We start from the raw sequence: 288,358 nt of genomic DNA, 5'->3' as shown, positions 1-288,358 counted from the left end.
TATATTTCTGTCATTGCCCCTCCATAGCTCTTTCACTGCCCCTCTATTGGTCTCTCATTTCCCCTCCATATCTCCCTCTCTGTCCCCTGTCTTCTTGAAAACTTATCTATATTGTGTTAGGCATCTCTGCTGTAGTTGCTCCACGCTCCCCTATGCTACTCAGACAAGAAGATAATACAGACACTTCCTTATGGGGCTGCTGCTGTCTATTGTCTTCTTGGATCACTCAGATGGTGATCCCAGGAGTTCCAGTACTCAAATTAGCTATTATCTCACAGCTCCGTGGCTTATGACTCTCAAACAAACAATGTCCAAGGCATAAGCTATGCTAGCCTCCCTGGCTTCACCTCTGTCTCTAATATTCACCTCTTTACATGCCTGGATAAAGTTAACCATCTTCTGGAAAGCTATACACATATTCATCAGTAGTAAATAAAATACTGGCAGAAGCTTGCCAGATCTACAAGACATGTTTACGGTTGGTTCTAAATGCTCAAATAGGATGTTACAGGACTTTGCAGTTCATGTATAGTTTTGTTAAGAAATGTACATTTACCATACCACCTTACATTTTAAGAAGCAAAATGGTGGCACAAATAAGCCTTAACATAATCTACCAAAACCATGCCCTGATGGGTATGTAGTCACAATGTCAACATTCAGAATATCGGTATTCATGTTAAAATGTCAACATCATTAATGTTGACACCTGCAAAATGTCGACATTGACAGAATGTCGACATAGAAAATTTCAACATTTGACAATTCCTTTAGGCTTAGAGTTAGCTTTAGGATTACCCTTAAGGCTACCATTAGGGTAAGGATTAGCATTGAGTCAGTGTCAGGTTTTTTCAACAACTTTGACATTACATCAGTGTCGACATCCTGAATGTCGACATGGCCATTGTCAACCGAATTAGCATGTCGACATGTCCAATATCGACATTACAATCATGTTGACCTCATGTCGGCCTAATGAATGTTGACATAATATATCACACACCCTAGATGTACTCAAACTAATTTTGGAATGAAAGGTCTCATGGGCAGGATCCTTTTGTCCTATCCACAAGTGCACCAATGTCAGCCACCTCATGCCTGGTTTCTTAGCCTCCACCTGCAGCTTTTCTGGTCCTGTTTATTGTGCCCAATGTAGTGGGCACATGCCTGCTCCATGCTGGCATGCTTCCTGTTTTGTTCATATCCTTTACATTTTTTTACTATGTAATTTTATTATTTATTATTATTAATAACAGTTTCTTATATAGTGCAGCATTTTCTGTTGTGCTTTACAAATGGAAATCACATTAATAGAACAATACTAGGTAGTAACAGACAGACATAAAGGTAAGAGGGTCCTGCTCGCAATCTTACAATCTATAGGAATTTGTAGTTGTTTTGCTCTACCAACCGACTAGGAACTGACTAGAGCAGACAGAGCTATGGGAAAGTAGTTTGCAGACTTGCAGATTACTGTATACTGGGTATGTGATGTTTTTATGAAAGAACAGAGGTGTGACAGGGCAATGATGGCCAAACTTTTCCAGTAGTTGTATTCAGGGCTGTTGAGAGATTAATGGGGTCTGGGTACTTGAGGACATGACCAAATCCAGTAGATGCGGCCAGGCCAGCTCTGGAAAAAAAGAATGAAAAATACTATGCGCACTGTAAAGGGGACATTTGTCCCTCTCATCAGCTGGCCGGGGCCCCTACAACAGGCCCCCTTCCTTCTAGTCACCACTGGTTGTGTTATCAATTATTGTGTGGGTAGAAAATGACAAAGGTTGTTCTTGGTTAGGTACCTGTAATTTACTAGGGGCATGACAGTGAACCTTCTGAAAGATATGCTATGTTACATATCTTTACCGGATGAGCTGTCTTTTTATGCACTGGCTGTTATATAACAAAAAGTGTATATCACCATATGTTACATATAAGAAATTCTAATATACATGGTCACACTTGTGCAGTAACACGGATCCTGGATAGAACCAGGGTGGTTTTTCCTATTCACCAGGATAGCTGCTTATCGTAGCAGCTGTCCCTGAGTGAGAAAAATGATATATTGCCCAGAAATTACATCTGCTAACAGATCCCTATATACCATAACAGATAGATTTAGAGGCATACTGTATACATTAAAAGTGTTGACCCTTTATATCTAACATATTCCACTGCGATGGAATATTACACATGTTATAGAGATATGGTAGGAATTTGCAGCACAGCAACACAGTGTGTAAACTAATTCAAATTGTAAACTCTCTGTAGGCAGTCTTACATACCAGGTTGTCATTATCATCTTGGATGGTGTGATACAGCTGTAACACCTGCTGAGGAATCAGAACATACTAGTGAAATATATCTCTCTGGTCACACGGTCTTGTTACAAGCTCACAAATAAAGTATGTTGTGCAAGATAATGTATACAAATAAAACAACAGTTTGCTCATGTCCTATTCATGCAAAATACAGCAGATGAGACTCACTTACACACAATATTAGATCATTATTGGGTCTTTTCTTCAATTTTTGAGATAAACTTTACAAAATGATCATCAACAGTCTTATACCCCAAATCATTTATTATACATAGCTACTTATCGTCCAGCTGTGTAACACAGGGATTCTTCTTTAAATGTGAGGACAGCTACAGTAGTTCTAGTTTCTGCTGTATTCAAGACTGTTTCACATGAGGTCCCTGTGGACCTCATCCAGAAATATATTGGTTCCCCTTTGTGAATTTCATTTTTTGTTTTAAACATATGCCAGACAGAAATTAAGTTGGCCTGTAATTTATAATGTGTAGGAAAGTCTTATGGGAAACACCACCTTGTAAATTTGGCAAACATCACTGATGAATCTAACTCCACTCTCAACTGGAACATTGGACCACAATATATATACAAAGCTGCCTTGACCTATCTGTAGAGAGAAGAGCATAGTCTGACTTGGAAAAAGCTTCGGTGTCTCTGGCACTGCATGTACTGTAGATATTTGAATACAATTATATTGTCAAACTTAAAATAAATGTTAAAAAGAAAACACATAGATATGCAAGTCACAGTGTTACATGTGTTAATGTTACAATGGCTTCGTTACAATAGCATTAAAGATCCACTAAAGCACAAGAGCTGATAAAATATATCTAAATGCTTCTATACTGTACCTTACTGAATTTGTGACGTTTGTCAATGTGTTATATTTGGTAATACTTGGAGTGTAAACTATTGTCCTCTGTTATCAGCCATGTCTGGCTGTGAGAAGTCCATTATATGAATCATTCAACAGACTTACAAAAAGTAAATAGATATGTCTACCCCATGATCACAATATTTACATATAATGATTTTTGCTACTAGCTGTTTTATAAAATGCAAATTGTACTTTACGCTTGTTTGATATATCGGAATGGGAACTGTTCTATGTATGCCATGGCAGCATATAAGCAACAACAAATAAAAACAATTACACATAACATTTTATTAATAACATTTGTACAATGCATTCTTTACCTATGGCAGTTTGGTTCTTTTTAATAAACAGATGTAAACATTGAAAAATAAAATGAATATACAAATGTAATAGTGTGCAAAATACTGATGGTCACTCTCCTAGAGTATAGTCTTATAGTGATAGCAAAGAGCAGTTTATTTATTAACAGTTATCTACAGTATATAGCGCACACATATTACGTAGTGCTTTACAGATAATAGACCCCCTCAGCAGTTGAGCTTACAATCTGCATTCCCAACATGTACACTATTACATTGTTATCATTAATAATTGGAAGAGAAGTTAATTTCACTTATTTTCATATTTTACCATGCTGAATATGCAATATGCTTCAAAATTGTTTCTGTGTGGTATGGCAGCACTTTTATTTTGGCTCCAATCATGTTATACGTAGTGCTTGAAGTGTTCCGTAATACTATGGTATGGTATACTGGCACTTCTAGCACAGAGCCGCCTGGTGCTCTGTTAGGCTGGAGAGGCGCCGCTGCTGCCTTGTTCATATGCCGGGTACCCACTGAGATTTTTTTACCAGCAGGCACCCGGCGGCTCCCTAACAGCATTTGAGCTCCACCTTCCGTCTCCCGCAGTGGGTGTTGGGAGAGGCGATGTGACTACTTTGGGCATTGTATAGGGGTACTGCTACTCCCACTTTCGACCTCTGGTGATATAGATAACTTATACCAGTTATATATAATGTTGATGTACAAGACACACACAGTCCTGCTGCATATATTTCATTCACTTGGCAGTTAAAGGCAACAAAATATTGTGAAATTCAGACCTCAGACCTCTGAACTATATAGACAATTAAATTATTCTTTATTCATTATTCGGGATACTACAATTTATTCTAATCACTCCTAATAACTGAAACAGGAACTTGAAAAAGGAATTTGCATGTTAAAAACAGAGGGTCTAATTCAAAGGGGGACACTAATGCAGCTTTTGTTGCGTCTACTGAGGCGTTCAACGGCTGCGGTTGTAACCCTCTATGGTGCACAAATGTTCGCACCATTGAGCGGACAGTGGTCGCATCATCGGACTTTAAAGCAACCGTATTTTTGCTCCAAATGTCCAATGGAACATGGCCGCCGAAGCCAGTGGAACTGACGCAGTCCCTGACAACTCTCACTTTAGTAAGTATACCCCTAGGAGTACTAATTATGGTGAGTTGGAAATACAACAGTTTTGCTAATTATATTGCACGTGCCCACAAAATAGTTGCATATGCAGATTTGCACTTGCTTGCGACTGGAGAGACAAGGGAGGAAAGGGGTGATCCAACATAAGCAGAATACAGTAAGGTCAATCAGATAAGTCTGCAGCAAGATACAAGCAAGCTTACATAATCAGTTAATCACAGTGGCATATGGGCTGATCTTCAACAGAACTTGATCTAAACCAAATACCACCAAATAACATTTATTTATTGACAGTTAAAGGTAATTTAAATTATTAACAAACACTTTTTAGAATGAAGGAAAGAATGAAGAGTGACATAGAAAGCATTGCTTAACTATTGTCAGAACGGGAAAATGATGACAGAGGGGCACATATCTGCTCCCCACATACAGTGGATTGTGAGAATAGCCTCTTCCCCCTACTGGGCCAGATAAATATTCCTTATGTACATGCCAGGTCCTCTCATGAGAGCAGCACCCCTCCTCGCCTTACTACAATGCTGGAATTATACTCCTGCTACTAAAAGCAATGCTCTCATGTAAACACAAGCCAGCACAGACAAACAGACAAGACACACACAAACAAGCAAGAAAGGGAAGGAAGCAGGGAAACTCCGGAACCCGTGAAGCAGGCAGATCCCTTCTGCTTCTCTCACTATACTAGCCTCACTAATCAGACACTCGACTATACTGATAGGCTACCTGGCAAAAAAACAATGGGGCAGATTCATTAAAATCGGGGGCTATATATACTAAAGGTTGATTTTAATTTGGTTTTGTTAAGATCTATGTTGTGTTTTCTGGGGCTAAATCACACATTTACTAATACTTAAGTAACCAAATAAAAAATTGTCTGTTAGTAAATGTGTAATTCATCCCCAGAAACACACCATCAATTTTGTTAAATTTTCAAACAAAATTGACCTTTGGTAAATATACCCAGAAGAAAGATAAAGTACCGACCAATCAGCTCATACCTGTCACTTTAAAGGCTGTTTGAAAAATGACAGGAGCTGATTGGTTGGTACTTTGGGGTAGATGTATGAAAGGGTGAGAGCTGCCTAATCAGTAACCGCGTCCGATATGTGCTGTAGTTACCGGTTCATCCCATGTATTCTAGAGATCTTTGCAAAATGACTGAGGCGTTATGCTATGTATTAATACCTGTGTTAAACTAGTTAACTGATGACTGTTGTGTTACTTTCAGCACAGGTGACGGCAATCATAAATTAGTGGGAAGTCCAGGACTAGAGCAGTCTGTACCTGATGGAAGGGGTCATGTTGGAGGGTATGCACCAGCTCTTATTACACAGCAGCACCTGTGACTTGTGTGTTTGCACACAACAAGGAAAATTTCATTAGGCAGAAAAATGGCCAGCGACAGAAAAAGCAATAAGAAAGGGAATGTGCAGGGCCTGTCATGAGGTGGTGATATCATTAAGCGAAACGGTCAGTGTGACTGACCATTGATACATAGCATAGCACCTCAGTCATTTTGCAAAGATCTCTAGAATAATACAAGTGGTAAACCGGTAACTGCAGCACATAACATACAAAATGCTCTGGTCCTGGATTTCCCACTAATTTATGATTGCTGTCACCTGTGTTTAAACACAACAGTCATCAGTTAACTAGTTTAACACAGGTGACGACAATCATAAATTAGTGGGAAGTCCAGGACTAGAGCATTTTGCACATGATGGAAGGGGTCGTGTTGGATGTTCTGCTGGCGCATGCGCAGTCACACACCAGTCGCCAGTCACTGACAGCCGACAGAGGCGCCAGCATCGTTCACAGTAGAAGGGCACAGATGTGAGGGGCCGTTCAAGTCAATATTACAGCTTTCTGGATATGTCATATACCTAAGTTATTGCTTTCTGGATATGACGTATGCTGAAATGGATATGACGTATGCTGAAATGAATATGGTATATGCTGAAATGGATATGACGTATGCTGAAATGGATATGACGTATGCTGAAATGAATATGACGTATGCTTAAATTGATATGATGTATGCTGAAATGGATATAACGTATACTGAAATGGATATGACATATACTGAAATGGATATGACGTATGCTGAAATGGATATAACATATACTGAAAAGCACATGACAGTGCCAGCCAATCACAGCTCTCTTATATAAGCAGGGCTGCTGGGAAGGAAGAGCAGGAGTACAGTGTGGCAGAGCTGTAAAGGGGAGGTGAGTGCTAACACCATAGTCAGTGGTGTAATAACTTTTTCTGTGCTGATGATGTTAATGTAACACATAACTACTACTGCATGTACTATTAGTTACAGCTGCAGGTAGGAGACTGGCTCTTTTCAGCTTTTTTCTCCTGTGTGGATCGTGCTCCTACTGCAGGCAGGTTATGTATTAATGTTACTTTCCCTTTCCTTTCTGTCCTCATTCTCTCTCATCTCAGCTCTTTCTTTACTCTCCTTTCTCTTCTTTCTCTATGTCTGATTTCTCGCCAGTACCCCAGGTCCCTGCTCATGTTAGGGAGTGCCCTGACTCCCAGCAAGATGGCTCCTTCATAATCCAGCAGGTGGGGGAGGATTCCCCTATTGTCTGGCTAGATGTACTGTTACTGTATGCAGGCTGCTGGGTCAGAGGTTTATAGTCTGCCACAATCGGCAGTAGGCGGTGGTTTTGACACCCCACACGTGCCAAGCATTACTATAACCATACCACCCAACTGTCCCACATTCAGTGGGACAGTCCTGTTTTTTTGGGACAGTCCTGCTGACCCACCCGTGGGCTGCAGTGTCCCGCGGTGGGGGGGAAGTTGGGGAAGCATACACCCGTGTACACAGAGCGAGAATAGATGTTGTGTGCATGCGCACAGTATCTTTCTACTTCAGGGTCCATAGGGTATCCACATGATACCTTGGGGTATAGGCGGATGATGTCAGACATTGGACACCACAGAGTTAAAGTTTTCAGCCTTCCAGGATGCACTGGGGTCCCCCTTCTATACCCCGCCCCTGAGCCAAGACAAATCAGTTTCGTAGGTGCCCAGCTCGGAGTCGGATCACCATTTAACAGAGGGGGGCTGTAATGGCCCATGAAGTTCTTCAAGGCAGCTCTGGCTGCTCAAGATGAGCTGCACAGCATAGACAGTCAATACTGATGTCTATGCTGTCGCTCCTTCACTTCGCCGCACCAGAACGCCGGTACTGATCTGTGGATGCTGGTGGGTGTCTGGGGTCACAGCTAGCAGTGACCCCGGATTACCTGGACTGTGGCCGGTTTCAAGGGGGCAGGTAAGCGGCGGGGTTCCATGGAGGGTACCCGCCGAAACACAGTCCTATGTCCCCAGGCAGGGGGCTCCCTGGGGACTGGCTGCATGTGGAGCCAGGTATTAACCTGCGCTTCCACTAGACCACCAGGGACAGCGGGCCGCGGCTGAGCGGCAAAGCTCCGGTGTCCCAGGGGTTAATTGCATGCCAGGGGAGCGTGCCTTCCCTGTCTAACTGCTGGCGCCTTCTCCTGCTGCACAGTGGCTCTCCATAGCGGTCTGGCGGGGTGTGTCAGCTCTCCTCCCCGGGGCCTGTCTCTTCTCTGCTCCTCGGCGGCCATTTTCTAAGAGTGTGCAAATGCTGATGGACACTGAATACCGGTGGCATCATGGTCCGGGTCCCTCCACATACCTCTCCTGCGATTAAGGTCAGAGTATGCAGCACTGTTTCCTACCAGGCTCTGTGTCTGTGTAGTTGATCATAGTGCTGGTAGTGCACGTATTTATTTATGCATTGTTGATTGTGACTTACTGCTAGCGCTGCTGCCTGTACTTTCACTTCTGACTGTCAGCCATTTTACTATCCTTGTTCTTCCTCTGCTAAAGCCCTTGCAGGCAAGTGTTGCAGGGTGTTCCTTACCTCACTGTAAAAGCATTTATCTGTTACATCATGTCTGAGAGTAAACGTGATTTTCCTCTTCAGCTAAAGTGTACCACATGTAATGTACCATTAGGGGAGGGTGATGGAAACACTGAAGGTTTATGTAGGGCATGTTATATTATATCACGCCCGATTTCTGTCACTGCGCCTGTGCAGGAACCGCCCTGGGCTTCTTTTGCTAAGGCACTTACAACCCTTGTGGGCCAGCTAGCGACGTCACCTGCATTCCCTCAGATGGGGTTATCACAGCAGTCAGTTGTGTCGTCACCCAAGCAGGGGTTCCCCAGGCAGTTGATGGTACCCCAGTGTCTCCCGCTTTCGGCCCCCAGGTCTCGCAGGAGCCTACATGGGTGAATTAATTGCCCAATATGGCGCAACACCTGTCGGACGTTTTAAAGGGGGAGTCATCATTGCAGCCTCCTAAGCGGCCTTTAGTGTCTCTGACATGATAAGTTGTCTGGTGACGGTGAGAATTTTGACTTTTCAGACCAGAAACCCCTCCGTACTAAGGAGGAGGAGTCTAAGTCTAAAGTCTATATACCTGGCCTTATATGGGCAGTCCATGCGGCCTTGGCTAAATCCATACACGCCCTCTTTAAGGATATTAAGGGCTCTATTTACTACAATCCGCATTTGTAATGCAGATTGTAGTGTGATATTATCGACTGAATTTGCATTGCGAATTCAGGCAATATCACAGGGATTTACTACAAATCCCTTGCAGGGACAGAGCTTGCGATAAAGCTCTGTCCCTGCGAATCCCCTCCGCGCACTAGTCACGGTATTTTCGCAAAAAATATCGTGACAAAGAGCCGATGCATGCACCTACCGACCGTCGCTGCTCCCCCGGCGCTAAGCCCCCGCCCTCCACGATAGCGGACCCCCCCGCGACTCCCCCTCCCTCAATAGCACTTGCCTGCAATCATCGGTGCTCCGGTGATGTCTTCCATGCCTCTCGTCAGCTAACATCCCATACTGCACTGGGACACGGTCACCTGATGACCGGGCCGCAGTGCACTATGGGAGACCAGCTGACCGGAGGGAGAACATCACCGGAGCCCCGATCACCGGTCCCTGGAGTCAGGTAAGTAAACATTTTTTTTTACTTTTTTTTTTAGCAGAGATCAGCTTGCGGTCTGTTTAGACCACACAGCTGATCACTGGGACTGGCTCCGGGCTCTGCTCTGCCCGTTACAGCAGAGTAGGAGGCCGGTAACTCGAGGAGACCGTGGATAACGCCACCTCCAAGTGGCGTTATTATCACAGGGCCTCCCAAGGTATTTTTTTCACTATTTATTTTTAGTCACTACCAGCAGATTACATTTCCCATTACAATTATGGGAAATGCGATCTGATTACTAAAAATAAGTGATACTTAGGGGTTGGAGTAGAATTTTATGAATTCTACTCCAATTACCCTGTAATAACTATAGGTGATACTAAAATAATGTGAAAAGGGTGTGAAAACACCCTTTTTCACTTTATTTTAGTAAAAATAATGATAATAAATAGAGCCCTAAGGGAGATGTCACTGTATTTCCTCTATCTGGTCACTTAGTGGATCATTTAGAGGAAGCATGGAAAAATCCGGGTAAGCGGTACCAGCCTCAAAAACGTATGGTGTTTGCACACCCCTTTGTGGATAATTATTTTTTCAAATGGGAAACTCCTCCGCAAGTGGATTCTCATGTCACACGCCTAGTGAGGAGTGCTACATTGCCCATGCCCTCCATGTCCTCCTTAAAGGATGCTACAGATCGCAAGGTGGAAATATGCCTGAAATCCATTTATTCCCTTGCTCGGGGGGCGTCCAGACCGGCTATGGCCGTGTGCTGGGTGGCCAGAGCCATGGAGCATTGGGCTGATAGCTTGGAGGCGTCTCTGGACACTGACTCTTCACTTGAGCAGGTGGAGTTAGTTGGTAATCTCAGAGACTCAGCCACATACATTAATGAGGCAGCCTTGGATATAGGTCTCTCCACTTCCAGAATCTCTTCAGCAGCGGTGGCGTCTTGCTGCACCCTATGGTTGCGCTCTTGGAAAGGGTTTGGAATGCTTGCCTTTTAATGGACAGGTCCTGTTTGGCCCTGATCTGGACAAAATTGTGCCCACTCTGGCAGCAGCTAAGTCTGCGTGTCTGCCATCGGCTACAGTCCCATCAGGATCGGGTTCTTCGTACTTTCGGCCCTATAGGGCCCAGGGTAAGTCCAAAGTACAGTCCTTTCCAAGACAATCAGGGGCCAAGAAATCTGCCAAGCCTAAGAAGCAGGCTTGGAGTACAAGACGTCCTGCTCCCAAGTCAGACGATAAGCCTACCGCCTGACAGGACGGGACAGGCCTCTACTTGGGGGACCCCAAAGTGGGAGGCCAGCTTCAGTTTGCCCAGTGCTGGTGTCTCACCACCATTGACACTTGGGTAAAAGAAATGGTCTCTCGGGGATACGCCCTCTCCTTCCGGGGGAGGCCTCCCAGCCGATTTTTCACCGCGGGCCATCAGTCGGATCAAGACAAGGCCCTGGTATTCCGGAAGGTGTTACACTCTCTGCTCCAGGCTTGAGTTATAGTGCCGGTTCCGTTGTCCCAGAGGGGATCAGGGTATTACTCCAATCTTTTGCTGGTACAGAAACCCAATGGCTCTTACCGGACCATCCTCAATCTCAAATCCCTCAACAAATTCTTGAGGGTTCCTCTATTCCGGTTGGAGACCCTGCGTTCCATCATTTTATCGATGGAGCCTGGGGATTTTATGGTGTCGCTAGATATTCAGGATGCTTACCTGCATATCCCCATTGTTTTAGCACACCAATGTTTCCTCAGGTTTGCAGTGGTCGACCAACACTTACAGTTTCAGGCACTGCCCTTTGGTCTGGCCATGGCGCCTCGAGTGTTTACCAAAGTCATGGCAGTTATGGAAGCCCACTTGTGGATGCAGGGGGTCCGCTTGTTGCCCTATCTGGATGACCTCCTCTTGTTGGCAGGGTCTCCAGAGATACTTCAGTGCCATCTGCAACTGACAGTCTCTGTGTTGCAGACTCACAGCTGGCTGGTAAACTGGAAGAAGTCCTCCCTGGTTCCCTCACAGAGGATGCTCCATCTCGGAGCCCTGTTGGACTCCCAACAGAGGATCTTTGTAACGGAGGAAAAGATCTCTGCATTACAGGCAAAAGTACGCAGTTGCCTGCAGAGTCGCCGGGTGTCTATTCAATCGGCAATGAGGTTACAGGGATCCATGGTGTCGATGTTTGACATGGTGGAGTATGCCCAGTTTCACTCCAGACCTCTGCAGAAGTTGATCCTCTCCAGATGGAATGGTTTACCCCATCGGATAAAGACACAGACAATGGTGCTTTCCCCGGAGGTAAGTCTGTCTCTGGCCTGGTGGCTGCACACTGCTCACCTGAACAAGGGGCGACCCTTTTGGATTGCAGACTGGGTCCTTCTGACAACAGACGCCAGTCTCCGAGGCTGGGGAGCGGTGACGGGTCCGCACTTCTTCCAGGGAAGGTGGACGCCAGCAGAATCTGCGCTTCCAATAAACATCTTGGAACTTCAGGCCGAGGGCCTGATTCAGACCCGCTCGCAATCGTTATGCGCTCGCAAGCGGGTCGATGGTGGCCAAGTGCGCATGTGCGGCGTGCGCGAGCCCTGGAGCGAGCACAAAAAGCACTCGCTCTGGCACTCGCATCCAAAAGGGGCAGCCGTTTGGAAGGCGGGGCGGGGGGTGGCTGAGCAAACGGAGGCATTCCTGCAGGAACGCCTCCATTTGTGGGCGGCCCTACTGACATCACTAGTGATGTCAGTAGGTGGACTTCCTGCTCTAATAGTGCAGGAAGTCCACTGGAGCTTGCGGCAATGAGACCCTACCACAAGGGTCTCATCGCAAGCCCGATGGTCGCGATGGTCTTGACCATCACGACCATCATCATGGCCACTCGCATAAGCTGTGGGTGGTAACCCACAGCTAAGCGAGCGGCCAAGAGGCCGCAACAAAAAAACAAAACGCCCTGATTCAGAGCAAGCTCTCGATTTTTGCGAGCGGCTCTGAATCAGGCTCAGTATTCAAAGCTCTCCAGCAAGCAAGACATGTCCTGCACGGAAAATCCGTGCAGGTGCAGTCAGACAACGCCACCACAGTGACTTACATAAACTGCCAAGGAGGGACCAGCAGTCAGGCGGCCCTGATGGAGGTGTCCAGCATACTAGCTTGGGTGTAAGGCAATCTCCCTGCCATATCGGCAGTCTTCATACCAGGAGTCCTCAACTGGGAGGCAGACTTTCTCAGCCGTCAAGATGTGCATCCAGGAGAATGGTCTCTTCTGAGGTGGTGTTTCAACTCCTGGTGAACAAGTGGGGCCTTCCAGAGATAGACCTCATGGCCTCCCGACACAACAACAAACTACCCGTGTATAGGTCAAGAACCAGAGACACAGAGGCACTTCTGGTAGAAGCTCTGTCGGTCCGGTGGACCTTCCAGTTTGCGTATCTCTTCCCTCCATTCTCCCTTCTTCCTCGAGTGATTCTCAAATTCAAGCAAGAAGGCGGCACGCTCCTGCTGGTAGCTCCAGCTTGGCCCAGACGGCACTGGTACTCAGATCTTCGGAGTCTCTCCGTAGACACTCCGATGCTGTTGCCTCTATATCCGGACCTGTAGTCTCAAGGTACTTGCCATTACCCGGACCTGGGTCATCTGTCTTTGACGTCGTGGCTGTTGAGACTGCCCTCTTAAGGTCCATGGGTTTTTCCAGCTCTGTAGTTAACACCATGCTCAGAGCTCGAAAGCTTGCTTCTGCAAGAATTTACCATCGAGTATGGCATACTTTCTTTGAATCTCTGTCCTGGCCTGAACCCTCGATAGAGTGCGCATCATGAAAGCCTTGGTCTCGTCTCTTTTTCTCTTCAACCTTGCGAAAAAAGGCAATGCCAGCCAATATAGGGTCGACCCTTGCTCTGGAAGCCTGCTCCCCTCTCAGCTTGCCTAAGAAGGCTAACCGCAACTGGCCTGACACCCTCTCCTCTGGGCTTACCAACTCCTGCCACTGACGCCACCCTTCCCATGCCACCTTGTATGCTCTCTGCGTATTCGGTGCCAGAGACCGTTCGACCAGGCCAGTTAGATCAGCTCCACTATCTGCCAAACTGGGAGGGGCATATTAGGTCTGTAGCTTGCACTTGTGGTGCAGCAGTCCTAACAACCTACCATTTTGGCCTAGGCAATGCGTCCACTATCACATTACTCATGGCCTGCTGGCTAGCCTGTGGCCCCAGATGTTCACCGCTACCACTATCAGGACTGGTTGTAAGGCTGTCCGGTTCTTGATGAGCCCCACAACTGCCCCTCTTGCTGGCCACCACTGGGCGTGCTATGCTCCATACTAGTGGCCCCCCGCATCAGCGAATAACTGCAATGCATGATTGTGCAGGGCTGCTATTGGCTACATTCTGGGGCCGTTGCACTGGAGGCTGAATTATTTCCACGCTCGCAGCTCGACCCTCACATCTTTGGACATGCGTATAAAGTGATGCCGGTGGTGGCTCGCTCCAGTCACCTTTTAAAGATTCTGCCTGTGGGAATCCCCTGCATGCAAAGTTGAGTCTCCCTCATTAGACTGCATCCACCCTAGCATGACTTTCTTACCAGTGTAATAGCATATCTCTTTCCCTAGCTCCTTGACCTTGCCCGCTGGGAGTCTGCATTCCCTCTTTTCTGTGTCAATCTCGGTGCCCAGATCGGATATTACAGCCCTAGGCCCCCCTATCTTGTCCTGCACGATGGGGACGCCCCATCCCTCTGGCATGCTTTTAGCTCACCTAGCAGCTGACTGCAATGATCCGATTGCGGCGGGCTGGCCAGCAGGAAATCATCTGTGCAATTGGCTATTGCCGTCGGGCCTTGTGCGCACCTCCAAGCATCACTGCAAAACGAGCAACATAAACAATATTCACATTGCAGTTATTTCTTATGTCCTCACCGTTCCCGTGCGCTGCTCGGCTGCTGTGATGTTTGGATCCCTCCTGCCAGGTATGGATGCTTGCTGCCGCAGTAACCCTGCTGGACATGGGCTTGAGATGTCCCTGGACCTTCAACGCTGGCTGTGAAGTGCGATGCCTGGCTGCAGCTGCAGGAGGTCCGCTGGCTGCGGCATGGGCCATGCTGTGCTGCTCCCCCGTTGCTTCGCTGGCAGTGGTGAAGGTTGCGGATCCACGATGATGTGTTTGTGTGCTGTATGACCTTGCAAAGACCTGCTGGGCATGCTGAAGGCTGCTGACTCCAGGGTACCTTTTATTGATATTGGGATGGGTCTGCAGCCATGCTGGGGGGGCAGCTGCTGCTCTGCCTGGTAGTGTCTCTGTGAATGTCTGCAGCAGCGGTCATCCTGGTGCTGTGCGCTAGCTGCTCTGGATTGTATACTATGGTGATTACTGGCTCCCGATGCCTGGCGTGCTGCCGCAGTAACCCCGCTGGACGTGGCGTGGGCTTTGCTGCGCTGGGCTTCAGGTGTCCCCGGATCTTCAATGCTGGCTGTGACACATGGTGTCTGGGCTGCGGCTGCAGGAGCCCCACTGGACGTGAGGTGGGCCATGCTGCGCTGCTCCCGCTAGGCTTCGCTGGCAGCGGCTAAGGTCGCGGATTCATGATGCTGTGTTTTTGTGCTGCTATGACCATGCTAACACTTGCTGGGCGTGATGAAGGCTGCTGACTCCCGAGTACCTTTCATTGGTGTTGGACTATGCCTGCAGCGCTGCGGGGGAGGGGTTCATCAGCTGCTATGCCTGGCAATGCCTCTGCGAGTGTCCACCGCAGTCACCCCGGGGTAACCACTGCACTGCCCGCTCTGGATGTTATCACCCCCCAGCAGATGACCTGCTGGCTCTTGCCCTGCAGACTCTCTATCCATTCTTTTTTCTTTCCTCACCTCCTGCATCCGTTCTGCCACTTTTCGGCCACTAGATGGATCTCCGGCAGCATGCTTACTCCTCAGTTGCTGCCTCCAGCAGCACGTACACTCCTCAGCTGCTGCCGACCTCGTCCCCTCCGTGCTGCTCTGGGCTGTAAATCTTTCTCGTCCCTGAAACGCTGAGATAAGCTTAATCTCCTTTCGGCTGTCACATACATGACCTTCCTGCCGGCTAATGTCCTGAACACACGTGCATGCTGGCTACTGCTGTGTACAAATGTGCTGGTGCTGCTGATCACTTCCTGTGCTGCTCCACACGAGTACTGAGCCTCCCCCCTGCCCTGTGCTTTTATACTCCCCCCAGCTTGCCCAGTCCCAGCTGCTGCTGACTGGCCACCCCGCAACCCCAGGTGTGAAAGGCAGGACGGGCATACCTGCCCGCCCCCCTTTCTTCCCGCCGCGTGGCGCCCCTCCCCCTTATCCTGCTCCGTCTCAGTTTTGGCACATCATCTCCTCTTGCTACCCCACACTTACCATAGGAAAATCTCAAGGAATTCCTCAAACAGCTTCAAATTCCCCCAGCAAGAACTCATACCATTGCAATTAGCAGTCTATTATTATTATTATCCTCTATTTATATGGCCCCACAAGTGTTCCGCAGCACCTTACATAGTACATAAAACTAATAAGTGAACAAGAAATAAGTAACTTACAGTGCAGGACAAGGACACAATCTATATACATTGCTGCAATAGCGATTAAAGCACTCACAATAAGCAGCAGGGAGTTATCAGTCAGGTGTTAGGTGCCCTTATGGGGAGTAAGGAGTAGAAGAAAATGTAAAGAAAAGCACATGAGGGAAGAGGTCCCTGCTCGTGAGAGCTTACATTCTAAAGGGGAGGGGCACACAGACAGGCGTGACACAGAAGGGGAAGATAGGGAGGAAAGAGCATGAGGTGGGTTAGTATGAAAGCTGGAAGGCCTTAATGAAGTAGTGGGTCTTGTGATGATGAAACCGTGATGATGAAACACTAACCAAATAAACTGTTTTGAAATGAATAGCATATTTTGATCACTATGTTAAGGAAATAAATGGATCCCAGCAATCCTATCCTGCAATATCATTTATTTATTCTCATAGGCAATATATAAATGTGTTCGTGACATGCGTGACAAATAAGTTGGTCTTTCTTTGCTTTTGGTAAGCTTCATCACGCTATTTCATAAACCCTGCACCCTCTATCTCGAATACAGTAACAGATGGCTTTCGATAAGGATCACCACCCTGGAAGCCTACTTGGATTGGTCCAGCCATGGGTGGAGGGGTGCTGGAGTGTGTGTGTATATTGTAAGCTGTGTGAGTTGAGCAATGGAAGCAGTAGCAGCGGCCGCACATATGATAATTACCTGTAAGTGAACTGTGTCACTTAATTGTAATCATAGCTTCTGCAAGAAAACAAATATATATTTCGATTTGACAGCAGCTGTTTACGTTGTCTTTATTTTCCACAACAATTTGGTGCCGAAACCCGGGACCTGAAAGCGACTGAAACAGAATAAGAACAGGAGCGGAGGACTGGAGACTAGACTGGCGCCATTCAAAAAGGTGAGAACATTTGTGTCTCTCTCTCTGCTCTCCCTCCTCCGATCCTGAACCCTCTGATTCATTGTCATGAGTACAGGTCCCAAGAGCCTGAACAGCTGTGTTTTGTGTTTTGTGACCTAACATCCTTTGGATATGCATGTGTGAGTGTATGTGGATGTTGGCACATCGCCACATCAGCGTGAAAGAAATCCTTTACAGCTGAGTGATTGCGCTGCCTCAAGACGCACCTCCACGGAGAGAGCATGGTGGGGGCAGGGAAGTAAAAAATAAGAGGACCCTACCGTCCTCGGACACGAATGTTTTCTATTTTCTGAGTTTGTCAAGTAATACTGTCAATAACATTGTCTGTCTGGCAGAGACAAAAAAAGGTCATAGGAGAATAAGTGTTGGTGAGAGTAGTGGTCTTTGCCGGTCTGCCTGTCTTGCTTGTCAGTACAGATCCCTGGGCAACCCCCCTCACCGGGGGCTCTCCCCTCGGAACAGGAGCAATTCGATCTCTGATCACCTCCTAATGTGCTGACAGCTCCGGGTACATTGGCTTTGCATTGCTTATCACTACACTGAAGGGCGTGTCCCGAAGCTGCAGACTTATGAGCTGAGTCTCTCATGAAGAATCATATTTCTGGCGTAGAAAACCCCTTACTTCCATGGTTTGACATAGATAACATTAGAGGGCAGATATTGTTTGGCATCTGTTCATTGTTGGTTTTCATTTGGCTCTGTTGGAAAATTTGTAGGGACCAAAAGCGGGGATTCGCTGTGTGGGACTGACTTCCCCTAACAGCCAATAGCCATATAATATAGTGCTGTGGGAAAACTGAGAGAGGGGGTAAGAGCCTCCTCCACCATAACCGGGCTATGGGAAACAGTCACAGCAGACAAGGATTTGGCCGATCACCAAATCAGAGTAATGGGCGTCCTGAATCTCCTCGTACCCCACAGGAGGAGATGAATAAGAAATATGGCAAATGGGTCAGCCGGCATTTACCTAAGTGGGGCAGGCTGACTAGGGGGATGGATTGTGGGATCCCAAAAGAGGGAACCTTTGAGTTATCCCGCTGGGCAACTCTCTACAAAAATTATAAATCAAAATTAACAGAGCCAAATGAGCTGCCAGCATGGAGCAGGTGGATGGTAGAATCTTATAAGAAACAGCAAAAAGCCCATGGTATTTTTACATTAGAAACAAAAAAGGAGGGGTCAAATCAGCAAGGGGGGGAGGCATAGCCAGAACAGAATGAGGAAGAGGGAGAGGAAATAGAACAACTAGCAGTATCTTTAGTAGAACCCACTGCAGTTAGTCTGGAGACCTCTCATTTAAGCACCCAAGGGACTCCAATACGTGAAGGGACAAAACCAAAGAAGCCCCCTAGTTTCAAGGCAAAATACCCCACTGCAGACCTGACATCCATAATAAATCCTGGCACTCTACCACCGCCTAGGTATGCGGAGTCCCAGGTCCAGGCTATTGCCCCTGAATATGCACCTCCTCACTCTACCCCCACCTCTTGGCAGAATATATCTGATCCAAGGGGAGGAAGGGTTTTGTGTGGAGTGGAGGGTGAGCTTCTCATCACTCATTACCCAAGTAACTCAAAATGAGATAGATGAGATGGCTGAGGAACATCGCTTGTCTCAAGCCTCAGCTTACCTGGTTAGAGAGCAATTTATCCCTGGTACAAATGGACAGGCAGATCGGAGAGTGACCCAACATGTCCCGTGGACACCTGGGGAGATGAAAAGATTTCTTTCATCTGTCCCTAAACCACGAAATAATCCATATGGGTTTGCAAATGAACTGCATAATATTGCAGTCAGTTACAATCCAACATGGAGAGATCTGCTACAGATAATAAAATCAGTAGCCGGACAGATCGACACTGCCGCTATTTGTACCAAACTCACCCTACCATCAGACCCATCAGAACAAGAGAACACTCCCCTTAGGGCATTAGAATATGTTACCCACATAAAGGGCAAGATTGGGGAAGTGTTTCCCCCACAGTCCTGGGTCCGGGTAACCAATATTCAACAAAAGGTTAAAGAACCAGTGGAGGATTATTTTGAGAGATTTAGGCAGGCAGTAGAAGAAGCAGGGGGGGATTTAGAGGAGCAAGGTATGGGAAAGATGCTGACTGCCACATTAGTCTCGGGACTTAATAAAGACATACATGACAAGCTGGTTTCAGCCCATGCTGACTGGCGAGACAAATCAGTCCCGGCACTGATGAATGTAGCCAGCTCAATCCAGAGAAACATACAAGAAGTACAGGAGAAAAAGGCCCAGAGGGTGATGATAGTTGACACCTCCAGCAACCCCCAGAGGGGTAGGTTTAGAGGGAGGAATAACTGGGAGCCCAGAAGAGTGAAGTGCTACAATTGTGGGAAACAGGGCCACATTGCAAGGAACTGTCCAGCTCCAAAAAAAGGAGGGCAGGACAGCGCCTGACAGAGAGGGCTTCCAGTGTTACCAGTCATCTCTGAGAGAAGGGGGGGTGATGCCTTTGTCCACTTGACCCTCCCTGAAATGCCTTTTTACTCAGTGGAGTGCCTGGTGGACAGCGGAGCAGCCCGTAGCGTTCTCAAAAGATCTGAAGCCCCAAATTTTAAAATTTCAGGATTAATAGATGCTGTAGGACTGGAAGGTAACCCCATCACACTGAGGGAGACTGCAGAGACCCCTGTAAATATAGGCCCAGTCGGCACCTCCCTCTCCTTTGTTCTCAGTGACACTGTCCCTTGCAACTTGCTGGGAAGAGATGCACTGATGAAATTAAAGGCAACTATTCAATACACGGAGGATGGGCCTATTGTGACTACATCTGAGGGATCGGAGGACCAGAACACTCTGGAAAGTCTGGTCCCTCTGATGGCAGTTCAGCATCCTCCAGGGATGTACTCCAAGAGGTATGGGCTGTTAAGGGTGGACCGGTGGGCCTGATCAAGCAGGCAGACCCAGTGGTCATCAAGCTCAGACCCGGAGCTAAATTACCCAGGGTTCCTCAGTATCCCCTTAGTGCGAAGCAACTTAATGGTGTGAGAAATCAAATCAAAACCTTCGTGGACCAGGGGATCCTGGTCCCTATAAAATCCCCAGTCAACACACCCCTATATCCAGTAGCCAAGCCTGGAAAACCAGGCCAGTTCCGTGTATGCCAAGATCTGCGGGCAGTGAATAAGATTATTCAAGAGGATGCTCCGCTCGTCCCAAATCCTCACACTATTCTAGGAGAGATCCCACCAGACACCTCCTGGTTTAGTGTGATAAATTTGGTTGATGCTTTTTTCAGTGTACCTGTGCACCCAGACTCCCAGTACCTGTTTGCCTTCACCTTTGAGGGACAGCAGTATGCTTGGACTCGGTTGCCACAAGTCCTGGATAGGTGTCAATCGCCAGCAGGGGTCACTATTGTATAATATGTCGACGACCTCCTGCTGACAGCCACCTCAAAGGAGCAGTGCATTAATGCAACCGCTTCTCTACTTTCCCACTTGAGTGTTGAAGGATGCAAAGCATCCTCTAGCAAGCTACAATTTTGTCAGGAAAAGGTAATTTTCCTAGGCCACTGTATTTCACAGGGCTCTAAACACATAACTGTGGACAGAGTCTCAGTAATACAGAAAGCGCCATACCCACAGAGTGCCAAACAAATCAGAGGTTTTTTGGGATTAGTTTCATATTGCAGACAATGGATACCAAACATGTCTCAAATTGCTGCCCCCATATACGCTCTGACCACTCATGCTGGACACATAGAGCTGTCTGAGGAAGGAAAACAGGCTGTGGACCAGTTGAAGGCGGCCATACTCAGTGCCCCCTCACTTGCACTCCCAAACTACACTAAGCCATTCAGCCTGTTCTGTTATGAACAGGAAGGATAGGCTTCGGGAGTACTTACTCAAAAATATGGAGGGAGACAGAAGCCAGTAGGGTACTTTAGTACCAAACTGGACTCAGTGATTTCAGCGGGCGCCGCATGTGTAAAGTCAGTCGCACCGGCAGCCCTGCTAGTTGAAAAGACTGCCTATATTGTCCTGGAGAATAGACTATTTCTTATGGTTCCCCATGCTGTACAAGCAGTTCTCCACAGCCTAACCACCAGACACCTCTCTGCTGCCAGATTGACCAAATATGAAATTTCTCTCCTTGCGCCATCTAACATCACTGTACTTCGGTGCAATGTGTTAAACCCAGCTACCCTTTTACCACTCCATGACACGGGAAGTGGGCCGAGCCCAGAGCATGATTGTGATCAGGAGGTGGAACTCTTCTACACCCCTCCCGGTTCTGTTCTGGATGAGCCCATTCCAAATGCAGAAATGACCCTCTATGTAGACGGGTCCAGACTACAAAAGCCAGAGGGAGGGTTTGCTGCAGGTTTTGCTATAGCAGACGACACCTCTATTTTGTACTCTGAAGCACTTGATCCTGGTGTACATTCTGCCCAAAGTGCAGAATTGATCGCCCTGATCAAGGCATGTGAACTGGCGGAGGGAAAGACTGTAAACATATATACAGACTCCTGCTATGTATACGGAATTATACATGATTTTGGCTTTCTGTGGAAACATAGAGGCTTCCTGACATCCAGTGGGAAAGTTGTAAAACATGCAAATCTGATCCAGGACCTTTTAGAAAAGGTAACATTGCCTAAAGCTGTAGCAGTTACCAAGTGTCAAGCACATCAGCGAGCAACTGATCCTATCACTATGGGTAACAGAAAAGCAGATGAAGGAGCCAGGCAGGCAGCCTTAATGCTTCTCCAAGAGTCCCCAAAAGATACAGAAACAAATAAATGATGTTTGGAAACATGGAGATGGTCGATTGTGTGCACCCCCATCTCTGTATCCCATTCTAGCAAGCTTGTCTCATCTCCCTTCACATGTTTCCAAAGGGGGAATGATTGCTAGTGTCAATAAACTTTGGTTCGCACCGGGCTTTCCACAGTTTGCAACAGAGTGGTGTAAGAAATGTATGATTTGTGCTAAACACAATCCAGGCAAAATGACTAAGGTAGAAATGAAACACCTTGTAAAACCTGACTACCCGTTTCAAAGGTTGCAGATAGACTACATTCAGCTACCAAAATGTGGGGTCTATGAATTTATATTAGTGTGCGTGGACATGTTCTCATCATGGGTGGAGGCGTGGCCTGTTGCTAAGGCAACCGCCGCGGTAACAGCAAAGAAATTAATATCTGAAATCGTGTGCAGGTATGGCCTACCTGAGACGGTAGAATCAGACAGAGGAACGCACTTTACAGGACAGGTATTTGCAGAAATGTTGAAAGGGTTGCAAATTGAACAGCATCTTCACACTCCATATCGTCCTCAGGTGTCAGCCAAGGTTGAGAGAGCCAAAATAGCTATGATATGTGAGCAAACAAAACTTACATGGTTACAAGCGTTACCGATAGCTCTTTTTGCTATTAGGCATACCCCAAAGGGATTACATGGACTTTCACCATTTGAGATACTGTTTGGCAGGCCACCACTAACAGGCCTTTTCTTTCCACAAGAATTACATGACAGTACGCCTCTCTTACTGATTACATTGTTCAGCTTAACAAGAAACTGACTAACTTGCATGGAAAGGTGTTTTCTTCTTTACCAGATCCACAAGACACATCTGGAACCCACCACCTACAACCCAGAGACTGGGTGGTAATCAAAAGACACGTGAGAAAACATCTTGAACCCCGATTTGACGGCCCATTCCAGGTGCTACTGACCACAGCTACCTCAATCAAGGTAGAAGGGAAGCCTAACTGGGTACATGCTTCTCATTGTAAGAAAATTAACTTTCAGGTCAATGGCGCAGACCAGCTCCAAAGGGGTGAGGCCGCTCGGGGAAAAGGGGAGCAGATGGACTGCTAAGACGCGCTTGTTGTTCTGCCTGCTCGGTTGTGCTTTATTTCCTTGCATGCAGGTGAAAGGAGAAAAACAAAAGAACTCTATATGGCTCCTGCATCAGCAGACGGCCAAGCAGCTGAACTCCACTAACTGTTGGATCTGTTCTCATGTTCATGCCAACCATAAAGGAATCCCTTTGCTTGGTATCCCTATATCAATGAACGATCTTAACCTCACAGACTATAGCTATAATGTTGAAATAGATATAAATCACACTGCTCACAATGCTATCTCAGACCTAGGAATATACTTAGAAATTTCTGGTATAATCTCTCCACCCACTATGTGTATAGGGCCTATGTATGTTAACCATGTGGCCGAACTGAAAGGTCACCTAGTCAACTTGCCCAAGGTATATGTTGGAGAAACTAATTGTAGGAATGTTACCTTAGTGTTTTAATATGGAATACAAGGAAGCTACATGTGACAAGGTGGATGGGAACTGTAATAATCAATGTTGGTGTGCAAATATGAAAGCTCTTTGTGCCCCTAGGTGTGCCTGTCCTGACCAGAAGGATGAGGATGATGTGGAGTGTAGGACCCAAATGTACAAAAATATGGTATGGTTTCAGAGCTGGTTGGGAAACCATGGTAAGATAATTCCCAGGGTATTGAAGCAAGGGCTATATTATATTTGTGGTCATAGAGCCTACTCCTGGCTTCCTATGGGGGCATGGGGTAACTGCACTATAGGAAGAGTTGTACCAGCCATAAGGCAACGTGCAAATGTCTCTTTTACCAATGTCTCTTTTACCAATATGATAGAAACAGGCCCTAGGGAAACTCGATACAAGAGGGAATTGTTTACTACAGCAGATAAAGCCTGGATGTGGTTCCCTGCCTGGACAGGTTGGGGAATTGAATTAGCGAATAAATTCAATAAATATGCAAACATTATGGATGGGATAATTAATGAAACCACAAGTGCCATCCATGCTATAAATGAAGAAATGGCCCAAATTAGGAAAGTGACCTTACAAAATAGAATGGCTCTTGATTACTTGTTAGCCATAGAGGGAGGAACTTGTGCTATCATAGGTGAGGAATGTTGCACTTGGATTGAGGATACACATGACCCCATAGAGGTGCACATGAATAAAGTAAAAGAATTACAGAAAAAAGCTAGAGACATATCCAAGGAGGGATCTGATAAAACCCATAGTGATAGTGATAGGATTGATTGTATTTCTTTTGATTGCTTGGAAAATTCTAATGTGCTGTATTTTGCATTGCAGGAAAGGTGTGGATCCAGTCATTTAATAGGAAGAATGATAACAGCCACAGAGATGACCGTCTGACGGCCTAGCCCAAATGCCCATCTCTTCTGAAAGACCCCTCAGCTGTTGTAAAGATCTGGGTGGAAGACATCATCTCTGAAAGAGGGTCCCGCAGGTGCACTTTGTCAGTTTGGACACCGCCCAGAGGAAGTTTTCTCCCTCGCGAGTGAGTCTGACGAGTCAGTCATCTTGATTCCAGCGTATTCACCAAGTGGTCTCTGTGCCCTAGTGCACCTCCGGCTGCTGTTATAGTTCTTATTGATAGAGAGTGTTTGTGTGAGATTGCTTAATAAAGATGTGTGAATGCTGACCTGGATGGTGGCAAGGGCGGTACTTTAGCCAGAGGGTCCTTTTGCTCATACCCTGTCTCAATTGCACTTTGTCATCCTATAAGACCTGGGGGCATCAGAGTACTGGGTGTACCTAATCCGCCTGGGAAAAGCGGCTGCTATAGGTGAAGACATTAACCTGCGGGTGCAATTGACTGCGGGGTATATGGCAACAGAGTCAGTGTAGTCCCAGTTGTTAAGGTGGTGTGGACTATCCCATCACCTTCCCTATCTCAGTAGTACTGCCATTGCTGCCATTTCAGGTGGTGTTTATATGTGTGATAATGAAATTATCAAAAGGGTGAGAATTGTTAAGGAAATAAATGGATCCCAGCAATCCTATCCTGCAATATCATTTATTTGTTCTCATAGGCAATATATAAATGTGTTCGTGACATGCGTGACAAATAAGTTGGTCTTTCTTTGCTTTTGGTAAGCTTCATCACGCTATTTCATAAACCCTGCACCCTCTATCTCGAATACAGTAACAGATGGCTTTCGATAAGGATCACCACCCTGGAAGCCTACTTGGATTGGTCCAGCCATGGGTGGAGGGGTGCTGGAGTGTGTGTATATTGTAAGCTGTGTGAGTTGAGCAATGGAATCAGCAGCAGCGGCCGCGCATATGATAATTACCTGTAAGTGAACCAGGCTTGCCTACCCTCCCGATTTGGTCGGGAGCCTCCCGAATATCGGGTGCCGCTCCCGACCCCCCGGAAAGGCAGGCAAGCCTCCCGGCTGCCGCCTACCCCCCCCAGACTACTAGTAAAAATTCGCGTCATCGTGGCTCCGCCCCCTGCTTTACAATGCCTTTTTTCCGGCATTGTGAAGAGGGGGCGGGGCCATGATGAAGCAATCGGGCGGTCACGCCCCCGCCCGCTCCCAAAATGGCATCAAAGCCCGGCCACGCCCCCCACAGAATGCAGGCATTCAGCTCCCTCCCGGAAGGAGGGAGCTGAATGTCGACAAGTATGAAGTGAACTGTGTCACTTAATTGTAATCATAGCTTCTGCAAGAAAACAAATATATATTTCGATTTGACAGCAGCTGTTTACGTTGTCTTTATTTTCCACAACAACTACAATACAAGATGGGATATTGCAGCAGTGACTGCGACTTTTTGCAGAGTATCAGTGGCACAGTTGCCAACTCTCCCTGAGAGATTACACAGGATTTAGGACCACTACAGTAAAATATAGCACTCAGCCTAAGCTGGACGGACACATGCACGCACGCACGCACACCTCTATCACTAAAAAACATGAATGCAGCAGGCAAATAAATACAGCCAGCATGATTTATTAAAGACCCCCCCTCCCTCCAGTAGTGCCCCTTATGCAGTGCCCTCAGTAGTGGTCCCCCTATGTAGTGCCCCTTATACAGTGCCCCCAGTAGTGCCTCTTATACAGTGCCCCCAGTAGTGCCCCATATACAGTGCACCCCTATGTAGTGCCCCCAATACTGGCCACCCTATGCAGTGCCCCCAGTAGTGCCCCTTATACAGTGCCCTCAGTAGTGTCTATTATACAGTGCCCCCAGTAGTGCCAGTGCCCCTTATGCAGTGCCCCCAGTAGTGCCCATGAGTGAGCTCCAGGCCGACTCCGGCAGTGGGCACAGCAGCCAATGAGAGCCTGTCTGACTCTCATTGACTGCTAAAACAAACACACCGCTGCCAGGTAGTACGAGTGTACTACCCGTCGCCAGCGGCAGTGTGTTTGTTACTCACTGCGGTCCGCACTAAACTTACTGATCGTCAGGCAGGGGGGTATCTGGCTACTCAGAAACCCGCTGCGTGCGTGTATGAGCAGTCTCTCTGATTCCCTAAAGAGCCCAGCAATCTCCCTGATTTTATCTTATCCCCAGTATGTAGCTGCTATATAATAAAAAAAAAAGCAGATATATACAGTATATTCAAATGGGATCATTAGTATAATTTCACTGCATTGGTTATAAGGCACAATGATCCCTATGGCTAAATGCATTTTCTGGAAAGTATAAGTGTGTTTTCATCAACAAGTAGATCTTACTAACTGATTTGGGGCTCATTTACATATGAATGTAAATCAAGTTTATGACACGCCCCTCAGATGTAGCAATACACGCTCACTTTACCGCCGTGCTCATAGGTGTTACTTTCACAATCTCCCTGAAATGCTTTTTCAAAAGTAGGAAAGTATGAGCAGCAGCGGTAATATGCAAATGCTAGTTTCAGCTCCTTGTGTTCTAGCATGCGCCAGACAGTGCAAGAGATGAGACACCCTCTATAAATTCACGTGGACGGAGCAACTCCACTGGTGGTTCCAAACATTCCACCATTGGCGTACCATCATGTTCACCGTGGACACTTGCACCAGCCTATGGCAGATACAGTGCCCATTATGAAATTTGTATGAAGATGACCGCTGTAGCTGGAGCTCTGTGTCTGAGAGCACAGCTACGCCCACAACACTCCCACACCCACGCCCCTGAGACGGCTATTTTTTTTTGCACTCGCATTTCAGGCCACTTCCCAGTCACCACCCAGGAATGCCCATAGTTTTGCCTTGCCAGCTCTAATGCCAGCGACTACATATGCAATAGAGCATCTCTATATAAACTATGGGGACGCATCCGCCATTTTGGTTTTCAGGACTTTTCCCGCATGCGCAGTAGCAAATAAATGCTGAAATGTGCCAACATTGGCACTGCATCCACCTCTAAATCAGGCCCAATATATCTAATAACTGGAACGCTGAATGCACTGTCCTGCAGTAGTCGCAGATCGTGTGGGTTATGCGCACGGCCGGATTAAGGTTTGAGGGGATCCCGGGGCAACAACTTTGTGGGGGCCCCTATCAATATAATTGTATATATTTATATATACACATACACCACACACATATATTTATATACTTACACACACATACATACAGTCACACACACAGAAAAATACATATATACACCACACATGCATGTGTCACACATACTGTACATTACACACAAACATACATACATACACACAAGTCACACACACACACTTACCTTGCACCATCTGCACTGCATGTTGTGGATACGGAGGGGACCTGGCAGGAAGGCACCATATTAAGCTCCGCCCCTCGCGATTCGCGGGCCGCTCATAAAGGGGCGGAGCCAAATGACACAATTGTAACGGAAATGCATCATACTGGCTCCGCCTCTAGCCGATTAACCCGCGAATTGTGGCATTTTGCCGCGAGGTGGGTGGGGCTTAATAACGGTGCCTGCTCTTGTGCTGCTGCTGCTGTGTGGGGACCCTTTAGGTGTGGGGGCCCCATGACGACCACCCCTGTCGCCCCCCTTATAATCCGGCCCTGGTTATGCGGCATCAAAGGCCCCTTTGACCATAGTTCCACATTGCGTGGAACTATCCCTGTATATGTACTTTAATGACAAAACTGTTACTTTTGTGGCCTGGCTAGTGTTCCAGACAGCATGAAATAGGAGACAACAAATGAGAATGTTTAGAGTCTCAACCTCAACCATCAAGTATCCCCAAGAGGTCATCTTTTGAGGATTTCTGTCTGTGGAAGCAAGTGGGATAATTGCTGTCCCAACAACATAGATACACTCGCCTGTGCATGACTAAAGAAATCCATCAAACACTTGAGTTGAGAAACCCTGGTCTAGAGTGTGTTACAACTTTTTACTTTAATTTGAGGACATGGGGGCTTATGTATTAAAAATCACAGAAGTGCCGTGATTTTTTATTCAGTGTACATCGCAGCAGGGATAATTATTTTTTTTTACATGATTATGCCTGCTATGTACTAAATGTAACTCGCAGGGACCAGGGTAGCAATAACAGCTGTCACCGTGAGGTACATCCAGGAGGTATCAGAGGAGTCTTTCACAGTGTTAGTTTCCAGAGGCTGCAGGAGAGGAATCGTAAGATCCTTCTCCGAATATCCCTCTATGGACATAAAGCAGTTTATGCCATCAGAGGATGGCGTACACCAAAAGGGACCAAACTCTGAAAAGCTTTGTTGTTACAAAGCAAATACAAAGAGGACTGGTACTGGCCATATACAGGTTATTGTATATTGACAGCTTGATCATAAACAAGATTGTAACCAGAAAAAAAAAAAAAAACATAAAGGAAATAATGTGTATTTGCCAATACTTTTAAATATAAGTGCAGTTTCTGCATAATTTTATGAAAAGCCAGCTTGATAAATAGGCCCCATAGTGATTCATAATATACAACCTTTATGGAATGCTCTCTTTTAATATTACGTTATATGCCTATACTTGAACATGAAAATAAAGTAAACCCACATGAACTTTTCTTCAGCATCAAGGTGTGTAAACAAGTACAATGTTCACTTCCAAGGCTAATGTCATAATGCAAGATCATGCTTCTGCTACTCTGAGTTACATATGTTCTGAAGCTGAGCTATTTACTGAAAGACTACAGTATATTTAACGTTGATCTGCTGAAACCTGTAATTGTCAGTCAATCAAGCAATGCCGCTACCAGTAAAAGCATACTTACCAACATTTGGGCAGCCCCCTCCAGGAGGGTGGGGGCGATTTGAGCAGGTGGAGCGGGAGCTATATAATGTTAATATTACTGGCATTATAAAGCAGGGGGCGGGGCTTTGATGATGCAATTCAGCGTGAATTGTGTCATCGCACCCCCGGACCGGCCACTTTCACGGTGATCACGGGGGGCGGACGTCATTCGGGACTTGCCTACTCTTGCGGGGTGTCGGGAGCGGCACCCGATTTCCGGGAGGCTCCCGGCAGAGTAGGCATGTATGAGTAAACTGTATCACTAGCCACTACTAATCTGCAGTTCTACTGTATAATATGTTATTCACATGACCTACAAGGGTTAATGGGACAAAGCTTTTTGTTTTTAAAGTTACATACCTTTTCTAGCACTCTGTCCCACATTTTTTGTCATGTTCTTAAGTACATAGAGGACTAAAGGTCCCCATACATCAGAGATTGATTGCAGCAATCGTGCAATTTGCAATCGATTGAAAAATGGAAAGATTTTTATACACAATCGATTGCAAATTGCACGATTGCTGCAATCAATCTCTGATGTATGGGGGCCTTTAGAGAAGGAAGGGGAGGGAAACAGTTGAGTAGGGGCATGCTCCCTTGCAAAGTCTGCATACTTGTAAGCAGAGGCTCAGACTAAAGACCACAGGAATATCTTTCCTTCTTACCAGAAATCTCTCCTTACCCAGGTAAATCGCACAATAAAACTACATTATATAAATCTCATTCATGAATTATGCATATCTACAAAGGGGACTTTGGGGCCTATTTATTAACATTATTTTACTAAAATAAAGTGAAAAAGGGTATTTTCACTTCCTTTTCACATTATTTCTGTATGGTATAAATTTACTAAAGAACAATTGGAATAGAATTCATAAAATTCTACTCCAAACCCTAATTATCACATATTTTTAATAGGCAGATCACATTTCCCATACTTGTAATTGGAAATGTAATCTGAATAATAGAAACAACAGAAATATATATGTGGACATGTGCGCTATTCAGCTGCTGATAGGTGGTGTCAAAAACGAAAGTGTCCCCACACCTTCACCTAGATTTACATGCACAACAAAAATATTGAAACCTCCTTTCTAGTGCTAACAATACATTACAGTTGCAGATTCCCCCTGGGGTTTCTCCCAGGTAAGTCCCCACAAAATATGTGAGGTTGTTTCCAGTGTAAAGCCCCGGGTTGATACCCAAAAAAATAAGGGGAAAATAGTACATATAGTGAAGTACAATTTATTACATAAAACAAACATAAAAATAATGGCATCCAAAAAGAGAGAACAGAGTATCCCCAAATGCACGCATGAGGAGACTGAGTTACCGCTCAGTGGCAGGCAATACGTGATCCGGCAGTGGAGAGTGACCATCGGGCTTGCGACAAGACCCTTGGGGAAGGGACTCATCTGCCGCAAGCCCCAGTGGGCTTCCTGCTCTAATAGAGCAGGAAGCTCACTACTGACATCACGAGTGCGATTCAAGGAGAATTGCGTCATTAAGCCCCGCCCCCTACATGGGGACTCGCGGCTGCTGCGGAAATTCTCCCCATTCTGCCCACTTTACTAGGAAGTGGGCAGAATGCGGGAGAAATGCCTAACCTTCCGGGGGTGTGGGGGGTTACCCGAAAAATTGGGAGCCTCCCACGAAAACTGGGAGGCTAGGCATGTATGGGCTTAGTGTGTGTGCTGTAAGGGGTTCAGGGGTCTATTTACTAAGCTGTGTTAGGAGGTAGAGTGAACGGTGATAAGGTGCCAGCTAATCAGCTCCTAACTGCCATGTCACAGGCTGTGTTTGAAAAATGACAGTTAGGAGCTAATTGGCTGGTACCTCATCACCGTTCACTTTACCTCCTAACACAGCTTAGTAAATAGACCCATCAGTGTAATATGGGGGCACATGAGTGAACTGGGATGGAGGTCAGTGTGCTTAGTGAGTGATTGCTATGAAAGGGCAGTGAGGCAGTGTGGTATTATATGGATTAGCAGTGAGTGCTATAGAGGGGGCAATCAGCGGGCCAAACTCGGAAATGCTTAGCAATAATCAAGTGTACAGTATTATACGTTTAAGGCTGCAGCAGAACTTACCTTCAGTGTACTGTACAGGGGCATTAATCAGAAAAGAAAATATAGTGCTATGGATTGTTTGAGGGAAGGGGGCCCCAAAATTGTAATCTAGCCTAGGGCCCCATGAATCTAAATCTGGCTCTGCAAGGTGTGACTGAACCAATTATAACTCTAAAGTTACTTTCTGCTTTGATTTGGTCGCTGTAACACTTTGTTCTCTGGTAAGCAGAGCTCACCAAGAGGTACAGTATTCAATGACCATATGGCTGCGTAACACTTGTCGAAACTGGATTATTGGCTGAGACAAGATCAGTTTAAAATTGAATCGCAGCGGCACCATCTTGCGACTGGCCGCAATATGCCATTTTGCGAATGGCCGCCTAAGCGCCATTTTAGATATACTCACACTTTAGTACATGTGGCGATAATACTATTAGCATCATGCGATTGCATCCGTGACCATTGCCATAAGTTACGGCGATTCACCAAAAGCCCATTTCATGACTTTACGTAGTTTGGGTGTTCTGGATAAAGTGCATATTATTATAATTCCCCTAAAAAGGATATATATTGCATTTAGCTAGAACAGAGCAAATGGCCACGTGATAACTAACCTGTGTAGATAAGCTTCCTGGATAACGTCTGCTCTCACTCCAGGTGGCCCGGCTAGAATACACACCTTACATTAGCAGGCTTCCTGCAATGAAATAACTTCAAAGCCAAGAGTGTTGTCTTAGGTTTGGGTCTTGTAGCTGGGCTAATTTGCATCCACACAAGAGTCTGGGAGAATAAAGGGTTTTTCTTTTGAGCCTGGGAAAGGTGGGGGCTGCTGAGAGAAGGGGCATGTGGAACTATAAGGCTCAGCATTCAACACTGCTAGGTGTTCACTTAGTAAGTGATATTTAAGTGCACCATTCCTCATACACACATTAACACTCGCTGTTATTAGTCGCATATTAGCGAATGCATAAGACCTTTTATGAAAACACTGTTTTATTAGATTCATGCGCACGCATCTGCCCCAAGTTAACTAGCGTCTTTATATCAAACCCCGCATACTCACACATTACATATCCACATAAAAGGTTTAATAAGCTTTAAGGTATAAGATTTAAGTTTGTTCAGTTAGTATACATGCTGTGAAATAAAGACATTTGATAACTAAGGTTTTATACATGCTAAGAAAGCCGTGTATGGTTTCGTATTGATGCGTACTCTTTCAACAGAATTCCGGTATTATCGGTGTGGAGATCGCATCATGCATTCTCAACTTATGGACCGCAGAAACTTCAAGCAACAAAATGTATATTATGAACAACTGTTAGGATGTTGCATGGGGGCGGGAGGGCAGAGACCCCCAGTTGTTAGAGGCTGGGATGAGTCTATTTGAACCAGCCTGTTAAACACTCTGTAACAGATGCTTCCCCCCTGGGAACCAATGGCATAAGCAAGAAACCTCTATTGTCATGTCTATTCTGGGGGGGTATAAATATGTGTGCTCAAACACTGGGTTCTTAGTCTTCTTGCTGAATGCTGACTGAGGGGTTTCTTGCTGATGCCTAACATCTGGACCAGAATGCACTGCGAATGTATACTGTACTTGGGTCTGTATAATTGCTTTGCGCTGAATTGTGTCTGGATCAATAGTGTGTAACTGACTGTACTTTTACCTGAATAATACTTGTGGTTTGGAACCACAGATTCCAGGTCTTAAGTCTTTATTTACTGTATGGCTGCATACGCAAATTAGTGTCATCCTTAGAGGTTTATAGGTAGGATATTAGAAGGTATAGGCAGGGGTATATAGAGGTTCTGATCCAGTATCATCAGTTGGGGGCTCATCGAGTGAAGTCACTTACCTACTCACATGGCACATACGGCTATCGATATCTCAGCAAAGGGTGGAGTGGCCACATGCAGGGTTTTCCTGCAACCGCTTTGTGCTGAAAAATCGCTATCCATTTTCGTGTGAGCAAAGGAAGCTGACTAGAAACCAGGGACAAGAGAGGAAAAAGTTTGTTTTCCTTTGTTGATAGAACCTAACATTTAAAAGGGTGCCACAGTATTGAGTACGTGGCTGAGTCGCAGTTTTGCACACAGTAAAGACGCACTCTTGCGTTCGCAGCTAAAAAGTTGTCATACGGTTGTGTGGTAGTTGCATTATTTTGTATGTGACTGGTCGCACAATAGCGTATACGTACTTCCAGTTGTGCTGCCACGGTGTTTAAACAAAGCCGTTGAGGTTTACATTTTTCAATTGTTATCAATATCTGGGTTAACGTTTATTTTTCTGCGCAGGAAAAAGTGTGTAACAGTGAGTATTTGTTGCACAAGGTTAAGGGTATCTTATGATCCTTAAGGGCTAGGTGCAAGGATTAGTCTAGCCGCTCGGTAAGTAGCTTTACCGTTCTATACGCAGTAGCAGGTGTACATGTTGTCTTTGTTGTAGAGAGGTGCGTGGAAGTGGCTGACATACAAACTTCCATAGGTGTGGAAGTTGCCTTACTAAATCTTATCTGGGTGTGGAAGTTGCCTTTTTCAAATCTTATCCAGGTGTGTGGGCACCGCCGACTTAAATCGTCCACAGGTAAGTGAAAGTATCTTGATTGTCTTTCACCAGTTTAAATCTTTACTGAAAGCGTAGGATTTTGTCTCAGAATGGGAGCCATGCAAACAGTAGAGATGTTAGACAATGATGTGCTGCTAATGGAGGCGCCGATCGGATCGGCCCATCGTATTATGCATACTAAGTACGGTACTTATGCAATAAGGTATTGTGATGTATGGTTTAAAATGACGATGAAGAGTGTTAGACCGTTTCCCAGAATTGGTAGTTTTGATAAGGATGTATTAGATAATGTCAGTCTGATGCGCTCCCGAGAGAAAAAGGTTAAATATTGTGAATGTTTAAAATTGTGGCAGCATGAAGGGGATGCGTGGCTTAAAAATGTGCAAGAGACGCAAACTAGCATTGCGAGCGCATTGCCAGAGAATACATCCGCAACGCTGAATTGCAATACGGGCGAGCTGCAAATTGGCGAGCACGGACGGCAAGGTAGCGTTGTGGAGAGTATTGCCAGCAGTTCACGCTCACCTCCCCCACTTTATGTGGATGGAGGTGCAAGTGCAGTTACCAAAAATATTCATAAAAATGTAACAAGCAATTTGTACCCCCTATTAATTAACCATAAAGAAAATGTTTATGATGTGGATGATGAGCCTATTGTAATATCTGCCATTTCCCATGCTGTGCAAATGATAGATGCTGCATCACCACAATCACGAGTGGTGCCGCCATCTCCATCGGTAACAGCAAGGGAAGTGTTAACACCCTCTGCACCCGTAGAGGAAGTTGTTCATACCATACGTAGCAGCAGCAGATTAAACCCCCAGCCAGGTAACCAGGTCAGAGGTAGCAACGCTACCGGTCTGCATCCCATTCGGACGACAACTGTTCAGAATGGAAATGCAGATGCGAACGGTGTAGTACCCACGAAGGAAGTGGTAATGCATTGTCCTTGGACAAGAGCAGAACTAAATTCCATCATAAATGATTTCCCCGATCCCAAAAAGGAACTAGCCAAATGTCAAAGATTTTTGAGAAATTTGGGTAGTTCACATGAGCCAACTAATAAAGATTGGCGTGTGCTGTTAAGGGCCTGTCTGCCACGCAATACCGACATGACAAAATTTATCACGGATTGTGTATTGGATGGTGACATTCCCTTAACAGACCAAGTAAACCAAGGTAACATTTCCCGCATTGTAACTCAATTGGGTATATATTTTCCAGTAGTAGTTAACTGGAACAAAATTTTCACAATCAAGCAAAAGGAGAGTGAAACTGCAGAAGACTATTGCGACCGGGCTCTGCAGGCTATCACCCAGTACACTGGGATAGAAGATATTAAAGATAGCACTCACCACAGGGGAATGATAGTCACGGTACTCATGGACGGTCTGAAGGAGAACTTAAAGACTCGGGTTCAGACCTCACAACCAGGCTGGAGGGGACTCACAATAGATAACCTCATAGAGTCTGCCACAGAACATGATAAAAACATCTCAAAAAAGAGGGAAACCCTTAGCAAAAAACTAATGGCTGTCAGTATCCAAGCTCTGGAGGGAATGACTGTAACATCACAGCCAACAGACATACTTGCACCTGCACACACACTTACAACTGCCCTCACTAACCCCACACAACAACAAATACAGCTCCATTCCGCTAACCCAATACAACCAGAGGTCCCGTACTCATATCCCCCACAATACCCTTACCCTCCCTATCCTTACCCATATCCACCACCTTTACCCATTGCTCAAACCTCACATCAACACATGTTACCACCTGACCCACGGACATGTTTTAATTGTAAACAAACAGGACACTTAAGTAGAAACTGTACAGTAAAAAGAGTAGGAACCCCAAATCAGGGAAGACCTGGATATCACCATAAGGGATATGCACAGAGACCAGCAAATATTCAACAGGCACCAGCTCCAATTGTGGCCGTAAATGCTTTATTGGAGAATGGTAGCCAACGCTAGGGGTCAGGTCATACTGTAGTCTACAGAAAGTCAGGTTAACGGGAAGTACTAGGGAAGAACCGGTCATGATGGTTGATGTAGCTGGTACTGAATATCCTTTTCTTGTAGACACAGGGGCGACCAGGTCAGTGATGAAATCTCCCGTTAATTTACAGGTGACCAACGAGACAGTACCAACAATGGGTGTAACAGGTAAAGTGGAACATTATCCTTTAACAAAGTCCACAGAGGTTACTATTGGGCCGTTGCATACCAGACATTCTTTTCTTCTTGCTGCTGCGACTCCTACTAACCTGCTGGGAAGAGACTTGTTATGTAAAATGGGATGTGTAACACATATTGCACCCCTGATGGTGTATTTTTAGATATCCCAGAGAGAATTGCAAACGAGGTGCGGGATATGTTGGACACTCCTCAATGGATAATGTATCACTCTACAAGTTTAAATGAAAATCCATCACAGGTAGATGAAATGTTGTCCCAAATTCCAAATTCCCTTTGGACTAAGTATGGACAGGACACTGGATTAATGGCAAACGTAAGCCCTGTAATGGTAAATTTAAAAGGCGGTAGGCAAGCTCCAAAAATTCCCCAGTACCCACTAAAACAGGAGGTAGAATTAGGGGTGTTTCCAATAATTGATCGATTATTGCAACAGGGAATCTTAGTTCGTACAGCTAGTGTAGCCAACAGTCCCATCTTTCCAGTGAAGAAGAGTGGTGGGAGGGTTATAGGCTGGTACAAGACCTCAGAGGTGTTAATAAGGTGGTAGAGAGCCAATTTCCTATAGTGCCAAATCCAACTGTCATGCTGATGCAGATCCAACAAAATGCAACCCATTTCACTGTCATTGACCTCTGTTCTGCTTTCTTCTCTGTGCCTATCCACCCTGACTGTCAATATGTATTTGCATTTACATACAGAGGTGTGCAATATACATGGACACCGTTACCCCAAGGTTTCATAGACAGCCCCGGTATCTTCTCCCAGGCATTGCACAACTGTTTACAATCTTTTCAACCTGCCAATGGATCTCTTCTAATTCAATATGTGGACGATTTATTGCTATGTTCTGACCTGTTTATGTCATGTTTGAATGATACTAAACTTTTGTTACTTCATCTCTCGCATACAGGACACAAGGTGGCTAAGGACAAACTGCAGCCATGCCAATCCAGAGTAAAATATTTGGGACACTGCCTAACCCAGGGGATACGACATCTTACAAATGATAGAATCCAGGCCATACAAAACATGACACTGCCGCAGAATCAACAGCAAGTTCGTACCTTCTTGGGAATGTGTGGATATTGTAGAATGTGGATCCCAGATTTTTCTATTTTGGCCTTGCCTTTACAGGAATTAGTCTCTTCCTCAAAACCCGATCGTGTCATACACACAGAGGAATCAGAGCAGGCTTTCCTTAATCTTATGGATAGCCTGACAAAAGCTCCTGCATTGGGAATACCTGATTATGAAAAACCTTTTGATTTGTATTGTACGGAAGCCGATGGTTGTGCTGCAGGTGCCCTTACACAAAAACATGGTGATGCCAGTAGGCCCGTAGCATACTACAGTGCCCAATTGGATACGGTAGCAATATCACTCCCCACTTGTTTGAGAAGTGTAGCAGCTACCGCTCTATTGATGAGTAAAAGTGAGGACGTAGTACTGGGCCATGATATGATTGTCTACACTCCCCATGCTGTATCTGCTCTGTTGAACTCAGCTCAAACCAGACACGTCTCTTCAGCTAGGTTTACCAAATGGGAACTAGCTCTAATCGTACCTGCAAACATCACTGTTAAACGTTGCAGCACGCTGAATCCAGCAACGTATTTACCATATGTACAAAGGGTGGAAGGAGACGAGTTGCTGGTGGGAGGTGAGTTCAGCAGACATAACGATACGCACGATTGTATGAAATATCTGAATCAGACCTTTACTGCTAGACCTGTCATACATAACACTTTTAGAGAATGTGGATGTGACTTTTTATACGGATGGGAGTTGTCATAGACAAACAGACACAGGTGAATTATATACAGGTTATGCTGTTGTAAATGACACAGACATCATAGAAGCTAAACCTCTTGGTCCTCCTCACTCAGCCCAGGTGGCAGAGTTAGTAGCACTAACTAGAATGTGTGAACTGGCAGCAGGCAAATCTGCTAACATTTACACTGACTCGAGGTATGCGTTCGGGGTGGTGCACGATTTTGGGGCTCTATGGCGTCTGAGAAATTTTATGACAGCAGCAGGCATACCAGTTGCACACTCCCGACACATAAAACATCTTTTAGAAGCAATCCAACTGCCCAAACAGTGGCAGTAATTAAATGTAAAGCCCATACATGTGAGGATGACCCGGTGTCACTAGGCAACAACAGGGCCGATGAAGCTGCAAAATGAGCAGCAGGGTTGAAAATGTTTTCTCCAACTGAAAAAATTATGTCTTTCCAAACAATTGATATGCTGAAATTAATTGAGATGCAAAATTTGTGTTCAATTCAGGAAAAATCCATTTGGAAGTCCAAGGGATGTGGGCAAGAGTCCTCCGGGCTCTGGAGGGACGGACAAGGTAAACCAGTAGCCCCCAAGGCATATTACCCCAGCCTGGCTGAGGCAGCACATGGTCTGACTCATCTGGGAAACCAAGGTATGTGCAAGTTGGTGAGGGCATACTGGTGCGCACCAGATTTTTCTTCACAAGCAGAAAAGATAGCAATGTCCTGTCTGACCTGCTTGAGAAAGAACATAGGGAAAGCGATCCCTACTGAACCGTCCCACATTCCACCGACTGATGGACCTTTCCAGGTGATACAAATTGATTTCATCCAATTACCACCCTGCAGGAACCTTAAGTATGTATTAGTGTGCACCGATGTATTTTCTAACTGGGTTGAGGCCTACCCAGCGGCCACTAATACTGCTGCATTTACTGCCACGAAAATAGTTCAGGAATTTGTATGCAGGTACGGTATCCCTAGAATCATCGAGAGTGACAGGGGTACTCATTTTACAGGTGATGTTTTTCAAAATATGTGTAAGCTGATGGGTATTAATAGCCGACTTCATACCCCCTACCGACCGCAAGCCAGTGCCAAGGTAGAGAGGATGAACGGGACTATTAAAAATAAGTTAAGTAAAATTATGGCAGAAACTGGACTGGGATGGCCAGAAGCGTTACCTTTGGTCCTACATAGCATAAGGACCACTCCTAGACCCCCTCTAAATCTGTCCCCATTTGAAATACTGTTCGGTAGACAACCTCATTTGATTATAAGTCCACAGGAAGACTTGAAGGGTAACAACGAGGTAACTGTAAAGTATCTTATATCAATGAGTAAGCAGTTAAAGCAACAGCAGCAGAAACTGAAATTGTTGTCTAATGATATGCCTGAAACTAACTGTCATGATGTTGAACCAGGAGAATATGTTATGATCAGAAATTTCTTGCGTTCAGGTTGTTTGACTGATCGGTGGGAAGGTCCGTACCAGGTGCTGCTGACAAGTACTACATCTTTGAAGGTGGCCGAGAGAGATACCTGGGTCCACTCCACTCACTGCAAAAAGGTCAATCAACCGGTGGAGAAACAAGTCGGAGACAAGGCTGATAACGTGGACCTGTCACTCGCGAGCTTGTTCCGGGAGGATTGAGCAGGTTGTCGTGAGATACCTGAACTGAGAGAAATTTTCAGATCTTGTTGTGACAATGGACGGGCCTGCTGTGTTCATTTTCATATTCTCTTTTAGAGTGTTCACCATCCTGGTCGGTTCGGGGATATCCAGTGTCTGCGATGGGGGACCGATTGAGGAAACGGGAGCTGATGGCAGTGCTGATGGAGTGGAGTCAGAAGGAATGCAATGCCAATCAGGGGAGTGTCTGACCAATCTTAGTACTATTATTGTTAAGAGAGCTGTCATTCCGGATACTCGGGGAAGGTGTGGAGGTTTATCATCTGAAGATTCCTGTATTTGTGAGCTTTGTGGGTCCCTAGTTGATGAGAACTGTATCCAACGGTGCCAACCTAAATATAACCCGTACTGGGGTGGGTATCCTTTAGAGGATTATCATAGCATGGTAGGCAAAGTGTTAAATCAAACTGATTGCTGGGTGTGTTCACACGTGCCACAGGGATAGCATAACGTAGGGTTGTTGCCATTTCCGCTGAATACCATGGAAATTTTAGAATTACAAAAAGGAAAAACCTTGGATGGAAAATTCCTCTCATCTAAACCACCTCATTTCAAACTCTATCAATTCCAAGTAGATAGATCACTTTTGTGTATAAACATAACCAACCCCAATAAACCCGGGAGTTGGGAAGTGACGGGGAATAATCAGATGATGACCTTCTCACAAAGAGCTGATAATGAGTCCATAAACCATGATCTGTTATGCTCAATTAAATCTAGTGGGAAACATTTTAGGTATCGGTATACATTGAGTTCCACCAAGGAGATTATTTATAAGGTGCCAGATGGTTATTGTGCTAAAATAATACAGCCAGAGACTTGCATGAACCAGATGGAAAACCCAGAAATAGGATTGTTTGCAAGAGAAATGTGCTTAATGATAATGATGCATACCATCCCTTATGTTCTCCCTGAAAATGTATATTTTGTATGTGGAAGAAAAGCGTATAAATGGCTCACCCCGAGTTCCGAAGGTTTGTGTTACCTGGGAAGCGTAGTCACACACGTTGAAATGCTTGGTATACATAAAAACACACCATCACCATATCTTCACACACAATATGAACACAGAGGCAAAAGAAACATGATACCTGGTGATGTGCATAAAGCCACTCAGTTAATTAGTGAGACAACTGGCTTTCAGGTTTTAGTGGCACTGGATCCCACCACGATCGCTCGAGGAACACTAAATTTTAGATATATTCAGGAACTTGCTAAATTGATAGATAATATCACCGAGATGTACGATGACACATTCAGGTATACAGGGAAAGAATTGCAAGCATACAAGAAAGAACTGGTGCAACACAGGCTAGTGTTAAATTATTTAACTGCTGTTACTGGAGGGTATTGCCACCCAATTTGGTTAGCCACCCAATTTGGAGTAAAATATGGCACCTATGTCACCAATGATACCAGCGACCCTAAGGAGGTGATAGACCGGAGGATGGATGAAATTCTGCAGCTAAAATGGGAGTTTCGTAAGAACCATAATGCTTCAGTGGCTGAAGTAGGGGAAAAGATAGAAGGATGGGTTTCATGGCTGAACCCAGTGAAATGGTTCTCAGGTCTAGGGGAATGGGTCCAGGAAGTGATCGCCAGCATAGGCATATTCTTAATCCTTATACTGATTATCATCATAATAATTGGCATATGTGTCCGGTGTGTTCCTATTGTGTTGAAGTGTGGAAAATGTAAAAATAGAGTAAAACAAAAGAACGAAATTATGATGGTGGCCAGTATGCATACCGAGGTAAATACAGAACTGCATTACAACCCTGAGCTAGGAAATACCATCATTTAATGTATTATATTTACCCATGCATAAAAATGTATTATTGAAATGTTATTTTTAAAACACCTCAGATAATGTAAAGTCTCAATTCCCCTTCAAGACTTCTTTTATAAGACTGGTGCATTCCCACACCTTTCACATGATCTTCCAAGATCCGCAGTGTGCGTATAATAGTAGTTTTATGTTCCCACTCAGAGACACATTATTGATGGATTAAGAACCACCTTGTGCCATCCCATAATAACACTAAATAATATGTAACTGTAAGCCTAAATTAAATTCTAATAGCAGATTGTGATAGCATGTTGTTCGCTATCAAAGGGTGGACTGTCGAAACTGGATTATTGGCTGAGACAAGATCAGTTTAAAATTGAATCGCAGCGACACCATCTTGTGACTGGCCGCAAGACGCCATTTTGCGAATGGCCGCCTAACGCCATTTTAGATAAACTCACACTTCAGTACATGTGGCGATAATACTATTAGCATCATGCGATTGCATCCGTGACCATCGCCATAAGTTACGGCGATTCACCAAAAGCCCATTTCATGACTTTACGTAGTTTGGGTGTTCTGGATAAAGTGCATATTATTATAATTACCCTTAAAAGGATATATATTGCATTTAGCTAGAACAGAGCAAATGGCCACGTGATAACTAGCCTGTGTAGATAAGCTTCCTGGATAACGTCTGCTCTCACTCCAGGTGGCCCGGCTAGAATACACACCTTACATTAGCAGGCTTCCTGCAATGAAATAACTTCAAAGCCAAGAGTGTTGTCTTAGGTTTGGGTCTTGTAGCTGGGCTAATTTGCATCCACACAAGAGTCTGGGAGAATAAAGGGTTTTTCTTTTGAGCCTGGGAAAGGTGGGGGCTGCTGAGAGAAGGGGCATGTGGAACTATAAGGCTCAGCATTCAACACTGCTAGGTGTTCACTTAGTAAGTGAGATTTAAGTGCACCATTCCTCATACACACATTAATACACACAATTGTGCTGTTAACTAGTCGCATATTAGTGAATGCATAAGACCTTGAATGAAAACACTGGTTTATTAGCTTCATGCGCACGCATCAGCCCCAAGTTAACTAGTGTCTTTATATCAAACCCTGCATACTCACACATTACATATCCACATAAAAGGTTTAATAAGCTTTAAGGTATAAGATTTAAGTTTGTTCAGTTAGTATACATGCTGTGAAATAAAGATATTTGATAACTAATGTTTTATATATGCTAAGAAAGCCGTGTTTGGTTTCGTATTGATGCGTACTCTTTCAACAGAATTCCGGTACTATCGGTGTGGAGATCGCATCATGCATTCTCAACTTATGGACCGCAGAGACTTCAAGCAACAAAATGTATATTATGAACAACTGTTAGGATGTTGCATGGGGGCGGGAAGGCAGAGACCCCCAGTTGTTAGAGGCTGGGATGAGTCTATTTGAACCAGCCTGTTAAACGCTCTGTAACAGATGCTTCCCCCCTGGGAACCAATGGCATAAGCAAGAAACTTCTCTATTGTCCTGTCTATTCTATGTGTGCTCAAACACTGGATTCTTAGTCTTCTTGCTGAATGCTGACTGAGGGGTTTCTTGCTGATGCCTAATATCTGGACCAGAATGTGCTGCGTATGTATACTGTACTTGGGTCTGTATAATTCCTTTGCGCCAAATTGTGTCTGGATCAATAGTGTGTAACTGACTGTACTTTTACCTGAATAATTCTTGTGCTTTGGAACTACAGATTCCAGGTCTTAAGTCTTTATTTACTGTATGACTGCGTACGCAAATTAGCGTCATCCTTAGAGGTTTATAGGTAGGATATTAGAAGGTATAGGCAGGGGTATATAGAGGTTCTGATCCAGTATCATCACACTATCCCAAAGTGTAAACATTTTTCTGCTTTATTGTTTTGTTAAAGTAAATCTACACACAAAAATTAAACTATATTTCGGTGATAATCTAAAACTATTGTACAGTGGGCTCTGAGTGGTGCTAAAGAGACGGTCTCCCACTTAACATTAATTTTTTTTTCTAACAATTTTTTATTGAGGCATACTTGAAACAAGCGTTGACAATAAATTTGATAGTTCAAAATAGTACACCATTATACTAGTACAGTGAAAATATGACAAATACAATGTTTCCATACAATCTCAATATTGCATATTAATAGCAAATCAGAAATACATATACAATATACACAGCTCAACATTTAAAGTACTATGTAAGCAGTTATCAGCATTAATTGTGGCTGCGATTCCAATATACCATCATAAGAGCCCTAGGTGGGAGCCCTGCCAACCCCCCATCGATCAGTTAAAAAAAATAGGCAGATCCTGCGCTACTAATCTGGTTAGATACAATGTGGTATTCTTGAGGCTATGATGGATTTGTTTCCTTGTAGTAAGTGGAAGAGTATCTATATAAGATTCCCAGATCATGGAAAAGCGCTCCACATATTTTTCAACATCCATTTTTAATGCCTGATTTCCCAGTGAATTACTCATACTGATTCTTTAATACTCTGGATGATTTATTAGGGAGTCTCATACCTCAAATATTTTCAATAATCGTACTATAAGCCGCTGGTTTCTTGTTCACTATTTGTTTATGTACTTTGTAAGGGGCTGCGGAAAACTTGTGGCACCATATAAATATATGATAATAATAATCTGTACACAAATATGTGCAATATATATTAATCCCTTACATTTGACTCTTGTCAAAGTCATACTTCTTCACTGAGTTTAAGTTGATAACATCTGGATACTGGGCTACAATTGAAAATGCTCTTATTGTAACCTCTTACAGCAGAGGTTCCCAAACTCCTCCATTACAGTACAGGTTTTAAAGATATCCATGCTTGAGTCCAGATAGTAAAATTAAAGTGACTGAGGTATTAATTAAGTCACCTGAGCTCAAGCATGGATATCCTTAAAACCTGGATTTAATATAAAAAAAATATTTTAAGCAGCAATAGAAAATGATCGTTCTCACCACATTTTAATAAATATGTATGGGCATCACTTGGAAGATGGGGATATGGGGTGTGTGCTGGGTGTATTAAAGTTTTATTAGGGAGCCCTGATTTATAAATTAGGAACAGTGGCGGTTCTAGGGGCAGACAAGAAGGGTGGTCGCCTGGGGGCGCTGCAACTTAGGGGCGCACCCACAGTCACCCCACCGGCGCCGTCTTATGGGGCTGGGTCAGGAAGCATAATGCCCCCATGCCGGTACACTTTGGGGCCACCAGCTGGATGCATCATATGCCCAGTGGCCGTTAAACAAGCAGAAGCAGCAGGTAACCATCGATGGACACCCCACCAATGGCCATCTCTGCAGGCAGTAGCACAGGCAGCCCAGGGACGTAGTTAGAGAGGAGTGGGCCCGTGTTCACTCACCATACAGGCCCCCCTCCACTCTCTCTGGTGGCTGCGGCGTAATGACAGTTTCAATAGACTCTGGGCACTAGTCTGTGGGCCTGATTCAGAGCTGAACGCTCTGACCAGAGCGCTCGCTCTGAATCAGGGCCCTCCTCCATGAAAATGGAGCGGCCTCCTGGCCGCTCGTATAGCTGTGGGTGACCACCCACAGCATATGCGAGCGGCCAAAATGATGGTCGCGATGGTCATGACCATCGCGACCATCGGACTTGCGACGGAGACCCTGCGGTAGGGTCTCCCTGCCACAAGCCCTGGAGTGATTTTGGCTCTATCAGAGCCAAAATCACTCCCACTGACATCACTAGTGATGTCAGTGGGGCCGGCTTCAGACGGGCCATTTTCCTGGCGATTTCCCTACTGCGCATGTGCAGAACGCTGGAAAAGTGGCCGCTGCGCCCATTTTCCAGGCGTTCTGTGTAGTGCCTCTCCAGCCGATGTGGAACTTCGGAGAGGTAAGTATTAGGAAGTATGGGTGCAGGGTGTGCGGTGTAGGCCCCCGTGTGCCATGCACACCCTGCACCCATTATAGGTAACAGCCCCTTCCTTGGCATCACGGCCAGTGAGTCACTGAAACTCCACCCTCCTTTACATGGGACGAGGAGCTGAAAGACTGGTACACCTGCATGAGAAGGACTTCCAGTGGGGAACACTTGGAGTAAGAACTGAAGTACCTATTTATGTAAAATATATTAAAACGTTAAAATACAATGCAAACTTGTAAAAGAAAGCATATATTTTGTAAATAAATATATACAGTAGATGCTGCTATTCTTTATCACTTTATCCTGAAGAAATAAGGTTATTTTCTATTTCTACCTGTCACCTTCTGACTCTCTCTGTCACCCACTGACTACCCAGTCACCTACTGCCTCTCCCTGTCTGCCTCTGCCCTGAAACCGATTATCTCTCCCTGCTACTTTCTCCCTGTTACCCTCTGCCTTCTCCTGTCACCCTCTGCCTTACACTGCCACCCACTGCCTCTCCGTTTCCCTCTGCCTTCCGCTGTAACCCACTACCTTCCTCTTTCACCCACTGCCTCTCCCTGTCCCTGTCACCCTCTCTTCCTGTCACCCACTGACTACCCAGTCACTCACTGCCTTTCCCTGTCTGCCTCTCCCTGCCACCCTTTACCTCTCCCTGCTACCTTCCCCCTGCCACCCTCTGCCTTCTGCTGTCACCCTCTGCCTTCTGCTGTCTCCCACTGCCTTCTGCTGTGGGAAGCAGTCGGGAAGCCAGCGGATGCAATGCTGACCGCCGACTTCCTGACTGCATAATCCCGGCAAGGGTTAAATGACAGACGTTGAAATCCCGATGCCTGAAATTTTACCTACACCGGGAGACCAGTGCCCGGCATCCCGATCGAAGGGATGCCGGGCGCCGACGCGGACAGGTGCGGGGGGGGGGGGGAGAGTTAGGTTTAGGGCTCCGGGGGGGATTTAGGGTTAGGCACCCCCCCGGGAGGTTAGGTTTAGGCTAGGGGGAGGGAGAGTTAGGGTTGGGAACCCCTGGGGGGAGGTTAGGTTTAGGCAACCCCCGGGGGACAGGTTTAGGTTTAGGCAGCGGGGAATGGGGGGGTTAGGTTTATTCACTTAGAGGAGGGATTAGGGTTAGGCACTGGGGGGAGGTTAGGGTTAGGTACCCCAAAGTAGGGTTAGAGTTAGGGGGGGGAATTCGGTTAGTTAGTACTTACCTTAGGGACGATCGGGATTTCCTCCCGTGTCGGGCAGCCGCTGTCGGGATTTGAACTGCCGGCCGTGCGGCTGGCAGTAAATCATGCTGATTCCTCTGCTGTCTCCCTCTGCCTTCCGTTGTCACTCGCAACCTTGTTCTGTCACCCACTGCCTCTCCCTGTTTGCCTCTCCACCATTGCCTCTCCATGCCACCTTCTCCCTGTCACCCTCTACCCCTCCATAGGGCATACCCCCTAGAGTGATGAACAGGGGGCATGTCATGAAACCATGCCTCCTTTTCGGGAGCGCATGCACTGAAGACAGACCTCTTTTGCTTTTTTGGGGGGAGGGGGGGGGGGTTGCTAAAAGAAACTTTTGCCCTGAGCTCCACAAGATCCAGCAGAACTGGCCCTGATTGGAAAAGTTGGAAACTATTAGCAATTTATATAGTACCACATGATCATATGAGGCGGTCTAGTTACCAATTTGCAGCGATTTCTGGTTAAATAAAATCATTTCCACACATTAACAAGAAAAGTTCCCTTGCGATACTAGCTAGAGACAGTAAAAGGGCACTTACTGCTTTGTTAGCCTGTCTTGATCCCCTCTGTGCATGAGTGATCCAGTTTTGCCAGATCACATATGCAAACTGCTCTGGACGCCTGGATTTAGGCTTCTAGTTGGAAATTACTTAAAAAAAAAAAATAAATAAATAAATTTGTAAAAAGAAAATTCTTTATTTTAATATTGAAGGATATTTTTCCTGTACTGACCCCCAACTATTACCATTGTATGATGGCGATTGTACTTATACCACTGCTGTTCTTGTTAAATAGGCTTACTCATAGGAAACTAACTACAGTACATACAGTAGGTAACCAACAAAGTCTATCGCTGGGATCTTATTAAATTACGAGAAAATAAAACTATTTTTTTATGCAGCGATAGACAATTATCTTTCTTACTGCTGTTTGATTAATAGGCATGTTTATCAAACAACATTGGAAATGAGGCAAAATATAAATAGTTAACACAGGTGTTAATTTATCTAATGCCTTTCTCTTTTCTTCTCTATCTTAGTAATACAGCAAAAAAAATGGTTGTATCAGAATCATGGACTATGGTGAACCACTTTGAAGGTGTTCCTAAACTAGACTTCAAATTAATTGAGAATGAGTTGCCACCACTTAAAGATGGTAAGAGAATTGCAAAGCATTAACTAGACATTTTGGCATCCTGACCAATAGAGAGCATCTGCAAACCCCACCCCTTAAATATTGTATGCCCATTACCACTCATACCCCCTATATATTTTATGTCCATCAGTGGCCGTGCCACCCCCAGGGCATTGCAGCCTAGGCAAAGGAACTTGGTGCACTGCCTCTCTACTGCTTAGAGAATTCCCCTCTTATGCATAAACAGAGGTTTGTGTAAGGTCTATTTATTTTGAATACCTCTAAGCATGAATAATGTAGTTATGACTTAAATGTTATTAGTCTTGTGTGGTGTCTCTAGGGTCACTTGGGTGATCTCTCAGTTATATGGAAGTCACTTATGTTCTCTCTGAGTTATGTGGAAGTCACTTGGGTGCTCTCTAAGTTATATGGCTGTCACTTTGGTGCTCTCCAAGTTATATGGAAGTCACTTGGGTGCTCTGTGAGTTATATGGAAGTCACTTGGGTGCTCTCTGAGTTATATGGAAGTCACTTGGGCGCTGTCTGAGCTATATGGCAGTCACTTGGGTGATCTCTCAGTTATATGGAAGTCACTTATGTTCTCTCTGCGTTATGTGGAAGTCACTTGGGTGCTCTCTAAGTTATATGGCTGTCACTTGGGTGCTCTCCGAGTTATATGGAAGTCAATTGGGTGCTCTGTGAGTTATATGGAAGTCACTTGGGTGCTCTGTGAGTTATATGGAAGTCACTTGGGCACTGTCTGAGCTATATGGCAGTCACTTGGGTGATCTCTCAGTTATATGGAAGTCACTTATATACTCTCTGCGTTATATGGAAGTGTGAGATGTGACCAGTGCTGTGCAGGTGTGGTCAGTGATTTATGGCTGACCGTGGTGGACAGCTATACATCATCTTGCTGTCATGTTGATGGGTCTATTTTTAATTGAAGGCCTGGGGCTGTAGTCCCATCCATCCCATTGTGCATAGATCAGTGCCAGTTTAACAACATTCTTTAATAATATGTTGAGTGTTTGAGCCCAGGACATAGGGCCTGATTCAGTACGGATCGCAACTGCAATTGTTATAGCGATTACGCACGCAGTTTCACTGCGATGATATACTTATCCTCTGCGATTGCCAGGGGTGGATTGGGAGTTGAAAGTGGCCCTGGAAAAATCTGTGAAAGTGGCCCAAGGTGTGCGCGCCAAAGGCGCGTGCCGAAAAAGTGGGTGTGGCCTTGTGGAAAGGGGTGTGGCCTAATGTGAAACACCATGCCCGCAAGCCACTCCCCCTGTTTCAGTCATACTGGGGGCATGCCTACCGCTCCAGGAGCTGATGGGTATGTCCACAGCCCCTCTCTCCAGTGACTAAGCACAGCAAGCATGTGAATGAGCATTTTCTTATTGATCCTCCCTGGACAGGCAGTGTCTTGAGTTGGTATTTGCTATTCATGCACGAGATCCCATGGTCTGGAAGCCGCCTGTATGTGTCGCAATAAAACCAATGTCATTATCATGCAGCAGAGGTTCAACCAGATAATAAATGTGGGTTTCCCATATCAAACAATTTTATATTAATAAAATATATTTGCTCATTTGGTACCATTTGCATCAGTAATATGATTTAGTTAGAGTTGTTGTCTTACTGATGATTACTGTTTCCCAGTCGTTTCTTCTAATAGTACCAGCGGTCCTACCATCCTCTATGTGTGTCTCCAGCACCATCGCCTTAGTGTGTCCCCAGACCATCTACCCCATGTGTCTTTTCCGCACCATCCTTCTGTGCCTCCCCAATACCATCATCCTGCGTCTCCCCAGCATCATCATCCTGTGTCTCCCCAGTGCCATCATCTTGCATCCTGCCCTAGCACAGAATAACCCTCCTCCCCGCAGATCATCATCTCCCCTTAGCACAAAATAGCCACCTCCCCACAGATCATCTCCCCTTAGCACAGAATAGCCCCCCCACACACAGATAATCTCCCTTAGCACAGTATAGCCCCTCCCCCACAGACAGACCATCTCCCCTTACCACAAAATGACTCCACCTCACAATCATCATTTCCCCCCTTGTATAGCAGACTGCAACTCCACCACAGAAAGACCATGTCCCCTTGGCACAAAATAACCCCACCCCACAAAAATCATCTCCCCCTAGTATAGCACCCCCCCCCACAGAAAGACCATCTCCCCTTGGCACAAAATAACCCCACTCCATAGACAGATCATCTTCCCCTTAGTATAGCAGACCCCCTCTCCCCCACAGAAAGATCATGTCCCCTTGGTACAAAATAACCCCACCTCACAAAGATCATCTCTCCCTAGTATAGCAGACTCCCCCCCACAGAAATGTAATCTCCCCTTAGAACAATGAGCCAACCCCACAGGCAGATCATCTCAGTATAGCAGCCCCCCCCCTCACCCACAGACAGATCATCTCCCCCCTAGTACAGAAGACCTCCTCCCCCGACAGAAAGGCCATCTCCCACTAGTTCAGCATCTCCCCTGCAGATCTCCCCTCCCCCTTAGACAGATGATCTCATTCTCCCCTTAGCAGGCCCCACCACCCCAGACATCCCGAGTCCATTATCCAGACTCCATCTCCCAGCCCCATTGCACTGCTGCAGCTAGCCAGATTGTCTCTTCTCCGCTCTGCCCTCTCCCCAGGCGGTGAAATTAAACTTGACACTTCACAGTCTGGGGAGGGAAGAGTAGAGAGGAGATGATCAGGCTAACAGACTGCCTGGGAGGCCCCCAACCCCGCCTCAACTTACCTCCTTCGCGGTCACGCCAACGGCCTCTGTCACCCGCGGGCTGCGCCACTTCCCGTCTTGAGTCCTCCGCGGCGTGTGACTGTGATGCAGACAGCATGCTGGGCGGGGTTAAATAGACTGCCGCTGGCCTCTCTTCTCGCGAGAGGATAAGGCGTGGCCAGACAGCTGACAGGCCCCAGTGTGTTTGTGAAATTGAGTCTCTACAGGAGCTGGTGGGTGACGCAAATAAGTGGGCGGGGCCTCACAGAAAAGCGGCCCCACAACATATCGGCCCAACGGCATTTTTCCCGCAAAAAGTACCTGCCAATCCGCGCCTGGAGATTGCTATGCCGTCACAGCACAACATAAGGACGCCCACCTTACCTTCATACCTCCGTAATATATGCAAGACTGCAAACCATCGGTAACATTGAACACCATCACAGCCTCATGTACACTTGCACAATCTCTGACCTTACTCAGGAATTGCTAACCTTGTTGCACGCAGTGAATACACAAGCTGCGCATGGCATCTCAGTGTCTACTTTATGCACGCACCTGCGTTTCGACGACCACCCCCCGTCACCTCCCACAAAAGGTACTTCCTGTCAATCACTCTGCAATGGGTCTGCGTAGTACTGTTCGCAGTGGAGTGTTCCCGCACACTCACTGTGATGCATATGCATGCGCAGAACGCAACAATGTGCCGATTTCGTGTGCGTAATGGCAGTTGCGATCCTTGCTGAATCAGGCCCATAGTAGTTCTCTTTATCTGTTGCATCTTTGCAATATAAACTTGTTGAATGCACCAATATGTAGAACTGTTCTGTAAGAAAGAACTACAGAAACCAATACTTCAAAGACAAATCATTTAGCATTTATATTTTATTGAAGATTTAAAAAAAGTTTTTTTATTTTATATTTCCTAAATATTTTTTTTTAGAGCTCTTGCTAGAATCCGAACTTTGGAGTGTAGACCCATACATGAGGTAATTTAACAAAACAGAATATCTCATTAATGTTTTAGTGGATTCATATGTTCAATATAAAATGGATGCCATAAGCTTTTATGAAATGTAGATCTGAAAAAGGGGTGGTACATGTATCCCTGAAGATGTCATACATTTGCTCTACGGGTATTCTGACCAGCGGCATCCCGACAGGCGGGATTTCATACCCAACCCATGTAGCCATAGGGATCATTGGGCCTTATAACCAATACAGGAAAATTATACTAATGATCTAATTCGAATGTATATATCTGTTTTTTTTTTTTTATATATATATAAGAGCTACATAATGGGGGTAAGCTGCAATCAGGAAGATTGCTAGGGTCTTCATGGAGGCAGGGAGATTGCTGCTATTTCAGGGAGTCTCCCTGACAATGAGGGAGAGTTGGCAAGTATGACCTGAACAATGTCCTTAAGTTCAGATAAAATATGATCTCTACTGCAGAACTGCCAGAACTCAGCACAATATACGTTTATTTACTTTACCTTGTTAATTGATTGCCAAGTAAGTAAGAGTATAATAACTGATTGCCAAGTAAGGAGGAGTATAATAGCGAATTGCCTAGTAAAGAAGAGTATAATAGCTGACTGCCAAGAAAGGAATATAATAGCTGCCTTCCCAGAAGGAAGAGTATAATAGCTGATTGACAAGTAAGGAAGAGTGTAATAGCTGATTGGCAAGTAAGGAAGAGTATAATAGCTTATTGACAAGTAAGTAAGAGTATAATAGCTGATTGCCAAGTAAGGAGGAGTATAATAGCGAATTGCCTAGTAAAGAAGAGTAAAATAGCTGACTTCCAAGAAAGGAATATAATAGCTGCCTTCCCAGAAGGAAGAGTATAATAGCTGATTGGCAAGTAAGGAAGAGTATAATAGCTGATTGGCAAGTAAGGAAGAGTATAATAGCGAATTGCCTAGTAAAGAAGAGTATAATAGCTGACTGCCAAGAAACGAAGTGTATAATAATAGCTGATTGCAGACTAAGATAGAGTATAATAACTGATTGCCCACTAAAGAAGAGTATAATAGCTGATTGTCTAGTAAAGAAGAGTATGATAGCTGATTGCCTAATAAAGAATAGTATAATAGCTGATTGCCTAGTAAAGAAGAGTATAATAATAGCTGATTGCCTAGAAACGAAGTGTATAATAATAGCTGATTGCCGACTAAGATAGAGTATAATAGCTGATTGCCCAGTAAAGAAGAGTATAATAGCTGATTGTCTAGTAAAGAAGAGTATAATAGCTGATTGTCTAGTAAAGAAGAGTATGATAGCTGATTTCCTAATAAAGAATAGTATAATAGCTGATTGCCAAGTAAGGAAGAGATAAAGGCAAAAATAATGGCATTTTGTAATGCGACCTTGGGAGTTGTTTTTATACAAGAGGAATAAGGAGAGTGTGGATACTTTTACAGCACTGAATATATGAATGAGACTGGTACAAAGGAGTAAATAATGGAAGTTGACTTCAGTAGGACACCTGCCATTATGTGACTTGCATTCAATATATATTACCACTACCAACATAAACATACTAATGTAAATGCCATGAATCAGCTGTTACTCCTTTAAGAGACCTGAATGCCTGAATCGCTGTCTTTTTTTCTCCACACCATCTCTTGATGCAGGGTAGTGGAAAGTAAAAATGCTGGTTTTGCAACAGGGGATTATTATGTGGCACAGGCAGGCTGGACAACATACTTCATTTCAGATGGTAAAGACCTTCAAGCATTACCTTCTAAATGGCCGGAATCACTGCCTAGATCATTGGCTCTTGGCGCTGTTGGCATGCCTGGGTAATTTAGCCTCAATCTTATATGTCCACACATCAATCTCTTTCTCTCAGCTCTGTTGTTCCTATAGCACCCCTTAATATCTCTGAAACACGTAACATTTCTAAGAATGTTTAACCACACTCTTGTAGGCATATTACGTCTTTCTTATTTTGGAGGATGAAGGGACCAAATGATAAGGACAAGCATGTAATCTGAAGTTTATTTAGACCATAAAATTCATCCTATGCTTTCTTTTAATATGTAATTAAAGTATCCTATTAATTGGGTGCAGAGGGAGTGTAGATTATGGGGAAAAAAGCATTCTAATTTCTAAGATGGATAAAAGTGAGCTATAGCTGGCAAAATTGGAAACTCTGTATAATGAAATGGTACTCTTTTCTACACAGAGTAACTGCCTACATTGGTCTACAGCAAATCTGTCATCCAAAACCAGGTGAAGTGCTTCTTGTCAATGCTGCTGCTGGTGCAGTTGGTACTATAGTTGGACAAATTGCTAAACTTAAGGTAAGTTATAAAATAAATTGACATTTAATCCTGTCCATGTGATGGTTTATAAAGGTTTTTGTTCTGTGACTAATGAAATTGAACAAAGAGCTTTATTATCTGTGAAAGGTAGATTGGTATTTTGTGGTGGGATCTTTCGACAATCTGTCAATATCAGGTTTCAAAGACTCACCTAAGGGACGTATTCAATTAGCGGCGAAAATGTCTGTTTTTCGCCCAAAAAACAGCAAACAGGCGAAAACTGAGAAATAAGACTGGAGAAAAGTTTTCTCCATCCCAGACCAGGAGAAAAAAACAAAGCAAAATCCTTATTTTTGTCTAAAAATGTAGGGATTTCTTTCAGAATCCTTTGGACACCCCCCTAATGATAAATTACCACCAAAATTATCGTAAGTTGCATACTTTGGCGAAAAACGAAAATCCAAATTCTGGTCTGGGGTGGAGAACACTTTTCTCCAGTTTTTTTTTCTCCATTTTCACCTGTTTGCTGTTTTCAATGTTCTTTTTTGTTAAAAAACAGCATTTTTCGCCGCTAATTGAATACAGCCCCAGTTTCGAAATAAAGAGCTGGAGAAGAAGGGCTCTATTTGCTGGTGGCCTCGTCATTCTTGCCTACCACCTTCTCACACTGCTATTGCTCCCCAGGGCAGTAGTTGCAGAGTTATTTATTCTCTGCCTTTTTTTTTTAATTCCAGACTTCTCTCCTTAATGTTTTTGTTTGATGGGGATCGACTCTGAGCCCTTATCATTATCGGAAGTACATCAAACCTCAGAAGGTTTTAATAAAAGGGGATACAAACCTTTATTAGTAAATATAAGGCGGCAAAACATTTATTATATTTTCATGGTACCACAGTATAGGAGTAGCAGGAAAGGGCACAATATTGCTTACTGTAGTACCTAAAAATTGCTAATTGCAGATTCCCCTAAACTGCATATGGCTTGGGCAAAATCACATGGGATTTAGTGGCTTTAAAACAACCGGTGGTTTATGTTTGCACACTCCAAGCTGCTGGATAATTGATACTATTACCAGAGATGGGAAGCAGTTTCTAACAGTTCCAACTCACAGCTTAAAGCAGCTGCATTTTGTAGAGACCTTACACACACTTAAGGCTTTACAGATTTGTGTCAGTGACGCAAGGAAAAATGCTAAAGTGCTCCACAGGACCTGGTCAAACCTGAATTGCTGCAACTTTAGCCATGGTGGTTGTTGTTCATTTAGACTTTTGTACATCATACCGTGCAGGTTGTGAGTATACAGTATATTGTAATGCAGAAAGTCAGTAATACATGTGTCTGATTATTGTGTTTAAACCTTTGATCTAGCTGCACCTATCCATGACTGCTTTTGGATTTTGCCCATGGCTTCATTTCCTGACTTTGACATTTGGATATTCCTTTTGCTAACTGCTTTGGACTTTTGTTTGTCCATTTGTGTACCAGATCTCTGGATGTGGACCTTAGCCATGTTTTAGCCCATAGATACCAGCTATTATGATCCAACTCATGGAAGTACATTGGTACAGAACCCCAGCTGCAGTAACCTGTTACACCGTTGTGCTACATAGAGGACACACAAGTTGTTACTGCAATGGCTGCTCTACTCTTTGAAGATGTAAAGTAGTATATCTTTATTTGAATAGTAGGGTTAAAATAGCGACCCAATTCAAGATTACCTTCTGGAAATTCTCAGAAAAACTTTAACCTCTAATGCAGAAGTTCCTTAGAGTCCAGGTTTTAAGGAAATCCATGCTTTACCACAGGTGACTTAATTAGTATCTCAGTCAATTTGATTTAGCCATCTGTGCTCAACCATGGATATCTCTAAAACCTGAAATGTTGGAGTGCCTTGAGGACTGTGTTTGGGAACCTCTGCTGTAGTCTGTTTTATCACTATAGCTTGTGACTTCATCTGAGATCAGTTCATACTGTATGTTACTAACAGGGCTTGTTCGTTAATTCATTAGTTATCCGCTATGTATTACTTAGTAAACAGTTGAATAGTTGTTCGTATACAATGCCTGTTCTAGGTAGAAATCTAAAACAGTTTAAATCTATATAACAAACAGTTAGTCTGCTCTCACTCCAAAGATAACCTGCATTGGATCACATAACCCTGCACATAATGCAATATGAATACAGCAATCATGAAATGTAAAAAAGCTAACATATTCTAGCCTGTGTCAAATATATTTTCATATATAATTTAATTCCAATATTTAATTCACAAGACTAAATTCTCTAGTAAGTAGAGTCCCTGGAGTCAGGTAAGTAATTTTTTTTTTTTTTTACAGTAATCAGCTTGCTTTGCCGACACCACCGGCCCCCTGCACTAAGGACACTGCCAGCACCCACGCACTACTGCCCCACATATTGAGGACTCCGTCAGCGACCCCACACTGCCGCTACTCCCACACCGAGGGCATCCCTGCACAGCCGACACTGTCAGCACTCCTGCACTGAGGACACCGCTGGCACCCCCACTCTGCCGACACTGCCGACACTATGCACTCAGGACACTGCCAGGGCCCACACTCTGCCAACATCGCCACACTGCCAACACTGACGGCACTTCCGCATTTAGGACACAACTGGCACTCTCGCATTGAGGACACCGCCAGCACCTCACACTGCCGACACTGCTGTCACAGTAAGTGAACCATTGGTGTATCCAGCCCACACTGTATAACACACTGTATCCGTGTTGGAACTTGGAAGCTGAACTGCCACATGTTAGTACCGCCCACTGTGTCGCTTAGCTTAGTCAACCAGCTAGCTGGATGCAACCTTTTGGCCTGAACTAGATGAAAAAAATAATATTGTGAGGTGGTCAAAATTGATTGAAAATTATGTTATTGAGGTTAATAATACTGTAGGAACAAAAACAGGCCCATTTTATGTGATTTTAGCTGTTTTTATGATATTTTAAGAAAAAATCTAGATCCAAAACCAAAACCGAAAAACAAAACACCAAGGAAAAAGATCCAAAACCAGATCCAGATCCAAAACCAGGGGAGATCCAGATCCAAAACCAAAACCAAAACACGGGGGTCAGCGCACATCTCTACTTTAAATATTTAAAAATTGTGGATTGCTATGTATAGAATGCTTTCATCCAGAGAGATTATGACAATGGTATGTACACGGGCCACCAATATTTTATGTTTTTTTTTTTTTGCTTCCACAGGACAGTAGTATAAGAAGAACTGTTCTAAAGGTGTTGTGTATTGAAATTAAAAGTATGAAAGCCATTGTTCTTCTTGTCCTTACTTTCATATATTGTCATTCTTGTGGTTTTTTTTTACATACTGTATGTAGGCTGAAGCTTTTGTGCTTTCATTACCAAAACTTTTTATTACCAGGGCTGTAAAGTAGTTGGATCTGCTGGTTCTGATGATAAAGTCACATATTTAAAAGAAATTGGTTTTGATGAAGCGTTTAACTACAAAACTATCATCTCTTTGGAAGAAGCACTGAAGAAAGCATCTCCAGAAGGCTATGGCCCTCATTCAGAGCCGTTCGCTATTTGCGTTCGTTCGTTCAAAAACAAGGGGTGGCTATTCAAATGATCCGTTCGCACATTGCAGTCTGTTCACACCTCTAAGTCTGAACGACCGAGCAAAACATACGCTCGTTTATTTGTTAAAAACGCCCCCTGGCCACTCGCACCATACGTCATGTCCGCTATTTATTAGATTAATCGAGTACATCGAACAGGATATGACCTGCTCGCTATTCTTGGGGTTGGTTTTTTCAACCGCTATTTTGCGAGCAGTTCTGAGTTAAAAAAAAACAAGTGACGTGGTCAATGACGCTGCTGTATTAATTATGCACACCCATAAAACGCCCGTTTTGACCTTTAAGCACGCCTGCGTTCTGATCTCCACTCCCCGTTTTCAAGCACCTTCCCCTGTTACCACCCACATACGCCTCATTCTGTCACTCAAAATAGCAGGCACTCGCTATATTGCGTACAAACGATTTTCAGCCGCACTGACTGGTTCGCGCATGCGTACTAAAAACCGTACGCATGCGCAGATGTGCGAACATCGCTCGGAACGAGCGTACTGCCGCTAGTGAGTGGCTCTGAATGAGGGCCTATGATTGTTACTTTGAGAATGTAAGTTAATTTTTCTCATTAGATAACTATTTTGTTTGTTTGTTTTATTTATTTATTTCAGGACAGGCACTGCACAAATTACATTTGCATTTGTAGCAGATATCACATAATAATTTTCATTCTAAGCACATATTACATAATTTGCAGTTATGTGGTTCCTATAAGACAGGACAACCCGAATGTAGTACATGGCCAACGTGCATAGTATTAATGTTTCTTCTCACATACCATTAAAGAGAGTTGACCCACACAGTTGGTCAAAACCAGATGAACTTTTCCAAAGACAAAATGTGTAGGGACAAATCATTAATGCCAAGAACTGTTCCTAGGGACAGTTGATAATTATGCATTACCTGTGACTGGCTTGAACAATTTTTTAAACATTTTAGAGAATCACATACAGTAGTAAAAATACTGTTTGAAAATTGCTGCACTAAGTCCTCATTTTTGACCAGTATGGTGACATGTTAAAGGGTGTTACCATAATTTTTTTGAGAATGTGTTAGCATGTAGGGGAACTGTAGGCCTGTGTTAATGTTTTTGCAAATAGATAGATTTTTTGCAACTGCTCATCTGTCAACGTACATTACCATAGTTGCACGCTGCGATTCTGTATTCTCAGTGTGATTGACGGGCAGGAAGTGTTTGGCGGAGGCAACAGTGAGGGTTGGCTAAAAATGCAGGCATGGCTAGACTGTTTCAGGGTCATGTCACATTCTGCATCTGCGATCCCGGACGCAGGAAACACAGGGGTTCGGCATCTTAGTTATGGTGGCCATTCTGAGTGACTATAGACTCACTCATGGGGGTATATTTACTAAAATGTGGGTTTTTAGAAATAGAGATGTTGCCCATAGCAATCAGATTCTAGTTAATATCTTCTAGAAGGTGCTAGATAAATGTTAAGAAAAATCTTATTGGCTGCTATGAGCAACATCTCAACTTCTAAATACCCGCACTTTAGTAAATATACCCCAAGGATGAAGTGCATCCGATGCTGCATACTGTATGTGTACGCAAACTAATTAGTAATATTATGGAAAAAATACCGGCGCACTCCTAAATAAGCTACCAAAATAAGTGACCTACTGCTCCCACAAAAAGCAGCCAAACCGAATCATATAATACAGAAATAATGGTTAGCTATAAGCGGCACTAAATAAGGGTATTCATACAAAACAATAAAGGGTATGTATAGAAGTCCCTGTAATGTCTCTGTTCTCCTATAGGTCGTCCATATGTTCAGGTGTCGGTCCAATATTGTCTCTCTCCACAAAGCACATACAAAGAGAGGAGAAAAGAAGAGAGAAAGGACCATATAGTGTAGTAATTTTTAATTGACAAATTTAATTGTACAAAAAATAAGGCAAAAAACAATTAAATTAACTTAGTAGAGCTTCCACATGTACTAAAATCTGAGATCACCCAGAAAAAACGATATGTGTGAATTAGAACCGTACCGTGTTTAGCACCCGATTGGTGCTTCAAGTGAGTAAGTCAGGGGGGTTTCCGGATGAACTGCCCTGCTCCCACCAAGCCTCCAGTTCAAGTAGCTGCACACAGCCAAATAGCAGATGAATCCCAATTGTCAACGCGTTTCGAGTGACAACACTCTTCCACAAGGCTGCATGGGATTCACTGCCATGCCATCTGCTATTTATAGGCCCATTGACCCGGAAGTGAAAAAGAAAGGTCCCCTCAATAAATTCATCAAATACACATAGAATCCTAAAAAATCCAAAGGCACTCATTTATATATTGCTCAAAACAAGGTTTATGCAATATTCCTGTTGAAAAACTGAAATAAAATTGGTTATTGAGTTTTATTGTCCGTGCTTCTGCGCAATAGAGTTGTGTATATACAATATATTATGGGATGTCTTCCACGTGTTTACACAGCGCCGTGGACTGTAGACGTACCGCAGTAATACATGTAAAGGTCCTCATCCCTCAACTGAGATGGTTCCACACTGTCTCCCACGTGTCCGCATCGGGGCCATGAACCATAAACTTCCGGTTATGCACGGAAGTCATGGATCCGTGGTCCTCTATAAAGTGTCGCTACACCAAATAAAACTTGGTTCCAACCATTAAGCAAGTCCTTGGCAACGTAGTTATTATCGGCGGACACCCACTTCCGGTCATCAGAGCGGAAGCTTATCACGGCGCTCACGTGATCCACACAGTTTAAAAGCCTCATGAATAATTTATAATTAAAAATAGCATACAGAAATTTTAAAAATAATCCGAACATATATTATAAATGAGTGGATTTGTTTACAATAAACCATATAATTAATCAATAAATATGAATACCGCATACCAGGGTTCTGGTTTTACAGTTGTCACATTCATCACTGATACATATATTTAAAACTGATACATATGTTTAAAACATAATAAAATTTCATAATAAATTTCATAATAAAATTTATAAAAACCATTTTAACTCAAACTCCTTATTTAAACCGTAGTAGAAAAATAACCGCACAGACCTATTACCTTAATTGTCCTTCCCAAATCATAATTCAAATATCTAACTATCTTTCCTGTATTGGGAGGTGCTCCCAGGAATAAAAAGTCATAATAAATTGGCAAAAGAAGAGCAAGTATTCCTATAGTGGGGCACACACGGACTAATCTGAATGAAGACACAGGGCCTGATTCAGAGCTGGACGCTCTGACCAGAGCACTCGCTCTGAATCAGGGCCCTCCTCCATGAAAATGGAGCGGCCTCCTGGCCGCTCGTATAGTTGTGGGTGACCACCCACAGCATATGCGAGCTGCCAAAAAGATGGTCGCGATGGTCTTGACCATCGCGACCATCGGACTTGCGACGGAGACCCTGCGGTAGGGTCTCCCTGCCACAAGCCCTGGAGTGATTTTGGCTCTATCAGAGCCAAAATCACTCCCACTGACATCACTAGTGATGTCAGTGGGGCCGGCTTCAGACGGTAGGCGTTCCCATGGGAACGCCTCCGTCTGGCAGGCACACCCCTGGCACGCCCCCCAAAGGGGGCGTGCTGTCAATCAACATCGACAGCACGCCCCCTTTGGTGCGAGACCCGGAGCGATGGAAAGCCCGTCGCTCCCCGCGTCTCGCGCATGCGCACGACGGAGCTCCCTCCGTCGTGCGCATGCACAGTGGGGAACATCGACCCGCTTGCGAGCGTACTGCTGCTCGCGAGCGGGTCTGAATGACCCCCACAATCATAAATGACCCATCAGAAAGAAAATAATAGAAATTAATAAAATATAACTTTTATTAAGTGCTTATAAAATAAGTAGGTGAAAATTAAGATACATTTATTATTAAAATCACTAACAGCCACTAAACCTAACTATATCAGAATGTGTTGTCGATTATATGACACACATGTCACTATCTCTAATTATTGTGAGTCAATCAACTCTCTATCCACTATGATAGTATCATTTAATAATATTCATGTGGTGTACACAAAATTCTGACCATTAATCAAGTGTGAACCACCTTATTGTATTATGATCTCATTGTTCCTCAGTAGAACTAACTATGGGCCTCATTCAGACCCACTCGCAAGCGGCTGTCCGCTCGCAAGTGGGTCAATGGTGTGCACTGCGCATGCGCACGACGGAGGGAGCTCCATCGTGCGCATGCGCCAGACGCGACGAGCGAAGGACTTTCCTTCGCTCGTTGTGTCTGATCAAAGGGGGCGTGCTGTCGATGTTGATTGACAGCACGCCCCCTTTGGTGGGCGTGCCGGGGGCGTGCCTGCCAGACGGAGGCATTCCCAAGGGAACGCCTACCGTCAGAAGCCGGCCCCACTGACATCACTAGTGATGTCAGTGGGAGTGATTTTGGCTCTGATAGAGCCAAAATCACTCCAGGGCTTGTGGTCGAAAACCCCGACCACAGGCTTCTGGTCGCACTGGCGATGGTCGCGATGGTCAAGACCATCGCGACCATCATCCTGCACGCTCGTATGTGCTGTGGGTGATGACCCACAGCTATACGAGCATCCAGGAGGACGCTCCATTTTTATGGAGGACGGCCCTAATTCAGAGTGAGCGCTCTGCTCAGAGCGTCCGGCTCTGAATGAGGGCCTATATTAGTACTTTAAACCACTAGATGCATATCATATGCTATTCATGCGGATCTGAATGTCACTGAACCACGTCAAGATTGTACTATATGAAATATCCACAATGTTACAAGGAGTAAGTATTAAAGCTATGCTGATAGCTAGCCAACAGTGTCACTAATAACACTCTGACGCCGGACAGCGCTCAGAGTGTACAGTGAAACATATAATTGCACAGTCTCATATTATTACTATGAAACATGAGAGCGGGGACACTGTGAATAAATAGACCTCAAGTCTCTCTTTTATTGCAACACATGTGATAATTGTATCAGCTTTGTTATTAAATGGTATTACTCTGTCATCCCTCGTGCTGCTACTAAATCACATACATTGTTGCTGCACATACTCTCATAGGAAGTATAACTCTGCCCAAACAATTAACTGTTATTCAAGAAATATTCTCTCCTATCTCACTGCTCTTGTAATAAATTGTGACCGCCTTGTTAGTCTCTGCCGCTAATACTGACAGCATTGCTCTGCTAGATTCGGCATTACTGTTCTGTGTAGTAAGGTGTAACCACCCTGCTAATCTCTGCGATGCATAGCGTGTCTGTGATTTTTAAATGTATATGTCTCCACGCTAACTTACTGAATGTGAAAAATCTATGTGAATAACATATGTGATATGAGCCGCTGAAGTGCTGTGTTGACTGTGGGGCGTTTAGTTGAACAAGTGACTGTATATTAGTATTGCCGGTCCCAGCAGATTAACTCTGTTTGTAATAGATGCAGAGATTAGCAGGGTGGTTACACCTTACTACACAGAACAGTGATTAAAGAGTGATTATCCCTATAAGAACAGTAAATAGTTTGGGCAGAGTTACGCTGCCTGTAAGAATATGTGTGGTAACGATGTATGGGATTTAATAACAGCACAAGGGATGGCAGAATAATACTATTCATTAACATAGCTGTCCCCACGTTAATTTATTGAGATTGAAAAAATCTATGTGAATATCATATGAAATGGGAACCGCCGATATGCTGTGTTAGCTGCGGGACGCAGAATTGATAAAAGTGACTGCTTATTAAAGTAATGCCGAATCTAGCAGAGCAATGCTGTCAGTATTAGCGGCAGAGACTAACAAGGCGGTCACAATTTATTACAAGAGCAGTGAGATAGGAGAGAATATTTCTTGAATAATAGTTAATTGTTTGGGCAGAGTTATACTTCCTATGAGAGTATGTGCAGCAACAATGTATGTGATTTAGTAGCAGCACGCGGGATGACAGAGTAATACCATTTAATAACAAAGCTGATACAATTATCACATGTGTTGCAATAAAAGAGAGACGTGAGGTCTATTTATTCACAGTGTCCCCGCTCTCCTGTTTCATAGTAATAATATGAGACTGTGCAATTATATGTTTCACTGTACACTCTGAGCGCTGTCCGGCGTCAGAGTGTTATTAGTGACACTGTTGGCTAGCTATCAGCATAGCTTTAATACTTACTCCTTGTAACATTGTGGATATTTCATATAGTACAATCTTGACGTGGTTCAGTGACATTCAGATCCGCATGAATAGCATATGATATGCATCTAGTGGTTTAAAGTACTAATATAGTTAGTTCTACTGAGGAACAATGAGATCATAATACAATAAGGTGGTTCACACTTGATTAATGGTCAGAATTTTGTGTACACCACATGAATATTATTAAATGATACTATCATAGTGGATAGAGAGTTGATTGACTCACAATAATTAGAGATAGTGACATGTGTGTCATATAATCGACAACACATTCTGATATAGTTAGGTTTAGTGGCTGTTAGTGATTTTAATAATAAATGTATCTTAATTTTCGCCTACTTATTTTATAAGCCCTTAATAAAAGTTATATTTTATTAATTTCTATTATTTTCTTTCTGATGGGTCATTTATGATTGTGTCTTCATTCAGATTAGTCCGTGTGTGCCCCACTATAGGAATCCTTATTTAAACCGGCAGGTATGATAGTATTTAATCTAAAAATCCAAGACATTTCTGTATTTGCTAAAATCCTTTCGGTGTCCCTGTCTTTCCAAGAGGCCTTTACACTTTGAATTCCCAAGAATAATTTAACGTGGTTTATCTGACAGTTATGTGTTGTTCTGAAATGGTTGGAAAGACTATAGGCTCTATTTACTACAATCCGCATATTGAATGCAGATTGTAGTGTGATATTACCGAGTGAATTCGCCTTGCGAATTCAGGCAATATCACAGGGATTAACTACAAATCCCTTACAGGGACAGAGCTTGCGATAAAGCTCTGTCCCTGCAAATCCCCTTCGGAGCCTTATCACGGTATTTTCGCAAAAAATACCGTGATTAAGTGCCTGCGCATGCGCCGACCAGTCGCCGCTGCTAACCCCCCCTGGTACTAAGCCCCGCCCATGGTGCTAAGCCCTGCCCCTGCGATCATGGACCCCCCGTGACGCCCCCCGCGACCCCCCCTCCCTTAATAGCACTTACCTGCATGCTCCAGGCCTCCGGTGATGTTCTCCACTCCTCCGGTCAGGTGATCTCCCATACTGCTGACCGGGCCGCAGTGCACTGTGGGAGACCAGCTGACCGGAGGGGAGTCATCACCGGAGGCCCGATCACCGGTCCCTGGAGTCAGGTAAGTGAATTTTTATTTTTATTTTTTTTACAGTGATCAGCTTGCGGTCTGTTTAGACCACACAGCTGATTACTGAGACCGACTCCCAGCTCTGCTCTCCCTGTTAGAGCAGGGCAGGAGGCCGGTAACTGGGGGAGACCCTGGATAATGCCACCTCCAGGTGGCGTTATTATCTCAGGGCTTCCCCCGGTATTTTTTCACATTTTATTTTTAGTAACTCTGGTCAGATCACATTTCCCATTACAATTATGGGAAATGCGATCTGCTTTACTAAAAATAAGTGATACTAGGGGTTAGAGTAGAATCTTACTAATTCTACTCCAATTGCCCTGTAATAACTACAGGTGAAACTAAAATAATGTGAAAACACCCTTTTTCACTTTATTTTAGTAAAAATAATGTTAATAAATAGAGCCCTAAAATGTAATTGGAGTAGAATTGGCAAAATTCTACTCCAATCCCTACTTATCACATTTTTTTAGTTAGAGTCGCATTTCCCACAATTGTAATGGGAAATGTGATCAGCTCACATTTACTAAGCTGCAATTGTAAAAAAATATCACCTGGAGGCTGTGTGATAATAACGCCAGGTCCACATGGCGTATTGCAGTCTCCCTTCAGTGTAGATACGATGTGTCTGTGCTCAGTAGCTCTCTCCTCCCTCCCCCTTCAGTCCTCTGGCCGTGTTTCCAGTGACTGTACGGCTGCATAAGTAGGTTAATGAATGATCTTATTTACACATTTCTAATCTATCTAGTTTGTATAATCAAATAGCAGGCATTTCTTTTACAGTTACTGCTGATATCTAGGTTTTATCTGCAAATGCCATCTGTATATTAAGCTATACTCATGTAATGGCTGCAAGGGTCATCTGTAAATTTTCTATACATGTAATGTCTACTTTTGCAATCTGTATATTATTCTACTGTATACACTGTGTGCATGTAATGACTGGCAGTGTCATCTGTATATAATTTTATATTTATTCATATAATTAACAACATGTAGCCATTATTCATTTAATATTATTCTACATGCATAGAAATATATATATATATATATATTTATCCAGGGTTGCTGACATGCTAATATATATATATATATATATATATAGTTATATATATATATATAGTTATATTTAGGTAATTGCTAGCATGCAGCTATTATTTGTATAATGTCTCTTTGCTCATATCCATGTTTTGGTTTCGGTATCCCATCAGCGTCAGGCCGACAGAGGTGGAAATCCCGAACGTTGGAAGGTAAGTATAAACTAACCTATTCTACCCCCTAACCCTAACCTCCCTCCCAAGTGCCTAAATCTAATCGCCCCTCTAAGTGCCTAAACCTAACCCCCCCCCTTCCCCGCCGCCTAAACCGAAGTCCCCCCTGGGGGTGCCTAACCCTAACCCTCCCTCCCCCTAACCTCCCGGGGGGAGTGCCTATCCCTAAGTTCCCCCTAGGAACCCTAAACCTAACCCTCCCCCTGCATCTGTCTGCGTTCGGCGCCCATCATCCCTTCGATCGGGATGCCGGGCGCCGGTCTCCCGGCGTAGGTAAAATGACAGACGTCCAGATTTCGACACCTGTCATTTAACCCTTGCCAGGACTACGCAGCCGGGAAGCAGGCGTTTGGCTTCCTGATTGTTTCCCTCATGTATGTATGTTATGTATATTATGATACTCCAGGCATTATTTTACCTAATGAACTTTTTTTTTTTAATACTTTAAATTATTGTGTGTTTCTAATACTATATATAAAATAAATATAATGGAACTTTTATTTTTGGTATTGTATTTATTATGTTTTTTCTCGTTTGCATTTGCAATGCAATCTGGGCACGATCATAGTCAGGGCCGGATTAAGGGGAGGGCAACAGGGGCGGTCGACCCTTGCCCCCACACACAGAAGGGCCCCCTCACAGGGTCGGTCTGACCCTGTGATAGCCAAGAACAGGTGCCTGTCGGCACCTGATATCGGACTGGAACTGCCCTGCTGCTCCGGCTGTGTACTACATGCACAGTGCATACAGAGCAGATCAGCACCCGAGTCCCCTCACCAGCATCACGTGACGCATCAAGTCCGTGGATGCTTATGAGGGAACTCGGGAGCCGCTCTGAGCAATGATCATGCTGAATATGCAGCAGCAGCTGGCAGTTAGTAATAGCATCTGGCGGTGAGTGAGTGCATGGCGCCTGACAGACAGGATGGGTAGTCCCCCCCACATTACTCCTAGTGGTGATAGCTCTATAAGGAAGGCATCCCCCAGGTGTACTGCGTCTAGCTGTGTGTACCATTAATTTCAACGGAGCCGGCTCCGTTGTGCGCATGCGCGAGACCCAGCTAACGACGGGTGATCTGTCGTTAGGGGTCTCGTAGCAGACGGGCCGAGCTGTCGATGTTGAGTGACAGCTCGCCCCGTTTGCTGGGCGGGGCGGGGGCGTGCCTGCCCAAACGGACGCGTTCCCGCCGGAACGCTTGCCGTTTTGGGGGTGGCCCAACTGACATCAGTGATGTCAGTGGGGAGCTTCCTGCTGAAACACAGCAGGAAGCTCCCTGGGGCTTAAGGTTGACCAGACCCTACCCTAGCTATATTTAATATTCCTATCTGAGGGATACTTGCCCTAATATATGTAATGAACATTTTTTTTTTTTAATATGTCAAAGGCATAATTGTTGAAAATGTATTTATCCTAATGATTTCATATACTTCAATGTCAATAATGCAGTTTTCATCCCTCATATTATTTGACATAACTGATTGCACGCTATAAGATACTGTAATTTCCGAAAAGTATAAACTATAATTAAATTATAATTCTTACTATATTTTTGGTAGAAGAAATTATATTAATTAATTTTAACGTAAAAATAATACTTTCATAATATTGTATTTCAGATATAAAAAAACCCAACATCTAATAATGGAAATATTTATTGAATTTCTCCGGATAAATTTTAGAATAGTCCATGCAAGAAATCGACAATCAATAATCCTGCATCAGCAGCGTAGACTACGCCGTCGTAAACCTGGAGTATTCAAAAAACGCCAAACTTTACAACTCCTGCGTGAGGAAGATGTCATAAAATTATACAGATTACCAACAGTTCCCATATTGGATTTATATCAACGAATCAGAAAGCAGATAGATCCACATACACACAGATCTAAGGCTATACCAGCAATTACCAAATTATTGAGCACTCTTCATTTCCTGGCTTCAGGATCTTTTCAGTCCACAGTTGCAGCTGTAGGTGGTTTTTTACAGTGCACTTTTTCACGCTTTTTCACCGTAGTCATTGACGCACTATTGCAACATGTCCCTGATTTCATTTATTTGCCACAACAACCCAAAGAGTGGAAGGGAGTCAAACAAGCATTTTATGACATTGCAAAAATGCCAAATGTAATGGGGTGCATAGACTGCACTCATGTGGCATTTACCCCATCCAGTGACATGGAAGAAATTTGTTGCAATAGAAAAAATTTTCACTCCATGAACATGCAGGTTATTTGCGATTCAAAATGTCGAATTATCAACGTTTTTGCAGCTTATCCCGGATCAGCTCATGATTCCTACATTTTACATAAGTCCTCAGTGTATCACAAGTTTGAAGATTCCACTCTGCAGGGAGGCTGGTTGTTAGGTAATGTTTTAAATATTACCTAATAATAATATATATATATATATATATATATATACGGGATGCAGTGAGGATACCGGCGGGCACTATACTGCCTGCTGATATCCCGACACTGACAACCCATCATAGGACTAAACATAGGCATTGAAATCCAGACGCCTATCATTAGCCCCACTACAAATTCCCGACACCCGGCATATTGAACGAAGGTAAGCCGGGTGTGATAGCGTCTAGCCGTGCCCCCCCCCGCGAGGGTTAGGGTAGGGGGGGGGATTAGTGTTAGGCACCGATGATGTATTCATAAGGTCATAAGGTTGCATTATCATTGAAGGGCACCTCCTAATATGTTTTAAAATGTATTTGAATAAGTATGAGCAGATCACATTTAAAAATTGGGCATTGCATTCAGATTTCTAAAATAATAATCATTTCTATGCTGGAAAGAGATTACCTTCAATTCTCATGCAAGTGTCATTTTATACATTTGTAATACTAAAGTAAGTTGAAAATGTATGTCTAAAAATAATTTTTTACATAGTAATGTTCCCAAAATGTTTTTTTAGCAATTTAACTAGGTGATTCTGGATATCCAGCACGATCGTGGCTTTTAACGCCACTTTCAAAACCAAATGGCCCAGCAGAAAAGAAATATAATCGTGCGCATATATTTACTTGTTGCATCATTGAGCGCACATTTGGAATATTAAAAACCAGGTTTCGTTGTTTGGACAGATCTGGGGGAGCACTACAGTATTCAGCAGAAAAAGTCTGTAAAATCTTTACAATTTGTTGCATCACAACATTTGCCTGGCGTACAACATCCCCTCTGAGTCTGACCCAGATCTTCCTGATGACCCTGACTCTTGTCCAGCTGTAGAAGAGCATGGAACCACTGTCGGTAGCCAGATTTGATCAAACCTTATACGTGATTTTTTTTCAAGTAAGTTTATTTTCCTTAAAGAAAATACCGTCAGTGATAAATTAACAACCCGCTACCTTTTAATTCCATCTTTATACATAAGCTTCAAATATATTATGTGATAGGTATATCTTTGTATACCAGCACTGGAACAAACTTAAATTACTCTAGTGAAAGGTCTCAGATGTAGGGTGAATAACAAACTATAATGGGACATATTTAGATCATATTATTATGGTGCCTGTTTATCAATTCATTCATTTTTCACATTAATAATTAAAATGTATCTTTAATTATTACCTCGATAGACTTATGGTGCATAAACACAGTCAGATTTTCCTTCAAATCTGTGCAGACCACCCATACACACTTGCCGATGGGCAGATATGCCTGCAGACATATCTGTCCATCGGCTGTGCAGCACAGCCAATGCGATATGTCTGTGAATGACATCGTTCACAGACATATTGCGGGTACACACTGGCCGATGGGCAGCAGACATATTGCCCGATCAATTGATTGGCCAATATATCTGTCAGTGTGTACCCAGCTTTACAGAACACAGATGTGTCCACATACATTTAACCTCAGAGTGCTACAAATCACGTTACACATAACGCAAGAGTGCCATGTGATTCGTTAGCTCCGAACATCTTTTCATGCCACCTAGATTGCAGAAACAGCTTCTGCTGATTAAAATGATATGCAGCATGCCTATATTCTGTGAGAGACTTTGGGTGTATCTACATGCAAATAACCACATTACAGTGTCTGCAGCAATGTCACTGTAACGTAGCGTGTTACATGCAGATATACTCGCATTCGCGCACAGAATATTAGCATGTTTTACCTCATTTTAATCAGAAGATGCTTGTGTATCCTATTTGCATCAATTTGCAAAATAGATGCATTTAGTAATATAAAGTTTTAAGAAAAATAAGTACAGCGCAAAGGACTGGCGCAATAGCATGGCACAAATAGAAGGCATGTTTCACGTGCAAGGAGGCTAAATGTATGTGGACACACCTGCATGGCTGTGCTCTCAAGGCACGTGAACAGTCCAGTTTTTAAGGATATCCATGCCTGGGCCCAGCTGATTAAATCAAATTGAGGTACTACTTAAGCCAGCTCTGTCCAAACATGTATATACTGAAAATATGGACTGTTGTGGTTCTTTGAAGACTCAGTTTGGGAACCAGTAAACGCTTGGCTAACTTAATTTTTAATAAATATAATTTTTTATTTATTTCATAACAAAATTAACATAGGTTTACTAAAGAAAAAAGGGACTATTGCATTGGTTCCCAAACTGTGCACCGTGGCACCCTGGGGTACCTTGGGACACTTGTAGGTGTGCCTTTGGTTGGTTGTCCAGCATCAATACAAATTATTTATGCTCAATGTAATGTAAATATGTGGACAAACAGAAGTGCAAGCCTGTTCACCACCATATAACTGAGCTGATAGATGACAGGTAAGCACAGTGTACTTCACTTTCCTAAAAAATTTGTTTAAAAACCTTAAACTGCTTTTGGCTTAGGGGTGCCTTGAGAACAATGATGATACTTGTAGGGTGCCGGGAAACCAAAAATATTGGGAACCACTGGACTATTGTATAACATTTATAAAAATATGGTCAAAGTCTATTTTGAAATATTTCTATTCCCCCACACAGCCAATCTGTCTCTTCCAATTTTTCCTTCACTCCGTAAAACTTTCTTCTTTTTTAAATATTCCATCAAACACATTTAAAATAGTACATTAAACATTTTTATGATTCAAAGGAAAAAAATTATAATATTTAAACCATTACTATAGCAATTTTTGATTATATTAAATGGATGACTAGCATACAATATTTATAGGAAACTATCCATCATCTTTGACATATTTAGCAGTTATATTATTATTGATCTATAAATATTCCTTCTGTAATAAATGTAAAATTTTAATTAACTTTTAAATTATTTGGTATCACACTAATATAATTTTTTTTTTAACAGACTGAAAGGACAATGTTCATTGTTGAAGAATACCATATTCGTGGACATATTCGTTCCCTTCAAACTACAATATATTTGTTATATTTTCTTGAAAAATTGTTTATAAAAACAATTGAAATTGTAAAAAGTTTCTCACCATGTGAATGTAGAGTAGGCCTTAAAATATATTTAAAAAAAAAAAAAATTCAAATATGCATCATTACTGTATTGACAACAATTTATGCTTATACCATGTTGGTTTCAAGAGATTTGTTTAGCTTTTAAAATAAATGTCAAAACACGTGAGTTTTTGTTTTTTTTTTATAATTTTTAATTAATTTTTACATTTAGCATTTACAATTGTAAACACTTACTTCAGTGCTTATAAACTTTGATATATCGATGTAAGACTAGATCTTACAAAAAAAAAAAAAAAAAATAATATATATATATATATATAAAAAAACACACATACACACACATATACATATATATGCAACGGGATGTAGTCAGCTGACGGAATGCAGACGGTCTAAATACCGGCTCCAGAATACTAAAAGCAGTCGGGACCCGTAGTCAGTAATATACTAACATCAGTGTATTATTATACAGATTTAAAGGTCTGTCAACAGAAAAATAACTGTAAACTGACTAAACAGTAAGTTTGAACTAAACTTATAACCGTAATCTTTGTGTTGGGTTTAATACACATACAGTCAACTCTAATATTTCACATATTCAATATACTTGACTTGGAATTATATCCATTACTCTGGTGTTGATTTGCGATTTTTGAAATGTTATTTGAAATTTCTTTCAAAATTTTAAATTGTGTATTATTCCAATTTTCAAGTATATTATTGTTTTTTTTAAGTTCAGCCAACATCTCAAAAATGGTATCTTCTTTGTTTAGTGCATTTTGATCTTAGGATCTTCCCGCCCGCCGATATCTCGACACGGACATCCCAAAATGGAACTAAAGATAGGTGTCAAAATCCTGATGCCTATCTTTTACACCACCACAGAATCCCTGGAGCGGATAGCCAGGGGGGAGGGTTAGGGCTCCCAGGGGGGACTTAGGGTTAGGCACTCTTCTAGGAGGGTTAGAGTAAGTGAAGGGGGGATATGCACCCCTAGGGGGGTGGGGTTAGGTATCCCCTGGGAGGTAGGGTGTACAGGGGATGTGCTCCTGGGATATTGAGCTTTAACGGCTGGTGACAGAGAGGAGACCCTGAGCTCAGACAGGTCAGTAATTTACAGCCTATGGTTATCATTGTGCAGAGTCCCCCTTAACCCTCCCTGACTGTGTAAGTGAGGCCACCTCTCCAACACTGACCCCCCCTAATCCTGACTTCATAACTGTGTGCAGCCCCCCTTATCCTGACTGTGTAACTGTGCGCATCCCCCCTAACCCTGCCTGACTGTGTAACTGTGTTTATTTCCCATTTACCTGGACCCACCCACATTACCCCAGCACTGCCTGCCCCTAACCTCCTCCTTGCCCCCAATACTGCCCCAGCTGTCTACCCTTACCACCACCCTAACCTTAGTACTGCCTGCCCATAACCTCTTTCTTGCCCCAGGACTGTCACAACTGCTGCCTGCACTTACCTCTCCCTATCCCCAGTTCTGCCTGCCCTTACTGCCCTCTAGCTCCAGCTCTACCCCAACTGCTCCCTGCCTTTACCCCCAGCTCTACCCAAACTGCTGTTTGCCCTTAGCTCTGTCCCAACTGCTGCATGCCCTAGCCCCCCATAATATATGTTGGAACCCAAAAACACTGCAGTAGGACCCCAATATTTTACAGTGAGGGGTCCCTTGGACCAACAATATTTTTTGCTTATTGCAATCACTGTGAACTGGTCATCTAACAGGCAGAGCTGAGCCGTCCCCAGTTATCAGCTGTGTGGTCTAAATAGACCACAAGCTGATCACTGCAAAAATAAAAACCTGCATCCAGGTTGATCGGTCTCTGGTGATATCCTCCGGGTTGCTCGGTCAGCTGGTCTCCTGGCTCTTTTACTGTGACCCTGGTCAGCTGCTGCATAGAACAGCTGACCGGGGTTACAGTGCAGGATAGAAGACCATTAGACTGGAGCCCCAGAGGACATCACTGTAGCAGCTGAGGTAATTGTAAGCTCAGCTGGGAAGGAGGCCGTCAAGAGAGAGGTGTGTTTAAGGTAGCCGGCAGCGAGCGCATGCGCAGACAGTCTCCCAGTATTTTTTATACAAAAATACAGGGAGAAATGTGTTGAGGGTATTCGCAGGGACAGAGCTTTATCGCAAGCTCTGTCCTTGCAAGATTTCCTTGCAATCTAGAAATACACCATCAGGGGTGTAATATATGACACATCCCATCTTACATAACAAATCTCTACCCAGCAGGTTAGTAGGAGCTGCAGCAGCCAGAAGGAAAGAATGCCTGGTATGCAGCGGCCCGATAGTAACCCCTGTGGATTTTGTTAAAGGATAATGTTCCACTTTACCTGTTACACCCATTGTTGGTACTGTCTCGTTGGTCACCTGTAAATTAACGGGAGATTTTATCACTGACCTGGTCGCCCCTGTGTCTACAAGTAAAGGATATTTAGTACCAGCTACATCAACCATCATGAACGGTTCTTCCCTAGTACTTCCCGTTAACCTGACTATCTGTAGACTACAGGTATGACCTGACCCCTAGCGTTGGCTTCCATTCTCCAATAAAGTATTAACGGCTACTATTGGAGCTGGTGCCTGTTGGACATTTGCTGGTCTCTGTGCATATCCTTTATGGGGATATGCAGGTTTTCCCTGCTTTTGGGGGTCCTACCCTTTTTGCTCTGCAGTTTCTACTTACACGTCCTGGCTGGTTACAATTAAAACATGTTCGTGGATCGGATGAAGACACGGGTTGTTGTGAAGTTTGAGCAGGGGGAAAAGGTGATGGATATGGATAGGGATATGGAGGATAAGGGTATTGTGGGAGGTATGAAGTTTGTGAGTAGTATGGGACCTGTGGTTGTGTAGGGTTAGTGGAATAGAGCTGTGTTTGCTGTTGCGTGGGATTAGTGAGGGCATATAACTGTTCAGGTGTAAGTGTGTGTGTAGATGCAAGTGTGTCTGTTGGCTGTGATGTTACCGTCATTCCTTCCAGAGCTTGGATACTGACAGCCATTAGTTTTTCGCTCTGGGTCTCTCTCTTCTTTGAGATGTTTTTATCATGTTCTATGGCAGATTCTATGAGTGTATCTATTGTGACTCCCCTCCAGCCAGGCTCCGAGGTCTGAACCCGGGTGTTTTGGATCTCTTTAAGACCGTCCATGAGTATGGTGACTATCATTCCCCTGTGGTGAGTGCTATCTTTAATATCCTCTAACCCAGTGTACTAGGTGATAGCCTGCAGAGTCCGGTCGCAATAATCTTCTGCAGATTCACTCTCCTTTTTGCTTTATGGTGAAAATTTTGTTCCAGTTAACTACTTCTGGGAAATATATACCCAATTGAGTTACAATGCGGGAAATGTTACCTTAGTTTACTTGGTCTGTTAAGGGAACGTCACCATCCAATACACAATCCGTGATAAATTTTGTCACGTCGGTATTGCGTGGTAGACAGGCCCTTAACACCACACGCCAATCTTTATTAGTTGGTTCATGAGAACTACCCAAATTCCTCAAAAATCTTTGACATTTGGCTAGTTCCTTTTTGGGATCGGGGAAATCATTTATGATGGAATTTAGTTCTGCTCTTGTCCAAGGACAATGCATTACCACTTCCCTCGTGGGCACTACACCGTTCGCATCTGCATTTCCATTCGGAACAGTGATAGTCCGAATGGGATGCAGACCGGCAGCGCTGCTACCTTTGACCTTGTTACCTGGCTGGGGGTTTAATCTGTTGCTGCTACGTATGGTATTAACAACTTCCTCCAGGTGCAGAGGGTGTTAGCACTTCCCTTGCTGTTACCGATGAAGATGGCGGCACCACTCGTGAGTGTTGTGGTGCAGCATCTATCATCTGTACAGCATGGGAAATGGCAGACATTACAATAGGCTCATCATCCACATCATGAACATTTTCTTTATGGTTGCTTAAGAGAGGGTACTAATTGCTTGTTACATGTTTACAGGTATTTTTGATAACCATACTTGCATCTCCATCCACATAAGGTGGAGGTGGTGCGCGTGAACTGCTGGCAATACTTTCCACAATGCTACCTTGCTGCACGTGCACGCCATTTTGCGGCTCACCCGCATTGCAATTTAGCGTCGCAGAAGTATTCTCTGGCAATGCGCTCGCAACGCTAGTTTGCGTCGCTTGCACATTTTTAAGCCACGCATCCCCTTCATGCTGCCACAACTTTAAACATTCATAATATTTTACCTTTTTCTGTCGGGAGCGCATCAGACTGATGTGGTCCCGGACATTATCTATTACATCTTTATCAAAACTACCAATTCTGGGAAACGGTCTAACACTCTTCATCGTCATTTTAAACCATACATCACAATACCTTAATGCATAAGTACCATACTTAGTATGCATAATATGACGGGCCGATCCAAGCGGCGCTTCCATTAGCAGCAAATCATTGTCTAACATCTCTATTGCTTGCGTGGCTCCCATCTTGAGACAACTCCTACATTTTTCAATAAAGATTTAAACTGGTGAAAGACAGTCAAGATACTTTCACTTACCTGTGGATGATTTAAACGGCAGTGCCCACACACCTGTGAAGATTTGAAGAAGGCTACTCCACACACCCGGATAAGATTTAAGAAGGCAACTTCCACACCTATGGAAGTTTGTCGGCTACTTCCACGCACCTCTCTACAACAAAGACAACATGTACACCTGCTACTGTGTATAGGACGGTAAGCTGCTTACCGAGCGGCTAGCACTTAGCCCTTAAAGGTCATATGGTACCTCAAACTTTAGGGAACAAGTTACCCCTACCAACAAATACTCACTGTTACACACTTTTTTCCTGCGCAGAAAAATACACGTTAACCCAGATATTGATAACAATTGAAAAATTTAAACCTCAACGGCTTTGTTTAAACACGTGGCAGCACAACCGGAAGTACGTATACGCTATTGTGCGACCAGTCGCATACACAATAATGCGACTACCACACAACCGTATGACAACCTTTAGCTACGTACACAAAAGTTCATCTTGACTGTGTGCACAACTGCGACTCAGCCGCGTGCTCAATACTGCGGCACCCCTCTAAACATAAGGTTCTATCAACAAAGGAAAACAAACTTTTTCCTCTCTTGTCCCTGGATTCTAGTCAGCATCTCTGACTCACATGAAAACGGGTAGTGATTACTCAGCACCGAGTGGTTGCAGGTAAACCCTGCATGTGGCCACTCCACCCTTTGGTAAGATATCGATAACCGTATGTGCCGTGTGAGTAGGTACGTGACTTCACTATGAGCCCCCAACTAAGGATAATGAATTAGAACCTCTATACACTCCTGCCTATACCTTCTAATATCCTGCCTATACCTTCTAATATCCTGCCTATAAACCTCTAAGGATAACGCTATTTTGCGTACGCAGTCATATAGTAAATAAAGACTCCAGACCTTGAACCTGTGGTTCCAAAGCACAAAGTGATATTTCAAGTAAAAGTACAGTCAGTTACACGCTATGATCTAAGTACAATTTAGCGCAAAGAATTATACAGACCCAAGTACAGTCATACATACTCAGCGCTCCGGACCAGATGTAGGCATCAGCAAGAAACCCCCATCTATCAGCATTCAGCAAGAAGACTCAGACTGGGGTCACAACACACACGTTTATACTCTCACAGAAACAGACAACACAATAGAGAGGCTTGTCGCTGATGCCATTGGTTTCCAAGGAGGATGCATCTGTTGCAGAGCATTTAACAGGTTGGTTCAAATAGACACAGTCCAGCCTCTAACAACTGGTTGTCTCTGGTTTCCTGCCTCATGCACATCCTAACAGTTGGTCATATAATTTACATTTCGGTGCTTTAAGTCTCTGCGGTCCATAAGTTGAGAATGCATGTTGCGATCTTCACACTGACGATACCAGAATGCTGTTGAAAGAGTGCAGATCAGTATAATATCAAACGTGACTTGCTTATCATGTATTAAACCTTAGCTACCAAATAACCTTTATTTCACAGCAATTATAATAAATGAACAAACTTGAATCTTATACTTTAAAGCTTATGAGACCTTTTATGTGAATATGTACTGTGTAAGTATTTGGGGTTTGATATAAAGACGCTAGTTAACTTGGGGTAGATGCGTGCGCATGAAGCTAACAAACAGCGTTTTCATACAGGATCTTATGCATTCGCTAATATGCGACTAGTTAACAGCGCAATTGTGCGTATTTATGTGTGTATGAGAAATGGTGTAAGATGCAATCGCATGATGCTAATAGTAACATCGCCATATGTACTTAAGTGTGAGTTTAGCTAAAATGGTGCGATCTGATTTACAAGATGGCGTCTTGCGGCCAGTCGCAAGATGGTGTCGTTACGATCTAATTTTAAGCTGGTCTTGTCAATTATCCAGCTTCGACACTGCTCACTTGCGCCAGTCGTCTTGCACCACATGGCGTATTGTGGTTAAGTGTATGAGGGCAAATCTGTACATGCGACTCAACATAATTGTGCTTTTTTTGCAACACAATTTGAACTCAAAATGCAACACACTCCAAATTAGGACCAAAGGATATATTTACATAGCAACCAATCAGATGCTAGCTGCTATTTTGTATAAGGTGTTAGATAACTGTTAAGTAGAATCTGATTTTTGGTATGGGCAACATCTCCACTTCTAAAAACCCACACTTTAGTAAATATACCTCCAAGTTTCTTCAAATACAATTTTTTAAATAAAAAATATCCTTGTTCAAATAAAGATTAAACTGGTTAAATCCATTCCTTTTGTATTAATGCTTGCTGAATCTTTGCAGAATATGCATTTATTTTTGTAAAATCAAATGTAAGTTGTCTATAACTGCACTTGTATGTTTTTTTTTTAATGTATTACAGAACAAAGTGAAATACCATGAACAGATCACTCATGGTTTTAAGAACATGCCAAACGGATTAATTGGCATGCTCAATGGTGAGAACATTGGGAAATCTATTGTAAAAGCCTAAAGCAATTGTAGAATATTTTCATTAGTGTGTCAAGAAGTGCACAATTTAATATTCCTACATATATACTTTGTGAAATCTCCAACCCCACCCCAACTGTTACTAAGTGCTGAAGAAGTTGGATAACTTGAAGCAAAGTTGAGTTCTGAAAAAAAAATATGTATAAAATAAATAAATGTACATATTTCTAAACCGTGTCTATTTTCTACATTTGTCACAATTTACTTTAGCTTTACTTTTCTGCGTCTTTCACTAAACTTAGTGACCGTTGTAGAGTATCTCCTGTTACTATTGGGGACCACACCAATATTGCACCATGATGCTGCAATGCATCCTTATTCCCTGAATACTAGGACTGTTATGTGGGTGTTTCACACCAAGACAAATATATGAGTAAAGAAAAATGCTTTTATTTACTACAAAATCATCACAGCTTCTTATAACATTAATGATGAAATTTGTGTTCAGCAATTTTCCTCATTATGGAGGAACAGCCCAGAATCCCTTTCTTTGTAACTATATCAACACCTATGATCTGCCAATAGGTAATGGGCCCAGGCCACCAGAATATGTAGGATTATGACATCAAGAAAGCAGCTGCAGCAACATGGAATAAAATAATCTGAAGTTATCAGGCTCAGAGAACTATGCTACATGTAAATTCACCATGTAGGTAAAGCGGGAACAATTGTGGAAGGTCAATAGCGATCACAGTCTAACCCCAACCCAGGTCATGTGGATCGAGCCATGAGGACAATAAGCTATGCTGTAGAGCAGCATGTATATTCCATCATTCATGGGCAGGTCATGGTACAAGAAATGTGGGTAGCTATGCAGACAGCTGTATGATCAACTAGAGGTGAATTCTATATGGCACTAAGCTATATAGTGAATATATAAAGATTATGTCATCTATCTCTCAGCAATTTACATCAGTAGACGTCCAAGTAGATGAGAAAGTTACAATGGCAATGCTGCAAATCCTTACACCACAGTATGATTTTCAAGTAGTAGCTTGGGAGTCATGCGCTGCCAAACTATCAACAGAGATTGTATGGGCTAAGTTGCTGAAGTTCCGAAGAGCACATTCCTGTTGAGAGACCAATGCACTTGAGGCTCAAGGGCAAAACCATTGTCACAGACATTTAAGATGTACTACTTGTGCCAGATCTAGAAACCAATCTGATTACCATCATTATGCTGGAGAAGAAGAGATACAAGATCCAATTTGCAGAGGACAATGTGTTTTGTACAATAAAAGAGCGATCGTAACTCCAATGGTAACCTGGTGCCAATAACTGTACATCTTAGACACTGAGGAGTGTTGTGCGATGGCAGCTTCAGATTCTAACCAGTCTGTGTAACTGAGGTTTAGAAAAGTAGGCTACAACAATGTATATAATCTTCTAGATGGCATGGTGATGGAATGTCTGTGAACACCCCTGGTAGACTACAGTGTGAAAGTTGCATGAAGAGTAAGCCCCTCTCCAAAGTCAACATCCAGAGCAAAAGCACCATTGGAACTAGTGCACACAGGTATGTGTGGACCACTGGAACTGGAGTCCATGTTAACTCTGCTATTTCATGACACTTATGGAGGGCCACTAGTGACGCCACATCCCAATACACAATCATCGGCCACAAACAAGGCCTGGATGGTATCAACCACTTCTTAAGCCACGACACTGAACTTGATACAAGACAAACATCATTCATACTAGCAGGTATTGAATATATACACAACTACTGTACATCTGATTTGACTGTAACTTCTTCCTTCAAAAGACAGGAACAACCATGGGGACCTGGTTTTCCCCCAGGTATGCCAACCTCTTCATGAGCAAATGAGAGGACACTCACATCTAGTCACGGCACAAATAGGAGGCAAACTTTGTCCTTTGAATGAGGTACATCAACAACATATTTTTCATTGAAAAAGACACCTACAAACACTCACCAACTTCATCTCCTACATTAATGACAACAACTTCAAATTCCTGACACACTACAATGAAAGCAGTATAGACTTTCGAGACCTCAACATATTCATTGACCAACACCAATTATGCTCCAAAACATTCCACAAGCAGGTAGATGTAAAAAGCTACATTCTCTTCAATAGTGGTCATCATCCCAAATGGCTTCACAACATCTCCACAAGACAATTCAAAAGCATAAGATGGAACTGCAACAGACTTAAAGACTACTTCACACAGGGTGAGACACTAAAACAGCAATTTATTGACAAAAACTATAATGAACAGACAATACAAGATGCCTTCATAAATATAGCTAACAAAGACAGAGCACCATTACTAGAATACAAAACACACAAGGATGAGAACACCAAGATAAACAACCCGTTCTTCACACAGTTCAACACTAATGCAAATCACATCAAGAGGATCATCAAAAAACACTGCCCCATCCTCCTCAAAGATGACCAACTCCCAGACATACTCCTGGTTAAATTGAAACTAATTTACAGAAAAGCCCCAAACATAAAAAACAAAAACCACATCCCATCACCAGTAATCACACAAACCACACTAACAAACAGCAACTTCAAAGATGCTCCCTAAAAGAATCACCTCACCACCCAGAGCGCATAGCCACATACTGCCTAAATAGGCATCACCATACCGTAACTGACTATTAGACTAACACATGCTGATTTCCACTTTCCGAAAAGCAACATTGTGACTACTTAATAAAATGGTTGGCCACGAACTACAGCCTCTTCTCATTATTTATGCACCCACATTGATAACACAAAAGATACATGCAACACAAACCATTGAGTCAAACCCATAACATTAAGCTATAAACATTTCCCTATTACACACATTCACCCTCCTTTTTTCCATCCCTCCACCCTCCATCCCCCACACCACAGGTTGAGTGCTCTTACATCTACCCTTTTTAAGCATTTACTTAGAAGGAATAGGTACTCCTACAGTACTGAGCTGCACATTGTCTCGCCATACCGCATTCCCAATACCGTACACACTTTATCTCACATCACCTCCACTCCAAAGAAGCACGGTTCATCACCCCTCTATTAAAACACTTACGGATGATGCTACAAGGATGATGCATGTATGCTTCCTAAAAGCCAAAAGGGAAGTAAACAGTAATATTGCAGTTTAGTGGAAATTCAAACCGGTCTAAAAAATTAAAGTGCTAGGATCTGACAATGGTGGAGAATATGAGAACAGAGGTCTAGCTATCTTTCTAAAGAGGACTGGCATCCAACACCAACTAACAAATTCCTACAGACTGGAACATAATGCCAAGAGTGAAATGGCAAACAGAACAATTGTTGAGAAAGCACAGGCTATGTTAAGTGATGCAAGCCTGGTTAACAGATTCTGGGCAGAGGCAGTGTCAACTTCAGTGTACATCGTCAATCGAGCACCTACAGTGGCAGACTATTGAAGGCATGGTCCAATAAAAAAATCAGGCTTCAGCCATCTCTGTGTCTTTGGGTGTAAAACTTATGTCCATATCCCTAAACAAAGGAGGTGCAAGTTAGATCCCATGTCCATCTCATGTATCAACCTTGGATATTGTCAAAAGCGCAAACAATACAAATTGTGGGATCGACTATCAAAAGCTTATAAGTGAAGAGACATTAGTTTTTAATGAGACATCTTCAACAAAAGAGAAGCAGGGCACTACAACACCGAAGAAACGTATGATGCTAGGTATGAAGACAGCTGGAAAGCATGTAAAAAACTAAGACTACAGATTCAAGTGATCAATCACAGAGTAGGAGCTCTATGAGGAGCAACAAAGGTAAACCACATAAAAGATACAGCAAATAATTTGCTATATTTGTCTGCTGTGAACTGCAAACTATACAAGAAGCGAAGTCAAGCAACGACTGGGAAAAATGGAATTACCCATAGACAAGGAGCTTGCAGCTCTGAACTATAACACATGGACAATTTTGGACAGGCTGTGTGATTTTAAAACAGCCAAAAACAAAGGGGCCTTCCACAAGAATCTAAACCAGGGCCGCCATCAGGGGGGGCTGCTGGATCTGGAGTCCCGGGCCCGGCCAGAGAGAGGGGCCTGCCCAAAGACTCCAGCGCATACCGGATCATGACTGAAGATCCGCAGTGCTGAGCAGCAGTGTAGTCTCAGCCGGACATAACATACTGAAACTGTAGACACTGATTCCCAAATCCTCGCTCTGATCTGACAGCGCCGCTGTTCAGAGGAAGGAGGCTTGTCACTGCTCCACCTCCCATAGGCAGGAGGTGGAGCCTCTCTTGCTCGAGGACTCAGGAGAAAGTTTGACCGAGAGCTTGCAGTGGCTCCTTGCACTCCCCTACCCTCTGCATATTTCCTGTTCTGCTAGTACCCTCGTGTGTCACTGCATGCTCTGCCTAGCATCTGTTTTCCCTCCTCGTAATATCTGTCCTTCTAGTGACTCACTCCCTGTGTCTCCCTGCACTGCCCGGCCCAATGTGTTTCTTTTTCTGTGTGTGGGGGTCACTGAAAGGCAGAGGGGAATGTGTGTGTGTGTGTGTTGGGGGTGGGGGGGGGTGAGTTATCCCTGTGAGAGAGAGGGGAATGATAAGGGGATCACTGTGAGAAATGTGGGGGGGATTGCGGCTGCCTGGTACAATAAAGTTGTTTTTTCTTATTGAGACGAGGCGCACGTGACATCATGACATCACACGCGCCACACCACCGACCGAGGAACCAGTCGAAGAGAAGCAGCCAGAAGACACAGGAGAAGGTGTCTGTGGGCAGTAAGGGGCTGGATGCAGGGGCTGGCTGGAGAGAGAGAAGGGGCGGTTGCTTGACACTGTGGGGTTGGAGTTGCAGAAACACGGAGAGGGGGGCCCTGCCTATTTTGTGAGTCCGGGGCCCCACAATTTCTGATGGCAGCCCTGATCTAAACACAGATGTCTTGCTTGCTAGAAGGCCCAACTAGTTGCCAAAGTTTACACCCAGAAATCAGGTGTTGATTATGGGGAGATCTTCCCACCTTTTGCAAGGTACAGTACAACAAAATTCCGCTGGGTGTGTGGCATCCTTTGACACTAACATGATTAGACCAAGTATAATCTTGATCACACCACAGCTTGCCCCAGTGGTGTATCTATAATGGTTGCAGGGTGTGCGGTGCACATGGGCCGCACAACCTGCACCCATTTCTTCAATACTTACCTTTCCAAAGTCTTATGTTGGCACTGCTAGTGGCACCAGCGCAGTGATCTTTTTACCAGCATTTGGAGCATGCGCAGTAGAAAAATGGGCAGCAAAAAGGCTGCCACGCTATTTCCCCAGAGATCTGCGTACACGCAGTAGACTCTGGCACAGCGGCAGAGTCTACTAGTGCTCACTAATGCGCTGCAGTGCCAGCTAGAGAGGAGGGGGCCCAGATGGAGACTGCACATGGGCCCCCTCTTTTCTTAATACACCATTGGCGTGCCCATTATTATTATTATTATTATACTCTTAATTTAGCACCTTACAAAGTACTGTACATAAACAGAAACTGTATGAATAAAACTAAAAAAAAAAGACTTACAGTACAAAACATTGCTGAACATGGACTACAAGCAGGGCTGCCATCAGAAATTGTGGGGCCCGGGACTGACAAAATAGGCAGGGCCCCCAGCCCCACCCCCACCTTATTCATACATTTAAAAAAATGTGAAATATTTTAAACATCTGACATGCTGCAATAAATTTAAAACAAGAAGGATCAGGCACACTTACCTTGGTTACCTCGCTCCTTCTTCTGTTCTGTATGACGGTCTACTCTGGCTCTCAAGTCCTCAGCGTAGGTGGGAGTGTAGGTGAAGTGGGCGAGGTGCGGACAGCTGGATGTCACTCTATTGTGCGGCTGGGCGGTATCTGGAGTGGGTAGTCTCCACCGAGTGCCCAGCTGTGGTGTCTGCCCTCGGCATAGGTAGGCTGGGTGGGAGGGCGGCCCTGGGCTGGTCCTTTCACTGTCAGACACTTTTGATGGACTTTTTTTGCCTTCACTTCTAGCCAAAACCCATCACTCCCCCCTACCCCATTTCTGATACCGTCTTTCCAGATAGCAACAGCATCTTTCTGTGTGCTTGCGTCTCAGAATCAGGCCCTATATGAGTACACATGGGGTAAGGGGCTTACTGTGCGGTCTACTGACAAATACGACATGATTGGCCTAGAGTGGACATTACAGAATTGTGAGAGTGTCAGTGGGTGCTCGGGCACTACAAACCCATAATCACCTTAGATAGGGAAGATTTATTTGATCACTGCATATAGCTGTATATTACCGATTAATCCTGTATTATTATGATAAACACTGATGGCTCTTCAGATGTTACATTACCCTCCCATACCTAGGCTAGTAAAAACAAAATACACATCATTATTGGTTTACCATGATCTCCACACTCCAGGCTTAGACAGATCAGCAACCCAAAATCCTTTGTAGAAACAGTTTCTCTGACATGTCTGTTTTTCTCCAGTCTCCAGCGACCTCCAATTTTAAGGAAACCATTAACATTTCCTATTATAATCACAAATCAACCACCCAGAGAAACATGTGTAAAGAAGGCAAAGTTAATTATAACTTAGTTACCCTGTGCTCATGGTGGACTGGAGGTGTACAATACACAGCGCTCTGGAACAGTTCCCCCACAGTTTACATGTACTGCACTTCATATCGCATTCCGCGGCTCCTCTCTCCTTCAGTGGCGTGACGTCATGACGTCACGCCGCGCCGGCCCACTAGAAGAACTTTATTGCAGCGAATGCAATGAAGGTAAGCGGGAAGTGGCTTGGTGTCACTCACTCGATTGTGGTGGGGGGTGGGTGGGAGCGAGCCCCCCGCATTGGCCTGCCACTCACAATCTTTCAACAGCGGGTGGGCGGTACTTGGAGTGGGCAGGCCCCCCGAGTATCCGGCCATGGCGTAGATAGGCGGGGCGGTAGGGCAGCGTCCCTGGGCTGGGCCTGTCACTGTGTCCGCTACTTTTATTGTGCGGTGACAGGTGGATAGAAGCGGCTGGACGGCGGGCCCCCCGAGTGTCCGGGCCTGGGACTCCCTGCAGTCCCCCCCTGATGGTGGCCCTGACTACAAGATGTATAAACAATGCTGCATCAGCAGTCATAATGCACAAATAAGCAACGAATTACACACTACTTTACCTCGTCTTTGTCTCAGTCACTTTGTTCGGCAAACCTACGTGGTAGGGACTAGGCTTAACATTGTCGAAACTGGATTATTGGCTGAGACAAGATCAGTTTAAAATTCAATCGCAGCAACACCATCTTGCGACTGGCTGCAAGACGCCATTTTGCGAAATGGCCGCCTAAGCGCCATTTTAGATAAACTCACACTTTAGTACATGTGGCGATAATACTATTAGCATCATGCGATTGCATCCGTGACCATCGCCATAAGTTACGGCGATTCACCAAAAGCCCATTTCATGACTTTACGTAGTTTGGGTGTTCTGGATAAAGGGCATATTATTATAATTCCCCTAAAGGATATATTGCATTTAGCTAGAACAGAGCAAATGGCCATGTGATAACTAGCCTGTGTAGATAAGCTTCCTGGATAACGTCTGCTCTCACTCCAGGTGGCCCGGCTAGAATACACACCTTACATTAGCAGGCTTCGTGCAATGAAATAACTTCAAAGCCAAGAGTGTTATCTTAGGTTTGGGTCTTGTAGCTGGGCTAATTTGCATCCACACAAGAGTCTGGGAGAATAAAGGGCTTTTCTTTTGAGCCTGGGAAAGGTGGGGGCTGCTGAGAGAGGGGGCATGTTGAACTATAAGGCTCAGCATTTCACACTGCTAGGTGTTCACTTAGTAAGTGAGATTTAAGTGCACCATTCCTCATACACACATTAATACGCACAATTGCGCTGTTAACTAGTCACATATTAGCGAATGCATAAGACCTTGTATGAAAACACTGTTTTATTAGCTTCATGCGCACGCATCTGCCCCAAGTTAACTAGCGTCTTTATATCAAACCCCACATACTAGCGCATTACATATCCACATAAAAGGTTTAATAAGCTTTAAAGGTATAAGATTTAAGTTTGTTCAGTTAGCATAAATGCTGTGAAATAAAGATTATTTGGTAACTAGGGTTTTATACATGCTAAGTAAGCCATGTTTGGTTTTGTATTGATCCGTACTCTTTCAATAGAATTCCGGTATTATCGGTGTGGAGATCGCATCATGCATTCTCAACTTATGGACCGCAGAGACTTCAAGCAACAAAATGTATATTATATGAACAACTGTTAGGATGATTGCATGGGGTGGGAGGGCAGAGACCCCCAGTTGTTGGAGGCTGGGTTGAGTCTATTTGAACCAGCCTGTTAAATGCTCTGTAACAGATGCTTCCCCCATGGGAACCAATGGCATAAGCAACAAACTTCTCTATTGTCCTATCTATTCTGGGGGGGGGGGGTATAAATGTGTGCTCCAACACTGGGTTCTTAGTCTTCTTGCTGAAGGGGTTTCTTGCTGATGCCTAACATCTGGACCAGAAAGCGCTGCATATATATACTGTACTTGGGTCTGTATAATTCCTTTGCGCCGAATTGTGTCTGGATCAATAGCGTGTAACTGACTGTACTTTTACCTGAATAATACTTGTGCTTTGGAGCCACAGATTACAAGTCTTAAATCTTTATTTACTGTATGACTGCATACGCAAATTAGCGTCATCCTTAGAGGTTTATAGGTAGGATATTAGAAGGTATAGGCAGGGGTATATAAGGGTTCTGATCCAGTATCGTCAACATCTTCCCACATTGCACAATCCACTTGTGGCAGAATCTTTACTGCCCTATGTCCAACTGGAACTTGCATTAGAACTGTTCACAAAAGAGTTACTCCTCTGCTTTGGGTCTGTGTCTTTTTAACCCCCTCTCATGTTCCCACTTACAATGGGCTGTCAGAGAACCTCCTTAGGCAACAACTCGCTTGTAGGCATTCTGTGGTGTTTGGCTCCATCATGCCAGCTACAGGAGGATGCTAACAAATAGAATCAGGGCCTTAACTATGGGTGTGTGAGCAAATAGGAACGTTATCCTGCAGCAGTGCCACCAGGAGAACCCTTACGACACCTCAGAAGTGCACACTGCTGCCCTTCCAGCCCACGGACCATCCTGAGGATGCTCCAGGCACTGCCAGCGATTGTGGCCTGCCCCCTCTGCATGACATCATGTGAAGGGCGCATGGCCTACACCTAGCCCGGGACCCACATACTTGCCCACTCTCCTGGCAGTTCTGGGATACTCTAGAGTTTTGGGAAGAGTCTCCTGGCTCCTGGGAAAGTGGGCAACTCTCCCGCATTCTGCCAGCTGACCTATGAAGTAGACGGGACATGGGTCTTGATAATGCAATTAGCTATGAATCTCATCATAATGGTCCCGCCCCCCCGATTGCAAGTTTGAAGTAGAAAGCTTGCTGCCTACAGATACAACAGATACAACCTGTTTCCATGACATGACATTATCATCATTCACTTCGACAAGTTGGCGATGAATTTCAGCTGCTGATGTGCCCTTTAGATGCAGAAATATGATCACACTACGCACCTCTATGTTTGACTGTGTTTCTGCCAACCCCACCATCTTACACCTGATGTTGGGACAGTATGAGTGATATGAGGCGCAGTCTAATAGCCACGAGAAGAAGTAGTGGTCTACCTGCTCTGGCCTGGCGAGAACATTACACACGTGATGGGTTGGGGAGGAGGAGTTTAAGCTTTAAAAGACTGTTTGGGGCATTTATCTGTGTGACCGATGCTGGACAAGCTGGTCGGTAGCTAGAGAAAAAGGTCTCTGTTAGTAATAGGGCCACTTGGGAAGTCACTGTATGAACCTGACGATCTTTGTCAATAGCTCGTGTCAACATGAACTATGTAATGCTGACTGGTCTATGGTCATCCTGACAAAATAAACAGTGTTGCACAAGCCCAAAATCAGTGTGCGTGCTTTTACTATAAGGCTTGGATGAGAAGGGCTGTATAGCAGGCTAAACCCCTATTTTTAATGTCCTGACACGTCCATGATGTCACACCTACAAAGAATGAAGATCATCCAAAAATATACTAAATGGTAACATCACTTCAATGTCTTTCTTTCTTTCTTTCTCACTCACATCCCAACTAATAATCACCTTAAGGCCAGGAATATATCAGAATGACGTTTATCCCAGCCGACCCGAAGGATATCCGAAGGATATGTCGGGCGGTTGTACACACTGCATGATCTGGTGTACAGCCGCACAATATACCCTTCCATCCCGCTTTCACCTGCATGCCATTATCAGTGTGGTTGGCCCATCTGACGTGCAGCACAGCAAATGAGAGGGTACACACTGAACGATATGGACAATATATCGTTCTGATCCGCGTTGGAACAATATACCGTCCAATATATAACCGTATGTAAGGCTTTGTACATGCAGGTACATTATAGCATAACATGAGAATGAAAAAATTAAATCTCAAGTGCATGGACATAGCTAGGAGAGCATTGTGAGCAGATGTACCCTTATCCTGCTCTAAGGGGCATATTCTATTGGGCACGAGATTTAGCGAGGAAAACACCTTGCGCCCAGTTTTGGATTACCGTGGGTATGCGCGCTCCCAATAGCCGCAGTATCCAATTAAAATAAAGTGGTTGCGGGGTTTCAGCTCTGAAAACCCTGCGCCGCATAAAAAAATAAAATTATACACTCTGCACTTACCTACCTGGGGGTCTTCGGTGCTCCGTGGCCTCCCCTCTATTTTCTCACTGGATAGGGTGCTGCTGGGAGACTCCAGAGGCTGAGGGGAGGGGAAGGGCTGCTGGGAGATGTAGCTCTCCCAGCACCCATTACGGGGGCACATAGACACTTGAGGGCCACACACACCGGGGGTCACACACAACACTCATACACACACTTACAGACACTAACAAACACTCACACACACTGACATACTCATACTGCTGCAGAAGACTTGGCTTCTAACGCTAGATACAGAAGATGCAGAAGACAGCACTGCAGAAGTAATTATGGACTAATTAAGCTAATTTGAAACTTTCAATTGCTTAATTAGTCCTCGGGGGGAAGGGGGGGGGGGTGCCGCTGGGGTCCCAGATCAAGTCCCAGTGATTTCCCCCAAAAATGATTTTGGTAAAAATCACACTTGCTCAGGAGGTACGTGAAAAAAACCTCCCGGGGCACAAAAAAGAAAAAACACGCACCTAATTGAATAGCAAAAACTATCGCAGGTGATGGATTTTTGCTCTTCTCCCCCCTCAATTGAATATGCCCCTAATATGTCATTCACATACATATCTGATCTGCTGTGCAGCACAGCAGATGGCCGACATATCTGAAAAATATATCGCCCATTTGCTGGTGTGTACAGGTGACCCGCCGATCGCCTGTAAACATGCTGCAGCACCGGGCAGTGATTGACAGCTCAAGTGGTTGGGTGATTTAAATGCCCGCTCATTTGAGCTGTTGAGCCCGGCACATCAGGCAGACGAATAGGTAAGTGTGTATACAATTACCAATCGTCAGATAAGTCGACGAGTCAGCCATGTGCTTCCAGCTTTACTGAGGCAAGAGTCTTTACTTCTGTTTGTCTCTTTTTTTTTAAACTATGGTGTATATAGTTATATTGTGGGTCAAAAGTTTATTCTGTGCACCCTACTGTGCTAGAGCAACAGTTTATTTGGGCTTATCTTTCTAGTCTGCATACTGCTTACCGCATGTCTCGCTGGGTTTCTGTACGTCTGCTGGGGACCCTGACCTTTGGCTTGTTTCTAGATATTGAATTGAACCTACTGTATGCTGCTTGCTGTCACGTTGGTCTGTCTCCTACTATGGTTATGTTGCATTATTAGTAGCACAATATTATGAACAGGGCCGGTTCCAGGGGTAGCCGCACCCTGTGCCAGATGAGCATAAAGCGCCCTATAGTTGCGCGCAGCTGAAAATGGAGGTGTGACCTAATTACCATACATCTCTACTTTAGTAAATTTAACCCTAATGGACAATAAACTTAAATAATTGGCAACCATATAGTAATTTAATAAACTTTACTATCCAAGAGTACATTTTATTCACTCACACTCTTCTACATCAATTGGAATGCTAGTGTTGTCTGTTTGAAAGCTCACCCATGTTTAGCGTTTAAGAGGGAGTGAAGGAGGGCAATATTGTTAAGTTGGGTTAAAACCATTTTTGTTGTTAACTTATGTGTGGTTGCTGACTATTTAACACTCACTTCTCTTTTGAATACATGACACTGGAGTTAGTGACTGACAACTTTATAAAAATGTCATAATCAATAAAAAAAAATGTAAATTATGTGTAATTTGTAAGCACATGTATTTCTACTTATCTTAAAAACCTAGGAGTCTATTCATCATCACTTTTACTTTATACAAAAGCAAGTGAAATGTAAATTTTCACTTACTTTTGTTTAAATTAAGCATTGGGGCCATTCATTATAAAGATAAAGCAGGAGATATCGCTGTTTGTTCCCAGACCGCAGCTCCTTCCTATGGGAAGAAGTCCCAAGTTGCGAAGAGGGATCCATTATGAATCCCTCCACCCCCATTCGGCTCCTTCCGGCAGAGGGTTGTACATGCGTGAACCGTCGTTCAGGCATGCGCAGGAGCAATGCCGGGAAGATTCGGCAGTGCTAATTTCTACCGCTAGTCACTCTGAACTTCCAAACGCTGTCTCCACACTGGAGCAATGGTGAATTGCTCCAGAAATCTTCCATCCATTGCTGCTGCTCACAGCAAGTAGGACACTTAATTATCGGTGACCGCTCGACCCTGATAATTAACATAATAAATGGACCCCAAATATTTTAAAAAATCTATTTAATTGATAACAAAATAAATCACACAAATGTTAAAAAAACTCTTTACATTACTCTAGACATGATAAAACATATGTAATAAAGCTACATGCAAAAATATAAAATTGCTCAGTTAAGAAAACCTTTTAAGAATGCCTTTCATACTTTCAATAGTAGATTCTACTTTAAAACATAATTAGCATAATTGTACCTTTTCCTGAAACATAGCAAGCTGGCACTACATGCTGCCTGCTGCTATAGTGCAGGATGATGCACATTACTCATCAACAACAGTTCATGCAAAACTGAAGGAAGCTGACGTTGTGTTGTGAGCATGAAAGAGAAAGCTCATGTTCTTATTCAATCAATATTCTGATATAGAGCTCGAAACTGCTACTTAATAGAGGAGAGGCCAGACGTGAGGTGTTAACTCTTCCTGAAACACTGGCAGTATAACTCGCTTGGTTCAAGGATCAAGCTCACAATCAGTATTCTGTTATAGAGCTAGGAATTGCTACTTTACTTAACAGAGGAGGGGCCAAAATGAGGAAGGGGAGTATGAAAACGGCCTCTCACGCGCTCTAGGACACTCAGTATATCTGGACAAAGTCTCTGCAGTCAGAAGAACTATAAGTTGCAGGGCAAGAAATACATCAACTACTGTAATCAGCGCATAACAAGGTGATCACTTCCAGCAGGTAAGTCCACGGATATAAGGGGGATTATTAGACGGCTTTGACACAAGGGAATATGTTTTCTTTGCACAGTACATAGTGAGGATCGTTTACTGCTAGACCGACGTATAATATATTACTGTGTCTTATGCATTCATTACTTTGACACCAACACTGTCTTTTCTAGTGAACTATGTACACACCAAGCTATATACTAAGTAAATATTTGCTTTGTAACCTATTTAACTTGCCCTTGATCTATCAGAAGGGCTGCTTTTGAGTTGCTAGTAACTTTGCAACCAGGCAAAAGCATGCTGCACTGCAGGTTAGGGAGTCTGACAAAGGTGCAGAGAGATTGTAGGTGCACCCATACCTTGGCCCTCTAGCTGCTGTGGAACTACACATCCCAGCTTGCCTTGCCACCGTTACAACAGCATGCTAAAACTGTGGCAGGGCATCCTGGGATCCCTAATTCCATAGCAGCTAGAGGGCCAAGGTTGAAGACCACTAGACTATATTTAGCACGATTCACCCGATTTCGGTGCATTGGGACAGCAAAATTGTGTAAAGTATGTCCAAATCGTGAGTGTCCACTCACAGTAACGATGCCAATGCATGTACTCGCAGGTCCTACATCGCGTCTTCAGATTTTGACTACAGCAGGCAAGATTTGCCAATATTGTACACGACACACTGGAAATCGTTAAGGATACTTGATAGGCCGTTGGTCAGATTGGACACTTTTTAGCACCATATCGTGTCCTGGAGTGCCGGGGAGCTACCACGGAGAGTTCAAGGGAAATCGCTCACGATATCGCATCTTGAGCACATCGTCTAGACCAGGGGTCTTCAACCTTGGCCCTCCAGCTGCTGTGGAACTACACATCCCAGCATGCACTGCCATAGTTTTAGCATGCTGTGATATAAAAAATGTGGCAGTGCATGCTGGGATGTGTAGTTCCACAGCAGCTGGAGGGCCAAGGTTGAAGACCCCTGGTCTAGACCTTTAGATTTGAAAGGGGTGTGTCCAAACTCAAATCTAAATTGCAATTTAAAAATCAAGCCTGTCCAGTATTTGTGGGCTACATGCAAAAGCAAATAGTGTTTCCTCTGCATGTAAAAAAAGAAATGTATTGGGAGCCTTTGCATTGCTACATAGCTTGTTGTCAGCAAATGTTTGTTTTACTCCATAAAAGAGACTTGTGACTGATCTTATTACACATAAATGTATTATCCATGTTGCTTAAAATTAAATGTGTATCTCTTGACAATGTGCAAGTGTGTTTATTTGTTATGGTGCATACACACGGTCAGTTTTTCCTTCAGATCGGAACGATAACAATTTAAAAAATCGTTCTGTCGTTCATATCTGAAGAAAAATCTGACATATCTGTCAGATGAACGATGCGCGTTCTCGATGGTCAGATAACGATATCTGACATCTGATGTGTTTGCAGTCAGGCTTGGACGATTTCCATTCATTTTAATGCAGTCAAAAATCGTTCAAATCGCTCATCTGACAAATCTGACCGTGTGTATGCACCATTATGCTGCATACACACACAACGATTTTATGAACTATTTTCTGTCAGATTATCTGTCAGATTTTTTAAAGTGTAATGAACGATTTTTTTGAACTACAAACGATTTTTGCATATTCCCTTAATGAAAATCGTTGGGTTGACAAGTCTGACTGAACTACAAACGTGAACGTGCATGAACGATTATCGTTCATCGTTTGACTCAGAAAGTGAACGATTTTTTTCAAACGATTATCGTTGAACAATATCGTTTAACGATAATCGCTCAAAAAATCGTTGTGTGTATGCAGCTTCACAGTTAAATACTAGAACTGGAGGTGCTGCATTCAGGTCCAATAATGCAATAGAAGCAGTTTAGTATCAATATTTCAGTGTCTTTACTACTCTTTCTTCAGGATATAAATAAACATTCCACACAAATCCTATCTAGATTGCAGCTTTCAGTTCAAAATATTTGTATAATTTTCACTGTTGTCTGTTAAATGCAAAAAGCTTTGGATGGGCTCGGTGGTGACAACTTGGCTTTATTTTCCTATGTTCTCCTGCACTGGTCTCCATGGTTACGAGGAGGCCCCAGTATCAATGGTCATGTCCCCTTTTTTTTTTTTTTTTTAATTCATGATAATTGCTCCATTACACGGTCAGTTCTTTTGTTTGGTTTGAATGATTTCTTTGTAGTTTCAATAGTATGGAACACCTTACAATATATACAAATAAATTAGTTGTGTTTTTTTTTTTTTGTGTGTGTGCAGAATAAATAATTGTCAGTGAATAATAGTGGAAAGCGAATGTGATAAGTTTTTCTCAATATAGTGTAATTGCACTTAGGGGTCTATTCACTAAGCTTTGGTGAGGGATAAAATGGAGAAAGATAAGTCTCAGCCAATCAGCTCCTAATTGTAGATTTACAGGCTGTGTTTGAAAAATGGCAGTTAGGAGCTGATAGGCTGGGACTTATCTTTCTCCATTTATCTCTCTCCAAGGCTTGGTGAATAGACCCCTTTATGCTTTTTTATTTTTTAAGTAATTTTAAAAGGAAAACATGCAGTGCATATTTATCTAGCACTGACAATAAAAAAGATTTTCTATCACAGTGATAAAACATTTTATATCACCAAAATTTATTGTAGAGGGTCTAGGAGACAGAGTGAAAAGTGATAAGGTGCCAGCCAATCAGCTCCTTACTGCCATCTCATAGGCTGTGTTTGAAAAATGACAGTTAGGAGCTAATTGGCTGGCACCTTATCACTTTTCACTCTGTCTCCTAACACTGCTTAATAAATAGATCCCATTATCTTTGCTGACTGTGGTATGGCTGAATGTAGCACTTCTGCAGGTCAGTGTGGAGCCTGTCAGTAGCCGTATCCGTTTGGATGACTGATGGCTGGTACAGATACTGTTCATGCTTATTAACACGATGATAGCCAGTGTCAAATATTCTCTTCTAACTGGCTAATTGTGGATTTCCTGCAAAAATTAATTTTGCGGAAAATCGCCTAAAATTCCCTCAAAATGTAAATACAGCATCCCCTAGATGTATTACAGGGTTTCTGCAGCAGATATCAGAGTTATCTGCTGCGGCTCCCGTGTTTCCGATCACAATAGAAGCCCCCATAGGTTTCTGTGGGGCTATATTGTGAGATTTACCAGGCATGTGCTATATTAGCTAATGCTATATTAATTGGTGTTAGCCATTGTAGCCTATAGCAGTGGTTCCCAAACTGGGTGCCACCGCACACTGGGGTGCCTCAGGGCGCTTGCAGGGGTGCCTCGGGTTGGTGTTCCAGTACCAAATAAAATACATTTTTAGTCAGTGCCAATGGCTGCTAATCAAACAATATGTGGACAAAAGAAACGCAGCCCTGTCAGCCACCACATAACTGAACCTAAGGGTGACATATAAGCACAATTTGCTTTATTTCATTTTTGCTGAATTTCTCAATATGAAACTTTTGGCCCAGGGGTGCAGTGGAATATATGCTGATAGGTTGTCGTGATTCTAAAAAGTTTGGGAACCACTGGCCTATAGGCTACACATTGCACATTCTGCTGGGTAATAGCCAATACTGCATGCTCTGTGTAATGACCGCACATGCACAGTAGGTCACCTGCTGGTGCGATCACTTTACTTTACACATTGCAGGCATGGGCACCTATCAGGGCACCTGTCTTTGGATGTGATTCTTCATACATCTGGACCGTACAGAATTTCTTATTGATACGAATAGCAACAATAAAGATTTCTAATCATTTAGTCTAAAGGTGCCTACACACTTAGCAATGTGCTCACGATCCGACATTGTGTACGATTTCCCTTGAACTCTCCTCCGGCAGCTCCCTGGAAGTCCTGCACACAATTTGGTGTAAAAAGTGTCCAATGTGACAAACGATCTATCGTGCATCCTTAAGTTTTCCAGTGCATGGTGTCCCAGATTGGCAAATCTGCACTACAGCACGGCAGATCTGAAGATGTGATGTACGACCTGCGGGGACGCGCATCGGCACCGTGATCGTGAGTGGACACCCACGATTTGGGCATATTTTTACACGATTTGTCGTCATGATGCATCGGAATCGGCCAAATCGTGTAAAATGTCGCTAAGTGTGTAGGCACCTTAAGACCTGATAAGTAATAAATGTGCCCCTAAAGCTTATAGTATTTTCTCATTACTTGACCACATTCTGCATGATTATATAGAGGCTCAGGCCTGTATTATCAAACAAATTACATTTATCTTAAATACACCTGGTGTAAACTTGTCCCATATGCTAGCAGTGCAGATCTGTATGCAGCTTCTAATGCCTCTGTGTTTTACATTATTAACATTTCTGAGTATACTTTTTGGAACTCAAAAAATCTGAGCGCTGTCAGAGAGCTGCTGGTATATAGGGGATGTAAGCCCCTATAGTATATGGAACAAGACAGAAAATATATAAAATACCAGCGCTAATTCTATAAATAGGAGCTATTTCCAAAATTATGAATGAACAGTTGATATCATAAAAAAACAACAATTTAATAAGATCAAATACAATGATTCTCAAAAAACAGAGATGTATAGAATGAAATAATAAATATTAAAATGCCACAAATAATGATGTGAAAGAACCATAAAGTAAGTTCCTTGATGGATACTCCCTCCAGAGATAACACAATCATATGCTGGGTAAATCAAATGGTAAGACTTAAAATGTCCCTTAGGCGATCAAATTCCCAGTATAGCTTACGCTTTGCTCTGAGATCTGTACTTAATGGGAAAACCGAGACAAAACTGAACTGCTCATCTCTACTATAGTGTTTATCTCAGGGGTGGGGAACCTTTTTTCTGCCAAGGGCCATTTTAATGATAGATATATATACATTATTCGCAGGCCTGGTGTAGGCCACGTCCTCTCCATTTGGGGTGGGGCCACAATCGCCGGTGATTACAGCAATGCCCGGAGCATCCTGAGGATGCTCCAGGGTGCTGTAATGGCAGCGGTGTGACCGTTTGAAGCGTCCTAAGGTCGCTCCAGGCGGCACTGCTGCATAGATTCTGGCTGCAGGGTGCCAGTCTAGTCACTTGGCTAGCCAGATGATACTAGCAGAAAAAAAGTTCAGAGGGCCAGACCAAATGATTCTGAGGGCCTTATACGGCCCCCGGGCAGGAGGTTCCCCATCCCTGGTTTATCTGAACCTCTTAGTGTCTGCTGAGCCCTGAATGCATGACGCAGTAAAATACACACAAGTGCATTAAAAAAAAAATAGTGCTGTAGCATTTTAATTCTTAGGGTTGTAAATCCATTACAATGTAAACAACTTTTGGCGCCCTCTTTTTTTGTTTTTCATGTTTTTGGCAGCAATGGTAATCCTTCTTTTTCTCTTTTTCCTCCCCCCCCCCCCCATTCACAGGTGAATAAAGATGGTTGTATCTAAGTCATGGACTATGGTGAAGCACTTTGATGGTGCACCAAAACCTGAGGATTTCAAGTTAATAGAGAAAGAGCTGCCGCCCCTAAAAGATGGAGGTAAGGAATGATAAGCAGGTGCAGTGGGATTTCATATGCTTGTAATCTCTAAAATACTCCAGGAACAGAAAGTTATGAAGAAATCCTGTGAAACTGCCCTTTTCCAGAGCAGAACATAGCTATATAATGTTTGCTATATAAATACTTTATTTAGAATTCAAAGAGTGACTACTTACTGTACATAGAATGTTTTTTTTTTTTTTTTTTTTTTTTCTTAGTTGAAGACAAATGTAATCTGTAGCATAACTACTCATAAAGGGGAAGTACATTTTATGTTATTAATGTTTTATCTAGAAACTACCAGGACCTGTGTCTAAGGGGTCTATTAAACAAAATTCTATACAATGCTCCAAAAACTAACATTTCATATGACTGCATAGCATGGCGATTTGGAATTGTTTTTTGAGACTATTTATCAATGCTCAGTGGCCAGACACGAGCATTCTTGGCCGTAAGAAATAAGTAACGTGAAAACAAACTTTTTTTTTTTGTGGGTTCAGAGCAATCTGTGCAACTGCACATGCGCAGATAGGGATCAGCGTGCTAACTGCTAATGCCATCTGAAGATGGCTTTAGGTAATGCAAGACAAGCTCTGAAATGCTAAGTTTTTCAAAGCTTGTTAAATAACCCATTAACTCCATCCCCATAAGAAACTATGGGGATAGCTCCGTGGTTGCTCAGAAAATCATGATGTATCTCTGAAATCCCTTGCTTTTTATCCTTGTTAAATACATCTATGTTTCCTTTACATCTATCCTCAATATGCCAAGTGCGACATGCCTGACGAGAGTAAGTCCCCAGGTCCCATGCAACTGTTCGCGTCGATCGTCTTTTTTTTGCTCAAAATGCGACTAGAATGCCCCAGAAGACTTTGAATAATTTGATATCTGCGTGCAACTAAGTCTGTAAACAGAATTTGACGTGAGCGCTAAAGAGGGACTGTTTGGCACAACTGCTGAAAAGATATGCGAGGATTCAACTGTATGGGCGAAACATTATTCTATACTTTTGGCACATTCCCATCACGTTTTGTCCATCACGGCTATGGTACAAGGATCACATTACCGTCCATGCATCGGCATGGTTCATGCCGATGCCTTATTGTGACTCTCCTCTCCAGATCAGTCTTCTCCCTCATTATTCGCATGAGACTTACCACATGCATTGACAGAAAATGAACAGATCTAGAGAATACTGCAGTGTCTTTTGCTTGGAGGCAGGAGCTGCTCCTTTGATTGGGGCTTCCAGTCAACAAATCCACATTAAAAAGGTCGACAATGTCTCGATCTTTTCTCCCTGTCAACCTATTGCCTGTCTAACATCTATTGTCTATATTTTTCTTGTACATCTATTATACCAAACCCGTTGCTTAGCAGGCTAGCGACAGCCCTGTCTGTTTTAAAATGACAGTATATTATGCCAATTTTTCTGCTTTACTGTACCTTCTTTTCCCCCTTTTCATTGCCTTATTTCCTGGCTCTTTTTACCCCTTGTTCAATCATTTCTCAAATTTTTCTATTTTTTTTTTTTTTTTTTTTTAACAAATTGACAATTGAACTGGTCTCTCTGTTAATCTACCTGTTTATTCAAATGTGCCCCTTTGTGTAGGTGACATATTTTGCATTTAACTGGGTTTAATTGTACTCTACCCAGAACACCTATCTTTTGCTGTCTATTATACTAACAATTTTTTTATTTACTGTTCTTTGTCAACATTTGTTACTGTTGTTACATTTTACTAAAGTACACATGAAATCCCATATAAAATGCCCCTAAAACAGAGAAGAGTGACATTACACAGGGTAGAGGAGGTGTAGCAGGTACCTAACATGGTGACAAGGGTGGATTGGGGACTAAAAGCAGCTTTAGACAAATTTCTGGAAGTGGGCGGTACCAAATAAACTGTAGGCGGAGCCAACACCAAAGTAGGCAGAATTGCTACATCACTATACCTGGAGACATCTGTTCACTCGCCCTGTTACGACGCTGCAGTTTGTGAGGTACATAGTTAGGGATGGGAACCTGTGTGCAGTTCCATACATGCAATGAGAGCCGAAGTGTGGTTTAGAGTGAGAGCAGCGGGAAGATGGTCCTCTCTGTCCATGCAGAGTGCGTCTGCCAGGATCCGGGACAGGAGGAGACAGTCTGATGCCTCCAGAGTTAGACGGGGCAGAGGAAATACCTGATGCCTTATGGGTCAGGTTCCAGACCATGCACTTGAATAATACATTGTTACTCTACCAGAGGGTCACTTGTGGCTAGCCACTAGACTATATTTAGCACGATTCACCCGATTTCGGTGCATTGGGACAGCAAAATTGTGTAAAGTATGTCCAAATCGTGAGTGTCCACTCACAGTAACGATGCCAATGCATGTACTCGCAGGTCCTACATCGCGTCTTCAGATTTTGACTACAGCAGGCAAGATTTGCCAATATTGTACACGACACACTGGAAATCGTTAAGGATACTTGATAGGCCGTTGGTCAGATTGGACACTTTTTAGCACCATATCGTGTCCTGGAGTGCCGGGGAGCTACCACGGAGAGTTCAAGGGAAATCGCTCACGATATCGCATCTTGAGCACATCGTCTAGACCAGGGGTCTTCAACCTTGGCCCTCCAGCTGCTGTGGAACTACACATCCCAGCATGCACTGCCATAGTTTTAGCATGCTGTGATATAAAAAATGTGGCAGTGCATGCTGGGATGTGTAGTTCCACAGCAGCTGGAGGGCCAAGGTTGAAGACCCCTGGTCTAGACCTTTAGATTTGAAAGGGGTGTGTCCAAACTCAAATCTAAATTGCAATTTAAAAATCAAGCCTGTCCAGTATTTGTGGGCTACATGCAAAAGCAAATAGTGTTTCCTCTGCATGTAAAAAAAGAAATGTATTGGGAGCCTTTGCATTGCTACATAGCTTGTTGTCAGCAAATGTTTGTTTTACTCCATAAAAGAGACTTGTGACTGATCTTATTACACATAAATGTATTATCCATGTTGCTTAAAATTAAATGTGTATCTCTTGACAATGTGCAAGTGTGTTTATTTGTTATGGTGCATACACACGGTCAGTTTTTCCTTCAGATCGGAACGATAACAATTTAAAAAATCGTTCTGTCGTTCATATCTGAAGAAAAATCTGACATATCTGTCAGATGAACGATGCGCGTTCTCGATGGTCAGATAACGATATCTGACATCTGATGTGTTTGCAGTCAGGCTTGGACGATTTCCATTCATTTTAATGCAGTCAAAAATCGTTCAAATCGCTCATCTGACAAATCTGACCGTGTGTATGCACCATTATGCTGCATACACACACAACGATTTTATGAACTATTTTCTGTCAGATTATCTGTCAGATTTTTTAAAGTGTAATGAACGATTTTTTTGAACTACAAACGATTTTTGCATATTCCCTTAATGAAAATCGTTGGGTTGACAAGTCTGACTGAACTACAAACGTGAACGTGCATGAACGATTATCGTTCATCGTTTGACTCAGAAAGTGAACGATTTTTTTCAAACGATTATCGTTGAACAATATCGTTTAACGATAATCGCTCAAAAAATCGTTGTGTGTATGCAGCTTCACAGTTAAATACTAGAACTGGAGGTGCTGCATTCAGGTCCAATAATGCAATAGAAGCAGTTTAGTATCAATATTTCAGTGTCTTTACTACTCTTTCTTCAGGATATAAATAAACATTCCACACAAATCCTATCTAGATTGCAGCTTTCAGTTCAAAATATTTGTATAATTTTCACTGTTGTCTGTTAAATGCAAAAAGCTTTGGATGGGCTCGGTGGTGACAACTTGGCTTTATTTTCCTATGTTCTCCTGCACTGGTCTCCATGGTTACGAGGAGGCCCCAGTATCAATGGTCATGTCCCCTTTTTTTTTATTTTTTTAATTCATGATAATTGCTCCATTACACGGTCAGTTCTTTTGTTTGGTTTGAATGATTTCTTTGTAGTTTCAATAGTATGGAACACCTTACAATATATACAAATAAATTAGTTGTGTTTTTTTTTTTTTGTGTGTGCAGAATAAATAATTGTCAGTGAATAATAGTGGAAAGCGAATGTGATAAGTTTTTCTCAATATAGTGTAATTGCACTTAGGGGTCTATTCACTAAGCTTTGGTGAGGGATAAAATGGAGAAAGATAAGTCTCAGCCAATCAGCTCCTAATTGTAGATTTACAGGCTGTGTTTGAAAAATGGCAGTTAGGAGCTGATAGGCTGGGACTTATCTTTCTCCATTTATCTCTCTCCAAGGCTTGGTGAATAGACCCCTTTATGCTTTTTTATTTTTTAAGTAATTTTAAAAGGAAAACATGCAGTGCATATTTATCTAGCACTGACAATAAAAAAGATTTTCTATCACAGTGATAAAACATTTTATATCACCAAAATTTATTGTAGAGGGTCTAGGAGACAGAGTGAAAAGTGATAAGGTGCCAGCCAATCAGCTCCTTACTGCCATCTCATAGGCTGTGTTTGAAAAATGACAGTTAGGAGCTAATTGGCTGGCACCTTATCACTTTTCACTCTGTCTCCTAACACTGCTTAATAAATAGATCCCATTATCTTTGCTGACTGTGGTATGGCTGAATGTAGCACTTCTGCAGGTCAGTGTGGAGCCTGTCAGTAGCCGTATCCGTTTGGATGACTGATGGCTGGTACAGATACTGTTCATGCTTATTAACACGATGATAGCCAGTGTCAAATATTCTCTTCTAACTGGCTAATTGTGGATTTCCTGCAAAAATTAATTTTGCGGAAAATCGCCTAAAATTCCCTCAAAATGTAAATACAGCATCCCCTAGATGTATTACAGGGTTTCTGCAGCAGATATCAGAGTTATCTGCTGCGGCTCCCGTGTTTCCGATCACAATAGAAGCCCCCATAGGTTTCTGTGGGGCTATATTGTGAGATTTACCAGGCATGTGCTATATTAGCTAATGCTATATTAATTGGTGTTAGCCATTGTAGCCTATAGCAGTGGTTCCCAAACTGGGTGCCACCGCACACTGGGGTGCCTCAGGGCGCTTGCAGGGGTGCCTCGGGTTGGTGTTCCAGTACCTCTACCCCTGCATTCCTCCAGTGGGCCCTTCGTGCCCCAATCTGACAATGGATGCCTCAAAGGGAGACTGGAGCAGGAGGCGCCATGGCAGTGGTTGCTGATAGTGAGCGGCAGAGGTTCAGGCCTCTGCCTATGGGAGGAGAATTAACACTCTAATAGCCCTATCTGCACCGAGCTCCTCATATACCCACAAAAGAATGCCCTTCAGCCCAGCCAGCACCAGATACAGTGGGAGTTGTTCAGAAGATACTAATGCTGAAAGGATAGTAATGTAATCATGAATATTGACAGCGTCGGGCATGTCTAACATCATTTTGACTAAAGAAGGGTAAATATGTAAAAGCTGCCTAACCCTAACGACAGCATAATCCTAACCTCAACCTAACTGCAGCCTAACCCTAACCACTGCCTTATCCTAGCCCTAACGTCAACCTAATCCAAACCTCACCCTAACTGTAGCCTAACCTGACTGCAGCCTAACCCTAACTCTACTATAACTGCAGCCTACCCGCAGTCTAATCCTAACTGCAGCCTAACCTACAGTAACTGCAGCCTAAGGCCAGTTTCACACTTGCCGGTTTTGGCCATCCGGCCAAAAAACAGGCAGTAGCTGGACGTTTTTTATTCAGGCACTCACTGCCTTTCACAACCAGCGGCTTTGAGCCGCTTTTAATAATTTATTTTATTTAAACTACTGGGCATGCCGACCGGTGTGTGTGAAAGGAAGCATTGTTTCCTTTACACCACTGGCGTGCAGGGACGGCATGGACACGGCAAAGTAGCTGTCCTGCACAGTGGATATTCCCGGCTGTTACACGGCAACCGTGCCATGTCCGGGCCGTGTGACAGGACCTACCTGCATTACTATATTTCACACCCGGCAAAAAAACGGGCGGCTTTTTGTCGCGTGGTCAAAACCGGCAAGTTTGAAATAGCCCTAATCCTAACCCTAACTGCAACCTAATCCAAACCTCACCCTAACTGTAGCCTAACCTGACTGCAGCCTAACCCTAACTGCAGCCTAATCCTAAATCTACCATAACTGCAGTCTACCTGCAGTCTCTCCGCTATAAGTGGCAGGAGCAGGAAACCTGTGTGTGGGAGGGAGTTTGGAGCTGTGAAGGAAGAGAGCAGGAGTAGGGAACCTGTGTGGGGAAGGGGGTGCTGCGGATGGGGGTAGGGAGTTTGGCTTTATAAGGGGGAGAGAGCAGAAGCAGGGAACCTGTATGGGGGAGGAGAAGGGGGTCCGGGGGTGCCATGAGTGGGGAGAGGGTGTATGGTGCCGTGGGTGGGGGGAGTGAGCAGGAGCAGGGAACCTGTGGAGATGAGGGGGGTTGGCAGGTGTCGTGGATGGGGGGAAGGAGTTTGGTGTGCTGAAGTAAGAGCTGCTGCGTATCAATGCTGCACATTTCTTTCAGGGTAGGTGTCGGGAATTGAACTGGTGATGAATGGAGGAGTTCTGTCTTGCAAGATGACAGCCTATGCTCGCGGTTTCAGAAGCACAGAACTCCTCCAAGCCGTGGGCCTGTGACACTAGCCGGTGGGCAGGCAGTGCCTTTCAGAAGAAAATAGTGAGTGACGAGCTACCGGGGGCGGTGCCACATGCAGCATTCGGCCCCATAGTCCTGTCTGCCTCCCGGGAAACTTCCCGGTGACTAATGGCCAATCCTCCCCTGCATGGTGTCTGCTGTGTGAATGTTATTTCCTGTTTAATGCCCTCCTGAACAAGGCTTCATATACCTTTTTTTATAAGTACTTTCAAGCTAGATCCAACTTATGAGACATGAATTAGGTCCCTATGAGACATGAAATAGGTCTATAAATCTGTATACAATATATAGACTGGCTTATTTCTGTACATGGAGTCATTACCTCAAGCACCAGTAAATTAACAGAATTAACTGTCCCCTTTTTGTTAACTTACCACAATTTGGCATCTGGAGAGGATTGGTGGGTACTTAGGGGGTTTATAGAACTGATTTAGCAAGGATCGCTATTCTGCTAGAACACACGCACTACAGTTGCCAATATTAGCGGTGAAATGCAAATGTTTGCATTGTGATCACAGCTTACCATAAGGATGCCCACTTTCCCTTACACACATCCGTATACTTGGGCAACATAGCGAAGTAATCTGTAACATCGGACTCGCACGCACAGTTAAGGCTGGTCAGCCCTCACTCAGCAATTGATAACTTCAGCGCACGCTATTAGGCCTCATGCTGCGTCTGGTATTACAGTGGATAATTTTTGCACGACCCTGCAACGCCATTCCAACGCCCTGGCATGCCTGCGTTCCGCTGACCACCCCCCCGTCACCACCCACAAACGACACTTCCAGTCAATCACTGTGCTCTGGGTCTGCGTAGCCTCTGAAAACGCATGTCCCAACGCTATTGCTAGTTCGCGCACTGTAAATTAATCTACCGATTGCATGCGTCTTTGCTTCTGCGATCTTTGCTGCATCAGGTCTATTGTACAAAACTTTGAATGGGAAAGTGTTTAATAAATATTACATAGGCATTCGGTATGGAATGCTGGCTGCCACATGACCGGCAGTTCGAATCCCGGCTATGGCAGCCCGACAAAACAGCAGAGCCTGGCAGCGGAAGACCGACAGCGCTGGAAATCCAGATCGTCTAAAGGTAAGTATAAACTATTCTATTCTAACCCTAACCCTCCTTAGGGGTGCCTAACCCTAACCTCCCCTTCCCCGCTGCCTAAACCTAAATCCCAGGGGGGGGGGGGGGGTGCCTAACCCTAAGATCCAGGGGGGTACCTAACCCTAACCCTCCCTCCCCCTAGCCTAACCCTAACCCTCCCAGGGGGGTGCCTAAGTCCCCCCCGAGTGGCCTAAACCTAACCCTCCCCCCCTGCGGCTGTCCGCTTGCGGCGCCTGGTATTCCTTCGATCGGGCGCCGGTGTGCCGGCGTCGGGAAAATGACAGGCGTCTGGATTATAGACGCCGGTCATTTAACCCTAGCCGGGATTAAGGACTCTAGATGCCAGCGGTCGGGATTGCGACCGCCGTCATCTTAAACGTATCTCTTGCATATAATGTGACACATTGATATCATAACCATACATGTATATTTCAGCTTCATCCAGAATTTTGTACTTCAAAACTATGTGCCCTCCTCAGCGATTAGCAACCCAACAAAATAAATCTTTGCAGGAACACTAAATAGTATAGTTTTCACTTATTGTTCATGAACAATAATTTGTTTGTGAGACTAGGTCATAAAAAAGATCACTAATGTTGGAATGGGTTTCCTGCACAGACATAGCTGTACTGCCGTCAATACAAATTCCAGCAGTTCTTGTCTAGCTTCACATGGCAGCACCCTGAGCGATGTCTGATAGTGTTTTTCTGTCTGTTTCAGAAGTGTTGCTGGAATCAACCTTTTTGAGTGTGGACCCATACATGAGGTAAATGCTAGTAATGATTAAAAAATAAAAATAATATATGTGCTATTTCAGAATAGGCACTACCATGCTCGGACTGGCCACATTTATGGAAGGACCAAACATCAGCTTAAATCTCCCTCCCTCCCTCTCTCCCAAGTCCTGCAGAGCAAACAGGCACAGGGTTTATGGGGAAGCGGTGAATGCACATGATACCCTCTTGCATGTACAGTGATGTGCCAAAATGGGTTTCACAGAGTATGTGCCGCATGTGTTGTATTTATTTTTCACCCGTTATGTCTTCTACCTCACAGGCCGTACAGTAGACAAATGTTGAAAGAAGGGGATGTTATGATGGGATCCCAAGTTGCCAGGTAAAATATTGTATCTATGTTAAATGATCTATAATGCACAACTGACATGGCTGTGAATTTGTATTTAAGACACTATATGGTCATAGATTACTGAAGGTGTTAGTATGTACCCTTCAAATGGGCAGTTAGTGGAACAGGCTACTAACTTGTCTCTCAGAGCCTATAATATTTAGGCTTCGGTGGTAAAATGAAGAAAAATTCTTTCCTTATACAAGGCCAATGTGGAGAGGCTGGGTACAGGATGCCGGTGCTCGAGATACCCGGCACTCAGAATCTCGACGCCGGTATCCTGACACAACCAGGTAAGTATAGTAACCCTACCACTAAAACTCCCCTGCAGCCTAACCCTAGCACCGGGATTCTGACTGGTGTCAGTTTTCCGGCGCCGGCATTCTGTGCACCGGCATCCCGACAGCCGGGACCATGATTACATCCTATATGGAGTTGTTGGCTTATGCAAAGTTATAACTATTGAAAGATGTACAGGGCGGCACCAGTAACAGAATTACGTTAAGCTGGGTACAATATTTTGCCAAATAATGCGAACGACTAGACCGGTTCACACCGTCCATATCAACCCCGAAAACGTCCAATATACAACGAACACACTAGCCAATAATAGTTTAGCTCCAAACGATCCTTGCGATTCCAAATCATATCGCCGATATAGTGTATCCATACACAGATGACAGACATTGAGCCAAGGTGTGTACATGCGGCACTTTCTGAATTACACCAAAACGACGGGACTGACATATCACAGTCAGCACACACTATATAGGGTGCCGACCCGTCAGGCATTACAGTCCATGTTTTACGGATATTCATACTTGAGTCCAGATGGTTAAATCAAATTGACTGAGGTACTAATTAAGTCATCTGTGCTGAAGCATGGATATCCTTAAACTTGGTAGAGTTAGTGAAACTCTGGGTGTGTACCCAGCTTACAACCCATGCTTCTAACAATTTGATTTACTTGCAAATTGCACTCTCACAATTAAGGCACACATCCACTAGACAACAGGCAAAAGACTACACGATTACGACATTGTAATCGTGCAGTCGTTTGTCTGTCTGTGATGTGCCTACACTGAACAAGCAGTCGTAGGCACATCAATCATCTGCAAACATGTTGAACCTGACGATATCGTCAGGTTGCACAACATATTTGTACGATGATAGATATCTAAACGACCAGCGGGAGTGCGCATCGCTGGACGTTTTAGACATTTTTTAAACAATGTGCGAACGATTTTCAAATGATTATCGAATGATATCGTTATCGTTCAATCGCTCAAATTAATTGTCTAGTGGATGTGTGCCTTAAGGCTTCAATAAAACTAGACCATTTCTGTAATACATCAGATAAAAACTTGTGTACTAAAAAAAAGCACACAAAAATATAATTTGAACTTGGTTGCTTGTACATTACTTAGCGCTAGGAGAGCATTTTCAATCAGCCAATTGCAAGCAGCTAACTAGTACTGGCGACCTTTAAACATCATGTGTTTGCGCCCACCTTTGGGCTCCCGAAAATGATGGGTGCATATGGGGTCATCAGTTAAAAAAAAAAGAACCTTTAAAACTAAAATGTCTACATTTTGTTCCTATGTCCTACACCAGTGGTGGCTAACCTTGACACTCCAGATGTTGTGGAACTACATATCCCAGCATGCCTTGCCACAGTTTTAGCATGCCCTAATAGCAAAATGGTAGCAGTGCATGCTGGGATATGTAGTTCCACAACATCTGGAGTGTCAAGGTTAGCCACCAAGGCCCTACACTATCAGAATTTGTATAAAGTACCCTTATAAAGTATAGCTATACTCAGAAGAACTAGACATTTACTTGTCTGTGTCATTTTTGGGGATTAAACTAATTGGGTGAAAGTGACTATAGCAAGAATAATGAAAACAAATTATACATTTTTTTTTTTTTCCATTTCTACTGTTATTTGCCATGAATAAGACAATCTAACGGGCAGATCACCAAAACAAAAAAAATGTCCTGACCATTGAGAGGTAAAATCGCTCCAGGTGTGACAGGGTTAGACTGAGCCTAAGAACTTGCTGAGTCATTAGTGTCTTGTTACTTACATTGTAAAACTTAGAGGATTGCAGCACCTATATTTTACTGTGCTCTCTGACATACTGTGCCCTCCTGACAGATATTCAAATTGCATGGCTACATTAACATTGTAAAGTACCTTCTACATCAGGGCATGTGACCTGTGGTACTCCAGAAGCTGTGGAACTACACCTCCCAGCAGGCCCTGCCACAGTTTTAGCATGCCCGAATAGCAAAACTGTGGCAGGGAATGCTGGAAGAAGCAGTTCCACAACAGCTGAAGTGCCAGAGGTTGCCTATCCCTGTTCTAGATTACGGTCACACTTGCAGTACAATGTATAGAGGTGACATTCAATGAGTAAGACATGTATAAAATCTATACATTCAGGAGTGAACTAGGCTCCCCTTCAATATGTAGTAGTCCCCTTCTTCCTATATGACCTTCATATAATGCAGAAAGCGTCAATGACCACTTTATAATACAAAAAGAATCGCAATCATTAACTACTTTTGCTTCATAATAACCCCAATTAATAAAATTAATTAACCTGTTTACAATAATTATCATTATAATCCCCATTATTAATTAACCACTACATCATCAATTAATTACACCAGAGTGTAATTATAAAAAAAAAAAAAATTCATCCTAATTAACCACATTATATCATGAACCCCTTTAACTGCCTTGGTTTTTATTATTACCATCCATAAACTACACCCAACCACCCCCTCCCCTAATTGCGTACGAGGTATCCTCCATCCCTGCTCCCCAGGATCACAACTGCATCTGTGGCGCCCCCTCCCTCCGTCATTCGTGGCTCGTGTCCTGCCTTCCCCAACCCAGCTGCACCTGTGAATATATTGTGGTATTCTGTGACTGCTGGGGCCTTATGCCACGGGAAATGGTGTAGTTCAAGACAGATCTTATTTCACTTAAAAATTGTGCCGATTGTTGTGTCTTATGATCATGAGAGGGGCCAGCCAAGGGTGCATCCTACAATAAAAACCTGACTTGCTACCAAACATAAGGAGAGATGAGAAAAATGATAAGATGAATGTTTTGTATTTTAGGAGAACATTGACCACTCAGGAAAGCCTGAATTATATGTATCATGTATTTAACAAGACTGGAAACAATCCTTAGAGATTCTAGTCATGTTAATTTGACACCATCATACACTTGTTGGAGATATATATATTCCAAGGTGTCCACACTCCAGTATAGCAGAAATACAGGCGGGGTGCTCAATTTAAAGGCAGCAGAACTGTCCATTTATATACAGAGAAAATAATCGGCACTCACCAGATATATGAAAAAATTCTTATTTATATATGCAAAAACAGGTTTTGAAATACCCATAGCAGCAAAATACAAGGGTTCAGTCCAGTCGACGTTTCGATCCCAATCCAGGATCTTTATCAAGACCTCAACAACCATGCAACAACAATTGCTGATGTGCAGCCAAGTGCAGGATATACACCATCACCATTCTAGCCAGACTAAATACCCCAAACAATTAACACAAGGTGCCACCCCCAGCCGCACAGCCTGCTGGGTAGCAAAAATAGTACAAACACGATAGTACCATTGTATTCTTCAAATAGAACCACTCCCTTTAGGTAGAGCGTTACTACCTGTATGCAGATCGTACAGTAAGATCAGCGCTATGTACACCAGCACTAAAGGTATAATATTACTAAAAAAACGCGATAACCGGAAGTGACATGCGTTCCATAGCCGTGGAACGCACGCCAAAACCGGAAGTCACGTGTCCGGTCCCCATTAGGAATCAAACAAACATCTTAAAACTAAGGGAACGCGACCACCGGAAGTTGCATGCGCTCCATCACCGTGGAACGCATGCCAGAACCGGAAGTCACATGTCCGGCCAACATTACTGATCAAAAAACAATTTAGACTACGTGTCACCATTAGAACAAGGCCTATATAAGCGCCATCTACTGGATTACAAGCATATTACACATAAACAGGGAAGTTTGCTTTTTTAAATGTATTGCTCATGAACTTGAGATATGGTTAATCATTATGGGTAAACAGTCTGGCTAATACTAGACACCAAGTGCATATTAAAAAACAATAATACAACCACAATACTGAAAACAAATGTAATAAAAATAAAAAAATTATTATATAGAAAAACTATAATGAAAAAAAATATACAAATATTGATATCCTCATGTGCAAGGTCAAAAAAATAAAAAAAGTGAAAATCCATATATTACTTCAAAAAAATATTGTAAGAGTTGGACTCGTTAAGTCCTCTGGGGGCCAATGTATCAAGGTAAAAAATTAATCTAGCTTCACATACGTCGGGATGACAAAGAGATGCTTTCGCGAACGAATGGCGAACCATCGCTCTACGATTAGAATGGCGCTTGAGCAGAAAAAAAAATCAGACAAACCAGTGGCAATCCACTTTCTCGAACAGGGACATTCTGTGGCAAGTCTCAAGTGCATGCTTATCGACCATATACCAGCCCTTGCTAGGGGTGGAGATCGGGAACTAGCTTTGCGCAAATGTGAAGCTAGATGAATTTTTTACCTTGATACATTGGCCCCCAGAGGACTTAACGAGTCTAACTCTTACAATATTTTTTTGAAGTAATATATGATTTTCACTTTTTTGATTTTTTTGACCTTGCACATGAGGATATCAATATTTGTATATATTTTTTCATTATAGTTTTTCTATATAATAATTTTTTTATTTTTATTACATTTGTTTTCAGTATTGTGGTTGTATTATTGTTTTTTAATATGCACTTGGTGTCTAGTATTAGCCAGACTGTTTACCCATAATGATTAACCATATCTCAAGTTCATGAGCAATACATTTAAAAAAGCAAACTTCCCTGTTTTATGTGTAATATGCTTGTAATCCAGTAGATGGCGCTTATATAGGCCTTGTTCTAATGGTGACACGTAGTCTAAATTGTTTTTTGATCAGTAATGTTGGCCGGACATGTGACTTCCGGTTCTGGCATGCGTTCCACGGTGATGGAGCGCATGCAACTTCCGGTGGTCGCGTTCCCTTAGTTTTAAGATGTTTGTTTGCTTCCTAATGGGGACCGGACACGTGACTTCTGGTTTTGGCGTGCGTTCCACGGCTATGGAACGCATGTCACTTCCGGTTATCGCGTTTTTTTTAGTAATATTATACCTTTTAGTGCTGGTGTACATAGCGCTGATCTTACTGTACAATCTGCATACAGGTAGTAACGCTCTACCTAAAGGGAGTGGTTCTATTTGAAGCATACAATGGTATTATCGTGTTTGTACTATTTTTGCTACCCAGAAGGCTGTGCGGCTGGGGGTGGCACCTTGTGTTAATTGTTTGGGGTATTTAGTCTGGCTAGCATGGTGATGGTGTATATCCTGCACTTGGCTGCTCATCAGGAATTGTTGTTGCATGGTTGTTGAGGTCTTGATAAAGATCCTGGATTGGGATCAAAACGTCGACTGGACTGAACCCTTGTATCTTGCTGCTATGGGTATTTCAAAACCTGTTTTTGCATATATAAATAAGTCTTTTTTTCATATATCTGGTGAGTACCGATTATTTTCTGTGTGTGTGTGTGTGTGTATATATATATATATATATATATATAATTACACACACACAGTCCAAGGTGCCGCACGCTCCTTAAAAAATTCTCAGACAACGAAGTGCGTCTTAGTACTAAATGTACTGAAACGTTGATTTAAGACGCACTTCGTTGTCTGAGAATTTTTTAAGGAGAGTGCTGCACCTTGGACTGTGTGTGCTTTTATTACGGGGGGACTACCTCATTGGACCAAATATCAACTGTTACCTGCCTCCTCTTCCTCATGGCTAACTGCAGCATTATCATCATGTTGGAAAAGAAAGGCAAACCTTTTTGCAGGAGGAGGCATATCACCTACTTAAATTATAAAAATGGGCATTCTGCAGCATTGTATTTTGGCATCGATTTTTTTTCTGGAAATGTAATGTGAGGAACTGTCAGGCCAAAGTCAATTTGCATATAGGCATTCCTTTTGTGACTGCTGTGAGGTTTGTAAGTGTTGGTGTGGGGAACTAGCATCAGATAGTGGTATAAACGACAACTCGATTTAGCCGACAAAGGCGGCCATTGAGTGGAACAGTTACCTCTGGGATGAAAGCCTGTTTACTGAGCAAATTGGCCTGTCCGTATTTGGCACATGAAATAGAATACCTGATGCCCATCGGGAGGCTGTTTCAAAAGAGGTTAAGAATATGTTAGACACTTCTATACAGGTTGAGTCTCCCATCAGGGCAGTAACTAGGGTAGTGTGGCCGGTGCCATCGCACAGGGCACCACAGGTCAGGGGGCACTGTTTGGGCCTGTCAAATTTCTGTTTATTATCATTCTCACTTGTAGCTTCCTCTTATTTCATCCCCAGCATCTCCTGACCTCCCTTATCTCTTCCCTGGCCCTTCCCCCATCAAGCCATTCCCCTTTTTTTGGGTGCATTATGTCCCTTCAAAAAATGAGGGGGGCGCAAATGCTCTTTCTGGCACAGGGCACCAAAAAGTCTGGTTACGGCTCTGTCTCCCATATCCAAATATTCCGAAATATGGAATAATTTTAGCATGACTGAGATAATGAAACCTTTGATTTCTGATGGTTCAATGTACACAAACTTTGTTTAAAGCACAAAATTATAAAAAATATAGTCTAAAATGACCATCAGGCTGTGTGTATAAGGTGTATATAACACACAAATGCATTCTGTGTGTGTATATATGGGTCCCATTCCCAAGATCTTTCATTATGGTATGCAAATATTCCAAAATATGGAATATTCCAATATCCAAAATACCCCTGGTCCCAAGCATTTTGGATATGGGAGACTCAACCGTACTTCTATAACTGTAAGTGGTCAAAGTCCCACAGTTCTAATCCTGAAACCAGATTAAAGACTATGCTTCTGTAACGACTTCCGTAAACTGAAAGCAGTGCCCATGTTTGTTGCGTACCCCATGCCTGGGGTGGATGAGTTGACAGGAAAGCTAGGAACAGCCAGATATCACCACACTGGACCTGAGAAAAGATTACTGGCAAATACCATTAACTCACATAAAAAACACACACTGGTTCCAAATGGCGCTACCCTTATTGTTGTTGCAAACACCGTAAAACACTTGTAAAAAATGGCATGTAAACAAGTGTTTTATGGTGTGTGTAACAACAATAAGGATATCGTCATTTGGAACCAGTGTGTGTTTTTTATATATGTTTAAGGAGACTGGTGAAAGCTCCTGTTGGTTTCCAGAGGCTGCAATCCTTAATAGTTGTGCAATTTGATAGATCGCAAAATTGTTACATTGGTTCTTTAAATACTATTGACTGACAGTTAAAAGAAAAACAGTCTTCTCTGTACTGCAAAGGCCCGACACTGGCATGCCGCTGTAGCAGGAAAAAAAATGGGGTGCCAGGAGCTGCAGCTCCATCCGCCCCATTGTTGATCCGGCCCTGCCCTTGACTCTGTGTGATGTGGTGCTGGTAGTACACAGACCACATGTAAGATCCTCAGAGCTACAGTAGATGAGAAAGGTGTAACAGTATAATAACACAACTGGAAGATTTGAGTCTCTTCTATAGGCTTCTGTGTTGCTGTGCCGACCTGAGAATATTGGTTGGGTGATGTTCACAGCCATTATGTATGTAACACATTGGAGGGAAAAGTACTGAAGTGTGAACTTTTTTGGGAAAGAAAATATATGTTGGTTGGTCCTTCAAACTTAAACTTGCTCAATAATCAATCAATTAAATACTTACCAGACTATTTAAGTGTGCTGAATTTAAGCAGGCTGAAAAAGTACAGTGCAGGCATTTACCGTTCTAAATTATATAACCATGGTGTTGGTAACTTACTGTTAAAAATAACTACAAAGTCTATATTAGAGATGTGGTTCGGTTATGTTTGAATCTGAAAACTGATTCTTATTGGTATCCAAGTCTCACGTATTTTGGATGGCCAATAAGATAAATTCAAACTTGCGCTAATTTGGCAAAAAGAACAAAGTAAAACCAAACCCGTACATCTCTAATATTAATGGATTTGATATGTCCATTTGAGAATAGTATTAATTCAATTTGACTTCAACATATATTGTTTATTTTGTGTGACTTTTTGTTATTAAGTATTGTATGTTTAGCTTAGAAATTTGTCTTCCTTAGGGTAATAGAAAGCAAAAATGCTGCCATCCCAGTGGGAAGAGATTATGTTGCAAATTCTGGCTGGACAACACACTTCATATCAGATGGCAAAGGAATAAAACCATTACCTTCCAACTGGCCTGAATCTCTGCCCAAGTCTTTGGCACTTGGAGCTGCAGGCATGCCTGGGTAAGTCACACTGACTATAAAAGAAACGGTATCTACACAAGAAAAACGTATATTGACATTGCTTGTTGACATGTATTAATGCAGTCTTTTTATATTGATTAAGGTGCTACAGCCAGACATTTTGCATATATGAAAAGCCACAGACAAATGCACAGTTATGGATTTCAGACAAAAAGATAACTGTAAACACTAAAACTGTGACTCTAGAATGATTGACATCCAATCAAAACCCCACTATCGTTTTCAGGCATGCCAAACCATTGCATCAAGCAGATGGCTTCTGTCGGCTGTGTGCGTGGTCACTTGCTGACTGTGCTAATTGGTTAAAATGTGGTCAGTGGTCCAAATGGATCATGCCATTCAGTGCTAGGGATCAAGGGATGGCATTCTTTCTGTGGGTTGCCAGCATTAGAAAACTCACACCCTGTTAATTCAGCAAAGTCATAATAATGTTAATTTGTCTTCTTTAAACAAATTTAGTGGGGAAAATAGCATTCTTACCAGTAACTGACTGCAAGTGTTTTTATATAACGTTGTTATTTTAATCATTAGGTTAACATCCTATTTTGGCTTTTTGGAACTCTGCAATCCTAAAGAACGAGATGTTGTTCTTGTCAACTGTGCAGCTGGTGCAGTTGGATCAGTGGTTGGACAGATTGCAAAGATCAAAGTACGTAAATTTAAGAAAGCTTATTAAAGGGATTCATTAATAATACAAAGGGAAGAGAAATGCTTGTTGTGTGGTGCACATTTACCAAACATAACTTTAATTATAGTAAATATTTAAAAAAAACAGCGATCTAAAATCAGATAGATATAGAATTGTGTGAAGAGAAAAAAGTAGTGATATCTAAACCCAAAGAAAGATATGCACCTGTGGGGTTGGGTACGGCATCCCGGCATAATCCTGACGACCAAGTAAGTACACCTACAATAATCCCTAACCCACATTTCCTGCTGCCTAATACTAAACTCAACCCTCATACTTACCCACCAGGATGCTGAGCGCTGGCATTCTGTGCGCCAGGATCTCAACTACATCCCATACCTGTGTTTATGTTCTTGTGATTTAATAAAATATACTTTTTGTATCAGGAGCTGAGTATATCTCTTATTTATGAAATAAATACTCAGTAGAGGACAAAAATACTAAATAGAAGTGTTAGAATTACACCTTTCTTTTCGTCTCCCAAGGTGGACAAGATTAATTTAGAGAGCGATCTGGGGTGTGTAGCAGTGATGTGCGGTAAGGTCGATTGCTAGGGAGACACACATGGAGATGGGTCTGAGTGCTGGGAGCCTGTCTCACCCCTTACTCACTGTAACTCTCCACTCACTACACTAAGCTTCAGTGTCCATTGACTCTCCTACCTGCATCACTCTCTTCTCTTGCTGCTGAGCTCCGATCTCTAAACACTGTAGTGTACATGACACATCCAAGGTGTCCAGTGCTTAAGGCACACCCCCATACTCAGAGGCATGCCTCTATTAGCTTTCTGTGCAGCTTACTGCCCGTAGTCTGCAAGCAGTGTCTGACGTTACAGAAGCGAGGCTGAGCTGTTGCTGCCTCATCTCTCGTCTCCCTGCAGTCCTAGGGAGCTTCACAAAGCTGGTGAATGTTAACTATACAAACTATTACAATAAACAAATATATTTATAACTTATAAACATCTTCTATTATTTTATTCATTGTTATATCAAAGCTGAGAAGCGTGACGGGGAGGCTTTGCCTACCCTGATTGCACGTCCCTGGTGTGTAGGTATACCTATAGTATAATAAGTGCAGAATTGGTATCATCCAGTTTTCAAATACTGTACCCACCAAACCGTGTGTAGATTTATAGGAATATTTTATTAAAGTTGTAATATCTCTGCATGTAAACATTTACAAATACTAGACCAGATCAATTCTCAAAATAATCCATAGGGTATTATTGTTGGTTATAAAACATGTTATTGAAGTCTTCAGTACCCCACTAGATTGTTGATAGTCTTACTGTATAGGAGTCTTTTCTATACATTGTGAGCCAATGTGAAAATGTGGTATGTGTGTGTGTGTGTGTGTGTGTGTATATATGTGTATATATATATATATATTTACATACATTCAGGTGCATAAATATTGGGACATTGACAGAATTTTCATATTTTGGACTCTATTCATCACCACAATGGCTTTGAAATGAAACAAACAAGATGTGCTTTAACTGCAGACTTTCAGATTTAATTTTGAGGGTAACTACATTCAAATCAGGTGGACGGTGTAGGAATTACAACGGGTTCTATATGTGCCTCCCTCTTTTTAAGGGGCCAAAAGTAATGGGACAAACTAAACAATCCTAAATCTAACTTTCACTTTTTAATACTTTGTTGCAAATCCTTTGCAGGCAATTACAGCCTGAAGTCTGGAACGCATAGACATCACCAGATGCTGGGTTTCATCCCTGGTGATGCTCTGCCAGGCCTCTACTATAAATGTCTTCAGTTCCTACTTGTTCTTGGGGCATTTTTCCTTCAGCTTTGTCTTCATCAAGTGAAATGCATGCTCAATCGGATTCAGGTCAGAGGATTGACTTGGCCATTGCATAACATTCCACTTTTTAGCCTTAAAAAACTCTTTGGTTGCTTTTGCAGTATGCTTCAGGTCATTGTCCATCTGCACTGTGAAGCACCGTCCAATGAGTTCTGAAGCATTGACTGAATATGAGCATGTAATATTGCCCGAAACACTTCAGAATTCATTCTGCTGCTTTTGTCAGCAGTCACATCATCAATAAATACAAGGGAATCAGTTCCATTGGCAGCCATACATGGCCACGCCATGACACTACCACCACCATGCTTCACTGATGAGGTGGTATGTTTTGGATCATGAGCAGTTCCTTTCCTTCTCCATACTCTTCTCTTCCCATCACTCTGGTACAAGTTATTCTTTGTCTCATCTGTCCATAGGATGTTGTTCCAGAACTGTAATGGCTTTTTTAGATGTTGTTTGGCAAACTCTAATCTGGTTTTCCTGTTTTTGTGGCTCACCAATGGTTTACATCTTGTGGTGAACCCTCTATATTCACTCTTGTGAAGTCTTCTCTTGATTGTTGACACATATACACCTACTTCCTGGAGCGTGTTCTTGATTTGGCCAGCTATTGTGAAGGGGTTTTTCTTCACCAGGGAAATAATTCTTCTGTCATCCACCACAGTTGTTTTCCGTGGTCTTCCGGGTCTTTTGGTGTTGCTGAGCTCTCCGGTGCATTCTTTCTTTTTAAGAATGTTCCAAACAGTTGATTTGGCCACACCTAATGTTTTTGCTATCTCTCTGATGGGTTTGTTTTGATTTTTCAGCCTAATGATGGCTTGCTTCACTGATAGTGACAGCTCTTTGGATCTCATATTGAGAGTCGACAGCAACTGATTCCAAATGCAAATGTCACACCTAGAATCAACTCCAGACCTTTTACCTGCTTAATTGATAATGAAATAACGAAGGAATAGCCCACACCTGTCCATGAAATAGCTTTTGAGTTGTGTGGCCGGAGGCCGACCACACGTAATTAAAATGGCTGCCAAGGCATTGAGGGGATTAACCCTCATGCCATTGTGCCATTTTTAAAAGGACAGTGTAAAAGCACACTGCACATGGTTTATAATAAACTGTATTAAAGTATATATGTATTGCTGTAATGCACTGCAGCTGATCTGCAATGCATTAGTGCATGAAGCAACATATGTTTAATAGGCTATGCACTATATGGTTTAAATTAGGGATGTGCAGGCTCGGATTTACTCGGTTCTTATTGCCACTTTACCGCAAATTCGGATTGATTATATTGGCTATCCAAAACACATGATAGGCGACAACCAATAAAAAGATCCGAGTAACTCCGAGTAAAACCGAACCCGCTCACCCCTAGTTTAAATGTATATTTTGTAGAGAAAATGCACTTTTTGTATATGACATGACCAGCCTCTGTGTCTGCAGAAACTAGCAGGAGGTCTGTTGAATAGGAAGACCTGTTGTGGTCAGTGAACTCCTGGCTGGAAGGTTACTGTTTGAAGGTGTGAATGGTGTCATATAGCCAAGCACTTCAGATACAGAACTTCCTTTTGAAAAGACAATTTGTTTTTAAGAAGATCCTTTTGGATGCCACTTCTAAAAGCTGAATGTGTTAAGGTTGGAAATGCCAAACTGATTGATAAGGATGAATGTCATTTACCATTTCCTGTGAAATGTTATATCAACATTTTAGGAGACAGTATAAGGTATGATAAATCAGTTTGTGTTTAAAGTTTGGGTGGTGACCAAAACACCAGGTAGTCTCAGGCTCAGGGGAGTGACCACTCCCCACTGTCCATAGGGGACAATGTTAAATGTGCATGTGGCTAGCACATGCACAGGTCATGCACTTAAGGTGATTGGAAACCACAGGGCAGACTTACCGCCTGTGGAAGTGTGTGTTAGAATGAAATAAAAAGAGGGACTGTGAGCCCTGTATGTGTACAACCCTGTAACTTCTTTGAGGAGAAGAGCTGCTGATAAGATTCCTGTATGTGTTACATCTTTGAAAATCCTTTTGTGGAGAATTGCTGTTTGATTTCTGTGTGATATTCCCCTTCAGACGGAAGGGAAGGTCTTCTTTAAGACTTTGAGCAAATAAACACCATTTGCCTTTACTTCAATTGACTCAATCCTGCGACCGACAGAATTGTGCCAAAACGCTATTCCGTTCTCCTGCTGTTCTGGGTAAGAGCTCCGTGTCTCCAAGTTCAAGCCCTCTGCCAAGCTACCGTGCAGACCTGGTCCATTGCGAGGGATCAGGTGGGAACAGCCGACGCCAAACAGGAGGTGTGTCCGCAGTTAGTCAAACGCATACGCAGCAGAAGTGGTTCCAGGTGCCTAGGCAGGAGCCTGATTGTACGTAAAAAGCGGTTCCAAACGCCGATGGTAGAGTTTGGTGGGGCAGCATCGTTACACGCCCACGGTGCAGTGGGCGGAGTCAGTGACAGGCGGTCACTGATGGTGATTGGGATTCCGAAACCGCTAACCCGTGACCAGGGACGGTCTAGGCGAAAGGCGTCCGGTCACAAGTTGATAGTCCCATTACTTTTGGCCCCTTAAAAAGTGGGAGGCACATACACCGTTCACCTGATTTGGATGTAATTACCCTCAAATTAAATCTGAAAGTCTGCAGTTAAAGCACATCTTGTTTGTTTCATTTCAAAGCCATTGTGGTGGTGAATAGAGGCCAAAATATGAAAATTCTGTCAATGTCCCAATATTTATGCACCTGTGTGTGTATGTGTATGTATATATGTATATGTGTGTGTATGTATAATATATATATATATATATATATATATATATATATATATATATATATATATATATATATATATATATATATATATATATAGCAATATCCTTGGCGCCCCCACAGTACAGTCATGTAAAAAGCATGGGCGGTACTCGGAGACTTTCTTGATTCAAGCAAAGAACCCCGTGGAAGGGGGATTTTATTTGTGAGTCAACGTTTCAGGGATCGGATCCCCTTCCTCAGGACAAGTGATGTGAACAGAAACAAGTGCAAACAGTATAAAAAAACAAAAACTTAACCCTTACCTCCCACCATCAGTGACAGCAGCTGCCACAGGTTCCATCAGCTGCGCATCGTCCTCCGTGTCCACCAGCCGCGCCATCCCCGTCGCGCCGGAAGTGACGTCATCGAGAGAGAGAAAAAAAATAAACTGGTGCAACAGCACCATCTAGTGACCAAAAAAACTACAACATGACTATTATAGTGAAAAAATATACTAAAACAGGGAAATATGTTCTACCAGATAGACATCATAAAATTATGGCAAATGCAGAAAAATGCAAGAAAAAATTTTTTGAAACAAAATGCAGAAAATTATCTTATCACAATATATCGCACATTATCATAACAACATAGAAGAAAAATCAAATGAGCTAACAAAGCAGAATGAGGAAAAACGAATAAGATAATAGTGGAGCCAGGAACACATTTTTATTAAAAACTGCTCAGACCCAACGATTCATTTAGTCCACGGGGAGTCAGAGTGTCCAGACGGTATATCCATCTGGATTCAAGCTGCAATAGAGTTTTAGCTCTGTCTCCTCCCCTTATAGAAATATGTACATGGTCAATGATCTTATGTTTTAAAGTGGCTAATGCATGCCTATACTTCAAAAAATGACGGGCTACAGGCTGTTCACTCGCCCCTGTTTGCAAGGCAGACCGGATAGAAGATCTATGTTGCGCCATGCGTATTTTCAATTGGCACTCTGTCTTGCCAATATAATATAAGCTGCAAGGGCAAAAAATGACATATACTACATATGTTGAAGTTCAAGTAAGCGACCATTTCAAGGGAAACATTTTCCCAGAGTGAGGATGTGTTATGTGATCACCAGTGCTGATATGTGAGCATGTTGTACAGCCTAAGCATTTAAAACAACCCTTTTTCCGACTCCGAAAATTGTTTAAGGCTCGTACATGTTTGTCAAAGCCCGTAATGTCTGTATTGACAACGTAATCTTTTATATTTCTGCCCCTGCTGTAACTGGGCGTAATATACAAGATTACGTTGTTATTTAATACTGTTTGCACTTTGTTCCTGTTCACATCACTTATCCTGAGGTAGGGGATCCGATCCCTGAAACGTTGACTCACAAATAAAATCCTCCTGCCATTGTGTTCTTTGCTTAAATCAAAGTCTCTGAGGGCCGCCCATGCTTTTTACATGAGTATATATATATATATATATATATTATAATTTTTATTTATTTTTTCATGTTTGCTGCATAACATGAATTGGCAGCTAGATGGAGCTCTAATTGCAAATTAGAAAATTATATACTCATGGTCCTATGTAAATCCATTTTTATTTCTGTGCTTTGCAGATCATTCTCTTTGTTTGTGCAGAACAAGCTCTGCTGGCATCCTACATATCTGTTCTAGTAAATCAGTCCAACAGCTCAGAGTCCTGGTCTGGAGTTTAGCTTCTATTCATGAGTATCCCATCTCTTTAAAGAGACTGGTATATATGTCAGCATTTCAAAACCTAGCATAATATTGAGGGTACAGGTGGTTCACAGCTCGCGCCGACGCACGTTTTGCTGTATCCCCTTTATCCAGTGGCATTGGATTAATGCAATGCCAAGCTATCAACGGAAATTTACCAGGCTAAGCTGCCATTTTAAAAGCAGCACATACCCGTTGAGACTAATGCTGAGAATTATTTTCTACTGTCAAAGGGTATAAAACCCAAAAGGCCCAAGTACAAGTGCTTTCAGTATCACAAGATGGGTCATAAGACCTCAGAATGTAGAGCAAGGGAACGAAGTGGTACTTTGCCATGCAAGTGTGACAGAAAGAGTGTGTCAACACTAAATAGGAGTCTGTCACCAAAAAGATTGCTGGTGCATGGATTCGGGAGCCACGAGTCACTTCAGCTGTAATGAAAGTTGGTCACTAAAGTCATGTGATCCCGAAAATTTTAGAGGAATAAGCTATAAAGTCCAAAATGCCACCAAAACTGGGACAATTGCTGTGCGCTTGAGGATCAGGGGTGAAACAGTTATCACCGACATAGAGGATGTGTTTTTTGAACCACATCTAGGAACCAACCTGATTGCCATAATTGTACTGGAAAAGAAGCGATACACTGTCAATTTTGCAGAGGGCCTGTAATTGCAATGGCAGCCTGGTTCCAGCAACTGTATATCCTGGGCACTGAGGAGTCCCATGGAATAGTGGCTTCAGATTCCAACCAGACTCTGGCATAAAAGGTCACCTAGGATATGACAACATACAAAAAGTTGTAGATGGCATGGTGACAGGGATGTCCGTGATCAACCTGTGAAGCCCAGAGTGTGAAAATTGTGTGAAGGGTAAGCAAATATGTTGCAACTTTCATCAGCGTTCAGAGTGTGAGCACATTGGAGCTAATGCTCACGGACAAGTGTGGGCCAATAGTGATGGAGTCAGGGAGTGGTACAGTAACTGTTACATTACTTCATGACACTCCTAGATTATGCTACAGGAATGACGCATGTATACTTCCTTAAAAGCCATACTTGAAGTAACATAGAAAATTACAGAATACAAGAATCTAGTAGAAACTCAAACAGGCCTAATAATAAGAGTGCTGAGATCATTCTACAGAGGCATTGCATACAACACCAACTATTGATTACCTATACACCTGAGCAGAATGGCTAGAGTGAGAGGGGAAACAGAACAGTTGTAGCACAGTGTATGGTAAGTAATGCAGGTCTAGCTAAGAGATTCTCGGTAGAGGCAGTCCTAACTGCAGTATACCTCAAAAATGTATCACCTACAGTGGCAGTCAAAGACAAGACACCAATGAAAGCGTGATCTAGTAAAATTCCAAGTGTCAAACATCTGTGTCTTTAACTGCAAAGCATATACCATATCCCTAAGGAGAAGAGGCTCAAACTAGATCCTAAGTCCATCTCATGTGTTATGCTAGAATGTTGTCAAAAAAGCAAAGGCTACAGATTGTGGGACATTGACAAAACAAAAGTTTGTGAAGTCAAGAAATGTAGTGTTTCATGAAACAGCTTCAGTTATTACAAGCTAGGTACTACAACACCACAAGAACATGTTCTGCTGGATGTACCGAAAGCTGGAAACGTGCCAGAAAATTAAACCACAGATGCAAGTGATCAACCACAGAGCAGGAGATCTATGAGGTGCAACAAAGGAAAACCTCCTAGAAGATACAGCGAGGAATTTGCTAACTTTGTCTGCTGTGAACCTCAATCTATACAAGAAGCAAAGTCAAGCAGTGACTGAGACCAGTGTAAATCAGCCATTAATACAGAACTTACATCTTTGGACAACAATGACACACAAACCATAGTGAACAAGCCGAGCAACCGCAACAGTCAAAAACAAGTGCAGGAAATTAAATACCAATGGAAGCATTGCTTGCTACAAAGGCTGAATTGTTGCCAAGGGCTACACCCAGAATCATGTATTGACTGCCTAGAGATCTCGCCTATTGCAAGGTGCAGTACATCACTTTTGGTCTTCGCCTTATTTGCTATGAATAATGTAATGCTGTACAGTCCAATCTAGACTTTGTTTCAGCCTTCTTAAACGGAGCCACCGAAACACTACATTGTTAGCTCATTTCCAAAGGAAAAAGTATGTCTGTTAAAGGAATCATTGTATGGGCAATTCCAAAGAGGCCACTGCTGGAACATGAAACTTGACAGTGTGTTACTAGAAATTGACTTTGTACATTCCAAAACTGTTCACTGCATATACTACAAATGGAAAAGCTTATTCTTCATAGTTGTGTACGTTGATGATTTATTGCTTGCTGAGCAGATAGCCAAAGTGAATCTATATAATTGATATGTTCAAACTAAAAGACCTTGGGCCTACACACCAATTATTGGGTCTGAGTATTGTTCAAAATTTAAATGCTGGGACTGTTACTGTTCACCAGCAAAGATACATTGAGATGATGCTTAACAAATTTAGTATGGTGGACGGCAAACTTGTCAGCCAGGGCTGCATTATAGACTGGACGGTCGTCCAGGGTCCCCCACACTGCCACAAATATTAGCCGGAACCTGGCCACTCTGGACTCTCCCTGGCCAGCTCTCGGCAGCATCACTCACACTAATGGGTGATGGACATGACAGTAGTTGCTGATTATTGAAGCACCGCCCCCTCACTGACATAATGCCGCGATTCACGGGTGTATGGGTAGAGGGTGGGGCCTAATGCCGTGAAGTGCTCGCCCCCATCAGAAAGCGGATGCTGCAACAGGTACTGTGCGCGTGCTGTCCCTTCCTCCTTCTCTCTCCCAACTCCATTTCTCTCTCCCTCTGTCCCCTCCTCTCTCTCCCTCGCCCCAAAAGAATGTGTGCAAGTGTTGCTATATATGTGCACACAGTACACATGCAGTCAGTCATACTGTATTAGCCAATTTGCAAACAACCCAGGAAGTAAGCACTGGACAGCTGTAAATTGTATTCTTCGATACCTGAAAGGTAGAAGCTCCTTTAAAACTAACATTTTTAGAAGTTAAAAAGTCTGATTTTGGAGATCAGAGGAGGACAATAGGTGCCACCACACTGGATACTAGCAGGAGCAGCTGTCAAATGGGCTAGTAGAAAACCACCTACTGGTGCCTTGTCTACCACCAAAGCTGAGTACATGGCACTCACAGAAACAGCCAAAGAGGAGATGTGGCTGAAGGATACTTCTTAATTCAAATGACGCTGTCGGCATTGCATGTTATAATAAAGGTGCAAATGATTTGTCCTCCATCACCAAACACTATGGCCGGTCTAAGCACACCATTTCATAAGAGAACTGGTGGATAGCACTTTTGTCAGAGTGATTTATGGAACTAGAGAGGGAAACCTTGCAGATATGTAATCTAAGGGTCTGACTTCACATGTGCTCAATGCATTACTACCAAAATGTGTACTAGAGTGGATTTTGAAATGTCTTATTTCATGTTATTTATTTTTGTGTCCTGTGTATGAGTTACAGAAATGTCTTATTGCTATGTAACCTGAGATGGCCTTGAGCATGGGGAGTATTGAGGATTGTAATCTTCACTGTGTCCTTGGTATGACAGGGACTCCATAGTAACGCAGTTGCTCTGCTGCTAACCTCCAAACCAATGCATGCCTTACCATGCGTTCTTCCTCTGGACAGATGGGACATGCTCCTGAGTGTCTCTTAGAGAGATTGTGCCCCAGGCACAGTGGTGCCACATATAACAGGTGACTGTGCCACTATACCACCACCGCTGGCTGTACTGCAAGTCCCTCTGCCGCCACTGCTTGTACCTGCAGGTGTGCATTACAAACACTACATGCCACCTGCATTAACCTGCTCCTGTCTGGACCGGTTTCCCATATCATGTTCCTGCATTTTGCTGCATTAACCCTGTGTTGTCTCACATACTCCTGTTCTATCTGGTTAATAAACCAATCCCTGGTTAAGCTAGTTATCAAGTGGACTGACCTCCATAAAAACACACCTGACACCTATCAACATAGGCTATGCCAATACCGCTCACCTACAGCTTAACACATATCAGATAGGAGCGCTGAACCATCAGCATCTGTGGCCTAAACACCTCCTTTTGTACAAGCTTTACGCTGTTACCCCGTCTCAGTGAGGAGCCCTTCTCTGTGTGGTCAGCTGAGAGTGAAAGTTCAGGTGTGTTTTTAGCGTGCATTGTTGCTTCTACAGGGAGTTCCTGTTGTTTTATTCCAGCATTATAATAACAGCAACTTTCTCTTTTTTTAATAAATGTGATTTCATGCTCTACATAGTTACTTGTACGAATATTTATTTTATTTTTAACATGCTCTTTCTCATCAGGGCTGCAAGGTAGTTGGATCCGCTGGTTCAGATGAAAAAGTCACATATTTGAAAGAAATTGGTTTTGATGAAGCTTTTAACTACAAGACAGTGGACTCTTTGGAGGAAGCGCTGAAGAAAGCATCTCCGGACGGCTATGACTGTTATTTTGAGAATGTAAGTTGAAGCTGTGTGAAGACAAAGTCAAAATGTAATTCTATTTCTACTTCAGGGTCCATAGGGGGTCCACAGGGTTGACCTTGGGGTTATAGCTGGAACAGGATCCATGGGCACCACACAGTTAAGCTTTTAGCTCCCAGGATGCACTTGGGTCCTCCTCTATACCCCGCCCCCGAGCCACAGGCACCTCAGTGTAAGCTGGTGCCCGGCCGGAGTCGGTCACCGCGCAGGGGGGCTGCAGGAGCAGCCCCCAGATAAGTTAGATTTTATTTATTTTTAATCTCTTTTTACTACAGACGGCAGCGAAGGGCTGTCTGTACAGACGCTGCCGCTCTGATCCCCGACTGGCGCCGCGACGCCAGTACTGATCTGGGGATCGCGGCGGGAGGGCAGAGTCCGTACTAGCCGGACTCTGTCTACCTCCCAGGACTGCTGCCGGAGTCGCCGGGGATTCAGGTAAGCCGCGCGTCGCTGGCTAGCGGCGGCGCGCGGAATGCCTTAAATGCAGTCCTTTAGCCTCCGGTCCTGGGGACAGACCGGAGGCTGCTAGCAGTGGCGGCGGGCCCCCCCCATAACCCATGGGACCACTAGACCACCAGGGATAAAGGGGCAAGCGGGAAGCCAGCATCCCTGGGGTTATGGCCAGCCAGGGGAGGAAGCCTTCCCTGTTCAGCGGCTTCTCCCCTCAGCTCAGCGCGCCTTTCAGCACGCAGTCTGGCGTCGCTGAGCTGCATCTACTCGGCCACTCCTCCTCTGAGGTCTCTGGGGGCCATTTTCCCAGTGGCAGCGCAGATCTCAGGGAGCACGCGGACCGGTCCCCCTGTGTACCTCTCCCCTGATTAAGGACAGCGTACACAGCACTATAGCCCTCCCAGACACTGAATCTGGGCAGGTTGATTGTAGTGTAAAGGTGCAGTGAGTATGTCTTCCTGCATGGTATGTGACTTTTGCTAGTGCTGCCTGTCTGTGCTTATTTTCCGCTTACTGTCAGCTTATACCTATCCCTTTACTTCTCCTACAAGCCCTACAGGTGTGTGGGGGAGGGGCGTTTCTACTGACCTCACTTATATAGATCACGTATTTGTGAGGTCCGTCACATACAGTTGTGTGCTACTCAGTGCCATATTGTGGGCTGTTGTTCAGCACACCGGTGAGTGCGTTTTACTTCTACCCTGGTGCCAGATATATAATATATTCTGTCATGTCAGATGAGGAGGTTGAGCGCTCAGTGGCTCCGGTGTTGGCCTCCTGCGGACGCTGTTCTGCAGGAGTAGATAGGGAGGATTTGTCACAGGATGGCCTGTGTAGTCGATGCCAGGTGGCTCCTGGCCCATCCAGACCTTCTCTGGCGCAGGAACCACCGTGGGCGATGTTTTCTCAAGTGCTGGTGTCTATTGCGGACCGTCTGTCGGTCCCGACTGCTCTCCCTACTAGGGCGGTGCCCCAGCCGACCATCCCCCATTCCCCGGGTGTCCCGCAGTTATTGCGGAGTCCTCCTGGGTCTCAATCAGTAGGTCCCTATGCGGGGTTGCCTATGTATATACAGGCTTCCCCTGTGCCGCAGCAGCCTGTGGTACCTTTTCAGGCCCCTATGGCGACGCCTCCACCATGGGTGAATGTGCTCTCCAACTCCGTGCAAAATTTGGCGGCCACTTCCTCGGCTTTTCAGTCAATGTTGCAGACTGACATGCCTTCTAGGATTTCTAAACGCCCACTCATGACACGGGCTGCTCAGGTATCGGACTCAGAGGGTTCCTCAGATGATGGGGAGGTCCCTGATGACACTGACTCGGACGCCTCGGTCCAGGAAATGGATACCAAGTCGTCCATTAATGTGCGAGCACTAGTTAGGGCGGTGCGAGCTATTCTTCTTATAGAGGATGAGGCACCGGTTCCTAAGTCGAAGTTTCCTAGTTTCAAAAAAACTAAGGTGGCTTCTGCGGTGTTTCCCCTGTCGGATCAGTTGACTGATCATATGGCGGTAGCTTGGCAGGCGCCCAGTAAGAGATTCCTTCCTCAGAAGCGGTTGGCTTCTAATTACCCCTTCCCTGAGGCACATTGTAAAAAATGGGAAACTCCACCGGCGGTGGATTCCCATGTCATCCGTTTAACTCGGGGCGCCACCTTACCATTACCGTCGATATCCTCGCTGAAGGATCCCACGGACAGGAAAGTTGAGACTTGCTTAAAGTCTATTTACTCCCTCCGGGGCGGTGGCCCGACCGTCCATGGCCATCTCCTGGGTGGCCAAGGCCATTGAGGGGTGGGCCAATGCATTGGAAGATACCTTCCCAGACGACGCTCCGGATGTCCAGCGGGCGTTGTTGGGACAAATGAGGGACGCTGCTTCTTACATTGGTGAAGCTTCTTTAGATGCTAGTCTGCTGACCTCGCGGGTATCGGCTGCAGCGGTGTCTGGCCGCCGATCCTTGTGGTTGCGGTCCTGGAGAGCGGACTCTGATTCAAAGAAGGGTCTGGAGGCCTTACCTTTCAATGGTGAATTACTATTTGGTCCGGACTTGGACAAAATAGTGGACACCCTGGCTAAATCCAAGTCGGCCTTCCTCCCTTCGGCGGCACTGCCTGCTAAGGTTCGGAGTTCGGCTTTTCGTTCCTTTCGGGTTCAGGGTAAGGCGAAAGGTCAGTCCTTCCCGAGACAGTCTGCGAGTAAGACGGCCTCTAAACCCAAGAAGCAAGCCTGGAGTGCTCAGCGCCCTTCTTCCAAGCAGGAAGATAAACCTGCGGCCTGATGGGACGGGCCTCCCTCTGGGGGACCTCAGAGTGGGAGGCCGACTTCTTCTATTTGCCCAGTGCTGGCACAATACCACCACGGATGCCTGGGTTCGAGAAGTGGTCTCCCAGGGGTACGCCCTGTCTTTTCGGCACAGACCACCCCACCAGTTTTTCTGCACAAGTCCTTCTCAGGACAAGACCAAGGCGTTACAGGTTCAGGAGGCTATAGAGTCCTTGCTGAAAGCAGGGGTCATTCGAAGGACTGGGTATTATTAGTCTCTGTTTCTGGTGCAGAAACCCAATGGTTCTCATCGCCCTATCCTCAACTTGAAGTCTCTGAACAAATTCCTCAGAGTTCCCAAGTTCAGGATGGAAACGTTACGTTCCATCATTCTGGCAATGGAACCGGGGGATTACATGGTGTCCCTGGACATCCAGGACGCCTACCTCCATGTTCCGATAGCATCTTCACACCAGCGGTATCTGAGGTTCGCTATCCTTCAACACCACTATCCGTTCCGGGCGCTACCCTTTGGTCTCTCCACGGCACCGAGGGTGTTCACGAAGATTATGGCGGTCATGGCCGCACATCTTCGGAACCAGAATGTACGGCTGCTGCCGTATCTGGACGACCTCCTGTTGCTGGCGAGCTCCCCGGAGGTACTGCTTCAACATCTCCACCTGACGATCGCTTGCCTGCAAGCACACGGGTGGTTGATAAATTGGAAAAAGTCCTCCCTGATTCCATCTCAGCGGATGGTTCATTTGGGAGCCCTGCTGGATTCGCGTCAGCAAAGGATCTTCCTGACTCCGGAGAAGGTCGCCTCCCTACAGCTGCGGATACACAGTTGCCTGAGCCGTTGCCGCCTGTCGGTCCATTCGGCTATGAGAGTTCTGGGGTCCATGGTGTCGACATTCGACATGGTGGAATTTGCCCAGTTCCATTCCCGGCCCCTGCAGGGGCTGATTCTATCAGAATGGAACGGGTTACCTCACCGGATCCGCTCTCAGGTGCTGGTGTTGTCTCCGGACGTTCGGCAATCTTTGGCTTGGTGGCTTCAGACAGCTCATCTGGTCGAGGGGCGCCCATTTTGGATCCCGGACTGGGTCCTGCTCACGACGGATGCCAGTCTCCGGGGTTGGGGGGCAGTGACCGGCTCTTTGTCGCTTCAGGGTCGTTGGTCAGCGGAAGAAGCACTTCTCCCCATCAACATCCTGGAACTGCGGGCAGTATACAGGGCCCTGCAGTATCCGGCCCCGCTCTTCACGGAAGGGCGGTACAGGTGCAGTCCGACAACGCCACCACGGTGGCGTATATCAACCACCAAGGCGGAACTCGCAGTCAGGCAGCGATGTCGGAGGTGTCTCGTATCCTGACTTGGGCGGAGGGTCACATTCCGGCGATCTCGGCGGTCTTCATCCCCGGAGTCCTCAATTGGGAGGCGGACTTCCTCAGCCGTCACGACGTGCATCCCGGGGAATGGTCGCTTCACCCAGAGGTGTTTCAGCTACTCGTGGACAGGTGGGGACTGCGGAGCTGTACTTGATGGCCTCCCGTCACAATCACAAGTTGCCCGTTTACGGGTCAAGGACAAGAGACGCAGGCGCAAGTCTGGTGGACGCGCTGTCGGTGAAATGGACGTTTCACCTGGCGTATCTGTTTCCTCCGCTATCCCTGCTTCCTCGGGTTCTGCGGAAATTCAAGCAGGACGGCGGCATGCTCGTGCTGGTAGCTCCGGCGTGGCCCAGACGTCCTTGGTACTCCGATCTCAGGAGCCTCTCCATCGACGCTCCGTACCTTCTTCCTCAGCGTCGGGACCTGTTGTCTCAGGGGCCCTGCCTTTACCCGGATCTGGGTCGGCTGTCTTTGACGGCGTGGCTCTTGAGACAGCCGTCTTGAGGTCTCGGGGCTTCTCCAGTTCGGTTATTGGTACCATGCTCCGGGCACGCAAGCCTGCTTCAGCACGGATTTATCACAGAGTGTGGCACACTTACTTTCAGTGGTGTGAGTCCAGACATTATGATCCTCAGGTGTTCCAAGTTTCTAGGATCTTGGAATTTCTTCAATCAGGATTGGATCTCTGCTTACGCCTTGCATCTCTGAAGGTTCATGTGTCCGCCTTGTCCGTGTGGTTTCAACGGCGGATTGCAATACTACCAGACGTTCACACCTTTTTCCAGGGTGTTCTCAGGATCCAGCCTCCCTTTGTGCCTCCTGTGGCTCCTTGGGACTTGGCGGTGGTGCTACGGGTCCTGCAGGGTCCTCCGTTTGAGCCTCTTGAGGCGGTGGAGCTCAAGTGGCTGACATTTAAGATGGTTTTTCTCCTGGCAATTGCTTCGGCCAGGAGGGTGTCTGAATTGGGGGCGCTTTCCTGTCGCCCTCCTTTCCTGATTTTTCACCAGGACAGAGCGGTGCTCCGCACTCGTCCTGAGTTTTTGCCCAAAGTGGTCTCGAAGTTCCACATTAATCAGGAACTTGTTGTGCCAGCTTTTCAGTCCACTGATCTTTCAGCTGGTGAGACTTCCTTAGATGTGGTCCGGGCGCTTAGAATTTATGTAGACCGGACGGCTTCGGTTAGGAAGTCTGATTCCTTGTTTATCCTCTTTGGTTTTCACAAGAGGGGTTGGCCTGCCAACAAACAAACGTTAGCCCGTTGGCTTCGTTCCGTTATTTGTGAGGCTTATGCACAAGAGGGTTTACCTGTGCCAGCCTCTGTTAAGGCTCATTCCACTCGTTCTGTGGGTCCCTCTTGGGCTGCTAGACGTGGCGCTTCTGCTGTTCAGCTGTGTAAGGCGGCCACTTGGTCTTCTATTCAAACGTTTTTGAGGTTCTATGCGTTTGACACCTTCGCCTCTCAGGATGCTTCCTTTGGGCGCCGGGTGCTCCTTTCAGCACAGGAGCGTCCCCGCCCTTAGTTGAACTGCTTTGGGACATCCCCAAGGTCAACCCTGTGGACCCCCTATGGACCCTGAAGTAGAAAACAAGAGATATGGTAAGAACTTACCTTTGTTATCTCTGTTTCTACGAAGTCCATAGGGTCCACAGGGCGCCCGCCCTGACGCACCTGGCTTCAAATGGGCTGTGTGGCTGGTCACCGGTTTTCCGTCTCCCATTTCTGTGCGTATGGTTTCTTGTGTGTTCCAGTCTTCCTTCTCTCTGTTCCATATTCTCCTCCGGCCTAGGCTGCTTACCAACTGAGGTGCCTGTGGCTCGGGGGCGGGGTATAGAGGAGGACCCAAGTGCATCCTGGGAGCTAAAAGCTTAACTGTGTGGTGCCCATGGATCCTGTTCCAGCTATAACCCCAAGGTCAACCCTGTGGACCCTATGGACTTCGTAGAAACAGAGATAACAAAGGTAAGTTCTTACCATATCTCTTGTTTTCTCTGGTAGCTACACCACACATTGGTATAATTCATAAAACGATACAAATAGCGCACACATCCTGAAACCCTAACAACCATTAGCGTACTGACTATGGGCCTGATTCAAAGATGGACACTAATGCGATCTCAGCTGCGATTTCTTACGTAACGCAGCTGCGAAAATGTTCATCGAACCCGAGTATAAGGACACCTACTGCTGCCTTCTTACATGCATAAGACGGCGCTTACCTGCATAAATATCAGTAACGAACATCGAGCGCCCATCTTGCCCTTGCCACAGGTCTGACCTGCCGCAGCCTTGGCAGCTCTCCTGACACGCAGAGTTGCGTTCAAACGGTCAGTCACGCCTGCGTTTTTTCTGACCACCCCCTGTTACAGCATCCAAATGCTGACTACCTGTCTCTCACTTTGCGAGCGGAAACTCTGTGCGGCCGTAATCGCAATGCAATCACTGCGCAGTGTGACTTATACACATGTGCTATGTCGAACAATCGCTCGATCTGAGTGAAAGTCGCATTAGCGTCCATCTCTGAATGAGGCCTAAAATTGGCCGAACACAATATGTGGGTGTAACTGTAGAAAAATTATCCCTTAAATAGGCATAAAGTGATCACTTCAAAAAGCTGAAATCCTAAAATGACTTCTAGAACCTAAAACTTATTTAAAAAACCTTTTTGCATTCTGATGGTCATTAGTGAATGTTTTTGAAGAGAGAGCGATAACCAGATCTAGGGATGGACACACTCCTTATAAGAGTGATATTCTGATACTTTTTAATAATGAATTAAAATTGTTACTTACTCCGTTTTTATGTTTTTAAACAGCAAAATATAAAACAGACATGGGAAAACAATTATGGGTAATTTGACCACAATAGACAAAAGGACTCATTGGTTCATATTCATCATTGGGGGTCAGGTGGATACTTAATTACCGGAGCAATTCAGCATTGCTCCGGTATGGGAACAACTGTTCAGAAAAGTAGCTGTCCCTGTGATCAGTATACTGCTACAGTACTTCATTAGCAATGATACTTACTGGTGCTGGGTCTGCCCTGTGTGCATGCGGGTCCTGAGGTCGCATGTTCATGGCTGCAAGTCACTAGGGAGGAGACAGGTGTTGATTCTTGCAAGCAATCTCTGAAAATGTTTCAATTTATCGGAGTTTACTGAAATTGTACCTCTAGTAATGAATGGGCCCGTTACTTTAAAACATGCTTAAACTAGAGATTTCTCATATCTAATGGGCTCACTAGTGATAATGAATAGGCCCCAATGTGGCAATAAAATTGTTTACATTAAGATTTCTTTCAACTAGCAAGAATATTTATCATAACTATTACTGGTTAAAAAAAAGTCAAATATACAGTATAAATAAGTGGTGCCTAAATTCTATCAACTTTCATAACATAGACGTATTATTAATCCAGTGAGATTTATATGTAGTTTGGTATGAGCACATCTGCTATTTTGTTTTTAATTTGTTGTCTAAAGGTGCCCATACACGGTGCGATATAGCAGCCGATCCGAAGGATTGGTACGATTATCGCTGCTACATCGCACCGCGTGTGGGTATGATATTGGCCAGTGTACGCACCCGTGGGATTGTACATCGCACCTCCAGATCTTGCTGCAGGTTCACTGTGCGATCCAATGCAGCGCTATGTGGGTGGGGGAGGGGGGTGCTGGCATATCAGGCAATCGGCCACCCGTTCGCATTGTGTGTGGGAACCGTCCGATATGTCAGCCATCTGATCCCCGTCGCGTCACAAGGTGTATATCGCACCGTGTATGGGCGGCATAAGTCCTTTTGTCTATTGTGGTCACATTGCCCATAATTTTTTATCCATGTCTAATGTATATTACGCTGTTTTAAGTACATAAGGAGTAAGTAAAAATGTAATCATTAAGGAAAGTTAAGTAGTATTATGTCTGTCATTCTTCTATGGAGTTTATCCATCCCTAGATCTGGCAATTAGTCCCTCTATTTTCTTTTGCAAATAAATTGACTTTTATTTAACCAGTTGGACAGCGCCAACCTCTGTATTTATAGACTAATAAACTACCTATATTACAATAGGAGGGTCCTTTATGTAACTAGCCCCCCCCCGCCTATGTTTCCAGTCTTTGGTGAATGTAAAGATTGTGGATGATGATGGGTTTGTTGCTGATCCGTATACTCTCCTCTGTAGGTGGGTGGGAAGTTTGCTGATGCTGCTATACCACAAATGAAGACTTTTGGAAGAATTGCTGTGTGTGGTGCAATCTCCCATTACAATGATGCAGTGCCACCATCAGGTAACTTTTCTATAAAATAATGCATGTAATATAAGATGTGTCTTCATAGACTGTGGCTTCAGTCGCGTCAAACAGCCCATCTCAGTGCCCAAGGTCCCAGACGACTTGACCGGTCCTAATGGAGATGTTCCCCAATAGTCTGGATTATAAACTATTTGTTTTGGTTTAGAATGTATTGCTAGGTAAAGTCCAAAATCTTTTGTTTCATGCCAGCAAGGTTAATAACAACCATTGTATTGATAAAACATAGCACCAGAAGGCCAGGAAAGACACCCAGTACACAGCAGTTTCATATGTGAAGGTTCAAGAATAGCAGATCAAACATATGGCAAGCCGTAGGAGTAATCCCATTAGAAGTAAATGTTAATAAATAAATGATGTAACATACACACACATCCAGAAGTGATCTGAATCCTCGTATAATCACCTGGGAAATATATCCTTACATTTGTCAAGTTTTCATATCACAAGCCAAAGATTACATTTTTCATTATGGCGTCAATTATAGGACATTCTTTATCCATTCCAGAGAGTAACATGGTTAATCTAGTTCACATTTTATGTACATGGTCTTTGAACAATATTTGATATCAGCAACCAAGACGTTAGTCAATCATTCCAAAACTTATTTTGCACCTTCCCAACCATGACTTTCCCAGTGATATCACATTGTTAGAGCTTGATTACTTTCCCATTGAGGAACCAAATCTAATGTTTCTTAAGCTCAGTGCTAGAACCAGATGGCTTGTTCCAGTGACAGAGGAAAGGGAACATATTCCCCATTTTTGAGGATGTACTTTAAAATCCAACCGTTTAGAACAAAGTACTTTATATTTCAACAGGACAAAGTTGGGTGTTTAGTATTATAGTGGTTACAGATATTTAAAAAATAAAAAAAAGTCTTATAATATCTACAGTATTGCAGGAATAAAACATAACTTGATGTCATTGTTTTCATGGGGGGGGGGGGGCAACATGGTTATGTAGTGGTTAGCATAACTACCTCCCAGGACTGAGGTCATGAGCTCAATTCCCGACCATGGCTTATCTGTGTGGAATGGTCATAAGTGGTAGTGATCATTGTTTGTCATTGTGGACGACACAGTGGCATTATGGTGAGCCTTAGTGCCTCACACCACTGAGGTCATGAGTTAAATTTCCAGTCATGGCCTATCGGTATATAGATTGTATGTTCTTCCTGTGTTTGCACAGGCTTCCTCTGGGCGCTCTGATTTTCTCCCACACTCCCAAAACATACGATTACGTGGGTTCTGACAAAATAACCTTAGTATGTTAGTGAAGTTAGACTGTAAGCTCCAATGGGTCAGGGACTAATATAAATTAAATATATTTTCTGTACATCGCTGCATAAACTAGTGGCGCTATATAAAATAATAGTTTCTTAGTTAATCTAGCATGCAGGATTATGTTATGCTGCATTGTATAGCATCATGATCAACAGTTAATGAACGGGCGCTGTACAACAGCCCTGGCATCCCTCTTTGAGCACTCGAGCATGGAAAAGAGGCATGACCATGTGTTATGGGGGTGTGCCATTAGTCGCGGGGCGTGGTCTGACAGCATGCTCCCATCTCTCTGCATGCCAGCCAAAGCAGTGCTGTGGGAGGTGGAGCTGCTCGGCAAGAATTTCAGGCCAGACCAGCCCATCAGGTCATCAGCCCTTCTGGTATTTGTCAGAAGTGCCATATGGCCAGTCCGGCCCTGGTGATCATTACTCTTACAAACTCTTATCTAATTTGCTTAATATTTCTCTTAAAGGACCCTATATACAAACCTATTTGCTTTTTAACCAACTACGCATGGAAGGCTTCATTGTGACTCGCTGGCTAGACAGATTTCCAGAGGGACAGAAGCAACTCCTGCAGTGGATTTCAGAGGTAACTATAGTCTATATGTGCATGGTGTCATTCTAACTGTATTCAATTTACACTAGAAGGTATTTACTAATAAGCTGGAGTTATATTTAATTAGGGCCAGACATACCTACATAAAAAAAGTACTTTTTGTGTCTTACAAAAGACAAAAAGAACAAATATTTGTCTATTTTACAATTTGTTGATGTTGAAAACCTTAAGCTGCTCTTACTTTCTGCAAAGCTTCTTCCCAGTGGTGGTTCTGGTGGTGGTGGTGGTTCTGCAGTGCCAGACATTATGGAAAATAAACAGGGTCATACAAGGTAGAATGAATTGCAGACATGAAAACAAGCGGTAATGAAGACTCTGCTTGTGAGATGTCTGTTTGGGAGATGGTACAGCAAGTGTTGCACAGGGTGGAATTCAGGATAGTTGTGAGTAGAATAGATGGGGATATAAGTTATAATAAAAATAAATTTTTGAGTCTGATTTGGTAGTGAATGCTATTGGTGGGTAGTGGCACGTGAGAAGTACAGGAGAGAGCGGTGGTTTCCAGGGGATGGGTACGGGATGCCAGCGCTCGGGATCCCAGCTGTCAAAATCCTGATGCCGGCATCCCGACAGGGTTAGGATACCGACACCTGTGTCAGTATCCTAACAATCTCCGTACCCCTAACCCTCCCTCCCAAGTGCCTAAACCTAACCTCCGCCTCCCCCCTAGTGCCTAAACCTAACCTCCCTGGTGCCCTGTGGGTAAACTAGGGTATTTGTAGCCCAGGGCAAGATGAAAAATGGAACCCCTCCCCTCCTCGGCACTATGGGAGAGACATCATGATGTCTCTCCCTTCACCCAGTGTAGGAGCCGGAAGGAGGAGCTCATGAGTGAACTCCAGTCTGACTCTAGCCCTGGGTGCAGTAGCCAATGAGAGTCTGTATGACTCTCATTGGCTGCGAAAACAAACACTTCGAGTGGTGTGTTTGTTTTATTATGTAGCACGGACCACACTCGCTGTGGTACACACTAACCACTGACCTGGACGCCGGGAGGCGGTGCCGCCGGTCCGACGGCGCCCAGGGCACGTACCCCTCCCGTCCCCCCATTTGTTACACCACTGCCAGTGCCTAAACCTAACCCTCCCCCTAGTGCTTAACCCTAATACCTAACCCTCCCAGTAACCCCGCTACTTACCTTTTGGGATGCTGGTGCTGGGATACTGACAGGAGTCGGGATTCCTGCGCGGGTATTCTAAGTGCCGGCATCCCCTTTGTCGGGATACTGAACGTATCTGGTTTACCAGAAGCGGCAAGGCGCAGATTAGAGATAGATTTATGAGGACCTGAGACAGTATGCTGATGAGGTTGAGATGTATGAAGGTAAGGGTGAGCAATATGAATTGAATTCTGGAGGATACGGGGAGCCAGTGGCGTGGCAGATATGGAGCAGTAAGAGATCAGTTTTGCTGCAGCAGTTTAGATGGTGGGAAACCGATAAATTGTGATATTATTTGCAAACTGATGTAATTGTGCTAATTTTCCCATTGGGGAGCCAAACCGAATGGTTCTCTCGCACATTGCTAGAACAAGGTGGCTTTGTTGAAGTGCCCTATTTCACAAGTTTTCAAACTCGTTCCTCAGGACCCCAAACATTGCATGTTTTCCAGGTCTCCTTACAGAATCACAAGTGAAATTATTAGCTCATCCTGTGGGTCTTTTTAAAATGTGTCAGTGAGTAATGAATACACCTGTGCACCTGCTGGGTGACCTGGAAAGCGTGAATTGTGTGGGGTCCTGAGGACCGAGTTCGAGAACCATTGCCCTATTTGATGGAATTTTAGCTGCCTCTTGGAATCCACCATGTTCTAACAATAGGGTAAACCTAATAATTTTTTTTTCTGTGACTGGTAAATACATTATGAAGGAGTAGATTGAGGTATTGTTAGAATGTCTGGTTAGTATACTGCATACTGTAGGCCAGGTGTCTTCAACCCGTGGCCCGCGGGCAGGCTCCATTTGCCGGGCGCCCACTGAGATTTTGTTACCAGCGGGCGCCCTGCCGGCTCTCTCCCAGAGCCAGCAGCAGCCGGAGGCTGGAGTTCACTCCTGAGCTCCGGCTTGCGGCTCCCGCAGTGTGTAGTGCACTATGGGAGCGATGTCATGACGTCTCTCCCATAGTTCAGAGGAGCAGCCAGGTGGACCGGACGGCAGCGGACGCAGAAGCGGGGCTTAAGGTATAAGTTTTTTTTTTTTTTTTTTTGTGTGTAAGCGGCTTCACTACAGGGGGCACTACTACTACGGGTTATTACTACTGGGGGCACTACTAATGGGGGCACTGCATAAAGAGCACCACTGCTGGGAGCACTGCATAAGGGGCACTAATACTGACTGCATTGTATAAGGGGCATTACCACTGTGGGATCTGCATAAGGGGCACTGAATAAGGGGCACCACTGCTGGGGGCACTGAATAAGGTTAATTACCACTACTGGGGGTACTGCATAAGGGGACTACCACTACTGGGGGCACTGTGTATAAGGGGCACAAATATGGGCATTGTGTAAAAGGGGCACTGCTGTGTGTCATATATGAATCGGGTGAATCAAGATTGTGCTATTGTGTAGCGTATAGCTTAGTGGCCCTCGGGCGTCATTGAATTTTTTAATGTGGCCCACACTGTCTTAAAGGTTGAAGACCCCTGCTGTAGGCAATTTACATTCTATGGAATCACATGAGAATGTATTATAAATATGTGCACTTTTAATATTGAATTCTAACAAAGGTTACATATTACTCTTGTTTTCCAGGGCAAACTGAAATACCATGAACACATCACCAGTGGTTTTGAGAACATGCCAGCTGGATTCATTGGGATGCTTAATGGACAGAATATTGGGAAAGCAATTATAAAAGTTTAGATTTTCTTTAATGTACTATTGTTGTGGTTTTCCTCTTCATTAAAAACAATAAAACATTTTGTGTGTTCTAAAATGTATAATTTGCCAGTGTTATGTAAGCAGTCATACGTTTTATGGCAACTTGGTAATAAGAAACCAATACCTTGGCTAAACAAGCAGTAACTTTTATTTATACGAATACTCTTCTTTGTCCTTTCCCCCCATGCTTCTCCGTCTCCCAAGTGGAGATTTTGCCCCCAACCGTACCACCTTACTGGGTAAATCCTCAATATCCGCATTAGTGGTTTGTTTACCAAAGTGCTCTTTGAGTTTTAGAGATCGTTGAAATGCGGATATTGAGGATTTACCCAGTAAGGTGGTACGGTTGGGGGCAAAATCTAAATTTGACCCTCAGTCTACAAATCCCTCCATAAAAACTTTTTGTCGATTATTAGAAGATTCTATCAAAGAGGATATGGGACCAATTCATTACAACTTATCCATAGATGAATGGAAGGCATTAGACAGTTTGAGTAGAAGGAAAGATGTTATCATCAGAAACGCTGACAAGGGTGGCTCTATAGACACGGATTGTTACATCAGGGAATGTGATCGTTTATTAAGTGATTCTTTAACTTATGAGTTGTTAAGTTGTGATCCAACACAGGTGTACAAAAACAAATTGGACTATATTCTGGAATCGGCAGTTGCAGAAGGGCTGGTTTCTGTGAATGTTAAGAATAAATTGATGGTAGCATTTCCAGTTACGCCTATTTTTTATACACTGCCGAAGATTCATAAGGATGTCCAGAAGCCCCCTGGGCGTCCGATTATCTCTGCCAGGGGGTCATTGTGTGAACCTATAGCCATTTTTTTAGATGCATACCTACAGCCCTGTGTCCAACAGACACATACTTACTTAAGAGATTCTAGTATGATTCTTAAAAAATTAGAAGAGCTAGGCCAGATTCCACAACAGACGTCTTTAGCAACATTAGACGTCACAAGCTTGTATACATGCATTCCCCATGAGGCAGGCATTATGGCAGTGAAGCACCTCATAGTAGGTAATGCATTATATAAAGGGCCTGATGTGGAGTTATTTTTGAATTTATTGTATTTTACATTGTCACACAATTATTTTTTGTTTAACGGTAAATTCTTCAGGCAGCGCACAGGTTGCGTAATGGGATCGGCGGTAGCTCCTTCTTTTGCGAATAGCTTTATGTGGGGAGTGGAAAGAGAGATATTCTTACAGAGGCTTGATATTTCTGAGCATCTATTAATGTATTATCGCTATATAGATGATGTTTTCATTGTGGGTTGGTGAGATTGATCTACTCATCGCATTAGTGACGGAGCAGAATGAATCTGATAGTCCCATCAAATTTACTCTGCAATTTGATAGCTTGAAAATTTGTTTTCTTGACATTGCCATCACATTGGTAAATGGAGAGATAAAAACATCTTTGTTTACAAAACCTACAAATCGCAACACGTTTTTGCACTATAAAAGTTGCCATCTCGTGTCCACCGTGAAAGGGCTTCCATTTTCACAGTTTATACGGGTGTGTAGATGCACTAATGATAAGGAGGCGACAAATAAACAACTAGATATCATGATTGATAAGTTCTTGATGAGAGGATATCCGTTACAAGAACTCCAGAAAGCTAAGGAAAAGGCTTTAAAAATAGATAGAAAAGATCTACTGGAGGTTAAATCTAAAACAACAATGGACAATAGAATACCGTGGGTTCACGAGTTTGATATTGGGAGTAACCGTACTAGCAAAAGGGGAAAAATCTGTGGCCCATCTTAACATCTGACCCTGAATTGAAATGTCTGCACAAAACTAAGTTACACTAGAGCTAGCAATATCAAAGATCTAGTAGTTAAAACGGACGTTACTAATTTTAATAAAATTGAAGCCAAGAAGAATTTTTAAAGCCGTAAAAATGGGTGCTATAAATGTTTGGGCTGCACCACTTGCTCTTACATGGAAATAGGTGACTCTATTCTGCATCCACATTCTGGCAGAAGATTTAGAATCAATTGGCCCGTGACTTGCAATAGTAGTTTTGTCATCTATGTGATTATATGTCCATGCGGCCTCTACTATGTTGGCAAAACTGAGTGTCAATTTAAATTGAGGATGGCACAACATAGATCAGCAATTAGAATGGCTATAGCTTCAGGTAATAGTGATCAACCTGTGGCCCATAAACATAACATCCTTAGAATGTAAGCTCTCATGAGCAGGGACCTCTTCCCTCATGTGCTTCTCTTTACATTTTCTTCTACTCTCTACTCCCCATTAGGGCACCTAACACGGGACCGCCAACTCCCGGCAGCTTATTGTGAGTGCTTTAATCACTATTTCAGCAATGTATATAAGTTGTGTCCCTGTCCTGCACTGTAATGTACTGTAAGTTACTTGTTTCTTGTTCACTTATTAGTTCTATGTACTATGTAAGGCGCTGCGGAACACTTGTGGCGCCATATAAATAAAGGATAATAATAATAATAATAATAACATGGCCACACTCAGGTATAAGATCGTAGATCATGTTCCAAAACCATTAAGAGGTGGGGATAGAAGGAGAATGCTTTTACAGCTGGAAACCAGGTGAATTTTTCGACTGGATACCCTGTTCCCCTAGGGGTCTTAATGAATCTCTTGGACTTATTAATTTTCTAAAAAATGTGTTGTGTTTTAAAACAGAGGATTAGATCAGTTTGAAAATGTTTATATGAGTTTTGTTGGCTTCAACGTGGTTTATAGCATATTGAAATATGAAGTTCTATAGATCCATTTCTTATATGGTAAGATGTTAATACTAATATTTGTTATTTACCTATATCCTAGTATCATTATTTGATTTATACTGATGGTTTAGTCAAGGAGTTTTAGATGTTAAGGTACATGGGCTGGATTTGTATTTATATGCATTGAGGTGTTATTTTAAATTGTATCCACTGGAGGGCACTATTACTCTGTGAGAAGAAGTATCATGAGTATATTGTTATTGATTTCCGTTTCTATTAACAGGTGTTTGTTCACACAATCTATTTTCACTATTTTTTATATGGTGCACTTTATGTATGTTTTTTTTATAATGTTCTTGATAACATTTTTTCAATTAAGGTTTTCCAGTTACACAGCACGTTTTTATGTGAGCTAGTTTTACATATAGTTTTGATAATGCCATTTTATAGTATTTATTGTATTTAGCTACTGCACTTTGCCCTTTTATATTGTGTTTTTTGTGTAAATTTGGCTGCACTATGTGATAATAATTTTGTGTGTATAGAGGGTTGCCATGGCACCGGCTCCCAGCCGGGTGACGTCACTTCCGGTTTTCACGTTAGTGATGTCAGTGGGGCCGCCCCAGACGGTAGGCGTTCCCATGGGAACGCCTCCGTCTGGGCAGCCACGCCCCCGGCACGCCCACCAAAGGGGCGTGCTGTCAATCACCATCAACAGCACGCCCCCTTTGGTGCGAGACCCATAACGACGGCCGTCGTTATTTGGGTCTCGCGCACGACGGAGTAGCCTCTGTCGTGCACATGCGCACGAGGGCAACATCGACCCGCTTGCGAGCGCTCAGCGCTCGCAAGCGGGTCTGAATCAGGCCTTGAGTTCATTTAATATAAATATTTATTTTTGTTTTGTTCCTTGCGTCTGTTTTAAATATATTAGTATTTAAGCTTGTGTTACTATTTAAACGTCTCCACTCTGTCCTGTTAGCTATGTAATATCATATGGTTAAACAAAGCCATTCTGAGGCATTTATTGTAATATACATTTTATGCTGTAACACCTTCTTCTTATAGTTTGGTGTCACAAACTGTTTCTCAGGACTGCTGATACATTGAATGTTTATACACACACTAGTACTGGTGATTTTTTTTTATATAGTTTATAACAAAACACACACACAAAGCAATATACAAGGGTGATTCAATAAATAAAGTGAGACATCATTGCATAAATTATTCAGCTCGTACATATACGTATAATCAATAGTATGGCCTTGGTACCGATTATTTTTCCCCATATATTTAAGCATTTGTTCCAACGGTACACCAAGGCATCTATCCCGGCATAGAAAAAAAAATAAGTGTCAAGCGCCTGAAGCCAGGACATGACTGGTTGCTGAACTTCATCCAGGTGCTTCTTCAATGGTCCAAAGAGATGGAAATCACTCAGTGCCAGGTCCGGGCGGCAGGGAGTATGGTCCAATACCTCACAATGGTATTGCCGTAATAACTCACGCGTGCGGTTGGCTGAGTGTGTCCCGGGGCGGCATGCACCAAACGGAAAATGCGGTAAAACCCCTGTTTACAGCATTTTCCGTATTGCAGCAATCTCCTGGCCGCCGGGCTGCGATGCGGAGGGTAACGCCAGCTTTTGCTGGCGTTACCCTATAGAAGCCTATGGGCTTCTACCGCATCGCGCTGCTATGAGGCATCCGATCGGATCCCTCCCAGCATGCCCCGCAGCCGCCTGCACATGCGCAGATGGACTCCCGGGTCATATCGGAAGAGCTGTCCTTTGCTGTACAGATCGCATATGTTAGTGCATATGCGATCTGTACAATTGCGATGTCCGGCAGTGTTAGGCGGTAAGTATTAGTGCATACCGCCCCTGGCGTTATCGTGGAGCCTGTTCACAAAAAAGGTTGTTTTCAACTAGTTGCCCTCCGCAACCAGCTCAATGTGTCACAATAGTGTACAGCATTCACAGTATCTCCCTTGGTAAGACATCAAGAAGCACGCCCTTGTGGCCCCAAAACACGGTCACCATGACCTTCTTTGCTGATGGAGTTGTTTTGAATTTATTTGAAGATGGGGACAATGCATGTTTCTATGTTATGGATGCTTGCGTCATCTCCGGTGTGTCACATGATGCACCCACGTATCATCACCTGTAACAATACGCTGCAGGAACTGCACTCCCTCCTCGTGGTACTGTATCAAGTGCACTAGAGACAATCCCATCCCTATTGGTTTGAGAACATCTGCGAGTTGCTGCAGTACACAGAGTGAACACTTTCTTGTAGTCAGTTGCTCATGAACGATGTTGTGCACAGTACACACTGAGATGTTCAGTTTGTCAGCAATATCACTAACTGGAATGAGTCTGTCCTCATGAATCAGACCTTCAAAACGGCACAAATTGTCATCTGTGGTGATGTTGCTCATCTTGAACGTCTCTCCGGCCATTATCAAAGGCAGTGCACCAAACCTGTTATCACTGTATATCTCAATAAGTTGATGATGAATTTCAGCTGCTGGTGTGTCCTTTAGACGCAGAAATCTGATCGCACTATGCAACTCCATGTTTGACCATGGCTCTGCCAGCCCCGCCATCCTACAACTGATGTTAGGACAGTATGACTGATAAGAGGCTCAGTCTAATGGCCGTAAGGGGAAGCCATTGTCTACCTGCTCTGGCCTGGTGGGAAATTAGAATGAAATATGAGAAAATCACACACGTGAGAAGTCTTGTTACCTTACTCATCGAACTATCCTTATACATACAATATCGAACAAATATAGTTATATTCAGGGCATGTTCTTCATCCCGGCGGTTGAGCTGCCGACACTTACATTACTAGCGCCGGAATACTGATGAAGTAGCGGGGTTAGGGGGAGGGTTAGGCACTAAGGGTGAGGGTTAGGTTTATGGTGTGGGGAGGGGACAGTTAGGTTCAGGCACTAGGGGGGGGGGGTTAGGGTTAGCATACCAACCAACAAGTGTCGGTATGTTAACCCTGTCGGGATCCCGGCGTCTGGATTCTGACCGCCAGGATCCCGACTGTATTTCATACTGATCCTGTATATTCCTCTTTTAAAGTGTCCAAAGGATATAGCGTAAAACAACCATACTGTAGATCCTAAGTCAACATGAGAGTACACCAAAATATAGCATATGTCTGTATGGTTCAAAACAATTCTATAATAAACACAAAGTAATATGAAAAAGCCTTGAATGAACCATACGCTACAAGCAAGTGAGCCTGTCTGCAAATAGAAGCTCAAGTCAAGTCACAAATAATAAACAGGAATGTATCTGGGATTCAAAAGTAAAATTAAGACTACAATTTCAAATAAAAAGGGTGAGTGGAAGAGGGAAGTGGGATCGGTATGAATGATCGCCGGACGAGAGCCCAACGCCGGCAGGCCGAACAGCGGAGTTCCCGACGGAGGTGAGTAAACTACCAAACCATCCCCTCTCCCTCCCCTTACCTTCCTTTAGGGGTGCCTAACCCTAACCTCCCCCATTAGTCCCTAATGCTAACCTCCCCCCTGGGGTGCCTAAACCTAACAACCCCTCCCCGCACCATAAACCTAACCCTCCTGGGGGGAGGGTGCCTAACCCTAACCTTCCCCTGGGGGTGCCTAACCCTAACCCCTGTTCCCCTAGCCTAACCCTCCCGGAGTGCCTAACCCTAAATCCCCCCGGGGTGGCCCTAAACGTAATCCCCCCCCCCCCGCGTCTATGAGGATGCGTGGACCGTACTTACCTCGTTCGGTCCCGCGTCGTTCTGGATTCTGCCGTTGGGATTATGATAGGCGTCGGTATTTCGACGCCTATCAATAAACCCTAGCCGGCATTCTGCCGTCGGGATTGTGACTGCATCCTGAGGGAAATAATGGAGAATCATTTCATAAAATGGCATTTACCTGCCTCATCTTTGCTTATTGACTAAGTGTATTGACATGTTCCCATGGTAATGCTAACAGCTGGCACCGCCGTTGCCTCCCACAAGTCCTCACCACTGACTGTTAGCATTACCATGGGAGCATGTTAGCTGCCCGGGTCCTCTGCAGACATGTCTCTCCAGCGGTGGCGACTGAGCTGGAGGTGGAAAAGGTGGCGGCTATGCGGGAGGCGGGGCCCAATGTTCTGAACTTGAACCTACATATGTATGTATGTATAAATAAAAAAATATATATACTATACAACAATCCCAGGAGTTTCATGAATTCAGTTTCCATGGGTGAGAAGCAACACCCAAGCCTCAGCTGAAATCCCTAATATCAGCTGGAGTGGCCCCTTTAGAACGGAAATGTGTTTACTGGCGTGATGTATGATATATCATACTTCACCATCTTGACTGACAGATGAACCTGGGTTGGCAGATGCTGGGATAACACTTCCTGTCCAAATGCACAATGCCAACTCTAAAGCTTCATAGAGGAGGAATAATGGTCAGGTGATGTCTTTCATGGTTTGGCCTGCTCGAAGACACAGAGGTGGCCCTCCGGGAAATACATTGTATTTGGACCATACTACAAAAGAGACCCTATTCTGTTTTTAACTTTCATGTTATGGATTATTATTGTTTTCTTTCTATTTTTAAGTTTTGCCCTATTTTAAGGTGTTTTAAATGCTTGTATGTTATGTTTTTTGAAGTGGTCTCATACGTTTTTAAATGCATTTTGTTATACAATATTTTTGATACTAAACTTAGTCTGTTACAACATTTTTAGAAAGGAAATAGTTTTTCTTTGACTATTTTGGACATGAATCAAGTGTGTAAATCAAGTGTGGTCAAAATACGACCCGTAGAACATATGCGGCCCATAGTGCAATGTGGTTCGGCCAGTTAGATACAGCACCTATGCTGGTACAGCTGCCGGCAGGGGTTAAAGCAGTGGTCCCCAAACTGGGGTGCTGCAGGGCACTTGCAGGGGTGCCACTGGTTGGTGGTCCAAATTATTAATGGTGAATGTGATAGACAAAACTAGTGCTGGTGGCTGCCAATCATAAAATATATGGACAAACAGCTACACAACCCTGTCCTTCACCACATAACTGACCCTAAGGATTACAGGTAAGCACAATGATTTTTTTTTAATATTTTTTTTCTGAATTTTTCAATAAGAAACTTTTGGTCTAGGGGTGCCATGAAAATATCATGATACTATAGGGCACTGGTTTCCGAAAGTTTGGGAACCACTGGGTTAAAGGAATGAGCGAGTAATGAGAGCACAGTAGAGGGTATATTTGGAGATGTTGCCCATAGCAACCAATTTGATTCTACTTAACATTTAAATAGCACCTTCTAGAACATAACTAGAATTTGATTGGTTGCTATGGTCAACATCTCCACTTTTAAAAACTCTCACTTTATAAATATACCACTAGGGCTGTGAGGGGAGAGCTGTGAAGGATCAGGAGGGTCACTGGTCAGAAGTATATTGGAGGGGAAAGCACAGAATGTCTGATAAAGAAGTGATTTACAAAGAGCAGTGACATTGAGAAGAGTGCTACTGATAGAGAGAGGCACAATAGTGCCAAGTGAGTACTCTTCTTGTGCACTAAATATTGGAAGGGTTTGATGTGTGTGTGGAACATACAATGAATATGGTTTGGGCTTTATTCTGTAGTAAATAAACAAAATATTGTGTATATCCCTCAACAGGTTATTAAAACTTGATTACTGGTCGCTAAGCTGAAATAATTGTCCACCCCTGCTGTAGATTGGAGATCGGTACCGGCGGTTCAAATCCTGACGTCGGAAGACCAGCAGCAGTGAAGAGCCCTGGTAGTTCCCTTGTGCGTTTGCACGCAAAAGGGGCGTGACCCTGCTACAAAAGGGGTATGGCCTCCGTGGCGTGCTGCGAGTTACAGGGGCCTGGCCTCACGGCATGTTCCTGTCTTCCAGTATCCTCGGCCGAGCAGAGCGCTGGGAGGCAGAGCTGCTCGGCTGGGTTTTGAGGCTGGACAGGCCCATCTGTCCATCCTCCTCTCTGGCATTTGCCAGAAGTGCCAGATGGGCAGTCCGGCCCCGGATGTAGCAAATGTATGTAGCTGCATACTCACTGCAGACTTGTACATACCTGGAACCAACACTGGGCTGTTTCCGAGTTGGGGGCAAAGCAAAAACAGCAAGTAACTTTGTATCTGGAACAAATCATGGTGTAATGCAAGGGGTGCAATTAGATTATATTTTCTTATGTTTTGCATGCAGGGTAAATACTGTCTGCTTTTGCATGTAGCCCACAAATACTGGGCATTATTTTTACACTGCAATTTGAATTTGAGTTCGTACATTTCTCTCCCACTGTGCGGTGCATGCAGCCAACATCACTGTAGATAAAGTGTTACTTTATATAAAAATACATATTTTACCCTTTTAAATATTTTAAATCATTAATCTCACTAGATAAGACTGTTACTATTAATTAATAAGAATTACTTTGGGACTCAACTATAGGTATGTGAACAATTCAACTACAAAAAATGTGTCTGCTTTAGACTTAATATGGCAGTGTTTCTTTACTTTGTTCCTGAAGCATCCGGTAACCACCCTGTAGATTTTCTGCATTTGGCCCTGATAATAATAACATTACTGCTATGAATAGGATATGTGAACTGTATCGCGTATTTTGCAGAGTCATGATGCAACAGCACTATATCCTGTACACTAATCCACTAATGTAATTTAGCAGTGACTGTGTAAGAGCTGCAATAGCATGACACATAGTGATCGCTGTCATTGTATGTTTTTATACCTGCTTGCTTTCAGTATGTTCTTATTCTATACTTATGCTATTTTACTATTATTATTCATACTTCTTCTGCTGGATAGAAACATAGAGGTGCTACATAATTGTTAAAGAAAAAATAGATGGCTAACAAGAATATTTTTGTCTACTGAGCTACAGATGTGTCCTTATACATCTTTGCGTCAGTTGCGCTAAAAAGCCCTTCTCTTTGGGCCAGGTCACGTGAGTCTCTGCTAGCAGCGGGGTCTTTTTTTGCTGAAAGTGCATCTAAGTTGCAATGCGAAGGACGCAAAAACAGACTGCTGATTAATTTAATAAGCAACACTTGTTTATCTTTTTGTGACTGAGGACCTCATTCAGAGGCGGTCGTTAGTTGCAAGCGGTCGCACTGAATCAGGGCGGCCGCTTGCATCCTGAACGACCGCCTCCTTGTCGATTGCTAAGCTGTGGGTTACCACCCACAGCTTGACGACTGACCAGGTTGATGGTCGCGATGATGATCACCTTCACGACCATCGGGGCTTACGACCAGACCCTAAGGTTGGGTCTGGGCACTCGTAAGCCTCAGGGAGCTTTCTGCTCTGATGGAGTAGGAAGCTCCCCACTGTCATCACTGATGATGTCAGTGCAGCCGCCCACAAAACGGTAGGCGTTCGTTAAGGAATGCCTCCGTTTTGGAAACCACCCCCCCAGGCCCGCCTACCAAATGGGGCAAGCTGTCGATCAACATCGACAGCCGCCCCTTTGGTAGCGAGCTCCGGAGCGATAGAGTTTCTCTGTTGCTCCGGGGCTTGCGCACGCGCAGTGCGGCCGCTGCACATGCGCAGGACTAACCATCGAGTCGGTTTACGAGCGCATCGGCGCTTGCGACCAACTCTGAATAAGGGGCCTGATTCAGACCCACTCGCAAGCGGCTGTCCGCTCGCAAGTGGGTCGATGTTGTGTACTGCGCATGTGCACGACGGCGGGAGCTCCGTCGTGCGCATGCGCCAGACGCGATGAGCGAAGGACTTTCCTTCGCTCGTTGTGTCTGATCAAAGGGGGCGTGCTGTCGATGTTGATTGACAGCACGCCCCCTTTGGTGGGCGTGCTGGGGGCATGCCTCCCTGACGGGGGCGTTCCCAAGGTAACGCCTACCGTCAGAAGCCGGCCCACTGACATCACTAGTGATGTCAGTGGGAGTGATTTTGGCTCTGATAGAGCCAAAATCACTACGGGCCTTGCGGTTGAAAAACTCAACCGCAGGCTCCGGCTCGCAGTGGCGATGGTCAAGACCATCGCGGCCATCAAACTGCACGCTCGTATAGGCTGTGGGTGGTGACCCACAGCTATACGAGCGTCCAGGAGGACGCTCCATAATTATGGAGGGCGGCCCTCATTCAGAGCGTGCGCTCTGCTCAGAGCGTACGGCTCTGAATGAGGGCCAAGGTCCAGAGTCTCTGTATACATGAAGTGCTGAAATGTAATAGCCGCAGCTTTTTTCATTACAAGTTCAGCTACTGTTCATATACAGACTCAGGTGCACACAGATATACAAGTGTCGCATATGAAATTAATCAGTCTGCTGGTGTGTCCTAGTCACATCACATTGCGACTTAGACAATTGTTGCCAAAAAAAAAAAGATACCTGCCGCTAGCAGAGTAGCATGGGATCTGACGGCTCATTCACGCCAGACAAGTCGTGCTGCTTGGCGTATTGAGGCTAGATGTATGAGGACACATCTGTAGTGATTATTTACCCTGCTTTTTCCTAGGCTATTGAACACAGTTTGAACCTGGGACACAGTTCTGATACTCCTATCTCACCGCACCTTAGTCCATGGTTATTCCTGGGTCGGCCCCTTGTGTCTGCCCTGCAAAGTAGTGGATGCTCCGTGCTGACATCTCTCAGCACCCCAGAACCCTCCAGATCTGCCAGTTAGCAGATTGGTAGCCTGACTCGGGGCGATTAACCTCGGTCGCACCTTGTCCACTGCAGGCTACATGGGTTAGTCTTGGGTATAACCCTGGTAGAGACCAGGGTCAAGGACCTGAGAAAATGGACATGGGTAGACCCTTTTACTTCGAGACAGGACCCGGGTTGACCTGCGTGTCCTGGCAATAGCCTGGGTCAGAAGCTTGGTGTGAAAGGGGTACAATAAAATTGACAACAAAATACAGTATTCATGGTATCAAATTTAAACTCACGAATGTGTAAATACATAGTCAAACAATAGTGTGTACAGTATAGTTGTCTTGGAATGTATTTGATTGTAATGTAGTTATGCCACAGTACACATACTGCCCATAGTGTCATGGTTGGTGCTTGAGAGTTACCTGACTCAGGTGTTGAACTGGATTCAGCGGAGACCGGCTTGACTGGAACCATGGATGATGTAAATAGCTCTATTTGCATATGAATTGTATGGCAGTGAGAACTGCCTTTGATGATAAATGACAGGAACAGGAAACTTGTAATGTTGGAGTGGAATGAGTATAAAACTTGGAGGAACTGGACTGAGACCGGCAGGAAGGCTTGCTGAGCTGGACGGGGTACCAGTAGGTGGGCTTGCAGAAGTGGACTGAGAATCAGTAGGCTTTCCAGATGCGCCAGGTATAGCTTTTAGCAGGATTGCCGATTGAATTGGTCTGGGAACCAGCAGGATTTCCAGATGGGCCAGGTATAGCTATTAGCAGGATTGCTGAATGAACTGGTCTGGGAAACAGCAGGATTTCCAGATGGGCCAGGTATAGCTATTAGCAGGATTGCTGAATAAACTGGGCTGGGAACCAGCAGGATTTCTGGATATGCCAGGTATAGCTGTTAGCAGGACTACTAGATGAACTGGTCTGGGAATCATCAGGATTTTCGGATGCAGCAAGGGTTGCTACCAGCAGGAGCCTGGGATACACATGTACACAGAGAGACAGTGATAGCACAATCTGTACACCATGGGAAGTAATGAGATGTTCAGGCTCTGAATGCTATCAGAAGAGGATGTTTATACCCTGGGTCTCGCAGGAATTGGTGGATACAGTCAGGTGGTCTGGCAGTAGGATTCTGAGTGGTGGAGGGCACAACATGCAGAGGGAGCAAACATATCTGCAGTACTGAGAGTCAGAACTACACCTGCAATTCCAATCAAGACTAGCAGTGTTCACAGACAGGAAAGGACCCAGGTGAATAATCAATGTGGAATGGAGAGCACAGTCCAAATGCATACACAGAATTGTTGCAGCCAGCATGATCAGGACAAATCTCCCAGGTGAATTACACATTACAGATCCACGGGACAGTTGACAGGGGTAAGTCTCAAGGCAAAAGGTGAAAAAACTAGCCAGGGTTGTGACACATAGTACTAGCTTCTCTGCACAAGCCATGTAACAGATTTGTCTTGGGAGAGAATAAACCAAAATCATAGAGAACCTAATTGGCTAAACCAATAAAACAATTATTATTATGCTGCCCAGCAAATCACATAATTTCTTGGAACACTAAGCCAAGCTATAAATGGTGGGTCGACATTGAAGTCTCTCTACATGAGAGTAAAGTCAATGCCTTAGCCTACTCAGTTCCCATCACTCAGTTTGCCCTGAAAGAATGGTACAAGACCAATATTACACACAAGCTTGCGCCTCACCCATCCTCTCTAACCCCAATATGGTTATCCTTTACTCCATATGACATGGAACAATGGCTATTCCATGGAAAAATAATAATATTAACTGTTTATACGTATCATGGAAAATTTTGTGACCGCCAATATTTCAGACAAGCAATATCCACCTACATACCACATCAATATTTGCAAATCAGAAGCTTTATAGAATACCAGACAAAATACCTAATTAGAAAGGCTCTGCATTTACTCAGTCAGATGTAAAGATGACATCCTGTTTCGTCCCCTGACACCCTCATGGGTAACTCACATGAAGTAGGTTGGGAAAGGGACCTAGGGGAGGCTATGAACAGCCAGGGATGGCTGGTTATAAGATGCCGATCGGCTAAAGCTTCTACTAGCATTGCTATTCAGGAAACCCCTTACAAGATTTATAAGATTTGGCATCTAGTGCAAGATGAAAATCTATATTATTTTCCCACCAGCGATTAATTTGTTCTTGAGCCAATGGATCTGACTGAGAGTTGCCAGAGTTGCATGCATGTCTGTTGTACAGATGGATTATGTGATTTGTGCATACTCTGTACTACTGGTGAGTTGTGAACATCTTAGTTGCATCTCCAATCGAGACGTAACTGGGTGCTCACACTTAGGATACAGTTCCCTAGGGCATGTCCATTCACATGTGGTGGTAACTACTGTATTTACAAACAAATCGTCTCCAAAAATATGTTGCTTTGTTACAGTACATAGAAGAGATGTAAATGTATCATCATCATCATTTATTCGTAGAGTGCCACAAATCTCCACAGTGCTGGCCACATTTAGAAATCATACAAATGCACGTACAATAAAAACAAAATAGGTACAGATGAGGTTGTCAGAGGATGTTCCATGAGAGATTGGATGACCAACTTTAACACTGACGTGCACCCAGCCACTAACTCAATATTAATATTTTTGATTGAAGAGGTCATATTATGTATTTAAAAATGTAAACTTAATATTATAAAATGGACAGTAGTATTTATTATTAACATAATAGGGTATACCTATATATCTATTATTTATATAATAGGAGGCTACCCTATTTATTATTAAGTTTATAGGGGGAACTTTATTATGATTTCTTTCTACTGGTTCTACAAAAACAGTTTAATACTGTATGAGTGTGTGTGTATGTTGGGGAGGAGTTGTTTTGCATTTTTTTTTTCTTTTTTTTTCCCCCCCAAGTTGTGAAGGCAAAATAGCTCTAACTGGCAATGTTTTTAGCCATCCTGTCTGTTCCAACCATCTGGCAGGTTTTCACATAGTGTTTTTCAACAGTTTTTAAAAACGCTGCTTGGTAAATCGGAAAGCAGTCGGGAAGCCGACGGACGAAATCCCGACCGTCGGCTTCCCGGCTGTCTATTCCCGGCAAGGTACAAATGACAGGCATCAAACTCCCCGGGGGGGACTTAGGGTTAGGCACCCCCCCGGGAGGTTAGGGTTAGGCTAGGGGAAGGGGGGGTAAGGCACCCCCGAGGGGAGGTTAGGGTTAGGCACCCCCGGGAGACTTAGGGTTAGGCTGCGGAGAAGGGGGGCTTAGGTTTACGCACTTGGGGGGGAGGTTAGGATTAGGCATCCCTAAAGGAGGGTTAGGGGGTAAAAATAGGTTAGTTTATACTTACCTTTCTAACTTCAGGATCTTCACCCCTGCTGGGCTTCTGCTGTCGGGATTAGAACTATGCGGCCGGCGGTTAATCATACTGGTTCCGGTATATCTGGCAGTTGGTATTCTTTACAAAGAAAAACTGATAAAAACTGAGACAGTGACGTTTAGTGGCTTTTGAATAACTGATTGCTGATTTACTTCCTACTCCTTCCCATACTTGCCGATTGTGGCAAGTTCCTCTCTGAGAGTTCCCTGGAAAGGACGAACCAGTTGGCAGGATGGGGTCAGAAAGTTGTGAATTGCATCATCGCGGCCCTGCCCCCAGCTACACTAACCAGGGAATCGTGGCAAAACGTCATGGGGGAGGTACCTTGATGAGGCTATTAATAGCTAAGTGCTTCATAATGATGTTGCATAGCCACACCCACTTTCATCAGTAAGCTGGAGGGGCTGCTGGGTTGCAGAGTTGACCACTTTTCAAAACCCAGAAGACTCTGCCCTAATTTGCGATTCTCCTGGAGGTTGCAGGAGAGTGGGCAAGCCCCCCCTTCTCCCAAGCAATTTTTTTAATTTACTTGCTTTCGGTTTGGGAACTGGATGCCAACGTACGGGATCCTGGCGGTCAGAATCCTGACGCAGCATCCCGAATTCCTACGAGGAGAGGTGAGTATGCTAACCTAACCCCTAACCCTGCCCCTAACACTCCCTTCCCCGTGCCTAACCCGAACTCCCCCTCTAGTGTCTAACTCTAACCTCCCCCTTCCCGGTGCCTAAACCTAACCCTCCTCCCTTGGTGCCTAACCCTCCCCCTAGTGCCTAACCACTAACCCTCCCCCTAACCCCGCTACTTACCTTCAGGATCCCGGCATCGGGATGCCAGCGCCAGGGGCATTTTAAGAGAGGAGGGGGCCCATGTGCACTCCTTGTACGGGGCCCCCTCCTCTCTCCCTGGTGGCTGGCAGCCAACTGACGCAGCTTGTCAGCCAATGGAGCATTAGTAGACTCCGGGCACTAAAGTGTGCCCGGAGTCTACTGCGCATGCGCAGAACGCCGGAAAAATGGCCGCGGCGGCCATTTTCCGGCGTTCTGTGCAGCAGTCACACCCGACACGGGACCTCGGACAGGTACGTTTAAAAAACATATGGGTGCAGTGTGTGCGGTGCCCCCCTGGACCCAGGGGCCCATGTGCCCTGCACACACTGCACCCATTATAGATATGCCACTGGCCAGCGCTGATAAGTGTCAGGATTCTGGCATCAGCATTGTGAACGCTGGAATCCCAGCTGTCGGGATCCTGAACGTATCCCCTTGCTTTCACTAATGAGTCACTCTACCCTTGTCCACTTGTCCCATTCTCTCCAGCTTTTGTTTGGTTGTATTGTTTTGTTATAGTTATCTAGTGTATTGAAGTTCAATTTTTATAGCACTGCAGACACCATTATGGTGCAATATAAATAAAACATACTACTACTACTAATATTACTCAGGGCTATTTTTCAGCAGGAGCACAGTTCCTGAAGCTCTAAAGTAAAATGACGTCACCAGGAACGGAGTGCCTGAACCTGTCTGCATTGCTGCATTGGGATTCGAGTGGCACTTGCAGCGAGTGAGTGATTGGCGCCGGAATAGGGGGAAGGATTGAAATGCCGCTGCTGTCCCTTCAAGGTATGAGGTATGTGGCAGCAGAGGGTCCTGCTGTGGTAACATAACCATGCGAGGTGAGGCTGCAGAACCAGCCGGGCCCAGCTCTACAGCACAGAGCGACTTCTGTCTATATATACCTGTTACATATGTGCAACTTTGCAACTGACACTATGCATATATATTTCTAGCTCTGTACTGGCTATATATGTGCAAAGCTGTAACTGGCATCATATATAATATATATATATATTTCTATTCTATTGCTGTACTGGCTATATATGTGCAAGGCTATAAATGATACTATATATATACATTTAGGTCTGTACTGGCTATATGTGTGCAAGGCTGTATATATACAATATATATATTTATTTATATCTGTACTGTGTATATATGTTAGGTCTGTACTGGCTATATGTGTGCAAGGCTGTATATATACAATATATATATTTATTTATATCTGTACTGTGTATATATGTTAGGTCTGTACTGGCTATATGTGTGCAAGGCTGTATATATACAATATATATATTTATTTATATCTGTACTGTGTATATATGTTAGGTCTGTGACTGACACTATTGTAGCTCCCCCTACATTGCCCACAGCTTCACCCACCTCTGCTCCTCTGGGTTCCTCAACATATTTTTCTACAAAATAAGCACTACTACTAGTACTAATCCTAATAATATTATGTTATAGATCTAGGAATTGCTACATAACAGAGTAGGGGTCAGAAATTAAATGTTAACTCTTCCTGAAACACTGGTAGTATTACTCGCTGCTGTAGTTCAGGGAAGATGATGCACTCAGGAAGCTCACACTCTTATTCAGCATTCTGTTATAGAGCTAGGAATTGCTACATAGCAGAGGAGGGGCCATAAATGAGGAAGGGGAGTGTGATAAGGCCTCTCACTCAGTATATCTGGGCAAAATATCTGCAGTCAGAACTACTGTATAAGTTGCAAGGAACTCATTCATCACATAACAAGGTAAAAACAACTGTGATCACTTCCAGCAGGTGAGCCTATTGGTGTGAGGATTACACTAAGGACTATTGTGTGTTTTTATAGTATACTGCTGACCTTTTACTGCTAGACATATAACATAACTGTATTCTGAATTACTTGAATCTTAATTACAATACTTATGACACCCAGTCTGCCTTTTTAACCTAATTAACTTGCATTGGTTCTATCAAAACTGAGTGATTGTTTTTTGTACTTTGACATTACCCCTTTACATTAAAACTAGAAGTTATGTTTTAGTAACAACTTTATAGTTTTAATCTATGAATACGATGTGCAATTTAAAACGATAAGTCTAAATATAATTAGATAAGTATGATTAATAATATGGTATTTATAATGCATACATTTAACCCCTTTGCTGCTGAGGGTTTTCTCACCCCTTTGCTGAGGTACTTTTTTCAAATTTTGAACACTCTTGTTCGCACACTTCTCATGGTACTTTTTAAAAAAAATACAGTGAGAAGGTGTCTACGCATGCACCGCCGTCAACTACCGAAACCCCCCCACAACCCCCCCCCCTCCCACACTAAGGGCGGAATTCAATTGATTACGCGGTCCGGATCTCCCGTCTAAAGTGACAGGAGATCGCGGGCCGCCATTCAATTGCTGCCGTTCTTCGCGCTGATCGCGCCCATAGAGGTCAGGTTTAGCCGCGTAAAGCAGCTAAACCCAACCAAAGTGCTGGGCGCGATCGCGAAAAGTGATGTTTGGGCGCCCAAACATGTCACTTTTCGCACATTTCAACTCTCATCCCCCAGGGGCTGCGAGCTGAAATGTAGCGCTTGGCAGCTGATCGCGCCCGACAGGAGCAAGAATACAATAGCTCCGTCGGGCGCGATAGGGGCTAAAAAGAATTGAATTCCGCCCTAAGAGTTGACGCCTTGGTGGTCCGGTGAGCTCCTCTGTGCCTCTGGTCAGCTGGTCTCTGGGCTCCTGCACTGTGACCCCGGTCATCTGATGTATTGGGTCTCCCTTATTAAACTGCCAGTATAATTATTAGGATAATTATTAGTGTATATACCAGACTATTCTCTATTATGTAAATACAGTTTACAGAGAATACTTTGTACGGTCCACCAGTGGTGCACCCTGAATCAGTTTAATGCAAGTACAAATAATAGAGAAAAAGAAACAGAGAGTCAGGGCCTGATTCACAACGGATCGCTATTGAGATCGCAGCTGCGATTACGCATGGAGGTCTGCTGCAAAACTAAGCTAAGGATGTAATCACAAAGCCATCGCACAGCCAGCATTAAGACGCCCACTGCCGCTGTCTCACATCTGTAATACCTTGCAGTCCTGCAAATACATCGGAAACATTGCGTAACATCTGCCCCTCACGCACATATACAGCAGAGATGACCTGCCGCAGATACTACAAGTCTTGTTGCACGCAGTGAGTACACAAGCTGCGTATGCTGTCTCAGTGGCTAATTTATGCACGCCCATGCAACGCCGTTCAAACGGACAGACACGCCTGTGTTTCTCCTACCACTCCCCCGTCACCACCCCAAACGCTCACAGCCTGTCACTCACTCTGCGATGGCTTTCATTTTGCTTGTGTGATCGCAAAGTGCTTGCAATGCTAACTAACGCACATGCGCTGTGCTGCATACGCATCTGCTGACGCTGATCCATGCTGAATCAGGCCCTCTGTTTGGGGGCACTCTTAAAAGTGTTGATCACTCAGACGTTACAGACTATAGAAGGGTTGGGTACGGGATGCTGGCACTTGGGATCCTGGCTGTCAAAATCTAGAAGCCGACATCCCGACAGGGTTATAATACCGTAAAAATTACAATACTAGAAGTAAAGGTTAATGGGTAATTAATAGTAAATATTTTGCCAGTTTATGGATGGCAACTAGTATCACCTACTTGGAGTGATCTACAAGTCACACAATCCAAGTAAAGAAGCCATATGACATAACCGACTGGTGTGAAGAGTTGCTTGTTTGCACGTGTGCAGCACTCCTGGCAAATAAATAGACGACACTTATATCAGCATATCGTGTGACAACGCTTCGATGCCCTTTGTGTGTGGCACTTTCGTCAGGTCAAAAGAACAGTGTAAATGTCTTACCCTAAGTAGAGAGCATAAACACCCATTGCGTGCGTACCACTGGAAGTGGGAACCAATACCCGGTCCAGCGTCACAGGATGAGTGACATCATCAGTCGATGAGTCACTAGTGTGCACCCATCTCCATGGTAACAACACAGTAACTGCAAAATAACAATAATAGATGGATAGATACTATTTGTTTAACAAGCATAGATCAAATACTATGTTAATGTAGTGTTCACTCTAGGCTCGGCAGCAGGCAGGGCGCCGGACCTAGAGCTAGGGCTACTTCCCGAATAGGGAGCGTGGCTAAAGAAAAGGGGGCAACAGGGCATGTCTTTATGACGCGTCCCCTTTTTGTCACTCCTGGGGGCGTGCCCGGCACTTATGGACATGCCAGGCAGCCCCCAAGCGCTGCGGTCACAGTGAATGGATGCCGGGCGCATGCGCCCTGCATCCATTCACCGACGGTGACCGCTGCACCGCCGTTTAGACCACCCTCGGGACACTGTGATCCGCGCGTAGAGACAAAACCCACAGGCTGTCTCAGCGGGGCACCACGCTGGAGGGCAGGGTGCTTTCTGCCCTTCAGAAATAGGGCAGGGCGCGGCATCCCGCTAAAACAGCAAAGCAGGAACGCTGCTAATGATCAAACTATATCTGACATGCTGTACAAGACTCTCCTAAACAAAATACATCCTAATAGGATGATATAATATACTGAAAGGATAATATTCTAATACTGGACAAGAATAACATACACTTAATAATGAAAATTAAATAATAATATGTATATACTATACTATGCACAGTAGCTCATACAGTATATAATGCTGGAGTCCCAGGTGGTCATTAAGTCCCTTGGGGACAAGGTTCCCTAATTGAAAAATCCACCTGGTGTAACACTGAAGTAATTTGGCTGTACGATTTCCACCTCGTATGGATACAGGTACGTGATAGATCATACGGTATCTTGATGATGCTAAGGTATGGGGAGCTTGACAGAAATGACGGGCAACTGGTTGTTCACTTTCGCCTCTGCTAAGGGCAGATCTTAACCCCGACCTGTGGGCTGTCATACATTCTTTAAACATTCTTTCGGTCTTACCAATATATGACAGCCCACAGAGGCGTATGATTTGGTACGCCACGAACACGGGCGTATATATAATGGGTGCAGGGTGTGTGGGGCACACGGGCCCCTGGGTCCAGGGGGGCCCTTCACACCCTGCACCCATTGTATTACTTACCTCTCCGGAGTCCCACGTCGGAGCGGGGGTCCGGTACTGTAAAAATGACTGGAAAATGGCTGCTGCGGCCATTTTCCCATCATTTGCGCATGCGCATTACAGGAAAAATGGCCGCCATGGACCAGTGACCAGTGCATACTCTATAGACTCTGGGCGCACTCTAGTGCCCAGAGTCTATAACTCCGGCGCTGGCCGCGCACAGCTCAGTGCGCTACCAGCCGCCGGACAGAGAGGAGGGGGGCCATGTCGAAGACTGCACACGGGCCCCCTCCTCTCTAGAAACGCCCCTGGCTATGAATTTATATATATTTTATATAAAATATACAATACTGTGCAAAAGTTTTAGGCAGATGTGAAAAATATTATTTTGGAAGGAACTCGACAGGGAAGTTGTTCCAAACATCTTGGAGAACTAACCACAGTGGATGTAGGCATGCTCAAATCCTTCTGTGTCTTCATGAAATCCCAGACAGGCTTGATAAAGTTGAGATCATGGCTCTGTGGGGACCATATCATTACTTCCAGGACTCCTTGTCTTTTTTACGCTAAAGATAGTTTTTTATGACATTGGCTGTATGTTTGGAATCGTTATCCTGCTGCAGAATAAATATAAAGCCAGTCAGACACCTCCCTGATGATATTGCATGATAGATAAGTACCTGTCTGTATTTCTCAGCATTGAGGACACCATTAATCTTGACCAAATCCCCAACTCCATTTGCTGAAATGCAGCCACAAACTTGCAAGGAACCTCCACCATGCTTCACTGTTGCCTGCAGACACATTACTGTACCGCTCTCCAGCCCTTCGGCGAACAAACTGCCTTATGTTACAGCCAAATATTTCAAATTTTGACTCATCAGTGCAGAGCACCTGCTGCCATTTTTCTGCACCCCAGTTCCTATGATTCCGTGCATAGTTGAGTCGCTTGGCCATGTTTCCACGTTGAAGGTATGGCTTTTTGGCCACAATTCTTCCATGAAGACCACTTGTGGCCAACCTCCGAACAGTAGATGGGTGTACCTGGGTCCCACTGATTTCTGCCAGTTCTAAAGCACTGCTGGACATCTTCCTATTCTAAGGGAAGTAAGCATGATGTGTCATTCATCTGATACACTCCTTCGTTTGCAACCACTGCGTCTACGGTCTTCAACATTGCCAATTTCTTTGCACTTTTTCAAAAGAGCTTGAACAGCACATCTTCAAACCTCAGTCTGATTTGAAATCTTTGCCTGGGAGAGACCTTGCTGATGCAGTATAACTACCTTGTGTCTTATTGCTGCTCAGTCTTACCTTGGTGTATAACCTGTGACATGAAACTGTTTTCCACAAACTCACCATTGTAGCAGTTTGGCTGTTCCTTACCAAGTTTTAAGCTGTTTCTGTTTCGGTTAATGACTGTGTTTCAACCAACTTATTATTATTATTATTATTATTTATTTATATGGCGCCACAAGTGTTCCGCAAAACCTTACAAAGTACATAACAAATAAGTAACCAGCAATTTACAATACAATACAATACAATACAAAGCAGGACATGGACATGGATAAAAAACATAGCTATACAGTATTAGCGACCTTTACACCCAAATTAGCAGCCAATTGTTAGTTGCCCTAGTGGGGAGTAAGAGATAAATGAAAATACAGTAGGGAGAAGCAATCGAGGGTAGAGGGCCCTGCTCAAAAGAGCTTACATTCTAAAACGGAGGGGCAGACAAACAGGAGTGACACAGATGCGGTAGGCGGGGGAGGAAGGAACATGTAGCAGCAAGTTAGGATGAGAGCTGGAAGGCTTTAATGAATTAGTGGGTCTTAAGAGCTTGTTTGAATGATTGTAGAGAGGTGCAGAGTCTGATGGGGAGAGGGAGCGAGTTCCAAAGGTGGGGAGCAGCACGGGCAAAATCTTGGAGGCGGGAGTGGGAGGAAGAAATCAATTGGCATGGAAGGCGGCGTGTATTAAGTGAACAAAGAGGGCAGACAGAAGAATGAAGGGAGACGAGATCAGAGATGTAAATGGGAGAGGAATGGTTGAGGAATTTGTAAGTGAGTGTGAGAACCTTGAATTGGATTCTGAAAGGGAAGGGGAGCCAGTATGAAGATGATGATAATTATCACCTGTTGGGTATGATTGGTTAATTAGACACCTGACTATAATCCTACAAAATCCCTGACTTTGTGCAAGTGTACCTAGAAGAATTTATGCTGTTTTGAAGGCAAAGGGTGGTCACAACGAATATTGATTTTATTTAGATTTGCCTTATGTTCATTCACTTGCATTTTGTTAATTGATAAAAATAAACTATTAACACTTCTATTTTTGAAAGTAGACTGCTACATTATTACTGGCTGTACCCAGGGCTGATCCGACCATTGCCCAGTTTACGATGGCGAGTAAGGCACCAGCCAGAAAAGGGAGCCATGTTCCCTGTATGGAGCTGCCCGGGCAGCACCACCAGCCCTGCACCTAGCAGCTCAGAAAGCACCACCCTGCCTCCAGCCAGCAGCACCACCCAGATGTAAGAGGATGCAGCTCCATTACTGCAGCAGGGTGCCAGTCTCCGGTCGGGAGTGAGCAGGGGCAGGGGAGTCATCCTCCGTTTTACTGACCACATCCTCTGTCTGGGGACTGATCGCGTTGCTCGAGGGACAGACCCGGCGGCTGCTCTCCTCACACAAAAGCTGCATACACACACAACGATTTAGTAAATGAACAATTTTAGTAAACGATTTTCGTTCATTTTTTTCAAGGGAAATATAAACTAAAATCGTTTACTAAAATTGTTCATTTACTAAATGTAATGAACGATTTTTTTGAACTACAAACTATTTTGCATATTCCCTTACTGAAAATCGTTGAGTTGGTCAGTCTGACTGAACTACAAACGTGAAAGCGCATGAACGATAATCGTTCATCGTTTTAACTCAGAAAGTGAACGATTTTTCCAACTATTGAACGATAAACGATATTGTTATCGATAATCGTTCAAAAAAATCGTTGTGTGTGTATGCACCTTAACATGCATGGTGCGTGCAGCCCTTCCAGCTGATATTCCAGGGCACCAGTGACTCCACCGCTGAGGAACAAGTGTCCGTTGTTGAGTCACACAACGCCTTAAAGTGACAGAGCCAGTGTCTACCTGTTGCTGCTGTGTCCCTTCCATCAGTGCAAGCAGGAGTGTGTGCGGGTGCATGCCACAGTCAAGGGGACCCGCAGTGTGCCGATGATCCAGACACTAAACTGCATCTTACGCACAAACATCTTCCTGTGATATGTGAATAAGAAGCAAGCAGGATTATTAGGAAACTGTGGGCCCCACAATGAGCCAGGGCCCGGTACATTTGTAGCGGCTGTACCCCCCTGATGGAGGCCCTGTGTGTGTGTGTGTGTGTGTGATGCAGCAAATCCCCTCCAGTGTTTAGTAATTTTGAAGAGTGATGTGTTGTGTGTTTTTTTTTTTTGTTGGCTATCTGATAATGTAGTGCCTCCTCTTTTTGGCAACTTTGGCAGTGTTGGTCTCTCTTTCTCTCCCTCCCATTCACAGGTGAAAAAGATGGTTGTATCGAAGTCTTGGACTATGGTGAAGCACTTTGATGGTGCACCAAAACCTGAGGATTTCAAGTTAATAGAGAAAGAGCTGCCGCCACTGAAAAATGGAGGTAAGGAATGATAAGCAGAGTCAGAGGCTGTAGCATCCGTGTGTGCGTATTTTGGTAGTATTGCTTCTGCTACTTCATGCAAATACCGCTACAAGTCCTTCCCTGTTGCACCACCGTGCATCTGCATTTGCAAGAACTGAGACGCCCACTTTGCACGCTCAAATACCGCTAGGTGCAGATTGTCCATGAGAGTATGGCCTCCAATGTGAACAATTATTTGTCTGAGTACATAACCACTACATTGACATGCCTGCAACGCTCCCATTGCATGTCCATAACACAGACCATCTCCATGCATCCACATAGCCACCTCTCAGTCAGCGGTATTTCTGAGATGGTGCGTCTCAATCACCATTGCGACTCTGTACATACGGACTCTGGATGCATGTGCAGAAGAAAATTCTTGTTCAACTGTGTCCAACATCAACATTGCATCTGACTCAGAATCAGGACCACAGTGGGATTTCATATGGTAGTAATCCCTTCTATAGACCAGGAATAGAAAAATATGAAGAAATGCTGTGGAACTGCCCTCCCAGCACTGCACTGCAATCAGAGGTCCGATGCTGCGATCGATGGTTGCAATGTTGATCTGATGCAGCATCTGTAGACGCAGGCAGTGGATCAGAGAAGCCGCAGTGGATATCTTTTTACACAAGACACTTCCTGCAGCTTTTGCATATTTTCACACAGCCGTTGTGTACAAAGACGCAGAGGCGGTGACATTTGCATCCACTGCTGAATCAGGCCCATTATACGGGACCCGGAATGTATAACATCTGTTTTTTTTTAAATTTTGGTGGGAGAGAAAGGGGGCTGAGGAGTCCATGTGCTATGAAAGAATATGTGCTGTAACCATTAGATTTATCTGTGTTTAACACTACAGGCTCTTAACAATTATTAATATCTGTGTATCAAAAACTTTACTTTAGCATTGTAAACCATAAAAGGGAAGTTAATCTTATGTTATTAATATGTTTTTTTCAGGATGAGTATGGGATGCTGGCACTCGGGATCCTGGCGGTCAGAATCCTGATGCCGGCATCCAGACAGGGTTAGGATACCAACTGCTGTCGGTAGGTATCCTAACCCTCCCCCTCTCCCTACCCTAACCCTCCGTTCCCGGTGCCTGAACCTAACCTCCCCCTAGTACCTAAACCTAACCTCCCCTCCCCGCACTCTAAACGTAACCCTCTCCCTTAGTGCCTAACTCTAAAAGTGCATACACACTAGACGATATGCTCCCTGAGCGATATCGTCTAGTGTGTCCCCGGCAGGCTGTGCTCAATATCGTTTATGACATTGAGTACAGCCGCTGAACGATATCATTAACGATATCGTTCAGCGCCGGGCTCTCTCCCCCATTCCCTGACATGCAGCAACCTGACGAGATCGTCAGGTTGGCCTGCATGTCAGCCCGATGAACGATGATGAGGAACAACCCGCGGGAACGCGCGTCGTCGTTATCGTTCATCTTTTTGGGCTTAAAAATGGACGATAAAGTGGACGACTGAACGTTATCGTTCAGTCGTCCACTTTATCGCCCAGTGTGTACGCACCTTAACCCTCCCCCTAGCGCCTAACCCTTATCCCCCCCCTAACCCCGCTACTTGCCTTTAGGATTCCGGATGCCAGGGCCAGGATTATGATAGGTGTTGGGATTCCGGCGTCGGCATTCTAACCGCCGGAATCCCCGCGGTCGGGATATTGACCGCATCCCGTTTTTTTTTAACCAACTACCAAGATGAGGGATGAATCCAGGGCCACTTTTGTGACTAAATTCAAGACTGATAAGGCTGCTATTTAGGAGATACATTTCTGTTGAATGATTAGGACGCATGGTGACACCAAAAGCAGAGTTATTGTTAACAAATATTTCCAGCCTGTGGGTATGTATTATTATTATAATATTATGCTGTGCTTACAGGCTATAAAATCATAATTACCTACTCTCCTGAAATGCCTGTGAGACTTAAAAATTTTGTGGAATTCCTTTCCATTCCCGAGAGAGTAGACAGCCTCCCAGATTCCCACCCACTTTCCTTGTGAAGTGGACAAATTGCCACTGACTTGCATTGCCTCTCACACCTACCACTTTTAGACAGGCCAGAGGACAGTGGGGTACAAGGGGACACTTGTACTGGGCCCTGAGATTCTGAAGGCCCCTTTTCCCTCAAGAATCCTGGAAGCCCAGTTAATGAGTCCCTTTGCCTCTGCGGCAAGCAGCAACCTCGAGCAGTGTGCAAGACGTCATGCCATCGTGCCACTGGATCAGAGGGGAGCAGAGCCTCAGATGCCACAGAAGAGGCACAGCTGACAACGTGTAAGTGTTGGCTGGACTGGAGAGACATGGGTTGGGTTGTGGATGTGGTGGCTGGGATGAAGTGTCGAGGGGGGATGAAGCTGAAGACATAAGAGATGGGGCTGTGAGATATGGCTGGGGTGAGGCTGAGAGACACAGGGGCTGGGTAGACAAGTGATGAAGCTGTGAGACATGAGCTGTGGTGAGGCTGAGAGACATGGGCTGGGGAGACACTGGGTCTGTAGTGATGCAGTGAAACATCGGAGCTGGGATGAGGCTGTGAGATACAGGGGCTGGGGTGAGTCTGTGAGATACAGAGGCTGGGGTGAGGCTGAGAGACACAGGAGCTGGGGTGGGGCTGAGAGACACAGTGGCTGGGGTGAGACTGAGAGACACAGGATCTGGAGTGAGGCTGAGTGACACGGGCTGTCGTGAGGCTGAGAGACACGGGCTGGGGTGAAGTTGAGAGACACGGTATGAGAATGAAGCTGAGATACACAGGGTGGGAAATGAGGCTGAGAGACACAGTGGAGTGGATAAGGCTGAGAGACACAGGGGAGTGAGCAGATGAGGCTGACAGACACAGGATGGGGGGTGAAGTTGAGAGACATGTGAGGAACAAAGCTAAGTGACACAGGAAGGAGGATAATGATGCTGAAAGATACCGGAGATGAGTGGAAGGCTGGAGATGGATAGGAACAGGGGTATAAAATTGGAAAGCCATAAGGGAGATGTGGCTGGAGACACAGGGATAGTGCTGGAGCAATACAGACAAGGATGAGGATAAAGAGACTAAGGTTGAGGCCAGTACAACACAGGCAAGGATGAGGCTGGAGAGACACAGGGGTATAAAACTGAGGGACAAAGTTGGGGATGAGGCTGGAGAAACATGGGGGATAAGCAAATGGTCGACCTTCATGTACCTACTGGAGGGGACAGAGGTCCCAAAAACATGAATGGCAAGTATGCATAAAAAAGATAATGCTAATACTGTATTAAAACTCATTTTGTGTATAAACATAACTGTTCTGAAAACTATGGAAATTAGAGTTTTAGCTCCACAAGTCTGAACACTCTGATAAAGTGTTTATATATGTTTTCAGAAGTGTTACTGGAATCAGTCTTTTTGAGCGTGGACCCATACATGAGGTAAATACTAGTAATGATTAAAAATATATATGTTTCATTAAAGATTTCAAGCTACATAAAATACATGGGACAATGTATCCACTTCTGTAAACCATGGATATTAGAAGTCACAAGGAGTTTTGTGACCTATATAAAATAAAAATACAAATCTCAAAACAAACAGTTTATTTCTTGTCTCTCACACCTCTATCCCATATCTGTCTTCCTTCCATCTATCTCATCTCTGAAACTCACCTCTTTGTGTCCCTCTCCCTCCCTCTCTCACACACACACACACACACACCCTCCCTATTTCCTATATGTACCCATCATGTCTTACTAATCTTGGTATCTCATCTCCGTGGGTGGGTGGGTGGAGGTGAGTGGGAGGGGCGGTGTGAGTGGGGGTGGCTCTGGGCGCTGACAGGAGGTTACAGACCTCCATTCTGCTGTCTGTACTCCCTGCTCCATCTAGGGATGGCCATCAACCATCAATCGTTTGCCACTGATGGTCAGCAGTTGTGGTGTAGATGTGCTTCACTCCTCCCCCCCCCCAATGTGCTACTCAGACCAGCCCTGATTGGCCTGCCGCTTGATGTTTTAGCCTAAGCAGGGACGTCCATCAATAGTGCAAACTATAGATGATTTCCTGTTGATGTTTTCGTACCTTCAATGTAAACCACCGGTAGCACCATTGATGGGGACCATCAATAGCTAACCGTTTGATGGCCATCCCTAGCTTCATCCTCACTGCATGTGAGAAAAGGGCATGGTCTCTGTGCTACTGTCCCTAGTAGCTACTGAGAGCTGTGAAGTGGAGCAGGCCCTCTCTCTACCTCTCCCTAGCAACAGTCACTGAAAGTTATGAGGATGGCGGGTCCTCCTCACTGCACAACTGTATATACTGTATGTGTGTGTGCATGTGCCCTATAGGATTAAAAGGTTGTGTGACCATAATGTACCCATCTGCAGCTTAATAAGGAGCACTGTACTTAGGGATAGTCATCACGATGGTTATTTGTTCCACATGCACAGTTGACATTACACATTTGTACTTGTTCTGTGCTGTATCTTCTGTGGCTGTGCAGTGAAGTGCCGGAAGGGGCTTCAAGACGCATTCACTGTACTGACATGGAGTGTGCAGAACACACCAGCACTGGACCTGATAACTGGTTTATCCTCAACATTGTGACTTTGTTGTATTCATGGTGAACCTATTGCCTCTTATATCTCACAGGCCATACAGTAGACAAATATTGAAAGAAGGGGATGTTATGATGGGAGCCCAAGTTGCCAGGTAACATATTGTGTCTGTCAAATTATCTGTAATGCACGATTTGCATGGCTGAAGATTTGTATATAAATTCTAAAACTGGTTTTACAGTACAGAAGGTACCCTTTGAATATTCAGTTAAAATGTGCGGAGTTGCGGAAATATGCAAGTTACAACTTGTGCAGGTGTGAAGCAGTAGCATATGCAACAGGTTTACGTCAGGTCTATGTCACATACTGGACCTTAGAACTCTTTTATTTTATATTTTTAACAATTTGCTTTGCTTGCAAAGTGCACATTCGCTATTAGGGCCTGATTCAGAGATGGACAGAACTGCAGAGCCGCACACTAGCAGCTGTGCAATTCTGTCCATCTCAAAGAGGTATCTCTAGGAACCTCAGCTTCATTCCTCATCTGTCTCTCCTTGCTGCATACAGCACTCATTGTCCTAATATAAGTGAACTTTAATAAATCATGACAACTACATCCTGACACAAGAGTGTGAGTGTAATGTGCAGGGCTGTAACTAGGGGTGTGCAACCGGTGCAGGCTGCACAGAGTGCAGGGCTCTGTGGGCAGCACTATCACCACCCCACAGCCCCTGCTTCTGGCTGCAGGGTGCATGGAATGGCACCCTGCAGCCAGTATCACTGGACACTACAGGCAGCCACCCTGCCATAAGTTCCAGGTGCTGGAGGCCCTGCCCCCTTATGCGTGATGTTGTAACGTCATGTGCAAAGGGAAAGGCATAGGGCGCTCAGAGCCCTTGCTGCAGCTCTGGTAACATATAAGGGACTTACTGTCAACAAGGTAGTTTAGGATCAACTCGTATTTCCCATCCAGGAAAGGTTGTGTATAGAGTGTTCCTCATTGTTATTGGCTGTTATGCTATAAATTTATCGACTATGGGGGACATTGCTACCTTGGGGTGTACAAGGAGAATCCTATGGACAGCACACACCTTCAAACTCAAAATGTTTGTACTGTTGGGTCCTCTACATTCCTCCAACTTGGAATGGGCCTCCAACTTGTGTCCAGGTGGGCAAAATCTTCTATTGGTGCATACACACGGTCAGATTTTTCTTCAGATCTGAGCGATAACGATTTAAAAAATCGCTCATATCTGAAGGAAAATCTGACATATCTGATATGTCTGAATGATGAACGATGCGCATTCCCGATGGTCAGATAACGATATCTGACGTCTGATGTGTTTGCAGTCAGTTTTGGACGATTTCAGTCATTTTAATACAGTCAAAAATTGTTCGTAATTAATATAATTCAAATCGTTTGCAAAATCGTTCAAATCGTTGGTCAAATCGTTCAAATTGTTCATCTGACACGTGACACATCGGACCGTGTGTATGCTCCATAAGGCTTCTCTGTAGCTATTTTTCATTTTTATTGATTTCATTCTTTTAATTTTTACTTTAATACATTTTTTTAAAGTGTATTTAGAAATAAGATTTTGACATTTTCCAGAAATGGAGAGGAACGTATAGTCAAAAGGGGGATAAGGTGTTCGCGGGTAGCCTCCAAACCACTGCAACCTTCGGGAGTTGTAGGCACCGGTGGGCTACAGACTGGAAGCCGAGAGTGGCTGTAGTGAGGTGTGCGGTTGGGCGAGCAGCGGATCAGTGGCCTCAGTGACATTTCTTACTCCATCACCACCGGAACCGAAATTTCATTGTTATTCTTCATACAAGAGGGATTAGACAGTGGATTTTGGTTCGCTTCACTTAAGGTTCAATGGGCCTAATTCAGAGTTGAATGCTATGCTGATTTTCATGTTGAGCAATTATAAGCGGTCTGCGCATGCGTCACATCCGCATTGTGCACACGCAGCAAATTATTTGCTATCAGGCTTGCTGTGAGGATTCACTCACAATTGAGTGACATGAATAGACTGTTTTGTTTGTGGTTAAGGGGAGTTCCGGCCAAAATGCAGCTGTGGTGGGGCCGTTGCCTGGGCACGTACTAGCCAGCGTCTGCGATTGCGCACACAGGCCCTGATTCAGAGCCGGACGCTCTTTGTGAACGCTCGCTCTGAATCAGGGCGGCATATATATATATATTTTTTTATGCCAGACCTCCAGGCCGCTTGCTAAGCTGTGGGTGACCACCCACAGCTTTAGCGGGCGGCCAGGTGATGGTCGCGGTGGTCGCGACCATCGGGCTTGCAACGAGACCCTTGTGGTAGGGTCTCGTCTGCCGCAAGCCACAGTGATCTTCCGGCTCTATTAGAGCCGGAAGCTCACCACTGACATCACTGGTGATGTCAGTAGGGCCGCCCACAAACGGCAGGCGTTCCTTCAGGAGCGCTTTCGTTTGTCCAGCCACCCCCCACCCCACCTACAAAACGGGGCGAGCTGTCGATCAACATCGACAGCCGCCTCGTTTGTAGTGAGCCCCGGAGCGCGTGCGCAATGCACAACCATCGACCCGCTTGCGAGCACTGAATCAGGCCCACAGAGAACAAAGCTCCAGCATCTCAGAAACCACGTCTATTCTGAGTGACCCTAGACTCACTTGAGGAGTCAATGTTTTCAGGATGTGCATCCAATGCTGCATTTGTGTACACAGTTGTGGACAGCTGCAAAGGCTCCGGTCAGCGTCTCTATACAAATACTGCCGGCTGATGTATTAGCATTTGCTAAGTGGCAATATTTGCAAATGCGTTTGCATTCGTGTACAGCTCTGAATCAGGCTCAATGTCCACTCATTCTGGGTCTTTTTATAGAAAATTAGCAAATATTCCTGAAGTGCAACTTTCCTTCAACTACTTCTGTGCATTTAACCTCCCTTAGAGACTATTCTGTCATTGGACCTTAACCTGGTTTTAATGGCTTTACAGAAATCTCCATTTTAACCACTCTATTCATGGATTTTTACATTTCTAACATGGAAGTTGGCTTTGTTAGGCATTGTTTCTATGTGTCATGTTTCTGAGTTGCAGCACTTTTTTGTCACTCTCACTATTCATTTTTCATCAGGATAGAGCAGTACTGTGTAGTGAGCTGAGCTTCCAGCATAAAGGTGTCTAGTTTTTATCTGAATCCAACTTTAAATGGGGATCAGTATGCTACTGATTATTCCTTTTATTCTTTGGATGTAGTGCGTGCACTACATATATATGTGAACAGATCAGAATCTTAGAAAGACAGTCTTTTAATCCTTTATAATGCACAGCAAAGAGGCTGACCAACTTCAAAATAGTCTGTAGCTAGATGGAAAATATCTACTATTCATGAAGTGTATATTTCAAATGAAACCCGGTTCCTGATTGCCTGGTCGCTCAGTCAACAGATCGGTGGGAGCAAGAATAAAAGTATAGGAACCTGCGCTTCACAATGGGCAGCTACTGGTGTCAAAGGGTAATCCCTATAAATACCCCCAAACAGAACGTATAAATCACAATATAAAACAGTCACCAGAGCGCACAGGAATATAGGACATGAACTGGAAATCCAATGAGGTAAGTAGTAACCCTATAATAACAAAATGTTCAAAAATAGTCAATATATAAAATTCTTGCAGTCTTTCACCGTAGTCACAATAGGAGGGTTAATTTCTATATGCATCCAAGATGTGTTATTCACAGAGATCTTCTCACTCCAATATCACACTCGTGCATATGAAAAAGAGGGAGAAAAGACCATCGTAGTGCATTACCATTTATTTAAATGAAATAATTCGACATCAGGATAAAAATATCCACCAGAATATGATAAAATTCAAGGCATATCAGAGAATGGGGGTGTAGACAGAATACACCAAAATCGCTAGTAGAGCCCTTCCTGGGAACAGGAATTCATGGAACCCCAACGACCTGCAGTGTCTCTGAAGAATCTCCACTTCCTGGATCCAAGCCTTGGACTGAAACACCAACGCGTTTCAGCTATAGATTTAGTCTTTTTCAAGGTGTAATAAAATGGTGGAATTAGGTCCATGTATATACCCTCCCTAGGTATCTCATTGGTTAGTCTTTCATTGGTTGTTATTCTTAAGAAACATAGCTTGTATAAACAAATATACGATGGAAAATGATGAAATCCACATAAGTACTTTTGCATGTATTGCATAATCATATATACATAGAGAACATAAAAAACATTTAGAAAAGATGAATAACGCTAAATTGGAATGCGGAAGTGTCTCCCTTCCGGTTCGATGTTGACACGCAAGTGTCACTTCCTGCCTGCATAGAGGCGAGTGGTCGTCAAGTGACTTCCTAATTGGTGGCACGCAAAACTCCATCACATCCGGTCCGGGGTGACACACAAACGTCACTTCCGGCACCGGACAGACGGAGCTTATTGGTCATCAATAAGTTCTATTGTTAGAAGGCACTATCCCCGCTATTATCCACAAAGTGGGCGGTTCTTTTCTACTAATGTAGGAGCGTTTCAGGATGCTGTTAAAATGATAAACAGTCATATAGAAACCCGTAGCCTCTCATGCCATCTTAGACCAGAGAACCTGGATCCGTCCAGAAGATAGAATGCCAGTAGGATAAATATATATTCTAAGAAAATATCATCTGCTCAAATAATAAATATTTAAAAATGGTAAAAAGTGGTATAGATAAAAACAAATAATCCCATAAATAAAAATCATAAAAACCATTTTAACTCGAAATCAATGTTAAGACCATTTGGTTTAAGAGCATTAAGATCAAATATATATTTCATTTCTGTCTGGGCCAGGTAGGCTTCCTGATCTTTCTTTCTCCAATGGCTGCACACCTGTTTAATTCCAATCATTTGTTTAATACTACCAGTAGAGTTGTTATGTACTTCTTTAAAATGAGCTGATAAGGACTGATTTTCAAAGCCCTTTTTCATATTCCTGAGATGTTCTGACCATCTGTCTTTAAGACAGCGGCCCGTATGTCCGATATACTGCAGACCACATGTGCATTCTATTAAATAAACGCAATTTTTAGTAGTGCATGTTATAAAATCTGGTATAGGATATGACTCCCCTTTTTTTTTTTATAAAAATTTTCAGTTTTTATGGTTTGTTTAGTAAAGGACCTACACACTAAACAGGTTCCACAACGGTGGAACCTTTTGGTTTTTATTCTCCCGGTTCTTTTAGGTGGAATGGCACTTTTGACAATTTTATTTTCAATGTTTGGCGCCTTCCTATAGACGAACTTAGGTCTGGAGGGGATCACTGGTTTTAAAATCTGGTCATGAGTGAGTAGATTCCAATGTCTCCGAATTATCTTCTCAAATTCCTTGTGTTGTACATTAAAAACAGTAATAAAAGGTAAATTAAAAGAATCCGAGGTATTCTCCTGATGGCAACTGGGTTTTAGTAAGGTTTAACGATCTACAACAATCATATTTTCTACATGTTCATCAATTTCCTTATCTGTATACCATTTGGAGACAAATCTATTCTTATAGGTACTAATTTGATTTTGGAAAACGTTCACATCCGAAGAATTTCTTCTTATCCTTCTAACCTGACCCTTTTGGAATATTCTTTAGCCAAGTAGTGTGGTGATTGCTGTTACGGTCTATATAGGCATTACGGTCCGTAGGTTTACAGTAGTTCTGGGTTTTGACTGTATTGTTTTCCACATAAAAGGTAAGGTCCAGAAAATTTACTTCCACCTTACTGGAATTATAGGTTAGTTCGATGTTAAAAGTATTGTTCTCCAAAGTTATTTTGAAATCTTCAAGTGTAGTTTCATCTCCCTTCCATATGAACCAAATATCGTCTATATATCTGTACCAATAGGCTATATTCTTCAAATAAGGATTGTTATCCCAGATGAACATCATCTCCCAAAAACCCATAAAGAGGTTAGCATACGAGGGCGCAAAACGGGTACCCATGGCAGTTCCTCTCGTTTGCGTGTAATATTTTCCTGAGTACCAAAAGAAAATTATTCTTCAAAACAAAATCGATACCATCCTCAAGGAAGCAAATTTTATCTGCCTTTATCTCTCCTCTGTTCAAAAAATAATCAGCAGCCTCTAGACCCTTGGTATGTTCAATGATAGTATATAGACTTTTGACATCAGCAGTCACCAAAATATAGTTTTCTTCCCATACAAGACCATTGGTTTTATTGAGTATATCGGAAGTGTCTTTGATATATGATTTAAATTTAAGTACTTCCGGTTGTAAATGGTGGTCTACAAAGTGGGAAAGATTTGCCGTAACTGAATTCGTTCCGGCTACAATAGGTCGTCCCGGTGGATTACAAAGGTCCTTGTGTACCTTAGGGAGAATGTAGAAGACCGGAGTTGTAGGTGACGAAATGGTCATGTATTTAATTTCATTATCTGTAATGGTGCCCAAGTCTTTATATCTTAATAATAAATTTGTCAGAAGTTTTTCAATTCTCTCACTCGGATTAGTTTTAAGTATCTTATATGTTTCAGTATCATTTAACTGCCTCATCACCTCTATGTTGTAGTTACTGGTGTCCATGATCACTATACTGCCACCTTTATCTGCTGGTTTTATAGTTATTTCTGGATTATTTCCTAGATCTTTAAGGGCCTTTCTCTCCTTATATGTGAGGTTGTCCCTTTTTATATGCCTTCTTTTTTGTTACAATACCTTCCAGAGCCATAAACACTGCTTTTGTGAAGCTGTCAATGAAACACCCGCTATTAAAAGTGGGATTGAAAGTCGATCTCGGTTTGAATAACTCTCTTTCGCTCATCCCTTCTGTGTTATTACTTAGGAAATTATCCATTAAAAAATATTTTCTAACAAATTTTTGTAGATCAAGATAAGTGCCAAATTTATCGAGCTGGTTATTAGGGGCAAACTTCAATCCCTTAGCCAGTACAGAGTTCTCGTCCTTAGTAAGTGTATATATACTTAGGTTGAAAACCTTCATATTCTTTTCTTCTTCTATTAGGTCCTGGTTAACAACCGGAGGATGTCTATTGGTTTTAGTCTTACCTCCCCTGCAGCCCCGTGTCGATCTAGGTTTACGTTTCCTAGTTCCTCTCATTAATTCCAATTCTTTCTCCTTCTGTTCCTGTCTAAAAAATCATGATTATTCATCGATTGGAATCTGTTATGGGTAGGTAATGGACTTCTGGTTCTTCTCCCATCATTTATATACCACTTATCTTTAATATAAAGCGAATCTCTAGAGGTACTTTTCAAACGCCGTCTGTTAGGATTTTGGAACCTGGGGAGCTGTCTGTCATTTTTATTACTTCTCCTTTGTCCATTATATAGTTTCCTAAATTTTGACGGATACTCCCACTTGTCTTTTCTAAAGCTAACTCTTCTGGGTTTGGCGTGTTCTCTACGATCTCTCCTCTGATTAATTTCTTCTCGTTGCACCTCTTCAGAATATCCTTGTTCCAATTCATCTAAATCACAAGTACAATCGTCTTCATATGAATCTAAACGTCCCTTATGAATATCAATCCTCTTTTCTTCACTCTGGGAAGAGTGATTGTTATTAGTGTGGGTCTATGTGTTAATGTATAATTCCTTGAGGTCCCTCTTAAATTTCCTCTGTTTACGGAGAATAATTTCTTTTTCCCTTCTTACAACCCTACTCTCCATCTCCCTTTCTCTATGGATGTAATCTTCTAATTCCCTATAAGGTGTAAGTACTGTAGTTAGATGATTGATTTCTTCTTCCAAGGTTAATAAATCCTTTTTTCCTTGTTGTATAATCAATTCCATTAGTGATACTGAACAATCCTCTAATATTTTATTCCATCTCTCATCGAATTCCTTATCCATAGTTTTAGATGTAGATTTTTTCTGTATTAATAGACCCCTAGGTATAATATGATGTGAGATGTAATTCTCAAGTGTAAGTACCTCCCACCAGGTCTTACTCTCTTTGATTAGGATGTTCTCTAGTTTGCACATATTAAGATCTAAATCTTCCATAATGTCTAGATTATTATCTGTTAAATCATTGGTCTTAAAGATGGTATCAATCAATAGCTTCCGCTGATCTCTATTTCCTAGCATGATGCAGCAGATCCGTACATAGGGATCAGAATAAACAAGAATAAAAGTATAGGAACCTGTGCTTCACAATGGGCAGCTACTGGTGTCAAAGGGTAATCCCTATAAATACCCCCAAACTATGATGGTCTTTTCTCCCTCTTTTTCATATGCACGAGTGTGATATGGGAGTGAGAAGATCTCTGTGAATAACACATCTTGGATACATATAGAAATTAACCCTCCTATTGTGACTACGGTGAAAGACTGCAAGAATTTTATATATTGACTATTTTTGAACATTTTGTATATTGTTATTATTAGGGGTGAGCGGGTTCGGATTTCTGAAATCCGAACCCCCCCGAGCCCCCCCGATCCGAGTCCGATCCGAGTCAGGCTCGACTTTTCCCGCCTGACTCGGATCTGAAATCGAGGCAAAACGTCATCATCCCGCCTTCCGAGTCTCGCGGGTTTTGGATCCTATATAAGGTACCCGCGTCGGCGCCATTTTCTCACTCGGCTGTGGACAGTGAAGAGGGAGGGTGGGAGTTAGGGCTGTGTAGTGTAGTGTAGTGTAGTGCTGCTGTTGTCCACTACTTCAAAGTCCATAGGGGCTGGCTGTGTTGTGCTGTGCTGCTGTTGTTAATAGGGGCTGTGTCCACTACTTCAAAGTCCATAGGGGCTGGCTGGACTGTGTTGTGCAGTCAGTTCTCCATAGGGGCTGTGTCCACTCCAAAGTCCTGTGCAGTGTCCCAGTCCTAAAGGAGTGCTGTAGTGTTGTCCAGGGGGTGCTCTGTCCATCAGGGGTGCTCCCCCCAAGTGCTAAAAAAATAATATATTTTCTGTGTTTGTGAATTGTGTGCAAAGTAGCCGCACGTGCATCAACAAAGTAGTGCCAAGCGTGCGCCTGTGTCATAAGTAAAGGGCCGGCTGGCTTGACCGTTAAAGGGTGCTGTAACCCCCGAAAGTACACTCCAGTCCAAACCAAAAAAAAATTATTTTCTGTGTTTGTGAATTGTGTGCGCAGTAGCCGCACGTGCATCAACAAAGTAGTGCCAAGCGTGCGCCTGTGTCATAAGTAAAGGGCCGGCTGGCTTGACCGTTAAGGGTGCTGTAACCCCCGAAAGTACACTCCAGTCCAAACCAAAAAAAAAATTATTTTCTGTGTTTGTGAATTGTGTGCGCAGTAGCCGCACGTGCATCAACAAAGTAGTGCCAAGCGTGCGCCTGTGTCATAAGTAAAGGGCCGGCTGGCTTGACCGTTAAGGGTGCTGTAACCCCCGAAAGTACACTCCAGTCCAAACCAAAAAAAAAATTATTTTCTGTGTTTGTGAATTGTGTGCGCAGTAGCCGCACGTGCATCAACAAAGTAGTGCCAAGCGTGCACCTGTGTCATAAGTAAAGGGCCGGCTGGCTTGACCGTTAAGGGTGCTGTAACCCCCGAAAGTACACTCCAGTCCAAACCAAAAAAAAAATTATTTTCTGTGTTTGTGAATTGTGTGCGCAGTAGCCGCACGTGCATCAACAAAGTAGTGCCAAGCGTGCGCCTGTGTCATAAGTAAAGGGCCGGCTGGCTTGACCGTTAAAGGGTGCTGTAACCCCCAAAGTACACTCCAGTCCAAACCAAAAAAAAAAATATTTTCTGTGTTTGTGAATTGTGTGCGCAGTAGCCGCACGTGCATCAACAAAGTAGTGCCAAGCGTGCGCCTGTGTCATAAGTAAAGGGCCGGCTGGCTTGACCGTTAAAGGGTGCTGTAACCCCCGAAAGTACACTCCAGTCCAAACCAAAAAAAAATTATTTTCTGTGTTTGTGAATTGTGTGCGCAGTAGCCGCACGTGCATCAACAAAGTAGTGCCAAGCGTGCACCTGTGTCATAAGTAAAGGGCCGGCTGGCTTGACCGTTAAGGGTGCTGTAACCCCCGAAAGTACACTCCAGTCCAAACCAAAAAAAAAATGATTTTCTGTGTTTGTGAATTGTGTGCGCAGTAGCCGCACGTGCATCAACAAAGTAGTGCCAAGCGTGCGCCTGTGTCATAAGTAAAGGGCCGGCTGGCTTGACCGTTAAAGGGTGCTGTAACCCCCAAAGTACACTCCAGTCCAAACCAAAAAAAAAATTATTTTCTGTGTTTGTGAATTGTGTGCGCAGTAGCCGCACGTGCATCAACAAAGTAGTGCCAAGCGTGCGCCTGTGTCATAAGTAAAGGGCCGGCTGGCTTGACCGTTAAAGGGTGCTGTAACCCCCGAAAGTACACTCCAGTCCAAACCAAAAAAAAATTATTTTCTGTGTTTGTGAATTGTGTGCGCAGTAGCCGCACGTGCATCAACAAAGTAGTGCCAAGCGTGCGCCTGTGTCATAAGTAAAGGGCCGGCTGGCTTGACCGTTAAAGGGTGCTGTAACCCCCGAAAGTACACTCCAGTCCAAACCAAAAAAAAATTATTTTCTGTGTTTGTGAATTGTGTGCGCAGTAGCCGCACGTGCATCAACAAAGTAGTGCCAAGCGTGCGCCTGTGTCATAAGTAAAGGGCCGGCTGGCTTGACCGTTAAAGGGTGCTGTAACCCCCGAAAGTACACTCCAGTCCAAACCAAAAAAAAATTATTTTCTGTGTTTGTGAATTGTGTGCGCAGTAGCCGCACGTGCATCAACAAAGTAGTGCCAAGCGTGCGCCTGTGTCATAAGTAAAGGGCCGGCTGGCTTGACCGTTAAGGGTGCTGTAACCCCCGAAAGTACACTCCAGTCCAAACCAAAAAAAAATTATTTTCTGTGTTTGTGAATTGTGTGCGCAGTAGCCGCACGTGCATCAACAAAGTAGTGCCAAGCGTGCGCCTGTGTCATAAGTAAAGGGCCGGCTGGCTTGACCGTTAAGGGTGCTGTAACCCCCGAAAGTACACTCCAGTCCAAACCAAAAAAAAATTATTTTCTGTGTTTGTGAATTGTGTGCGCAGTAGCCGCACGTGCATCAACAAAGTAGTGCCAAGCGTGCGCCTGTGTCATAAGTAAAGGGCCGGCTGGCTTGACCATTAAAGGGTGCTGTAACCCCCAAAGTACACTCCAGTCCAAACCAAAAAAAAAATAATTTTCTGTGTTTGTGAATTGTGTGCGCAGTAGCCGCACGTGCATCAACAAAGTAGTGCCAAGCGTGCGCCTGTGTCATAAGTAAAGGGCCGGCTGGCTTGACCGTTAAAGGGTGCTGTAACCCCCGAAAGTACACTCCAGTCCAAACCAAAAAAAAAATTATTTTCTGTGTTTAGCCGCACGTATATATCAAATCGATATAACATAAATGGAGGACCAAACTTTCTCTGATAAAAATAAAATAGAGAAAGATCAAGAACCACTTCCTCCTAGTGCTGAAGCTGCTGCCACTAGTCATGACATAGACGATAACATGCCATCAACGTCGTCTGCCAAGGCCGATGCCCAATGTCATAGTAGAGGGCACATACAATCCCAAATGGCAAAGTTCAGGAAAATGACCTTGAAAAAGACATTTAAATCAGCTGAAGAGAAACGTAAACTTGCCAATATGCCATTTACGACACGGAGTGGCAAGGAACGGCTAAGGTCGATCCCTAGTATGTTCATGACTAGTGGTTCAGCTTCACATGACGATGGAAGCCCTCCTCCCACTAAAAAAATCAAAAGAGTTAAGCTGGCAAAAGCACAGCGAAGAACTGTGCTTTCTAAGAAGATATCACAAATCCCCAAGGAGAGTCCAAGTGTGGTGGTGGTTGCGATGCCTGACCTTCCCAGCACTGGACGGGAAGAGGTGGCTCTTTCCACCATTTGCACGCCCCCTGCAAGTGCTGAAAGGAACACCCACAGTCCACTTGCTGATATGCAAATTGAAGATGTCACTGTTGAAGTACAACAGGATGAGGATACTGGTGTAGCTGGCGCTGAGGAGGAAGTTGGCGAGGAGGATTCTGATGGTGATGTGGTTTGTTTAAATCAGGCTCCGGGGGAGACAGTTGTTGTCCGTGGGATGAAAAAGCCCATCACGGTCATGCCTGGGCAGAAGACCAAACATTCCACCTCTTTGGTCTGGCAATATTTCTATCCAAATCCGGACAACAACTGTCTTGCCATATGTACCATATGTAAAGGTGAAATAAGTAGGGGTAGGGACGTCAACCACCTAGGAACATCCTCCCTTATACGGCACCTGCAGCGCGTTCATAAAAAGTTACTGTCAAGTTCAGAAACTTTGGCTAAGACCGTAAGCAGTCCAGGGACACCTAAATCCCGTTGTCCTGTTGTATCCAAGCGCCTGCAAACCACACCGTCAACTCCCTCCTCGTCAATTTCCTCCTTAGTCAGGATCGGAAGTAGTCCTGCAGGCCATATCACTGGCATGACTGACTCTCCTATCCGGGATTCCTCTGGAGGATCCTGCATTGCTACGCCTACTGCTGCCGCTGCTGCTGTTGCTGCTGCTGGGAGTCGTTCATCATCCCAGAGAGGAAGTAGGAACACCACTACTTTTACTAAACAATTGACCCTCCAACAGTCCTTAGCGAGGAGGATGAAGTACGACAGCAGTCATCCTGAAGCAAAACGTATAACTGAGGCCTTGACTGCTATGTTGGTGTTAGACGTGCGTCCGGTATCCGCCATTAGTGCAGTGGGATTTAGACAATTGATGGAGGTAGTGTGTCCCCGGTTCCAAATCCCGTCTAGATTCCACTTCACTAGGCAGGCGATACCGAGACTGTACAGAAACGTCAGAAAAAGTGTCCTCAGTGTCCTGAAAAATGCCGTTGTACACAATGTCCACTTAACCACGGACATGTGGACAAGTGGAACAGGGCAGACTAAGGACTATATGACTGTGACAGCCCACTGGGTAGATGTATCACCTTACGCAGCAACAGCAGCAGCGTCACCAGTAGCAGCATCTCAGAAATGCCAGCTCGTTACAAGGCAGGCTACGCTGTGTATCACCGGTTTCAGTAAGAGGCACACCGCCGACAACCTCTTAGAGAAACTGAGGGAAATCATCGCCCAGTGGCTTACCCCACTTAGACTCTCCTGGGGATTTGTGATATCTGACAACGCCACCAATATTGTGCGGGCATTACATCTGGGCAAATTCCAGCACGTCCCATGTTTTGCTCACACAATAAACTTGGTGGTGCAGAATTTTCTGAAAAGCGACAGGGGCGTGCAGGAGACGCTTTGGGTGGCCCGAAAAATTTCTGGCCACTTTCGCCATTCAGCGACTGCGTGCCGAAGACTGGAGCGCTAGCAAACACTCTTGAACCTGCCCCGCCATCACCTGAAGCAAGAGGTTGTGACGCGGTGGAACTCAACCCTCTATATGCTTCAGAGGATGGAGGAGCAGCAAAAGGCCATACAAGCCTATACATCCACCTATGACATAGGCAAAGGAGGGGGTATGCACCTGACTCAAGCGCAGTGGAGAATGATTTCCGTGTTGTGCAAGGTTCTCCAGCCCTTCGAACTTGCCACACGTGAAGTCAGTTCAGACACTGCCAGCTTGAGTCAGGTCATTCCCCTCATCAGGCTTTTGCAGAAGCAGCTGGAGAAAGTGAAGGAGGAGCTAAGACGGAGCGATTCCGCTCGGCATGTGGGACTTGTGGATGAAGCCCTTCATTCGCTTTGCCAGGATTCCAGGGTGGTCAATCTGTTGAAATCAGACCACTACGTTTTGGCCACCGTGCTCGATCCTAGGTTTAAAGCCTATGTGGTGTCTCTCTTTCTGGCCGACACAAGCCTGCAGAGGTGCAAAGACCTGCTGGTGAACACACTGTCAGCTGAAGCGGAACGTGACACGTCAACGGCTCCTTCTTCATTTTCTCCTGCAACTGGGGCTGCCAGGAAAAAACTTAGGTATCCTAAGCAACCCGCTGGCGGTGATGCAGGGCAGGCAGGACCAAGTTTGGACATCTGGTCCGGACTGAAGGACCTGGCAACAATTTCTGACATGTCTACTGTCACTGCATATGATACTGTCACCATTGACAGAATGGTGGAGGATTACATCGGTGACAGCATCCAAGTAGGCATGGCAGACAGTCCATACCTGTACTGGCAGGAAAAAGAGGCAATTTGGAGGCCCCTGTACAAACTGGCTCTATTTTACCTTAGTTGCCCCCCCTCCAGTGTGTACTCCGAAAGAGTGTTTAGTGCAGCCGGGAACCTTGTCAGCGAAAGGCGTAGGAGGTTGCTTCCACAGAATGTGGAGAAGATGATGTTCATCAAAATGAATTATCAGCTCTTCCAGGGAGACCAGCCTCCAGAAGGTACAGAGGGACCTGTGGTGGTGGATTCAAGTGGGGACGAGTTAATACTTTGTGAGGATGAGGATGTACACACTGAAGAGGGTGAGGAATCGGTGGATGAGGAGGATGAGGATGACATCTTGCCTCCATAGAGCCAGTTTGTGCAGGGACACATTAATTGCCAGCTTGTTTTGTGGGGGCCCAAACGAACCAATCATTTCAGCCACAGTTGTGTGGCAGACCCTGGCGCTGAAATGATTGGTTTGTTAAAGTGTGCATGTCCTGTTTATACAACATAAGGGTGGGTGGGAGGGCCCAAGGACAATTCCATCTTGCACCTCTTTTTTTTCTTTGCATTATGTACAGTTTGGGGCCTAGTTTTTCAAACTGCCATCCTGTCTGCCACTGCAGTTTCACGCCTAGATGGGTCACGTGTTTGTGCCGCCCACTCGTGTCGCTTAGCATAGTCATCCAGCTACCTCGGTGCAACGTTTTGGACATAAAAACACTATTGTGAGGTGTGAGGTGTTCAGAATAGACTGGAAATGAGTGGAAATTAAGGTTATTGAGGTTAATAATAGCATAGGAGCAGAAAAACCTACAAATTCTGTGATTTTAGCTGTTTTTATGCTTTTTTAAAAAAAAATACAGATCCAAAACACAAAACCCAGAACCCAAAACACGGAAGGGTGGTTTTGGCAAAACCAATCCAGATCCAAAACACGAAGAAAGATCCAGATCCAAAACCAAAACACAAAACACGAAAAGTGGCCGGTGCACACCCCTAGTTATTATAGGGGTACTACTTACCTCATTTGATTTCCAGTTCATGTCCTATATTCATGTGCGCTCTGGTGACTGTTTATATTGTGATTTATAAGATCAGTGGGAGCCTTCTGTAGCTTACTTGGGCCTCTGGGCCTGATTCAGACCCGCTCGCAAGTGCTATGTGCTCGCAAGCGGGTCGATGGTGGGGAATGCGCATGCGCAAGCCCTGGAGTGAGTGAGAAATTCACTCGCTCCGGGGCTCGCTACAAACTGGGTGGCTGTCGATGTTGATCAACAGCTCTCCCCATTTTGTAGGCGGGGATGGGGGGTGGCTGGACAAACGGAGGCATTCCTAAAGGAATGCCTGCCGTTTGTGGGCGGCCCTACTGACATCACCAGTGATGTCAGTTGTGAGCTTTCGGCTCTATTAGAGCCGGAATCTCACTGGGGCTTGCAGCAGACAAGACCCTTCCCTCCGCTTAGCGAATGGCCAGGAGACCGGCTAAAAAAAAAAGCGTCCGCTCTGATTTAGAGCTAGTGCTCGCTTTTTGCGAGCGGCTCTGAATCAGGCCCTCTGTTCACACAATCTCAAAACTGTTATTGAGTCAATGTTTTTTTGCATAAGGAGGCCAGCTTTGGATACAAGGCCCTGCGTATAGCTGTGCCTGAGAGTCCCCACACCTAAACAGAGTACACATCTATCATCTACTAATCATCTGGAAGATCATAAGATTCATGACCTGTTGATATATATTAAGAGAGTGTATATACCCAAGATCATATTTTATCTCAAGAAAACCGGTCTTTCTGCTGATCATTCTAATATTTCTGAGACGAGACAATACAATGTCTGGCTAACTAGGAAGTGTGCATTCAGTTTTGAAACATAAGGATAGCAGATTGCAAGATAGATTGTAATGGTGTGTATGTATGAATCTGCATTTTCATCTGGACTTTCAGTCCTAAATGTAATTTAAGAACAATTGTTTACCTAGCTTTGGGGGCTACTTTGGAAATTCCCCATGGTCCCCCAGAGTAGATGAAAGAGAAAATAGGATTTTTGGTACTCATCGTTAAATCTGTTTCTCTGAATCCATCTGGGGGACACTGCATTCCCACCCTTTTCTACTATTGTTATTTACTGTTTGTAATTGTTGCTTTTGATTGTTCTTTGTTGATTGTTGATGCTATTCTCCTCTGGTCTTAATTAAGTTCAAACTGACAGTTGGAGGAACATTCCAAGTTGGAGTCATGTACTGTATAGGAGATAATTTAACACCTTAAGCATTTTGGGTTTGATGATGTGTGCCTGCTTCAAGGATACTCCTTCTAACCCCAAAGGTAGTAGTGTCCCCCAGGTGAATTGAGATAAACATATACAACAGTGAGTACCAAAAATCCTATTTTTTTTCAGCTGAATCAGTATTTGTAAAGCTGGGAAGGGTAAGGTGGTGTGGTGAGAGAAAGGGAATGAGGGAAGTGAGGAGTGGGAAGGGGAGGGTCGTCTCTGGTCATGTAAGAAGGTGGCTGGTCCTTTTAGGAGGGGCCAGCCACAGGAATGCAAACCAATGTTGGAGGCCAGCCTGTGATTGGCCAAATCCATCCCTAATGAGTCTAAATGCAAAGTATAAGGAAAAAAAAATCTATATAAAACAGATAATGCATTCAGTGGCCCTATGATCTATCAGCCACTTTGAATATTCCCAGTGAAGGCCATGGCCAATCTGCTGCTAAACCCCAAAATTTGTAGCTGGTGACACTCTCATCATCCCTTGTCCCGAAATGGGATTGTATTGCCGCCGGTTCAAATCTCGACAGCGGCTGGCCGAAGGCTAAAAATCCTGACAGCGGAGGTAAGTACATCTAATCTTCCCCTCCCCCCCAACCCTTATCCCTCCTTTAGGGGTGCCTAACCCGGACCTCTCCCCCCTAGCGCCTAACCCTAAAGTCCCCCCGTTAGTGCCTAAACCTAACCCACCCTCCCCGCACCCTAAACCTAACTCTACCGGGGTGGGGGTGCCTAACCCTAACCTCTCCCTGGGGGTGCCTAACCGTAACCCCCCCTTCCTGTAGCCTGACCCTAACCCTCCCTGGGGGTGCCTAACCCTTAGTTCCCCCATGCCCTAAACCTAACCCTCCCCCAGCAGCTAAGAGGACGCGCAGGCCGTACTCTCCTTGTTCAGTCCTGCAGCGTTCTGCATTCTGGCATCGGGATTATGACAGGCGTCGGTATCTTGACCCCTGTCATAAATCCCTAGCCAGCATTCTGGCATTGGGATTGTGACCAGCGGCCTTGCGACGGTCGGTCATATAACTACATCCCCCATGTCCCTAGTCTTCAGCCTATTGGTTTATAAGGCACTGGCTAAAATGAACAACATTAATTTTTAAAACCTATATTCTGTATTCGATATTACAGGTCCATTAGTTATGAGGATAATTATGCTTCAGTCTGAACTCATTATGCATTGTTTATTTTGTGCAACTTTTTTCAGAATGCATTTGACATTTCTCTTATTTTGCCTTCTTTAGGGTAATAGAAAGCAAAAATGCTGCCTTCCCAGTGGGAGGATATCAAGCTGCAAATTCTGGCTGGACAACACACTTCATATCAGATGGCAAAGGAATAAAACCATTACCTTCCAACTGGCCTGAATCTCTGCCCAAATCTCTGGCACTTGGAACTGCAGGCATGCCTGGGTAAGTCACACTGACACGAAGAAACAGGATCTACACAATAAATCATATTGAAATACTTTGTTGACATGTTTTAGTGCAGATTTTTTTATATGTTAACATTTGAACAAACACATGCAGTTATGGATCTCCAATAAAAATATATTGGTAACAAGATTAGTATGGCTCCAAAATTATTGGCATGTAAAAAAATGATCCACTCAAAATCGATCATCAATTTCAGCCATGCCAAATAAATCACGTCAAGCCGATGGCTGCTGTTGGCCTTGTGTGTGGTCACCTACTGACTGTGCTAACAGGTCAGAATGTGGTCAAGCTCCTTGGCCTAAACAGATCATATCATTCCATTCTATGGATCAAGTGATAGGATAGTCTTGATGGTGGCCAATACTAGAAAAAATAATTGATACCCTTTTAAATTAAGATTATTATGAACATGTTGTGTTGTCTCCTTTAGATTAATGTTTTGTGGGAAATAGCATGCTGAGAAGTAATTGATGTTACATTGTCTATGTGTGTTTTTCACGTAACTTTGTTATTTTTATCATCAGTTTAACGGCATATTTTGGCCTTTTGGAACTCTGCAATCCTAAAGAAGGAGATGTGGTTCTTGTCAACTGTGCAGCTGGTGCAGTTGGATCAGTGGTTGGACAAATTGCAAAGATCAAAGTACGTAAACTTAAGTAAGCTTATTAAAGTGGAAAAAAAACACAGCCAGGAGCTGGTTGGAATATTATGAAATAATAATGAAATCTATACATAAATTATAATGTGCATAACTCTGCCCCAAGCACCTGTGAATGGGAATCTAATCACACGCAAATAAAACAATAATATAATATTATCACAGTGTTGCCATCAGAGACATTCACACAATAAAATATAGACTGAGATTGTGTGTAATAAAATGCTATTTATTTAATAGATATATATTAAATAATAACAACTTTTATCTGTATAATTAGATTTATAGAGGATGTACAGTATATATGCAATTCCCTTATCAATATAAACAAATAAGCAGCTTGATGTAGGTATTATCCAGTATTCATAAGATTTGGAAACATTGTAGGCAACTGTTATGTTCTGGGTTGTTTGTGGACCCGGGGTGGTAGCAGGACCGATCACAGAAGCGGGTTTGAATATAAAACTAGGTTTTTAATATGTGCTTGAGTAAACATAAAATATGGCAGTAAATAAAAGTCCAGGTATATATAAACGTGCACTAGAGTTCTGTGGTGGGAGTAATGGGTTAATGTCCAAGTAGAAACAATTAGAACTGTCCAGGTGTGCAGGTAGTGAGACTGGAATAATCAACCAGGTATGCATGTAGTGATGCAGGAAATAATAAGCCAGGTATGCAGGTAGTTAACTAAGGCAAATGAGCAGGATGTCAGCAGGCTCAGGCACTCAAGTATGGGCAAGGGTGGTGGAGGAAGCGGGGTAGTCCAGCAGTAGCTAGGAGCTGACAAGCAGACTGGCAGACAGCGAATTTCACAGGAACTGGATAAGCACAGAGAACTCCCTCTCAGCTAGGCTGAGATACACGTTACACTGACAAAGAAGGAAGGCACTGAACCTTCCTAAATACCCCATGCCGTGCTGTTACTGGCCGGAGGGAACATGTGACTCACCAGGATTGGCCAGTCGCATCACATGGCCAGAAGGCAAAATGGCGGCGCCCATGCCAAACGGAACAGAGACGCCGCCAGGCCTTACCAGCGCAGAGTGACATCAGGCCCGCACAACAACACGCGCAGCCAAAGCCCCCCGAGAGACACCAGCTCCGCCACCACACAGCCCGCGCCACAACGACCTCACAGGTAACACCCGCCTAGCGCCATGCTGAAATACGCTGGCCGTGACAGCAACTTTCTATATTATTCCTAACTTAAAGGTGAAGCAGGCTTGAAATGGAATAAATATCAATTGCACGGAAGTGCCATAAGTCATGGGATAGTAGTATGCACAGGTAATTGTAGATGGCATCACCGTACTGTGAATATAGTTTGAAATACTAAGACCTGCATCAGTTGTATTCTAACATCTTGTGAGTCAGTTTGAACACTGGCTAGGCTGCTCGTGCAAGGTGACGAGAATTATCTGCGTTCGAATGGGGCATGAAAGTTGGCGCCCGACACATGGGACATTCCATTTCCAAAGTTGTGTTGTTGTTCAACATTCCCTGATCTACGGTGTCATGTGTGCATCGGCAATACCTCATGGAAGGCATTACCACCCAGCACAGTGGCCGACCTCGCGTGGTGCATCATTGTGACCAGCAGAGTCTGATCAGAATTATCCATGGTAACAGCAAGCAATATTGGCCCAAATCAGATCCACATTTAATGCAGGAGGTATCAGATGCATATCCAGCAGGTCAGTGCAGCGTTCTTCAGCTTTCATGGGGTATGGGAGCAAAAGACCTACCAGAGTGCCCCTGTTAACACTACGCCACTGGACATAGTTCCTCAGCCGTCCAAACTCATGGGATAGATGCCGAGTATTGTGTAGGACCCAGTGAAGTGCATCAACTTGACATGACAACGATTCCACAAGTGGACGTAAGACCTCTGGAGAGATGTTGGACCATGCCATCTGGATAGCTTCCCACAGCTCCCTGATATTTGTATGTGCAAGATCTTGATTGGAAATGGACCTCTTTGCTATGTCCCATAAATGCTCGATTAGGTTCATGTCAGGCAAACATGGTGTCCACATCATTTGTCAAAACTGTCCAGAATGCTCCTTGAACCAATACTGGACAACTTGGGACAATGATACGATACATTATCTTGCTGGAATATTCCATCATTGTGAGGGGGTACATGAGATCCATAAAGGGCTGCAAAAGGTCATCAAGCAATGCAACATAGTGGTTACCATCCAATGACGTGGTAAGGTGAACCAGCAGACCCAACCCATGCCACGTGAACATACTCCACACCATTATGGAACCACCACGGTGCCTTGTTGACAACTGGGTTCTATGGACTCATGTGGTCTGCGCCACACCTGAACCCTACCCCATACCATCAGCCTGAATCCACTGGAACCGTGACTCATCGGCCCAGGCCACATGTTGCCAATTAGGGTTCAATTAGCAACATCACAAGCCCAGGTAAAGAACTGTGGCCGGTGTTGTAGTGTTAACATGGGCACTCTGTTGAGTCTTCTTCTCCCATATCCCATGGAAGCCAACACATGCTGCACTGACCTGCTGGATATGCGTATGGTTCCTCCTGCCTTAAAGGTGGATGCCATTTGAGCCAGTGTCACTTGTCTATTACCACAGACATTTCTGGCCAGACGCCGCTGATCATGATAATTAAGCACCCGTGGTCAGCCTCTGGGCTGTCCATTGTGGGTGGTAATGCCTTCCATGAGGTATTCCCGGTATATATATGACAGCGTAGATTGAGGAAAGTTGAATGTCCGCACAACTCCGGAAATTTAATTTTCCTACTGTCAGGCACCCACTATCACGTCGCCTTGCCATGAGCAGCCTAGCCGGTGTTTAAACTGACTCACAAGATGTCAGATTACAGCTGATGTGCAGGTCTGGGCATTTCCAATATGTCAAAGTATGAGGACGACACCTACTATTACCTTTACCTGCTGCTATCCCATGACTTTTGGCATTTCAGTGTATTTGTTTATGCATAAATATGTTTAATACAACAGTTTTGTAGTATTGGCAGAGTTGGAAAATCTGATATTATCTGATATTCCAACTATGGGCCTGATTCACAGTCGCACATATTGCTGATATTCACAAAAATGGTAGATGTTTTTCAACTGTGCATGCGTATAAGTCACTAAAGTGCACAGTGCATGCATCCCACGGTGTGTACGCACATAGGTGCAATTGCTATTGGGATGCACAGTTATAAAAAATGTGCTGGAAATGTGCTAGGCATTCCTGGGTGCTGATGGAGAGATTGTTATTCAGCTGCAATTAGGGCCGGACTGCCCATCTGGCACTTCAGGCAAATGCCAGTAGGGCCAATGGCCAGATGAGCCGGTCCGGCTGCAAACCCCGGCCATGCAGCTCCGCCTCCCGGTGCTCTGCTCATATGGGACACTGAAAGACGGGGGCGTGCAACGAGGCCATGCCCCATGCCTCGCGGCACCACCCTTCTGTGGGCTCACAATGCTAGCATTAGGTAGACTGCTAGGGCTGCCGAGCAGCCCCAGTCCGTCCCTGGCCACAACAGATGGTCCATATTATTAGTGCGTTATGTGAGACGCTTAATGCTCTCATTGGGGGCCATACTCTGACGGAGAATCTGCACCTAGCATGAGGCTGGTCTAAGTTTCGATGGTGTGACCGATTTGGATTTCAGCAACTAAAGATGCTAAAACTGGACATGTCATTCTTGTACAGTAGGGGAAGTGTTGATAGAATTATTAGCATAAAGTCGTAGAAGCGAATCAGCCCTATGCCTATTCTACAATACTAGTTATATTAAATAGTGTGTAGTTTATTACTTAATTCTTCTACTGTTTATACATGTATCTAATCTTCAATATCAGGCACTACAAAAACAGACATTTTGTACTGTAGGTGGGTAGATAGATCAGAATAATTTCTTAAGTAGGCTTATGCTTAAAAATAAAGGGAATAGCAGTAAAGTGTTTACTTTTCAAAACATTAATGCTTGGCAGTTGGTATGTGAGATGTTAATACACCATCATTACAGAGTCCACATTTATGTTTTTACTATTTTTTGCAGACTCAATAAATGTAGTTTTTTTTAATGCTCTCCATAGTTAATGAAGAAAAATTTATATAGATTTTTTTCTAATAACTTGCGGTTTCTGCATCAGGGCTGTAAAGTAGTTGGATCCGCTGGTTCAGATGAAAAAGTCAAATATTTAAAAGAAATTGGTTTTGATGAAGCTTTTAACTACAAGACAGTGGACTCTTTAGAGGAAGCGCTGAAGAAAGCATCTCCGGACGGCTATGACTGTTATTTTGAAAATGTAAGTATAAGTTCTAGTTGTAGCTATTCCACAATATGGTCTATTTAATACAATGGGCAAAATTTACTAAGTGGCAGGTTCTAAACCCCCGGCGTTTTGGTGGCGTTTTGCGGCGGGTTCTATTCTGTTCTATACCCTGGGGGTTTGGTGGCAGTTTTGCAGCAGTTTCTAAATGACAGCCCTGTTCTATTATATTCTAAAATGTGTTTTGCCGGCAGTTTTGCAACGGTTTTGCAGTGGTTTTGGCCTTAGTAAATCTGCAGGTAGCCAAACCGCCGCCAAACCGCAGTCAAAACACATTTTAGAATAGAATAGAACAGGTCTGTCATTTAGAAACTGCTGCAAAACCACCACCAAACCCCCGGGGTTTAGAACAGAATAGAACCCGCAGTGAAACCACCAACAAACCGCCAGGGTTTAGAATTCTGATAGTCAATGACAGAGCCTACAATGACTGGTGAATCTAGAGATTGTGGATGATGCGTCCGAATGATCCATTTTCTGTGCTCTGCAGGTGGGTGGGAAGTTTGCTGATGCTGCTATACCACAAATGAAGACTTTTGGAAGAATTGCTGTGTGTGGTGCAATCTCCCAGTACAATGATGCAGTGCCACCATCAGGTACTCTTTCTATTAAATGATACGCATAATATATTTAGAAATAAAAATGTATTTTCACACTAAATATAACACACTTTCATAGTAAACCATTGTGCTTTGAGAACTGTATTCCATTTTATAAATATATATTTTTTCTAAATGTCATAAAGTTCATTTGGGAAAGCTAGATTTTGAGGGGAATTCAATTAGAGGCGAAAAGCCATATTTGCCTGTTTTTTTGTGAAAAATTTGCCTAAAAAAAAATTCGCCAAATTCAATTCCAGGACAATTTCGCCTAAGTGGAAACAATTCTCCAAAAATGATTCTCCAATCAATAGCTGGTGAAAAGAAATGCAAAATCTTTATTTTGGGGTGCAAACGTGGGGAAACAACTCAGACCCCTTGGGACAGTCCCCCAAAGGACAAATACGCAAAAAAACCAGAAACTAAAACCTAAGAACACCCCAAAAAAGACATATAATTTTTTGGGTGTAAATTTAAAAAGTGGGGGGATAAACATTAAAAGTAGCGAAAAAGACTTCTTGGGGATCCACAAGTATGGGTCAGGTGTTTTTGGGATTGCAGGTGCATGCAGCAGGTGGATTTTTCACGTTTTTTAAAAGTTCACTTTAGAGACATAAAAACATGCTTGCACCCATTTTCAAGCACCCCAAATTTGACAGGAATTCTTATTTTCACCAAAAACTACAGCTTTATGCCATTCTTCACCACTTTTACAAAAACGCTAATAGCAAGCAATTTACACAACTTAAGTACACAAAATAGCTTTATTAGGGTTATTAGTACACATCTATACTGATTCCCTATGTTAGTGCATCTTTTTCTGGGGTACAGACTGATTTCCCCAGTTCTTTCAATACTTTTCACCTGTTCCGTATTCGCCTGTTTCCGTGTTCGCCTGTTTTGCAATTGAATTAGGCGAAAAGCAGGGACGAGCACGGAATAAATTCGCCTCTGAAACAGGCGAATGAAGCGAACAGTCGGACAGGCGAAAACTTCACCTCTAATTGAATATGGCTCATAATGTCAGCCATAGGACCCAATTAAACCATATACCCAATAGTCACAATTATAAACTAAAGTACTTTGTTTAAAATCTATTGGCCCTGATTCAGAGCCGGACGCTCTGACCAGAGCGCTCGCTCTGAATCAGGGCCCTCCTCCATTAAAATGGAGCGTCCTCCTGGACGCTCGTATAGCTGTGGGTCACCACCCACAGCATATACGAGCATCCAACAAGATGGTCGCGATGGTCAAGACCATCGCGACCATCGGACTTGCGAGTGAAACCCTGTGGTCGGGTTTCTCAACCACAAGCCCTGGAGGGATTTTGGCTCTATCAGAGCCAAAATCACTCCCATTGACATCACTAGTGATGTCAGTGGGGCCGGCTTCAGACGGTAGGCGTCCCCATGGGAACGCCTCCGTCTGGCAGGCACGCCCCCGGCACGCCCACCAAAGGGGGCGTGCTGTCAATCAACATCGACAGCACACCCCCTTTGGTGCGAGACCCGGAGCGATGTAAAGTCCTTCGCTCACCGGGTCTCGCGCATGCGCACGACGGAGCTCCCTCCGTCGTGCGCATGCGCAGTGGGGAACATCGACCCACTTGCGAGCGTACTGCCGCTCGCGAGTGGGTCTGAATGACCCCCATTAGGTAAAATCATGGTTCTCTCATAGTTCATGCCTTATGAAGACCTCCCAGTAGCAATATGTAGAGCCGTTTACTTAAATTAATAATTGACCCTAGAAAGCAATTGCAGTAGATAATTCAAATATTTTTCAGAAATAGGAACACACAAAAAATTTGGACGCAATTAATAAATTAATTTAAACATTTAAAAAAATGTTTATATAAATATATATAAAGCTCTACTGATCTCCTATTATTAATTGCCTCTCCTTAAGAGTAAATCTGAATTACTCCTACTATAACACTTATCAAATTTCTAGATAATTATATACAACCTCACAGAAAAGAACACATACAGATATTAATTTAATTATTAGAATGCATTAGAATTATATACATGTATGTACCAAACCCTCCGAACAAACCACTGTCGGATGTAGGTGTAGGAACCAGTCAGGGTCCCGATTACACAGAATCCTAAACACTGTGGAAACTTTTACAAGCCTGCTGCAGCTCCAGGGGGAGCGGATCTCCCTTCCTCTCACGGCTCTGCAAGGACTAAAACAACTGCCAGCAAATGGCTAGGTAAAATTGTCAGCAGGGAAAATCTCCTAACAGCGAGTCTATATAAAGATACGGGGGGGAGCAGGGGTGTATCTAGGGGTCCAAGCGCCCATGGCAAAGGGAGTGACTGGCAATCCCCGCCCCCACCACCACCATATTTTCGGAATAATTACACGCTGTACTTATATCATTAAAAACTTAAAATAGATATTGTTTTTGTTTTTTAAAAATACCCACCTTCACTTACTACTTCACTTCTGCCTAGGGGGGAGGGCACACTGACTGACGTCAGTGGCTGCCCTGCCCCAGGGTGCCCCTACCTGCTGAGATGAGCGGTGCCCACAAGCCCTGCCCCCAGTCGTCACACTTAGCTACTCAGTCTCTGTTTCACTGTTAGTGTGTGTCACTCAAAAGGACGGCATCAGAGACTGTTACACACTGAGGGCTTCCCATCCCTTACTGTGCTCCCCTTCCCCCTCAACATCCCATACTGTGCTCTCCTCTTCCCTCCTCCACATCACATAGTGTGCTTTCCTTCCCCTCTCAACATCACATACTGTGCTCCCCTTCCCCCCTCCACATCACATACTATGCTCCCCTTCCCCCCTCCATATCACATGCAGTGCTCCCCTTCCCCCCTCCATATCACATACTATGCTCCCCTTCCCACCTCCATATCACATATAGTGCTCCCCTTCCCTCCTCCACATCCAATAGTGTGCTCCCCTTCCCCCTCCACATCACATACAGTGCTCCCCTTCCCCCCCTCCACATCACATACTATGCTCCCCTTCCCCCCTCCATATCACATACAGTGCTCCCCTTCCCCCCTCCATATCACATACTATGCTCCCCTTCCCCTCTCCATATCACATACTATGCTCCCCTTCCCACCTCAATATTACATACAGTGCTCCCCTTCCCCCCTCCACATCACATACTATGCTCCCCTTCCCACCTCCATATCACATACAGTGCTCCCCTTCCCCCCTCCACATCCAATAGTGTGCTCCCCTTCCCCCCTCCGTATCACATACTATGCTCCCCTTCCCCTCTCCATATCACATACTATGCTCCCCTTCCCACCTCCATATCACATATAGTGCTCCCCTTCCCCCCTCCACATCCAATAGTGTGCTCCCATACTCCCATATAGTGTGCTTTCCTTCCCCTCTCGACATCACATACTGTGCTCCCCTTCCCCCCTCCACATCACATACTATGCTCCCCTTCCCCCTCCATATCACATACAGTGCTCCCCTTCCCACCTCCCATATCACATACTATGCTCCCCTTCCCACCTCCATATCACATATAGTGCTCCCCTTCCCTCCTCCACATCCAATAGTGTGCTCCCCTTCCCCCCTCCATATCACATACTATGCTCCCCTTCCCCTCTCCATATCACATACTATGTTCCCCTTCCCACCTCCATATCACATATAGTGCTCCCCTTCCCCCTCCACATCCAATAGTGTGCTCCCCTTCCCCCCTCCACATCACATACAGTGCTCCCCTTCCCCCCTCCACATCACATACTATGCTCCCCTTCCCACCTCCATATCACATACAGTGCTCCCCTTCCCCCCTCCATATCACATACTATGCTCCCCTTCCCCCTTCCATATCACATACAGAGCTCCCCTTCCCCCTCCACATCACATACTATGCTCCCCTTCCCACCTCTATATCACATACAGTGCTCACATTCCCCCCTCCACATCCAATAGTGTGCTCCCCTTCCCACCTCCATATCACATACAGTGCTCCCCTTCCCCCTCCACATCACATACTATGCTCCCCTTCCCCCCTCCATATCACATACAGTGCTCCCCTTCCCCCTCCACATCACATACTGTGATCCCCTTCCCACCTCCATATCACATATAGTGCTCCCCTTCTCCCCTCCACATCCAATAGTGTGCTCCCCTTCCCACCTCCATATCACATACAGTGCTCCCCTTCCCCCTCCACATCACATACAGTGCTCCCCTTCCCCCTCCACATCACATACTGTGATCCCCTTCCCACCTCCATATCACATATAGTGCTCCCCTTCCCCCCTCCACATCACATACTATGCTCCCCTTCCCCCCTCCATATCACATACAGTGCTTCCCTTCCCCCCTCCATATCACATACTATGCTCCCCTTCCCCTCTCCATATCACATACTATGCTCCCCTTCCCACCTCCATATCACATACAGTGCTCCCCTTCCCCCCTCCACATCCAATAGTGTGCTCCCCTTCCCCCCTCCATATCACATACTATGCTCCCCTTCCCCTCTCCATATCACATAATATGCTCCCCTTCCCACCTCCATATCACATATAGTGCTCCCCTTCCCCCCTCCACATCCAACAGTGTGCTCCCATACCCCCATATAGTGTGCTTTCCTTCCCCTCTCGACATCACATACTGTGCTCCCCTTCCCCCTCCATATCACATACAGTGCTCCCCTTCCCACCTCCCATATCACATACTATGCTCCCCTTCCCACCTCCATATCACATATAGTGCTCCCCTTCCCTCCTCCACATCCAATAGTGTGATCCCCTTCCCCCCTCCACATCACATACAGTGCTCCCCTTCCCCCCCCACATCACATACTATGCTCCCCTTCCCACCTCCACATCACATACAGTGCTCCCCTTCCCCCCTCCATATCACATACTATGCTCCCCTTCCCCCCTCCATATCACATACAGTGCTCCCCTTCCCCCTCCACATCACATACTATGCTCCCCTTCCCACCTCCATATCACATACAGTGCTCACCTTCCCCCCTCCACATCCAATAGTGTGCTCCCCTTCCCACCTCCATATCACATACAGTGCTCCCCTTCCCCCTCCACATCACATACTATGCTCCCCTTCCCCCCTCCATATCACCTACAGTGCTCCCCTTCCTCCTCCACATCACATACTGTGATCCCCTTCCCACCTCCATATCACATATAGTGCTCCCCTTCCCCCCTCCACATCCAATAGTGTGCTCCCCTTCCCACCTCCACATCACATACTATGCTCCCCTTCCCCCCTCCACATCACATACAGTGCTCCCCTTCCCCATCCACATCACATATTGTGCTCCCCTTCCCACCTCCATATCACATACTATGCTCCCCTTCCCCCCTCCACATCCAATAGTGTGCTCCCCTTCCCCCCTCCACATCACATACAGTGCTCCCCTTCCCCCCTCCAGATCACATACTATGCTCCCCTTCCCACCTCCATATCACATACAGTGCTCCCCTTCCCCCCTCCATATCACATACTATGCTCCCCTTCCCCCTCCACATCACATACTATGCTCCCCTTCCCACCTCCATATCACATATAGTGCTCCCCTTCCCCCCTCCACATCCAATAGTGTGCTCTTCTTCCCACCTCCACATTACATACAGTGCTCCCCTTCCCCCTACACATCACATACTATGCTCCCCTTCCCCCCTCCATATCACATACAGTGCTCCCCTTCCCCCTCCACATCACATACTGTGCTCCCCTTCCCACCTCCATATCACATATGGTGCTCCCCCTCCCCCCTCCACATCCAATAGTGTGCTCCCCTTCCCACCTCCATATCACATACAGTGCTCCCCTTCCCCCTCCACATCACATACTATGCTACCCTTCCCCCCCTCCACATCACATACAGTGCTCCCCTTCCCCCTGCACATCACATACTGTGCTCCCCTTCCCACCTCCATATCACGTATAGTGCTCCCTTCCCCCCTCTACATCCAATAGTGTGCTCTCCTTCCCCCTCCACATCATATAAAGTGCTCCCCTTCCCCCTCCACATCACATACTATGCTCCCCTTCCCCCCTCCACATCACATACAGTGCTCCCCTTCCTCCTCCACATCACATACTGTGCTCCCCTTCCCACCTCCATATCACATATAGTGCTCCCCTTCCCCCCTCCACATCCAGTAGTGTGCTCCCCTTCCCCCTCCACATCACATACAGTGCTCCCCTTCCCCCCTCCATATCACATACAGTGCTCCCCTTCCGCCCTCCATATCACATACTATGCTCCCCTTCCCCTCTCCATATCACATAATATGCTCCCCTTCCCCCCTCCACAGCCAATAGTGTGCTACCCTTCCCCCCTCCATATCACATACTATGCTCCCCTTCCCCTCTCCATATCACATACTATGCTCCCCTTCCCACCTCCATATCACATATAGTGCTCCCCTTCCCCCCTCCACATCCAATAGTGTACTCCCCTTCCCCCCTCCACATCACATACAGTGCTCCCCTTCCCCCCTCCACATCACATACTATGCCCCCCTTCCCACCTCCATATCACATACAGTGCTCCCCTTCCCCCCTCCATATCACCTACTATGCTCCCCTTCCCCCCTCCATATCACATACAGTGCTCCCCTTCCCCCTCCACATCACATACTATGCTCCCCTTCCCTCCTCCATATCACATATAGTGCTCCCCTTCCCCCCTCCACATCCAATAGTGTGCTCCCCTTCCCACCTCCACATCACATACAGTGCTCCCCTTCCCCCTCCACATCACATACTATGCTCCCCTTCCCCCCTCCATATCACATACAGTGCTCTCCTTCCCCCTCCACATCCCATACTGTGCTCCCCTTCCCACCTCCATATCACATATAGTGCTCCCCTTTCCACCTCCATATCACATACAGTGCTCCCCTTCCCCCTGCACATCACATACTGTGCTCCCCTTCCCACCTCCATATCACGTATAGTGCTCCCCTTCCCCCCTCTACATCCAATAGTGTGCTCCCCTTCCCCTCCACATCACATACAGTGCTCCCCTTCCCCCCTCCATATCACATACTATGCTCCCCTTCCCCTCTCCATATCACATACTATGCTCCCCTTCCCACCTCCATATTACATACAGTGCTCCCCTTCCCCCCTCCACATCCAATAGTGTGCTCCCCTTCCCCCTCCACATCACATACAGTGCTCCCCTTCCCACCTCCATATCACATAAAGTGCTTCCCTTCCCCCCTCCATATCACATACTATGCTCCCCTTCCCCCCTCCATATCATATACAGTTCTCCCCTTCCCCCTCCACATCACATACTATGCTCCCCTTCCCACCTCCATATCACATATAGTGGTCTTCTTCCCCCCTCCACATCCAATAATGTGCTCCCCTTCCCACCTCCATATCACATACAGTGCTCCCCTTCCCCCTCCACATCACATACTATGCTCCCCTTCCCCCCTCCACATCACATACAGTGCTCCCCTTCCCCCTCCACATCACATACTGTGCTCCCCTTCCCACCTCCATATCACATATAGTGCTCCACTTCCCCCCTCCACATCCAATAGTGTGCTCCCCTTCCCCCTCCGCATCACATACAGTGATCCCCTTCCCCCCTCCACATCACATACAGTGCTCCCCTTCCCCCTCCACATCACATACTGTGCTCCCCTTCCCACCTCCATATCACATATAGTGCTCCACTTCCCCCCTCCACATCCAATAGTGTGCTCCCCTTCCCCCTCCGCATCACATACAGTGATCCCCTTCCCCCCTCCACATCACATACTATGCTCCCCTTCCCCCCTCCATATCACATACAGTGCTCCCCTTCCCCCCTCCATATCACATACTATGCTCCCCTTCCCCTCTCCATATCACATACTATGCTCCCCTTCCCACCTCCATATTAGATACAGTGCTCCTCTTCCCCCCACCACATCACATACTATGCTCCCCTTCCCACCTCCATATCACATACTATGCTCCCCTTCCCACCTCCATATACAATAGTGTGCTCCCCTTCCCACCTCCATATCACATACAGTGCTCCCCTTTCCCCTCCACATCACATACTATGCTCCCCTTCCCCCCTCCGCATCACATACAGTGCTCCCCTTCCCCCTCCACGTCACATACTGTGCTCCCCTTCCCACCTCCATATTACATATAGTGCTCCCCTTCCCCCCTCCACATCCAATAGTGTGCTCCCCTTCCCCCTCCACATCACATACAGTGCTCCCCTTCCCCCCTCCACATCACATACTATGCTCCCCTTCCCCCCTCCATATCACATACAGTGTTCCCTTTCCCCCCTCCATATCACATACTATGCTCCCCTTCCCCTCTCCATATCACATACTATGCTCCCCTTGCCACCTCCATATTACATACAGCGCTCACTTTCCCCCCTCCACATCACATACTATGCTCCCCTTCCCACCTCCATATCACATACAGTGCTCCCCTTCCCCCCCTCCACATCCAATAGTGTGCTCCCCTTCCCCCCTCTATATCACATACTATGCTCCCCTTCCCCTCTCCATATCACATACTATGCTCCCCTTCCCACCTCCATATCACATATAGTGCTCCCCTTCCCCCCTCCACATCCAATAGTGTGCCCCCCTTCCCCCCTCCACATCACATACAGTGCTCCCCTTCCCCCCTCCACATCACATACTATGCTCCCCTTCCCACCTCCATATCACATACAGTGCTCCCCTTCCCCCCCTCCATATCACATACTATGCTCCCCTTCCCCCTCCATATCATATACAGTGCTCCCCTTCCCCCTCCACATCACATACTATGCTCCCCTTCCCACCTCCATATCACATATAGTGCTCCCCTTCCCCCCTCCACATCCAATAGTGTGCTCCCCTTCCCCCCTCCACATCACCTACAGTGCTCCCCTTCCCCCCTCCACATCACATACTATGCTCCCCTTTTTCCCTCCATATCACATACAGTGCTCCCCTTCCCCCCTCCATATCACATACTATGCTCCCCTTCCCCCCTCCATATCACATACAGTGCTCCCCTTCCCCCCTCCATATCACATACTATGCTCCCCTTCCCCTCTCCATATCATATACTATGCTCCCCTTCACACCTTCATATTACATACAGTGCTCCCCTTCCCCCCTCCATATCACATACTATGCTCCCCTTCCCACCTCCATATCACATAAAGTGCTTCCCTTCCCCCCTCCATATCACATACTATGCTCCCCTTCCCCCCTCCATATCATATACAGTTCTCCCCTTCCCCCTCCACATCACATACTATGCTCCCCTTCCCACCTCCATATCACATATAGTGCTCCTCTTCCCCCCTCCACATCCAATAGTGTGCTCCCCTTCCCACCTCCATATCACATACAGTGCTCCCCTTCCCCCCTCCACATCACATACTATGCTCCCCTTCCCCCCTCCACATCACATACAGTGCTCCCCTTCCCCCTCCACATCACATACTGTGCTCCCCTTCCCACCTCCATATCACATATAGTGCTCCACTTCCCCCCTCCACATCCAATAGTGTGCTCCCCTTCCCCCTCCGCATCACATACAGTGATCCCCTTCCCCCCTCCACATCACATACAGTGCTCCCCTTCCCCCTCCACATCACATACTGTGCTCCCCTTCCCACCTCCATATCACATATAGTGCTCCACTTCCCCCCTCCACATCCAATAGTGTGCTCCCCTTCCCCCTCCGCATCACATACAGTGATCCCCTTCCCCCCTCCACATCACATACTATGCTCCCCTTCCCCCCTCCATATCACATACAGTGCTCCCCTTCCCCCCTCCATATCACATACTATGCTCCCCTTCCCCTCTCCATATCACATACTATGCTCCCCTTCCCACCTCCATATTAGATACAGTGCTCCTCTTCCCCCCACCACATCACATACTATGCTCCCCTTCCCCCCTCCATATCACATACAGTGCTCCCTTTCCCCCCTCCATATCACATACTATGCTCCCCTTCCCCTCTCCATATCACATACTATGCTCCCCTTCCCACCTCCATATTACATACAGTGTTCACTTTCCCCCCTCCACATCACATACTATGCTCCCCTTCCCACCTCCATATCACATACAGTGCTCCCCTTCCCCCCTCCACATCCAATAGTGTGCTCCCCTTCCCCCCTCTATATCACATACTATGCTCCCCTTCCCCTCTCCATATCACATACTATGCTCCCCTTCCCACCTCCATATCACATATAGTGCTCCCCTTCCCCCCTCCACATCCAATAGTGTGCCACCCTTCCCCCCTCCACATCACATACAGTGCTCCCCTTCCCCTCTCCATATCACATACTATGCTCCCCTTCCCACCTCCATATCACATATAGTGCTCCCCTTCCCCCCTCCACATCCAATAGTGTGCCCCCCTTCCCCCCTCCACATCACATACAGTGCTCCCCTTCCCCCCTCCACATCACATACTATGCTCCCCTTCCCACCTCCATATCACATACAGTGCTCCCCTTCCCCCCTCCATATCACATACTATGCTCCCCTTCCCCCTCCATATCATATACAGTGCTCCCCTTCCCCCTCCACATCACATACTATGCTCCCCTTCCCACCTCCATATCACATATAGTGCTCCCCTTCCCCCCTCCACATCCAATAGTGTGCTCCCCTTCCCCCCTCCACATAACATACAGTGCTCCGCTTCCCCCCTCCACATCACATACTATGCTCCCCTTCCCACCTCCTTATCACATACAGTGCTCCCCTTCCCCCCTCCATATCACATACTATGCTCCCCTTCCCCCCTCCATATCACATACTATGCTCCCCTTCCCCCCTCCATATCATATACAGTGCTCCTCTTCCCCTTCCACATCACATACTATGCTCCCCTTCCCACCTCCATATCACATATAGTGCTCCCCTTCCCCCCTCCACATCCAATAGTGTGCTCCCCTTCCCACCTCCATATCACATACAGTGCTCCCCTTCCCACCTCCATATCACATACAGTGCTCCCCTTCCTCCTCCACATCACATACAGTGCTCCCCTTCCCCCTCCACATCACGTACTGTGCTCCCCTTCCCACCTACATATCACATATAGTGCTCCCCTTCACCCCTCCACATACAATAGTGTGCTCCCCTTCCCCCTCCACATCACATACAGTGCTCCCCTTCCACCCTTCACATCCAATAGTGTGCTCCCCTTCCCACCTCCATATCACATACTATGCTCCCCTTCCCACCTCCATATACAATAGTGTGCTCCCCTTCCCACCTCCATATCACATACAGTGCTCCCCTTTCCCCTCCACATCACATACTATGCTCCCCTTCCCCCCTCCGCATCACATACAGTGCTCCCCTTCCCCCTCCACGTCACATACTGTGCTCCCCTTCCCACCTCCATATTACATATAGTGCTCCCCTTCCCCCCTCCACATCCAATAGTGTGCTCCCCTTCCCCCTCCACATCACTTACAGTGCTCCCCTTCCCCCTTCCACATCACATACTATGCTCCCCTTCCCCCCTCCATATCACATACAGTGCTCCCTTTCCCCCCTCCATATCACATACTATGCTCCCCTTCCCCTCTCCATATCACATACAGTGCTCCCATTCCCACCTCCATATCACATACAGTGCTCCCCTTCCTCCTCCACATCACATACAGTGCTCCCCTTCCCCCTCCACATCACGTACTGTGCTCCCCTTCCCACCTACATATCACATATAGTGCTCCCCTTCACCCCTCCACATACAATAGTGTGCTCCCCTTCCCCCTCCACATCACATACAGTGCTCCCCTTTTTCCCTCCATATCACATACAGTGCTCCCCTTCCCCCCTCCATATCACATACTATGCTCCCCTTCCCCCCTCCATATCACATACAGTGCTCCACTTCCCCCCTCCATATCACATACTATGCTCCCCTTCCCCTCTCCATATCACATACTATGCTCCCCTTCACACCTTCATATTACATACAGTGCTCCCCTTCTCCCCTCCACATCACATACTATGCTCCCCTTCCCACCTCCATATCACATAAAGTGCTTCCCTTCCCCCCTCCATATCACATACTATGCTCCCCTTCCCCCCTCCATATCATATACAGTTCGCCCCTTCCCCCTCCACATCACATACTATGCTCCCCTTCCCACCTCCATATCACATATAGTGCTCCTCTTCCCCCCTCCACATCCAATAGTGTGCTCCCCTTCCCACCTCCATATCACATACAGTGCTCCCCTTCCCCCTCCACATCACATACTATGCTCCCCTTCCCCCCTCCACATCACATACAGTGCTCCCCTTCCCCCTCCACATCACATACTGTGCTCCCCTTCCCACCTCCATATCACATATAGTGCTCCACTTCCCCCCTCCACATCCAATAGTGTGCTCCCCTTCCCCCTCCGCATCACATACAGTGATCCCCTTCCCCCCTCCACATCACATACAGTGCTCCCCTTCCCCCTCCACATCACATACTGTGCTCCCCTTCCCACCTCCACATCACATATAGTGCTCCACTTCCCCCCTCCACATCCAATAGTGTGCTCCCCTTCCCCCTCCGCATCACATACAGTGATCCCCTTCCCCCCTCCACATGACATACTATGCTCCCCTTCCCCCCTCCATATCACATACAGTGCTCCCCTTCCCCCCTCCATATCACATACTATGCTCCCCTTCCCCTCTCCATATCACATACTATGCTCCCCTTCCCACCTCCATATTAGATACAGTGCTCCTCTTCCCCCCACCACATCACATACTATGCTCCCCTTCCCACCTCCATATCACATAGAGTGCTCCCCTTCCACCCTTCACATCCAATAGTGTGCTCCCCTTCCCACCTCCATATCACATACTATGCTCCCCTTCCCACCTCCATATACAATAGTGTGCTCCCCTTCCCACCTCCATATCACATACAGTGCTCCCCTTTCCCCTCCACATCACATACTATGCTCCCCTTCCCCCCTCCGCATCACATACAGTGCTCCCCTTCCCCCTCCACGTCACATACTGTGCTCCCCTTCCCACCTCCATATTACATATAGTGCTCCCCTTCCCCCCTCCACATCCAATAGTGTGCTCCCCTTCCCCCTCCACATCACATACAGTGCTCCCCTTCCCCCCTCCACATCACATACTATGCTCCCCTTCCCCCCTCCATATCACATACAGTGCTCCCTTTCCCCCCTCCATATCACATACTATGCTCCCCTTCCCCTCTCCATATCACATACTATGCTCCCCTTCCCACCTCCATATTACATACAGTGTTCACTTTCCCCCTCCACATCACATACTATGCTCCCCTTCCCACCTCCATATCACATACAGTGCTCCCCTTCCCCCCTCCACATCCAATAGTGTGCTCCCCTTCCCCCCTCTATATCACATACTATGCTCCCCTTCCCCTCTCCATATCACATACTATGCTCCCCTTCCCACCTCCATATCACATATAGTGCTGCCCTTCCCCCCTCCACATCCAATAGTGTGCCCCCCTTCCCCCCTCGACATCACATACAGTGCTCCCCTTCCCCCCTCCACATCACATACTATGCTCCCCTTCCCACCTCCATATCACATACAGTGCTCCCCTTCCCCCCTCCATATCGCATACTATGCTCCCCTTCCCCCTCCATATCATATACAGTGCTCCCCTTCCCCCTCCACATCACATACTATGCTCCCCTTCCCACCTCCATATCACATATAGTGCTCCCCTTCCCCCCTCCACATCCAATAGTGTGCTCCCCTTCCCCCCTCCACATCACATACAGTGCTCCCCTTCCCCCCTCCACATCACATACTATGCTCCCCTTCCCTCCTCCTTATCACATACAGTGCTCCCCTTCCCCCCTCCATATCACATACTATGCTCCCCTTCCCCCCTCCATATCATATACAGTGCTCCTCTTCCCCCTCCACATCACATACTATGCTCCCCTTCCCACCTCCATATCACATATAGTGCTCCCCTTCCCCCCTCCACATCCAAAAGTGTGTTTCCCTTCCCACCTCCATATCACATACAGTGCTCCCCTTCCCACCTCCATATCACATACAGTGCTCCCCTTCCTCCTCCACATCACATACAGTGCTCCCCTTCCCCCTCCACATCACGTACTGTGCTCCCCTTCCCACCTCCATATCACATATAGTGCTCCCCTTCACCCCTCCACATACAATAGTGTGCTCCCCTTCCCCCTCCACATCACATACAGTGCTCCCCTTTTTCCCTCCATATCACATACAGTGCTCCCCTTCCCCCCTCCATATCACATAGTATGCTCCCCTTCCCCCCTCCATATCACATACAGTGCTCCCCTTCCCCCCTCCATATCACATACTATGCTCCCCTTCCCCTCTCCATATCACATACTATGCTCCCCTTCACACCTCCATATTACATACAGTGCTCCCCTTCTCCCCTCCACATCACATACTATGCTCCCCTTCCCACCTCCATATCACATAGAGTGCTCCCCTTCCCCCCTACACATCCAATAGTGTGCTCCCCTTCCCACCTCCACATCACATACAGTGCTCCCCTTCCCCCTCCACATCACATACTATGCTCCCCTTGCCCCCTCCATATCACATACAGTGCTCTCCTTCCCCCTCCACATCCCATACTGTGCTCCCCTTCCCACCTCCATATCACATATAGTGCTCCCCTTCCCACCTCCATATCACATACAGTGCTCCCCTTCCCCCTGCACATCACATACTGTGCTCCCCTTCCCACCTCCATATCACGTATAGTGCTCCCCTTCCCCCCTCTACATCCAATAGTGTGCTCCCCTTCCCCTCCACATCACATACAGTGCTCCCCTTCCCCCCTCCATTTCACATACTATGCTCCCCTTCCCCTCTCCATATCACATACTATGCTCCCCTTCCCACCTCCATATTACATACAGTGCTCCCCTTCCCCCCTCCACATCCAATAGTGTGCTCCCCTTCCCCCTCCACATCACATACAGTGCTCCCCTTCCCACCTCCATATCACATAAAGTGCTTCCCTTCCCCCCTCCATATCACATACTATGCTCCCTTTCCCCCCTCCATATCATATACAGTTCTCCCCTTCCCCCTCCACATCACATACTATGCTCCCCTTCCCACCTCCATATCACATATAGTGCTCCTCTTCCCCCCTCCACATCCCATAGTGTGCTCCCCTTCCCACCTCCATATCACATACAGTGCTCCCCTTCCCCCTCCACATCACATACTATGCTCCCCTTCCCCCCTCCACATCACATACAGTGCTCCCCTTCCCCCTCCACATCACATACTGTGCTCCCCTTCCCACCTCCATATCACATATAGTGCTCCACTTCCCCCCTCCACATCCAATAGTGTGCTCTCCTTCCCCCTCCGCATCACATACAGTGATCCCCTTCCCCCCTCCACATCACATACTATGCTCCCCTTCCCCCCTCCATATCACATACAGTGCTCCCCTTCCCCCCTCCATATCACATACTATGCTCCCCTTCCCCTCTCCATATCACATACTATGCTCCCCTTCCCACCTCCATATTAGATACAGTGCTCCTCTTCCCCCCACCACATCACATACTATGCTCCCCTTCCCACCTCCATATCACATAGAGTGCTCCCCTTCCACCCTTCACATCCAATAGTGTGCTCCACTTCCCACCTCCATATCACATACTATGCTCCCCTTCCCACATCCATATACAATAGTGTGCTCCCCTTCCCACCTCCATATCACATACAGTGCTCCCCTTTCCCCTCCACATCACATACTATGCTCCCCTTCCCCCCTCCGCATCACATACAGTGCTCCCCTTCCCCCTCCACGTCACATACTGTGCTCCCCTTCCCACCTCCATATTACATATAGTGCTCCCCTTCCCCCCTCCACATCCAATAGTGTGCTCCCCTTCCCCCTCCACATCACATACAGTGCTCCCCTTCCCCCCTCCACATCACATACTATGCTCCCCTTCCCCCCTCCATATCACATACAGTGCTCCCTTTCCCCCCTCCATATCACATACTATGCTCCCCTTCCCCTCTCCATATCACATACTATGCTCCCCTTCCCACCTCCATATTACATACAGCGTTCACTTTCCCCCTCCACATCACATACTATGCTCCCCTTCCCACCTCCATATCACATACAGTGCTCCCCTTCCCCCCTCCACATCCAATAGTGTGCTCCCCTTCCCCCCTCTATATCACATACTATGCTCCCCTTGCCCTCTCCATATCACATACTATGCTCCCCTTCCCACCTCCATATCACATATAGTGCTCCCCTTCCCCCCTCCACATCCAATAGTGTGCCACCCTTCCCCCTCCACATCACATACAGTGCTCCCCTTCCCCCCTCCACATCACATACAGTGCTCCCCTTCCCCCCTCCACATCACATACTATGCTCCCCTTCCCACCTCCATATCACATACAGTGCTCCCCTTCCCCCCTCCATATCACGTACTATGCTCCCCTTCCCCCTCCATATCATATACAGTGCTCCCCTTCCCCCTCCACATCACATACTATGCTCACCTTCCCACCTCCATATCACATATAGTGCTCCCCTTCCCCCCTCCACATCCAATACTGTGCTCCCCTTCCCCCCTCCACATCACATACAGTGCTCCCCTTCCCCCCTCCACATCACATACTATGCTCCCCTTCCCACCTCCTTATCACATACAGTGCTCCCCTTCCCCCCTCCATATCACATACTATGCTCCCCTTCCCCCCTCCATATCATATACAGTGCTCCTCTTCCCAATCCACATCACATACTATGCTCCCCTTCCCACCTCCATATCACATATAGTGCTCCCCTTCCCCCCTCCACATCCAATAGTGTGCTCCCCTTCCCACCTCCATATCACATACAGTGCTCCCCTTCCCCCTCCACATCACATACAGTGCTCCCCTTCCCCCCTCCACATCACATACAGTGCTCCCCTTCCCCCTCCACATCACATACTGTGCTCCCCTTCCCACCTCCATATCACATATAGTGCTCCACTTCCCCCCTCCACATCCAATAGTGTGCTCCCCTTCCCCCTCCATATCACATACAGTGATCCCCTTCCCCCCTCCACATCACATACAGTGCTCCCCTTCCCCCTCCACATCACATACTGTGCTCCCCTTCCCACCTCCATATCACATATAGTGCTCCACTTCCCCCCTCCACATCCAATAGTGTGCTCCCCTTCCCACCTCCATATCACATACAGTGCTCCCCTTTCCCCTCCACATCACATACTATGCTCCCCTTCCCCCCTCCGCATCACATACAGTGCTCCCCTTCCCCCTCCACGTCACATACTGTGCTCCCCTTCCCACCTCCATATTACATATAGTGCTCCCCTTCCCCCCTCCACATCCAATAGTGTGCTCCCCTTCCCCCTCCACATCACATACAGTGCTCCCCTTCCCCCCTCCACATCACATACTATGCTCCCCTTCCCCCCTCCATATCACATACAGTGCTCCCTTTCCCCCCTCCATATCACATACTATGCTCCCCTTCCCCTCTCCATATCACATACTATGCTCCCCTTCCCACCTCCATATTACATACAGTGTTCACTTTCCCCCCTCCACATCACATACTATGCTCCCCTTCCCACCTCCATATCACATACAGTGCTCCCCTTCCCCCCTCCACATCCAATAGTGTGCTCCCCTTCCCCCCTCTATATCACATACTATGCTCCCCTACCCCTCTCCATATCACATACTATGCTCCCCTTCCCACCTCCATATCACATATAGTGCTCCCCTTCCCCCCTCCACATCCAATAGTGTGCCCCCCTTCCCCCCTCCACATCACATACAGTGCTCCCCTTCCCCCCTCCACATCACATACTATGCTCCCCTTCCCACCTCCATATCACATACAGTGCTCCCCTTCCCCCCTCCATATCGCATACTATGCTCCCCTTCCCCCTCCATATCATATACAGTGCTCCCCTTCCCCCTCCACATCACATACTATGCTCCCCTTCCCACCTCCATATCACATATAGTGCTCCCCTTCCCCCCTCCACATCCAATAGTGTGCTTCCCTTCCCCCCTCCACATCACATACAGTGCTCCCCTTCCCCCCTCCACATCACATACTATGCTCCCCTTCCAACCTCCTTATCACATACAGTGCTCCCCTTCCCCCCTCCATATCACATACTATGCTCCCCTTCCCCCCTCCATATCATATACAGTGCTCCTCTTCCCCCTCCATATCACATACAGTGCTCCCCTTCCTCCTCCACATCACATACAGTGCTCCCCTTCCCCCTCCACATCACGTACTGTGCTCCCCTTCCCACCTCCATATCACATATAGTGCTCCCCTTCACCCCTCCACATACAATAGTGTGCTCCCCTTCCCCCTCCACATCACATACAGTGCTCCCCTTTTTCCCTCCATATCACATACTTTGCTCCCCTTCCCCCCTCCATATCACATACTATGCTCCCCTTCCCCCCTCCATATCACATACAGTGCTCCCTTTCCCCCCTCCATATCACATACTATGCTCCCCTTCCCCTCTCCATATCACATACTATGCTCCCCTTCCCACCTCCATATTACATACAGCGTTCACTTTCCCCCTCCACATCACATACTATGCTCCCCTTCCCACCTCCATATCACATACAGTGCTCCCCTTCCCCCCTCCACATCCAATAGTGTGCTCCCCTTCCCCCCTCTATATCACATACTATGCTCCCCTTGCCCTCTCCATATCACATACTATGCTCCCCTTCCCACCTCCATATCACATATAGTGCTCCCCTTCCCCCCTCCACATCCAATAGTGTGCCACCCTTCCCCCTCCACATCACATACAGTGCTCCCCTTCCCCCCTCCACATCACATACTATGCTCCCCTTCCCACCTCCATATCACATACAGTGCTCCCCTTCCCCCCTCCATATCACGTACTATGCTCCCCTTCCCCCTCCATATCATATACAGTGCTCCCCTTCCCCCTCCACATCACATACTATGCTCACCTTCCCACCTCCATATCACATATAGTGCTCCCCTTCCCCCCTCCACATCCAATAGTGTGCTCCCCTTCCCCCCTCCACATCACATACAGTGCTCCCCTTCCCCCCTCCACATCACATACTATGCTCCCCTTCCCACCTCCTTATCACATACAGTGCTCCCCTTCCCCCCTCCATATCACATACTATGCTCCCCTTCCCCCCTCCATATCATATACAGTGCTCCTCTTCCCCCTCCACATCACATACTATGCTCCCCTTCCCACCTCCATATCACATATAGTGCTCCCCTTCCCCCCTCCACATCCAATAGTGTGCTCCCCTTCCCACCTCCATATCACATACAGTGCTCCCCTTCCCACCTCCATATCACATACAGTGCTCCCCTTCCTCCTCCACATCACATACAGTGCTCCCCTTCCCCCTCCACATCACGTACTGTGCTCCCCTTCCCACCTCCATATCACATATAGTGCTCCCCTTCACCCCTCCACATACAATAGTGTGCTCCCCTTCCCCCTCCAAATCACATACAGTGCTCCCCTTTTTCCCTCCATATCACATACAGTGCTCCCCTTCCCCCCTCCATATCACATACTATGCTCCCCTTCCCCCCTCCATATCACATACAGTGCTCCCCTTCCCCCCTCCATATCACATACTATGCTCCCCTTCCCCTCTCCATATCACATACTATGCTCCCCTTCACACCTTCATATTACATACAGTGCTCCCCTTCTCCCCTCCACATCACATACTATGCTCCCCTTCCCACCTCCATATCACATAAAGTGCTTCCCTTCCCCCCTCCATATCACATACTATGCTCCCCTTCCCCCCTCCATATCATATACAGTTCTCCCCTTCCCCCTCCACATCACATACTATGCTCCCCTTCCCACCTCCATATCACATATAGTGCTCCTCTTCCCCCCTCCACATCCAATAGTGTGCTCCACTTCCCACCTCCATATCACATACAGTGCTCCCCTTCCCCCTCCACATCACATACTATGCTCCCCTTCCCCCCTCCACATCACATACAGTGCTCCCCTTCCCCCTCCACATCACATACTGTGCTCCCCTTCCCACCTCCATATCACATATAGTGCTCCACTTCCCCCCTCCACATCCAATGGTGTGCTCCCCTTCCCCCTCCACATCACATACAGTGATCCCCTTCCCCCCTCCACATCACATACAGTGCTCCCCTTCCCCCTCCACATCACATACTGTGCTCCCCTTCCCACCTCCATATCACATATAGTGCTCCACTTCCCCCCTCCACATCCAATAGTGTGCTCCCCTTCCCACCTCCATATCACATACAGTGCTCCCCTTTCCCCTCCACATCACATACTATGCTCCCCTTCCCCCCTCCGCATCACATACAGTGCTCCCCTTCCTCCTCCACGTCACATACTGTGCTCCCCTTCCCACCTCCATATTACATATAGTGCTCCCCTTCCCCCCTCCACATCCAATAGTGTGCTCCCCTTCCCCCTCCACATCACATACAGTGCTCCCCTTCCCCCCTCCACATCACATACTATGCTCCCCTTCCCCCCTCCATATCACATACAGTGCTCCCTTTCCCCCCTCCATATCACATACTATGCTCCCCTTCCCCTCTCCATATCACATACTATGCTCCCCTTCCCACCTCCATATTACATACAGTGTTCACTTTCCCCCCTCCACATCACATACTATGCTCCCCTTCCCACCTCCATATCACATACAGTGCTCCCCTTCCCCCCTCCACATCCAATAGTGTGCTCCCCTTCCCCCCTCTATATCACATACTATGCTCCCCTTCCCCTCTCCATATCACATACTATGCTCCCCTTCCCACCTCCATATCACATATAGTGCTCCCCTTCCCCCCTCCACATCCAATAGTGTGCCCCCCTTCCCCCCTCCACATCACATACAGTGCTCCCCTTCCCCCCTCCACATCACATACTATGCTCCCCTTCCCACCTCCATATCACATACAGTGCTCCCCTTCCCCCCTCCATATCGCATACTATGCTCCCCTTCCCCCTCCATATCATATACAGTGCTCCCCTTCCCCCTCCACATCACATACTATGCTCCCCTTCCCACCTCCATATCACATATAGTGCTCCCCTTCCCCCCTCCACATCCAATAGTGTGCTCCCCTTCCCCCCTCCACATCACATACAGTGCTCCCCTTCCCCCCTCCACATCACATACTATGCTCCCCTTCCAACCTCCTTATCACATACAGTGCTCCCCTTCCCCCCTCCATATCACATACTATGCTCCACTTCCCCCCTCCATATCATATACAGTGCTCCTCTTCCCCCTCCACATCACATACTATGCTCCCCTTCCCACCTCCATATCACATATAGTGCTCCCCTTCCCCCCTCCACATCCAATAGTGTGCTCCCCTTCACACCTCCATATCACATACAGTGCTCCCCTTCCCACCTCCATATCACATACAGTGCTCCCCTTCCTCCTCCACATCACATACAGTGCTCCCCTTCCCCCTCCACATCACGTACTGTGCTCCCCTTCCCACCTCCATATCACATATAGTGCTCCCCTTCACCCCTCCACATACAATAGTGTGCTCCCCTTCCCCCTCCACATCACATACAGTGCTCCCCTTTTTCCCTCCATATCACATACTTTGCTCCCCTTCCCCCCTCCATATCACATACTATGCTCCCCTTCCCCCCTCCATATCACATACAGTGCTCCCCTTCCCCCCTCCATATCACATACTATGCTCCCCTTCCCCTCTCCATATCACATACTATGCTCCCCTTCACACCTTCATATTACATACAGTGCTCCCCTTCTCCCCTCCACATCACATACTATGCTCCCCTTCCCACCTCCATATCACATAAAGTGCTTCCCTTCCCCCCTCCATATCACATACTATGCTCCCCTTCCCCCCTCCATATCATATACAGTTCTCCCCTTCCCCCTCCACATCACATACTATGCTCCCCTTCCCACCTCCATATCACATATAGTGCTCCTCTTCCCCCCTCCACATCCAATAGTGTGCTCCCCTTCCCACCTCCATATCACATACAGTGCTCCCCTTCCCCCTCCACATCACATACTATGCTCCCCTTCCCCCCTCCACATCACATACAGTGCTCCCCTTCCCCCTCCACATCACATACTGTGCTCCCCTTCCCACCTCCATATCACATATAGTGCTCCACTTCCCCCCTCCACATCCAATAGTGTGCTCCCCTTCCCCCTCCGCATCACATACAGTGATCCCCTTCCCCCCTCCACATCACATACAGTGCTCCCCTTCCCCCTCCACATCACATACTGTGCTCCCCTTCCCACCTCCATATCACATATAGTGCTCCACTTCCCCCCTCCACATCCAATAGTGTGCTCCCCTTCCCCCTCCGCATCACATACAGTGATCCCCTTCCCCCCTCCACATCACATACTATGCTCCCCTTCCCCCCTCCATATCACATACAGTGCTCCCCTTCCCCCCTCCATATCACATACTATGCTCCCCTTCCCCTCTCCATATCACATACTATGCTCCCCTTCCCACCTCCATATTAGATACAGTGCTCCTCTTCCCCCCACCACATCACATACTATGCTCCCCTTCCCAACTCCATATCACATAGAGTGCTCCCCTTCCACCCTTCACATCCAATAGTGTGCTCCCCTTCCGACCTCCATATCACATACTATGCTCCCCTTCCCACCTCCATATACAATAGTGTGCTCCCCTTCCCACCTCCATATCACATACAGTGCTCCCCTTTCCCCTCCACATCACATACTATGCTCCCCTTCCCCCCTCCGCATCACATACAGTGCTCCCCTTCCCCCTCCACGTCACATACTGTGCTCCCCTTCCCACCTCCATATTACATATAGTGCTCCCCTTCCCCCCTCCACATCCAATAGTGTGCTCCCCTTCCCCCCTCCACATCACATACAGTGCTCCCCTTCCCCCCTCCACATCACATACTATGCTCCCCTTCCCCCCTCCATATCACATACAGTGCTCCCTTTCCCCCCTCCATATCACATACTATGCTCCCCTTCCCCTCTCCATATCACATACTATGCTCCCCTTCCCACCTCCATATCACATATAGTGCTCCCCTTCCCCCCTCCACATCCAATAGTGTGCCCCCCTTCCCCCCTCCACATCACATACAGTGCTCCCCTTCCCCCCTCCACATCACATACTATGCTCCCCTTCCCACCTCCATATCACATACAGTGCTCCCCTTCCCCCCTCCATATCGCATACTATGCTCCCCTTCCCCCTCCATATCATATACAGTGCTCCGCTTCCCCCTCCACATCACATACTATGCTCCCCTTCCCACCTCCATATCACATATAGTGCTCCCCTTACCCCCTCCACATCCAATAGTGTGCTCCCCTTCCCCCCTCCACATCACATACAGTGCTCCCCTTCCCCCCTCCACATCACATACTATGCTCCCCTTCCAACCTCATCACATACAGTGCTCCCCTTCCCCCCTCAATATCACATACTATGCTCCCCTTCCCCCCTCCATATCATATACAGTGCTCCCCTTCCCCCCTCCATATCATATACAGTGCTCCTCTTCCCCCTCCACATCACATACTATGCTCCCCTTCCCACCTCCATATCACATATAGTGCTCCCCTTCCCCCCTCCACATCCAATAGTGTGCTCCCCTTCCCACCTCCATATCACATACAGTGCTCCCCTTCCCACCTCCATATCACATACAGTGCTCCCCTTCCTCCTCCACATCACATACAGTGCTCCCCTTCCCCCTCCACATACAATAGTGTGCTCCCCTTCCCCCTCCACATCACATACAGTGCTCCCCTTCACCCCTCCATATCACATACTATGCTCCCCTTCCCCCCTCCGTATCACATACAGTGCTCCCCTTCCCCCCTCCATATCACATACTATGCTCCCCTTCCCCTCTCCATATCACATACTATGCTCCCCTTCACACCTCCATATTACATACAGTGCTCCCCTTCTCCCCTCCATATCACATATATTGCTCCCCTTCCCACCTCCATATCACATACAGTGCTCCCCTTCCCCCTGCACATCACATACTGTGCTCCCCTTCCCACCTCCATATCACGTATAGTGCTCCCCTTCCCCCCTCTACATCCAATAGTGTGCTCCCCTTCCCCTCCACATCACATACAGTGCTCCCCTTCCCCCCTCCATGTCACATACTATGCTCCCCTTCCCCTGTCCATATCACATACTATGCTCCCCTTCCCACCTCCATATTACATACAGTGCTCCCCTTCCCCCCTCCACATCCAATAGTGTGCTCCCCTTCCCCCTCCACATCACATACAGTGCTCCCCTTCCCACCTCCATATCACATAAAGTGCTTCCCTTCCCCCCTCCATATCACATACTATGCTCCCCTTCCCCCCTCCATATCATATACAGTTCTCCCCTTCCCCCTCCACATCACATACTATGCTCCCCTTCCCACCTCCATATCACATATAGTGCTCCTCTTCCCCCCTCCACATCCAATAGTGTGCTCCCCTTCCCACCTCCATATCACATACAGTGCTCCCCTTCCCCCTCCACATCACATACTATGCTCCCCTTCCCCCCTCCACATCACATACAGTGCTCCCCTTCCCCCTCCACATCACATACTGTGCTCCCCTTCCCACCTCCATATCACATATAGTGCTCCACTTCCCCCCTCCACATCCAATAGTGTGCTCCCCTTCCCCCTCCGCATCACATACAGTGATCCCCTTCCCCCCTCCACATCACATACAGTGCTCCCCTTCCCCCTCCACATCACATACTGTGCTCCCCTTCCCACCTCCATATCACATATAGTGCTCCACTTCCCCCCTCCACATCCAATAGTGTGCTCCCCTTCCCCCTCCGCATCACATACTATGCTCCCCTTCCCACCTCCATATACAATAGTGTGCTCCCCTTCCCACCTCCATATCACATACAGTGCTCCCCTTTCCCCTCCACATCACATACTATGCTCCCCTTCCCCCCTCCGCATCACATACAGTGCTCCCCTTCCCCCTCCACGTCACATACTGTGCTCCCCTTCCCACCTCCATATTACATATAGTGCTCTCCTTCCCCCCTCCACATCCAATAGTGTGCTCCCCTTCCCCCTCCACATCACATACAGTGCTCCCCTTCCCCCCTCCACATCACATACTATGCTCCCCTTCCCCCCTCCATATCACATACAGTGCTCCCTTTCCCCCCTCCATATCACATACTATGCTCCCCTTCCCCTCTCCATATCACATACTATGCTCCCCTTCCCACCTCCATATTACATACAGCGTTCACTTTCCCCCCTCCACATCACATACTATGCTCCCCTTCCCACCTCCATATCACATACAGTGCTCCCCTTCCCCCCTCCACATCCAATAGTGTGCTCCCCTTCCCCCCTCTATATCACATACTATGCTCCCCTTCCCCTCTCCATATCACATACTATGCTCCCCTTCCCACCTCCATATCACATATAGTGCTCCCCTTCCCCCCTCCACATCCAATAGTGTGCCCCCCTTCCCCCCTCCACATCACATACAGTGCTCCACTTCCCCCCTCCACATCACATACTATGCTCCCCTTCCAACCTCATCACATACAGTGCTCCCCTTCCCCCCTCCACATCACATACAGTGCTCCCCTTCCCCCCTCCACATCACATACTATGCTCCCCTTCCAACCTCATCACATACAGTGCTCCCCTTCCCCCCTCAATATCACATACTATGCTCCCCTTCCCCCCTCCATATCATATACAGTGCTCCCCTTCCCCCCTCCATATCATATACAGTGCTCCTCTTCCCCCTCCACATCACATACTATGCTCCCCTTCCCACCTCCATATCACATATAGTGCTCCCCTTCCCCCCTCCACATCCAATAGTGTGCTCCCCTTCCCACCTCCATATCACATACAGTGCTCCCCTTCCCACCTCCATATCACATACAGTGCTCCCCTTCCTCCTCCACATCACATACAGTGCTCCCCTTCCCCCTCCACATACAATAGTGTGCTCCCCTTCCCCCTCCACATCACATACAGTGCTCCCCTTCACCCCTCCATATCACATACTATGCTCCCCTTCCCCCCTCCGTATCACATACAGTGCTCCCCTTCCCCCCTCCATATCACATACTATGCTCCCCTTCCCCTCTCCATATCACATACTATGCTCCCCTTCACACCTCCATATTACATACAGTGCTCCCCTTCTCCCCTCCATATCACATATATTGCTCCCCTTCCCACCTCCATATCACATACAGTGCTCCCCTTCCCCCTGCACATCACATACTGTGCTCCCCTTCCCACCTCCATATCACGTATAGTGCTCCCCTTCCCCCCTCTACATCCAATAGTGTGCTCCCCTTCCCCTCCACATCACATACAGTGCTCCCCTTCCCCCCTCCATATCACATACTATGCTCCCCTTCCCCTGTCCATATCACATACTATGCTCCCCTTCCCACCTCCATATTACATACAGTGCTCCCCTTCCCCCCTCCACATCCAATAGTGTGCTCCCCTTCCCCCTCCACATCACATACAGTGCTCCCCTTCCCACCTCCATATCACATAAAGTGCTTCCCTTCCCCCCTCCATATCACATACTATGCTCCCCTTCCCCCCTCCATATCATATACAGTTCTCCCCTTCCCCCTCCACATCACATACTATGCTCCCCTTCCCACCTCCATATCACATATAGTGCTCCTCTTCCCCCCTCCACATCCAATAGTGTGCTCCCCTTCCCACCTCCATATCACATACAGTGCTCCCCTTCCCCCTCCACATCACATACTATGCTCCCCTTCCCCCCTCCACATCACATACAGTGCTCCCCTTCCCCCTCCACATCACATACTGTGCTCCCCTTCCCACCTCCATATCACATATAGTGCTCCACTTCCCCCCTCCACATCCAATAGTGTGCTCCCCTTCCCCCTCCGCATCACATACAGTGATCCCCTTCCCCCCTCCACATCACATACAGTGCTCCCCTTCCCCCTCCACATCACATACTGTGCTCCCCTTCCCACCTCCATATCACATATAGTGCTCCACTTCCCCCCTCCACATCCAATAGTGTGCTCCCCTTCCCCCTCCGCATCACATACAGTGATCCCCTTCCCCCCTCCACATCACATACTATGCTCCCCTTCCCCCCTCCATATCACATACAGTGCTCCCCTTCCCCTCTCCATATCACATACTATGCTCCCCTTCCCCTCTCCATATCACATACTATGCTCCCCTTCCCACCTCCATATTAGATACAGTGCTCCTCTTCCCCCCACCACATCACATACTATGCTCCCCTTCCCACCTCCATATCACATAGAGTGCTCCCCTTCCACCCTTCACATCCAATAGTGTGCTCCCCTTCCCACCTCCATATCACATACTATGCTCCCCTTCCCACCTCCATATACAATAGTGTGCTCCCCTTCCCACCTCCATATCACATACAGTGCTCCCCTTTCCCCTCCACATCACATACTATGCTCCCCTTCCCCCCTCCGCATCACATACAGTGCTCCCCTTCCCCCTCCACGTCACATACTGTGCTCCCCTTCCCACCTCCATATTACATATAGTGCTCTCCTTCCCCCCTCCACATCCAATAGTGTGCTCCCCTTCCCCCTCCACATCACATACAGTGCTCCCCTTCCCCCCTCCACATCACATACTATGCTCCCCTTCCCCCCTCCATATCACATACAGTGCTCCCTTTCCCCCCTCCATATCACATACTATGCTCCCCTTCCCCTCTCCATATCACATACTATGCTCCCCTTCCCACCTCCATATTACATACAGCGTTCACTTTCCCCCCTCCACATCACATACTATGCTCCCCTTCCCACCTCCATATCACATACAGTGCTCCCCTTCCCCCCTCCACATCCAATAGTGTGCTCCCCTTCCCCCCTCTATATCACATACTATGCTCCCCTTCCCCTCTCCATATCACATACTATGCTCCCCTTCCCACCTCCATATCACATATAGTGCTCCCCTTTCCCCCTCCACATCCAATAGTGTGCCCCCCTTCCCCCCTCCACATCACATACAGTGCTCCACTTCCCCCCTCCACATCACATACTATGCTCCCCTTCCCACCTCCATATCACATACAGTGATCCCCTTCCCCCCTCCATATCACATACTATGCTCCCCTTCCCACCTCCATATCACATACAGTGCTCCCCTTCCCCCCTCCATATCGCATACTATGCTCCCCTTCCCCCTCCATATCATATACAGTGCTCCCCTTCCCCCTCCACATCACATACTATGCTCCCCTTCCCCTCTCCATATCACATACTATGCTCCCCTTCCCACCTCCATATTAGATACAGTGCTCCTCTTCCCCCCACCACATCACATACTATGCTCCCCTTCCCACCTCCATATCACATAGAGTGCTCCCCTTCCACCCTTCACATCCAATAGTGTGCTCCCCTTCCCACCTCCATATCACATACTATGCTCCCCTTCCCACCTCCATATACAATAGTGTGCTCCCCTTCCCACCTCCATATCACATACAGTGCTCCCCTTTCCCCTCCACATCACATACTATGCTCCCCTTCCCCCCTCCGCATCACATACAGTGCTCCCCTTCCCCCTCCACGTCACATACTGTGCTCCCCTTCCCACCTCCATATTACATATAGTGCTCTCCTTCCCCCCTCCACATCCAATAGTGTGCTCCCCTTCCCCCTCCACATCACATACAGTGCTCCCCTTCCCCCCTCCACATCACATACTATGCTCCCCTTCCCCCCTCCATATCACATACAGTGCTCCCTTTCCCCCCTCCATATCACATACTATGCTCCCCTTCCCCTCTCCATATCACATACTATGCTCCCCTTCCCACCTCCATATTACATACAGCGTTCACTTTCCCCCCTCCACATCACATACTATGCTCCCCTTCCCACCTCCATATCACATACAGTGCTCCCCTTCCCCCCTCCACATCCAATAGTGTGCTCCCCTTCCCCCCTCTATATCACATACTATGCTCCCCTTCCCCTCTCCATATCACATACTATGCTCCCCTTCCCACCTCCATATCACATATAGTGCTCCCCTTCCCCCCTCCACATCCAATAGTGTGCCCCCCTTCCCCCCTCCACATCACATACAGTGCTCCACTTCCCCCCTCCACATCACATACTATGCTCCCCTTCCCACCTCCATATCACATACAGTGCTCCCCTTCCCCCCTCCATATCACATACTATGCTCCCCTTCCCACCTCCATATCACATACAGTGCTCCCCTTCCCCCCTCCATATCGCATACTATGCTCCCCTTCCCCCTCCATATCATATACAGTGCTCCCCTTCCCCCTCCACATCACATACTATGCTCCCCTTCCCACCTCCATATCACATATAGTGCTCCCCTTCCCCCCTCCACATCCAATAGTGTGCTCCCCTTCCCCCCTCCACATCACATACAGTGCTCCCCTTCCCCCCTCCACATCACATACTATGCTCCCCTTCCAACCTCCTTATCACATACAGTGCTCCCCTTCCCCCCTCCATATCACATACTATGCTCCCCTTCCCCCCTCCATATCATATACAGTGCTCCTCTTCCCCCTCCACATCACATACTATGCTCCCCTTCCCACCTCCATATCACATATAGTGCTCCCCTTCCCCCCTCCACATCCAATAGTGTGCTCCCCTTCCCACCTCCATATCACATACAGTGCTCCCCTTCCCACCTCCATATCACATACAGTGCTCCCCTTCCTCCTCCACATCACATACAGTGCTCCCCTTCCCCCTCCACATCACGTACTGTGCTCCACTTCCCACCTCCATATCACATATAGTGCTCCCCTTCACCCCTCCATATACAATAGTGTGCTCCCCTTCCCCCTCCACATCACATACAGTGCTCCCCTTTTTCCCTCCATATCACATACAGTGCTCCCCTTCCCCCCTCCATATCACATACTATGCTCCCCTTCCCCCCTCCATATCACATACAGTGCTCCCCTTCCCCCCTCCATATCACATACTATGCTCCCCTTCCCCTCTCCATATCACATACTATGCTCCCCTTCACACCTCCATATTACATACAGTGCTCCCCTTCTCCCCTCCACATCACATACTATGCTCCCCTTCCCACCTCCATATCACATACAGTGCTCCCCTTCCCCCCTACACATCGAATAGTGTGCTCCCCTTCCCACCTCCACATCACATACAGTGCTCCCCTTCCCCCTCCACATCACATACTATGCTCCCCTTCCCCCCTCCATATCACATACAGTGCTCTCCTTCCCCCTCCACATCCCATACTGTGCTCCCCTTCCCACCTCCATATCACATATAGTGCTCCCCTTCCCACCTCCATATCACATACAGTGCTCCCCTTCCCCCTGCACATCACATACTGTGCTCCCCTTCCCACCTCCATATCACGTATAGTGCTCCCCTTCCCCCCTCTACATCCAATAGTGTGCTCCCCTTCCCCTCCACATCACATACAGTGCTCCCCTTCCCCCCTCCATATCACATACTATGCTCCCCTTCCCCTCTCCATATCACATACTATGCTCCCCTTCCCACCTCCATATTACATACAGTGCTCCCCTTCCCCCCTCCACATCCAATAGTGTGCTCCCCTTCCCCCTCCACATCACATACAGTGCTCCCTTTCCCACCTCCATATCACATAAAGTGCTTCCCTTCCCCCCTCCATATCACATACTATGCTCCCCTTCCCCCCTCCATATCATATACAGTTCTCCCCTTCCCCCTCCACATCACATACTATGCTCCCCTTCCCACCTCCATATCACATATAGTGCTCCTCTTCCCCCCTCCACATCCAATAGTGTGCTCCCCTTCCCACCTCCATATCACATACAGTGCTCCCCTTCCCCCCTCCACATCACATACTATGCTCCCCTTCCCACCTCCATATCACATATAGTGCTCCACTTCCCCCCTCCACATCCAATAGTGTGCTCCCCTTCCCCCTCCGCATCACATACAGTGATCCCCTTCCCCCCTCCACATCATACAGTGCTCCCCTTCCCCCTCCACATCACATACTGTGCTCCCCTTCCCACCTCCATATCACATATAGTGCTCCACTTCCCCCCTCCACATCCAATAGTGTGCTCCCCTTCCCCCTCCGCATCACATACAGTGATCCCCTTCCCCCCTCCACATCACATACTATGCTCCCCTTCCCCCCTCCATATCACATACAGTGCTCCCCTTCCCCCCTCCATATCACATACTATGCTCCCCTTCCCCTCTCCTTATCACATACTATGCTCCCCTTCCCACCTCCATATTAGATACAGTGCTCCTCTTCCCCCCACCACATCACATACTATGCTCCCCTTCCCACCTCCATATCACATAGAGTGCTCCCCTTCCACCCTTCACATCCAATAGTGTGCTCCCCTTCCCACCTCCATATTACATAGAGTGCTCCCCTTCCACCCTTCACATCCAATAGTGTGCTCCCCTTCCCACCTCCATATCACATACTATGCTCCCCTTCCCACCTCCATATACAATAGTGTGCTCCCCTTCCCACCTCCATATCACATACAGTGCTCCCCTTTCCCCTCCACATCACATACTATGCTCCCCTTCCCCCCTCCGCATCACATACAGTGCTCCCCTTCCCCCTCCACGTCACATACTGTGCTCCCCTTCCCACCTCCATATTAAATATAGTGCTCCCCTTCCCCCCTCCACATCCAATAGTGTGCTCCCCTTCCCCCTCCACATCACATACAGTGCTCCCCTTCCCCCCTCCACATCACATACTATGCTCCCCTTCCCCCCTCCATATCACATACAGTGCTCCCTTTCCCCCCTCCATATCACATACTATGCTCCCCTTCCCCTCTCCATATCACATACTATGCTCCCCTTCCCACCTCCATATTACATACAGCGTTCACTTTCCCCCCTCCACATCACATACTATGCTCCCCTTCCCACCTCCATATCACATACAGTGCTCCCCTTCCCCCCTCCACATCCAATAGTGTGCTCCCCTTCCCCCCTCTATATCACATACTATGCTCCCCTTCCCCTCTCCATATCACATACTATGCTCCCCTTCCCACCTCCATATCACATATAGTGCTCCCCTTCCCCCCTCCACATCCAATAGTGTGCCCCCCTTCCCCCCTCCACATCACATACAATGCTCCACTTCCCCCCTCCACATCACATACTATGCTCCCCTTCCCACCTCCATATCACATACAGTGCTCCCCTTCCCCCCTCCATATCACATACTATGCTCCCCTTCCCCCTCCATATCATATACAGTGCTCCCCTTCCCCCTCCACATCACATAGTATGCTCCCCTTCCCACCTCCATATCACATATAGTGCTCCCCTTCCCCCCTCCACATCCAATAGTGTGCTCCCCTTCCCCCTCCGCATCACATACAGTGATCCCCTTCCCCCCTCCACATCACATACTATGCTCCCCTTCCCCCCTCCATATCACATACAGTGCTCCCCTTCCCCTCTCCATATCACATACTATGCTCCCCTTCCCCTCTCCATATCACATACTATGCTCCCCTTCCCACCTCCATATTAGATACAGTGCTCCTCTTCCCCCCACCACATCACATACTATGCTCCCCTTCCCACCTCCATATCACATAGAGTGCTCCCCTTCCACCCTTCACATCCAATAGTGTGCTCCCCTTCCCACCTCCATATCACATACTATGCTCCCCTTCCCACCTCCATATACAATAGTGTGCTCCCCTTCCCACCTCCATATCACATACAGTGCTCCCCTTTCCCCTCCACATCACATACTATGCTCCCCTTCCCCCCTCCGCATCACATACAGTGCTCCCCTTCCCCCTCCACGTCACATACTGTGCTCCCCTTCCCACCTCCATATTACATATAGTGCTCTCCTTCCCCCCTCCACATCCAATAGTGTGCTCCCCTTCCCCCTCCACATCACATACAGTGCTCCCCTTCCCCCCTCCACATCACATACTATGCTCCCCTTCCCCCCTCCATATCACATACAGTGCTCCCTTTCCCCCCTCCATATCACATACTATGCTCCCCTTCCCCTCTCCATATCACATACTATGCTCCCCTTCCCACCTCCATATTACATACAGCGTTCACTTTCCCCCCTCCACATCACATACTATGCTCCCCTTCCCACCTCCATATCACATACAGTGCTCCCCTTCCCCCCTCCACATCCAATAGTGTGCTCCCCTTCCCCCCTCTATATCACATACTATGCTCCCCTTCCCCTCTCCATATCACATACTATGCTCCCCTTCCCACCTCCATATCACATATAGTGCTCCCCTTCCCCCCTCCACATCCAATAGTGTGCCCCCCTTCCCCCCTCCACATCACATACAGTGCTCCACTTCCCCCCTCCACATCACATACTATGCTCCCCTTCCCACCTCCATATCACATACAGTGCTCCCCTTCCCCCCTCCATATCACATACTATGCTCCCCTTCCCACCTCCATATCACATACAGTGCTCCCCTTCCCCCCTCCATATCGCATACTATGCTCCCCTTCCCCCTCCATATCATATACAGTGCTCCCCTTCCCCCTCCACATCACATACTATGCTCCCCTTCCCACCTCCATATCACATATAGTGCTCCCCTTCCCCCCTCCACATCCAATAGTGTGCTCCCCTTCCCCCCTCCACATCACATACAGTGCTCCCCTTCCCCCCTCCACATCACATACTATGCTCCCCTTCCATCCTCCTTATCACATACAGTGCTCCCCTTCCCCCCTCCATATCACATACTATGCTCCCCTTCCCCCCTCCATATCATATACAGTGCTCCTCTTCCCCCTCCACATCACATACTATGCTCCCCTTCCCACCTCCATATCACATATAGTGCTCCCCTTCCCCCCTCCACATCCAATAGTGTGCTCCCCTTCCCACCTCCATATCACATACAGTGCTCCCCTTCCCACCTCCATATCACATACAGTGCTCCCCTTCCTCCTCCACATCACATACAGTGCTCCCCTTCCCCCTCCACATCACGTACTGTGCTCCACTTCCCACCTCCATATCACATATAGTGCTCCCCTTCACCCCTCCATATACAATAGTGTGCTCCCCTTCCCCCTCCACATCACATACAGTGCTCCCCTTTTTCCCTCCATATCACATACAGTGCTCCCCTTCCCCCCTCCATATCACATACTATGCTCCCCTTTCCCCCTCCATATCACATACAGTGCTCCCCTTCCCCCCTCCATATCACATACTATGCTCCCCTTCCCCTCTCCATATCACATACTATGCTCCCCTTCACACCTCCATATTACATACAGTGCTCCCCTTCTCCCCTCCACATCACATACTATGCTCCCCTTCCCACCTCCATATCACATACAGTGCTCCCCTTCCCCCCTACACATCGAATAGTGTGCTCCCCTTCCCACCTCCACATCACATACAGTGCTCCCCTTCCCCCTCCACATCACATACTATGCTCCCCTTCCCCCCTCCATATCACATACAGTGCTCTCCTTCCCCCTCCACATCCCATACTGTGCTCCCCTTCCCACCTCCATATCACATATAGTGCTCCCCTTCCCACCTCCATATCACATACAGTGCTCCCCTTCCCCCTGCACATCACATACTGTGCTCCCCTTCCCACCTCCATATCACGTATAGTGCTCCCCTTCCCCCCTCTACATCCAATAGTGTGCTCCCCTTCCCCTCCACATCACATACAGTGCTCCCCTTCCCCCCTCCATATCACATACTATGCTCCCCTTCCCCTCTCCATATCACATACTATGCTCCCCTTCCCACCTCCATATTACATACAGTGCTCCCCTTCCCCCCTCCACATCCAATAGTGTGCTCCCCTTCCCCCTCCACATCACATACAGTGCTCCCTTTCCCACCTCCATATCACATAAAGTGCTTCCCTTCCCCCCTCCATATCACATACTATGCTCCCCTTCCCCCCTCCATATCATATACAGTTCTCCCCTTCCCCCTCCACATCACATACTATGCTCCCCTTCCCACCTCCATATCACATATAGTGCTCCTCTTCCCCCCTCCACATCCAATAGTGTGCTCCCCTTCCCACCTCCATATCACATACTATGCTCCCCTTCCCCCCTCCACATCACATACTATGCTCCCCTTCCCCCCTCCACATCACATACAGTGCTCCCCTTCCCCCTCCACATCACATACTGTGCTCCCCTTCCCACCTCCATATCACATATAGTGCTCCACTTCCCCCCTCCACATCCAATAGTGTGCTCCCCTTCCCCCTCCGCATCACATACAGTGATCCCCTTCCCCCCTCCACATCATACAGTGCTCCCCTTCCCCCTCCACATCACATACTGTGCTCCCCTTCCCACCTCCATATCACATATAGTGCTCCACTTCCCCCCTCCACATCCAATAGTGTGCTCCCCTTCCCCCTCCGCATCACATACAGTGATCCCCTTCCCCCCTCCACATCACATACTATGCTCCCCTTCCCCCCTCCATATCACATACAGTGCTCCCCTTCCCCCCTCCATATCACATACTATGCTCCCCTTCCCCTCTCCTTATCACATACTATGCTCCCCTTCCCACCTCCATATTAGATACAGTGCTCCTCTTCCCCCCACCACATCACATACTATGCTCCCCTTCCCACCTCCATATCACATAGAGTGCTCCCCTTCCACCCTTCACATCCAATAGTGTGCTCCCCTTCCCACCTCCATATCACATAGAGTGCTCCCCTTCCACCCTTCACATCCAATAGTGTGCTCCCCTTCCCACCTCCATATCACATACTATGCTCCCCTTCCCACCTCCATATACAATAGTGTGCTCCCCTTCCCACCTCCATATCACATACAGTGCTCCCCTTTCCCCTCCACATCACATACTATGCTCCCCTTCCCCCCTCCGCATCACATACAGTGCTCCCCTTCCCCCTCCACGTCACATACTGTGCTCCCCTTCCCACCTCCATATTAAATATAGTGCTCCCCTTCCCCCCTCCACATCCAATAGTGTGCTCCCCTTCCCCCTCCACATCACATACAGTGCTCCCCTTCCCCCCTCCACATCACATACTATGCTCCCCTTCCCCCCTCCATATCACATACAGTGCTCCCTTTCCCCCCTCCATATCACATACTATGCTCCCCTTCCCCTCTCCATATCACATACTATGCTCCCCTTCCCACCTCCATATTACATACAGCGTTCACTTTCCCCCCTCCACATCACATACTATGCTCCCCTTCCCACCTCCATATCACATACAGTGCTCCCCTTCCCCCCTCCACATCCAATAGTGTGCTCCCCTTCCCCCCTCTATATCACATACTATGCTCCCCTTCCCCTCTCCATATCACATACTATGCTCCCCTTCCCACCTCCATATCACATATAGTGCTCCCCTTCCCCCCTCCACATCCAATAGTGTGCCCCCCTTCCCCCCTCCACATCACATACAATGCTCCACTTCCCCCCTCCACATCACATACTATGCTCCCCTTCCCACCTCCATATCACATACAGTGCTCCCCTTCCCCCCTCCATATCACATACTATGCTCCCCTTCCCCCTCCATATCATATACAGTGCTCCCCTTCCCCCTCCACATCACATAGTATGCTCCCCTTCCCACCTCCATATCACATATAGTGCTCCCCTTCCCCCCTCCACATCCAATAGTGTGCTCCCCTTCCCCCCTCCACATCACATACAGTGCTCCCCTTCCCCCCTCCACATCACATACTATGCTCCCCTTCCCACCTCCTTATCACATACAGTGCTCCCCTTCCCCCCTCCATATCACATACTATGCTCCCCTTCCCCCCTCCATATCATATACAGTGCTCCTCTTCCCCCTCCACATCACATACTATGCTCCCCTTCCCACCTCCATATCACATATAGTGCTCCCCTTCCCCCCTCCACATCCAATAGTGTGCTCCCCTTCCCACCTCCATATCACATACAGTGCTCCCCTTCCCACCTCCATATCACATACAGTGCTCCCCTTCCTCCTCCACATCACATACAGTGCTCCCCTTCCCCCCTCCACATCCAATAGTGTGCTCCCCTTCCCCCCTCCACATCACATACAGTGCTCCCCTTCCCCCCTCCACATCACATACTATGCTCCCCTTCCCACCTCCTTATCACATACAGTGCTCCCTTTCCCCCCTCCATATCACATACTATGCTCCCCTTCCCCTCTCCATATCACATACTATGCTCCCCTTCCCACCTCCATATTACATATAGTGCTCCCCTTCCCCCCTCCACATCCAATAGTGTGCTCCCCTTCCCCCCTCTATATCACATACTATGCTCCCCTTCCCCTCTCCATATCACATACTATGCTCCCCTTCCCACCTCCATATCACATATAGTGCTCCCCTTCCCCCCTCCACATCCAATAGTGTGCCCCCCTTCCCCCCTCCACATCACATACAGTGCTCCCCTTCCCCTCTCCATATCACATACTATGCTCCCCTTCCCACCTCCATATCACATATAGTGCTCCCCTTCCCCCCCTCCACATCCAATAGTGTGCCCCCCTTCCCCCCTCCACATCACATACAGTGCTCCCCTTCCCCCCTCCACATCACATACTATGCTCCCCTTCCCACCTCCATATCACATACAGTGCTCCCCTTCCCCCCTCCACATCACATACTATGCTCCCCTTCCCACCTCCATATCACATATAGTGCTCCCCTTCCCCCCTCCACATCCAATAGTGTGCTCCCCTTCCCCCTCCACATCACATACAGTGCTCCCCTGTTTCCCTCCATATCACATACAGTGCTCCCCTTCCCCCCTCCATATCACATACTATGCTCCCCTTCCCCCCTCCATATCACATACAGTGCTCCACTTCCCCCCTCCATATCACATACTATGCTCCCCTTCCCCTCTCCATATCACATACTATGCTCCCCTTCACACCTTCATATTACATACAGTGCTCCCCTTCTCCCCTCCACATCACATACTATGCTCCCCTTCCCACCTCCATATCACATAAAGTGCTTCCCTTCCCCCCTCCATATCACATACTATGCTCCCCTTCCCCCCTCCATATCATATACAGTTCTCCCCTTCCCCCTCCACATCACATACTATGCTCCCCTTTCCACCTCCATATCACATATAGTGCTCCTCTTCCCCCCTCCACATCCAATAGTGTGCTCCCCTTCCCACCTCCATATCACATACAGTGCTCCCCTTCCCCCTACACATCCAATAGTGTGCCCCCCTTCCCCCCTCCACATCACATACAGTGCTCCCCTTCCCCTCTCCATATCACATACTATGCTCCCCTTCCCACCTCCATATCACATATAGTGCTCCCCTTCCCCCCTCCACATCCAATAGTGTGCCCCCCTTCCCCCCTCCACATCACATACAGTGATCCCCTTCCCCCCTCCACATCACATACAATGCTCCCCTTCCCCCTCCACATCACATACTGTGCTCCCCTTCCCACCTCCATATCACATATAGTGCTCCACTTCCCCCCTCCACATCCAATAGTGTGCTCCCCTTCCCCCTCCGCATCACATACAGTGATCCCCTTCCCCCCTCCACATCACATACTATGCTCCCCTTCCCCCCTCCATATCACATACAGTGCTCCCCTTCCCCCCTCCATATCACATACTATGCTCCCCTTCCCCTCTCCATATCACATACTATGCTCCCCTTCCCACCTCCATATTAGATACAGTGCTCCTCTTCCCCCCACCACATCACATACTATGCTCCCCTTCCCACCTCCATATCACATAGAGTGCTCCCCTTCCACCCTTCACATCCAATAGTGTGCTCCCCTTCCCACCTCCATATCACATACTATGCTCCCCTTCCCACCTCCATATACAATAGTGTGCTCCCCTTCCCACCTCCATATCACATACAGTGCTCCCCTTTCCCCTCCACATCACATACTATGCTCCCCTTCCCCCCTCCGCATCACATACAGTGCTCCCCTTCCCCCTCCACGTCACATACTGTGCTCCCCTTCCCACCTCCATATTACATATAGTGCTCCCCTTCCCCCCTCCACATCCAATAGTGTGCTCCCCTTCCCCCTCCACATCACATACAGTGCTCCCCTTCCCCCCTCCACATCACATACTATGCTCCCCTTCCCCCCTCCATATCACATACAGTGCTCCCTTTCCCCCCTCCATATCACATACTATGCTCCCCTTCCCCTCTCCATATCACATACTATGCTCCCCTTCCCACCTCCATATTACATACAGTGTTGACTTTCCCCCCTCCACATCACATACTATGCTCCCCTTCCCACCTCCATATCACATACAGTGCTCCCCTTCCCCCCTCCACATCCAATAGTGTGCTCCCCTTCCCCCCTCTATATCACATACTATGCTCCCCTTCCCCTCTCCATATCACATACTATGCTCCCCTTCCCCTCTCCATATCACATACTATGCTCCCCTTCCCACCTCCATATCACATATAGTGCTCCCCTTCCCCCCTCCACATCCAATAGTGTGCCCCCCTTCCCCCCTCCACATCACATACAGTGCTCCCCTTCCCCCCTCCACATCACATACTATGCTCCCCTTCCCACCTCCATATCACATACAGTGCTCCCCTTCCCCCCTCCATATCGCATACTATGCTCCCCTTCCCCCTCCATATCATATACAGTGCTCCCCTTCCCCCTCCACATCACATACTATGCTCCCCTTCCCACCTCCATATCACATATAGTGCTCCCCTTCCCCCCTCCACATCCAATAGTGTGCTCCCCTTCCCCCCTCCACATCACATACAGTGCTCCCCTTCCCCCCTCCACATCACATACTATGCTCCCCTTCCCACCTCCTTATCACATACAGTGCTCCCCTTCCCCCCTCCATATCACATACTATGCTCCCCTTCCCCCCTCCATATCATATACAGTGCTCCTCTTCCCCCTCCACATCACATACTATGCTCCCCTTCCCACCTCCATATCACATATAGTGCTCCCCTTCCCCCCTCCACATCCAATAGTGTGCTCCCCTTCCCACCTCCATATCACATACAGTGCTCCCCTTCCCACCTCCATATCACATACAGTGCTTCCCTCCCTCCTCCACATCACATACAGTGCTCCCCTTCCCCCTCCACATCACGTACTGTGCTCCCCTTCCCACCTCCATATCACATATAGTGCTCCCCTTCACCCCTCCACATACAATAGTGTGCTCCCCTTCCCCCTCCACATCACATACAGTGCTCCCCTTTTTCCCTCCATATCACATACAGTGCTCCCCTTCCCCCCTCCATATCACATACTATGCTCCCCTTCCCCCCTCCTTATCACATACAGTGCTCCCCTTCCCCCCTCCATATCACATACTATGCTCCCCTTCCCCTCTCCATATCACATACTATCCTCCCCTTCACACCTCCATATTACATACAGTGCTCCCCTTCTCCCCTCCACATCACATACTATGCTCCCCTTCCCACCTCCATATCACATACAGTGCTCCCCTTCCCCCCTACACATCCAATAGTGTGCTCCCCTTCCCCCCTCCATATCACATACTATGCTCCCCTTCCCCCCTCCACATCACATACTATGCTCCCCTTCCCCCTCCACATCACATACAGTGCTCCCCTTCCCCCTCCACTTCACATACTGTGCTCCCCTTCCCCCCTCCATATCACATATAGTGCTCCCCTTCCTCCCTCCATATTACATACTGTGCTCCCCTTCCCCCCTCCACATCACATACTATGCTCCCCTTCCCACGTCCATATCACATATAGTGCTCCCCTTCCCCCCTCCACATCCAATAGTGTGCTCCCCTTCCCACCTCCATATCACATACAGTGCTCCCCTTCCCCTTCCACATCACATACTATGCTCCCCTTCCCACCTCCTTATCAGATACAGTGGTCCCCTTCCCCCCTCCACATCACATACTATGCTCCCCTTCCCCCCTTCATATCACATACTATGCTCCCCTTCCCACCTCCATATTACATACAGTGCTCCCCTTCCCCCCTCCACATCACATACTATGCTCCCCTTTCCACCTCCATATTACATACAGTGCTCCCCTTTCCCCCTCCACATCACATACTGTGCTACCCTTCCCCCATCCACATCCCACACTGTGCTTCGGCAGCGGTCATTATAAAGTTGCTGAAGTGCGGGGAGCCGGGAATCCAGAATGGACCTCGGTCCACAGCAGAGGGCTGCTGCCTGCTTTGTTGATGACATTGCTGTGACCAGAGGGTGGGCCTAGATAGGTGGGGGCGGGGCTCCCTGATGACTCCTTGGATCTTTCAGCCAGTGATCCAAGGAGTCAGGTAAGCTGTCACACACAGTCAGTGTGTGTGATCCGGGGCTGCCCGGACAGTGCCCTGTACTGCTATACCAGCACTTTCACCCTCACTATGCCCCTGACCGCCGGCCCGCGCCAGCTCCTGCCCGGTCCCAGACCACACACCACAGTCATGATCGGCGGCACTAATTTCTACCCCCTGGCCTTGGTTGGCAACACCAGGCTGCGCCCCCTCCTCGGCCGGCGACCATAGCGAGTGCCATCCTGCCAAGGGTTAGATATGCCCCTGGGGGGACGTTCAGCAGAGCACAGAGTTGCATGCTCACCTGGCAATTACCTGCATCCCACAGTTTGTGGAATGTATGGTACTTTATAATTAAATAAACAAAGGAACCACAATGTGCTATATAATAAGCATTTATGCATGATCGGTGTGAATTTGGAGTTGCTACTTATTTGGATGAACGTTTGCTATTAGTTATCCAACTGCAATTCAACACTTGCTGTGGAACAATCAATTGCACTAAAGTTGGAATTGCAAGTATACTTCTTACTGAAGAGATATTAATTAGTTTGCCCAATGGCATTTTAACTAGTATTTATTTTGTGCTTTGTACTATGTATGGATTTTTATTATTTATGTATGAATTGTATAGTTTTAATGCATTCTAATGATTAAATTAGTATCTAATTGCATTTTGTGAAAGTGTTTGTGCTCTTTTCTTTGAGGTTGTATGTAATCCTCTAGAAATGTGATCACTTTTCAGAAATGTAACATCAGTCCCCTGCAGATCCTGCTGATGTACTTGCAGAGAGCAAAGCAGGAAGCAAGAAAACTAAGGCCCTCATTCAGAGCCGTACGCTCTGAGCAGAGCGCACGCTCTGAATGAGGGCCGGGCTCCACTTTCATGGAGCGTCCTCCTGGACGCTCGTATAGCTGTGGGTCACCACCCACAGGCTATAAGAGCGTGCATTGTGATGGCCGCGATGGTCGAGACCATCGCGACCATCGAAATTGCGAGCCGGAGCCTGCGGTTGAGGTTTTCAACCGCAAGCTCCGGAGTGATTTTGGCTCTATCAGAGCCAAAATCACTCCCACTGACATCACTAGTGATGTCAGTGGCTTCTGACGGGAGGCGTTCCCGTGGGAACGCCCCCGTCAGGGAGGCACGCCCCCGGCACGCCCACCAAAGGGGGCGTGCTGTCAATCAACATTGACAGCACGCCCCCTTTGATCGGACACAACGAGCGAAGGACTTTCCTTCGCTCGTCGCGTCTGGCGCATGCGCACGACGGAGCTCCCTCCGTCGTGCGCATGCTCAGTCCATAACATCGACCCACTTGCGAGCGGACAGCCGCTCGCGAGTGGGTCTGAATCAGGCCCTAAGTTGGCACAGAATGCCAGCTGTAGTCACACACTGTACAGGTTTTTGTTTCCTGTATTTTTATCAGGTTTGTTAAAATTACGTCACCACTATCCATTGGATAGCAATCACTACATCCTTCATAGAAGTATCCCAAGCTCATCATAATCATTTCTAATTTTACAAAATGCAATCCCACTCAAAACTTTGCACCAAATCTGTAACTTCCACACCTCCCTCCTGCACCATCCACCCCCCTTCTGCTTTCCCGACTCATCAATTACATCTATATTTAACTTTTTGGCACCATTCTAACACAATCTTTTACCGTTATATATTTTTTCTTAAACATACATACACACACACACAAATCATTTATATAACACAAAACGTCCATCAGACGTATCAAACAGAAGCATTGTCCAGAACATATACTCCACCACCGTTGGATCCGTGGATAGACCACCCATACCGTTCCATACTTCATACGCAAACTCACACCTTGTGTACTCATCCATACAAAATTGTTACTAACATTTTCTGTATCGTGCAATATTCTTATTACTTCATTTTTCAGTTTCCATCATTTGTATATGATACAAATCATACTTTATAATAAATCCCAATCCCGCCATTCTGACATGAATGCTTTATTCTTCTTACAACTATCATATACTTTCACATTACTCTACCGGTGTGATACTACGTGTTACTGCATCAAAGATATAAAACACAAAAAGAGGAGCACACGTACAGTACTTTACTCAGTGCTTTGAAACGGAACCACTATATAGCAAGTATTTCTTCAAATAAAACTTTACTGTTCAATAGCTGCATAAAATAAAACACATAAATATGAATAAAAAAACATAATAAAAACCACCATATTATATACTGCTGGGAATTTAATAAAATAAATGTAGTGTGGTACACACGTAAGAATTCAGTTGTACAAATACTTCATCTTATCAGCATCTGATTTCAGACAGTATATGACCCATATTTATAAGAATATCAAGTTAGTCTGCCAAAAAGTAAAGGAAGGGAAAAGCAGTAATAGATTCCTTTTCATAGAAAACAGTCACAGCTTGATAAATCTACCTCTAAGGTCCCCATTTATTAATGATTGCTATTGCAATGCAAACTGGACATGCCGGTACCGACCATGATCGCATTGCAATATGTGATCATAGTACTGGGATGTATCATCCAAAAGGAGCCCGTCCCTGCAATGTGCCCGGAGAGCTGCCGGGGCTGCTGTGCATGCGCAGTCTCACTGACTGCACATGCATGGCCGCTGTGCTGGGAAGGGTTCTGCAGGAACCCTCCGCTGGCTAATTATGCACGATTTAGCCCAAAGGCTACAGTGGCCAGGGCCGGTGCAAGGTTTCTTGGCACCCTAGGCATTTCTTCAGCCTTGTGCCCACACCCCCCACCATCGGATAGCTACACAAGCCCTTATACAGTGCCCCCAGTAGTGGCCCCCTATGCAGTGCTCCCAGTAGTGGTCTCCCTATGCAGTGCCCCTTATATAATCACCCAGTAGTCCCCCTATGCAGTGCCCCTTATATAATGCCCCCAGTAGTAGTCTCACCTACGCATTGCCCCAGGTAGTGGTCCCCCTATGCAGTGCCCCTTATATAATACCCCCAGCAGTAGTCCCCCCCCCTGTGCAGTGCCTCTTATATAGTGTCCCCAATACTAGTCCCCCCCTGTTCAGTGCCCCTTATATAGTGCCCCTAGTACTAGTCCCCCCTGTGCAGTGCCCCCAGTAGTAACCCCCCCAGCAGTGCCCCCAGTAGTAGTCGTGCCCCCAGTAGTAGCCTCCCCCCCAGCAATGCCCCCAGTAGTAATAGTGCCCCCAATAGTAGCCTCCCCCCAGCTGTGCCCCCAGTAGTAGCCTCCTCCCAGCAGTAGTCGTGCCCCCAGTAGGAGCCCCCCCAGCAGTGCCCCCAGTAGTGATCTCCCCCCCAGCAGTAATCTCAGCCAATCACACACGTTAAAAAGAAAAAAATACTCCACTTACCTTAATCCCCGCTCCGGCGTCCGCTCCTCTGTCCCCCGGGCGGGCCCGCTCTGCATGATGGGAGAGACGTCATGACGTCTCTCCCATCACCCACTGCGGAAGCCGGCGCTCCAGCCCGGCTCCGGCAGTGGGTGCAGCAGCCGATGAGGCTGTCTGACTCTCATCGGCTGCTAAAACAAACACACAGCTGTCTGTGTTTGTTCCTAGTAGGTAGTGCGGACTGCACTTATGTGCGGTCCACACTACCGCCCTGCAGGGCTGGCGCTTTTAGGCAGCTGCCTAAGTTTGCCTAGTGGTAGCGCCGGCCCTGACAGTGGCTAATGCCATTTTCAGATGGCGTTAGCTGCGGGGCCCAATATCAGGAATGCATCGCATTCCAGATGTTGGTAAATCTGGCAGCATCGCATCCCCATAGAAACCTATGGGGGATGCAGCTGCCTGCAGGAATGGAAGGATCACAGCAGGTATCTCCGATACCTGTTGCGGTCCCTCATTAATAAATCCAGGGCAGGGGATACTTAATACTTGAGGTTAACCTCCGAAAACAGGTGTTGTCGGGGATTATACCTCAAACCAGGGGCGTTTCTAGAGAGGAGGGGGCCCGTGTGCAGTCTCCGACACGGGCCCCCTCCTCTCCGCCCGGCGGCCAGCGGTGCACGGCCAGCGCCGGAGTTATAGACTCTGGGCACTAGAGTGTGCCCACAGTCTATAATGTATGCACAGGTCACTGGGAAAATGGCCGCGGCGGCCATTTTCCGTGTACTGCACATGCGCAAACGATGGGAAAATGGCAGCTGCGGCCATTTTCCAGTCGTTTTACATCGCCGGACCCCCGCGCCGATGTGGGACTTCGGAGAGGTAAGTAATATTATGGGTGCAGGGTGTGCGGTGCGGGGCCCCCCTGGACCCAGGGGCCTGTGTTCCCCGCACACCCTGCATACATTATAGATACGCCCCTACCTCAAACATACAATGATAAATGGGCCCCAAGATCAGGTATCCCAAGACTTCGTTCACACCTCCCCAACACTAATCAGGTCAGCCATGAAGTCCCCACTGACATCACAATGTCATGGTTTCTACTACTTTCCTATTGCTAACTAAACTGAATGGCTTGCCAGCACACTGCTAGAGTGTTCCACTGCCACCTTATTTGCATAACTTTTCAGTTACCCCGTTAGAAAAAAGTGGATACTGACCGGTCAAAGATAGTTGGTTGGTGGACAATTTTTTTTCTTATACAGATTCTATTTTGTTATATAATTATAATATTACACGTTGCTTTTTGAGTGAATAGGGCACATGGGATTATGTTATGCTGCATTGTAAAGTCACTCAGTGTTTATTATTCTTACTGTATATACTAATATCTCTTTTACTTCATATTTCCCTTAAAGGACCCTATGTACAAACATTTATGGTTTTTAAACAACTCCGCATGGAAGGCTTCATTGTGACTCGCTGGCTAGACAGATATCCGGAGGGACAGAAGCAACTTCTGCAGTGGGCTTTAGAGGTAACTGCAGTGTATGTGAATATTGTCTTTCAATTATAACTGTATTAAATACACAATGTAAAATATTAATAATAATCTGTTGTAATATTTACTAGGGCCTGATATGCCTACATACTGTAAACGTACTTTGGTGCCTTTTAAAATACCAAAAACACCAAACATTTAATCACCAATTTGTTGAAATCCTTAAGGCGCTCTTACTATCTGCAGAGCTTCTTCCATAATATTATTTCTTATTATTATTGATGTGCAAGGTGACACAGTGCTCCGCAGCACCAGACAATGGGGAAAACAGAATGTATCAAAACAGGGATGTATGAGGTTGAATGAAATGCAGACATGAAGACAAAAGGTGGATGTGGGTGTGTAGGGGGTGCTGCTAATGAGAGACTGCACATTGTAACTGAAAAGGTCACAACACAAATAAGAGGAGAGAGGAGATTGGCACAGTTGTGATGGTGTATTTCTGTGGGTATTATAGGATGGAGTAGGGAAAGTTCTAATAAAGAGAGATGAGTTCTCAGAGAGCATTTAAAGATTAGACAGTGGGTAGCACAGGCAAGGTCTTGTAGGTTGGAGAGAGAGAGGTGATGCCAGAGACACCGCTAGGTACATGTCAAATACTGTATATTTAAAAGGGCATGGGGGATCAGTCTTTTGAGATGAAGTTTGTGATGATGGAATGGGGTGGACTTCCTACAGTAGGATTTAAATTGAGTTTGGAAGAATCTGATAGCCAGTGTAGGGAACTACAAAGCAGTGAGATAGATGTGGAGCCCCAGAGATTAAGATCTGTCTTAATGTATCATTAAAGATAGTTTGAAGAGGGGATAGATTAGTACCCTTCCAGGTATCATCCTAAACCACTTCATGCTCTTTCCTCCCTGTCTACCCTATCTTTCTCACGCCTGTTTTCTGCCCCTCCCCTAGAATATAAGCTCTCATGAGCAGGCCCTCTTCCCTCATATGCTTCTCCTTATACTTTCTTCTACTCCTTACTCCCCACAAGGGCACCTAACATTTGCCTGCTGACTCCCTGCTGCTTATTTTGAGTTTTAATCATTATTGCAGCAATGTTTATAAACCATGTCCTTGTCCTGCACTGTATTGTACTGTAAGTTACTTGTTTCTTGTTCACTTATATTGTTTATGTACTTTCTAAGGCGCTGTGGAACACTTGTGGCGCTATATAAATAAAGGATAATAATACCCTATAGTAATTGCATACTAAGGCAAATTAGTTTATGTACCCTTCCCATTGGGCAAAACAAACTGACTGGTTCTCCAGCTAGAACCAGGTGGCCTGGTTGAAGTGCCACCATGAAGTAAAATTATACGCCATCATGATTGCTGGGCTTTTAGCTACCTCCATAGAGGATCCAGCATGGTAGGGATAGTTGTTCTGTGTTTCTGTAGTGCATCATCATGTTAAAAAGAAACTACAAGCATGAAGTGAAGTTATTGATTTTAATTCCCAAAAAGACAAATTGGTGCACTTATATTCAGGATTTAACACGTGGCAATACAGCAGCTGACAACTAAGGGGTTGCTGTCTAATTCCTACTAGGATCACAGAAAAAGAGAGTAATAGATGTTGGCACTTGTATTAAAAAAAATCACACCAAAGCTGTTACTGTAACAATTTTTAAAAATATATCAATAATACCAGATTCCTGGTTTATTCAAGGTTTTGGAACAATGCAAAATACAATAATTGCCTTTTGATAAACCCCTGTCAGAGAGGAGAAACATGTCAAGGAGCTCTGAGGAGCTTTCTCACACTGAACTGCCCTGTTATACTGCCACTATCTGGGCAGTGTGGACGCTGATATCTGCTGTCTGCACCTGACGCTGGCTAACTGTATTGGATTATCCCTGAAGCTGTGACCACTATTGGAATTGAGCCAGAGACTGCCAGCATTTCATCTCAGGAACCACCAGGAAGATCATATTACAAGATGCAAGCTGCATTCCAGCAGCACACACACACTCATAGCCACTGACAGCCTGCTTTTAATCAGACAGCCTAAGGAAATTTTCTCACACAGCACTCAGGAGCTAACCCCTGGAGATTGTATCCCACTTGATGGATTTAACAGCGTGAGCACTTCGCAGGCACTGTCTCATTTGTTTTCACTGGAACAGTGTTTTATATTACCTCCCCAAGCAAATAAAAGGGAGATTTTACACGAGGAGGTTTCTTTTATAGTGCATTTCAGCCAGGGAACCCCAAAACTATTATTTATATGCAAGACCCTGGCTACTATATAGATGAGCTGGAGCCTAATTAGGTTTTGGATGGATATATATATATATATATATATATATATATAATTATATATATATATATATAAACTGAAATGACTATGTCCACATGAATATTTAATAGTGGCTATGGTGCGAGTTGTAAACATTGGAAGTTATATGCATGTTGTGTAATAGTTAATAAACTGCAGTTACGTATTTATTTATTTATTACTCTCTTTTTATTAATTTGAATGTAATAATTTTATATAAAAATTACTGGTTAGCATGATAAATAAGTAGTTTATATATTATTGAATCACAAAATGATGATTCAGTTAGTGCACTTTTAATGTGGTACTAAAACAAAGGTTACATATTACTCTCGTTTTCCAGGGCAAGCTGAAATATCATGAACACATCACCAGTGGCTTTGAGAACATGCCGACCGCATTCATTGGGATGCTTAATGGAGAGAATATTGGGAAAGCAATTATAAAAGTTTAGATTTTTGTATCACAATTGCTGTTTTACTCTTTATTAAACTAAAAAGTTAAGTCATGTTTTGTGTTTTGAAAAAATAAAAAAAAATGTTTTTGTATTTTTGAATTTATATTTTGCAAATGCTATGTAAGCATTCATACATTTCATGATGATTTAGTAACTTGGTGTTAGTATTCTGTTAACATAAGAAGCAATCAATACCTTGGCTGAAAAATCAGCATGGCCACATTTATTAATACTAATATATACATTAATTACTAATACATAAAGACTATTTGTCAAGCTTGCAACACCATTGTTTAAAAGTTTCTCAAATAAATGATGGTGGTGGAAAACAGGGCCGCTTGGACATCTGGTAGGACCTGGTACTGGAGGTCGTGGCTAGGTGTGTGGGGGTGTGTCCATTACTCATTCAAAATATCATGGTTCTCTTTACATGCTGTATGTCTATGCCATGTTGGAGGTGTGACTGCCTCCTTGGGATTCATACATACACCACTGTAGTAGTGGCAGCTGTACAACCCAAATACCCTTTGTAGTGCAATAACTTTGCTTTTTGAAAGTGTCTGGAACCGTATGGGAAGTTCTTCAGTTGAGGACAGAAGCCAGGGGGTTAGGGTGGCTAGGGAACAAGCAGGTGAGTGACAGTACTAGGCCTATTGTGGCCAAACCCAGGTTTGGCTAGACCTGCCCAGAGGCGCGGAGTCTAACTCACCTTGCGGTCTTCACCAGTGGCCCCTCCAGATGAAATATGGGTTTCGCTGCAGCGAGTTAGCAGGTCACGGCCCTCTGGAGAGGTACCTGGGAGTGGCAGGAGACCGGAAACTATGTTAGAATGAATGAATTAACTAGGAACCCTAGAGATGAGTAAACACTAGAAGATACTAGAATCAAGATAGACACTGGAGATAATCCGGAGGCAGATTTGCTCTGATAAACACAGGGATTGTAGACCCAGGGATGTACTAAGAGTTTATAGAGATCCAATAGCAGACTTGCACTGAGAAATGTAGACACAGGAATACACTGAGAATTGATAGGGATCCAATTGCAAAGTTGCACTGAGAAATGTAGACACAGGAATACACTATGAATTGATAGAAATCCAATCGCAGAGTTGCACTAGGAAATGCAAACACAGGAATACACTGAGAATTGGTAGGGATCCTAATCGCAGAGTTGCACTGAGGAATGTAGACACAGGAAAACACTAAAGCTGCATACACACACAACGATTTAGTAAGTGAACGCTTTTAGTAAACGATTTTCGTTCATTTTTTCAAGGGAAAAATGAACGAAAATCGTTTACTAAAATTGTTTATTTACTAAATGTAATGAACGATTTTTTTGAACTACAAACGATTCTTGCATATTCCCTTACTGAAAATCGTTGAGTTGGTCAGTCTGACTGAACTACAAACGTGAACGTGCATGAACGATAATCGTTCATCGTTTTAACTCAGAAAGTGAAAGATTTTTTCAACGATTAAATGATAAATTATATTGATAATCGGTAAAAAAATCGTTGTGTGTGTGTATGCACCTTAAGAATTGGTAGGGATCCAACTGCAGAGTTGCACTGAGAAATGTAAGGAGAAGTAAACACAGGGATGCAGCTTGACAGCTAAATAGGTAATCAGCTAGAAAGCTGACACATGTAACATAGATAGCCAGCTTGAGAGCTAAGCAGCACACTAAAATACAACACAGGAACTGTTACATGAAACACTGGAGTGCTGTGAGAGAGATAAAGTAACACGCTGAGAATTAGCATGGGAGCTAATACAAGTAACAATGGAGGTCAGCGTGATGGCTGAAACAACACACTGGAGCTACTTTGTGGAAAACACCGGAAAGCATAACAATCACTGGAACAGCAAAGTTGAACAGTAGTTTCCTATTCCTGGAGTCAGACTTAAATACCCTTAGGTAGCTGGTTATTGGATCAGAAGATCAGCTGATTGGCCGCAGGACTACCATTGGGGAATAGTAGTCAGGTGATATGGACCAACATGCCCAGCACCCCGGGAACCAGGACGCACGCACAGAGGCCCTAGCAGCCCCCAGGGAGAATACTCAGTCACCACTCACCTCTACTCCCAGTGACTGAACACCTACGTAAGCCCAAGGATGCTGGCGTGTAGGTGAGTAGCGGACGATCCCAGGCCGCATTCTGACAGAAAGCTTTAGTTTGAACCCTTTGACCTGATATCACAAAATGAACATTAACTGTCTGGGTAAGGTATATACAAGGGCGGATTGAGATGAAAAACCAGCCTGGGAAATTTCTGGAAGCAGCCTTTATGGGGCTGAATCTGTTGTGGGGGTGGGTCTGTAGAGGAGGTCAGAATACTCCCTCCTCTTAGGGCAGAGAGGGGTTTTTGCAAGCCACTGAGGGGAGCAGGGTCGGCAACAGAAATCTTGGAACCCCCATCCCTCTGCACTAGGTAGTTTGGAAGTCTTTTTTCTAACCTATATGGCAGTTTCTCTACAACGGGAGAACCCCTGAAGAATTTGAGCCTCACTGGCCAGCGTCTTCAGCCGGTATTCACTATTCATGTAGATCACACTGTCTGGAAGATGCCTGTTTACATAGTAATATAACCAATGTCATCATAATAACCAGAAAATGTATAGTAACAGAAGTTTTTCTGCAGGGCAAAATGTGAATTTCCCTGATCAAACAATTTTTGTGTCTTCCCAGGCCCCCATGTTACTCCAGGTCTCTCCATCCTCAGGCACCCCCTATGGTTCTTCAAGCTCCCTGTGTCTCTCCATTTCCAGGCCTCCATGTCTCTCTCCAGGACCCCCTGCATCTCTCTATACCCAGGCCCACCTGTAGCTCTCAGCCTCATTCCCCCAGCCCCAGTGTATCTCAGCCTCATTCCTCAGATACAGTGTGTCTCTCAGAACCATTCCCCCAGACCCAGTGTGTGTCAGCCCCATTCTCCCAGCCCCGGTCTGTGTCTCAGCCCCAGTGTGTGTCAGCTTCATTCCTCAGCTCATGTGTCTCAGTCCCATTCCCCCAGACCCAGTGTTTCTCCCAACCCCATTCCCTCAGACCCAGTGTGTCTCTCAGACCCATTCCCCCCAGCCCCAGTGTGTCTCTCAACCCCATTCCCCAGTACCAGCGTGTCTCAGCACCAGTGTGTGTCCGCCTCATTTCCCCCCAGCCCCAATGTGTGTCTCAACCCCATTCCCCCAGCCCCAGTTTGTGTCAGTCTCATTCCTCCCAGCCTGGTGTGTGTCTCAACCCCTTCCCCCAGCCTCAGTGTGTGTATCAGCCCGTGTGTCTCAGCCCCAGTGTGTGTCAGCCTCATTCCCCCCATCCCGTGAGCCCTAGCACAATGTGTCAGCATCATTCCCACCAGCCCGTGTGCTCCGGCCCCAATGTGTGTCAGCCTCATTCCCACCAGCCCCAGTGTTTGTCTCAACCTTGCCCCCCATCCCCCCCATGCAGCCGCCGCCACCACTTACTAGCAGCTCCTCTGTTTGTCTGCCCGCTGCTTGTCTCACCTGCAGCGTCACTGTGCAGGCTGCTGTCCTGGAGGTGGGGTCTGGCCGAGCTGCAGAGGGGCTGGATGGAGGCGGAGCTGTCAGTGGTGACTGACAGGCTCTGCAAAGGCTTGTGGGAGAGTTGCTGCATCTCCTCTGTCAGCCTTTTTTTTACCAGCAGCATTTGCGCATGCGCAGCAGAAGTAGTAGAGCTGCCCGAATATAGCAGTAAAATGTGACACTACAACAGCCAGGATTGTGGAAAGATGTAGATATATATTGCATAAGCACAATAACTATGAACACAGCTGAGTCATTGATCTCTATCAATGGGGGACCCTCAGCAAACACAGTTGCTAACTGTTGTATAATTGTAGAAATCATCCTGTTAGTTAACCTTATAATAAAATAGAGAAAAACTGTGAAGACAGAAATGTGAAAAGCTGGAAATCTGCGAATAATTTGCATGTATGTAAAGTACATGGATCTTTTGTTATTTTCTTTTTACTATTGTTTATTTTAATAATGAAAAGTTGTAATCACTTGTTGTTACTGTATGTGGTTCATAAAGTCCTAGGTGACCTGCAAGGAAATCATAATCCGTACATGATAATATAATTTGGAAAAGGGTAAAATTCATAGTATGGAGTGAATGTGCTCAAATGTGATCAGAAATGTACAGTAGGATCACTGGAGAGATGAGTGGTCTCGATATGCTGCAGTGTTTATTGAAAAAACCCTATTTTATTAACAAAATATGAGCCCACACATTTACCATTAATCTTATCATTTATTTCTAATGTGCAAACAGAATGTTGATATGGCTGCACGGCTGGTATACATATGGACAGTGGAATTATCAACTGCATCCCATGGTTTCACCACTGTCTCTGCAAAAATTCTGCAACATGTGCATAAATATGATTGTATCTATATATTTATAATAATACACTATTTGTAGTTCGTTCCAAACCATGTAGTACAGTAATTCCCAAACTGTGCTCCGTAGCACTGAGAATGTGACTCTGAGTCCTTTGGCTACAAATGACCACTCTCTGGACCTCATTCAGAGCCGGTCGCACAGAGCGTGCGGTCGGACTGAATGAGGGGAGGACCTCTTGAATTTTCAAGACGTCCTCCTTTGCGGTGGTAAGGCTGTGGGTTAACACCCACAGCCTTACTACCGCCAAGGTGATGGTCGCGATGGTCAAGACCATCGCGACCATTGGGGCTTACGACGAGACCCTAGGGTAGGGTCTCACTTGTCGTAAGCCCCGGAGAGCTTCTGGCTCTGTCTGAGCCGGAAGCTCTCCACTGTCATCACTAGTGATGTCAGTGGGGCCTCCCCCAAACGGTAGGCGTTCCCATGGGAACACCTCCGTTTGGGCTGCCACCCCCCCGGCCCGCCTTCCAAATGGGGCGAGCTGTCAATCAACATCGACAGCTCGCCCCCTTTGGATCGAGACCCGCTACGACCGGCGCTGTCGGCCGTTGTGCGCATGCTCTGTGGGGGGCCATCGACCCGGTCCGAGCGCATCGGCGCTAACGACCGGGTCTGAATGACACCCTCTATGTCTATGGGCCTGATTCAGAGCCGGACGCTATTTGCGGCCGCTCGTTCAGAAAAAGGGGCTGGCTATTTAAATTAAGCGCTCGCTCTTTGCGGTCTGTTGACGCCTCTATGAACGAGCGAACGAAACATGCGCTCACTATTTTGGAAAAAACGTCCCCTGGCCGCTCGTATCCTACGTCATCTCCGCTATTTATTTGATTAATCGAGTACATCGAAAGGCGTATGAACTGCTCGCAGTGCTTGTGGTTGGATTTTCCTACCGCAATCATGCGAGCAGTTCAGGCTAAAAGACAACCAAATGACGTGGTCGATGACGCTGCTTGGTTAATTATGCACACCCTTAAAACGCCCGTTTTGACCGTTTGGCACGCCTGCGTTTGGATCTCCACTCCCCGTTTTCAAGCACCTTCCCCTGTTACCACCCACAAACGCCTCATACTGTCACTCAAATTAGCAGGCATTCGCTATTTTGCGAGCACGCGATTTTCGACCGCAATGACTGGTTCGCGCATGCGTACTAAAACCCATACGCAGATGTGCGAACATCGCTCGGAGCGAACGAGCGGCCGCTTATGAGCGGCTCTGAATCAGGCCCTATGTTCACTGTCAGCAAGTGAAGGGGCAATTTGAAGACCGCAACCTGCAAGTTCCTGGCAGCGAAGCATGTACCGTCTTATGGCGGTCCCTGGTAAAAACTGGAGATTGTGCTAGTCTCCATGTCTTGACACTGCCAGTGGTAACCTTTCACTGGCTGATACAAATTGATGTGGTACTAGATTGTAAATGTTTTTACATTTGTGCTGGACTTGAAGCTCTTTCTTCGTTTTGTTAATACAATTTTGTAACAGATACAGGGCCTGGTTTTGATTTGGACGCATCTCTTTAGACAGCACAAATAGCAAATTTTAGCTTACTGCACATGTGCAACAGCGATTTCACACATTTTTGCAAATGTCTAAGCAGTTCTGATTCAGAGGTATCTTGGTTGGATCCGTCTCCATGTGAAATGGGTGTTTCTGGGTGGTAACTGGGTGGCGACCATTTGATCACACAGAATTGTAAGTTCCGATACTAGTGATGTTGGATGTAGAGGGGGTAATTATATCAAGATATAAGATCAAACAGGCACTTCTCTGTGTGTGTCTTCCAGAATGGAGAATAATGGAGAGAGTCAGGGCCTGATTCAGAGCCGGACGATATTTAGGACACTCGTTCAGAAAAAGGGGCCGGCTATTTAAATTGAGCGCTCGCTCTTTGCGGTCTGTTGACGCCTCTATGTCTGAGCGAGCGAACGAAACATGCGCTCGCTATTTTGTAAAGACGCCCCCTGGCCACTCGCATCATACGTCATCTCCGCTATTTATTAGATTAATCGAGTACATCGAAAGGCGTATGAACTGCTCGCTATTCTTGTGGTAGCATTTTCCTACCGCAATCATGCGAGCAGTGCAGGCTAAAAGACAACCAAGTGACGTGGTCGATGACGCTGCTTTGTTAATTATGCACACCCTTAAAACGCCCGTTTTGACCGTTTGGCACGCCTGCGTTCGGATCTCCACTCCCCGTTTTCAAGCACCTTCCCCTGTTACCACCCACAAACGCCTCATTCTGTCACTCACATTAGCAGGCATTCGCTATTTTGCGAGCACACGATTTCCGACCGCAATGACTGGTTGGCGCATGCGCAGATGTGCGAACATCGCTCGGAGCGAACGAGCGGCCGCTTACGAGCGGCTCTGAATCAGGCCCTCAGTCTACACAATAGAAATACAAACATACAAACAAAGATAAACAGCACACCAGTGACCTCAAGGCCTGTAAACATTAATCAATTACTACGCGGATGAAATACAAAATAACATTTATTAAAAAACAATAAGATAAAATAGATATAAAACAGTGACATAGCAGCATAAATTTGTAGGCCTTAAAGTTAAATAAGTCAGCAGAACTGTAACTGGTAACAAATTACCTTATTCTAGATAACTTTTGAATATTTAAAGGGCCATACACCCAATTTTAGGCCCATTCATATTATCAACTAGCAGGACAATTGGAGGACAGGAAACTTATTTCCACAGTATTGCTGACTATATCTGCTGACTTATTTAACTTTAAGTAATATAAAATAGTGGTTGCTCAGATCAACTAAATAGTCTTTCACAGGTGCATGAAAGGGAGGGGTTTTAATCTAGACTAGAAATAAAGAAACAAATGTTCCCCAGCACACTGCAATAGACCAGCAATAAGATTTGAATACTACATGATAATAGAAATCCAGAGATCTTTGTTGTACATATTTGCAAAGATATGTTTATGCTCCGGGCCACGTCATAGCGTCTCTGTACCAGTGCCCCTAACGCTACATGATAGTATCCACTATGGGTAATACAGTATAATATATCTAAGTTGAGAACCAATTCACCTGGGGGTACCCTAGAATCCTCCAAACAGCACTACAGGAACCAGCACACCCACCTAATGCTGGTCCCATCCATGCCTCTCAAAACAGTAATATAAAATAGTGCTTAAACATATCTTTGAAATATATGCAACAAAGATCTCTGGATTTCTATTACCATGTAGTATTCAAATCGTATTGCTGGTCTATTGCAGTGTGCTGGGGGACATTTGTTTCTTTTTTCTAATCTAGATTATACACACGCTCAGATTTTCTGGAAGATATGAACGATAACGATTGTAAAAATCGTTACATCGTTCATATCGTTGACATGTTTGACATGCATCGACGAACGATTCGCGTGCCCGGATGTCAGATGACGATATCTGAAATCGATGGTGTTTGCAGTCAGATTTGGACGATTTAATTCATGTAAATACTGTCAGAAATCGTTCATGAAATCGTTAATATTGTTCATCGGTATCAATATCGTTCAACGATATCGATGATCTAGCAAATCTGACCATGTGTATGCACCATAAAACTATTAAATTGATCTGAGCAACCACTATTTTATTTAGTGTTAGGCACCAGGGGGAGAGTTAGTGTTAGGCACCAGGGGGAGGGTTAGGCACTAGGGGGAAGGTTAGGATTAGGCTTAAAATAAAAATGAGAAATGTGTTAACCATTTTTGCATTGACAATATGTGTATCGACCATTTGTTCCTGTTAACCTTTTGTCCCTGTCGACCTTTTGTGCTAGCAGCATTTTGTCAGTTGATCTGTTGTACCTATTGACTTTTTGTCCCTGTAGAACTATTGCCTGTCTATCATATGGTGTCAACCTATACACTGTTGCCAGGGCCGTAGCTAGGGTAGTGCGGCCGGTGCCATCGCACAGGGCACCACAGGGCAGGGGGTGCTGTTTGGGCCTGTCAAATTTCTGTTTATTATCAATCTCACTTGTAGCTTCCTCTTATTTCCTCCCCAGCATCTCCTGGCCTCTTCTATCTCTTCCTTGGCCCTACCCCATGAAGCCATGGCCCTGAAAAATGAGGGGGGCGCCAATGCTCTTTCTGGCACAGGGCACCAAAAAGTCTAGTTACGGCTCTGACTGTTGCCATAATACCTGTTGATCACTTACACCACACCCACTATTAACTACTGCAAATATTTCATTTTTCTATTGTACATTATGACACACCTTAGATGATTTGCCAGTGTTAACTTTCCTATGAAAGATAGCGATAGCTGCCTGCTGAGCTTATTGCCCTCTTATAGTGATTAGAAAGTTCATGACTCACCTGTTTTAAAGTATGATAAACAAACACCCACAATGTACTCCGTGACACACTCATCAGGTTTTGTCTAAATGCTTCTTACATTTGAATAGATAAGAAAAAGTACAGTAAGTACATCACAATGAATTTATTAACTTTCTTCCACTAATAGAGTAGAAGTTTTCTACTGTATTACTGTATATAAGCTTAATTTGTGGTAATCAACAAGTATACCACAAATTAAATGAAGTTTATATACAGTAATACAGTATAAAACTTCTACTCTATTTGTATTAGAAAGTTAATAAATGAATTGTGATGTACTTACTGTACTTTAAAAGATCAAAACAGTCTAAGGGGTCTATTTACTAAGCAGTGTTAGGAGACAGTGAAAAGTGATAAGGTGCCAACCAATCAGCTCCCAACTGTCATCTCACAGGCTGTGTTTGAAAAATGACAGTTGGGAGTTGATTGGCTGGCACCTTATCACTTCCTTATCACTTTTCACTCTGTCTCCTAACACTGCTTAGTAAATATACCCCTAAGCTTACAAAAGTGAAATAGCCTCATATAGGCAGTGAAGCAACATAGCACCTTCCTTGAATTTCAGGGCCTTATTAAAGGTGGACGCAATGCTGATGTTTGCAAAGTCGATCGATTTTTGTTGTACTGTGCATGCGTCAGAGTCGCATGGCGCATGCCTCGTTTAATTACAGTGGTTGCAGTGACGACTTGGACGCAGAGTGCTTGACAGTCAGTGACAGTTTGTGGGAGGTAACAGGGGTGCGAATCAAGCACAAGTGTGTTGAGGCTGTTGCGGGGACATGTCTCAGCCTGTCACTGTGTCTGTGTACAGAGGCTGCGGCAGTTTTCTGAACACACATAGGGTGTAACCAATGGTATGTCTAAAGGTGCGTATCCACTGCACGATAAAAATGAACGATTGAACTATTACGACATCGTTATCATTCAATCGTTCATTAATCGTGCAGTGAATATGCCGGTAACGACCAGCGATGCGTGCTCCCGCTGGTCGTTGTTGGCATCTGTCATCGCCTGAACATGCCAATATCGACAGGTTGTGCATGTTCAGGGATGAGGGAGGGTGCCTGTACTGAACGACATATTGTTCAGTGTCGGCACATTATCCACTGCACAATATATAAGGAACGATTGAACGATTTGTAATCGTACAGTTGTTCTACACTCGTGTAGTGGTATGAATTCCTAATAATCTTAAAACCCTAAAGTCGCTATTTAGCGTTGCAAGTAGCACAAGAAATAATTGCTTTCCAGACTTTGAGTGTGGTTCCAAAGCACAAAAAAGTTATTATTCACATAAAAGCATTCAGCTACAAGCCTTGATCTAAACACAATTTAGCGCAAAAGATTATACATACATAAAGGTACAGTCGTTACATACGCAAGCGCTCTGGATCCAGATTTCCCGGCCTCAATGATAAAGCCTCCGCCAACAGCAAAAAGATGATGACTAACTACCAGAAATAGAGAGCTTGCATATAAACACTTACAGAGATAGGAAATACAATATAACGAGTTGGCATAATCCCATTGGTTCTTCCTCCTGGTTATTCTGTTACGATACAGTTCATAGGTCAGTTTGTATTGTAATAGTTCAACCCTCCAATGGCTCTTTGTGTGCATTTTCCCGCCGAAGAACAAGTCTAAACTGGCTAATAAACATTATATTACAGAGTACATTTCAATGCCTATCTCTCTATGATCCATAACTTGCAGCGCATGTTGCGATCTCCTTGCCGATGGAACCGGAAATCTGCAAATGAACAGTGGTTTAGGATAGCACCAAACATGGTCTGCTTATCATGTACTAAACCTTAGATACCAAATATATGTATTTCACAATAGACTTGATAACGAATAAAAGCTTTAATATTAACCTTAATGCTAGGGAACCTTTTGTGTAAGTATGCAATGTGTCAGTGTGGAAATATTAAGAAAAGTCGTTAGTATGCGTTGTGCATCTACGTGTTTGTGGAGTACACCGTGGTACGTGCTTTGCGGGGTTGTTCATATTATGTGTATTAATAAATTTACGTATTGTTTTAATCAGGACTTTTAAGAGTGATCTATTGCGTGGGAGACGCACGACGCTAAATAACAACCTAGAGTCGTATATATTGATACTGTGTGGGATATGCAAAATAGCGCTGTGTAGCCATTCACAAAATGGGGTCGTGTAGCCATTTGCAAAATGGCATCATGCAGATTTTGATTTTCCAATTTAGGTCTCAGCCAACCATCTGGCTTCGACAGTCCACCCTTTGATAGGAAACCACACGCTATCACACTCTGGTCTTAAATTTATTTTTAGTCTTACACTATAAAATATTATTTAATGTTATATTATGGGATAAAACAATGTGGCCATTAAACCATTGTTAATATTAAAATGGAACCTCTATATACCCCTGCCTGTACCTTCTAAAATCCTTACTATAAACCTCTAAGGATGACGCTAATTTGCGTACGCAGTCATACAGTAAATAAAGACTTAGACCTGGAATCTGTAGTTCCAAAGCACAAGTATTATTCAAGTAAAAGTACAGTCAGTTACACGCTATTGATCCAGACACAATTAGATGCAAAGGAATTATACAGACCCAAGTACAGTATACATACGCAGCGCTTCCCGACCCGGTGATAGGCATCAGCAAGAAACCCTGTCGTCATTCAGCAAGAAGACTAAGAACCCAGTGTTTGAGCACACGTATTTATACCCCCCCAGAGTAGACCGGACAATAGAGAAGTTTGTTGCTGATGTCATTGGTTCCCAGGGGAGAAGCATCTGTTACAGGGCATTTAACAGGCTGGTTCAAATAGACTCGCCCAGCCTCTAACAACTGAGGGTCTCCGCCTCCCCACCCCCATGCTACATCCTAACAGTTGTTCCTAAAATATACATTTTGTTGCTTGTAGTCTCTGCGGTCCATAAGTTGGGAATGCATGATGCGATCTCCACACCGATAGTACCGGAATTCTGTTGAAAGAGTATGCATCAGTACGAACCCAAACACTGCTGTCTTAACATGTATAGAACCTTAGTTATCAAATATCTTTATTTCACAGCATTTAAACTAACTGAACCAACTTAAATCATATACTTTAAAGCTTATTAAACCTTATGTGTGAATATGTAATGTGTGAGTATTCGGGGTTTGATATAAAGATGTATTAATGTGTGTATGAAGATGGGTGCACTTAACTCTCACTAAGTGAACATCTTAGCAGTGTGACATGCTGAGCCAGATAGTTCCACGTGCCCTCTGTCAGCAGGCCCCCACCTTTCCTGTGTTCAAAGGAAAAAGCTCTTTTGTTCTCCCAGACTCTTGTGTAAATGCAACTGTGTTACCACCTCAATCGTGAAGTTGGGGCCATCCTGTCTGGGTGTAAGGCTAAAACCTGTTTAGAATTCAGACAAATCCAATTGTGTAGATCAATGCCTGGATTATATTACAATTGCCACAACTATACTTTGTCTGCACACAGGGATTCCCAATTTATATGTAAATACACTCATTGTCTATTCTATTTACTTTTACTCAGGAAGCTTGTTCTTCCAGTTGCCCTTGGTAGATTATCAAAAACATTGCCATCTGTTCTTAGCTCCTGAGTTGTAACTTAAAGTGACGCTGGTCGCAAAATGGCGTCTTGCAGATTCTTGTTTCTTATTAAATTAGGGGTAGGGGGCTGGGAAAGCACTTCTGCACTAGGTTTAGGTTAAAGAAAAATATATATACTTTTGTAATGGCCCCAATTAGACAATTTGTGGTACATATGAAATCATTCTATGGGGGTGCTGCCAAGGACAATAAGTAGGAGTTTACAAAAAAGAGAAGAAAATGGTATTGTCTCTTTGTTGGCACACATAGAGGATAATTATATATAAAATATAACTTTTATTAAATAAATTATTTAAAAAAATTTTTTGCCTTATTAGTGAAATATTCCAAGAAAAAAATCTAATAAAAACATTGAAACAAATGTTTGTCATCAATTGATATTAAATTATTAATAATTCATTTGTCTCTGTGTCCCTTTCAGTTATGTTTCTGAGTAAAGATTCTATTAAATGTTGTTGTCTCCAGTGCCATTAATCATAACATATATTTATATAGTTGAAATCAATTAGCCCTGCATGTACTACCCACAATTGTAGTTAGATATACTGTATTGAAACTACACCAAGATATAAATTCCATTGGTGATATTATGCTGCCATCTATTGGTTATGGTATGCCATTACACCTTTAGTTGTTAAATGTAGAAAAGAAACCAGGTTGATTTAATGGGTGCTATATTATGCACAATGTCCTCTATAAGGGCCACCTATTTGTATTCATGGAATATTTTCACATGGGAACATGTATCCAGTTCCTGATACAAATCTTTGTGTCCCCTATAGCATATCAATCAAAAAGCATTAACATTTGTGCTAAATGGTGTACATCGCATATTAAACTTCAATTTATATTATAAGTATGTTATACCTCTATTGTAGTGTCTCCCATAAGGGTTATAAAGATTATATTTATATTATATTAACTCCTCTTATGGGGCTGCAAAATGCTTTAATGAGTTATAATGCTAATTCAAATGATATATAAACTATCAGTGATTCGAAGGAAGCTGTAATAACTAGTATATAATCAGCTTGATTAATAAGGATTGTATCTTACAGCTCCCCCTATTGGGTTCTATTGAATTGCATCACATTAAGCTGACTAAAGGTGTAATGGCATACCATAACCAATAGATAGCAGCATAATATCACCAATGGAATTTATATCTTGGTTTAGTTTCAATACAGTATATCTAACTACAATTGTGGGTAGTGCATGCAGGGCTAATTGATTTCAACTATATAAATATATGCTATGATTAATGACACTGGAGACAACAACATTTAATAGAATCTTTACTCAGAAACATAACTGAAAGGGACACAGAGACAAATGAATTATTAATAATGTAATATCAATTGATGACACACATTTGTTTCAATGTTTTTATTAGATTTTTTTCTTGGAATATTTCACTAATAAGGCGAAATTTTTTTTTAAATAATTTATTTAATAAAAGTTATATTTTATATATAATTATCCTCTATGTGTGCCAACAAAGAGACAATACCCTTTTCTTCTCTTTTTTGTAGATTCTTGTTTCTAAAATGGAGTCTAGCTGCCATTTGCAAGATGGCGTCGCGCACGCTTCAATTTTAAACTGATCTTGTCTCAGCCAATAATCCAGTTTTGACAGTCCACCCTTTGATAGCGAACAACATGCTATCACAATCTGCTATTAGAATTTAATTTAGGCTTACATTTACATCTTATTTAGTATTATCATGGGATGGCACAAGGTGGTTCTTAATCCATCAATAATGTGTCTCTGAGTGGGGACATAAAACTACTATTATACGCACACCGCGGATCTTGGAAGATCATGTGAAAGGTGTGGGGATGCACCAGTCTTATAAAAGCAGTCTTGAAGGGAAATTTAGACTTTACATTATCTGAGGTGTTTTAAAAATAACATTTGAATAATATATTCTATACATGTCTAAATATAATACATTAAATGATGGTATTTCCTAGCTCAGGGTTGTAATGCAGTTCTGTATTTACCTCAGTATTCATACTGGCCACTATCATAATTTCATTCTTTCGTTTTACTCTATTTTTACATTTTCCACACTTCAACACAATAGGAACACACCGGACGCATATGTCAATTATTATGATGACAATTAGTATAAGGATCAAAAATTTGCCTATGCTGGCGATCACTTCCTGGACCCATTCCCCTAGACCTGAGAACCATTTCACTGGGTTCAGCCATGACACCCATCCTTCTATCTTTTCCCCTACTTCAGCCACTGAAGCGTTATGGTTCTTGCGAAATTCCCACTTTAGCTGCAGAATTTCATCCATCTTCCGGTCTATCACCTCCTTAGGGTCGCTGGTATCATTGGTGACATAGGTGCAACATTTTACTCCAAATTGGGTGGCTAACATTACGCAATACCCTCTAGTAACAGCAGTTAAATAATTCAACACTAGCCTGTGTTGCACCAGTTCTTTCTTGTACGCTTGCAATTCTCTCCCTGTATACCTGAATGTGTCATCGTACATCTCGGTGATATTATCTATCAATTTAGCAAGTTCCTGAATATATCTAAAATTTAATATACCCCGAGCAATTCTGGTGGGATCCAGTGCGACTAAAACTTGAAAGCCAGTTGTCTCACTAATTAACTGAGCGGCTTTATGCACATCACCAGGTATCATATTTCCCTTGCCTCTGTGTTCATATTGCGTGTGAAGATATGGTGATGGTGTGTTTTTATGTATACCAAGCATTTCAACATGTGTGAGGGTCATAACTTCTGGAAGTATTCTTCCCAAATAACATAACAATTACAATACTAAAATTGGTCAGACACTCCCCTGATTGGCATTGTACTCCTCCTCCTGACTCCACTCCATTAGCTCTGCCATCAGCTCACATTTCCTTTAACGGTCCTCCATCACAGACACAGAGTATCCCCAAACAGATCATCATGACAAAAACTCTGGAAAAAAAGAACTAGGATGACCACAGCAGACCACTCCGTTGCTGGAAGCACTGATCTACACATTTCTTTAGCTCAAATATCTCACCGTCACCTTTTTAATCCTTCCAGCACAAGCTCGCAATCGACAGGTCCACGTTATCGGCCTTGACACTGCCTTGTATCTCCACCAGTTGGTTAACCTCCCTATAGTGAGTGGAATGGACCCACGTATCTTCCTCAGCCACCCTTTGAGGATGCTGTATCGTCAGATACGGACCTTTCCACCGATCAGTCAAACAACCTGAGCTAAAAAAAAATTTGGATCATAACATTCTTCCAGATTTGACATCATGACAGTTTGCATTAAATATGTTAGTTAATAACACTTTCAATTTCGGTTATTCTCATTCATCTTCGTGAGACCCTGCACAGTAACCTCATTATCATATTTTCACATGAGGCTGCATGTTTGAACAGTATCTCAAAGGGGGGGGCAAATAAAGGAAAAGACAGTCTGGGATAATCTTAGTGTTGTTACCCATCATCTTACACATGTTCTTGGAAACGTCACCTGTAAAATATGTCCCCCTATCATTTTTAATAATTCTAGGGATATAGTATCTGCATACAGGTTCCTGCAATTAAATCTTGTTATTAATAGCTACTGCTCTAAATAATGCCTGGGCCACTGGGTTGGATAATATTCTGAGTAGTCGACCTTAACCTGGCATGGCTGCCGTTTATCCTTATCAACTTTGTGTCCTATGAGTGGGAGATAAAGCACAACAGTTTAATATCATTTAAACATGACCTAAAATACAACAATAAATCATCCACATTTTACATTAGAACAGATCCATTGATAGGTTGAAAAGATTGTAAACAGTCATATAAGGCCTGGGAGAAGATACTGGGGTTACCTATGAACCCATGGTAAACTCGTGTTCCTGTGTGGTGTTCTTCACTTTGCAGTACTTACTTACGTGTCCCACTTGGTGACAGTTAAAACATAATTTTGAACGGGGTGGATGAAAAGATTGTTGTGGGATTTGAGCAAGAGGGAAAGGTGGTGGGTATGTGTAAGGATAGGGAGGGTAAGGATATTGTGGGGGATATGAGTATGGGACCTGTGGTTGTGTATGATATGTGGGGTAAGGATGTGTTTGCTGTGGTGTGGGATTGGTGAGGACGTGTAATTGTTCAGGTGCAGGTGTGTGTGTGGGTGCAGGTGTGTCGGTTAGCTGTGATGTTATTGTCATTCCTTCCAGAGCTTGGATAGTGACAGCCATTAGTTTTTCGCTCTTGGTCTCTCTCTTCTTTGTGATATTTTTATCATGTTCTATAACAGACTCTATGAGGTTATCTATTGTAAGTCCCCTCCAGCCAGGCTGTGAGGACTGAGCCCGAGTCTTTAAGTCGTCTCTCAGACCGTCCATGAGTACCGTGACTATCATTCCCCTGTGATGAGTGCTATCTTTAATATCTTCTATCCCAGTGTACTGGGTGATAGCCTGCAGAGCCCGGTCGCAATAGTCTTCTGCAGATTCACTCTCCTTTTGCTTAATTGTGAAAATTTTGTTCCAGTTAACTACTACTGGAAAATATATACCCAATTGAGTTACAATGCGGGAAATGTTACCTTGGTTTACTTGGTCTGTTAAGGGAACGTCACCATCCAATACACAATCCGCGATAAATTTTGTCACGTCGGTATTGCGTGGTAGACAGGCCCTTAACACCACACGCCAATCTTTATTAGTTGGCTCATGAGAACTGCCCAAATTTCAAAAAAATCTTTGACATTTGGCTAGTTCCTTTTTGGGATCAGGGAAATCATTTATGATGGAATTTAGGCCCTGATTCAGAGCCGGACACTCTGATCAGAGCGCTCGCTCTGAATCAGGGCCCACCTCCATTAAAATGGAGCGTCCTCCTGGATGCTCGTATAGCTATGGGTCACCACCCACAGCATATACGAGCATGCAAAAAGATGGTCGCGATGGTCTTGACCATCGCGACCATCGGATCTGCGAGTGAAAGCCTGCGGTTGGGTTTCCCACCCGCAAGGCCAGGAGTGATTTTGGCTCTATCAGAGCCAAAATCACTCCCACTGACATCACTAGTGATGTCAGTGGGGCCGGCTTCAGACGGTAGGCGTTCCCTTGGGAACGCCTCCGTCTGGCAGGCACGCCCCCGGCACGCCCACCAAAGGGGGCGTGCTGTCAGTCACCATCGACAGCACGCCCCCTTTGATGAGACACTCCGAGCGAAGAAAAGTCCTTCATTTCCCGGGGTCTCGCGCATGCGCACGACGGAGCTCCTTCCGTCGTGCGCATGCGCAGAGGGGAACATTGACCCACTTGCGAGCGTACTGCCGCTCGCGAGTGGGTCTGAATGACCCCCTTAGTTCTGCTCTTGTCCAAGGACAATGCATTACCACTTCCCTCATGGGCACTACACCGTTCGCATCTGCATTTCCATTTGGAACAGTTATCAACCGAATGGGATGCAGACCGGCAGCGCTGCTACCTTTGACCTGGTTACCTGGCTGGGGGTTTAATCTGCTGCTGCTATGTATGGTATTAACAACTTCCTCTACGGGTGCAGAGTGTGTTAGCACTTCCCTTGCTGTTACCGATGGAGATGGCGGCACCACCCGTGATTGTGGTGATGCAGCATCTATCATTTGCACAGCATGGGAAATGGCAGACATTACAATAGGCTCATCATCCATATCATAAACATTTTCTTTATGGTTGCTTAAGAGAGGGTACAGATTGCTTGTTACATTTTTATGGGTATTTTTGGTAACTGTACTTGTACCTCCATCCACATAAGGTGGGGGAGGTGAGCGTGAACTTCTGGCAATACTCTCCACGACGCTACCTTGCCGCACATGCGCACCATTTTGCGGCTCGCCTTTTTGCAATTTAGCGTCGCGGATGTATTTTCTGGCAATGCACTCGCGACGCTAGTTTGCATCGCTTGCACATTTTTAAGCCACGCATCCCCTTCATGCTGCCACAATTTTAAACATTCAAAATATTTGACCTTTTTTTTCTCGGGAGCGCATCAGACTGATGTGATCCCGGATGTTATCTAATACATCCTTATCAAAAACTACCAATTCTGGGAAACGGTCTAACACTCTTCATCGTCATTTTAAACCATACATCACAATACCTTATTGCATAAGTACCGTACTTAGTATGCATAATACGACGGGCCGATCCGATCGGCGCCTCCATTAGCAGCACATCATTGTCTAACATCTTTACTGTTTGCATGGCTCCCATTGAGAGACAAAATCCTATGCTTTTCAATAGATTTAAACTGGTGAAAGACAATCAAGGTACTTTCACTTACCTGTGGACGATTTAAGTCGGCGGCGCCCACACACCTGGATAAGATTTGAAAAAGGCAACTTCCACACCCGGATAAGATTTAGTAAGGCAACTTCCACACCTATAGGAGTTTATATGTCGGCCGCTCCTACGCACCTCTCTACAACAAAGACAACATGTACACCTGCTACTGTGTATAGAATGGTAAAGCTACTTACCGAGCGGCTAGACTAACCCTTGCACCTAGCCCTTAAGGATCATACGATATCCTTAACTTTGTCCAACAAATATTCACTGTTACACACTTTTTTCCTGCGCTGAAAAATACACGATAACCCAGATATTGATAACAATTGAAAAAGGTAAACCTCGACAACTTTGTTTAAACACGTGGCAGTAGAACCGGAAGTACGTATACACTATTGTGCGACCAGCCGCATACACAATAATGCGACTACCACCCAACTGTATAATGACTTTTTAACTGCGTATGCAAAAGTGCATCTTTGTTGTGCGCAGAACTGCGAATCAGCCGCGTACTCAATACTGCGGCACCCTTTTAAACGTTAGGTTCTATCAACAAAGGAAAACAAACTTTTTCCTCTCTTGTCCCTGGATTCTAGTCAGCTTCCTTTGCTCACACGAAAATGGATAGCGACTTTTCAGAACAAAGCGGTTACAGGAAAACCCTGTATGTGGCCACTCCACCCTTTGCTGAGATATCGATAGCCGTATGTGCCGTGTGAGTAGGTAAGTGACTTCACTCGATGATCCCCCATCTGTTAATATTAAAATTGAACCTCTATATACCCCTGCCTGTACCTTCTAAAATCCTTACTATAAACCTCTAAGGATGACGCTAATTTGCGTACGCAGTCATACAGTAAATAAAGACTTAGACCTGGAATCTGTGGTTCCAAAGCACAAGTATTATTCAAGTAAAAGTACAGTCAGTTACACGCTATTGATCCAGACACAATTAGATGCAAAGGAATTATACAGACCCAAGTACAGTATACATACGCAGCGCTTCCGGACCCGGTGATAGGCATCAGCAAAAGACCCCATCGTCATTCAGCATTCAGCAAGAAGACTAAGAACCCAGCGTTTGAGCACACGTATTTATACCCCCCCCAGAATAGACCGGACAATAGAGAAGTTTGTTGCTGATGTCATTGGTTCCCAAGGGAGAAGCATCTGTTACAGGGCATTTAACAGGCTGGTTCAAATAGACTCGCCCAGCCTCTAACAACTGAGTGTCTCCGCCTCCCCGCCCCCATGCAAAATCCTAACAGTTGTTCCTAAAATATACATTTTGATGCTTGTAGTCTCTGCGGTCCATAAGTTGGGAATGCATGATGCGATCTCCACACCGATAGTACCAGAATTCTGTTGAAAGAGTATGCATCAGTACAAACCCATACACTGCTGTCTTAACATGTATAGAACCTTAGTTATCAAATATCTTTATTTCACAGCATTTAAACTAACTGCACCAACTTAAATCATATACTTATAGCTTATTAAACCTTATGTGTGAATATGTAATGTGTGAGTATTCTGGGTTTGATATAAAGACGTATTAATGTGTGTATGAAGATGGGTGCACTTAACTCTCACTAAGTGAACATCTTAGCAGTGTGACATGCTGAGCCAGATAGTTCCACGTGCCCTCTGTCAGCAGGCCCCCACCTTTCCTGTGCTCAAAGGAAAAAGCTCTTTTGTTCTCCCAGACTCTTGTGTAAATGCAACTGTGTTACCACCTCAAGCTGTGAAGTTGGGGCCATCCTGTCTGGGTGTGAGGCTAAAACCTGTTTAGGATTCAGACAAATTCAATTGTGTAGATCAATGCCTGGATTATATTACAATTGCCACAACTATACTTTGTCTACATACAGGGATTCCCAATTTATATGTAAAAACACTCATTGTCTATTCTATTTACTTTTACTCAGGAAGCTTGTTCTTGCAGTTGCCCTTGGTAGATTATCAAAAACATTGCCATCTGTTCTTAGCTCCTGAGTTGTAAATTAAAGTGACGCTGGTCGCAAAATGGCGTCTTGCAGATTCTTGTTTCTAAAATGGAGTCTAGCTGCCATTTGCAAGATGGCATCGCGCACGCTTCAATTTTAAACTGATCTTGTCTCAGCCAATAATCCAGTTTTGACACCATCAATAATGTGTCTTTGGGAAGGACATAAAACTACCCTTATACGCACAATGCGGATCTTGGGAGATCATTGGGAAGATGTGGGGATGCACCTAACTTATAAAGGAAGTCTTGAAGGGGATAGGGACTTACATTATTTAGGATGCTTAGAATAACATTTAATAATACATTTCATGCATTGCTAAATCTATACATCATCTGATGGTACATTCTAATTCAGGATTATAATACAGTTTTTCCTTGACCTTGGTATCTATAATATCATTGCTCACCATCATCATCTTTGTTTCTCTATTTGCCCTTGTACATTTTCCACACTTCAATACATTAGGAACACACCTGACACATAAGCCAATTACTAAGATGACTATCAGTATAAGGATCAGGAGCTTACCCACAGTAGCAACCAGTTACTGGACCCATTCTCCTAGACCGGAGAACCATTTCACAGGGTTCAACCAAATGAACCACTCTTCTATCTTTTCCTCTACTTCAGCCACTGAAGCATTATAGTTCTTCCGAAATTCCCATTTTAACTGCAGAATTTCATCCATCTTCTGGTCTATCACCTCCCTGGGGTCACTAGTGTTATTTGTGATATACGTGCAGCACTTGACACCAATTGTACCCTCCAGTGACAGCTGTTAAATAAGTTAACACTAGCCTATGCTGCACAAGTTCTTTCTTATAAGCTTGTAATTCTCTACTGGTATACCTGAATGTGTCATCATACATCTCGGTGATATTATCTATTAATTTAGCAAGACCTTGGATATATCTAAAATTTAAAGTACCCCGAGCGATCCTGGTGGGATTTAATGCTACCAAAATTTGGAAACCAGTCGTTTCACTAATCAACTGTGTAACTGCATGTATGTCACCAGGTATTATGTTTCTCTTGTCACGATGTTCATAATGCGTATGAAGATATGGAGATGGTGTGTCTTTATGGATACCAAGCATTTCACCATGTGTAAGGGTAATATCTTCTGGAACTACTCTTCCTAGATAGCATAAACCTTCTGAACTCGGAGAGAGCCACTTATACGCTTTCCTTCCACATATAAAATACACATCATCAGGGAGAACATAAGGAATAGAATGCATCATAATCATCAAACACATTTCCCTAGCAAGTGATCCTATCTCAGGTTCTCCCATTTGACAAGTTTCTGGTTGTATAACCTTGGCACAGTACCCTTCTGAAACCCTACCAACCATTTCCTTGGTGGAACTAAGTGTATATTTATTCCGGAAATGTCTCCCACCTAGTCTAATGGAGCGTAAAAGTTCAAAATGAATATGTTCATTATCAGCTCTTAGTGAGAAGGTCATCGTCTGGTTATTCCCAGTCACCTCCCAAATTCCTGGTTTGTTGGAGTTGCTGATGTTCAAACATGAAAGTGATCTATCTACTTGGTACTGGTGGAACTTAAAATGGGGTGGTTTGGACATAAGAAATTTTCCATCCAGTGCATCCCCTCTTTGCAATTCTAAAACCTCAGAGACATTCAATGGGAATGGCACTAACCCTACATTATGCTGTCCCAGAGGCACGTGAGAGCACACCCAACAGTCAGTTTGGTTTAAAACTTTGCCCACCATGGTATGATAATCCTCTAAAGGATACCCACCCCAATACGGGTTATACTTAGGCTGACACCGCTGGATGCATCTCTCATCTACTAGGACCCACAAAACTCACAAATACAATAGTCCTCAGATGATAGACCTTCACACTGTCTCCGAGTCTCCAAAATAACAGATCTCTTAGCAATTAGCTATTTACTTACCTTTCTAAATTGACCATAACATCCACAACCTGTTGCCATAAAAAACTTTCATACAAAACACAGAACTATATTTATGTCTCTCTCCTTCTACTTCTCTTAGCTGGTGACATATCACCAAATCCAGGCCCTACACACATGCCCTACTCACGGAATATAAATCCAGCAAACCTCAGACACATCACATGCCTCCCATCACCCTCCAAAACACTGAAATGTGCCTTATGGAATGCACGCTCTGTCTGCAACAAACTAACATCCATCCATGACTTCTTTATTTCTAATAACCTCAATCTTCTGGCACTAACAGAAACATGGCTCACACAAACAGACACTGCCTCCCCTGCAGCACTCTCACATGGTGGTCTACACTTCACACATACCTCCAGGCCTTGTAATAGTAAAGGAGGTGGAGTAGGAATACTACTGTCCCAATCTTTTACATACACAGTTATTCCACAGGTGCTATCCCTTACATTTACATCATTTGAAGTACATTCTATTAGGACTTTCACTCCTTTCTCTCTGCGCATTGCTGCTATCTATCGTCCACCTGGACCACCCAATCAATTTCTGGAACATTTTTCTGCCTGGCTCCCTGACTTCCTATCCTCTGACATCTCCACCATTATTATGGGTGATTTCAATATCCCCATTGACAGTCCACAATCCCCTCATGCCTCCAAACTTCTCTCCTTAACATCCTCTCTTGGCCTCTCCCAATGGACTGACTCCTCTACTCATCAAGATGGTCACTGCCTTGATCTTGTATTTACCAGACTATGCTCAGTCTCTGATTTCACTAATTCTCCATTCCCTCTCTCAGATCATAACCTTATCACCTGCACACACTCCTCCATTACATCAGCCTCAATGCCAAGCAAATCAACCAAACCTCCTCAAACCTGCAGCGATATCAATGCTGTTAATTTTGAACAACTATCCACCTCTCTGCATCAATCACTCTTACCTATTTCTACTTTCACTTCTCCTGAGACTGCTGTATCACACCTGAACCAGACCCTAGAACTAGCCCTTGATGAAGTAGCTCCAGCTACCCATCACATTCCACGTAGACATAGACGTCAACCGTGGTATTCCAAATTCACAAGATACCTACAAAAACTCTCACGTAAAGTAGAACATCAGTGGCGAAAGTCTCATACTTCAAGTGACTTCCTCACATATAAGACGATCTACCACTCTTATCGTAATGCACTGGATAATGCCAAACAGACATATTTCCAATCTGTTATCTCTGTCCAAGCCTCTAACCCCAAGCGACTTGTTAATACATTTAAATCACTTCTTACCCCTCCATCACCCAACCCACCTGCTACTATCAGTGCACAAGATCTTGCTTCCTATTTCAAAAACAAGATTGATAATATCTGAAATGAAATGGTATGCACTTCCTCAGCCAGAGTCTTGTTCAATTACCTACCTGAACCCAGTGGCACGTTCTCTTCATTTGACCCCACTAATGAAAATGAAGTAGCTACACTCTTCTCATCCTCCTACTCTACTACCTCTCCTCTTGATCCTATACCCTCACAAATCAGTAAAGCTCTGTCTCCTGTGCTCATTCCACACTTAACTAAAATCTGTAATCTCTCTTTCCATCACTGTTCAAGCATGCAGTGATCACACCCATTTTGAAAAAACAAAATTCTGACCCTAACTCTCTCTCAAATTACCGTCCTATCTCCCAGCTACCTTGCCCTTCCAAGCTACTGGAGAGACTTGCCTACACTCGCCTCACACACTTTCTTAACACCCACAACTTATTGGATCCACTTCAGTCAGGCTTTCGTTCCCAACACTCCACTGAGACAGCACTGGCTAAGGTAGTAAATGATCTGGTCACTACCAAGGCTAAAGGCCATTATTCACTTCTAATTTTTCTAGATCTCTCAGCTGCCTTTGACACTGTTGACCACTCTCTTCTCATACAAACACTACAATCCATAGGTCTTCAAGACACAGCCCTTTCTTGGTTCTCATCTTACCTATCTAATCGCTCTTTCACTGTTCGCTTTTCTGATTCTACCTCCACTTCACTACCTCTATCAGTTCGAGTACCACAAGGTTCAGTATTAGGTCCTCTGCTTTTCTCAATATATACCACCTCTCTTGCCAAATTAATCAGCTCTTTTGGTTTTCAGTATCATCTGTACGCGGATGATACTCAAATTTACCTATCCTCCCCAGATTTGTCACCATCTGTGCTGGTCCGTGTAACTGAATGTCTCTCTGCCATTTCATCTTGGATGTCATCTCGCCACCTCAAACTTAATATATCCAAAACAGAATTAATTATATTTCCACCAGCCAATAGCAGTTACCAACCTGATATCTCTATTACTGTTGATAACTCGACAATCTACCCCACCCCACAAACTCGCTGCCTAGGTGTGATCCTTGACTCTGAACTGTCTTTTGTTCCCCACATTCAATCTGTCTCTAAATCCTATTACATACATCTAAGAAACATAGCCAAAATTTGACCATATCTTACGCAAGACACTGCAAAAACTCTTATACACGCACTCATAATTTCCCGCATTGACTATTGCAATAGTCTCCTTATTGGTCTTCCCAAAAACAGGCTCTCCCCACTCCAATCCATTTTGAATGCAGCTGCGAGGTTGATCTTTCTCACCAAACGTTCAGTGTCTGCTGATCCACTCTGTCAGTCCCTCCATTGGCTGCCGGTCTTCTACCGTATTCAATTTAAAATACTTACACTCACAAATAAAGCTATTAACCAACCCACACCAACATACATCTCTTCACTTATCTCAAAATATCTTCCAACCCGACATCTCCGTTCTGCGCAAGATCTGCATCTCTCATCCCCGCGCATTACTTGTTCCCATGCATGGTTACAGGACTTTTTTCAGGCTGCACCCACCCTGTGGAATGCCCTCCCACGCACAATAAGACTTTCCACTAGTTTCCAAACATTCAAGCGTTCTCTGAAAACTCACCTCTTTAGACAAGCTTACCAGATCCCACGACCGCCCACCTAACCTTTTATAGCTCCCTATCTAACGCTCTTCTTATAGTAAACACCTATCACATCTTCTCTTTCTTCAATTGAACATCCTCCTAACCCTAGGCCAACTTTCCAGTGTGATTGGATTATACAGCCCACCAAAAATATCTGTAATTGGGCTGGACCAATTTGCAATAGCACCTCTCCTTGTGTATCAACACCTATTTCCCTATAGATTGTAAGCTTGCGAGCAGGGCCCTCTTACCCTTATGTATGTCATGTATGTATGTCTTTTACAACCCAGTATAATGTTAATCTTGATTCAAATTGTAAAGCACAACGGAATTTGCTGCGCTATAAAAGAAACTGTTAATAAAGAAATAAAATAAATAAATTACTGTACTGGGTTTGGTAAGATACTCCCCCCGATTGGTTTAGCACTCCTTTTTCCGACTCCACTCCATCAATATCACCATCGACCTCTCCCTCCATCATCTGCCCACTTTTACAGAAGCAGGACATCCTGAACCAAACAAAGATCATGAGAACTCTGAAAAAAAATAAGAACACAAACCCAGCCTGCCACTCCATTGTTGGAACAGTGGGCTGCAAATTTCCCCAGCACAGGTTATCTCACTGCAGTCTTTAACCCTCTCAGAACAAGCTCGCGATTGACAGGTCTACTTTATCTGCCTCGACTCTGCCCTGTATCTCCACTGGTTGGTTGACCTTTCTGCAGTGAGTGAAATGGACCCAAGTATCTCTCTCTGCTACTTTCAAGGAAGTTGTACTCCTCAGCAACACTTGATATGGACCTTCCCACCGATCTGTCAGACAACCTGAATGTAAGAAATTTCTGATCATAACAAATTCTCCAGGTTTGACATGACAGTTTGTTTCTGGCATATCAGGTGAGAACAATTTCAGTTTCTGCTGCTGCTGTTTCAACTGTTTACTCATTGTTATAAGATACTTCACAGTAATCTCATTGTTACTCTTCAAATCTTCCTGTGGACTTACAATCAAATGAGGTTGCCTACCAAATAGTATTTCAAAGGGGGACAGATTAAGAGGGGGCCTAGGAGTTGTCCTGATGCTATGAAGGACTAGCGGTAATGCTTCTGGCCGTCCCAGTCCAGTTTCTGCCATGATCTTACTCAATTTATTCTTAATAGTACCGTTTACCCTCTCCAACTTGGCACTGGCCTGTGGTCGGTTAGGGGTGTGAAGTTTACTATTAATACCCATCAAGTTACACATGTTCTGGAAGACATCACCTGTGAAATGAGTACCCCTATCACTTTCAATAATTCTAGGGATACCGTATCTGCATACAAACTCCTGTACAATCTTTTTAGCAGTGAACGCAGCAGTATTAGTGGCAGCTGGGTATGCCTCTATCCAGTTAGAAAATACATCTGTACAAACTAATACATACTTGAGGTTCCTGCAGGGTGGTAATTGGATGAAGTCAATTTGTATTACCTGAAAGGGTCCATCTGTCGGAGGGATGTGGGATGGCTCGGTTGGTATTGCTTTTCCAATGTTCTTCCTCAAGCATGTCAAATAGGACATTGCCCTCTTTTCGGCTTGAGAAGAAAAACCTGGTGCACACCAGTACACCCTGACCAACTTGCACATACCTTGCTTTCCCAGGTGAGTCAGACCGTGCGCTGCCTCAGCCAAGCTTGGGTAGTATGCCTTGGGTGCCACCGGCTTACCTCGTCCATCTCTCCAGAGTCCAGAGGACTCCTGTCTACATCCCTTGGATCTCCAGACTGCCTTTTCCTGAATGGAACACAAATTTTGCATCTCAATTAACTTCTGCATATCAATAGTTTGAAAAACCATCATCTGATCAATTGGTATATTCATTTTCAACCCTGCTCTATTATTTCCGAGTGACACCGGATCATCCTCACATGTATGGGCTTTACACTTAATGACTACCACAGCCTTAGGCATTTGAATCGCTGTCAGTAGTCCTTTTATATGTTTTGAGTGTGCGACTGGTGTACCTGCTGCTGTCATAACATTTCTAAGACACCATAGAGCACCAAAATCATGTACTACTCCGAAGACGTACCTAGAGTCAGTATAGATGTTAGCAGATTTGCCTTCTGCTAATTCACACGCTCTTCTTAGTGCCACTAGCTCCGCCACTTGGGCCGAGTGAGGTGGACCAAGGGCTTCGGCTTCTATGATGTCCTCATCATTTACAACAGCATAACCTGTGCATAACTCTCCTGTGTCAGTTTGTCTATGACAACTCCCATCCATATAAAAAGTAAAATCTGCAGTTCTTAAAGGTGTATCACGTATGTCAGGCCTAGCTGTAAAGGTATGATTCAAATAATCCATACAGTCATGTTTGTCAGTACCCCTACAAAACTCACCTTCAATCAGCAACTCACCTCTCTCCACCCTTTGTGCATCCCGAGGCACATATGGTAAATACGTTGCTGGATTTAACGAACTGCACCGCTTAATGGTGATGTTTGCAGGTGCTATCAGAGCTAGTTCCATTTTGTGAATCTACCTGAGGAGACATGTCTGGTTTGGCCTGAATTCAACAAGGCAGATACTGCAAGGGGTGTATAGACAGTTCTATCATGCCCTAACACTACGTCTTCGCTCTTGTTTACCAAAAGAGCGGTTGCAGCAACACTTCTTAAACACGTTGGGAGTGATCTTGCCACAGTGTCCAGTTGTGCACTGTAGTTTGCTACAGGTCTGCTAGCGTCACCATGTTTTTGGGTGAGGGCACCTGCTGCGCATCCATCAGCTTCCGTACTATATAATTCAAAAGGTTTTTCATAATCAGGTATTCCCAATGCAGGTGCTCTTGTCAGACTGTCCTTATGGTTAAGGAAATCCTGCTCTGTTTCCTCTGTGTGTACTACACGATCGGGCTTTGAGAAAGAGACTAAATCCTGCAATGGTAAAGCCTGCGATCCACTTTCTGCAGTATCTCCACATTCATAATACAATGATGGAAGTAGTTCCGCACAGAATTTACATATAGATGTATTTATTTGCTTGTATTTACAAGAAAAGAAAAGAAGGTTCCCAAGTCTCTTTGATGTCTCTTATTGTTAATAGGATTTAATAATTTATGTCCTAAGGTACAGATCTTTTAATATATATTATTCAATATGAGATATTGCGGTGCTAACTATCTTACTGTATACTCATGTATACCTATAATGAAAAGAACAAAAAAAATCAAAGGAAGAGATTCTTTGATTTAGAAGAAAGGTGAGAGTATTAGGTGCACATCGAGAACCATTAATGTAAGGCTTAAATCATGTAGTTATTAAAACTTAACTTTTATTAACTCTTATTAAATTGCATATAAAAATTATTTAAAATTCAATAGAGTGGTGAAAAAGATTGGAAAAAAGTGAATTTAAATTTTTAAAAAAAAAAAAATATTTTTTTGACCACTATGGCCCTGATTCAAAGCCAGACGCTCTGACCAGAGCACTCGCTCTGAATCAGGGCCCTCCTCCATTAAAATGGAGCGTCCTCCTGGACGCTCGTATAGCTGTGGGTCACCACCCACAGCATATACAAGCGTCCAAAAAGAGCATCACGACCATCGGACTTGCGACGGAGACCCTGCGGTAGGGTCTCCCAGCCACAAGCCCTGGAGTGATTTGGGCTCTATCAGAGCCAAAATCACTCCCACTGACATCACTAGTGATGTCAGTGGGGCCGGCTTCAGACGGTAGGCGTTCCCATGGGAATGCCTCCGTCTGGCAGGCACGCCCACCAAAGGGGGCGTGCTGTCAGTCACCATCGACAGCACGCCCCCTTTGGTGCGAGACCCGGAGCGACAGCTTGGCTGTCGCAGTCCGGGTCTCGCGCATGCGCGCGACGGAGCTCCCTCCGTCGTGCGCATGCGCAGTGGGGAACATCGACCCACTTGCGAGCGTACTGCCGCTTGCGAGTGGGTCTGAATGACCCCCTATGTCTCTAATTTGTGTCTTTGTTATTTATTTGTGTATTATGTGTTATATATCAGTATGTTGTGCTATAATTCAGACGGGGGATACTCCACGAGGATAATAATATTTCCTTCACCAATTGTGGTGGTATTGGTTATCAAGTTGAATGGAGTAACAAGATAAATTCCCTCAAACAATAAACTGTACATGTTATCTGTGTTTCAATTGCAATAATACATTTTCATAGCATCAAATGATTACTCAGCTCTGCATACTAAAATCTGTTTGAAGAACATACAAACAGAATTGAGCAACTTGTAAATATCTCTACAAAAGAGATTATTGTAACATTGTTACTTGAGACTTTTGAGATTATACTAGCTATATAACTATCTTGGGATTTCTGCTACATTGTTTGAGGGAATTTATCTTGTTACTCCATTCAACTTGATAACCAATACCACCACAATTGGTGAAGGAAATATTATTATCCTCATGGAGTTTCCCCCATCTGAATTATAGCACAACATACTGATATATAACACATAATACACAAATAAATAACAAAGACACAAATTAGAGACATAGTGGTCAAAAAAATATATTTTTTAAAAAATTGTTAATATCACTTTTTTCCAATCTTTTTCACCACTCTATTGAATTTTAAATAATTTTTCTATGCAATTTATTAAGAGTTAATAAAAGTTAAGTTTTAATAACTACATGATTTAAGCCTTACATTAATGGTTCTCGATGTGCACCTAATACTCTCACCTTGCTTCTAAATCAAAGAATCTCTTCCTTTGATTTGTTTGTTGAATCCACACATTCCCAAGAAGGTACAGATTTGCTGTTGGTTTCGCGGCAGTGTCATGGTCTGTATGGCCTGGATTCGGTCAGTAGTCAGATGTCATAGTCCCTGGGTTAGGCAGTGTCCCAAGTATTTAACCTTAGCCTGGCATGGCTGTAATTTGTCCTTAGCAACCTTGTGCCCTGTTTGCGAGAGATGAAGCAATAAAAGTTTAGTATCATTTAAACATGACATAAATGAATCAGAACACAACAATAAATCATCTACATATTGGATTATAACAGATCCATTGGCAGGTTGAAAAGATTGCAAACAGTCGTGTAAGGCTTGGGAGAAGATACTGGGGCTGTCTATGAAGCCCTGGGGAAATCGTGTCCATGTGTATTGTACCCCCCTGTATGTAAATAGGTACTGACAGTCAGGATGAAGAGGGACAGAGAAGAAGGCAGAACAGAGGTCAATGATAGTAAAATGGATTGTGGGTGGTGGAATCTGCATGAGTGACAGCTGGATTTGGCACTACAGGAAATTGGCTCTCAATTACCTTATTAATCCCTCTAAGGTCCTGTACTAATCTATATCCCCTCCCCCCAGCCTTCTTCACTGGAAAAATTGGACTATTGGCTACACTTGCTGTACGGACTAAAATTCCCTGTTGCAATAACCGCTCATTTATGGGATAAAACCTTATCTCTACTTCTGGTTTTATACCTTTGGGTTTTGACAAGGGGTAGCGCTGGAATGTTATAAACATTCCAGTGCTACCCCTTGTCAAAACCCGGAGGTATAATCAAAGGGGTTATTAGGACTCTCATATGTGGACTTTGATCGGGTGAGAACTGTCAGATTAATATTGGTCACAGTTTACATGAAATATACAATTTTTTTATATTTTTATGTATTCTTTAGAAAACATGTCAGTTATGCAGGTTTCTAATAGGAATTAAGAGGTTCCATGGTAATATATGATAGTCTGTACAGACTTTTACAATATTAAGGTGATTGTTATATGTCATTTGTATACCATTATTGATGTTTATTGTGTGTTTATTAAATTCATGGTAGATTTATTTGGTGTCTTGAGTTCATTTCTGCCACGTTAAGTATTTATTTACAATTACAAATCCAATTAGCGCAACACCATTAGTGTATTATCTTTGTTTGGGATCATAAGCAGGTGATCTTTTATTGAGTTTGCACAGACCCATAGGTGTTTGCAGCTGTGGTCTATTATTCAATAGTAGTTTATTAGCGCCAGGCTGTTATTTGGTGGGACAGAGTGAAACATTAACCTTTGGGGAGTGTCCAATATATCTCTCACCTCATGTGCAACTCTCTGTGGGATATCTAAAAATATACCATCGGGGTAAAATAAATGACACATCCCATTTTACATAACAAATCCCTTCCCAGTAGGTTAGTAGGGGCCGCTGCTGCCAGGAGAAAGGAATGTCTGGAATGCAATGGACCAATAGTAACCTCTGCAGATTTGGTTAAAGGATAATGTTGCACTTTACCCGTTACACCCATTGCTGGTACTGTTTTGCTGGTCACCTGTAAATTGGATGAGGATTTTAAAACTGATCTGGTCGCCCCTGTGTCTACAAGAAAAGAATGTTTGGTGCCAGCTACATCAATTATCATTACAGGTTCTTCCCTAGTATCCCCAGTTAACCTGACTGGCTGTAGACTACAGGTGTGACCTGACCCCTAGAGCTTCCAGCAAAGCATTCACTGCTATGATGTGAGCAGGTGATGGCTGGAATTGTCCTGACTGTGGTGGGTGTCCCTTCTGTGGGTATCTCGGTGTTCCCTGGTTTGGGGCTTCCCACTTTCTAGCTTTACAAAACCTACTCATGCGCCACTCCTTGTTACATCTATAACACCTTCGTGGTTGACGTGTATTGAAAGGTTGTTGTTGTGTGGGTTGGGGAGTGTGAAAAGATTGTGGTTGTGTATGGGGATAAGGGTTTGGAGGTTGTATTGGATGAGTGTATTGTGGTTGTGTGTGATAAGAGTGCTGCAGTGATATTTGCATTCCTTCCAAAGCTTGAACACTAACAGCAATTAGTTTCTCGCTCTGCATTTCTCTCTTCCTAAGAATGTTTTTATCATGTTCAATTGTAGATTCCCTGAGTGTGTCTACCGTAACTCCCCTCCAACCAGGAAGTGAGGTCTGAACCCTGGCCTTTAGAGTGTCTTTAAGACCATCCATAAGGACCGTGATTGTCATTTCCCTGTGGCGTGTGTTGTCTTTTATATCCTCTATAGTGTAATAGTCTGCAGTGCTCTGGTGAAATAATCTGCTGCAGACTCACTCTCTTTCTGTTTAATTGTAAAAATCTTACTCCAGTTAACTACTACTGGGAAATATACGGTCAACTGTGTGACAATGCGGGATATGTTGTCCTGATTACCTTCATCAGTTATGGGACCATCTCCATCCAATGCACAGGCCGTGATAAACTTTTTTACATTGGTATTGTGTGGAAGACATGCCCATAATACCACTCGCCAATCTTTGTTGGTTGGCTCATGAGCATTACCTAAATCCTTTACAAATCTCTGGCACTTTGCTAGTTCTTTCCTAGGGTCTAGGAAATCTGTCATTATGGAATGTAGCTCTCTTCTTGTCCATGGACAATGCATCGCTACATTCCTTGTGGCCACTACACCATGTGCATCCGGATTCCCATTGGGAACAGTTATTGTCTGGACGGGATGGATGCCTGCCACACTGCTACCTTTGGCCGGATTAACTGGTATAGGGTTCAGCCTACTACTACTACTATGTATTGTATTAACAACTTCCGCTACTGGTACAGCAGGTGTTAATACTTCCTGCACCAGTGGGGCTACCTCCATTTCTGGTACTAGCGGGGCAGCTACCTGTGCTTGCTGTGATAGTACATTTAACATTTGGGCAACATGGGAAAGAGCTGATATTACAACAGGTTCATCATCTGCATCATAAACATGTTCCTTATAGTTACTTAGGAGAGGGTACAAGTTACTTATTAAATTTTTATGATTTTTGAGATCGACTGTACCTTCACCCCCATCCGCATAGGGCGGTGGTGGTGCACGTGCGCTACTAACATTACCTTCAGCAATGCTACTTTGCCGTGCATGCGCAATACTATGCAGCGCACACGCTATTTTGCGTCGTGTGCGCGTTCCCTTGCATCGTGAGCGCAACGCTAGTTTGTATCGCATGCACACCGCTAAGCCACATATTCCCCTTGTGCTGCCACAACTTTAAGCAATCATTAAACTTTATCCTTTTCTTTAGAGATTTCACTAAATATATACTCTCTCTAACATTGTTCAGAACCTCCAAATCAAAGCTACCAATCTTAGGAAAAGGTTTTCTACATTTCTTGGTCATCTTGACCCATATGTCACAGTATGCTGTAGCATATGCACCATACTTTTTAAAAATTACATACCTGGCCAACCCAAGCGGCCCTTCCACCAGCAGCACATCATCGACCATTACTAGAGATTGCCTCGCACCCATCTGAGAAAACACTTAGCAATTTCTAGAGAATTTCGATTGGTGAATGATTTTCAGAGAGCTACGTTCACGCACTCCCTCCCGTTATGCACAGTCGGCCTGCCGGGCGTTACAGTCGGCTTGCATAATGAGGAGCAGAATAACCACCTATTGTAAATTATTCTACTTGCGGCGAATTCAAACCAAGCTTCAGCCGCTCGCTTCTTCCCGCTATGCACCACTTTCCCACTAGGCGATATGGTCCGTGTGCATAAACGAGGAGTAAAATAACCGCCTAGCGAATTATTTTACTTGTGGTGAATTTAACTCCAAGCTTCACCACTTGCTTCCTATTTTGAGTTTACTCCCATCTGGTAGCATCTAGGAGTTCCAATTCCAACTCCTAACCTTGCCAGCAGTTTCACTCCCACAACAACCCACTTCACAATCACGGTTCATATAACCATGCGGTTCGATCGCATTGCCCAAAGACCCTAACTGATAACAGACTTTGCGATTAATGGGTGTCGGACAAAGAAACCCCTTAGTTTCTCGATAACCACAATGTACCTGCTTTGTACACTGGCCCAGTAGTTTGTACGGCCCCGTCAGGCACCTACTGAGTTTCAACCTAGGCTTAACAGACAGTAGCCTCCGTTTTACAATCACACATTTCAATTACATACACATTTTCTGCGCAGAAACAAATAAAACCTTTTCCCTTAATATAGCAGTATAATTCAGAGGTTTAACAAGCAATCACGCTATGCATACAATGACCGTTTGAACACGTGGCAGCAATACAGGACATATGCGTTCGCTATTGTGCGACTTACCCCCTAACACAAAACTTTAACAATGAAAGAAAACAAACCTTTCCTTCCTTGTCCCTGGATTCTAATCAGCGCTCCTTGAACTCACACAATAACGGATAGCGGTCTCTCAGCATCAAGTGGTAGCAGGTTTTCGAAGGCAGTGCGTTCTTTCCTGCGTATGGCGCCTCCACCCTTTGGTGAGAAACCGATAAACATGTGTTACCGTGTGAATTGAGGTAGCGTGTTTTCACTCTACGAGCCCCCAACTATGATTCCTAATAATGTTTATACCCTAAAGTCGCTATTTAGCGTTGCAAGTTGCGCAAGAAATAATTGCTTTCCAGACTTTGAGTGTGGTTCCAAAGCACAAAAAAGTTATTATTCACATAAAAGCATTCAGTTACATGCCTTGATCTTAAACACAATTTAGCGCAAAAGATTATACATACATAAAGGTACAGTCGTTACATACGCAAGCGCTCTGGATCCAGATTTCCCGGCATCAATGATGAAGCCTCTGCCAACAGCAAAAAGATGATGACTAACTACTAGAAATAGAGAGCTTGCATATATACCCTTACAGAGATAGGCAATACAATAGAATGAGTTGGCATAATCCCATTGGTTCTTCTGGTATGATACAGTTCATAGGTCAGTTTGTATTGTAATAGTTCAGCCCTCCAACGGCTCTTTGTGTGCATTCTCCTGCCGAAGAACAAGTCTAAACTGGCTAATAAACATTACATTACAGAGCACATTTCAATGCCTATCTCTCTATGATCCATACACCGTGGTACGTGCTTTGCGTTGTTGTTCATATTATGTGTATTAATAAATGTACATATTGTTTTAATCAGGACTTTTAACAGTGTTCTATTGCGTGGGAGACGCACGACGCTAAATAACAACCTAGCGTCGTATATATTGATACTGTGTGGGAAACGCAAAATAGCGCTGTGTAGCCATTCGCAAAACGGCGTTGTGCAGATGTTGATTTCACAATTTAGGTCTCAGCCAACCATCCGGCTTCGACAGTGGATATGCACCTTTAGTACACAGGTGGCGGATCAGAGACACGGCCAATGGACGTCTGAACAAAGTGGCTGCAATAGTTGCATATTTTTGTAGAACCACTGCGTACATAATCGCAGTCTCAACGAAATCTAAATCAGGCCCTCACTCCTTATGGCATGATGAATGTATTGTTAACTTGCAGTAATTCATAAAATATAAATAGCATTATACATTTCAAATGTAAAATATTCTTAAATATCCAAAAGGTTTACAGTGGCAAACTAAACCAAGAACAATTTTCAACTTTTTACAGGAATACTTGGTATGGTTTTATTGCTGCCAGATCTTTGCAACTGAAATAACAAATAGCAATCCTCCTCTTGTCATAAAGAAATAATAAAACAGAGAACATCTTGAGAATTAACCTTCAGGAAAACACCAGTGTCTTAAGTTGGCCACACACATAGCGATCTGCACACGATCAGCCGATGTGTGCGATTTCCCTTGAAACTCTCCCCGGCAGCCCTGCACACGATCTCCACACGATCTGCACACAGGGCCTGATTTAGAGCCGGACGCTATTTGCGGACGCTCGTTCAGAAAAAGGGGCTGGCTATTTAAATTGAGTGCTTGCTCTTTGCGGTCTGTTGACGCCTCTATGTCTGAACGAGCGTCCGAAACATGCGCTCGCTATTTTGAAAAAAACGCCCCCTGGCCGCCCGCATCATACGTCATCTCCGCTATTTATAAGATTAATCGAGTACATCGAATGGCGTATGAACTGCTCGCTATTCTTGTGGTAGCATTTTCCTACCGCAATCATGCGAGCAGTTCAGGCTAAAAGACAACCAAGTGACGTGGTCAATGACGCTGCTTTGTTAATTATGCACACCCTTAAAACGCCCGTTTTGACAGTTTGGCACGCCTGCGTTCAGATCTCCACTCCCCCGTTTTCAAGCACCTTCCCCTGTTACCACCCACAAACGCCTCATTCTGTCACTCAAATTAGCAGGCATTCGCTATTTTGCGAGCACACGATTTCCGACCGCTCTGACTGGTTCGCGCATGCGTATTACAACCCATACGCATGCGCAGATGTGCGAACATCGCTCGGAGCGAACGAGCGGCCGCTTACGAGTGGCTCTGAATCAGGCCCACAATTTTGTGTCCAATCTTCATACGATCTCTCCTGCATCCAGACTTTCACAGTGCATCGTGTCCTAGAATGTCAGATCTGCCCTACTGCACGGCAGATCTGACGATGCGATCTGCGACCAGCGGGGGCGCGCATCGCATCGTGATCGTGAATGGGGACTCACGATTTACTCAGGATTTGGCCATATTTTACACGATCTGTCATTCCAATGTGTCAGAATCGGCCACATCGGGTAGAATATCGTTATGTGTGTGGCCAGCATTATTCAACTACCAGAACTGTAAGACGTGCTCTTAGCTTTAAATCATCTGATTCTGGGGGCACCTGTCCTGTGGTCCAGGACTATGGTGGTACTGCACATCACAAGACCGACCATATGATAGTCACATCGGGATAAAGATATCACAATTTTTTTTTAATCCTATTCAATATTATTTAAAATTGTCTAACATTTATTTATATAGCGCCAGCATATTCTATTGTGCTTTACAATCCTATACATATAAATCAACTTGTTTGTAATGGGAAACAACAATGTAAGACATATATACAGCTTTAATGAGTTCCAATCAGATATAGGACCTGATTCAGTCACACACAAAGCGGCCACGTGTGTGCGGACATAAATGCAGATCTTCGTCATTATTTAGAGTCAGAAGCATTTCTTTGGTCGTACCCAGGGCCGGCCGACCCGTTACTCCAGGTACGCACCCGCGTACGGCGCTAAGCTGTAAGGGCGCAGCCGGCATCACAATAAGTCACAGCGACTTATTATATTATATGGCTCTGCGCTGCCCACCACCGCCAGTGCTGCAGCCGCGCCCTGAACACTGTTGGTGGGCGCCATGATGACCACCGCCTCCCACTGTCCCTAAGACCCTCCCACTGTCACCCAGAATGCCTGTGCGGCGCACCGTGTGACGTCATCGCGGCAGCGCCTGGCATTCTGGGACGCAGGGGAGAAAACTAAAGACATGGAGCAGCCTGCAAGTCCTGGACACAGAGGAGCAGCCTTTGCCTGGAGGGAGGACGGATGGAGGAGTGGATGGCAGGGACGGACGGAGGAGTGGATGGCAGCGGCAGGAGCAGGAGCCGGAGCGGGGATTCAGGTAAGTGGTTTTTTTTTATTTTTTTATTACGTGTGTGTTTACTGGTGGGGGGACTGCTACTAGGTGGACTACTACTAGGGGCACTACAAGGGGGACTACTACTAGGGGCACTACAAGGGGGGGACTACTGCTAGGGGCACTACGAGGGGCTCTACAAGGGGGGGACTACTACTAGGGGCACTACAAGGGGGGGACTACTACTAGGGGCACTACAAGGGGGGACTACTGCTAGGGGCACTATGAGGGGCTCTACAAGGGGGGGACTACTACTAGGGGCACTACAAGGGGGGGACTACTACTAGGGGCACTACAAGGGGGGGACTACAACTGGGGCACTGCATCGGGGGACCACTACTAGGGGCACTATATAAAGGGCAATACTGGGGTACTTCATAGGGGGGGAACTACAACTGCGGCCACTGTTTAAAGGGGTACCACTATTGGGGGGCACTGCATGAGGGGACTACTACTTGGGCTCTTAATAGGGGGCACTGCATAGGGGGTACCACTACTGGGGGCACTGCATAGAGGGGAGTACTACTGGGGGCACTATATAAGGGGCTTACTACTGGAGGCACAAGGGGCACTCCACAGGGGGGACCACTACTGGGGGCACTATATAAGGGGCACTGCATAGGGGGTACCACTACTGGGGGCACTGCATAAGGGGGACTACTACTGTGGGCACAAGGGACATTGCATGGGGGAACCACTACTGGGAGCACTGTATAAGGGGCACTGCATAGGGGATCACTACTGTTGGCGCAACTAGAGTTCTGCATAAGGGGGACTGCCTCTGGGGCACAAGGGGCACTGCATAGGGGGGACCACTACATGGGGCACTGCATAGTGGAGGCTACTACTGGGGGAACTATATAATGGGGCACTACTGGAGGACTGCATAAGAGGGACCACTCCTGGGGCACAAGGGGTACTGCACAGGGGTGACAACTACTGGGGGCACTGTATAAGGGGCACTGCATAGGTGGGATCACTACTGGGGCGCTACTGGAGTTCTGCATAAGGGGGACCGCTCCTGGGGCACAAGGGGCACTGCATAGGGGGGACCACTACAGGGGGCACTATATAAGGGGCACTGCATAGGGGGTACCACTACTGGGGGCACTGCATAGGGGGGACTACTACTGGGGGCACTATATAAGGGGCTTACTACTGTGGGCACAAGGGGCATTGCACGGGGGACCACTACTGGGGGCACTGTATAAGGGGCACTGCATAGGGGGGATCACTACTGGGGGCGCTACTGGAGTCCTGCATAAGGGGAACCGCTCCTGGGGCACAAGGGGCACTGCATAGGGGGGACCACTACATGGGGCACTGCATAGTGGAGACTACTACTGGGGGAACTATATAATGGGGCACTACTGGAGGACTGCATAAGGGGGACCACTCCTGGGGCACAAGGGGTACTGCACAGGGGTGACAACTACTGGGGGCACTGTATAAGGGGCACTGCATAGAGGGGGATCACTACTGGGGGCCTGCATAAGGGTGACCACTACTGTGGGGGCAATGTATAAGGGGCACTACTTGGGGCCTGCATAAGAGGGATCACTACTGGGGGGCATTGCATACTTGGGGTACTGTATAAGGGGCACTGCTGGGGGGACTGCATGAAGGTGCATATGGAATGGAAAGGACTTTCCAGAGTGACAAGAAAGGGGTGTGAGTCATGGTTCTGGCTTTTTCCATGAGAACACGGCCCCTTAATTTGTTTGGGCACGCGCAACAATATGCCTGGAGGCGCCAAAAAATATACCCGCTTACCAAAAAATTTGGGCTAGGGCCGGCCCTGGTCATACCATCCATATCAATGCGCATATGAAAGTAGCTGTCATCACGATTAGCACACATTTACATCGGCTCTGTCCTTTACTTTACTTACCCTTTGTGCAAACTCCCAGTTACATCCAGTCAGCTGCATCTGACTCTGGATCCCATAGATTCGCCAAGATTCAAACGCCCGGCTCAAGTGCATGCATATTGTAAAAAAATTGCAGATATAGCCGCTTTGCATGTGACTCTGAATCAGCACCACAGTATCTATCAATATACGATCAGCAGGCAATCTGATTTATGTTATGCTGTTATCTGGAACATTTCTAATGTGGATCAAGTATTAGGGGGTATATTTACTAAAGGTCGAATTTAATTGATTTTAATCGATTTAAAAAAATATCAAAATCGATTAAAATCGATGTTGGTTTTCTGGGGCTTAAACACACATTTAGTAACAGACAATTTTTTATTTGGTTTTTTAAGTACAGGTATTAGTAAATGTGTGATTTAGCTTCAGAAACACAACATCGATGTTAGTCGATTTAGATCGATATTAAATTGATTAAAATCAACCTTTAGTAAATATACCCCTTAGTGTTATTTTGTTAAATGTGCATTTCTTACCTAGGTGAATGTAAATTGTACCTGTTTTTCAACAACACACACTTTTATAATTTTTAGTTTTATGGTCAATTTGTGCCAGATTGCCTGTTGTTCAAAGGGGAATCAGTTGGAGAATGATTGGACTTCGGCCCTCATTCAGAGCCGCTCGTAAGCGGCCGCTCGTTCGTTCTGACCGATGTTCGCACAACTGCGCATGCGTACGGTTTTTAATACGCAAGCGCGAACCAGTCAGTGCGGCCGAAAATCGTTTGTTCGCTATATAGCGAATGCCTGCTATTTTGAGTGACAGGAGGAGGCGTATGTGGGTAGTAACAGGGGAAGGTGCTTGAAAATGGGGAGTGGAATTCAGAACGCAGGCGTGCTTAAAGGTCAAAACGGGCGTTTTAAGGGAGTGCATAATTAATCCACCAGCGTCATTGACCATGTCACTTGTTTTTTTTAAATTCAGAACTGCTCGCAAAATATCGGTTGAAAAAACCAACCACAAGAATAGCGAGCAGTTCATACGCTATTCGATGTACTCGATTAATCTATTGAATAGCGGACATGACGTATGGTGCGAACGGCAAGGGGGCGTATTTTTCAATATTACAACCGCAAGTTTTGCTCGCTCGTTCAGACTTAGAGGCGTGAATAGACCGCAAAGAGCGAACGGTTCATTTGAATAGCCACCCCTTGTTTTTTGAACGAACGACCGCAAATAGCGAGCGGCTCTGAATGAGGGCCTTCATTCATTATTTACTAGCAGCAGGGGCGGATTGGGATGGAAAACCAGCCCGGGAAATTTCTGCAGCAGCCCTAAATGGGAGGAGGTGGAGTCTGTGAAGGGGGCAGGATCTGATGACATATCTAAAAGGATATGATGGTATATAGGTGGCAAGTGAAGGAGAGACAGCAAGAAATGTCAGAGAAAGATGGGGGAGGGAGAGAAACAAACGAGAGAGCTAGTAAGATAGAGATAGATGAAGACTTTTTTTCTTCATCACTTATCAATGTGCAATCCCATCTCCTCTATATAATAATAATATCAGTGTGTGCTGGGGGCTGTTTATTCCCCCTCATATCACTGTATAGTGTCTTCACCTAGATATAATAATAATACCTGATATTAGTGTGTGCTGGGAGCTTTCTTAATTATCCTCATATATCACTGTACAATCTGCTCTCCTCTATATAATAACACTACCACATATCAGTGTCCTGGGAGCTGTGCTATTGCACCTCATATCACGGTACTGTCCTCTCCCCACTATAGAATAATTCCACATATCAGTGTGTGCTGGTGGCTGTGTTATTCCCCCTCATATATCACTGTACTGCCCCATCTCACCTATAGAATAATAATACAGGTACCACATATCAGTGTGTAGGGAGCTATGTTATTCCCCCTTATATATCACTGTACTGTTCCCTCTCCCCTATATATAATAATACCACATATCAGTGTGTGCTGGGGCTGTGTTATTCCCCCTCATATATCACTATACAGTACCCTCTCCCTATATAATAATAATAACACATATCAGTGTGTGCTGGGAGCAGTGTTATTCCCCCTCATATATCACTGTACAGTCCCCTCTCCCCCTATATAATAATAATACCACATATCAGTTTGTACTGGGAGCTGTGTTAATCCCCCTCATATATCACTGTACAGTCCCCTCTCCATATATAATAATAATAACACATATCAGTATGTGCTGGGAGCTGTGTTATTCCCCCTCATATATCACTGTACAGTCCCCTCTCCCCCTATATAATATTACCACATATCAGTGTCTGCTGGTGGCTGTGTTATTCCCCCTTCTATATCACTGTACTGCCCCCATCTCACCATTAGAATAATACAGGTACCACATATCATTGTGTAGGGAGTATTGTTATTCCCCCTCATATATCACTGTACTGTTCCCTCTTCCCTATATAATAATAATACCACATAGTGTGTGCTGGGGCTGTGTTATCTCTCATCATATATAACTTTATGGTCCCCTATATAATACAACATATCTGTGTGCTGGGAGCTGTATTATTCCTCCTCATATGTCACTCTATAGTCCCCTCTCCCCTATATAATACTACATATCAGTGTGCTGGCAGCTGTATTATATCTCCTCATATGTCACTGTCCTGTTTCCTCTCCCCTATGTAATAACAATGTCACCTAGCAGTGTGTGCTGCTGGGAGCTGTGTTCAGCCCCATCCCCCCAGAGGGTCACTTACCAGCCTTTCTCCAACGCTGGTCTCACTGCTCCCACAGTCACATCGTGGCCTTGGTGAAGGAGGAGTGGTGCCTGCTTGCTTTTGAAGTTTCAGAAACCACCAGTGAGACACTCCTCCGTGTCTCCGCCGCTGTGTTCAGATCGAAGAGCCAGAGTTCAGTCAGTGAGGACGCTCAAGCTGTGCTGTCTAATGAGGAGGCTACACTGGAGTGAGACACCTGGTGGTGGGGAGAGGTAACTGCAAGGCAGTGTTATTGGTAGACGTGAGAGACTGAGCTGCCTCTGCACGGCCCAGCCGCCTGACATCTCCGGATTTCTCCATTGCCGCTTCTCACATGCGTGGCCACAGGAGTGAAGGCCCTGAAGGGGCTACTAATGAGAGAGATGTCCGGCCCAGCGGGAAGTATCCCGGTTTCCCGGCGGCCCAATCCACCCCTGACTAGCAGCATTTATGAACTGTGGGCCTGATTCAGACCCGCTCGCGAGCGCTGATCGCTCGCAAGCAAGTCGATGTTGGCCCAGTGCGCATGCGGACGATGGAGGCGGCTCCGTCGTGCGCATGCGCGAGACCCGGATAGCGACAGGCAAGCCGCTGCTCCGGGTCTTGCTACAAAGGAGGCGTGCTGTCGATGGTGAGTGACAGCATGCCCCCTTTGGTGGGCATGCCGGGGGCCCATGGGAACGCCTACCGTCTGGGGCCGGCCCCACTGACATCACTTGGGATCTGATAGAGCCGATAGTACTCCAGGGCTTGCTGCAACGAGACCCTACCACAAGGGTCTCGTCGCAAGCCCGATGGTTGCGATGGTCTTGACCATCGCGACCATCTTCCTGGCTGCTCGCTATAGCTGTGGGTGGTCTGTCAGAGCGTCTGGCTCTGAATCAGGGCCTGTATTAGGTCAAATTGCCATTATAGAAGTTTATTATTTATTTTCACTATTGATAGGTTCAGGATGACACAGGATCTTCATACTGTGACCCATTTTGCCTAAATCAATCCTCCTTGCCTGTCCCCAGTGAGATACTTCATCCTCTCCCCAGCTGTTTTCTTCATATTTTGGCAAGCTCCTCAAACTAAGGGGAAAATGTATCAAGCCTTGTAGAGAGATAACGTGGAGAGAAATAAAGTACCAACCAATCAGCTTCTGTCATTTTACAGACTGTGGGCCTGATTCAGAGCGGCTCGTAAGCGGCCGCTCGTTCGCTCCGAGCGATGTTCGCACATAAGCGCATGCGTATGGGTCGTAATGCGCATGCGCCAACCAGTCAGTGCGGTCGGAAATCGTGTGCTCGCAAAATAGCGAGGGGCTGGTAATTTGAGTGACAGAATGAGGCGTTTGTGGGTGGTAACAGGGGAAGGTGCTTGAAAACGAGGAGTGGAGATCCGAACGCTGGCGTGCCAAACGGTCAAAACATGTGTTTTAAGGGTGTGCATAATTAACAAAGCAGCGTCATCGACCACGTCACTTGGTTGTCTCTTAGCCTGAACTGCTCGCATGATTGCGGTAGGAAAATGCTACCACAAGAATAGCGAGCAGTTCATATGCCTTTCGAATCGATGTACTCAATTAATCAAATAAATAGCGGAGATTACGTATGATGCGAGCGGCCAAGGGGCGTCTTTACAAATTAGCAAGCGCATGTTTCGTTCGCTCGCTCAGGCATAGAGGCGTCAACAGACCGCAAAGAGTGAGCGCTCAATTTAAATATCTGGCCCCTTTTTCTGAACGAGCGAGCGCAAATAGCGTCCGGCTCTGAATCAGGCCCTGTGTTTGAAAAATTATAGGAGCTGATTGGTTGGTAGTTTATCTCTCTCCACTTTATTTCTCTCCACGGTTTGATACATCTCACCCTAAGAGTGTGGCGCTAGGCTATGACATCATAGCCAAGTGCCACATTCCCAGCATAACAACAACATGGAGGAGCAGCAGCTTTTTTTAAGATGCTGCTTGTTGCTTCTCTTTGATGTCAGCAACAACCACTCAGGGCCGGATTCAATTAGAGGCGAAAAGTCACGGCCGGCGAAATGCCTTCGCCGCTGCAATCTTTTCACCTCATTCGCCTGTTTGGTCGCGATGTTTTCGCATACTTTCACAATGCACTCTCCCACTTTTCGCCCTATTCAATTCCAAAACAGACAAAAACGCAGATGTCCGAATGCAGTGAATGGCGAAACTAGCGAAAAGGACTGGTTATTTTGGGGAAATCAGATGTGTACCCCATAAAAAGCCTAACTGACCCTGGAAATCAATATATAAGTGTAGTAATAGCCCTAATAAAAGTATTTTGGGTTCTTAAAGGGCTGTTAAATGTTTTTCGACGATTGTGGTTTTTCACCTCTAATTGCATCCGGCCCTCAGTGTTGATGGGACATGGGGACATTAAAAGTGGATCATGTCACTCATATAGTATTTCTGTCACCTGCTAAAAATAGAGATGAGCGCTTCGGATTCTGAGGAATCGAACCGATCTGAACAGGTGGAATCCAAGTGCGCTCGGGTGTTCCCGTCTGACTTAGATTCCACCTCGAAGCCGAACGTCACCCGGCAGACGTCGGATGCTCGCGAGACTTGGGTGACGTTCGGCCTCGATAAAAGGCACAGCACCCGGAACTTGGCGCCATTTCAATAGAGATGTTGCGCAGAGCTGAGCACGACGGAGATCCCTCCATCGTGCGCATGCACACTAGGGCACCATCGACCCGCTTGTGAGTGCTCAGCGCTCGCGAGCGGGTCTGAATCAGGCCCTGTGTTCCTATCCTTCTTGAATGCTTTATTTCTAAACTAAACAACTGAAAATATTATTTAACTATGGACATCATCTCATCGAGTGATCTGCAGATATATCTGCAGGTGATGCCCGCAGGTCCCGGCGACCAGGGGGCGTGTTGGGTGGCGTGTTCCAGCGGGCATGTCCCGCCCCCCTCCTTGCGGCTGCCGCTGTGTGTGTATGGGTGGTTGACACACCAGCTGATGGACAGATATGTCTGCAGACATATCTGTCCATCGGCTGTGCAGCACAGCCAATGCGATATGTCGGTGAACGCCGGCGTTTACCGACATATCGCGGGTGCACACTGCCCGAAGGGCATCAGATACATTGGCTGATCAATTGATTGGCCAATGTATCTGTCAGTGTGTACCCAGCTTAAGATGTGGTTTTTTTCATCAGCAATTAGTTGTCTAAACATTTATTAGTGGCTTTATGTGGATTCTGGTTTCCATAGTGATATTTCAACTGTACAGAAGAGTTTCAGCAGCCTGTACATCAATGGAACAGTTTTGTATGCGCTGTTTATTACTAATACTAGTAAAGAGACCTGGGTCACCTCAATGCCTCAATTTCTGCTGACTACTCCAACCCGCACCGCCCACACACACTCTGTTCCACTCCACCCTCACTTCATCCTGACCCCAATGCTCCCCCCTGCTCTGTAATACCCATTCACGGCTCACGCCCGCGCTTCCCCGCTGCTCTGTGAGATCTGCCTCTGTACAGTCCCCACCTCTTTCACCGCCCTGTAATGCCCATCCCCGCCTCTGTATAGTCCACTCATTGCCGCCCCCATTCTGTCCTGCTCCCCTGTACTTACCTCATTCCTGGAGGTACACCTCCTTAGGGATGGCCATCATTGGGCTGTTCATTGATGGTTGCTATTGATGGTTGCATCTGTGATGATACAAAGCCATCTACAGTGAATCATTGATGGTTTGCACCCATCGATGGCCACTGCTGTTGGGAGGCATGGCGGGCCATGGCTCATTCAGCATGGGGGATGGGCTTAGAGGGCTACAGGTGGTTGGGGCTAAGCTCAGTGCCAAAGTGAAAAAGAAAACAATCATCAGGTCCCAGTCTACCACCGATGATGGAGAACCACCGGATCTCTGCCATCAATGTAAAACCATTGGCTATCGGCAGTTAACCATCCATGGTTGTTAACTATCGATAGTCGATGGCCATCCCTAGTCCACCTACTCTCCTGGCTCCTCCTAGGCTAAGGTCTGTCCCATATCCCTAGAAATAGGAGCCATTGGGGCACGTGCTTGTTGGGGACGGGACAGACTTTACACAATTATTATATAGATATTCTTAGCATCTATAATAGCCTCAGACTTCTTACTGTCAATCTGTTTCTCTATGTCATCATATACAGTACACCAAGGGTGGCCCGACTTTTGGAAGTAGTGATCTACTTTTAAAACTAAAAAGCCTTGGTGATCTATCGAGCCTGAAAAAGGGGGCATGGCATTCAAAAAGGGGCGTGACTTTGCAGCAACTGCCGAAATCACATAGTATCCTCAATTCAATGACTCCACACAGCAGCACAATTTTATTCACATTACACTACATAGTACTGTCTCTTATTCACGTTATGACACACAGTAGATGATGTCCGGTGATGTCTTCCATGCCTCCGGTCAGCTGATATCCCATACTGCACTGGGAGCCGATCACCTGATCACCGGGCCGCAGTGCACCGTGTGAGACCAGCTGACCAGAGGGAGAACATTACCGGAGCCCCAACCACCAGTCCCTGGAGTCAGGTAACTACATTTTTTTTCTACTTTTTTTTTTTTTTAGCAGAGATCAGCTTGCGGTCTGTTTAGACCACACAGCTGATCACTGGGACCGGCTCCGGGCTCTGCTCTGCCCGTTACAGCAGAGTAAGAGTCCAGTAACCGGGGGAGACCCTGGATAACGCCACCTCCAGGTGGCGTTATTATCACAGGGCTTTCCCTGGTATTTTTTTACAATTTATTTTTAGTAACTTTGGTCGGATCACATTTCCCATTACAATTATGGGAAATGCGATCTGCTTACTAAAAATAAGTGATACTTAGGGGTTGGAGTAGAATTTTACGAATTCTACTCCAATTGCCCTGTAATAACTATAG

The 288,358-nt window shown here is 45.3% G+C and overlaps 2 protein-coding genes and 2 pseudogenes across 6 annotated transcripts; all 4 read left to right on the top strand.

Moving 5' to 3' along the window:
• Positions 1-16,691: 16,691 nt before the first annotated feature.
• Positions 16,692-25,398, top strand: LOC148454074 (uncharacterized; annotated as a pseudogene). Its single transcript, XR_015874834.1, has 2 exons — positions 16,692-17,106; positions 22,702-25,398. The product of XR_015874834.1 is annotated as an uncharacterized LOC148454074 (transcript).
• Positions 25,399-47,486: 22,088 nt separating this feature from the next.
• LOC148454073 (prostaglandin reductase 1-like) lies at positions 47,487-78,171 on the top strand (annotated as a pseudogene).
• A 13,246-nt stretch (positions 78,172-91,417) lies between these two features.
• Positions 91,418-139,396, top strand: LOC148454072 (prostaglandin reductase 1-like). Its single transcript, XM_088461243.1, has 10 exons — positions 91,418-91,724; positions 97,134-97,249; positions 105,722-105,767; positions 106,058-106,117; positions 114,395-114,562; positions 115,115-115,232; positions 125,962-126,117; positions 134,430-134,535; positions 136,315-136,433; positions 139,211-139,396. Exons 2-10 carry the CDS (start codon positions 97,144-97,146, stop codon positions 139,319-139,321), a joined length of 990 nt encoding a protein of 329 aa, XP_088317369.1. The 5' UTR covers positions 91,418-91,724; positions 97,134-97,143; the 3' UTR covers positions 139,322-139,396.
• Positions 139,397-156,638: 17,242 nt separating this feature from the next.
• LOC148454071 (prostaglandin reductase 1-like) lies at positions 156,639-240,918 on the top strand. 4 transcript variants are annotated; one of them, XM_088461251.1, is made up of 10 exons: positions 156,639-156,741; positions 163,609-163,723; positions 167,129-167,174; positions 168,391-168,450; positions 185,922-186,089; positions 186,638-186,755; positions 190,917-191,072; positions 191,587-191,692; positions 237,955-238,073; positions 240,714-240,918. In XM_088461251.1, exons 2-10 carry the CDS (start codon positions 163,618-163,620, stop codon positions 240,822-240,824), a joined length of 990 nt encoding a protein of 329 aa, XP_088317377.1. In that variant the 5' UTR covers positions 156,639-156,741; positions 163,609-163,617; the 3' UTR covers positions 240,825-240,918. The 4 variants fall into 4 exon arrangements, with proteins under 4 accessions (XP_088317377.1, XP_088317379.1, XP_088317378.1 ...); XM_088461253.1 differs by having other exon boundaries at positions 237,955-238,084; positions 240,714-240,802; XM_088461252.1 differs by having other exon boundaries at positions 156,647-156,712.
• Positions 240,919-288,358: the final 47,440 nt, after the last annotated feature.

This window comes from Taudactylus pleione, unplaced genomic scaffold (genome assembly GCF_031769625.1).
Source record: "Taudactylus pleione unplaced genomic scaffold, aTauple2 ptg001032l, whole genome shotgun sequence".
Taxonomy (NCBI): domain Eukaryota; kingdom Metazoa; phylum Chordata; class Amphibia; order Anura; family Myobatrachidae; genus Taudactylus; species Taudactylus pleione.
The sequence above is the reverse complement of the archived record's forward strand: the minus strand, read 5'-3'. Positions and strand labels throughout refer to the sequence as shown.

What these genes read in the sequence shown, in the direction of transcription:
- LOC148454072 (XM_088461243.1), top strand. Translation starts at nt 97,144, where the DNA reads ATGGTTGTATCTAAGTCATGGACTATGGTGAAGCACTTTGATGGTGCA. An exon ending in GGAGCTGCAGGCATGCCTGG is followed by an intron (nt 114,563 to 115,114) that starts GTAAGTCACACT and finishes TTTAATCATTAG; the next exon opens with GTTAACATCCTATTTTGGCT. An exon ending in TGATGCAGTGCCACCATCAG is followed by an intron (nt 134,536 to 136,314) that starts GTAACTTTTCTA and finishes TTTCTCTTAAAG; the next exon opens with GACCCTATATACAAACCTAT.
- LOC148454071 (XM_088461251.1), top strand. Translation starts at nt 163,618, where the DNA reads ATGGTTGTATCGAAGTCTTGGACTATGGTGAAGCACTTTGATGGTGCA. An exon ending in ATGGGAGCCCAAGTTGCCAG is followed by an intron (nt 168,451 to 185,921) that starts GTAACATATTGT and finishes TGCCTTCTTTAG; the next exon opens with GGTAATAGAAAGCAAAAATG. An exon ending in ATGACTGTTATTTTGAAAAT is followed by an intron (nt 191,073 to 191,586) that starts GTAAGTATAAGT and finishes TGTGCTCTGCAG; the next exon opens with GTGGGTGGGAAGTTTGCTGA.